Genomic DNA, 207,779 nt, shown 5'->3' on the forward strand with positions numbered 1-207,779 from the left:
TCCCTCCTTTGTTAGTTATATGACATTGGGTGACCACTGGTTTCCTGGGGTCCCTGGGTGCTTCCCTGTGAAGAACGACAGCCCTTCCCAGGACTGTTGCAAGGACCAAATGACTTGATGTGCAGGGTCCAATACAAACTCTGTGGTTAATCAAAGCTCTTACTCTCCTCCCTTGAAGTTACTGCTCTTTCAAACAGAATGCTATCAATTAAAACTGGAACTATAGGTTTGAGACATCTTGATTTGATGATCAAATCATTAGCTTAAAGGAAAGTTTAGACCGCTTCCCCCTTCGCAGGAACCCAAGCTAGTGTTCAGCAGCTGCTGGTTGAGGCCCCCAAGCTACATTAAGTCCTTACTGAGTCCTTCCATTGAGCCTTATTCAATGGAGAATCTCAGCCAACTCTCTGTTCAGGTGGCTCAGCGCCAACTGAGTTGGGAGAATTAAAGCAATGATGACTGGTGACTGCCTTCTAACCCGGCATATGTGGCTTAAAGATTAAGTAAGTAGCAAGGAGAGGAAAAGGAGAATTGCATGGCGTACTCTTCACTCTCTGAAGAAGGCTGCATTCTCCCCAGGGGCCAATCTTCAGCAGGACTCTTGGGGAAAACTTTGGGCTTGACAAACTCTCTTTCAATAGTTCTTTGGAGGGGAAACTAATACTAATCGTCCTCATTGGTGATGGGAACAGTGGATCCTGACACCTAAAAAAGAAGTGAGAGTCCAACAGACGTGACAAATGAATGCACGCCCGCAGTTACGGACTTAGCAGTACAGGGGAATCGATGCTATTATTTACTTCTGTTGAGTTCTTGCTTGTGATAGGCAACAGTCAGAGTGAGAAGCTTGTCATCAGTTCTGACATGAAATATGGAGGAAAAAAATTATATCAATGACTTGTAAGATTAGCGGACATCATTCTAACCAACATGGCCATGAAAGATATCGGACAGACGAAAAAGGAAAGCTTTTTATCACTTCACTAAGGTTACCTTGTTTTCTTAAATGCTCTATATCATCAAGCAATCACATGTTTAAGTTTTGCTGTTGTTAATATATGAGTTGACTATTGAGAAAAAGAGCTTCCCTGGTGGCTCAGCTGGTAAAGAATCCACCTGCAGTGTGGGAGTCTTGGGTTCGATCCCTGGGTTGGGAAGATCCCCTGGAGAAGGGAAAGGCTACCCACTCCAGTATTCTGGCCTGGAGAATTCCATGGACTGGATAGTCCATGGGGTCGCAAAGGGTCAGACACGACTGAGCAACTTTCACTTCATGGAGAAAAAAGATGCCCTGATTATTCAACAGAATGAACTTTGCAAATAATAAATGAAGACAGCAGTTACTGACAGACCAATGGTCAGCCTTAGACATACAGGTTAAAAAAAACCCTGAAAAATTATGATGACATATCCTTTCTGCCAAACTAAAAAAATATAAAAAGATTTGGAGTAATTTATTATAAAAATATAAGTAACATCAGACCAGTATAACAAAACCAAACTACTGATAAAACAAACAAACAAACAAACAAAAACAAAAAAAACACAGAAAATAGAAACTAATAAATAAGGGCCAAAAGGAAGAAAAAAATCTAGAATTCTAAGAATCCCTATCTGAGGAGCCCTACAGCAATTAAGCCCAAAATCTGGTCTTGAACTTCCTGGCAGCCAGGGTGATAAGGGAATAATGGATTTATGTAGTTGTTAATGCTTAGAAATAAGAAGCCCAGGCCAAAAGAACAAAAAAATATTTTAGTCTTAATCTCTGAAAATAAATTGTGAGAGATCCTTTCTTAAAAGGGGAACTGGGTAAGATAGTGGGGGGAAAAATCCTGACAGCTCCTTGGCATAACATGCAGAAATGTTCTCTGCATACATGAACCACGATCAACCTTGCAGGAGCACTACGGAAATAAGTAAGGCTTTGCCATTTTAACACGAATTAGGCCCTGGCAGAGGGAATCTTGACATCTTCAGGCAACGAGAACATGGCCTCAAGTTTGGACATGAGGAAGATAACTTCCTGGATAATAAGAGATATCTCAAAGAATTTTAGTTTGTACCCATGAACTCTCCTGGGCTGGATTCTATTGATTTAGTATTTTAAAAAATGAGTTATCAATTTGATTATCTGGTATCCACTGTTAGTTCTCTATTTTGGACCTTTCCTCATAGGCTCGTCTAACTGCATTTTCTCTGCACACTCGGTTATGTGTCAGTGCTTCCAGGACTCTGGTCCTGTCCTCCTTACCCACCTTCATCCACTCGCCGCTTCACCAATCGCTTGTCTTCTGGTAACTTTCAAACTCATCTCGCTAGCCTGCACTTACCTCCCAAGCATCAGGTCCGTACAGCCTCTGGAGGAGCACCTCAGGGTCACCAGGCACTGCAGTTACCTTTCTCTAGACCCAGGCTAGGAACCTAGCGCTCTTCCAGACAGTTACGAAGTCCCACAATGTGTACTGCTAGCGGATACGTGTTCCCAGGCCACAGCTAGACTGTGCAAACAATATAATGTTATTCTAAAATACCTTCTGTATAGCAGCAGAAACAGTTTTTGTCAACTTAAGATAAACCCAGCCAATCAGAGTTCCCCAGCTGAAACCACCTCCTCCCTGCAATTACAATTAAGTTCACCTCATTATCAAGCACTTGGGGGGCTAGGGAAATGCGGGTCCTGGTTACTGAGCCACTTGTGCTGATGCTGCATTTGCTTACACAGCTGGGTCCCTTCTGGCCCTGGTCACTCGCATGCTTCCAAATCAGCATCCACCAATGTCCATCTGCTCGCTGGTGCCACATCCATGCAGGTGACCTTCTGTCTGATTCACTGGCTCCTCTGCTGGTGGCACGTGACTGCTTGAGGGTGAGGTGGGGAAAATCCTCAGCTCCTCCCTTGGCCACCTTGGACCCCCAAGAAACCTCCAGGCAAAGCATGGAAACTGAGGCAGTTGGATGTCTTCTGCACTTTGGTTCTCCATCCTCTCTGCAGACTCATGTATTTGTTTGCTAAACTCCGATCTCAGGCTGGTGTGTTGGGAGGAGAGGCACCGCTCAGGCCTTCTTGGTGACTCTTACCACCCTCTCCTCACCTCTCTCCCTTCAATTCCTCTTCCTTGTTTCATGGGGACGGGGGTGTCTTTTTAAAAAGGTATCATTCAAGGGGAGAAACCCAAAAGTAGAGAGTTGACTCTCTCTTTACTACAGTAGTGATCCAATCCCAAGGGCCAGAGAAGAGGATGTTTGTGCTGTTGCCTGAACTGGGGGGCAGGGGCAGAGAGAAGGGCTTCCCTGGTGGCTCAGTGGTAAAGAACCCACCTGCCAATGCAGCAGATGAAGTTTGATCCCTGGGCTGGGAAGATCTCCTGGCGAAAGAAATGGCAACCTGCTCAGTATTCTTGCCTGGAGAATCTCATGGACAGAGGAGCCTGGCGGGCTACAGTTCATGGGGTTGAAGAGAGTCAAACACGACTTAGCAACTAAACAGCAACGAAGTGGGGGAAAGGAGCAATAAATGCCAGAAAAGAAGCAGAAATTAAAACTTTCAACATACCATCTCAAAACACATCTCTTGAATATCTTTGGTATTTGGTTCAGCTATTTTCACTTCATTTCCATTTTCCTATTTTTTTTTAGTCTCTTACCTGTATTGCTACAATTGACATGTAACATTGTGTGAGTTTAAGGTGTTCAACTGATGATTTGATACATGTATATATTGTGAAATGATCACCACAGTAGGGTTAGTTAACACCCCATCACCTCACATAGTCTTGAATTTGTTCTTGATTCTGTGGCCAGTGACTTCCTTTCTCTAAAATGTAAATCTAGTCCCATTACTTTCCTCCTCTGAGGTTTTGGTGGCTTTTCATTCCCCTTAGGAAAAGTCAGAACTGCAGAGGACACACGCTAAGGTCCCATCTGGAGTCTGTCCACCCATCTGCTCTGTTGCTCCAAGCGAAGCCGCTGAGCAGGAAACTGAATTGGAGCCCACAGCTCTGTTCTTGTGATGAGCCTTTCTGCTCGGCTCTCCACCCATCCACCTGATCTTCAAAGTAGATGGCTATTCCCCTTTTATATCTCGGCTCAAAGGCCCCCTCCTCAATGACTCTATCTCCCTACTCCTTGCATATTCCCCAGAAGTTATAACTCCTTTCATGATAAGGTTCATGCTGTATTGCACCTACTGGCTAACACGCTTCCTTCATTTTAGAGAATAATCTTCTCGAGGTAGGGGATGTGTCTTACCATCTTTGCACTCCTAGGGCCCAGCACAGCTCCTTGCGACACTGCAGGTGCTCATAAAATGTTTGACTCAGTGAGCAGCCACCTGGTAGGGGATGGATCAGAAGCAAAGCCACCATTAAGGTGACAAAAGACTCCTGGAAAAGTGAGTCTTATAAAGTGAGGTTAAAGTGAGTCTTTAAACTCCTGGGACACACCACAGTTTAAGCATCTTCTCATTTCTCCTTTCCTTTTTAAACTTATGTCCTTTTTTCCTGCTTTGAAGGCTCTAAGCAGAGCACTTTGAGTTTTAAACTGTCCTACACACACCTGGGGTCCTCCAGGCAGACCCAGATGCTGGCCTTGGACAGCTGGTATACCCAATCACTACGCAAAGGCGAACATTTACACCAAGAGTCCTCTCTTCTATGGCAGTAAGCATGTTCAGTCACTCAGCACATTTCCAAGAGCAACGACTATGTCCGAAGCTTGTTGCTAGGTGTTGAATGTAGGATTCAGAAGGATTTTCATCAAGACCAGTTGAATTTTTTTGTGTGGATTTTAGTTTTCAGGAAAGGCTATTTATCCAGAGTTCATTCTTACTATGGACATGAGAGGCACTGTGGAACGTTTGGTAACTGGGTAGTAAACAATCTTGAATACCTCTAGCACTTAACTTAATAGCATCAGGGTCTGAAAGAAGGGGCAGAACAAAAAAGCAAGTAAATACGGAAATGCTTAAATAAACCGTCACCCATCCATAAACTCAATACACTGAAGGAGTTAGGAAGCATCAGGCAAGTCTATGTGTACTAACCTGGACAGATCTTCCCAAGAGATTAATAGCAATTGTGTAACAAGACATACCATTTGATAAGATTGATGTACCGCCTCCCCTCAAACACAACTAGTTATTTCTATAAACACATATATACTGTATACAAATACATATAAAAATGCTAAAGGGCTATACATGAAACAGATGATAGTAGTAATTTCTAGGACTGGAACTGAAAGATCAAGGGTGACTTTTGCTTTATCTGTATTATTAAAGATATTTGCAAAAGGAAAGCATATGTGAACCACTTCCATAATTTAAGTGAAAAATAAAGGATTTTTTTCCTTACAAAGGAGAGAAGCAGAGAGATAAGTATTCAAAAACATAATGTTTTGGAAAGAAAAAACGATTTTTCTCATTAAGTACTACTCGTTAAATATCATGAGTTGGTGAAGTTTGTACCTGCCTTTTTACAAAAGGTCTGCTGTGCACAGTTCAGACACGACGCAGTGGGAAGGGAGCAGGATGAACAGGCCAAGGACCTGTGCTCTGCTCCATGCTCTGCCTCTTACTTGGTTCATCTCTTAATGGTGCTGCATCTCAGACTCTACAAAATCGATAAAATGGGGATAACAAGAACACTGAAGTCACAACACTGCTGTGAAAACTGGTTGTGAGCTGCTGTGAGAAGGACGTGTGCCATAGACAGTGATGTTCCGTATATTATATATAACCCGGGATTTTAATGCACAGGACATAATCTAAAATAAAGGCTCTGCCAAAGGAGACCAGGACTAATCACTACATAAGAACAATATGAACAAAAGTGGTTTAAAAGGAAGAGTTTATTTGACAATTCACAAGTGATTTGCAAATTTTATGGATTAGTTGGAGCCAAATTTGAAAACCAGAAGCTCCTCTTTTCTTCCTGGAATATCTAACATGCTCTAATTTGTTGCCTAAGTAGTGCAAGTCATGTCTACTCAAGGAATTCAAGCTAATTTTAACTCAAACTAGAAATAAAAATCAAATATACCATACAGCATTCTAAAACCAAGTACAGAGAATATTTTGTTGTTGTTGTCCTCGTTTGAGATCATTTATACCAGAGATAATTTGTATACAGTGACCTGTTTATGAATCAATATGAAAAAGAGTAAGGATCATTTAAGATTAACAGAAATATTAACTCTCTAAACTTTCTACAGCAATGAAAACACAAATGCCATCTGGTCCTAGTGGTGAATTCAATATCAAAATAACACATTTAAAAAAGATACATGTAATACACTCAAGCTTCTAGAACTTGACTTTGAGGAGAGGCGGCTCAGCCACAGAAAAGGTAATAAGCCAAGTTCTACTTGGAAAGAGTGACCCCCCCTCCCCATCCCTATAGCTTTTTAGAAATGACAGCTTCATGGAAAACCAATATATTAACAGAATGGTATGTAGCATTTAATTTAATAATACGTCAATAAGAAAAGTGAAGCTATTTTCATAAACAGCATTTGAGGTTTACAGAAGACAGATATTATCGTATGTTGATCCTATTTCTATATTTTGTTTCGGTTGCACAGTTTTGAGAAATTTCTGATTCACATTAAGAAATGGTAGTGGTTCTTTAATAGTTCACCTTGAAATACCAAGATGCTCTTCAGTTTACCAGAGATATGTTTATGCTTATGTTTATGTTGGCATCTGCACAAAAACAGTTAACCTGGTGCAGATGTTTGCCAGATTTCAACGTTTTAGAAGGTTATAAACTGCATATCTGAGTTTGTTCATTTTTAATTTTATGTTAAAATGTATCAAGCAAATATTAACGAAAGGTCTCAGCAGAACATACTTGGAATATCATTGGCTCAAGGCAAGAGTTGATATGTCAGCGTTTTGAACCTCATGTGAAACCTGGCTTTCTGAAACTCCACCCTGGGCTTCCACGAGTCCCCCGCTCTGGCCATCTACTCAGCACTCTTGGTCATTCCTTCTGTTTCTTTCCAAGCTCTTGTCTTACACCTGGCCCAAAGTAACATTTTCATCTTGTAATCACCCCATTTTCCATGCCCTCAGTTATAATTACATATGCTGACAATCCTCAAATAGCTTATCTCCAGCTCATCAATTTTTCTCCTAAGCCCCAACTAGAATCATATTTCCACTCAGATATTCCACAGGTATCTTACACTTAAAACAGATCTAACCCATCATTCATCTTGTTTTGTCTTGCCTTCAGCAAAACTAAGCCATTCCCCATCTTGAATTCACTGTCTCAGTAAATAGGATTGTTCACCTGGTTGTCCAACTCAAGAGAGCTAGGAATCAGCCTGTATTCTCCTTTTTTTTTTTTTTTGCCATCTACTGATTCTACCAAGAAGCCGTACTCATTCTATCTCCCAAATACTCTCTGAATCCATTTCAACTTCTCTATTCCAGCAGAGCCACATAATGGAGCCTCTTAACAGAGACTACTGTGATCTCTAGAGCTATCTAGACTCTATTTTCTTTCTTTGGTCATGCCATGTAGCATGTGGGATCTTAGTTCCCCAACCAGGGATCGAACCCATGCCCCCTGTAATGGAAGCACAGAGTTAACCACTGGACCACCAAGGGGAGTCTCAATACCCAGATTTTTAAACCATGTATTTTAACACTACATTACTTCTCTACAAAAATAATCCTTCAATATCTCCAGATTATTACAGAATAAAACCCAAATCTTTCATGTGCTTAAAAAGTCTTTCCTGATCTACCCTTTGCCTACTCTTCAATCGCTATCTTTTGCCATACACCCTTCCCTAACACCCTATGTGTCAGTATACGAACGCATTCTAATTTTCTGAATGCCTCAATGCTTTCATCCATCCAAGTCTTTGCACATGCCACACTCTCGACAATTCCCTCACACCCCTTCTTACACTAGCTAGCCCCCACTCCTCCACCAAAACTCGGTTGGGGATCACCTCTTCTGGGAAAGATTTCTTGACTCTTCTTCCCTCTGGTCCCCCTCATACTAGGGCTCCTCTCTATCATAGCATTTATGCTCTGTGAACTGTGTTCTGCACCAAAGGACAAGCATCTCTCCTTGCGTTTCTATTCCTGGAATAGAGCAGGTGCTTAACAGATGTTTTAGATTATTTATGTTTTAGGTTTAAGAGAGTTGAAGGCACAACTTAAGAGGCCAATGGATCACTTACAGGTCTGTTAACAAATACTAACCCCACAACTGTGATTTCCCAATGAGATGGCACCTTGCTCCATAAGACTTTTAAATTATTCTAGTTCAAACTCAACCCTTTATTAAAAGATTAAAGATAGAGTTACTGTATGATCCAGCAATTCCACTCCTAGGTATATATTCAAAGAAATGAAAGCATGGCTCAAATACTTGTGTATGAATATTCATTGTAGAATTACTCACAAATGCCAAAAGGTGGAACTGGTCCAAGGATCCATCAAAAGATAAATGGATAAACAAAATGTGGTATAGCCATACAATGGAATATTACTCAGCATTGAAAGGGAATGAAATTCTGATACAAGCCACAGCATGGAAACTTTGAAAACATTAAGTCAGATGCAAAAAAGACACAATACAGGATTCCTTTATATGAGGGCTATCCCCCATCTAAAGTACCCAGGGCCATGAGTTACTTTTGTGGCTGATGGAATGTCTTGATCAACCTGAAGAAGCTTTAACTTCTGTGGAACCAGAACTGGCCACAAAGTTCCCCAGTGCTGACTGCAAAACCCACATCCTGCTTAGCTACTAATTTAGTGTTGGGGGAGGAGTTTTACAGGTTTACAACTTATTTTGCTAGGAACTTTATCACGTAATTTGTCTCCCCAAGACCTTCATAAGTAGTTTGCTACTTAAATTTTACAGACTGAAATTCTGCATATGAAAGTTACTTTCCTTGGATTATCTGAAGTCTATAAATTAAAAAAACTGGAGAGTAAAACATACTGCTAAATATGACACTCACAAAGTATGACCTGCAACTGACTGACAGGCGTTGTGAACACCAAAGGAGGCTGCAGGAAGAAGTTCAAGAAAAGCAAATACAAGATTTATAGTTAGGAAGTGTCCTAACAGAGATATTATAGAGAGGTAAGGCAGGCAAGCTCGAGGGGAAAACTGTACCAGCAACATGAACAAGATCTCCACCTTCGACAGTGGACAGGATAGCCAGACTGACTGCTGGGGAACACAGCAGGTGCAATCATTTGGGCCTTTCCCCTGCATCCCCCCTCCAAAGGAACACCCCTGGCAGGGACCCTATATGCAGAAATGAATATCAAACAGTTAGTGCAGTGCCTGTCACACAGCAGATATTCAACAAACACCTATTTCTATTTGCTTTCATATTGAAGTTGTTGAGAAAACATTTACTTCTAGCCCTGTTTTCTGAAACAGTCATTCCACTTAAGGTATAATAACCCAAAAAGTCATATATACAAGTCATATAGATATGACTTACTATATATTTATGCATATATAGTAACATAGTTATAAAACACAGACAACAAGATAAAATAATGAATGTAGCTAGAAAAAATACCCACAGAAGAAATTTTTCTAAAAACAGAAAAATTTCTCTATATTACAGAATGGGCTTAATTTTGCATTTACTAGGCACCCATTGTCACTTAATTTGGTTTTATTAGGAGAAAGCAGAGTAATCTTTCTGTCCCTGGGTAAATCTGACGTGAAAATAATTGACAAAGTAGGTCAGAATGCCACAGAATGCTGAGTTCTGAACGTGATGTATCATATTAGGTTATAAATCCTGACAGGCAAAAATGAGAGGATCTTTTGAAAGCCTCTGAAATTCATTAGGGCAATCCCAAATTGTTTAGTTAAAAGCAGCAGCAAGGTAGGAAATAGCACTTTACATTACTCTGGCTATCCTGATGTGTCTCAGATTAAAACGGAGGGCATTATGCTCCTACTCTTTGGCTGGTCCTGGTTTCACAAAAAATATCCTCTCCTCTCCCCATACTCTCCTGGTATCCTCTGGAATGTGTGCTTTAATCTAAAAGATAAAAAGGGTACTTACAGAGATGAATGAATTGACTAGAAATCTATTGGGAGCTTATGGCCTTTTCCTATTCTGGGTGCAATTTCTCTCCCTGGATCACCTGTTTTTGGTAAAAACAACTCCGTTCTTTTTTATCTAGTATACTAAGCAGAAATCACGTGGCAGTGTAGTGCTGATCAAGTCTTTTCTTGAGTAAAATTGTTAGTTATTTGAAGCTATTTTACAATATATAAACAAAAAGAGAAAAACATTCATTTCTTCAATTCATTAACTATGCTTATTTCTGTGACAACGATACATCAGTTTCCCACAGAGAAAAACTGCCATAAAAATTAAAGGTCCAATTGACTATACTCCAGTACAAAATAAAAGGCTAAAAAAAAAGGTAAGGTCCAATTTAACATGAATATTATTAAAAAATACATTCACACAATTTAGAGTAAGGTGAACGATAAATCTGTTTCCATTCCAAAATGATCCCTTTCTAGCAATTTTTAAAATGTTTTCTCACATGAAAATTATCTTTACAGCAAATACTGATTATAGCATAGTATCTTACTGGAGAAATGTTTTTCTTACATGTGTCATTCTCAACCACTTCTTACCTGAAAGTTTTCCTCTTTAAGATTTATATAAATTAATTGACTTCACAAAGGATAAAGGAACAATGCTAAGAATCCAGAAGAGAAAATTTCAATGAAGACTATTTCATGGCTTCAATCACAATATCAGGATGTTAAAGTCATTTGATATCAAACAAAAGGATTTCTATAAATAAGAAAGACAATAAACCACTGCCACCAAACAAGTATTCCCTCCGTCTCGCCTCCCAATCCAGAGCTGTCAGAGAGGCAGAAAGGAGAGAGCGGCCGAACACACTCCAGGGTTACGTAAGACACGGAAGGCTGGAGCACGCATGCGGAAGAACACATTTAATTTTAACAAGGCAGACAAATGAGTTTTAAAAGGTGGCGGTGGTTCAGTTGTGAGAGTCTCTTTTAGTTCCACTTGAAAAAATGGTGTAAGTTTTTCCTCTAACTGCTTCTCAATCGTTCAATGACAGCAAAACATTAAATCTATGGCGATGCTGGAGTTCTCCCATAGGGACAGAAGGGGTGCAACTTCATGGCCTTTTGTAATCTGCAGGAAGAAAGAGGGAGGGAAAAAGAGAGGAAAAAGAGAGAGGAGAAACAAAAACTAATTTTCCAGGCAGGGAAATACTTATAAAACCTTTTATGTCAAAGTTAGGATTTCACAACGTAACATACTAATGCAAAATCCAGTAGCACCTGTAAGATTTAAGTAAATGCTGCCGTTACTTAAATGCTTCTTTAAAAACATCTGTAAAAGACTGAAGGAGAAAAAGATAAAGTACATTCTTCAGAGAACAACAAAGGTATTTCAAAATAAAAACTGTATTTTTGTTTTTCTTTTTTTCAGTTGTTTTTTTGTACAAGAATTCAGTCATCATATAATAACTTATACACAATGGGATCAATCTCTGCTCTCCCTCCCTGCGTCACTTCCAGTCCACATGTTCAGGCTATAGCCCCCCAACATTATTTTCTGATAAATATATTACCACAGTTTGATCTAAATATAGATACATTATATAATATTTGTCTCTGGGAAAAAAATCAAATTTTAATATGCAAACTTTTATTTATATAATACAGAAATGGAGAAAATGACGGTAGGCACACGGCCTAATTATGACTTGTAGATGATGATCTCTAGGTACTCTCCTACTGTAAATGAGTGTTTAAAATAGTCTTAATAAGATTTTATTTATATGTGCATTTGTGTCCACCTTATCCCATATACTATACATGTCCAAAGACAATCTGGGAATTTAAAGGTGCAGCCCTCAAGAAATTGTTGAAATCACTAAAAAAAAGAAAAAAAGTAGACTCTATTGGAAAGGAAAAAACTCACAAAATTTCCAATTTTAAATTTCATATCAGTAGGAAAATATTAAAAATAATTTTCTGTATATACATATGAGTATATGTATATATTGAATTACACACATGTCTCATATATCAATACAATTCAAGTGGAGACATTTTGGTGACTTATTTTCCCATTAAATGACAACTATGTCAAAATTTAAAAATATCTTATTACATCATTAAAATAATTCACTTACCATTTCAATAGCTAATACTGTTTTTTTTTCTTTAATTTTTTTAACTCTTCATAACTAAATTCCCTGATCCCTAGTGTTAAATCCCCTATTTAAATTAAAATATGGTGCTCTGTACTCAGAAACTGATGGATAAAGTCACATCTACTTCAAAATTCCATCAATCAAATAAATTTTATTACCTGATTTATCAGAGAAATGGCTCTGAGCTTGTGTACCTAAATTATCCTCCCTACAAGAAATAGGTGAGGAAAATACCCTAAAATAGATGGAGGTACATGATATTATAGCACATATAATACATGATGATTAAGTGTCTGATAAAAACTTTTCAGAGACACCTGAAAACTCACTTTAGAAACTAACTTTAGAAACAAACCATTTATTTTTCACTCTAATATAAATTAATATGTATGTATTTATATACATACACATACATATATAAAACAAAATTGTCTGGTGTTGAGTAGCTGTGTGAGTGAAAAAATGGTTACAAATTGATTAATCAGCTTAATTTTGTACTTAACAATTCAATTGTTTGGGGGTACAAACAAAAAGTCAGTGCATTTGTAGACTCCATGGAGTCGATACTCAAGCATACACTTTAAAAAAGAACCCTCCTCAACATCACAAGCATTGTACAGCAAGAATATATGGACTCTGATGCAATTCTTACTCCATAAGCAGACTAGACAGCACTTGACTTACTTTTTAAAATAGCTCCTTAAAAGAAATATATAAAGAAATGCATGTTTGCTAAAAGTCCTTTAAAATTACATCAAAATAACATTAAAACCTGTTCACTGAGGAGAGCCCACTGAATTGAATTCCTCTTTTGAAATGCCTAGTTAACAGTTTAGAATATTGCCTTATGAGGATTGACTAGAGATGTGGTTGGTGTGAAGACCCAGACAGAGTAAACGGCTCCAATCCCAATAGTCCTCTGATTGGCTGCTTGATGGAAATGGATCGCCTTTAAAATAGCTATACACCTTAAAATGATCTATAATAAACAGTTCCCCAACAACCATTAGTATTTGTAAATTGAAATGCATTAATCATTCAGAAAAGATTTCTTGCAAAATATATAAATAAATGTAACTGCATATTCTGTAAATATACTTAACATTGCTAGACCAGACCGTCAGTGACGGGCTGCTATGTTTCAGTACTGTGTGTCAAATTTATTAGAAATTTAAAAAGAAAAATTTTGGAGGGACTCAGCTGCCTTCATTAGTTGGCTTTAAAATGTGTAATAAAATGGGAGACAGTATCTTTTCATAAATACATGGAATCGATATGGAAAAGTAAACTATACAGCAGATAAGATTAGAGAACACCAGAGTGTATCAGAGCGGTCACCAGAGTGAAATATCTTCCAGTATAAAAAAAGGGAAGAACTCTATACACCCAGTTATAGTATGTTTCAATTAAAGATGCAGCTCTCTTTCACTCCTGGCAAGAATTAATTGGTAATGGCACTGCCTTTGGCAGTGCAAAAATATCCTGAGAAATTATTCAGATTACAACAAAAGACAGGGCTTTCATCACTAAGTTTTTGCACAAAACACAGCTTTAGATATCATAAATAAATTAATTTAAAAAGCAGATAACCTTCACTGTGTTGAACACAAAAAGGGGGATGTGACCCAGACATTTGTTAATTCTCCCATTGGCTAATATCAGAAAAAAAGATTGCATTAAGTGTCTATTTATAACTTTCTAGTTAACTATGGCCAATAATATACATGGAGGTAATTTGTAGTTCAAGTTTTTCATCTCTTTTTTTTTTTCCCCAACTAGCTACAAGCTGAATTCTAAAATTTACACTGAAATATACAATTTCAATTTTCAAAAGATCCTCCTCGTGGAGAAGAGATATTCAAATTTTTTTTGTGCAATCTTGATGTGGAGCCCAAACAATCCTATGAAGAGAGACAGTATCTTTTTTAATCAATTGGCACTGAAATTTAACTTTCCTTAGCTGCGTTCTAGTAGCTTGGCCAAGTTATCTCGTAATTCTGTTAGTTCAAAGATTTTTCCATCAAGGATTTCTAACAGGGTCTTCAGGTTATTGCGAAAAGCTTCTTGTTCATTCTGACTTTTCTCCAGACGTTGCTCTAAGTCAGACAGTTGTCCCTCCAGGTCTTTGTTCCGAATTTCTACTTCCTTTAGAAACAAAAGTGTGATATATATATATGTGTGTCAGTTGAAGATTTAAGAAACAATATAACTTTTATTATTAGAATACTGTGATAAGTCCATGCAGTTTGATAATCAGGATGGGCTTCTGAATCTCAACACAATGTAAGGAGGTTTTCAGATTGTGCCATCTAAGAAATCCATGTAGTTTTACTGACTGGCTGCTCATGAATCCATCTGTCCCTGAGCACAAATTTCCTCCTGCCTGCTTCATGAAGGCAACGTTAGTCTAAGTACTTCAAATACCAAGGTGGGGCTGCTGACCCATTTTGCGGATTGGGTACGTCTCATTTCTATTTGTGCCCACCTCCTTCTCCTCACACACCACTGTTAGCAATCTCAAGTGAAAGCAGGCAGAAAAAAAAGACAAATTAATTTTTTCTCTTTCTTGGCAATGCTGGAGAAAGATGACTCTCTCAAATAAGTTTTAGGATCCTCTGAATATGTTAATTATGCTTCGTTTCACCTCAGTATCAAATGAATGTGTATGGTAGAGAACATAGCTCACCTGTTAAAAACTGTAGTGAATACCTGTACATGTAAGAGAATTAGACAAAAGCAACTCCAGTATACTGAGGATTAAGGGAAGAAAACAACGCCAAAAGGAAAGCCAAAAGTTCATGACAACAAAACTTTTTTAAACTTTAAAAACAAATGCCAGAATTCCTGGCGTACTTACAAATGATTTATAAGTTACTATATACTATATCTAAAGGATAGTAGATTTTTAAACAATTACTTAAAGCATCTGGTACATGTTAAACGAAAATAACGGAATTTGAAGCAGTGCACTAACGACAAGGAGGCAAAGCTGTGTGTGTGAAGGTGAATGACGGGAACAAAAGAGCACACAGAAAACAGGAAACCCTCTGGTTGTTGGGGCTACGTACACTTCTTTCCAAAATCCACTCATCCTACAATGCCTGCAAACTTAAATTCTAAGAAAAATAACTGGAAAACTGATTTGAATACATATAGGAAAGGAACCATTGAGTTAGCATTCCCAGCACAAAAAAACATTCACATGTTTAACCAAGAGCAAGCCTCAAGCAAAGACACCACAGATAAGTCGCAAGAGCCTGGGAAAATATAAAAAGAGGGATAGTGCGGCTGTAACGACTTTTAAAGAAAGACCTTAGAGATTTCTAGTCTAAAGTATTTATTATTAGATGTTAACCAGGTTTCTAATCTTTTCCCTTCAAATCACCTACAAGGTGAAGATAAGTAAACTGACAGCTGATTCTGAAACCAATAAGATATTTATAAATTCAGAAGCCAAGTTCATGAAGTCTCAACCATAGGGGAGTAAACAGACCCTGGGATCAAATGTAAGAATTCCACAGCACGCTCTCTGACCTGCTCAAACAAGAAGCTTAAGATCAGAATGTTTCCAACTGTAAAAATAGACCAAATATCATTCACGAGAAAACACCCACTTTACCAGGCATCGCCCAGTTTGCCCTCTAAAGCCATCCTTAAAAAGTGAAAGGCTTCTTTGTTCTCCTTGCCAATCAATGAAACAGCCAAACATTTTCAGTGGAAGCAAGCAAAACACCAAACTCCCCCAGCTATTAAAACTGCACTGTTCTTTTCCAGGACTCTTGTGCTCTAAGCCATTTCTCCGATTGAAGGAATTTCACCAGGCCTATAACAAAAGGGATCCAACATGATGCTGTTGGTGCTGTGGTCTATTCTGAGGCAGAGAATAAGATCCCAGAGGAAGAACAGACAATGTAAGATCAGGATGAAGCAACCTGGTTGGTGGCATGTCCCAGTTCTATCTTCTGTCTATACTTTCCAGCCCTTCTTCGTAACTTTCACTCCCCCTCGCAACTCATTCTTCTGCTTATTATGATTTTTGTGCTCCTATTTCCCTTTCTTCTTTAACTGATATGTGAGTATGTGTCAGGGCACCAAGATAAAGCACTGATAAAACACTGAGGCCAGAACTTGCTAAATCCCTTTGAGTGCTTTCGAAGGCAATAACTGAAAGTATAAAATGCTAGTGGACAGAAGGTCATGCTCAGTATTTGTTAGATATGGAGCCTACAACACTTGAGTGATTAAAAAATTAAACAATTATTACCGCCATCAATGGGACCAGGTCAGGTTCATTTTCTGTAAATTTGAATCGTGCATCATTTAATCTAAGTAAAAGCTACAAAATTTGTCTTTATTGATATCTGATTCACATCTTAAACTCTTACTAGATATATTACTGTCCAATTAGATTATTAAGCTTCACAGAGATCAAACATGATCATACACAGATCATCAAAATAAGTATTAATAATTTAACAGAAAAATGACTAAAAGACACACATATTTTGAAGAAGAGTTACTCAACAATTATTTACTGAGATGTCTTCCAGGTAACTAGGCTCTGAGAAGGAAAGTCTCTCAGTCGTGTCCGACTCTTTGTGACCCCGTGGGCTACAGCCCACAAGGCTCCTCTGTCCATGGGATTCTCCGGGCAAGAGTACTGGAGTGGGTTGCCATTGCCTTCTCCAACTGCAAATGTACAGTTACCTATACCTAGGAGATATAAGCACCAACTTCTCATGGAGATACTTCTCAAGTTCTTACTCTAACTCTTTGCAGAGGGCAAAGCAGGGTTGAGGGGGAAACACAGAAGAGGGAAGAGGAGAATGAACACCCAAGACAACTCTAATAACCCAAAGAAGGAGAAAGGCCACTCAAAGTGCCAAGATGCTGGTAGAAAACAAAAGTCCTGGTGGACCAGAGCAGCCTCCACGAGGCAGCCTCAGTGTACACAGGGCCTGAGGAGGCAACCTGGAGAGGCAGGGTTTCTGGGGAGAGAGGGTAAAAGCAGCAAAAAGGGGACTTCTCTGGCAGTATGGTGGACAGGAAGAAGAAATGAAGTCACTCAGTCACGTCCGACTCTTTGTGACCCCATGGACTGTAGCCCGCCAGGTTCCTCTGTCCATGGGATTCTCCAGGCAAGAGTACTGGAGTGCGTTGCCATTTTCTTCTCCAGGGGATCTTCCCGACCCAGGGATGAAACCCAGGTCTCCCGCATTATGGGCAGATGCTTTAACCTCCGAGCCACCAGGTGGACAGGAATCTGCCTCAATTCCTGGTCTGGGAAGATTCCACCAAGAAGCCCCTGCACCACAGCTGCTGAGCCTGTGCTCTGCAGCCGGCGAGCTGTACCTCCTGAGCCCACGTGCCACAGTTACTGCGCCCACGTGCTGAGCGCCTGCGCCCAACAGCAGAGGAGCCCTTGCTCGCCACGACCTGAGAAAGCCTGTGCACAGCAGGGAAGACTCAGATCACCACAAGTTAAAAAAATAAGAGACCCTTAAAAAAATAAGAAGAGAAAGAGACCCCGGGGGATAGCTAATCCTAAAATAAAAGGTCCTTCCACTGGGAAATTCATTTAGAAAGTCCAAAAATAATAACATGAGCAAAGGTATACCAGGCAGGCATTGTGACAGCCATAGAAAAAGCAGCAAAGAAAGATGCCTTCAGTGCTAAAAGCCGTAACACAATGAAGACGCAACAATTATGTTTATGTACCAAGAAACAAGTACCCATCTTTATAAAGTAGAAACTACAGGAGCTGTAAGGATACATAGAAAAAAATACACTGAAAAGACTTGTTAATATGCTCCTCTCAATATAGGACAGATCAAGAGGAACCAAAAAATGGTAAGGATATAGAAGGCTTAAATTACAAAATCAATAAAGAGCATTCACGAGTTGATCATATGCCAGATTACATTAAAAAAGTGGTAAATTATGTAAAGCAGAAATTACATAAACAAACCCTTGTAATTACAATGCAGTAAAACTAAATCATAAAATTAAAAGACCCTTCCACCAGGATAATAAAACATGTTCCTTTAAACATTTCCAGCATGAAAGGGAAGACCAAATTACAGAATTTTAAGACATAATGACAATGAAAATACTGTCATAATTTATGGGACAAATTAAAGCAATGATCAGAGGAAATCTATAGTTTTAAACACAAATAAATAAAAATGAAAACAAAGGAATTAAATTCCCCTTTCAAAATGCTAGAAAAAAATTAAAAAGTAAATCAAAGCAGGAATAATAAACAGAGGACTAAAAATTCATTAGGTAAAAGACAGAAAAATAGTAACACTGATTAATAAGTCAGAATTTCATTTTTCAAAAAACTTAAAACAGACACGAAAGTGAAAGTGTTAGTTGCTCAGTTGTGTCTGACTCTTTCTGACCCCACGGACTGCAGCCCCCCGGGCTCCTCTGTCCATCTAATTCTTCAGGCAAGAATACTGGAGTGGGTTGCTATTTCCTTCTCCAGGGGATCTTTTGAACCCAGGGATTGAACTCAGGTCTCCCGCACTGCAGGCAGACTCTTTACCAACTGAGCCACCAGGGAAGTCTAAAATAGACATACTATTACTAAACTTAAGAAAGACAAGGATAAAGAACTATATACAATAAGAAAGTATAAGAGTTTCCATTGAACATCTGAAAACGCAGATGAAAAACTTACACAGGCCAATATCTGCAGAGGAAATAGAGAGTAATCAAGGAATTAAAAAAGCTCCAGGCCCAGACAGTTTCAAACAGGGGTTCTCTTAAACTTTCAAAGACTAGATAATTCCAATATGACATAAAATTATTCCAGAGCATAAGAAAATAAAGAAAGCATCCAAATTATCTTATGAAGCTAGTATAACCTTGACACCCAAATCGTATAAATTCAGCCCCCACCTGAAAAAGGAAAGTTACAGACCAATATTACAAATGAATATCAAGTAAAAACTATAAATAACAGGGAACTAAAATCTGACACCACATTAAGAAAATGATACACCACAGCTAAGTGGTATTTATTTTAGGAATGCAAATGTGGTTCAGTTTTAGAAAATTCATTAATAAAATAAACTATATTAATGGATCTGGGGAAAAAATTATGATTATCTCCATTAGTACTAAAAAGGCTATTAACAAAAGTTAACTCTTTCTTGGTAGAAACACTCAAGAAAATGGGAATAAGCCACTCTCATAATATGATACTGGTAAAGCCAAAATTTCAACTAATGGAAAAGTATTAGAAACGTTTCCACTAAAATCAGGACAAGATAAGTCTGTCACCTCCACTATTAACACTGTACTGGTATTTTTAACAGATGTAACTCAACAAGAAACATCAACAGAGCCCTAAGAACTAGAAAAAAAGAAGTAAAATTATCTCTATTTGCAGATTATTTGTTAGTGAATAGATGAAATAAATGACAAAACTAGTTCAAACAATAAAATAATTTACTATGGTAGCAGGATATAAAATTAGCAAACAGAATTCAAAAACTTTCATATACATTGATTTTATAAGCAATAATCAAAAGATACAATGGTAGAGAAAACCTAATTTTCCATAGTATATTAGAAGATAAAATAATTACAAACAAACAAGAAACACTCCAAATTCACAGGATGAAAGTCTTAAAATGTTCCTGAAAAACACAAAAGTAGACATGAACAAGTAAGAAGACATCCTCTGTTCTTGGATAGGATGGAAACCTCATGAAGATATCACTTCTGCTAAACTAGCATTCTAAATTTTAAGCAATACCAATGATATTTTTTTTACAGAGCTAAGTGTTTTGTTGACACCAAGATTGGTACTAAAATACATATGGAAAAAACATGTTAAGAATACATTTAGAAAAATGATGAAAAAGAAAAGCTATGAGGGCTGGTTGACCTTATTCAATATTAAAATATACTGTAACGCCTCTACGAGCAGAGCAGTGCGGTACTAGGAAGCAGGAATAGATATGAGTGACTTAGTAGGACAGAAGAGAACGTCCAGATATAGACCAAGATGCACACAGAAGTTGAATATCTCAAATCTCTGGGAAAAGAAGATAAAATTTTAAATAAATGGTAAAGAAATAACAAGACAGACATTTGAAAAAGGATAAACTTAGATCTGTATCTCACACCACACACAAAGGACAAACCCCAAGGGAATCAGAGATCTAAGTGTAAAAAATGAAACCACAGAAGTACTAAAAGGAAATATGGATGGATTCCTATATGATCTGAGTGTGGAACAGAGTCAGAGCAATAACCAGGATTTCACACTCCAGAAATGGAAGCGGTCAATTTTCATTCCAATCCCAAAGAAGGGCAATGCCAAAGAATGTGCAAATTATCGCACAATTGGCTCATTTCACAGGCTAGCAACATAATGCTCAAAATTTTTGAAGTTAGACTTCAACAGTACATGAACAAGAACTTCCAGATGTACAAGCTAGATTCAAAAAAGGCAAAGGAACCAAATATTAAATTGCCAACATCTGTTGGATCATAGAAAAAGCAAGAGAATGCAAAAATAAATCAGCTTCATTTAACTATACTAAAGCCTTTGACTGTGTGGATCACAACAAACTATGGAAAATTCTTAACGACATGAGAATACCAGACCACCTTAAATGCCTCCAGAGAAACCTGTATGCAGGTCAAGAAGCAGCAGTTAGAACCGCATATGGAACAATAGACTGGTTCAAAATTGGGAAAGGAGTACGTCAAGGGTGTATATTGTCACTCTGCTTATTTAACTTATATGCAGAGTACATCATGTGAAATGCCAGGCTGGATAAATCACAAGATGGAATCAAGATTGTTGGGAGAAATATCAACAACCTCAGATATGTAGATGACATCACCTTTATGGCAGAAAGTGAAGAGGAACTAAAGAGCCTCTTGATGAAAGTGAAAGAGGAGAGTGAAAAAGTTGGCTTAAAACTTAACATTCAAAAAACTAAGATCATGGCATCCGGTCCCATCACTTCATGCTAAATAGAGGGGGAAATAATGGAAACAAGTGACAGATTTTATTTTCTTGGGCTCCAAAATCACTGCAAACAGTGACAGCAGTCAGGAAATTAAAAGACACTTCCTCCTTGGAAGAAAAGCTATGACAAACCTAGACAGCATATTAAAAAGAAGAGATATCATTTTGCTGACAAAGGTCCGTATAGTCAAAGCCATAATTTTTCCAGTAGTCATGTATGGATGTAAGGGTTGGACCATAAAGAAGGCTGAGTGCCGAAGAATTGATGCTTTTGAACTGTGGTTCTGGAGATGACTCTTGAGAGTCCCTTGGACTCAAGGAGATCAAACCAGTCAATCCCAAAGGAAATCAACCCTGAATATTCATTGGAAGGACTGATCCTGAAGCTGAGGCTCCAATACTTTGGCCACCTGATGCGAAGAGCCAACTCACTGGAGAAGACTCTGATGCTGGGAAAGATTGAGGGCAGGAGGAGAAGGGGACGACAGAGGATGAGATGGTTGGATGGCATCACCAACTCAATGATGCCATGTTGTTGTTGTTCAGTCACTCCACAGAGGATGAGACGGTTGGATGGCATCATTGACTCAATGGACATGTTGTTGTTCAGTCGCTCCACAGAGATGAGACGGGTGGATGGCATCATTGACTCAATGGACATGTTGTTGTTGTTCAGTCGCTCCACAGAGGATGAGACGGGTGGATGGCATCACCGACTCAATGGATATGTTGTTGTTGTTCAGTCGATCCACAGAGGATGAGACGGGTGGATGGCATCATTGACTCAATGGACATGTTGTTGTTGTTCAGTCGCTCCACAGAGGATGAGACGGTTGGATGGCATCACCGACTCAATGGATATGTTGTTGTTGTTGTTGTTGTTGTTGTTGTTGTTCACGCGTATCCAACTCTTTGCAACCCCGTGGACTGCAGCACACTAGGCTTCCCTGTCCTTCACTAACTCCCAGAGATTGCTCAAACTCATGTCCATTGAGTCAAGCTAATGACTCAGCTCTTTGCATCAGGTGGCCAAAGTATTGGAGCTTCAGCTTCAGCATCAGTCCTTCCAGTGAATTTTCAGGACTGATTTCCTTTAGAACTGACTGGTTGGATCTCCTTGTAGTCCAAGGGACTCTCAAGAATCTTCTCCAACATCACAGTTCAAAAGCATCAATTCTTCGATGCTCAGTCTTCTTTATGGTCCAACTCTCACATCTATACATGACTAATGGGAAAACCACAGCTTTGACTAGATGGATATTTGACAGCAAAGTAATGTCTCTGCTTTTTAATATGCTATCTAGGTCTGTCACAGTTTTTCTTCCAAGGAGCAAACATCTTTTAATTTCATGGCTGCAGTCATCATCTGCAGTGATTTTGGAGCTCAAGACAATAAAATCTCACTGTTTCCATTGTTTCCCCTTCTATTTGCCATGAAGTGATGGGACCAGATGCCATGATCTTTATGTTTTTCAATGTTGGGTTTTAAGCCAGCTTTTCAACTCTCCTTTTTCACCTTCATTAAGAGACTGTTTAGTTCCTCTTCACTTTCTGCCATAAGGGTGCTGTCATCTATATATCTGAGGTTATTGATATTTCTCCCAACAATCTTGATTCCATCTTGTGCTTCATCCAGCCATGCATTTCCCATGATGAACTTTGCATATAAGTTAAATAAGCAGGGTGACCATATACAGCCTTGATGTACTCTTTGCCTAATTTTGAACCAGTCCATTATGTTCAGTTCTAACTGATGCTTCTTGATTGCCTACAGGTTTCTCCGGAGGCATTTAAGGTGGCCTGGTATTCTCATCTCTTTAAGAACGTTCCACAGTCTATTGTGATCCACACAGTCAAAGGCTTTAGCATAGGCAATGAAGCAGTAGTGTTTTTCTGGAATTCTCTTTCTTTTTCTATGACCCAACAGATGTTGGCAATTTGATCTCTGGTTCATCTGCCTTTTCTAAATCCACCTTGAATTAAGAGTAAACTCCAGGAGATGGTGAAGGACAGGGAAGCCTGGTATACTGTAGTACAAGGGGTTGCAAAGTGCTGGACATGACTTAGCAACTGAGCAGCAGCAACAGAGCAATGAAAGAAAAGAAGGATACATTTGACACTATATAAAACAATACCACTATCTCAAGCAAAGTCAGAAAACACTGACAAACTGGGAGGAAATATTTGTAACATATAATTGCAGATATATAAAGAACTCTAGAAAAATTTTCAAAGAAGGATCAAAAATCTATAGAGAAAAGGGCTAAAGACTTGAATACACAATCTATACAGGTACAAAAAGATACTGAAATGGCCTCTAAGCTTATGAAAGATGTTTAATCTCACTCATAATATGAGATACACCAATTAAAACTATCGTTTCTCACCTAACATATATTGCCAAAAGATAAGAAGTCTGAGAACACATTTTGTTGATGAGGCTGTGAGAAATGGGCACACACGTGCTGATGATACAAGGGAAAAGCAGCAACAACCACTATGGAGAAGAATGTGACAGTGTGACCTTCTCACTTGGAAATCTTGCTTCTAAGCATCTACCGTATAGATACACCTCCAACAATAACAAAATACCTATGTACAAACGCACTACAGTACTCTCAGAATACTGGAGACAACCTATATATCCATATAAAGGAGTATGTTTGAAAAAAACTATCGCACATACCAATGAAGTAGTATACAGCCAAACAAAGAATGAACAAGATCTCTATGAACTGACAGAGTGATTTCCAGGACATACCTTAGATTAAAAAAAAAAAGTGTGTAAGAGTTAAGAGTGACTAGAGTATGTTACCATTTGTGTAAGAAAAAAGGGGAGGGAATAAAAAAACAGACTTATCTGTTCATTTGTGTAAAAAGAAACACAGAAAGAATAAGTCAGATAATGAGACTGGTTACCCACAGGGGCAGATGGGAATGGGGCTAGACTGGAGTGGACAAGATGACACTTCTTGAAAGATATCTTTCTGAATAGTGCTGACTTTTAGAACCATGTTTCATACGCTCAGTGTCTGTACGCTAAAGCACTTCAGTTGCGTCTGGCTCACCAGGCTCCTCTGTCCATGGGATTCTCCAGGAGAGAATACTGGAGTGGGTTTCCAGTATTTCCTTCTCCAGGGGATCTTCCTAACCGAGGGATTGAACCTGTGTCCCTTACAACTCCTATCTTGGCAGGTGCATTCTTTACCACTAGCGCCAATTGGGAAGCCCCAAATGCTCAGTAAATGCATACAAATACAACACAAAGAAGAATGGGGAAGAACTAAAATGGAATATAATAAGATACAGATAAACATAAATGTACTTTAAATGAATAACTAACCAATTGAAGAGGGGGAGTGAAAGAATCTAACTTTTGAACACAAGTTAAAAACAAAAAGAATACTCATCTAGTCAGTAGGGCTGTGTTTTTGTTGTTTTGACAGTGGTATGAACTAGAAACTACTTTCTTAAGCAAAAGAGCTTCCCTAGTAGCTCAGCTGGTAAAGAATCTGCCTGCAATGCAAGAGATCCCAGTTCAATTCCTGGGTTGGGAAGATCCCCTGGAGAAGGGATAGGTTACCTACTCCAGTATTCTTGGGCTTCCCCGGTGGCTCAGTTGGTAAAGAATCCACCTGCAATGTGGAGATCTGGATTTGATTCCTGGATTGGGAAGATCCCCTGGAGAAGGGAACAGATACCACTCCAGTATTCTGGCCTGGAGAATTCCATGGACTGTATAGTCCATGGGGTCACAAAGAGTCAGACATGACTTAGCAACTTTCACTTAACTTCTTAAGCAAGCAAGTAAATGTATTATGGTTTCTTAATATTGGGGAACAGAGTTATAAACAGGAAACTGGGGAAGGCTAAAATGAGTTCCATAGTACTGGACTGCAATGGGAGGTACTGATATGCTTTCAGGGTCATTTTTTTTTCAATATAGTTATTATAATGGACATAATGTGATATGTGCATATTTCTATCTCTGATAATTAAGAGGGCCTAGACACAATGACTGGAGAAGGCAATGGCATCCCACTCCAGTACTCTTGCCTGGAAAATCCCATGGACAGAGGAGCCCGGTGGGCTGCAGTCCATGGGGTCACTAAGAGTTGGACACGACTGAGTGACTTCCCTTTCACTTTTCACTTTCATGCATTCGAGAAGGAAATGGCAACCCACTCCAGTGTTCTTGCCTGGAGAATCCCAGGGACGGGGGAGCCTGGTGGGCTGCCATCTATGGGGTTGCACAGAGTCAGACACGACTGAAGCGACTTAGCAGCAGCAGCAGCAAACACAATGACATCTCAATAGCAAAAAGTATATTTAATGCCCAGAACCTGGTTTCTAAACACCAAACTTTACTAAAAGAAAAATTTGTCTGAAGAAATAGCTAATTTCAAGGCTGGAACTGAGAAATACAAGATGAATCTAGAATATCTAGTTGAGTTAAAACACGAAGTTCTTTAAAAAATGATAGGGTCACATCCAAAGGACACAGAAGCAGGATTAAAAAGGTTCCCCCTTGCCAAATCTGGGACATTTAACGTCAAAATAAATAGACATGACAACTAAATGCAACTTGTGATCCTGGAATGAATCCTGGACCAGAAGAACAATTTTTAATATTCTGTTATAAAGAGGACAGTTTTGAGAATTAGAATAAAGTCTTTAGATAATTTCTTGATTTTGATGGTTATGTAAAAGACTGTTCTATTCTTAGAAAATACACATTGAAGAGGTTGTCATACTAAGTGAAGTCAAATATCATATGATATCGCTTATATCCAGAGTTTTAAAAAAGGGTACAAATGAACTTATTTTCAAAACAGAAACAGAGTCACAGATGTAGAAAACAAATTTATGGTTACCAAAGGGGAAAGGATAAATTGGGAGATTGGGACTGACATACACACACTACTCTATATAAAAGAGATAGCTAATAAGAAGACTCTTGAGAGTCCCTTGGACTGCAAGAAGATCAAACAAGTCAATCCTAAAGGAAATCGACCCTGAATATTCATTGGAAGGACTGACGTTGAAGCTGAAGCTCCAAAATTGTGGCCACCTGATGCAAAGAGTCGACTCACTGGAAAAGACCCTGACGCTGGGAAAGATTGAAGGAAGGAGGAGAAGGGGACGATGGAGGATGAGATGGTTGGATGGCATCACTGACTCGACGGACATGAATCTGAGCAAACTCTGGGAGTGGGTGATGGACAGGGAGGCCTGGTGTGCTGTAGTCCATGGGGTCACAAAGAGTTGGACATGACTGAGCAACTGAACAACTGTAAAGCATGGGGAACTCTACTCAATACTCTATAATGACCTATATGGGAAAGAATCTAAAGAAGAGTGGATATATGTGTATGTATACCTGACTCACTTCGCCGCAAGCAGAAACTAACATAACACTGTAAATCAAATACTTCAATAAAAATTATCTTTAAAAATTATATGCAAGAAAAAGAAAATACACACTAAAGTGTTTAGAGGTAAAAGGATATCAGATTTGGAACTTATTCTCAGCCATTTGGAAAAAAAAAGAATACAGAGAGAATTCTATCATAATCAAACAAAAACGAATATGGCAAAAATGTTAACATCTGGTGACATAGGTGAAAGATACATGAAAGGTACATTATTCTTGCAACTTTCCATGTGAAATTACTTCAAAAGAAAAATTTTTAAAATAAATTAAAAAAAATGAGATCACTTCATTCAGTGATAATTGCTACAAGGAAAATAAGACAGGGTAATATCACACAGCAGTGGGTGGTGGGGAGGCCCGCAGAATAGTGCTTAAATAGGGAGATCAGTGAAATGAACATGTAAGCCAAGTCTTAATTACATTAGAAACCAGCCCATTTGAAGATCTGGGGACTTAGAACTCTAGGCAAGGATATGCCATATACTATAAGGTAAAAACGCACTTCGTGCCTTCAAGATACAAAAAGATGACAATAAACATATTTAAAACTTGTAAGCAAAAAAAAAAAAAAAGGTAATACTAAAAAAAATAATAAGTTCCCCTTGTTCCCTATCAGAAGCAAAAAACGAGAGGGGACTAATATCCAGCGGGTGTCCTGTCGTTCCAGACATCAGTTTCTCAGTATAAGTAATTTCGAAACATTGACACCAAGTAATTCTTTAGAAGTTCATCTCAAAGAAATAATGAGAAAGGCAAGGTTTATGTAAAAAGATACATTATAACATTATTACAACTAATGTTGAAAACAAATGATCATCCCTGTAAAAATGTTGGAAGAAAATTATGGTACACCTATGGAGGAGAATACTATATAGCTATATGACACATGCAGCTTATGACATAACATTGTTAGGAAAGCAAGACAAAAACTTGCTATCTCTATGTCTCACATAAAGAAAAAGTTATCCACAAAAACACTGAAGGAAGGACATTCTCAACATTTTGCCTTAGGATGATGGGAGTATTTTTTTTTTTCTGTTAAGTTACATTTTTCTAAATTTTTTACAATGAGCATATGTTACATTGATATTTAAAGAAAAAACTTGCAAACTAAAAAAAAATCGTATCAAAACCACTTAAAATTTTTCCAAACTATGTTTTTTATCTAAATTCATAGCTACAATCCAAACCCATGCATTGCAATTTCAAAGTTCCTCTACCGTTTCAGAAACTAATGATCCCAATTTTTTGGACTGAATTTAAGAATGGAGCTTCAAGAGTGCTGGAACTTTTGACATGTAGATGTTTAGGTAGGAGGGACTAGGCCATAAAAGAGGAACTTTCTTCAAACTAGAAAAAACATACAGGTTATTTCGGTGGGTTGGCCTTTTAGAATTCACCCTTGGGTTTTCTGAAAGCTTCCCTGTCCTATTCCAGGTAGGCTGTCTTGATAAGTATTTCTGATATTCAATGAAAAAACAGGTAAGAATTGATAGTCACAATTCTAGGTGCCAGCTGTAAAATTCATTTACTGCTCGATCAATGATGAAACACATTTAGAAGTTTGATATGAATAAATCATTTCTTGGTTTCTCTGAGACAATATAAATGTGTACATAACTGAAAAAAATTTCCCCAAGAATAGTTAGGGATGGCTTGGATGCCTGCCTGCTGAAACGGTGTGGTAATATAGACAGAATAGAGATTTTGGAATCGAAACAAATCCAGTCTTCACTATTTTCTAGCTAAGTGCCTTAATTAAACTTGTAACACCTCTGAATTGCTGCTTTTTCTTTGAAAACGGGGATCCCACACCTGTTACTCTAAGAGTTAGAGCTAATGTATGCAAGTGCTTGGTGGTGGTGGTGAAGTTGCTAAGTTGCTAAGTGGTGCCCAACTCTTGCAACCCCAGGGACTGTAGCCACCAGGCTCCTCTGTCCATGGAGTTTCCCAGGCAAGAATACTGGAGTGGATTGCCATTTCATTCTCCAGGGATCTTCCCTATCCAAAGATGGAACCTCTGTCTCCTGCACAGGCAGGCAGTCTTCTGCACTGCAGGCGAATTCTTCACCCATGAGCCACCAGGGAAGCCCCATCGTGTAAATGCTTAGCAACCACCTATATCAAAGCAAGTAATTAAACAATGGGAGCCAAGCCAAGCCAAAAGAGAAAACCAGCCTGCCTTTCCACCATTTGTTCCAGCCCGGATCATATGTTTCTTATTTTAATTCTACACCAAGTTTTTCTCAAGTTTGGCACTCTCGAAACTTGGGACTGGATAATTCAATGTTCAGTAACAACTTTGGCTTCAACCTGTGTGTACGCTCAGTTGTGTCCAATTCTTTGTGACCCCATGGACTGCGGCCTGCCAGACTCCTCTGTCCATGGAATTCTCCACGCGAGAATACTGGAGTGGGTTGTGATTTTCTTCTCCAGAGGATCTTCCTGACCCAGGGACAGAACCCACCTCTCTTGTGTCTCCCAAATTAGCAGGCAGATTCTTCACCACTCGTGCTACCTGGGAAGCCCCAACCTACTAGAGATCAATTCCACCATCTAAGCTGTAAAAATCAAAACTGTCTCCCCACATAGATGCATGTTCCCTGGGGCACAAAACTACTCCTAGTTAAGAACCACTAATCTATGCAGACAGTTAAAATATAGAAACAATATTTAATAGGGCAGATCAAAACAAGCAACTTCATTTTCCTAGACTGCTGAAAGTCAGTGATGGGAGAGAAAGGGGAATATTTCATAGGAAGAACTTGTTTGTTTCATGAAACGTCTCTACTGTCAGAGTTTGTGCTCATTTAACAGGTAGAACAAGTTAACTCATCTAAGCCTTAGTTTCCTCATATGACGCTACATGGATTAAATGCATAAGCAAAGTGCAGTGTCAGGTACACAGTAAGCACTCGAAAAATACTGGTTGTTCTTGTTACAATCCAGGTACTCCTTCCAACCCTAGGTTTTCAGGTCCCACTTACAATTTTTGTCCCTAATTCCTCACTCTATACATATTTGCATTTGTTTCTACTCCAAACCTCGAAGTGGTCCTAACTCTTCTTGAGGCTAGGAGGTATAAGAAAAGCGTCTGGGCTGACAGCAGGAGAGTCTGGCTGTAGTTTTGAAAGAAATCTTCCCTAACTATGGCTGACTACCACTGACACAGGATACATGGATGTGAATTAAGAGTCAGGAAGCGTGCTATTTATGCAGAGAAAAGTGAGTAAAATTAATCAGAGCAAAGAAAGGAAAAGAACACTGCCTTGATTTCCCTGAGGGCACAACTACTGCTGTAATTCATATATTAGTTCAGTGTGAAAAAAGATGCGCAGAATTCCTAAACTATTTGAATATACTCCATTTGAGACATTTTCTTTAAGTTCAGGGCACTTTTATGTTAAAAGTAGACATTTCTAAAATAATTTTACTAAAGACAAAGAATTTATAAATGACCATCTATTATGGTAAGCTACTTAGATGAATCAAGTAATTTTTGAAAAGTCAACCATCAGGCATGAATCAGAAGTTCTAAAAAAGAAAAATGACCAAAAACCTTCAAAACTGAGTTGAAGGGAAAAAGTCATTACTATATGAAAGAAAGATTGATGACTTTCTATGCAGAAATGAATAAAAATTTTATTACAGCTCACCTGTAGTTTCTGAGTCAAAGAGTCCCTCTGTTCTTGTAGTTCTCTGGCATTATCAATTTCTTGTTTTAATCTTTCTATTTCCTAGAAAAAGTAGTGCAATATTTTTAACAACAATATTTTAACTATTTCAAGGAAAGACAAGGCCTTATTTTTCCCTGAAATTACTGTCCAGTCCTTAGGAAAAGGGTGTTTAAAAAATTTCCATTGTACTGATTTCAAGGGATAAATTCATGTTAATGGGTATGCTGTCTAGCACAGAATAATCTGAAGCAACTCAACTCGGTGGCTTTGGTAAAGCACTGCTTAGAAACAGCAATCTGGACATTTTAAGATTGCTTCAAGCTTTGTGGATATAATTCTTTCCTGAGGTATTAAATCTTTTGACTGGAAACTAGAAAAAGCAACAGCTTGTAAAATTCATTTAACTCCTAATGGTTTTCTGTTGATTGTATGAATGCAGCTCTCATACAGAAGAAAAGAGGCAGTATCTCAGTCTGACTGCCTCCCCATAGTTCATAACAAGACACAGCGATGGGGAAAATGTGAACAAGCTGAGTATCACTCAGAAAATTTCATCCTAAAATCACCCCACAACCTTATTGCATAAAATACCCTTAAATCAGATACAGACTCCAGTACTGTACCCATATTTTAGTGAGATTACAGATGAGTGAGAAGTAGCAAATTACCTCTTCCTTCACCTTCAGCGTCTCCTCCAGTTCTTGTATTGTCTGATTTAGTTCTGTCTTATGGGTATGCACTGCATTTGCTTGGCTACTAACACATTCAAGCTCAGTCACCTAAAATCAAATGAGAACATAAACTAAATCGTGACAATTTCACAGGATTTCTTGCTGAAGACATACAGTAAGTCCTTCATAGGTGTATAATGAATTTTGAATCAATATATGAAAATTAACTTTGAGAGATATTAAGACAGGGTAGAATGAGCAGAATTGATTCTTTAAAAATATCAATTTAGGACTAAGGAAAAAGACCAAAGAAGATAGCTACACTCGGTCATGAAAAAGTTAGGAAAACTTAAATTAAGTGATTAATGACAGTAGAAAACCCCTATAATAAAAGTCTTCTTTAAAAACGTTTTCTGAAAACAAATTCAAAACCAGCCATCTGCCCTCCATCTGTAGCCTTTAAATTAAATATGGGTTCTAAAAACTGGCCTTGCAGAAGTGAGAAAATATTCAAATACGGTTCTAAAATGTAAAGGAATCTGGAAGAAAAGATATGCTTAAAATACAACTTAAATCACTTGATACTAGAATATCTTCACATCAGCAGGGTCTCTTTCAGCAAAGGAGAAGAGTTCTCTAGGCAGGACAAATTTCCTGAGGGCCCAGACAGCAGCTTACCTTTCAATGGGCACTTGCTATTTTTTTAAAGAACAGAGAAGGGCACTGTCTCTAAAAGCTATGCCATCCAAAATTAGTCAAAACAGACAGAAGTCAATAGAAAAACACACACCTTATCAAAATCCTCTACATGTCAGGAGCTCACACATTTTGATTGGTTAGAATACAATAAATTGTAGACTATTAAGGAAACAGCAGATCTCTCTCCCTCACATTTTCCAAATGGTGAATTAACACCACATTCTGTCAGTCTTCTCTCATATCATTTTCTTGGTTTCTATTCATGCTCTAATAGCCTTGCACAGACCCTTGTTATACAGGTGTAAACAAAACCAGTGGCCTGCCACTGGACCTAATTATATCCTTTGTCTATTTTTATGTCTTCTGAAAACTGCTAACACCCATCTTTCACTGTGTGACTGCCCCACTAAAAGCCTCTCAACGGCTCATCTTTCTTACAGCATCAAATCTAAACTCTCAGTCCCCCAAAAGCTAGCTGCAAACTATGTAAATATCTCATTGCTCAAGACACCTAGTATGTATGAACTTTCAACAAACCATGCTAATATTCATCTTGTGGATTTAACTAGAATGTCTTCTCTTACCTTTGAAAACCATTCAGAACTAACCAACCCCCCAATACTCAGCTTAGAATGCCCTTCTCTAGAAAGCCATTTCTAGCTCCTCAGTTCTCAGGCTCTCCTGTCTTCTGGCCCACAATTCTGAACATCTGTTCAAAGATCTTGGGAATTTTCCCCTATTGTCTAATATATATTAGTTTTCTTTGTACATTAGGCAATACATTCCTCATGAGCAGTTCCAGTCTTGATAAGGTTGGAGTATTTTTTACTAGATTAACTTTCACCCAGATAACAAAATCATGGGCAAAATGTAAACATCAGCTGTTAGAAGGCCCTGGTGAGTGACCAAATTGGGCAAAAGACCGAAAGGAAGCACCATACAGAGTGAGGCACACATTTACACGTCTTTTTGCCTGAAAGTGCTGTGCAGTTCGGCTGCACTGCCTGACTAGACTGCAAGCAAAAATCTGAGCTCTTATTTTTCCAAAGAAGTCTGAGGAGTTGGGGATGCCTTAGAACAACTGAAGCAAATCGAAATTCAGGGAACTGTATGGAAAAAGGACCTCTTAAAAAGCATATAGACATCCCTCGAATCTTCGGCTGACTTCTGAAGTAAACATGTACAAGTAGGAATCACAGGGGTTCGGGAGTGTGGGAGAAATGCTGGAAGAATGAAAAAGCGTTGAGGTGTGGTAGTGCTCGCCACCGAGAAGACACTTTGAGGTTAGTGTCAACACCAAATTAGGTTTCTTAGCAAGCACTTCAAGCTTCCCACTGAAACCCCAGGAGGATCATGCCTTAGAAATAAAGATTTCCAAGGACTCAAAAAATCCCCTTGAATTAAGACCAAAATGGAAATAAACCAAATACTAAAGCAGAAGTTTACACCTTCACAACTTCAAAGTACAGCCAGCCCTCTATACTCATGGTGGATGGGGAACCTATGGATACAAAGGGATGACTGTATTATGCCACTTTACACAAGGAACCTGAGCACTCACGGATTTTACTTCCTGTGAGGTGGGGCAGTGGGTGGCGCACTGGAGCCAATCCCCAACAGATACCAAGGGACGGCGACACGCTACCAGTAATTTCACTGCTTGCTCAAACAAAAATGGGCACTGAATATTCAGAGGCAGATAACACAATCTATGGGCTCTATAACATCATCTCATTTACCATGATCAATATATAATCAAAAATGACATATGAAGAAATAGGAAAACACAACCTGTAGTAAAGATAAAAATCTCTCTATCTATACACATACATATATACAAAAGCTGAGAGAATTTGTTGCCAGTGCACTTGAAGTACAAAAATATCCTAAAGAATTCTACTCAGACTGAAGAGAAATGATACCTGATGGAAATTCAGATCTATAGGAAGGAAAGAAGAGCACTGGAAATTATGTGAGTAAATAAAAATACTTTGTTTCGTAAATTCTTTAAAATTCAATTGACTACTTAAAGCAAAAAACTCTCAGGGTCGGGGAATACATAAAAAGGATAGCTCCTCAATGAATGTTTTTTGGATTATAAGTCAATTATCCTAAAGTTTTTTTTTTTTTTTAATTGTGGTAAAAAAACACAATGAAAAACACGGTAAAAATTTATCCTCTTAACCATTTTTAACGTACAGGTCAGTGGTATTTGGAGACCCAGGTTCAATCCCTGGGTCGGAAAGATCTGCTGGAGAAAGAAATGGCACCCCACTTCAGTACTCTTGCCTGGAAAATCCCATGGATGGAGGAGCCTGGTAGACTACAGTCCATGGGGTCGCAAAGAGTCAGACATGACTGAGCGACTTCACTTTCACTTCGGTAGCATTAAGTATATTCACACTGCTGTGAAATAGATCTCCAGAGCTTTCCATCTTGCAAGATGGGACACTATCCTCATCAAACAACAACTTCCCCCTTCCCCTCATGAATTAAGTTTAAACTTAGCATAGAAAGGTATTTACTCAGGTTCTTACTCTCCCTCCTGTCTCTGTTTAACTTCAGTCTTACCTCCCCTGTCATCCTGGTCATCTTATACTCCTCAAATTCTGCTCTGATACTAAGCCCATTTCCTAACGTCTATGGAGTTCACTTCTTTAAAATCATTTTTAAAACAGAAGCTAGTGGCATTGGCTTCCTGTTGGGTGAATACATATACTTTGGATTAAAAAATTCTTTCTAAGAAATTGTTTGGTCTCCTGATATTAATTTTTCTTTTACTGCCCCATATTTGTAGTATTGCCCCATATTTCTAATTAAAGTTTTTATCTTTAACTTTTATAAAGACTTTTCTACCTGTATTTTTCAAATTGTTCTTTAAGAAATAAAGTAAAATAATAAAAGCATTATCATTGCTTCAGTGTAATTATATGTCAGTTCAGTATCTCAATTTTCTCAGGAATTGTACAGAGTCTATATTATTGTTCCTATTTTACAGATAAGAATACTGAGCAGAAACAGGGCAGTACGTTACCAAAGGTCAGACAGCTAACAAGTGGCACAACAGGAATGTGACATTGGGTGTTTGGACTCCAAAGCTGTCCAAATTCCTTCATTCTCAGGAAACTGCAGAAAATTGTTTTCTTAACCAATAAACCCACATATAATACAACCCATATATATGTTTTGATAACCAACAAAAATCTCCAGAAGAGGTCCCTGTGCTGAATCTGCATGTAAATTAAGACAATCTGGGGCTGTCAGTCCTCAGGTTAGCAGCCCCGCACTTACCCGCTTGTGCAGCCGCTCTGCTTCCTCCTGATAGGCAGCAAGCTGCTGCTTCCATTGTTTCACATTGGCAGTAGACTCCAGCAGGGCTGCAGTGAGTTTGGCATTGTTTCCTTTGAGGGTGGCCAGTTCAGCCTCCCAGTGTTTGCTGATTGCTGAACTAAAGTAAAAGAAAAGAAAATTCCACCCATTACACTGACTGTTGTTACTTTAAAGAGACAGCAGTACTCAGTCCTAAGATTTGGTTTATAATTCAAAAATGTTTCAAAGACTCCCCCCAAAGAATAAAAACACAAATATTTCACTTAAATGCTCCTAGTGAATAAAACCTATCAAATAAATAAATATAAGTATTTCTTTTGAAATTGATTTATTTGATTTATTTAATAAATAAATCAAGTTGATTTATTTATCTTATTCAGAGTTTTTAAATACCCCAAATAGAAAAATCTGCTGCAATAAATTAAACTTGGTACTAACAACTCTGATAGAATTCTGGTGTCACTTACAGAACAAAACTAAACTTAAACCAATCACTTTTTCCTCATTTTATGTTCTACTTGTTAAGTTACCCAGAGTTAAGTATCTCAACAAAGACAATTTTCTATTACAAACACAATTCTGTTAAGTGAGAAGGGCCCTCTCAATAATTCCTTTCTTAACTTTCCAATGAAGAAACAATTACCTAATTTCACAGAAAAAAAGGTGGTTTCTCTACCTCCTTATTGAACAACTTACTCCTATTAGTGAAATTCTACTAACCTCATCCCATTAACTAACTAGTAATGATAATAGGTTTCTTTAATCAGAATTTTAGTTTTTGAGAAGTTATTTGCATCACAGAGCAAATGTTTCGGTGGATTGATATTTTATAGTAATCTTAATATATATATATAAAAGAAAGCATCGTTTCAATCATCAATATTTCTAAAGCTCATCACCAGTAAGAATACATATCAGTGTATAAAGATCATTTCTGTGGCATTCTTTCCAAACATGCATAACCATCATCCCAATTTTGAAAAAAACATATAAACCCAAACTGAGGAACATTCTACAAAAAAGCTGACTGGCACACTTCGAAAGTGTCAAGAAAAGGTAAGTCTGAGAAACAGAATGGAGGAGACTTAGAAGAAATAATTAAATACAATGTGGGATCCAGATGGGTTCCTAGAACATAAAAGGGACATTGGTGAAAATTAAGATCTGTAGTTTAGTTAATAATATTGTATCAATGTCAATTTCTTGGTTTTGAAAATTATATTCAGTTCAGTTCAGTCGCTCAGTCGTGTCCGACTCTTTGCGACCCCATGAATCGCAGCACACCAGGCCTCCCTGTCCATCACCAACTCCCGGAGTTCACCCAGACGCACGTCCATCGAGTCAGTGATGCCATCCAGCCATCTCATCCTCTGTCGTCCCCTTCTCCTCCTGTCCCCAATCTGTCCCAGCATCAGAGTCTTTTCCAATGAGTCAACTCTTTGCATGAGGTGGCCTAAGTACTGGAGTTTCAGCTTTAGCATCATTCCTTCCAAAGAACACCCAGGGCTGATCTCCTTCAGAATGGACTGGTTGGATCTCCTTGCAGTCCAAGGGACTCTCAAGAGTCTTCTCCAACACCACAGTTCAAAAACATCAATTCTTCAGCGCTCAGCCTTCTTCACAGTCCAACTCTCACATCCATACATGACCACAGGAAAAACCATAGCCTTGACTAGACGAACCTTTGTTGGCAAAGTAATGTCTCTGCTTTTGAATATGCCATCTAAGTTGGTCATAACTTTCCTTCCAAGGAGTAAGCGTCTTTTAGTTTCATGGCTGCAGTCACCATCTGTAGTGATTTTGGAGCCCAGAAAAATAAAGTCTGACACTGTTTCCACTGTTTCCCCATCTATTTCCCATGAAGTGATGGGAGCGGATGCCATGATCTTCGTTTTCTGAACGTTGAGCTTTAAGCCAACTTTTTCACTCTCCACTTTCACTTCATCAAGAGGCTTTTGAGTTCCTCTTCACTTTCTGCCATAAGGGTGGTGTCATCTGCATATCTGAGGTTATTGATATTTCTCCCCGCAATCTTGATTCCAGCTTGTGTTTCTTCGAGTCCAGCGTTTCTCATGATGTACTCTGCATAGACGTTAAATAAACAGGGTGACAATATACAGCCTTGACGTACTCCTTTTCCTATTTGGAACCAGTCTGTTGTTCCATGTCCAGTTTTAACTGTTGCTTCCTGACCTGCATATAGATTTCTCAAGAGGCAGATCAGGTGGTCTATGGTTATGTAAAATGCTAACACGAAGGTAAGCTGGGTGAGGGTATATGGAAATTCTTTGTACAGTTTTTGCAATTTTTCTGTAATTCTAAAATTAGTTTTATTTTATTTTTTTTAATTTTATTTTATTTTTAAACTTTATATAATTGTATTAGTTTTGCCAATATCAAAATGTTTTATTTATTCACCTTTTAAAAATTTATTTATTTTTAATTGAAGGATAATTGCTTTACAGAGTTTGATTGTTTTCTGTCAAACCTCAGCATGAATCAGTGATAGGTATACACATATCCCCTCTCTTTTGAATCCCCTCCTAACTAAAATTAGTTTTAAATGAAAACTTAACATTTTTTCTGAAGTTCATAGAAAAAATTTCATCAAACATAAAAGGACAAAATCAAATAAGTTATTGATTTAACAGGGCTCCTCTGGTGGCTCAAACAGTAAAGAATCAGCCTGCAATACAGAAGACCCGGGTTCAATCCCGGGTTGGGAAGATCCCCTGGAGAAGGAAATGGCAACCTGCTTCAATTTTCTTGCCTAGAGAATTCCATGGGCAGAGGAACCTGGCAGGCTACAGTCCATGGGGTCACAAGGAGTCAGACACAACTGAGTGACTAACACACATTAATTTAACAACCAATTTCTATCTTTAAAGAGAAAGCACTTCCCATTTCTTCTTTTGTGGAATGATTTTTCAGATTCAGATTTTCTGATAAAGTATGCACTGATTCATCTTCTCTAACTGAATATGGATTTTTAAACCATCTACCAATTTTTCCACTACAGACATTAGTTTTATTTAAATAGACTTTACAATCTGACAACAAAAGTCTTATTAAACTAATTTAAACACTTGATATACGCAAGTATCAAACCTCTTAAAAATGAAAGAGCAGAGAAAATGATCTTGAATATTTCTGAAACACATATGTTGAAAATTTCTCAGTTGTAACCTAAGATTATCCTGTCTTTATAAAAGGAAAAAGAACAAAAATGGGAGTGTTATATTTTATTTCTCTGGGTTTTATTTTACAATCTGTAGGTAGAAAAACCCACTAAGAATGTGAAAACTCAGCCTACTTCACCATTATTTCAATCATTATTTGTGTGATATCAGATTAGTCTCTCAACTGTTTTGATCTTCAGTTCTGTGTATGTCAAATGAAGACATTAGTTAACATCTGTACCGTCCAAATGTTAGTCACTAGCTGCATGTGGCCATTTAAATTTAAAGTGCTCAAAACCAAATAGAGTAAAAAATTCAGCTTCTCAATCCCTTTGGGTACATTCATATAGTCAATAGCCACAGGGGACTAGTGGCCACCGTACAGGAGAGCAAAAATATAGAACTATCATCACAGAAAGTTCTACATTTCCCACTGTTTTTTTTTTTTTTTTTTTTTTTCAATTTTTTGCATTCTGGGCTGAACTGTGTCCACTCATGAATGAATATGTTAAAGTACTAACTCCCAGTATCTCAAAATATGTGTATAACTTGGAGACAGGTCTGAAAAGAGGCAGTTAAATTAAATGGGGCAATTAGGGTGATCCTTAATCCAATATGACCTTATAAAAGGTGTCCTTATAAAAGGAGATTACAACACAAACACGCAGAGAGCAAGGTCATGTGAAGACACTGGAAGAAGCCACCTGCAAGCAGCCACCTGCAAGTCAAGGACGGGTCTCAAGAAAGAACGCCACCAACAACTTGTTCTCAGACTCCCAGCCTATAGAAAATAAATGTCTACTGTTTAAGCCACCCTGGCCTGTGCTATTTGTTAGGCCAGCCCTAGCAAACAAACTAACACTATGTATAGCTCAAACACATTATGTATCTAAAGTACTGTGATTCATAATAAACATATATTTTAGTTCTGTATCTGCCTCTTGAGAAATTTGTATGCAGGTCAGGAAGCACCAGTTAGAACTGGATATGGAACAACAGACTGGTTCCAAATAGGAAAAGGAGTTCGTCAAGGCTGTATATTGTCACCCTGTTTATTTAACTTCTATGCAGAGTACATCATGAGAAACGCTGGACTCGAAGAAACACAAGCTGGAATCAAGATTGCCGGGAGAAATATCAATAACCTCAGATATGCAGATGACACCACCCTTATGGCAGAAAGTGAAGAGGAACTCAAAAGCCTCTTGATGAAAGTGAAAGAGGAGAGTGAAAAAGTTGGCTTAAAGCTCAACATTCAGAAAATGAAGATCATGGCGTCCGGTCCCATCACTTCATGGGAAATAGATGGGGAAACAGTGGAAACAGTGGCAGACTTTATTTTTGGGGGCTCCAAAATCACTACAGATGGTGACTGCAGCCATGAAACTAATAGATGCTTACTCCTTGGAAGGAAAGTTATGACCAACCTAGATAGCATATTCAAAAGCAGAGACATTACTTTGCCAACAAAGGTTCGCCTAGTCAAGGCTATGGTTTTTCCTGTGGTCATGTATGGATGTGAGAGTTGGACTGTGAAGAAGGCTGAGCACCGAAGAATTGATGGTTTTGAATTGTGGTGTTGGAGAAGACTCTTGAGAGTCCCTTGGACTGCAAGGAGATCCAACCAGTCCATTCTGAAGGAGATCAGCCCTGGGATTTCTTTGGAAGGAATGATGCTAAAGCTGAAACTCCAGTACTTTGGCCACCTCATGCGAAGAGTTGACTCATTGGAAAAGACTCTGATGCTGGGAGGGATTGAGGGCAGGAGGAGAAGGGGACGGCAGAGAATGAGATGGCTGGATGGCATCACTGACTCGATGGACATGAGTCTGGGTGAACTCCGGGAGTTGGTGATGGACAGGGAGGCCTGGTATGCTGTGATTCATGGGGTCGCAAAGAGTCAGACACGACTGAGCGACTGATCTGATCTGATCTGATGGTTCCTAGCTCAATACTTCCCCCAAACCCTTTGAATTTCCTAAGCAAGAAGAGCAATGGGAGTATCTTTTTAATAATATGTGGTCTTCTGTCCTTAGTTTCTGAAACTGATCCAGAGCCATAAAGGTGAAATGCATCTTGTTATTCATAAATAAAGCCCTGTTCAGCCACAGCTGAGTTTATGTTAATGAGGTGACTTGGGGGGATGCCCTAAAGATGGGGGGACTGAATGCTAAGGGAACCAACCACATGAAAAGAGTTGGAACTTTCAGTCTCAATCCTAGATTACTAGGGAGGGAAGGGGGACTGGCGACACCAACAGCCAATGATTTAATCCATTATGCCTGTGTAACGGAGCCTTCATAAAAACCCAAAAGGATGAGGTTTGGAGAGCTTCCAGGCTAGTGAACCAGAACGCATCCATGTGCCACTCTGCTGGGCCCTGAACCCCACAGAACGGGTTCCTGGACAGAAGTTCCAGGAATCCTCGGGTGAAGGGAGAGGCTATCACTATGGAAAAGCCACAAAGCATGGTCAGGACCCTTTTCCTCTATGGAAACAAAGCCTTAAGCCATGGGAGAAGGGGAGAAAATCTTGTTACCATCACCCTCCCAGTCACAGATGAAAACCTGCGGTAGCTAGGGGAAAAGTAGGAGAATAAAACCCTAAGATAGCCCGTGAAAAGGACAAGAAATAGTCTGAGACCGTTAGAGTTCTCCAATCTTGGGGGAAGGGGCAGGAAACTCTTGCATAAGACTCTCAAGTTTACAAGGCTGAATTCATCTGCTACTTGTAGGGACAGGATCACTGAGAAAACCCTACCCTGATACCCTGGGATTCAGTGCCTGCCCAAGATTGAGTGGATGCGGAAAATTGAGACTCTTAACCTATCCTCTACCATCAAGCTGAGAGCAGCCATCTACTGGGGGGAGGTCAAGAGACAGACCCCCTCTGAGGCAAGGGTACACAGGAAAGACCAAAAGCTGAGGGAGGAGCAGAAACAGGAAGAAAACCTTCTAGCGATCAAATGCCAACTCTATGCACAAAGAAATGCTAGACATGTTTAAAGCCTGTGATGCACTGTGGTAACCATAGCAACAACATTCCAAATCCAGGTCAACCCCTGAGTAAACCAGCTTAACCTTCATACAAACAGGCTAGCAGAAGAGTCAGGCCCATCTCCAGGAGGAAATACTATTTATCTTCACTGAATGCCTTGCTTCTGGCAATCAATTAAAAAAAAATTATAAGACATACCAAAAAAGCAAGGGGAAAAAACCTATTGCCAAGAGAGAAAGCAATCAACAGAGTCATACCCATAGACAACGCCAATGTAGAATTTGTCAAAACAAGGAGTACTGTTGGTGGGAATGTCAACTGATACAGTCATGATGGAGAACAGTGTGGAGATTTCTTAAAAAACTAGGAATAAAATTACCATAAGACCCATCAATCTCACTACTGGGCATATATCCTGGGAAAATCACATTCTAAAAGACACATGTACCCCAATGTTCATTGCAGCACTATTTACAATAGCTAGGGGAAGCAACCTAAATGTCCATTGACAGATGAATGAATGAAGATATTGTGGTACATATACACAGTGGAATATTACTTAGCCATAAAAAGGAACAAATTTGATTCAGTTCTAGGGAGGTGGATAAATCTAGAGCCTGTTATACACAGTGAAGTATGTGTCAGTAAGAGAAAAATAAATATCATACATTAACGCATATATATGGAATCTAGGGAAATGGTACTGGTGAACCTATCTGTAGGGCAGCACTAGAGATGCAGACATAGAGGAGAGGCTTGTGGACACAGTGGGGAAAGGAGAGGGTGGGATCAACTGAGAGAGTACCACTGAAACATTCACATTACCGTAGGTAAAACAGATAGCCAGCGAGAGTGTGCTGTATGACACAGGGAACTCAGTCTGCAGCTCTGTGACAACCCAGAGGAGTAGGATGGGGTGAGAGACGGGAGGGAGGTTCAAGAAGGAGAGGACATATGTTTACCTATGGCTGATTCCTGTTGATGTATGGCAAAAACCAAGACAACACTGTAAAGCAATTATCCTCCAATTAAAAATAAATTTTCAAAAACAAAGAATATGAAATAGCTACGTTAAAGGTTTTAATGGAAAAGGAGGATACCCTATATTGTCAGATGTTGAATTTCAACAGACGTGAAAACTATAAGAGTCAAATGGAAATGCTAGAAGTAAAGAATATAATAGAGACGAGAATTCTTTTGACAAGTTCATCAGTAAACCTGACATAGATACATAAAAGTCAGTGAACTTGAATCCAGACAAATAGAAATTAGCCAAACTGAAACACAAATAGAAAAATGAATGAAAATAAACAGGGCATCTAAGACGTGGGACAATACCAAACTATTCAACCAACGTCTAACTAGAATCCCAGGAGAAGAGAAAAAAAGGCTGAAGAAATACTTGAAGAGCTAATGGCTAAGAATTTTCAAAAAATAATAAAATACATTAAATTACAAATACAGAAAGCTCAAAAACATGTTACACACAGAGGAACAAAAGTAACAATTATATCACAAACTAAGTAATTCAGAAGACAAAGGAGTGACATTCCTGAAAGAAAACAATTCTCAACTCAGAACTTTACACACATAACTCTCTACATGAAAGTGAAATAAATAAGCAGCTTTTCAGATAAACAGCTGCTGAGAGAATTCATTATCAGCAGACATATACTATAATATTAAAGAAAGTTCTTCAGGTGGAAGACTATGACAAAAAATCAAAACTTGGATGTCCACAAAGACAGGAAAATGTGTGATAATGATTAAAATGAAGAGAGTTATCATTAAAGGTCTAAGGCGACCCAAAGGGGAAAAAATAGTCTTTTAAACAAATAGTACTGAAACAACCAGATAACTACACACAAAAGGAAAAACAATCTTGGCTCATATCTCATATTCTATACAAAAATTAACCAAAATGTAAACTTATAGAAGAAATCATAGAAAAATCCATGTGTCCTTCAGGTAGGCAAAGGGTTGCTTAGATACAACACCAAAAAGATGATCCATTTTTAAAAATTAAGAAAAGAGAGACATTCTCTTTCAAAGACACAATTAAAAAATGAAAAGAGATTCTGGAATACAAGAGTGGATGAACAAACAAAAACCAATATAAGATACCACCTTAGCAAGAATGAAGGAGAAAACCACGTGATCATCTCAATTGATGTAAAAAAAAAAAAAGCACTGAAAAATTTCAGCACGCTTTTGTGATTCAAAGCACTCAATAAACTTGGACTAGAAAGAAATTTGCTAACATAAAAAGGCCATATAAGAAAAGCACATAACTGATAGCAGACTCAGAGGTGAAAGACTGAAGCCTTTTCCTTTAAGATCAGAAAATAAGAGAAGCATTACTACTTCACCACTTAAAATTCAATATGGTACAGAAAGTCCCAGCCAGAGGAATCAGGCAATTAACAGATAAAAGGCATCTAAACTGGAAAGGAAGAAGTGAAATGATCTCTGTTGTGGATGACATGATCTTATATGTAGATAATCCCAAAGATTCCACAAAAAAAGCTGTTAGAACAAATGAGTTCAGCAAAGCTGCAGGATATAAAAATCAGCACACGAAAATTAGTTGTGATTCTATAGATACTGAACAATGTGTAAAGGAAATTAAGAAAACAATTCCATTCATAACAGCATTAAGTAGAATAAACTACTTAGGAATAAACTTAACCAAGAAAGTGAAAGACCTGTACAATGAAAATAAGTTGTTGAACGATATTAAAGACACAAATAAACAGAAAGACATACCATGGAGATGGATGGAAGATTGAATATTGCGAAGATGTCAATACAACACAAAGTGATCTACAAATTCCATGTAATCCGTATCAAAATCCCAACAGTGTTTTTTAGAGAAACAGAAAAATCCATCCCAAAATTCATATAGGCATCTCAAGAAATACTGAATAGACAAAACAATCTTGAAAAATCAAGAACAAAGTTAGAGGTCTCACATTTCTGGATCTCAAACTTATTACAAAGCTACTGTAATCAAAGCAACATAGTATGGACATAAAAGCAGGCACACAGACCAAAGGAACAGAAAGTGCAGAAATAAACCCTCACATATGGGATCAAACGATTTTCACATCTATGGTTGCTATGGCCAGTCAATGGGAAAATGACAATTTTTTCAACAAACAGTGCTGGGAAAACTGGATATCCATATGAAGAAGACTGAAGTTAGTTCTGTGCTTCACATCATATGCAAAAAATAACTAAAAATGGATCAAAGACCTAAGCATAAGAGCTAAAACTATAAAACTCTTCATGAGAAAATATATATATGAAAAGCTTCATAACACTGTACATGATTTCTTAGATATATCATGGGCAATAAAAGAAAAAACAGATACATTTGGACTATGGCAAAATTTAAAACTTCTGTGTATCAAAGGATACAATCAAGAGAGTGAAAAGGCAACCTACAAATTGGAAAATAAATTTGCTAAACATATATCCGGAATATATGAAGAACTCCTACAATTCAAGAACAAAAAAACAAGTAGGCTGATCACAACACAGACAAAGGACTAGAATAAACATTTCTCCAAAGAAGACACACAAATGGCCAGTAAACAATTGAGAAGATGTTCAACCTTGCTAGTATTAGGGAAATGCAAATCAGATCCACAGTGAAATATCACCTCACACCCATTAGGATGGCTACTATCAGAAAGGCAGAAAATAACAAATGTTGGTGAGAATGTGAAGAAACTGGAACCCTTCTGCACAATGGGTGGGAATGGTAAAGTTGCTACAGAGCACAGCATGGCAGCCCCTCAAAAAATCTGGAATAGAATAACCATATGATCTAGCAATTCCAATTATTGGTAAATATCTAAAATGCATTTGTACAACAGTGTTCATAACCGTATCATTCACGATAGTCAAAAGACAGAAGCAACCCAACAGTCTACTGACTCATGGATAAACAATATGTGGTATATACACCATACATACAGTGGAGTATTACTGAGGCTGGAAATGTAAGGCAACTTTTATACATATTACAGTATGGAAGAACCTTGATGACATCACGCTAAATGAACTGTCAGTCACAAAAAAAAAATACTATATGGTGGTTCAGTTGCTCAGTTGTGTCTGACTCTTGCCACCCCACAGACTGTAGCCCTCCAGGCTCCTCCGTCCATGGGATTCTCTAGGCAAGAATACTGGAGTGGGTTGACATTTCCTTCTCCAGGGGATCTTCACAACCCAGGAATTGAACCCAGGTCTCCTGCATTGCAGGCTGATGTTTTACCGGCCGAGCTCTGCAGGAAGCTCCACCAGGGAAGCCCTAGGCAAAACTAGAGGGACAAAAAAACAGATTAACTGGTTGCTAGAAGCTGAGGTACCAGGGACAGGTTGACTACAAATGAGCAGCAGAGAATTTTGGGGGGCGATTGAACCTTTCTCCACCTTGACATTGTTGATGTGTACACAGCTGCACACATTTGTCAGGACTCATACAACTAGATACTAGAAGAGATGAATTTTACTATATATTATACTTCAAATAAAAAACATCACACAATTAAAAGGAAACAAAAGTCTTTCTAAGCCCTAAGCACTTCTGAGATCCATCCCCTCCCAAACGCTTTCAGGTACAGAACACTTCCTTACTCTGTAAGATGGCCCACCAGATACTCTTTCTGTGACCGTGGGATTACAAATAACAAGAGCTGGAAAGTCAGGTCTTCTTAAAAGGGGCAGAATGGCCTCGAAGCTTCTCTGTGTTTGTTGGCATGGGAAGAGACTGGGTGGTCAGGAAACAACAGCTGTGACAGAAATAAAAGAGCTGGAAACAAAAAGGAAGGAGGTGAGGGCAACTGGAGATGGCGATAAGAAGCAGACGGGAGAGACAGGACCAGAGAGGCAGAGACGCATAAAGGAAAGGAGTGGGACATGGACAGGCTGCAACCAACATGGATCTGTGCAGGAAGAAACCAAAACAACGCCCCTGGAACAGGAAACCAAAAGATGAACACACAAAGCTTTGAAATACTATAACTTGTTGTCACCTCATATCCTTGAACATGTTCTGAACCTCTAATATATTTTAAGTAGTGATGTCTGGCCACAGAGAAGCTGATCAGTGGGTTCCCATTAACCTTTTTCTTATTTCCTCTGCAGAGCCTCAAAGTACTGCGGAGTGCACTAAAAAAACAAATGCTGAAGAAACTGTCACATCCAATATTTGTATGCATATTGCATGTGAGTACAGTAAACTGTAATAATTTGAGATCTAATAGACCCAAAATGAATACCATAGCAAAGCAGTTCAACGCTAAGTTTTTGTGTTTCTGCATTTTTTAATACTTGTTTCCAAGGTAAATAAGTATGTGTCATTAAGGCAGTTTTGCAGTACCAACCAAAATTTATCTTTATTGGTAAATCTGAATCTTTGGGAACATTCTTGCTTCCTGTACTTTATAAGCTACTCCTTTAATAATCTGTCTTTCTAGAGCACAACTCGGGAAATAAGATGTTTTTGATTTTTTGTCAATCTGCTCTGTTTTCTCTTTACAGCTTCTTTATATATTCCGTTCACCATTCAGTATATTAGAATATCTTCCACAATTTCAGCTTATAATGAATTCTAGAGTAAACTGAAGAAGGTCCACATGTGAGCTATCTCAGATGTGATCAGCCCTTACGTATAATATTAAATGCTTGGCACATCCTTGCGATTTTGCAAAAACATTGTTCCTTGCTTTAATCTACAACTCTAAGATAGCACATTCCTCCCTGCCACAGACTGATTTTTAGTGGTAATGAATACCTTGCGATTAATTCTGATACCAAAATTTTTAATTGACATGTTACATTTCAGAATACCTGTTTAATAAATGTTGGGGTTCTCTAGCTAGTAATTTGGTCCTTTTTTACAGGTACAATTTTGATAGTTTCACATTAACTGTTCATGAAGAAACTGTTTAGCTGGACACATCAGAGTCAGAAGAGATTCTGAAATACCACTATGATCTCATGTCTGTAGCTGGACTAAGGGCAAAATAATTCTTTATTCTTGTGACTGTTTGGTAAAGTTTCCCTTCAAAAAGGACCAGCTGGTTTCCTGTTGGCTTCAGCTCTACAAGTCAGATGAGGGAGTTCAAAACACTCCAAAAACATCATTTGAAACGTTCTTTAAACTGGAATTTTACTGTTTTTCTTTATCTAACATCAGAAAGAAAGTAGTAAACTGCATTAAATTAGTTATGTAAAATCTAAAAGAAAAAGTTGTTCAAAAGTACTAACAGATGTAACAAAATGAGAGTCTTAGGCACAAACAATGCACTTGTTTAACCTGTGGAATGAACCCTACACGTGAATGGTTAGTTACAGGACTGAAGAAAGCCGCCTTTCTTCCATACTTCCTGGTCCAGCATCCATTATCAATCTCTGAAAAGGCAGTTCTTTGTATATACTTCCTAATAATCATGTTAATTATGTAAAACCATGAAAAATATCCAGAGAAGCTTTCAAAAGAGAATTTAAGAACAGGTTGCAACAGGCTTACTTCCTGACATTAATCTTGGTAGGGAGGTCACTCCCTCACTGTGAGAGTAGGAGGGCTGATGCCAGCACCCCAGACGCTGCTCGGTCTCAGGACCTGCCTGTCGGTTTCTCTCCTCACTGCCCCTCCACGCCCAAGAACACAGAAGCAGCCTATCTGTGTCCCTAGGAGCTCTCGTGCCGGCCCACTGGACCCAAGTTAGTTCCACTGAGAAACAAATGCTTTATTGATACAATATGAGTTATCCTTTTAAAAAAAGGAAAGAAATACCGTTTAAATGAAAGGAGAGTAACTCTGTATTGTTTATAAACAGTATTTAAAGAAACTAGTATACTAAAGGATTTTTCTCCTAGATACAGCTGAAAGCCTAAATTTGCCTAAATGCCTAACAAGTTGCCTCTCCAAGCTGACTGTAATTCTAGCAACTTCCTGACCCTTATGCTTATCCTTGCCAGATGGTCCCATTGCTCCATTCCTACTCTCCTTCAGGCGCCTGCCTCTAGACTGCTGCCTCCTCTGACCCTTGGCTTCAGTGTTTGCCATAATAATCTCCCAAGTTTTACTTTCCACCTCAGATTCCTTCCCTGTCTCACAATCCATTATCTCTGCACAGAGCCTGGTGTATCTGCATTAACACACAATACAGAATGTGATGGCTTCTGGCAAACAGATGAAGACGTGGTTGCCGTGAAGTTTTAAAGACAGACCTGTCAGGAACTGGAAATCGCATGGTCACACTTAGGAAACACAGTGTTCAGTACGGAATTGGAATTTAAGTATTAAGGCTTTTAATAAACAATGGCTTGGAAGAAAATCTCAGAGACAAGAGTAAAGTCTTTAAAGAAACACTGTATCACTAATGTTATTGACAGCCCCAAAAGACAATACTGGGTTGAAAAACTGGACATAAATTATAGAATCAAAGTGAATCAAACAGTTGGACTCGGAATTTGATGAAATTATAGGAACTTTTAAACCATTTATTTTACATCCATTACATACGTACCAAAGTCTTAACATAGATATGTATAAATATATCTGAAAGAGCTGTTATAGTAAATTTAAATTGACAGTGTTTTTTCCCTGGTAGTATGTAAATAATAGTGTTGTCTTATCAAAGGACCGTGTAGAATCAGCTAAACTACAGAATTTGCCTTAGTCCTGGTAAAGAAACTGAAACACCATTGACTTTTCCAAGGAAGTTATTAATCTGAAGCAAATTACTTCAAAATGTCTGATGCATAGCTGTATCAGTTTGTAGATAGAAATTTCTAAGTTGTGAAGAATTCTGTTAAGACTCTGATGCTGGGAAGGACTGGGGGCAAGAGGAGAAGGGGACGACAGAGGATGAGATGGCTGGATGGCATCACTGACTCGATGGACATGAGTCTGGGTGAACTCCGGGAGTTGGTGATGGACAGGGAGGCCTGGCGTGCTGCAATCCATGGGGTCGCAAAGAGTCAGACACGACTGAGAGACTGAACTGAACTGAACCAAGAACAAACTGTGAAACAGTGATTAAAAGTATAGGCTCAGAAACATCAAAAATTAATACAATGTTATAATTACATCTCAATTTTCAAAAGGCACAGGCTCAGAACTCTGTTATTGACATGGTTCAAATCATGGTTCCAGTCATTTGCTAGTTGTAGGACCTCAGGCAGGTAATCAAATCTCACTGCATCTGTTTCATCATCTGTAAAATTAGGATTAATACTAACTTTTCTCATTGATTTTTGAGGAGTAAACAGCCCAAATCAAAGTACCCTTGAAGAAAGCACCTAACGGTCAAATGTTAGTGCCTTTTGTATATGTACAGGCAATGAAGAATCCCGAAAGAATCTTCAGCGAGCTATAAAGCGAAAAAGATTTAACATTAAACATTTCACAGGAGACATTTTTGATTAATGATGTAAGTAACTTAGATATAATGCAAGGAAACCACACCAGGTGTACACGCCATGACTTCTGCTGTCACCCTTGGGTACTGCAGGATACACTATTTATAAGTTTAAACCTTTGGTGTAGACCTAAGAATAAATTTATCACGCTAATGAGGAGTAAGACAGTAAGTTAACAAAAATGATTGTCGTAAAGTGGTACGGTTGATTTCTGACTGTGAAGGGTGAGAAGAGAGGGTATAAGGGAAAGGAGAAAAAGCTATCTAGTGGGCCTACTGCTAGTTCATAAATGAGAAAAGAATTTACTCCAGGTGATACTATGAATTATGCATCTATTACCTTCATGCAAGTCAATACTTGTGTTGGTTTCCCTCTTATAAAAACTGATTAGTGACTAAAAACTTCCATTGGAAACTTAGGCAGAACTTGATGTTAGAGTATTCTATTGGGGAGGTGTCTTCAGGGAAACAGACTTATATACTAAATAAAGAATTATGTTTCTCTTATCTCTTATGAATACACATCTATCTTCTACAAAAAAAAAATGAGATCAATTAATATTAAGCCTGTCCTTTTCTTTATAGGGTAAGAGCATTATAATCAAACTTTATTCAAGAAAGAAATGAGTATTTTTATCTGTCCATCCATAAGTTTTAGAGGCTAATAAGATGCCTTTTTTCTTGCAAAGTAGGTCACTTAAAGTCCATCCTAAAAATTGTTCAGCACAATATTTAGTATTGTTGAGGAGAAACATTATGAGTAAAAATCACAGTACTGGCAGAATGGAAAAGATGCTATTAACTGAGACTTTGTCAAAACTAAAACTGAGTAGAAATTATTCAGTAAATATATTTACTGAAAATATAACTTTCAATAAAATCTGATTTCTAATTTCTTGTTATAAAAAATTTCATTCTTTTAGAAACCCACTGTAATCAATAATTTAACTGACCATTACTTGATACTCACAATCGGAGAACTTCTGCATCTCAGTCTGCTGTTGTTGTCTAGGCACTAAGTTGCGTCCAGCTCTTTTCTGACCCCATGGACTGTAGCCCACCAGGGTCCTCAGTCAGTCAGTTCAGTCGCTCAGTCGTGTCCGACTCTTTGCGACACCATGGACTGCTGCACGCCAGGCCTCCCTGTCCATCACCAACTCCCGGAGTTTACTCAGACTCACGTCCATCGACTCAGTGATGCCATCCAGCCATCTCATCCTCTGTCGTCCCCTTCTCCTTCCACCTTCAATCTCCTCTGCCCATGGCATTTCCCAGGCAAGATAACGGGGTGGTTTGCCATGCCTTCCTCCAGGGGATCTTCCCGACCTAGGGACCAAACCTACGTCTCCTGCACTGGCAGGAGGGTTTTTTTAATCACTGAGCCACCAGGGAAGCCCCGCATTTCAGTTTAAATTTGTTTTAAAAAATACAGAGTGAAGTAAGCCAGAAGGAAAAACACCAATACAGTATACTAACGCATATATATAGAATTTAGAAAGATGGTAACAATAACCCTGTGTACGAGACAGCAAAAGAGACACTGATGTATAGAACAGTCTTTTGGACTCTGTGGGAGAGGGAGAGGGTGGGAAGATTTGGGAGAATGGCATTGAAACATGTAAAATAGCATGTATGAAACGAGATGCCAGTCCAGGTTCGATGCACGATACTGGATGCTTGGGGCTAGTGCACTGGGACGACCCAGAGGGATGGTATGGGGAGGGAGGAGGGAGGAAGGTTCAGGATGGGGAACACATGTATACCTGTGGGGGATTCATTTTGATATTTAGCAAAACTAATACAATTATGTAAAGTTTAAAAATAAAATAAAATTTAAAAAAAAAATGAGGCCAGAGTCAAAAGACATAACTTCAAATCACTTAAGTTTGAATTGTAGTATGAACAAAATTTTACTTGCAACTATTATTGCTTTTTAGTTGAGGCAGATCATCATTAACTTCATTTATTTAAAGTATATATGAGCTATGTATATCATATGGAAAAGTAAGGGCCCTGATCAAAAGAATTATGCAAATGAACTTTAAAAAAGGGAGATGGTACTAAGGCAATATAGCTCAGAATTCCTAACAGCTTAGTCTGCTCTGATTGACTATTATCAAGACAGACTTTTTTTCTATTTCCCTCTAAAGTCTGCCTACTCAGCCTGGATGGAAGCCAAACTCCAAGAACCAACTTTACTGGCCAAGCTGATGAAGACTGGCTGTACTCCAATTTCAGATTAGTTCAGCAAGGGTCATCACTTTAGCAATAGGAAGATGATACAATTATAATCATCATCAGCAGGATATTTGCTTTGTATTGTTTTTCTAGCAACAGTGACAGATTTGAACATATCCATTCCATAAACTTGAATGTCCCTTGCCCTAACACTTCTTCTGTAACCTGTGACTTTGAAAGATTTTTTGTTTGTATGAAGCTATCACATATGATACCAAGATCAGTGACGTGGGCTTCATATGCACCAAGCTTAAGTAACTGAATTAACTGGCTATTAAATGTAAATGTTGTTATGGATGGGGACTTTCCTATATAACAACAGAGCTAAAACTTGAATTAAGAGTCCTGCCTTAATGTTTTTCCAACTAAACCATAATGCCATTTTTCACATGTGCTATTCCTCTGCTCTGTTATTTATAATAGGCTATATGCAGTCATATTTAAGGCTGTTGAGAATGCCATGCAAGTGAGTACCTTTCAACTAGCTTAGAATGTGGATTAATAAAATTCCACAATTATCAGATCTGTTGTTGTTCAGTCACTAAGTTGTGTCCGACTCCGACTCTGTGACCCCATGGACTGCAGCCCACCAGGTTCCTCTGTCCATCGGATTTCCCAGGCAAGAGTACTGGAGTGGGCTGCCACTTTCTTCTCCAGGGGATCTTCCTGACTGAATCCATGTCTCCTGCATTGCAGGCGGATTCTTTACTGCAGAGCCACTGGGGAAGTCCTATTATCAGATTATATCAATACTTGTCAGGAATGAAATGAAAATGAGAAAGTTGGATCAAATTCTTGGAGAGTCTGATAAAGTATGAATTAAACAGATTTAAGTTATTATTCCAAAGGCCTTCAACACCACAGCAGAATTTGCAAAACATATTTTGAAATGGATAATGGTTATAAATATGGACTGGCTGATACAGTAGGGTCTCCATACTTCTTTTTTTTTTTTTTTCCATACTTCTTTTTGAGGATATGAAAACAACAGACATCCCGGTCACTACACAACTCAAAATCAAAAGACTTTATATTATAGAGATGTTCTACTTAAGTTTACATGAACATATGAATATCTGTGTAATAACTTCAAGGGCATTCTGTTATTATTTGCTACGCTCTTTTCCACAAATGAATGCAGATTCTACTAAACCTAGGCTCTTGGCACGAAAATATGCCTTGAGGTTTACTTGGTTTATAAACGGCTTTCAGAAAATCACCCCAAATAACTACGTAGTTCAGCTTTTATTATATATATTATGTTTCCCAAATTAGTAAAGTTCTTACATAAATAACTTATGGGCTGGTAATGACTGATATTTTTTTTTTTTTTTTTTGCTTTTCAACTAGTTAAGTTATATCACTGTGACTGTTACTGATTTTTAAAAAACAAATTAAAGACTTATAATCCCATGGTCACTGCAGCGTTACTCACAATAGCCAAAATATGGAAACAACCTAAGTGTCCATTAATAAATGGTAAAGCTGTGGTATATACACAATGAAATATTATTCAGCCACTGAAAATAAGCTGGAATCAAGATTGCCATGAGAAATATCAATAACCTCAGATACACAGATGACACCACCCTTATGGCAGAAAGTGAAGAGCCTCCTGATGAAAGTGAAAGAGGAGAGTGAAAAAGTTGGCTTAAAACTCAACATTGAAAAAACGAAGATTATGGTATCCAGTCCCATCACTTCATGGCAAATAGATGGGGAAACAATGGAAACAGTGACAGACTTTATTTTTTTGGACTCCAAAATCACTGCAGATGGTGACTGCAGCCATGAAATTAAAAGACACTTCCTCCTTGGAAGAAAATCTAAGACCAACCTAGACAGCATATTAAAAAGCAGAGACATTACTTTGCCAACAAGAGTCTGTCTAGTCAAAGCTACGGTTTTTTTCCAGTAGTCATGTATGGATGTGAGAGTTGGACTATAAAGAAAGCTGAGTGCCAAAGAATTGATGCTTTTGAACTGAGGTGTTGGAGAAGACTCTTGAGAGTCCCTTGGACTGCAAGGAGATTCAACTAGGCAATCCTAAAGGAAATCAGTCCTGAATACTCATTGGAAGGACTGATGCTAAAGCTGAAACTCCAATACTTTGGCCACCTGATGTGGAGAGCTGACTCATTGGAAAAGACCCTGATGCTGGGAAGATTGAGGGCAGGAGAAGAAGGGGACGACAGAGGATGAGATAGTTGGATGGCATCACCGACTCGATGGAATGAGTTTGAGCCAGCTCTGAGAGTTGGTGATGGACAGGGAGGCCTGGAGTGCTGCAATCCATGGGGTGGCAAAGAATCAGACATGATTGACTGACTGAACTGAACTCAAAAAGGGGTACACGCTGTCACTTGCCACAACATGGATGGACCTTAAGGACACTTAAGCTAAGTGAAGTACGTCAGAGAAGACAAATACTACATGCTATCACTTTCATGTAGAATCTAAAAACGGTGAATGCAGAGAAACAACGACCTCAGTGGCAGTTACCAGGGCACTGGGCTGGGGGAAAGGAATCAAGCTGTTGGTCAAGGAGTACAAACTTCCGGCTCTTAGACGAAGAAGTTCTGGGAATCTAATAAACAGCAAAGTGATTATAGTCAATACTGTATTATATACTTGAAAGTTACTAAGAGGTTTTTGAATGTTCTCACCACAAAAAAGAAGGTAATAATGTGACCTGAGATAGGTGCTAGCTAACACAATCATTTGCAGTATGTATAAATGTATCAAATCAACACACTGCACACCTTCAACTTATACAATGTTACACGTCAATTGTATCTCAAAATGGAAAAAATTAAGACTTAGGAGAAGCTCTATGTAAATATAGATCTGAAAAGCTAGGTTCCACGCTAAGTTTTTTTTAAGGATTATATTAAAATGATACGACTTGTGGCAACTAACTTAATAGACAACTTAAAAATGTTAATCTTTTGAGAGTATAAACACACTCCCAGATGCATTTTTGTAAAAGTGAACAGAGAAATTCAAGAAGGAAGACAAATTTAGTTTAGATTCCATTTTCTGATACCACTTAGGACTATATCACAGATGATATTAATAAACAGTGCTGAATTATGTTATGGATATATAACCCAGCCAAAAGTACTTCTTTCTTAAAATTTTAGCCATTGACAATCATGTGACAAATTCTATAAAATTTAGGAATTTATATATTTTGGCTCTTGATTTCTATTTGGAGAAAACCAAACAATCAAGGAAGTATTAGTTTGTTTTCTATCAATGCATTGAGTGCGTGCTAAGTCACTTCAGTTGTGTCCGACTCTGTGAGACTCTACAGACCATAGTCTGCCAGGCTCCTCTGTCCATGGGATTCTCCAGGTGGAATACTGGAATGGGTTGTCGTGCTCTCCTCCAGGGGATCTTCCCAACCCAAGGACTGAAACTGCATCTCTTATGTCTTCTGCATTGGCAAGCGGGTTCTTTACCACTTTCTAATTTATTTAGTCATGTGATTTTAGTCATTTTCATGCTTATTGGATAACAAAAAAGGCTACTGGTTTGTGTAATTTCTGAACTTAATTCAAGCAATCAGTGATAAATCAACAGCATTTATTGCTTTATCTAATATTGGGGGATATAAATGTATATGATATTTGTCTCATCCTCAACAGAATTTCTACCCTAATTAAAGAAAGAAACAAAGCTCTAATACATAAGGGACAATTAGCCGGTCACCTGAGTCAATGAATGTATAAAACACCTATGTGTCTACACTGCACAATAATGCACACCTACTACATGTCAAGCATTCCACCATGTGCACTCAAGGATAAATAACCAAGCTCACAAGCTCTGGAGTGGAAACATCACTATCTTTTCCTATTTGCTTGCTCTCAAAGCTGCAGAGTGAAAAATCCTCCTACTTTCTCCATCCCAGTTTTTCTCTGCAGATTCTTTCCACTGTCACTACCAAGACCTCAGGTGAGGGGACTACACACCCAAAGGGCTCCAGCCAAAGTCAGGCGCCCCTCCCTCCGCCTGGGCTGTTCCTTCCCCACTCTTCAAGGCCGCTTCTGAAGGCTGCCTGATGGCTGACTCCTCAAGGAGGCCTCGTCTTTCGATGCAACATATCCCTACCTGTCCTCTACCTTTGATCTCTTCTTGTATGATACTTTTCATAACAGTAATTATACAGTTATTTAGTTATTTTTCTTGGTCTCCCAACTTAAGTTTAAACACCAGGGGAACAGAGACATCTGTCTTGTACACTGATGTAGTCATAGTATCCAGCACTCAGATATCTCAAAAGAATATAAAAGGAATCATGAGATCAGAGAGTGCTGAAGTAGCTATGAAGACAGTTGGGGCTCTTTGGGCCTCCCAGAGCACTCCATGAATCACTATCTCTGCATCATCACCATCACCACCAAATACATGTTCTACTGCCTCACAAAGATCCTGAGGGCAATCTTAGTCCCTTTGTCCCAACACACAGACAAGGTCAATAAATGATTTCAAATGCACATTTAAAATGACCTATTAAAAAAAATGATCTAAAGATGGGTAACTTCCAGAAATAGCTGGTCAAGCTTAGTTTGACCATACTTTTGCATGTGGCTAATGGTAGTTTTTACATATATAATGTTTTAGCTAAATAATTCCTAATCCATGTCATTATATGTGCATATATATACATACATATAAAAACACTCTGAAAAGACCATTGTGCTTTCCAGGTTTTCCTAATCTCTACACATCTTTAGAATCACTGGTTTAGAGTACAGCTACTTTTAACCTCTTTACCTTTAGATAAAATTTAGAATGTACTTTTCAACTATTCAAGGGCTATGACCACATTTTGCAGAGTACTTTGAAGCTATTTACAAGTTTCAACTCTCTGTTCTCAAGAAATGATGTTTGTTATGAGACCCTCTCTAGATGCTACTAAGTTGCAATACCTGTACAGGAAAATCCAACTCTTAGGAAAAGTGTTTCAAATGTTTGATCATGTCATGAAGTCTTTGGAAACATAAAGGTTAGCTCTAAGCAGCATTAAAACCATTAGGCAGCTACCTGGTAAACACCCAGATTATATTCTTTAATGATATTATTAGATCAATAAACTGAAGAGCAAAGATATCACATACTAAGTAAATTTAATTAAAAGACGCTTACTCCTTGGAAGAAAAGTTATGACCAACCTAGATAGCATATTCAAAAGCAGAGACATTACTTTGCCAACAAAGGTCCGTCTAGTCAAGGCTATGGTTTTTCCTGTGGTCATGTATGGATGTGAGAGTTGGACTGTGAAGAAAGCTGAGGGCCGAAGAATTGATGTTTTTGAACTGTGGTGTTGGAGAAGACTCTGGAGAGTCCCTTGGACTGCAAGGAGATCCAACCAGTCCATCCTAAAGGAGATCAGCCCTGGGATTTCTTTGGAAGGAATGATGCTAAACCTGAAACTCCAGTACTTTGGCCACCTCATGCGAAGAGTTGACTCATTGGTAAAGACTCTGATGCTGGGAGGGATTGGGGGCAGGAGGAGAAGGGGACGACAGATGGCTGGATGGCATCACTGACTCGATGGACATGAGTCTGAGTGAACTCCAGGAGTTGGTGATGCACAGGGAGGCCTGGTGTGCTGTGACTCATGGGGTCGCAAAGAGTCGGACATGACTAAGTGACTGAACTGAACTGAACTGATACTCATATAACGGAGAAGGCAATGGCACCCCACTCCAGTACTCTTGCCTGGAAAATCCCATGGACAGAGGAGCCTGGTAGGCTGCAGTCCATGGGGTCCCAAAGAACGGGAAGCTACTGAGCGACTTCACTTTCACTTTTCAATTTCATGCATTGGAGGAGGAAATGGCAACCCACTCCAGTGTTCTTGTCTGGAGAATCCCAGAGACAGCGGGGCCTGGTGGGCTGCCGTCTATGGGGCGCACAGAGTCGGACACGACTGAAGCGACGCAGCAGCAGCAGCAGCATACCCATATAAATAACCCAAATCTAAGATTCCTTAATGATTTCCCTTTGCTTGCAACTATGTATCATCAAGAATATCATAATATCATGACTATACTCACATACAAGCATACACACAAACCTCTATTAAGATATCTGTCAATGTAAGTAACTACAAAATCAACAAGACCATGTTGATTTAACCTGAATACATAATATATTCTCAAATAAATTAAATGCCTACAGACCCACGACTCACTGGTGAATTTCAACTACATATTCAAAGACTATTGTGCCAAACAACAAATGAATTTTAATTGTCATCTTTTTCAAGCTTGGTCTCCACATGGCTTAAAATTTCTTCAGGATGAATTAGGGGAAAACTGGGGCAGAGAAACAGAGGATTAGAATCAAATTCTAATTCTGATATCTATAGATTTTACTAGAAAAACTCCCTATCTTCCTTACACCTCAGGCTTTTTTTTTCCTGGAAATGGAGAAATTACATGTTTTATTTCTCATGAGACAATTGTGAAATAAAATGAGTAGAGATAAAACTATAAAAAATTAAAAAGTATAAAAATATAAGTTTAACTATTTAAACTCACTTAAGGCCCTTTAACGAGGCTTCCCTGGTAGCTCAGAGGTTAAAGTGTCTGCCTGCAATGCAGGAGACCAGGGTTCGATTCCTGAGTTGGGAAGATCCCCTGGAGAAGGAAATGGCAACCCACTCCAGTATTCTTGCCTAGAAAATCCCATGGATGGAGGAGCCTAGTAGGCTACAGTCCATGGGGTCGCAAGTTGGACACAACTGAGCGACTTTACTTCACTTCACTTCAAGGCCCTTTAACAAACAGACTTCTATACACACTATACCTGGAGAAGGCGATGGCACCCCACTCCAGTACTCTTGCCTGGAAATTCCCATGGACGGAGGAGCCTGGTAGGCTGCAGTCCATGGGGTCGTGAAGAGTGGGACACGTCTGAGTGACTTCACTTTCACTTTTCACTTTCATGCATTGGAGAAGGAAATGGCAACCCACTCCAGTGTTCTTGCCTGGAGAATTCCAGGGATGGCGGAAACTGGTGGGCTGCCATCTATGGGGTCACACAGAGTTGGAGACGACTGAAGCGACTTATACACACTATACCACTTAAGGGATTTGATTTAGGTCATACAAAATGGTCTAGTGGTTTTCCCTACTTTCTTCAATTTAAGTCTGAATTTGGCAATAAAGAGTTCATAATCTGGGCCACAGTCAGCTTTTGGTCTTGTTTTTGCTGACTCTATAGAGCTTCTCCATCTTTGGCTACAAAGAATATAATCAATCTCATTTCAGTGTTGACCATCTGGTGATGTCTATGTGTAGAGTCTTCTCTTGTGTTGTTGGAAGAGGGTGTTTGCTATGACCAGTGTGTTCTCTTGGCAAAACTCTATTAGCCTTTGCCCTGCTTCATTTTCTACTCCAAGGAAAATTTGCCTGTTACTCCAGGTGTTTCCTGACTTCCTACTTTTGCATTCCAGTCCTCTATAATGAGAAGGACATCTTTTTTGGGGTGTTAGTTTTAGAATGTCTTGTAGGTCTTCATAGAACTGCTTCTTCGGCATTACTGGTTGGGGCATAGGCTTGGATTACTGTGATATTGAATGGTTTGCTTTGGAAACGAACTGAGATCATTCTATCGTTTTTGAGACTGCATCCAAGTACTGCATTTCGGACTCTTTTGTTGACTATGATGGCTACTCCATTTCTTCTATGGGATTCTTGCCCACAGTAGTAGATATAATGGTCATCTGAGTTAAATTCACCCATTCCAGGCCATTTTAGTTCACTGATTCCTAAAATGTTGATGTTCACTCTTGCCATCTCCTGTTTGACCACTTCCAATTTGCCTTGATTCATGGACCTAACATTCCAGGTTCCTATGCAATATTGCTCTTTACAGCATCAGACCTTGCTTCTATCTCCAGTCACGTCTACATCAAGACCATCCCCAGGAAAAAGAAATGTAAAAAAGCAAAATGGCTGTCTGCGGAGACCTTACAAATAGCTGTGAAAAGAAGAGAAGCAAAAAGCAAAGGAGAAAAGGAAAGATGCACCCATTTGAATGCAGAGTTCCAAAGAATAGCAAGGAGAGATAAGAAAGCCTTCCTCAGTGATCAGTGCAAAGAAACAGAGGGAAACTGTTTCTAGAAATGGTAAAGACTAGAAATACCTTCATGAAAATTAGAGATACCAAGGGAACATTTCATACAAAGATGGGTTCAATAAAGGACAGAAATGGTATGATATTAAGATAGAAGATATTAACGGAAACAGAAGATATTAAGAAGAGTGGCAAGAATACACAGAAGAACTAAGCTTCACGACCCAGATAATCACAATGGTGTGATCACTCACCTAGAGCCAGACATCCTGAAATGAAAAGTCGAGTGGGCCTTAGGAAGTATCACTACAAACAAAGCTCGTGGAGGTGATGGAATTCCAGTTGAGCTATTTCAAATCCTGAAAGATGATGCTGTGAAAGTGCTGCACTCAATATGCCAGCAAATCTGGAAAACTCAGCAGTGGCCACAGGACTGGAAAAGATCAGTTTTCATTCTAATCCCTAAGAAAGGCAATGCCAAAGAATGCTCACACTACTGCACAATTGCACTCATCACACATGCTAGTAATGTTCAAAATTCTCCAAGGCAGGCTTCACCAATACATGAACTGTGAACTTCCAGATGTTCAAACTGGTTTTAGAAAAGGCAGAGGAACCAGAGATCAAATTGCCAACATCTGTTGGATCATCCAAAAAGCAAGAGAGTTCCAAAAAAAATCTATTTCTGTTTTATTGACTATGCCAAAGCCTTTGACTGTATGGATCACCACAAACTGTGGAAAATTCTTCAAGAGATGGGAATACCAGACCACCTGCCTCCTCAGAAATATGTATGCAGGTCAAGAAGCAACAGTTAGAACTGGATATGGAACAATAGACTGGTTCCCAATAGAAAAACGGGTACATCAAGCAGGTCACCCTGCTTATTTAACTTCTATGCAGAGTACCCATCATGAGAAACCCTGGGCTGGATGAAGCACAAGCTGGAATCAAGATTGCTGGGAGAAATATCAATAACCTCAGATATGCAGATGACATCAACCTTATGGCAGAAAGTGAAGAAGAACTAAAGAGCCTTTTGATGAAAGTGAAAGAGGAGAGTGAAAAAGTTGGCTTAAAACTCAACATTCAGAAAACTAAGATCATGGCATCTAGTCCCATCATTTCATGGCAGATAGATGAGGAAACAGTGGAAACAGTGGCAGACTTTATTTTGGGGGGCTCCAAAATCACTGCAGATGGTGATTGCAGCCATGAAGTTAAAAGATGCTTACTCCTTGGAAGGAAAGTTATGACCAACCTAGACAGCATATTAAAAAGCAGAGACATTACTTTGCCAACAAAGGTCCGTCTAGTCAAGGCTATGGTTTTTCCAGTAGTCATGTATGGATGGGAGAGTTAGACTATAAAGAAAGCTGAGTGCTGAAGAACTGATGCTTTTGAACTGTGGTGTTGGAGAAGACTCTTGAGAGTCCCTTGGATGGCAAGGAAATCCAACCAGTGCATCCTAAAGGAAATCAGTCCTGAATATGCATCGGAAGGACTGAAACTGAAGCTGAAACTCCAATACTCTGGCCATCTGATGCGAAGAGCTGACTTATTGGAAAAGACCCTGATGCTGGGAAAGATTGAAGGGAGGAGGAGAAGGGGATGACAGAGGATGAGATGGTAGGATGGCATCACTGACTCCATGGAGGTTTGAGTAAGCTCTGGGAGTTGGTGATGGACAGGGAGGCCTGGCGTGCTCAGTCCATGAGTTCACAAAGAGTAGAACACGACTGAGCGACTGAACTGAACTGATACCACCTAAGTGTTAGAAGCCCTAAGGATAGTGCACATAGCCTAATATTCAGAGTTCTGAACTGAAATAAACTGACTATTATGAGATGAAAATAGATAATAAGAACCTACAGGGAACCCTTCTCAGTACTCTGTAGTGACCTACAAGGGAAAAGAATCATGTCTAACTGAGTCATTTTGCTGCACAGCAGAAACTAACACACCACCATAAATCAATTATATTCTAATAAAAATTATTTTAAAAATACAAAGGATCTCTTGAGAAAGAAAATGAAGAACAAAGATGATCTTTCTCTTAGCTGGTTCCACTGAACTTCAGTGAATTCAAAGCAAGGAGTATTATTCCCTGGCCTTTTTAGGCATAATGCTTTCCACAAATTAGTCTAGAATTTGTATTAAACTGTGAATTATGACTCACGGATGAGACATCAAACACTATTTGAAGTGTTAAATGCCTACACTATTATTTCCTACTGTAGCAATATATTGTGTGTATGTTTAATTGTCTCTGATTCTTTGTGACCCCATGGACTGCGGCCCATCAGGCTCCTCTGTCCATACTGGAGTGGGTTGCCATGCCCTCCTCAACAATATATTACCTATTAAATTTTTACTTTCTCAAAGGACAGCATATCAGACCTCACCACTTTCCATTGGCTAATATTATGTTTCAAAGTGAGCCACTATATAAAGCAAGCTTCTTTCAGTTTGCTGTTTATGATTTAATACTACTCAAATCCATTTCCAAGTATAGAAGATTTAACTGTTGTTAAGAGTTTCAAAGTATAAGTCTAGTTATTAGATAGTATTACAGTTCAGAAATTCATCCCATTATAATAATCCACCCAAGGACATTACAATACTATGTGATCTCCTCTGCTAGTGTTCTAATTTTAAATGAGTTTATTGTTGAAAAGTAATAACTAATGAATCACACATTTTGAACCCATAATGCCATCTGGAAGGAATTTAAATAATTTTAATTAAGTGTGCACATAATGCAAAAGCACAGGACACTTCTTGTTCTTAATGTTCTATTTAAAGACGAAGATGGCTAATGACTTCCATAGTCTAGTTTTTTATGTAGCACAGTAACATATCAATGTTCTTAATGATTATAAACTCAGTACTAAATCTCACACCCAGCCACAGACCACCACAAGAGGATATCTTACTCATTTCCTGGACTGAGGCAGGATCATTTCAAGACAATCAAGAGAAAGGGCCTTTTAAATCATTACTCACCCCCGCCTCCCTCTCCTACTTAACCAGCTTAGAGTGATGAAGCAGTTTTCTTGAAAGAATACTACCAGTGGCATAGTCAGAAGAACCAAGTTCACCTTTTTATTTCTGAGAGCTATATGACGGTAAGAACACGTTTTATTTTTAGAGACCGACAAATGATCACAAACCATTATATTATTCACACTTCCTCCCAGGAAACTAGTCTCTCTAGAATTATATCAGGCTCAGGATATATTTTATAAACTGTTCCCATAATAAAACAGGCACCGATGCAAGATAGTTTTAAAGATCTTCTAAGTTTTAAAGATCAAAAAAGGAATACTGTTAAGGTGATGACTAGTGCGGTTATCTTTCTTCATTATTTCTGAAGCACGTATTCACCAACTTTAATGTTTACTTTCTATGACAGATTTGTTAGAAGAGCACATACTATATTAGATGCTACCATATCTGAGAGGAAAAGAAAGTGCTCTACTTTTTTAAATCAGAAAATAACTTTTCAGTATTATATATCATTTTTGATACTAAAAAAAATCAGTATGGGCAAGAGAAACCAAGTTCAAAATTATTCTTAAAGAAGCTTTTTAAAAATTAATGCTTATATGTAAAATTTATCCATAATGTCATAGTTATTCTCAAACTGTTTAGTTTGTGTTCTTCTCATTATTATGAAGTTAGGATTTCCAAAATACTATTCTCCCTGCAGTGTTAAACATATCAAAGGTGATAAAGAGTAATACACCATGAACCAATTTATATGATTCATATCAGTAATTGATCTGAATGTACACATAAAATGCTTAAGTGAGAGCTTATTATGAAAATGTTGAGAAGAGGGATAAAACCAAGTTAGCTGAAGAAAGACCCCTTCAATAGTTAGCTCCCCTATATAAGTTAAAGAGGGTAACAATTTAAACAACATGAGTGAGTGAATTTGGGGGCATGCATGACAGTAGAGAGCAGCAGGCTCTCTGCTAAAGTGAAGCTTACAAAACTCATCTAAAGCTATTAATTTTTTTTAAGTGAGGAGTTCAAAAAATGCAATACTCTGATTTCAAATAATTTCTTGATAGAAACACACTTAACCTAGGACAATGTCCCATTTTTTTATAGAATAAGTTATAAAACACACATTTAAATAATATAGTAATTTAGAAAAGATCTTCTAAATTACTTGTTTACAAATGCCAGATTATAAGCCTGAATTCAGAAATTCCCTTTCACTTGATTTGTCTTTTGATACTGCACACAGTGAAAACAAAGGAGCAGAAACATTTGCTAGCAATTATTTGATAGCATTTAAGAATCTCACTCTGGGAGCCATTATCCAATAATCCACATGCTTCATCTAACTTTGATTTGTAAAACTGGGCTGGTTGGTTTATGTGGAAGAGAAAATGTTGTACAACTACTTTCCAAAATATGTTGCAGGCTAACAAGAATTTTCTATGCATGAGTTTTAGCTAATACTTAAAACATTCTTCCTTTATTTAATAATGCAAATTTTCTTTCTCTATTTGCTGTGATGTGAAGCAACTGCTTATCAAATCTCGATTCCTACAGTAATCTTATTTTTAATGAAAATATTACTAAAATTTCACTTCTACCTAATAACACCTAATAACTTCTACCTAATAATAACCTAATAACTTCTACCTAATAATAAGAATTTTATTCAAAGCCTAAATTCTGGGCACCTCTTATGAGTTTTTCCTTTAAATTATATCTATTTCATTGTACTTTTCATTTTCTACTCATTAGAAATTGATGGTTTGGGTTACATTTTATTTCTCTAAAAGGCATGAGTAATTAAAACTCAACTAAATAAAAGGGGAAACCAGACACTTTTACTTTAGCTTTTCTTTAATTATAATTGTATAAAAGCTCTTTGTTGAAAAAAAAATTAATGCAACGTTTCATGCAGTTAAATTATTTACAAGGATGCTCACTGATAAAATCAAATACAACTTCATTATTCTACTTTCATTTTAATACACCTATAAGTACCCATTTGTAACTATTGGGAAGCACTAGGAAATTTTAAAATAAAATCTTATGTTTGTGGACACTACCAACAAAGAGAGAATCAAAAATGATTAATTCTACACTTTTCTTAGGAACATTTAAAATTTGCCTCACAACATCCCTGTGAGGTGGGGAGTTGAGTGTTCTCCTGTGGTAACAAAAGAAAAAGAGTATCAGATTACACACAGAACAATAGCTGCATCAAAGCCTTAAAAGAAACAGCATCTACCGATCAGTTCTATCTTGAAGTCTAGGAAAATTAGGTTGCTTTTTTTCACTATCTTTATCAGGAATAATAGTTATTTTGATTTTTAAGAGGCAGAAAATTTTCTCCATCAAGGGCTTTCAGGCTTCTGAAAATTAGATCGAGCAAATATAATCACATTTTACCAAAGAGGCAAATACAAGATGCCATGCCAAATCATTTCTTTCTTCCGCTACTCAGAGATACCTTAAATGCTACCTAGGCATCCTGGGGAACTCATACATTTAAGTATCTTCATTATAGGTACTAGTTCTTTTGACTCTTCACAGTTAAATCTGTGACGATTAGAACTGTTTAAAGTGTCCTGTTTCATCCGTATCAGTTACTCTCTCTCAGTCAGGGACTATTTGAACTTTTCAATTAGGATAAACTGCAGATCCTCTTCTCCCATGGAAATGGTGACTCCACTATGTTTCAAAACCAGAGATGGTCACAGAACTCATCTACCGAGGAAAACAGGTTGTCTCCACAGTAGGAAAAAAATCTTAATTGAAGGAAAAAAAAAACCCCAAACACCCTTCCAGTAGATATTAGGATGTAAAGAGTCCAGCTTTCCCATAAAAAGAAAAAATGTTCAAGCAGAAACTTTTCTTAAAGTGGGAAGTGGGGGAAAGGCAATTGAGTTCACTTAGATATGTAACTTTTCTTCTTTATTGTTTCTGCCCAAGATACCTATTTCTCTTCAAAACACTAAAATGTGATATTTGTCTAGGGCCTGACACCTCATATGTCCGTCCGGTGGGTTATGAGACCTCTGAGATTAAGAAACAGACTTTCTGACTATGTGTAATGGTGACAGGATGGCTTAGCTACACCTTTTAAAAGAAGCTGAAGAGGCATGAAGAGGTATTATACAACAGCACTGTTTGTGGGGTCAGAAATACCCAGTGATATTATTCTTCACGTAACTGAACAAACTACTAATATTCATCTTCCATATCGCACGAGAAAAAAAGTCTATTATTTCACAGAGCCAGAGATGCTTTAGGTCACCTCTTTAATAGTAATTTAACTTGTGAGTAAAGCATAACCTAAAATGATCCAATTACAAAAAACTATTACGTCAAAGGATCAAATATACTTCCTAAAATCACTTTTGCTAACATGCTTTTCCATAAACCTTTAGACGCCAAAGCAGCTATGAAGGAAATATTTATATGCAATTGTGTCTAAGGTTTCATATTAAGTATCATGGAGAACTTTTACTGTCAAAAATTTTAAATTAAAAATAATTTTGGTTACCAAAGTAAATGAGAGTAAAAAAATTTGACTACATTTACCTAGCGACTTAATTTTCTACTTTGTATGCACAGGTAGGTTTTAAACTGTCCTGCAGCATGACGACAACATCTTTATGTTGCTTAAAGGTTAGCATACAAGTGAGCTGAAAAATATATGCATCCAGAAATGCAACCCCTCATAGTAAACTAAGTAGAGCACTATTGGCATAAAAGAAGCACTAATCACATAACTGATCACTTAGCACAATCATCAACTAACATTTCTATAATTCAACAAGGAAAATTGGAGGATGAGTCTTTTCTAGAGTAATATTTACACTAGAAATCAGAGCTATTCGCAATGAGTAACTTACTATGTGCATTTCTATTCATATTTAATAAGCACACGCTTTACATTCATTGAAATAACGCTATGATTCATCCAGTGCATGCATTCCTGATTAGTTGCTCAGTCGCCTCCGACTCTTTGCGACCCCATGGACTGTAGCCCGCCAGGCTCTTCTGTCCATGGGATTCTCCAGGCAAGAATACTAAAGTGGGTAGCCTTTTCCTTCTCCAGGGGATCTTCCTGACCCAGGGATCGAATCCGGGTCTCCCCCATTGCAGGTGTATTCTTTACCGTCTGTATCATCTTTATCTGGCATCATTTTTAAAAGATTATTTACATTCTTTCTTTTTTTAAAAAAAAGACATTTTTATCAGTTGTTTTCTCTTAATTAAAAAATATGAAGAAAAGAGTCAACTATATCACTAACAAAATCAGTTAAGAAGCAAATATACTCCCATCCCCTTGTCTATAAAAGTTCTTCATATATTCTAGAGATAAAAAGCTAGAAAACTGGAAGGTTTCCTATTTTTATGTACGAAAACTGAGGCCCAGTGATGGGCTTTTAAAAAAATAACAACAATTTTACAAGAAAAATTCCTCCTCTCAAATTGAGGGTTTTTTTCCCTTTAAAATAAACTATTGATTACCTTTTAAGAAGTAAATATAAGAAAAGCATATTGTTATATTTATCAAAGCATAGATTCTTTTTTTTTTCTTTTCTTTTCTTTTTTTTTCTAATTTTATTTTATTTTTAAACTTTACATAATTGTATTAGTTTTGCCAAATATCAAAATGAATCCGCCACAGGTATACATGTGTTCCCCATCCCGAACCCTCCTCCCTCCTCCCTCCCCATACCATCCCTCTGGGCCATCCCAGTGCACCAGCCCCAAGCATCCAGCATCGTGCATCGAACCTGGACTGGCAACTCGTTTCCTACATGATATTTTACATGTTTCCTTGCCATTCTCCCAAATCTTCCCACCCTCTCCTTCTCCCACAGAGTCCATAAGACTGTTCTATACATCAGTGTCTCTTTTGCTGTCTCGTACACCGGGTTATTGTTACCATCTTTCTAAATTCCATATATATGCGTTAGTATACTGTATTTATGTTTTTCCTTCTGGCTTACTTCACTCTGTATAATAGCAAAGCATAGATTCTTAAAGCTACCAATTATGGGAAAGAAATCATTATAATCAATCAGACTAAATAGTAATGGAAAAAAAAAAAACTAAGAAACTAGGAATATATATGAAAAGCCACAGTTGATAGCATACTGAATGATGAAAGACTGAGAGCTTTCCCTCTAAGATCAGAAACAAGACAGAGACGTCCACTCTTGTCACTTCTATTCAGCATCGTACTAAGGTTCCAAACAGGGTAATTAGTCAAGAAAATGAAATGAAAGGCATCAGGAATGGAAAGGAAGTAAAATTATTTCTACTTGCAGAGGACATGATTTTGTATATAGAAAATCCTAAGGATGTTACTTAAAAATCTAATAAAACTAATTAGAGTTTGGCAAGTTTATGTTCTACAATATCACTATAAAAAAAATCAACTGTATTTCTATATACAGCATGAAGAAGAAACAAGAAACAATTCCATTAATAACAGCATCAAAAAGAATACTTAGGAATAAATTCAACAAAAGAAGCGCAAAGCTTATACTCTGAAAACTAAACAACACTGTTAAAAGAAACTAAAGAAGAGCTAAGTGGGAAAACATTATTATGTTCATGAATTGATAGACTTAACATTAAGACAGACTTCCCTGGTGGCTCAGATGGTAAAGAAACTGCCTGCAATGTGGGAGACCCAAGTTGGATCCCTGGGTCGGGGAGATCAGATCCTGGAGAAGGAAACGGCAATCTACTCCTGTATTCTTGCCTGTAGAATTCCATGAACAGAGGTGCCTGGACAGCTACAGTCCATGGGGTCTCAAAGAGTCAGACACGACTGAGAGACTAACACACACACACACACCCCATTAAGATGGCCACCCAAATTGCACTACAGATTCAGTGGAGTTCCTATCAGAATCCCAATTTACTTCTTTATAGGAATTCACAAGCTGATCCAAACATTCACGTGGAAATTCTAGGGACTCATTCTAGTTAGAACAATCCTGAAAGGAAGGATAAAACAGGAGAAAACACATCCCAAATTTCAAAACTTACTACAAAGCTGTCATAATGAAGAACTCGAGGACAGATCAGTGAGATAGAACTGAGAGTTCAGATATAAACATTTATGGTCAACTAATTTTTCACAAGGATGCCAAGAAAACTCAGTAGGAAAAAGAACAGTTTTTTCAACAAATGATCCTGGGACAACTGGATATCCACATGTAAAAGAATAAAGTTGGGCAATCATATCCTATGTCATATATGGAAATATTCAATCCTACATCATATATGGAAATACTCAAAATTGGCCAGATCTAGATATAAGAGTTAAAAATCATAGAATTCTCAAGGAAAACACAGGTGTAAATCTTTGTACTTATGGGCAATGGTTTCTTAGATATGACACCATAAGCAAAAACAGCAAAAGAAAAAAAAAGATAAATGAACTTAATTAACAGCTTTTGTTAGCCCTGGGTGTTCTTTGGAAGGAATGATGCTAAAGTTGAAACTCCAGTACTTTGGCCACCTCATGTGAAGAGTTGACTCATTGGAAAAGTCTCTGATGCTGGGAGGGATTGGGGGCAGGAGGAGAAGGGGATGACAGAGGATGAGATGGCTGGATGGCATCACCGACTCGATGGATGTGAGTTTGAGTGAACTTCGGGAGTTTGTGATAAACAGGGAGGCCTGGTGTGCTGCGATTCATGGGGTCGCAAAGAGTCGGACATGACTGAGCGACTGAACTGAACTGAACTGTGTTGCAAAGGATACCATCAAGAAAGTGAAAAGGCAACCTACAGAATTGGAGAAAATATTGCTATCCACAAATTATTTAACTTATAAGGAGTTAACATCTAGAATATATAAAGAATTACAACTCAACAACAAAGAGATAAAAACCCAATTAAAAATGGGCAAAGAATCTGAGTAGCTACTTCTTCAGAGACGATATACAAGTGGCCAATAAGCACATGAAAAAATGGTCAACATCAGCCATCAAGGAAATAAAAAGCAAAACCACAATGAGATACCACAGCATACCTACAAGGAGGGCTATGACAAAAAAGAGAAACTAACAAGTGTTGATGATGATGTGGAGAAACTGGAACTCTTACATACCGCTGGGGGGATTTCAAAACAGTGCAGCTGCTTTGCAAAACAGTCTGGCAGTTCCTTCCAAAGGTTAAACACTGAATTACCATATGACCCATCAATTCCACTACTAGATATACACTTGGACAGCTGAAAACCTATGTCCACACAAATACATAAATGTTCATAGCAGCATTATTCATAACAATGGTGGAACTTCCAGAAAGTGGAAACAAAATCCAAATGTCTATCAACTGATGAGTGGGTTAATAGAATATTATTTGGAAGTAAAGGGAAATGAAGTATTGACATATGCTACAACATGGATAAACACTGAAAACATCCTAAGTAAAAGAATCCAGTCATAAAATACCACGTATCATGTGATTCCATTTATAGACAATGTCCAGAACAGACAAATCTAGAGAGAGAGAAAGTAGATGAGTGATTGCCTAGGACTGGGGGAGGCAGGTCGTGTGTGAAGGGCAAGAGGGAAGTGACTGCTAAGGGCACAGGCTTTACGGGTAGGCAATGAAGTGTTCTAAAATTGTGGTCATGATTGTAGAAACTCTTGTCCAGTTTTGGTTGTACCCCGAACTGCTGAATTATATACTTTAAATAGGTGAATTGTCTAGTATGTGCACTGTAGCTCAATAAAACTGCTATTAACAATATTAATGAGAATATCAATAGCTAAGTAGACCCTGCTAGAATTAAAAGGAAAAGTAATTCTTCTTCATATGGGTATCTCTGTTAGCTCTGCTCAGGTGAATACATATATATGGGATATTTTTATGCTAATGATCAAGCTGCACCAACTTATTTACCCCTTTCTGTCATCTCAGTGACAGTAAAAGTACATGCGTATTTTTCCACACAACACATTTATTCTTTATCTCTTACATGCCCTAATGACTAGAAACAGTACACGCTACCAAGAAATACAACTCAACAAAGCTTAGCCAGAAGCTAAGACTCTGGACGGGAGTTCAGCAAGTGATGGCAAATATGCGTTGAACAACGATAGGAAAAAAAAAAAAGTGAGACAAGGAGAGTCTGAAACATGATAGAGAAAACAAACCCTCTTGGAGGGTTATGTGATTTTGAAGACAATTAGACTAACTCTGTTAAACTCAAGTCTTAAGTAGATTAGAGTGACTGCTGTTCAAAGACCATAACTAGTTCATTAATATATTTTAGCCTTAAGGTCTTATGAATCTGTAGGCGTAACCCCACACTTGATGCACTGTACCAAGGGCATTCAGAGCATATACTCTATTTTTGGGAGGAACATCGTTCCCTTCATATGTTTAAAGAATGCCTACTGTATACTAATCATCGGTGACATAAATGAATAAAGCACAATCATTGCCCCAGGAGAGACTGAGAGGCTAATGTCAACCTGTATATGTCAGTTTGGAGGCAACAGGGATTTAATAGAGGAGACATATAATTCAGTCTGGAGACATGAAACAGAGCTTTTTAGAGGATATAATGCTGGAACTTATAAGGATATACTGGGGTTCATCAGTTGGTGATCAAGATAGAGACAGAAGTAGGAGGCTCAGTGGTAAAGAATCCACCTGCAATGCAGGAGACTTGCAGGAGACATGGGTTTGATTCATGCGTCAAGAAGATCCCCTGGAGAAGGAAATGGCAACTGACTCCAGTATTCTTGCCTGGGAAATCTCATGAACAGAGGAGCCTGGCAGGCTACAGCTCACTGGGTCACAGAGTCTGACAAGACTAAGCGACTAACAACAAAAACAGACGTGGGGTGCAAGGAAGCATGGAGTGTGTGTGTGTGTGTGTGTGTGTGTGTGTGTGTGTGTACAGTCACTCCAAAGAAAAGGCAGAACATCAAAAAAACCCAGGGAGCAAAGCCTTGCAGACGAGCAGTCTCATGTTTGCTTGGTTGTAAGCGGAGTGCAAGTGTGCTCAGTTGGGTCTGACTCTGCGACCCCATGGATTGCAGCTCACAAGGTTCCTCTGGCCATGGCATTTTCCAGGCAAGAATACTGAGTGGGTTGCCATTTTCTACTTCAGGGGCTCTTCCTAACCTAGGGACAGAACCCACATCTCTTGTGTCTCCTGCACTGGCAGGTGGATTCGTTAACCACTGCGCCACCTGGGAGTGGAGGACCAAAAGCAAATGCGAGTAGCTGCTACAAAATCACAAGGTGATGAGGCTGGGGGGTCTCATCCGATGACCGTGGACTGGTCTACATGCATCATGCCACTGAAATATTTTAAGGAGAGAAGGGACATGGTCAGATTTTTTGTATTTGAGAGTAGTAATAATGCCTATCAGAGTAGTATGTCACCAAAGAGTAAATATCCAGGATTCCAAATCTTCAAATCATATCCTTCCAAATACCACCACCAAGAACTTAATAAGGGCATTATAACAACAGATATTACTAGGTGGGAATTTGCTTAAAATCATTACCTTGGGCTAAACCATATATATTAATAACTCATAAAGATTCCTTTTGAAAGTCTAAACTAGAAACCAGATGGGTCACATAATCTTCATTTCTCTGTTTGGCCTTGTGTTTTAAAAACTGTAGTGTCTTTGGATGAACCATGTATTCCCACAGGCCTGGCAATTCCAGACTGTCATATACCACACACACATCACAAACATCACACATTCATGCGACTTGCCTGGCCTCTGCCTCTGTTCACACACTGCTATTCTAGTCGGAGGAAAGACAGAAAGCCAAGTCCAAAGGAAGAGTGTTTTTCCCCTAAGTCCTGGAATGTAACTGTCGTCATCACACACCTCCCTTCCAACGGAATCCCCACCATGGTCTTCAAAGACCACAAATGGAGGGAAAAAAGAATATTCAAAAGTCCTCCTAGGAAAATTTTAAAAGTCCTAGGAAAAAGGTCATAATTAATCTAAGATACATCTGTTCCTTTGTGAGCGACAGCACCCCTAACTCCAAGGTAGTAACCCTGAAAATACAAACTAACAATCACAAGGGATGGACTGGTGACAATTCTTCCCATTAATTTCAGTGGTAAGGCAGAGAGGAAGGGGAAGGAACAATCTCTAATTGGAGGTATGTTAGTAATGTCATTATCTCATATGAATAGTACTTTTCTTCTTGCAAATAATCCATATTAAGTGATAATTCCCAACCAAAATGCTTTAGAAAATATTTATATTTTCCTCAAAATCTTTTAGAAGACATTAAAATAGAATGAAGATTAGTTCTTAAAAATTTAAGATAGGAAATTGAAGTGTATATATATGTATATATATATATATATATATATATATATATATATATGTAAAAACCATGTTGGAGAAGACTCTTGAGAGTCCCTTGGACTGCAAGGAGATCCAACCAGTCCATTCTGAAGGAGATCAGCCCTGGGTGTTCTTTGGAAGGAATGATGCTGAAGCTGAAACTCCAGTACTTTGGCCACCTCATGCGAAGAGTTGACTCATTGGAAAAGACTCTGATGCTGGGAGGGATTGGGGGCAGGAGGAGAAGGGGACGACAGAGGATGAGATGGCTGGATGACATCACCGACTCGATGGACGTGAGTCTGGGTGAACTCCGGGAGTTGGTGATGGACAGGGAGGCCTGGTGTGCTGCGATTCATGGGGTCGCAGAGAGTCGGACACGACTGAGTGACTGAACTGAACTGAACTGAACTGAATAAACACTCTTTTTCACTATACTTTTATTGCATCTTATTCGAAAATACATGGATTACTTCTAAGTTCCCAGAAAAATGCAGACCTATATATACTGCCAAATTACCATAGCACTTCTCACAAAATGCTACCTATTTACAATTAGTAAAGGAAATTCTGCTATCTCCACAATGTTGAGTTGCACTCTCTCACTAACTGTTTTGGCCTTCAAATTAATTTTGAAAAACTAATTCTAATTTTGAGGTTTGATTTGAGGTAGAATAACAATATTTGTAACTGCAACTATAAGGGGAATCCTACAAGTTATGTTTTTTATCTACAATTTTATCAATGATAAAGCACTTCTTGTGAAATCAAGCCCCAGCTTTACATAGTTTTATTCAAACAAGAGTTGTCCACAGAAATTATTTCTATTTTACTATTTTTTCTATAACTATAACCCTAGAAGTTATTCATGAAAAGAGAGACAAATGGCACAGCTGTGGAGAATATAGTACTCCAGAGCTCCTAACAGTTTTTTTTCTGTTTGTATCATGTTCAAATATGTACAAAATGTATTCGAGTCAAGATAAAACACTGCTTGTCTTTTTAACGTGTATATTTTCCAATGAAATTTAGTTTCTGAAAATGTACAAAACTCTCTAATCACAGTTTTAAAAATAGTAGCTTTTGGAAACTGATAATAAATGAAGTAATTAATCTATTAAATACGAGTGGAATAAACCCACTCAGATTATGGTAAAATTGTCATTATACTGATTTAAAGCAAATCAACACACTAAGGAGGAATGATTCTGCGTATATCCTTTAATGAATATCTGCTGGAAAAACACCAAGTGGGAGAAAAATCTCTTTAACAGAAGATACATGCAATACCCCCAAATGCATCAACTCTAGCAGCACCATGAGAATACATTATCTAAACTTTAGAAGAATTTAAATGTAATAGGTGCTCAAAATAGCCAATTTTCCATTAAGATAATCAAACTTTTTAAAATTTATCAGTATAAAAATAGCTTCATGAACTATTGCTATATACACATATCTGCTCTCAACTCTCAAAAATGTAACAGCAGCTATTTATCACTATATTACTATATATCTGAGAATCATCAAATCACAATGAACAAAATAAAAAATTGCAGTTTTCAGCGTTACATTTCAGTATTACCCTCTAACAGCCCTGGAAAACTATAAAATTAACTATTTCTGAGAGAATTTTAGATAGCTTTATATCTTTAAAAATATCCTAGAGTTCATTGAGAAATAACGAGTCAATTCCAAAATTCCATATAGCTGATACTATGAAGAAAACAAATCCCTCCTGGAATGAGACCACAAAACCATCCTCCATATTTTATATAGATAGATAGATGTATATATTATCAAGCATACAGTATTTTATTTAGTATACAGATGACTCTTGAACAATGCAGGGAGTTAGGGGCGTCAACCCTCAATGCAGTCAAAAAGCCATGCATAGCTTTCCAGGTGGTCCTCTGTATCCTGGGTTGCACACCCATAGATTCAACCAACTGAGGATTGTGTGCTACTGTAATTTTTACTATTGAAAGAAATCCACTTATCAGTGGACTCTGTAAGCTCAAACCTGTGTTGTTCAAAGGTCAACTATATAGTTCATCTAGACTACAGCCTCAAAGGAAGCCCTGAACACTTCAGTGGGTCAGTGTATACCTGTTCAGTCCCAAAAGGATATTATCAGTTAGGTTAAAAAAAAATATTTTCTAAGAAAAAACAGCAATTCAGATAAAACTTAATACTATTTCCCCAAAGAAATTAGTAAACATTTTCATCCTCATTATCTTCCTATTTTACACATCTCCAGACTTTAGAAGTCTGGAGCATTCAAATAAATATACTTTTAAAAGTGTTAATTTATCAGAACTTCTTTAATGAAAATATTTTTGCATAGTTTATAACAAGGACACAAAACAGTACTGTAGCACTTGACTAAGGAATACCGAGCAGCTCTTACATTTTAAAATTTAGTCCAGCAGCATAATTTTTAAAAAATCAAAGAAAAGAGTAAATAAAGGTAACTCTATAATGCCAGTAAATAGAATTTAGATATAAAAAGTTGTACTGGCTTAGTAAATAATAAAATACAAAAGTAATTTTTAAAAAGTATTTGTGAATGAAATTATATGCCTGGGACTTGCTCTAAAAATACAAACGTGGAAGAGTGGGTAGGATTAGGAATGAAACAAGACTGGCCATTTTTTCCTAAATTTTGAAGCTCAGAGATAGGTTCGTGGGAGTTCACCAAAGTATTATCTCTTTCAAATACATTTGAAACTTAGTGTAAGTTTAAAGATTAACAAAAAAAATCTTGCTTTTCTCTTTAAAACTAAGTAGTACTTCTTAAAAAATAAATAAAGCTTATAGAGTAAATAAACTATAAATACATTACTAAATTTTCAGGACCGAATGAAAACTCAGGGCCTTCTTTTTGGCATGTTAATTAATGAATCAGTAAGATTTAGGCATAAAACTTAAATTTTAAGAAGAGCACAAGCTGGCTTGCTAAATAGCTATTACTATAATCAACTCAATCCACTTGACGGACTAGATCACTGTTTCCCATATCCTTCCATCTTTTAAAACACACACACACACACATAGATGTTCTAGTGATTTTGCTCCTAATTTAGCAATAAAATGATAGCAACCAGAACAGAGGAATGTTGGCAGAATATCTTTTTTGCTGTTCATTCTTTCCTGCTGAAATAAGTACCAAGGAAGAAAGGCAAAAATAAACATTATATGCAAGCCTTAAAAACACAGATTTTAAATGTTTTTTTTTTTTTGCCATGGTTAAAAAGGATGCTGTATCAAGTTTAAATATTTGTGAGTTTCAGATTTAAAGAAAAATTATTTTAATATTCTTTGTGTAATTTATGAAACATTGATCTTATTTCTATATAGTTTTCCTGACATAGAAACAGTTCTTAAATTTCTGACACAACAATGCGCTTGTTTTGGGGATTAGACTAAAATGCACTGTTAACTAACTTGGTAGTACCTACTAGGATCAAAAGTGCTGAGCTGTAAACCCAAAGTTGTTACTAATAACCCAAGCAACCTAGGACAAATCATCCAACTTCCGGAATGTGTCAAAGGCACAGGCTTTCAAACTTTGATGTTTTACCCTAGAATCCAGCCCACGCTAAAATATGTATGTTCCTGAAACACCGTTTCTTCTCCTAATGTTAAGTTTTATTTTGGTTTTTCCTATTTAATTTTACATTTCATTTTTTTCATAATGAAATGAATAACCTAAGTGGATTTCAAACCACTACAGTTTGAAAAATCCTAGATTACACCATCTCTGAAATCTTTAATGCTATTTTGATATTCTAACTTTAGTTGTAAATGATTCAGTTTTCTGTCTCAGGTAGAAATCTTAATTTTAATCAAGTAACTTAGTGAGTATTCATTAATATTGATTGATATAAAATAAAAAGTTCAGAGGATAAATCTTCTAAAATCCTAAAGTACTTTTTAAATAATAAGAAAACTCTAAGATTGCACAATGCCTTTAATATAACCAAAAGCTAAAATCGACCTGTTAAATTTCATTTTCAGAACTCAAATATCTCCTTGGCTAACCTATATATTCCAGTCAAATAAGCTGTATCTTCACATCAAAGAAAGTAACTCCTACTTGACCCCCAAGAACAGAGAAAATCAATAGATGACCAGTCGCAGTTAGTAATTCCAAGCACTGAAGATTAGAAAAGTAATAAACACTCAGAAAATTCTAGGTGCAAAAAGTAGATTAGAAACAGCTTTACCAATGATAAATACAAAAATTCGTATTTCTTAATGCAACAGTATTCAATGCACATGTCTTGTTTAAGTTTTAGCCAAAGAAATCAAGTTTATAATTATGTTCACTGTAGTTAACATCTATTTACTAATTGGATGTGCTAAACAGGAAAGAAATTTTTGCTTTCCTCAATACAAATATTTTAAAAACTGCATATGAATCACATTGTTCTTTAGTAGTAATATGGTTTACTATTAGTGTAAACAGACAGTCTTCAGACTAGATGAACCAAAAATGTTCACACGTTCAGTCACTCTTACAGCTATAGAAACGAGAATGTGCTTATTCTGAAATACTTAGAGCATCGCCTCTATGAAAACTCCAAAATGTGCCTCTTTTATGCAAAATTATTTGCATTTTTAGAAACAAACTGGAATAGCCTCATAGTCAGTTTTCCCCCCTTTCATTCCTAAGAAAAACCTTAAATTTCTTCTTCCTTGGGCTGAGTACGAGGTCCCTCAATGCCTCTAATAAGTTTAGTCCTGTACCCCTAATATTCAACCAATTCAATCAAAATTAAAATTCTCATGAAAAGAGTTTGGAGTATCTCACTTCACCATTCTTCTGAATATGCTAAAGAATTCTATTTTTTTGAACTGGTCCAAAAAGAGATGCATGACAAAGGAGAACTTTTTTCTTAATTTTAATTAAAACTACCTAGGTCAAAAGTTTCCAAAGAAGGATAAAAATAAAGACAATGACTAATAGGTATTTGTTTACATTTGCAGATTCTCAGATCTCCTTACATCCTAAAAATACTCCAACATGGCCAATAATTAGTGTAACTGGTTTGGAATATATTTAGAATAAATCGCATCTTTTTAAAGTATCAAATTCTTTAAAATTCAGAAGCATGTGAAGATTTATCTTTTGTTAGTTGATGTGCAAAAGTAAGTCTGACATTAACAAGTTCATGCTGGAAGTTACACCAATAAACCGTTTCCTTGTTTGAAATCATACAGTGAGATCTCCTCTAAGTGACAGCAAAGCTTAATTTCAGAGTAGGAAACCTAATTTTTAAAAAATTTTTATAACTCTCAAGAACATACATGAAAATGGAAACCAGGTTAACAAAGAGGGTCTTTTACAGGCTGGGTAAAGAAATAAATAGAGGGGATTTGCAATAATATGTTGTCTCACTGAAAAATGATTTGTAGTATAATTAGCTCAGTAGCCCTCTTTCTACAAAGGCAGTGGAGATTGCCCACTCCAGTCCATCTAGGCAACTATAAACTATAAATCAGCAAAACTTTTCTGAAGTTAAGAGTTAAAAAAATAAAAAGTCTGACCTGGAATTTTGACTCAGGGTTGTAACTTTGCAAGATTTATCTGAAACCAAGTGAGTTTGTACACGTTACTTAATCATGACGGCTGAGCTGAATCTGTACCTATGTGTGAACGGCAGTGCGTTCTGGGTGGGTTCAGGCCGCGGCTCCGAGTTCTGCGTCAGATCAGGTGTTCTCTCATCATCTGTCCCGTTGATGCTTTCTGGTGTTAAAGGAGACTGAAGATCCCCACCTGCTGATTCCTTTAAAAAAAAAGAAGAAAAAAAGGCATGGGGATTTAAAAAGTGTTACAGTTTTGTTAAAATATACAAGGTAATCTAAAAGTTAAAACTGACTCTGATATATGTTACTTATGAAATATGGTCATATTTCAACTGAAATTTGAATCAAAGGCTTAAAAAATGAAATTTAAACAGAAAAAATTTTAAAGCAAAGCAATGCACAAGAAAACTATCTGAAATGATACAATTTAAAAATGTAAACATACAATTTAGAAATGTAGCTTCAAAGAACTAAAAAACTTCCAGGTTATATAAGCAATTAATTGGCTAGATGTTCAAATAATTATTTGAGAAGAAAAAGAAAATAAGACAAAGCTGAAAGATTATTATTTATTATTTATGGGAGGATAGGAAGAGAAAGAATGAAATCTCAAGTCTCAATTTTTTTATCTGCCATAGTTTTCAGTTCTCAGAGTCATTCAGAAAGGTAATTGGAAATATTCCTGTAACATTATATACAATGATGTTAGTGTATTTCAGCTTTTCTTGCCTGCTACTCATAATGAAAGTATTTCTCTTTGCAAAATTTCCTGTTTTATTTCTATCTAAGTTAATTTAAGTTATCCCACTGGAAAAGAGATGGAATTTAAAACAAAGCTCACTCTGACACTTACTCTTATGACTGTCATCACCAGATTATCAGAAATCAGAATGAGGTGTCATTTGACAAACCCATTAACCAGGGAAGGTCCCAGCACAAGATGGTTAAAGAGCAGCCTGGTGGACCCCTTACAATTTCAGACCAATAAAACTTCAAAACTGAAATATTAGGCTAAGTTAGGCAAGAAAATGAAAACATTAGTGTTCAACAGGGGAGTGGCTGGGGATGGTCATAATTTGTCAACCTGAAAGAATGTAAGATCTCCTCAAACAGAAACAAGATGAATATGTGTAATATAGGAAATTGCTTATAACTCGAAAAAGAGGATGATATAAGGAGATATCTAGATTATGATAATTTATATACTTTATGTAACAATTATTACTCATGGAGAAGCACTAGAAAGAAATATGGAAAATATTAATGTGGTGAGATCAACTTTCTTTTCTGGGGCTTCTGGTTTTATACTGCTTTATGTGTTTTATTTCACATTTAAATATTTTAACTAATGGTACCATAATGCTATAAATTATACAAACTATCAAAAGATCAAAAGCCTTCCTTCTTGATTCCACATCCTCACCTATTTTTCAATTATTAATGGAACCTCTAGTTTGACATTTAATTTTATTCCTGTAAAATCTTTCTTCTGAATCTATTGTTTCTATTAACCGATAAGTTGATGCACAAATAGTTTCCAATATTGTGACAACATGAAATTGTTCTACAACAAAGTCAAATCCTACTGAGAGAAGAGTAACCAAAATGACTATCTCTTGATCAATCACAGGCCATATCAATTAGCCTGGAAAAGTTTTAAGCAGCCAGTAAAACCATGAGGTATTCATATCTGGTTTCAATAAATCAGGAAATTTTTTTCTCCAAGAAAGGCCAAACTAAAATAATCCAGGTTGACTGTCCAGTCAACTAAATGCTAGGTTGGCCAAAAACTGATTCAGTGAAAATGACAACAGAAACAAATCGCCTTGTTAACATGCAAGAGCACAACTAGTATTAGCAACGAGGACCTGCTGGAGCTGGTTGAGAAGAGTGTGAGAGCGAAAAGGAGGTTAGGGTTAAAAGAGAGAGAGGAGGTCGTCTGATTTCTGGCTCTTACGACCTTCTGGAATGAAGTAAGAAAGTTGATGAGGCATGGGTGTTGGGGAGGATAGTACTGTTGATGCCACTGAAGCAGACTGTTCTCAGAGACAAGCTAAGGAGGAGAAAAGGAAGAACGGGACTCAGGTTGCTTTTCTTCCAGAGGCTCAAATATTCGCTATATTTAACAAAAGGCATATTTAAGTTACTCTAGATGCTATATCTAAAACGAAAACAAAAGCCCTGGGCGTGTTTTATTTTTAAGGATGTTTGTAAAAAAAAAAAAATCAACATTTGCTCAGGAGAACAAGAAATAGCTCCAACAGTACATGAGGGCCACGAAACTCCATTGCCCCCCAACTGCTCCAACTACCACAGGGGCAGCCTGAAGAATTGTGTGAAACCTTCCAGAAATTTTACATATGCTAAAAATAGCACTGTGACCCTTGTTTTATTTAACATATTCCAAATATCTAGTTGTTTTTAGATTAAATTCTGTGCAGTTTCCTATTCAACTGTGGTTATTCCTTAAAAACTTTAACTTTCATAAAACCTACATTTTATATCTTTAAATCAAATATCAAAATTAAAAGCATGAAGTATATTTGGCAGAAACCAATAAAGTTCTATAAAGCAATTATCCTTCAATTAAAAAATAAATCATTTAAAAAGCATGAAGTATATCTGCTAGACTACAAACTTTGAAAAAGTAGGGTAATTTCTTTTTAGAAAGGGATTCCTAAGCTAATATAGCTAGCACGTCTATAGTAAATGTTTAAGGAAAAATATATCAAATGATATATTCTTTGGTCACAGTGACAAAAAATAAAAACTTTGCATTTTAAAATATGAGAGTACCAAGGAAGCCAAAACTAGAAGATATGACCATATTATAAAAAAAGAAACCTGAGCAAGGATGTAAAAGATTCAGAAAGTGCTTAAGAATTCTCTTTCCTCATTTATGAAGTGGCAAGAAAGCCCTCCCCTGAAAAAAGCAAAAAGCCCCAGAAATATCTTGAATCACATGGGAAAGAAATGATGTTGGCTCCCACTGCAGGCCAGGCCTGAAGGGCGCTGCCACCAGCCTTCTCTCAGGTGTATGTGCCACAGCAGGAGGGCGGGGTGTCAAGGCTTAGCTCTACTTGAAGAAAAACAAATCTTGGGAAATTGTAGACGATCAAATTTGATATGATTTATGTAAGAAAGATTCACAATCAGGATTAAAGACACATATCTGCACTGTTCTTAATTTTGGGCTTCCCTGGCTCAGTGATTAAGAATCCATCTGCCAATGTAGAAGACGCAGGAGACCTGGGATCGATCCCTGGGTTGGGAAGATCCCCTGGAGGAGGAAATGGCAACCCACTCCAGTATTCTTCCCATGGACAGAGGAGCCTGGTGGGCTACAGTCCATGGGGTCACAAAGAGTCAAACACAACTCTAAGAAAGATTCCTAATCAGGATTAAAGACATATGTCTTCGCTGTTCTTACTGTGGAGAGGGAATAACTATATGAAGAGAGCTCTAGCAAATCTTTCCTAAGGTTGTAAACATTGTTCTTGTAGTATTTGGTTCAGTAAATATGAAACTTGTCAAATGATACTATGACTAAGAAGGTATCATAGTTAATATATAGGCATTCACTAATTTTAAAGGTATATTTTTGGGCTAGATATGTAACTAATATAGTTTAGGACAGTAACAGGTCTAAATGCAGACCACCTTTCAAAAAATCCATTTATACCAAGAAAATCTAAAACACTCAAGATTTATTGCATTTGAAATGTCCTTAATTCAAATCTCTGACCTTATAGATTCAAGAACCACTGCCCAAAGAGATCAACTGACTGTCATAGGATCAAATAGCTAGTCACAGAGGTTCTAATAATCACTCACAAGAAACCAGTGCCATTTGGGCAAATGCAATTTATTGCTAAAATGAGAATTTTTAAAATTATGACATTTACCAAAAAAAAAAACAAATTGATTTTCTCTGAATACACACACTCACACACATAGAATCTATTTTTTCTATACAGTGAATTCTAAAAAATCTTGAGGAAAAAGTTAAGACATACTAAATCTAAATCAAGACAGCTACTACAATATGTTCAATGCTACACAACCTGACATATTAAATGGAAAAAAAAAAAAAGCCCATGACTTTTGCTTGGCTGCAAACAAGTGATGGAATTAAATAGATTTTTCTCAGTTTAAAAGTCTTAGTCAACTGACAGCTAAAAGTTAATTTTTTTCAACTCCAATGAAGAAACATTTGGACATTATTTGATCATATAGCCCCTTTCTCTATTAAATTAACTGAAATACAGTATTTTGCAACTGTGAACTGTGTAAGAAATTTCAGGTTTAAAGTCAATCATCACTCTTGATTATATATCATTGACTGTTTTAAGAGTCCCATGGAAACATGAGGACATAAGATCTCCAACAGAGAAAAAGTTTTAAATTAATGTCTATTATTTAAAGAGAGATGTGAGAGAACCTGACAACTTAACACATGAGTCCATGTATTCCTAGAGATGTTACCTGGATGAAGACAACACGAAGATTATGACACAACCTCATATTTATACAGCGTGTACAATCTTAGCTCAAGAGTCCAAGAGGGAATTGGCTAACTCTGCTCTAAATGCCAGACGCCTTTCATCACAAGCCTTTAGGGAGATGGAAGGATTTATCTACAGCAGTGTTGCTCAAAGTGTGATTCTCCAGATCAACAGTCTTCAGCATCTCTTGGAAACCTGTTAGAAATGCACATTCTAAGGCCCTATCTCAGCCCTTCTAAATTTAGAAATGGTTGGGCCTCAACAATTTGTATTTTAACAAGTATTCCAAGGGCTTTTGATGTAGGCTTTATTTAATTAAGGCATCTGTATTTTTCTAAATAACACTGTCAAGGCTTTATATCATCATCTTCACCATTATAGTCACATTACAACTCAACTGTTAACATTAAGCCTTTACTATACATTAAGCACTTTGTAATCCTTAATTCTCACAACAACTTTGTAAGGAAATAACTTATTCCCATTTTATGAATTAAAGAAAATACTAATGTGCCTAAGCTCAGAAAACTAATAAGGGTTAGAGTCCAGATCAAAGCCGAGCTCTAGAGTCTACATTATCGCCATTATTGAACGACATTGTCAACATGGCATTATCATTATCATATTTATTCCACCCAACAATCCTGTAAGGTAAGTAATGTAACATTCATGTTGCAGATGTATAAACAGAGTTGGATTAAGCAAATTTTTCAAGATCACATAGTGGCAGAAAAAGAATGTATGTCTAAATTTGACCTGAAAATACATATGCCTATCTTGTCTGCAATACAGCCTTGAATAAAAGCAAAAGCTGTGACTATCTACTATTATCAATTATCACATTTAATCTCTTGATTCCCTTTGCTGAATTCCTGAGTAATATTCTATTCTCCAGGCATAGTGTTATTCTAATAGATTGGATTAAACCAGTGAAAATCAAGCTCAAAATGAATAGAATCAGGGTGGCCAGAGATAACATGATTCAAAGTAAAACAGAAATATTAATGACCTCTGTAAGGGACTGTCATACAAAAAAAGAAAGGAGAAGAAAGAGAAATGAAAATACTTTTCCCCCCTATTTCTCTGGCTTCTGTAAATTAACAATCAGACTTCAAATATTTTTAAAAGATAAATGAAGGTCAGAATATTTTGGTTCTCAAATGCTAGTGTACTTAAGACATTTCTTTACTCATTGTATTTCACAGCACTTTCCAAATATAAACATCTTCGATTCCTCTGATGAAAGTAAAAGCTTAAAGACATTCCTTCCACCAAAGACAAGCAGGGACCTTAGCAGCAACTTGTAACATTGCCCGACTAATTAAACAAAAACAAGTTACGATTAGAGAAGAGGAACTAAGTACAACGGCAAAGTGTAATCTATTACAATTTTATTAGAGTCTTTGGAGTATTCTTCTATTGAATGTGCTGGAGCATCCTGCGGTGGCACTAGAATCATTCACTTGAGGAACTAGGGCTCCCAGTGTGTGCTGGCACTAAATTTTAAACAGGCTTTTATGTTTAAAAGCATCACTACACTATCAGAGCACTTAGGGAGATTCAAGAGAAGTTTCAAAATGATCATTTATGTTATTCCAGGTCTCTGCAAATACAGAGGAAGAATAATGGAGCTTTGGCTTCAATCCAGAGTTCACCTTTAGCCTGTGAGGAAATGTCTACTTTAAGCATACTTAACAGAGCTCTCCTTTCCTCTGAAAACACTCAAAACTTTTTATACCAGTAGGGTTTACCAAATAGAGTTGGGTGTCAGGGGTGGGGAGGAAGGAAGAGCAAAATATTTTCTACAATGTTCCAATCATTTGGCTAGTCACAACATTCCAAGGCAATCACTATCTACTTCCTTAAAAAAGTTTTATGTAAAACAGCTACTTACGGACATATTCCACAGAAACATTTGTAACATCCAATCCTTCCTGTTATAAAATCTCTTAAGAACACTTCAAAAACAATTACCCTAGAGAAGAACCCAGTATAAAGCTGAACCTTACCCATAAGATTTCAACTGAAATAAAAATTTTAGAAAAGTCTATTATTAAAAAGCTAAAAGTTACTGGCCTTCTCTGAGTCATATTATTACATTAAAACCTTTGTAAAAGTACTGAAATGTAGCTATTTAATGAATTTTATTTGGAGATGTAATTAATTTCCAGCTGAAGAATACAATGGACAAGTAGCAGGTATTAACTAACCCGTTAAAGGAAAAAGTGATACTTTATAAAAACCTACAACCTTTGGGTCTCAGTGCTGAGATGTAAATGTTTCAACTGTCAGATTTAAACACATCTTAAAATCAGGTAGAACAAACTATATTGTTTATATATTTTAATTTTCTGTATACTGTGATGACATCTTAAAAACCCTTCTAGTTAGCCAGTTCTTAGAGATAGCAGGGGGCTACGATGGGAGCATGCCTTTTACATGTAAATTAACCAGTCCAGGAAATACTCTTTTATCAGGCCCCTGAATTTGGGGAGACAACATTCCAAGGGCCGGGTGTTAGGCAACTGGAAACTGCCCTTATGGTTTAGAGCCAGTTGAAATCATGCAGACTAGTCAATCCTCGTTGTTCACCCTGCCTGCCATTCCTAAGAGAAATCCCAATACAGGCTCTAGCCTTGGTTTGTGTTCTCCTGCACTCCTGCTTTCTGCCCGCTGCCCCACCTGAGGCGTCCCTGCTGCCTCCTAGAGGGGTGCCATGCCTCCTGTTAGGGGAAACACAATGAAACTAACCAGCCTGGCCAGGCACCATAGTAACATTTGCATGAATTATTTTATGACAGGAGGTCCTGATAAGGAACATGGAACTAACAAGCCACCACCAAACGCAAGAATTTAGGAAAGGCCAAAAGAAGATGTCACATGCCCCACCACCTCCCAGAATCCTTCTCGCTGCATCCATCTTGCTTGAGCAATGCATGGACCACCAGGAAGGACCCTGAGTCAGAATGATTGGCCAGAGACAGCCAGAAACTAGCCTCATCACCAGAAAACCCGAGACTGTGAGTCACGTGACAGAGCAGTCCTCCTGGGGTCCCTTTGCCTGCTGTGCCCCTTCCCAATAAAGTCTAAAGTCTCTTGCTTTGTCAGCACACGTGTCTCCTCGGACAATTCATTGCTGAGTGTCAGAGAAGAGCCCACTTTTGGGGCCCTAGAAGGGGTTACCCTTCCTGCAACACTTCTAGGACCTGTGAGTACAATAAACTTTTGTCTCCCCAAGCCTCTCCCACGTCTCCTCTAGCCTCTCCCACGTCTCCTCTTGCAGCCACACTCTACTGATCATCACGGAAGACAGAAGACAGACAACAGGGCAATCTATGCTCTTTGTGTACAACTGTTTTCAAGTTGTATGCATATTAGAAAACTGACTTTTAATTACTAAACAGATTTCCCCGCCATGAGATTCTTATACACATTGATATATAAGGGGAAAAAAATCCTTTCTCCACTGCTGCTGCTGCTGACTCATTTCAGTCGTGTCTGACTCTGTGCGACCCCATAGATGGCAGCCCATCAGGCTCCACCATCCCTGGGATTCTCCAGGCAAGAACACTGGAGCAGGTCACTTCATTTTCACTTTCTCCACTAGTACAGATTAACTGAAGAGTGCATTTCTATGTCCACTTTGAAAATCACCTTAACTTTGCCATTATTTTTCTAAATTTATCTCTGGCATAAAGCATATCATCTAAAATGAACAAGGAATAGAAACTATATACCCACCTGTGAAGGTGTACTGGTAAGTTCCATCTTTTCTTGTGATTTCTCCTTTGCTAGTCGAGCAGCTTCTTTAAATTCCTGAAACTTTTCTGCAAACTGAATGCAGAAAGACTACATACATTAACCAAATAAAAATAGGTCTTAATGCCCACTTTTACCCTAATTTTCTTCCATTCTACTGAATAATTGACTTGTATACAAGCAACTTAGCTCTCAAATCAATTACAGGCGTAATATGAAAATGACAGGAAAATAAACCTAAAATCAAACATTAGCATACCATAAAGTACTCTGACAAATCTCATTCAAAAACATCAGGATACAACTAAGTTAGAATTTGGCGTCAGCTAGCTTTGCTACGTCCCTCCTTGGTTGTGCAGATATTCTTTACTAAGACCAAGGTAGGGGACGGGGGTGGAGGTTGGGAGTGAAATCAGTAAAGATGGGCACACTGTTTATCACAGAGAAATTTAAATCACCTAAGTGTCCACTCCTAAACATCTCTGTATCTGGAGTAGGCCTTTAACTTTTACTAGGATATTAACTCTTGTATTACCTGAGGCATTTTATTTTCAGCAATACAAACAGCAACATTTATTAGTGTCACTGATTGACATTAGTAGATTTTCATTACCAAATATTCCTAAACAGCAGCAGAAAGGAAAAGCAGGTCCCCAAGAAGGTCTTTAAGATTGGTAACAATTTAAAAAATTACTTTTGTGAAATGCTAACTCTTAGGAACTCAAGGTAGTCTAGTAAATAAAGGTCAGGGCTACAAACAGTATCTCTTTATGTACTGGAAGTGGAAATTACTGTCCCATTGTTCTCAGAGAGAATAAGCTAAGGCTACAAAATAACCAGATTTTTCAAAAAACTGAAAACCTTTGTGCAACTTTAAACATCTATTAGAGTTGGCAATAAAAACATGAAATTACAGGTCCCTCTCAAACCTGATAAACCAGCCCCAATTTCACTTGTATCTTGGGGAAGGAAAGCTTTGGAAGGAAAGGCTCATGATATTCTGACCTACTGCAGAGAAACGGAAGAAGGTCAAAATTAAAGCTGTTATAACAACTTTCCTTCTTACCTTAAACTTGTTACCCCCCATCTATAACTTGTAGATCAGGAAACTGAATCTGCATTATTATACTTATCTAATTGAAGAGACTATCATATTACTGTTAAAAAAATCTGAATATAGAGCTAAAAAGGTCACATTCACATTGTTGGAAATGAAATAAAAGAAAAACCATTATTAGTCTTTATGTAATTTGAACTAGTACATAAAGTTTTTCTTATACTAATTTGGCATTCCAAGGTAGTTAATGTTTAAAACTCTCCTCAACTTCACAAAGACCCAAGCTGCCGTTAATTTTTATAGACTTAGGTTTCCATGATAACAAAATACCACTTGGAAAGCACTCTGACAATCCAAGCATAGTTGAAATTTTCCTCATCCGTCAACCTTAGGAGACCACACATTTCTTTTCAGCGCTCCTGCTCTCTGCATTTTGAGAGCACCTTGTCTACAATTGCCTGCAGAGACTTCTCTGATCTCTTATAATGCTTTGTTTCATGGATGGTTTTTAGTGATAAAAACAAGCCAGAATATTTCCATGCTTGCTTCATTTATATAAAAGATTATATACTCCTCTGGGGCCCCTACAAAGCACCAACCTTAATCTTCAAGGTAGCTTGGAAAATAAGTCATGGTTTTGTTATTTTGGGGCCAAAACATTCTGAAGAGATTGATCACAAGCTCCTGGAGCCAAGTCTGGTGAATAAATACACTAGGGTTGACTCCAGGAGCTAATGGGTCGTTTCCTAATAGTCAATCCACCTTCACGATACAGTACTAGGACTCACTACCAGTCAGTGTGGTCAGAAATATACACTAACTTTAAAGAGGAAAAACAAATTCTTTAACTATAAACGCCATTCTCAGAAAAAATATCAGATAAGAGGAAACAATATGATTGACAGATTTTAATAAACTATTTCCTTATCACATTAGCTTTTGCCCATAACTTGAAAGATGTAGTTATAAAAAAGAACCAACTTAATAAAGTAAAAAATTACTCAGGTTCAAAAATCATTTCACGCAAGTTTGAGAAATTAATCCACAACCTAGTTCCTTTGTTGTCAGGAAATTCAGCAAGTGTAATATAATCATAGTTTTAATGTTTTTGCTATAGGGTTTAATAGACAATTTCAAAAGAAAAGTTCCAAAAAGGTTCTGAGTAATGGCAAAAATATTAGAATAAATGTGTAATTTCCTGAGGGGATTGTTTATGGAGGGGCAACGCTTAACTGGATGCATATGTCCCTGCTTTGTTGAAATACTTTGAGGCTAAAACTCATACTTTTACCACAGTTCAAGAAATGTATTTGGAGAATATGGTGGGTGTAAGAGACACGTAATTAGGCAACACTTGCTTGTCTTAATTATCTTATAGAGAATGACTTATAGTCATCAAGATGAAAGTTAAAACCGTTGTAAAACTGAGCTTTCAACTCTAATTTATATTAAAGAAAAGATAACAAAAGCACTTGAAAACAACGTTCAGGAAGTTTTACAACTAAAACCAAAGGAAAGAAAGATTATTTTAACTACTGAACTATCTAATTATAACCAAGTCAATAAATATTCACAAAAGTGTAAGATTTTTTAAAAAGAGCTGATTTTTAAGAATCTAAATGATCTCTATAATGAACAGGTGGGGTTTAAGTTAAGTATTAACAGTGTGCATCCAACAAAGCCTGCTTACCCTGCACTTGAGCAATTTCAGTTCCCAGGTCATCGGATCTGACGTGTACCAAAGCATACATAAAATATGGTTCAGACGTAGGGTTATTCTTTTAACTGCATACTTCAAACAGAGAAGTTGTAAACATAACCCTCTGGGTCTGGTGAGCACTAAATGTGAAGTATAAAGGTGAGCAATCATCCCCTTGATCATCTTGCTATCCTGCCATTGTTTCCTTCTTCTTATAAGCTCTTTCTTTGTGAGAGCCACAAGAACTCAAGATGCTGCTGGTATGAACACTTCATGGCTTTTTGCTTCTATGCAGGACAACTGTTTTTTCCCCAATATTTTGCCCAGGTGATGCTCTGTATTTTTTCAGCCATTCTAGCCATAGCAATTTACTTGGTTGGTTCCAAGAACTCCTCAGGGTCTCTTAGATCTTACTCTCTGTTGTATCAGAGAGCTCAGAGTTATTCTCACCCAAACAAAGCATAAAACAGAATTTATATGTCAAAAAGCTGAAATACCACTATCAGCTTGAGTTTCCACAATTCAGAAGAGTTTGGTGTTTACCTATATTGCAGAACATCAATCAAAGGTGCTACCCACCAAGCAAAGTCCATATTAAAGTGATAATTCCCACCTTTTATTTCCTATCATACCTAGTTAACCACACAAATGTCAATACAACACATGCAATCAATGGTGACTGCATTTAATGTATTCAACAATGTTTCCAGTTAACAGTGGAATCTACTGATCTCTCACTTCTTGCTCTAAAGTCACTACAGTCATTCTGAGAATACCAAAGAAACTTCTCCTACATTTTATACTCTCCATTTTCCATTACATTTATAAGATGTCTGACAAGATGATGTAGATTTCCACTTGGATCTTATGATTTAACTTACTTTCGAAAGATGATGCTCAGAGGAGAACCCCAGTCCATAAACAGTGTTTGCCCTGCTATCGGCCCACTGGCCAAACTTCTGAGATGTTTTAGTAAATGTCATGTTTGGAGTGATGGTGCTGTTAATTATTGCCTGAAAAATAAAATAAGTATGAGGAACCAGCCAAAAATTCGCAAATAGACAATCAAGCACAGGACTACTCAGTTAGATAAAAACTTAGGATTCCTATTGAGCCACAATGTTAAGTATATGAACAGAGTTAGAGAAACAGTTTTTAACATTATAAGTGATAATGTGGAAATATGGTAATAATAGAACCATAAATACAATGGTACTCTTTCACAAATTTCAACACTTAACAAGCAAAATAAATGTTCCTGTAATGCAGAGAATTTTAAAGAGTTTATAATGTGGTCAGTGTCTTCTCTTTGAACATTTAGGATTACTACCTATTAATTCTAGGTGATGTTCATTGGAAGCAAGTTAGGTTTTAGCAGTTGCTTATTTAAAAGTAAAGTCTCCCTCCCCACAGCGTCTTACAAAAATGAAGACACCAAATTTTATTTGAAAACTATTTTCTAAAAATCCATCAAGAATTTTCTTAAAGCCAACTTACCTGAAATATACTGTGATACAGAAAAGATTTTCAGTCATTTACTAAGTTTTCCTCTACTCAAGAGCAAAACAAACCCTTAAGTATATACTTTGTTGATGTATAAAGTGGTATAAAATCATGTTAATGAGAATCACTATCATTTTTTATTATAATATAGTTCCTTAGAAAACTAGTATTGGGCTTCCCTGTTGGTTCAGATGGTAAAGAATCTGCCTACAATGCAGGAGATCCAGGTTTGATCCCTGGGTTGGAAGATTCCCTAGAGAAGAGAATAGCAACCCACTCCAGTGTTGTTGCCTGGAGAGCACAGAGGAGTCTGGCAGGCTAGAAAATTAGCATTATTTTATTAAATATTAACTTTGCTGATCACTTTAATGAATTTCAACTGTCCTTTACCACATTAACTTAAGTTCATTCAGTCCTTCTGCCAGTACTTCTAAAGGGTAGAATCAGTTTTAGTTAAGAAGTCTAGTGCACTGGAATGACCCAGAGGGATGGTATGGGGAGGGAGGAGGGAGGAGGGTTCAGGATGGGGAACACATGTATACCTGTGGCGGATTCATTTTGATATTTGGCAAAACTAATACAATTATGTAAAGTTTAAAAATAAAAAAAATAAAAAAAAGAAGTCTAATGACTTTGTAATTGAGATTGAGATTACAAAGTGATCTCAGTAATAATAAAACAGATATGTTATCAAATCCATAAGCAGTTACTTGGTGCACTATAAAATTCTGAATAAAAATGAAGCATTTTCAGGACATAGCTAAATCTGTATACCACATGAACAGTAAAAATGTAAATATTTATTCACTATGAGGTATTGATGAAGTTATAATGAGTGCCTGATACCTGTCCTACTAAAGTAGACAGTAAGAGTGTAGTGCCTTGCTTTCTCTCAGACAGTAGTCATGTTATCTTTTGTTACATGAAAGCCCTTCTTCTCAATAAGCATTTTTACCTCTGACAAAATTTATATACTAATATATTGCCTTACCCTTTGGTTCAAAAGCTGTTTTTCCTAGCATGTCATTCTAGATCCTATAAAATGCAGCTAACAATTGCTCTAACATGTGGCCTTAGTCACTCAGTCATGTCTGACTCTGCGATCCCATGGACTGTAGCCCCCCAGGCTCCTCTGTCCATGTGATTCTCCAGGCCAGAACCTTCTGCAGGGGATATTCCCAACCCAGGGATGGAACCCAGGTCTCTTGCATTGTAAGCGGATTCTTTATTGTCTGAGCCACTTGGTCACAAAGGGCATAATGTACAGGGTTGTCATCAAATGAAAGATTAAGTGGGAAAGAATATACTAATAGTAAGGAATTGTTTGAATATGCAACTTTTTGTGTGTGTACTACTAAATGTCTAACACAATTCTAGGAACTTGAGATACAACAGTGAGAAGCAACATGATTATGCATTACATTCTAGAGCAAGAAGACTTGGCTGGTGAACAAACAAACCAGTAGCTGAGCAATGAGATTTCAGAGAGTAGTAAGTGCTGAGAAGACCACAGACCAAGATGGGATAAAGCCCGAGAGACAGGAAGACCAAGGCTAATTTGGTGGTCCCTGAGGGTTTGCCGAGGAGGGTACTTGTCAACTGAGATCTGAGGGTTTCCAAGGATACACACAGGTATCTTACAGCTGATCCTAATAACTCTCACACAGTGAGGCAACCACAGGACTTATAAAGCATGTAAGGGACGTGACCCGTGTGCTGCTGATTTGTTGTTTAGTCGCTAAGTCTAAACTCTTCTTTGACCCCATGGACTGTAGCCCTCCAGGCTCCTCTGTCCATGGGATTCTTCAGGCAAGAATACTGGAGTGGGTTGCCAGTTCCTTTTCCAGGGGATCTTCCCGACCCAGGGATCGAACCTGCATCTTCTGCATTGGCAGGAGGGTTCTTTATACTGCTGCTGCTGGTTACTGACCTATTTTTTGCTATTTCAAATTAACTTCTTTCTGCTTTTATGTTTAAGAGCTCCGTTTTAATTTGCTTTCTGAATCTTTCCTTGCCTGCATATGACTTGTTTTGGGATTCTTTAATCAGTGAAGAAAATTCTAAAATAATAGATGAATCTGCATTTAAAATAATTTATTAGAGTTCTTAGAATAGAATGCCATTATAAATCCACTTTTTAAAAATTTAGTTTTTTAAAATTAATACCTATGTCTCTCAATCCCATAGTTCTTTTTTTCAAGGAAGAGTAGTAGAAATGCTGGGTCGCCACTGACATATAGTGCCCTGATCCTGGCCCCCGGCCATACCGATGTCGGCAGCAGGATTAGAAAATCTTTGAGCAAACTTCACATGCACAGTAAAGGCCCTACGTGAGAAACCAAGGGACGTTTTCTAATCAGGAGCACCTAAAAGTTTTCCCAGCTCACTGTGCTGAGCAGAAACAGAAGCGAGGGTACAAAGAAGAAACTCGTTCATTTGGCTACATCAAATCAACTGCCAGTGCTTAACCAAAAAGCTACTTCTATGGGGAACTGCAGTAGTTCAACTGAGCTCAGTTCAGTTCAGTCACTCAGTCGTGTCCGACTCTTTGCGAACCCATGGACTGCAGCACTCCAGGCCTCCCCGTCCATCACCAACTCCTGGAGATTACTCAGATTCATGTCCATTGAGTCGGTGATGCCATCCAACCATCTCATCCTCTGCTGTCCCCTTCTCCTTCCACCTCCAATATTTCCCAACATCAGGGTCTTTTCAAACGAGTCAGTTCTTCACATCAGGTGGCCAAAGTATTGGAGTTTCAGCTTCAGCAGTAGTCCTTCCAATGAATATTCAGGACTGATTTCCTTTAGGATGGACTGATTGTATCTCCTTGCAGTCCAAGGGACTCTCAAGAGCCTTCTCCAACACCACAGTTCAAAACCATCAATTCTTCGGAGATCAGCTTTCTTTATAGTCCAACTCTCACATCCATACATGACTACTGGAAAAACCATAGGTTTGACTGGACAGACCTTGGTAGGCAACGTAATGTCTCTGCTTTTTAATAAGCTGTCTAGGTTCGTCATAGCTTTTTGTCCAAGGAGCAGGCATCTTTTAATTTCATGGCTGCAGTCACCATCTGCAGTGATTTTGGAGCCCCCCAAAATAAAGTCTGTCACTGTTTCCATTGCTTCCCCATCTGTTTGCCATGAAGTGATGGGACCAGATGCCGTGATCTTAGTTTTCTGAATGTTGAGTTTTAACCCAACTTTTTCACTCTCCTCTTTCATCAAGAGGCTCTTTAGTTCTTCTTCGCTTTCTGCCAAAAGGGTGGTGTCATCTGCATATCTGAGGTTATTGATATTTCTCCCAGCAATCTTGATTCCAGCTTGTGCTTCATCCAGCCTGGCATTTCACATGATGTACTCTGCATATAAGTTAAATAAGCAGGGTGACAATATACAACCTTGATGTACTCCTTCCCCGATTTGCAACCAGTCTGTTGTTCCATGTCCAGTTCTAACTGTTGCTTCCTGACCTGCATACAGATTGCTGAGGAGGCAGGTCAGGTGGTCTGGTATTCCCATCTCTTGAAGAATTTTTCACAGTTTGTGGTGATCCACACAGTCAAAGGCTTTGGCATAGTCAATAAAGCAGAAGTAGATGTTTTTCTGGAACTCTCTTGCTTTTTGGATGATCCAACGGATGTTGGCAATTTGATCTCTGGTTCCTCTACCTTTTCTAAATCCAGCTTGAACATCTGGAAGTTCGTGGTTCATGTACTGTTGAAGTCTGGCTTGGAGAATTTTGAGCATTACTTTGCTAGCGTGTGAGCTGAGTGCAATTGCGCGGTAGTTTGAGCATTCTTTGGCATTGCCTTTCTTTGGGATTGGAATAAAAACTGATCTTTTCCAGTCCTGTGGCCACTGCTGAGTTTTCCAAATTTGCTGGCATCTTGAGTGCAGCACTTTCACAACATCATCTTTTAGGATTTGAAATAGCTCAACTGGAATTCCATCACCTCCACTAGCTTGGTTCGTAGTGATGCTTTCTAAGGCCCACTTGACTTCGCATTCCAGGATGTCTGGCTCTAGGTAAGTGATCACACCATCGTGATTATCTGGGTCGTGAAGATCTTTTTTGTATAGGTCTTTTGTGTATTCTTGCCACCTCTTAATATCTTCTGCTTCTGTTAGGTCCATACCATTTCTGTCCTTTATTGTGCCCATCTCTGCATGAAATGTTCCCTTGGTATTTCTAATTTTCTTGGAGAGATCTCTAGTCTTTCTCATTCTATTGTTTTGTTAATAGCATCAGTTTAAAAAATAACTAGATAATGGAAAATGTGATAGAAAACATAACTCTGGTATAGCAGGTAGATTTTGTTAAATGAAACAAACCAAAAAAAAAAAAAACAAACTTTTTCATTGAGTTATATAAGAGCCTCATAATTACAAGCTGCAAAGTACATTCAAAAATGGAAATGACAGAAGCAATAGTTCATACTGCTTCAGAAAGAAAAACACATGAGGATTATTTAATCACAATGGACTTGGGCCTACTATACTTTTATATACCATTTAACCGCCCTCTCTAATAACCACATCTCATCTGTTATTCGGGCTGAGAGACAAACACGAGTTACACAGAACTGAAGGTTCAAGTCAGGGAAAAGAAATGCTCTAACATTCTAGGGTCTGAGATTATAATAATTAACATCTGTTAATTTCACTAAAGTTACAAAATGTTGCAAAATTATTCATTAAAGAAAACTTCACAGAAATTAATTGCTGCTATTTCCCAAGTCCTATAAATCCTGAGTAAAAATGAAAAGAGGACCAATTATTCAAATAAATACATGTTAGTTACTTACGTACAAGACAAACTGCAAACAGCCCCTGAGGTCCTATAACCCAGTTAAGGAGATAAGGGATGAGCACACAGACAAAACAGACTGAAAAGTTGAGCATTAAATTAAACTATCTTTTATTCCCTCAAACCACTATACAGTATGTAATTAAAAGCCTAATAATACTAATAGTAACAATAGCAGTGTTTGTATAGTGATTACCATATATACGTTAAGTGTCTTTGCCTAAATTAATTTGTTTAATCTTCACAATAATCCTATGGTATAATGATGTAGTTTTTTATATTAATTCTTTTCTTACAGATGAGAAAACTGAGACATGAAGACGCTAAATACCTTGTTCTAGGTCATGTGGTTAGGAAGTATTAAAGTAAATATTCAAACCAGATGTTCCTGCTCCAGATTCTGTGGTCTTAACTCTACACTGCACTGCAAAAATTTCCTAGGAATGGAAAGGTCTTATGACATCAGGAAAGCTTGAAGGAGAAGAGACTCATGGCATTAAGAAAGCTTGAATGAGAAGGATGGAGGCCTCATCTTTTTACAGACTATATCCAGGAATTAGTGTCTGGTATTTATCTACGTGTATTATTCAAAATTCACTGAGGAAAAAATGGAATTTCTCCCTTTTTGAAGGGTATACTATCCATCAGGCACTGAGCTACCCAGGCGCTTTGCAGATACTAACTCAATCCTTACAACCACTACTGCGGTGAAAACAATGAAACTGAGAGAAGTTAACACACAATTTGCCCCAAATCAAAAACTTAGTAGATGGTAGATTTGAGATATAAACCTAGGCAGTCCGTGCTCTTAAACATTTTACTATCTGCCTCTCCTAAAAAATAAAAAGAGGTCTTCTCCCTTCATTTCTCTTCTGAATAATGGATGTTGACTTTATTGTTGAATACTGAATTTAATATAGAAAGACTTCCTATGATTGAGGAATTTTGAACTGCTATTAGATTATAGAAGTATATCTAAAAAGAAGTCTAGTTCCTCATTAGATTACATGCTCAAGAGTAGAAACTGTATCTATTCCAAGCACTTAGCACAGTGTCCAACAGAACAGATATGCAATGAGTACTTACCAAATATACTGAAATCAAATTTGTAGAATATTTTAGAGTGTAACTCAATATATGCCTGCATGCATGCATGAGTGCTCAGTCGTGTCTGACTCTTTGTGACCCCAGGGACTGTAGCCCACCAGGCTCCTCTGTCTATGGGATTCAGCAAGTATATTGGAGAAGATTGCCATTTCCTCCTCCAGGGGATTTTCCTGACCAAGGAGGGATCAAACCCATGTTGCCTGTGTCTCTTATACTGCGGGTGGATTCTTTACCACTGAGCCATGGGGGGAGCCCTCAACTCAATATATATATATATATATCAGGTGGTTAATCGAAGTAATTTAGTAGATGAAAAAGTTGCTACCCTAAAAGTTGCTACCCTACTGATCGATTTTGTTTTTTAAAAGGTAGGTTTTAAAAACTGAAATGAAAATGTTTTATTTTACTGTAGATAAAAATCTTCTGAATAAAACTAAAGTGAATACTGTATAGTGAATACTGTGTAAAGCAAAACAGCAAGGTTATTTAAAGTAAATGGAACTTACCTTTGAGCCGTCTAAACTGATTATCCTATACACGTTTCTTGTGCTGTCATAGAAATAAGACACAGTAACTGCATGCTTGCTGGTGGGCACCCAGTTCTTCTTTGTGTTTGGGTCGATCTGGAAGACATGAGCTCGAGTGCTGAAGATGGGTTGTTCCCTGCAGGGGAGAAAACAAAATGACGGGCTGAAAGCAGCCAATTTGATTCCACTGGACAAGAGAACATGAAAACTGTGAGGGTGATTTGTCTTAACCAAAAACTCCCACATCCTTGAAAATATAAGAAACTTTCCTTTAGATCTGAATACTCTAGAAGTGTGCAACCATACGCTTCTTTAAAACAATTACAGTCAATCCTTATTGTTTGAAGATTCTGTATCCAAGATTTTGCCTACTCCATAAAGTGCATCTGTTACCATAAACTCCTTACTTGGGGCAGTTTCTTGGTCTTTGCCAGTGACCTCACATGCTCCACCTGAGACTGATCAAGGCACTACTCAGCCTTCTTGTTTCAGCTCTCATACTATAAACAAGTATCCTTCTTGCAACTTATTCGGCACCCTGGAGTCCGCATCTCTGTGCTTTCTGTTGGTACTTGCACTGTTTCAAACGGCCCCCAAGCACAGTGCCGAGTGCTGTCTGTTCTTAGGTACAAGCAGACTGTGATGTGCCTCATGGAGAAAAAATGTTACATAAGCTTTGTTCAGGCATGAGTGCTTTTGGCCAAGGGTTAATGGTAATGAATCAATGATATATATTAAATAGGATGTCTTTAAATAGAAACATAATCAAAGAAGGCTATTGATTGGCTGATGAAAATGTGACCTGAGCCTCACAGGAACCTAACCCTGTGTCTCCCTCAGGACGATGGTTCAATATCACTAATTCAGTGTTTGTGGTGTCTTTGCAGAACAAAACCATTACAAATAGAACTGACGATGTGCTATTAAAATACAAGTATCTTATATGTGGCTGTCACTAAGCTAAAAGTTTTTACCATTTAAAATTACCTAATTCTGGGGAGGAATTTACTGGGAAAGTTTACACTCAATATAATCTCTACTACATTGAAAAATACAAGGAAAACAAACTAATCCATCATCACAGAATCTTTTACCTAGATCAAGTAAGGCCTTAAATAGAGGTTTTTATAATTACAATTTCAAGAACCAAAACTATTCAAAAATATATATTCAAAATATGATCATTACAGATTTCTTTTACAGTCTGAAAAAAACAAGCATAAAAAAATCTGCATGTAATAGAACCATTATAAAGCAAAATTTTCCAAGTTCTCAGTAAAAATTCTCTTGTAACAAGCATTGACCAAAATTTGGGGGGAGTCCAATTGTTTCTGTCACTTACATAACACTTTTCTTTCCTAAAGCAGCTTAAGGTCCTAAGGAGAATTTTAACTGGTACTATGTAAAGTTAAAATTAAGTACGTTTAAATTTTTCATTTTAAAGAATTAAAAAAAAAATTCCAATTTTAAATTTAAAGACACGAAAAGAGAGTATCGAAAACAGTGAAATTAGAAAACAGGCAAGGCAAATTTTGGTCTTTGGCAAAATGACTCTTCGGATTAGTAATAATGGGCTGGGTGCTACATATGCCTCCTGTGATTTACTTTAGCCCTCAGACAGCTGTTATGAAAGGGAGGTACTTTTCCTGTATGTAACCAGGCTCTTCCCAGTTTTATTTCTGGAAACCTCTATAACAACTGTTCTTATGAAAGAATCACTTCTGAAAGGAAGTGAGTGATACATTTTATGCCTCTCCCTAAAAAAATGAAGCAGGAAGTCATCACTTCTGGCTTAACTGCCATTATACACAGGTTCACTCGAGAAATAATTATGAATGATCTGGCAACACACTACACCAGTTGAAGTCTTCCAAACTAGGAGTAGGTCTTACTCACTCCCTTTCCCATCCTCAAAATCTCTGACTTTCACAGCGAGGCTGATGCTACATTTGGGTTGTCGTCCAGAAGTCCTGCAACCTCTGATTCTCTTTTCTCATCTTGTAATTAAAGTTTAGAGAGTGCTACTAGTTTTGATTCATAGAGAAATTCATTCACACAGAATTCTATTTATTAAGACACATAAAGAAGGGAAATAGGCCACTTGTTCTTATTGACTTGATAGTTCTTTTTTTCATTTGACAGGGGGTAAATTTCTAGATAGTGTAGGCTGATATAAGCATGTTTTCTAATACATATGTTTTCCAAAAAAGTAAAACTGTTAAGACAATGATATTGCTTTTGCAAGCCTTATATGACTAATCATCAAATCCTTGTTCAATGGAAATGCAGTTTGAGTCCAACAAATACTTTCACACTATATTAATTCACACAGTGTAATTAATCTGCACAATTATTCCACTCAATTTAATCCCATTCCGAATAAAAGTCTTTAGGGTAAACTAGCTATTTTTACAAGCAAATGACATCTGACATCAACTAAACACACTGCTTTCTTCAATTCTTCTCTGATTTCTTAAAAAGATTTCTGTGATCAAAAGCCTAGCCATCATCATCTGGATGATAAAGACTAGGAAAATAAGTTTACAGCTGATAAACAGTGAAGAGAATTTCAAGAAGTAATGAGGGTGATACCACATGTATCAGGGCACACAAATAGGTGATACACACTTTTACTTAATATCTACTACATGCATAAAACAGAGAGAGAGAGAGAGATGGTCTTTGCCTTTGACATGTTCAACCTGGTGTGGGAAGACAGATACGTTAAACAAATAAAATACTCTTCAGCATGATAGAGACTCTGAAAGTAAGTAGGTAAGGGCTACTATGGAGAAGCTGATGCCTAAGAAGAGCCTGAAACCATGGCACAGTATCTCAGCATGTGTAGCATGAACCTCAGTGAGTGTGAGTAACTTTGAAGAATGAGGCTAGAGATAGAGAAGTCAGTTCATGAGGGTACCTGCTGGGAACTACTGAGACATGTAAATAGGGAACCGCTTTGCATTTTAGAACAGTAAATTCAGTAGCACTGAAGACAGTGGGTTGGCAGAAGCAGAAGATATTAAGAAGAGTGGCAAGAATACATAGAAGAACTATACAAAAAAGAGCTTCATGACCCAGATAATCACAATGGTGTGATCACTCAGCTAGAGCCAGACATCCTGGAATGTGAAGTCAAGTGGGCCTTAGGAAGCATCACTACAAACAAAACTAGTGGAGGTGATGGAATTCCAGTTGAGCTATTTCAAATCCTAAAAGATGATGCTGTGAAAGTGCTGCACTCAAGATGCCAGCAAATTTGGAAAACTCAGCAGTGGCCACAGGACTGGAAAAGGTCAGTTTTCATTCCAATCCCAAAGAAAGGCAATGCCAAAGAATGCTCAAACTACCGCACAACTGCACTCATATCACACGCTAGCAAAGTAACGCTCAAAATTCCCCAAGCCAGGCTTCAGCAGTACGTGAACCATGAATTTCCAGATGTTCAAGCTGGATTTATAAAAGGCAAAGGAACCAGAGATCAAATTTTCAACATCTGTTGGATTATCCAAAAACCAAGAGAGTTCCAGAAAAACATCTACTTCTGCTTTATTAACTATGCCAAAGCCTTTGACTGTGTGGATCACCACAAACTGTGGAAAATTCTTCAAGAGATGGGAATACCAGACCACCTGACCTGCCTCCTCAGAAATCTGCATGTAGGTCAAGAAGCAACAGTTAGAACTGGACATGGAACAACAGACTGGTTGCAAATCGGGAAAGGAATGCATCAAAGTTGTATATTGTCACCCTGCTTATTTAACTTATATGCAGAGTACATCACGTGAAATGCCAGCCTGGATGAAGCACAAGCTGGAATCAAGATTGCTGGGAGAAATATCAATAACCTCAGATATGCAGATGACACCACCCTTTTGGCAGAAAGCGAAGAAGAACTAAAGAGCCTCTTGATGAAAGAGGAGAGTGAAAAAGTTGGCTTAAAACTCAACATTCAGAAAACTAAGATCATGGCATCTGGTCCCATCACTTCATGGCAAACAGATGGGGAAGCAATGGAAACAGTGACAGACTTTATTTTGGGGGGCTCCAAAATCACTGCAGATGGTAACTGCAGCCATGAAATTAAAAGATGCCTGCTCCTTGGACAAAAAGCTATGACGAACCTAGACAGCTTATTAAAAAGCAGAGACATTACATTGCCTACCAGGGTCCATCCAGTCAAAGCTATGGTTTTTCCAGTAGTCATGTATGGATGTGAGAGTTGGACTATAAAGAAAGCTGATCGCCGAAGAATTGATGGTTTTGAACTGTGGTGTTGGAGAAGGCTCTTGAGGGTCCTTCGGACTGCAAGGAGATTCAACCAGTCCATCCTAAAGGAAATCAGTCCTGAATATTCATTGGAAGGACTACTGCTGAAGCTGAAACCCCAATACTTTGGCCACCTGATGTGAAGAACTGACTCATTTGAAAAGACGCTGATGTTGGGAAAGACTGAGGGCAGGAGAACGGGATGACAGAGGATGAGATGGTTGGATGGCATCACCGACTCAATGGACATGAGTCTGAGTAATCGCCAGGAGTTGGTGATGGACAGGGAGGCCTGGAGTGCTGCAGTCCATGAGTTTGCAAAGAGTTGGACAGGACTGAGCGACTGAACTGAACTGAACTGAACATTGGACATAGGGATGCTAATCAGAACCTTACAAAGGATCCCAAGTATTAAAAATAAATATAAAAAGGATAGGAGGTTAGGGAGTGGAATTAAGAAATGAAAAGGGATTAAAGGTAAGTTAAGAAAGCAGAAACAGTATGATTAAGTAACAGTTTGGATATAGGGCAGTGGTTCATCAAACTGGAGTGAGCTGTCTCTCAGGGGACATTTCTCAAAGTCTGGAGACATTTTGTACAGTCATAGCTGAGGAAGACTGCTACTGGCTTCTAATGGGAAGAAGCCAGGGATGTTGCTAAATATTTATAATGCACAGGACAGCACCCTACAACAAAAAACTATCCATCCAAAAATGTCAAGGTTAAGAAATTGTCTCCTGGGTTTCTGGTCTGGGTAACTGAAAAGAAGACAGTGCCACTAGGCAGGACGGTAAACAGAAAATATAGTCAGGAACTGGGGGTTGCTTGACGAGGGAAAGGTGAGCTCTCAGTTTTGACCAAGTTCAAAAGCGTACAGGGTTTGCATTGTAAAAACTATCAGGAAGGAAACTCAAAATGTTACTTTCGGGCTCAACAGAGAAAACCAGGCTGGAGTGAAAAGTTTTGAGAATCATTAAGAGAGATTATCACTAGTCTATTTAAGATACATATCAATATTAAGCATGTGGATAAATTTCATTTTAGAGAAAAGCTGCAGAAAGCAGTAGAGAAGCTATACCTGAAATTTCAAAGCTCTTATCTCTTAAAGGATCTGAAAAGCACTTGACACAGATTATCCCAAGTGCTCAAGTGGTAATACTATTTCAAATAAACTGGATGGCACTCGTAAATAAAGGTTAGACAGACCACTTCCTTAATAACAATTCACACAAAACCAACTGCATCAAATACCAGCATTTTCCAAAGTATGGTCTATGGAACAAAAGTCCTAGAACTGAGTGTTCCATGTTTAAATAAGTACTGCAAATATCGTGTGTGTCCCACTCTGAAACATTTATAAAGCATGTTAATATAAAGTTCTAAGAAGTCCTGCAGTAAAGAAATCCATTTAACCCTGAATAACCAACCCAGCATGCAGCAAAATGATCTAACCCCAGAATTCTTCATGGAACACAGTAACATCTCATAGGACTTAGATTTATAACTACAATATGAGAATGGAAAGATAAATTTTGGGGTAAATACATCTCACCGAAAGCCAATTTATATATTCTACCATCTTTATTGACATTACTGTTACTAGAATATATATATATAAAGCATAACACAAAATCGAGGCCTTTAGTCCTATATAACACCACAGAGTAACTCTCCTAAGAAATTAAATATTAATCTAAAAATCAACTTTAAAAGCAAATAGGTTTTGGCAGGGAATGCTTTCAATGAGCTTAGAGAAACAAAACTAAACACAGACAAACACAGAGAGAGACACACACACACATTTTAATCTTAGAGAACCATCTACTGTGTAATTTCTTCCATCAATAGTTCACGACCCGTTAAAAGAGGTTACTTGAGTATTTTCCAGAAGGTTCATAAAATAACTCTAAAATTTGGTATAATACATATTATATATAATATAATTCTGGAGATCCTGGGCTTCCCTGATGGCTCAGGGGTAAAGAATCCACCTGCCAATGCAGGAGACATGAGTTTGATACCTGGTTGGGGAGGATCCCACAGGCCGTGGAGCAACTAATCCACGCACCACAACTATTGAGCCTGCGCTCTAGAGTCCAGGAGCCACAACTATTGAGCTCATGTGCTGCAATTCCTGAAGCCCACGGGCCTAGAGCCTGTGTTCTGCAATAAGAGAACCCATGGTGATGAGAAGCCCTCACACTGCAACCAAGAGTAGTCCTTGCTCGCCACAACTGGAGAAAAGCTCGCAGAGCAAAGACAACCCAGCACAGCCAAAAATAGACAAATAAAATGCTTAAAAAAAGAATTCTGAATGTCGTAATCATGGGCTAAAATTCTATAAGTACTACATACAGTAATGAACTCTACAATTTGATACGGATGTAGAAAATTAGAGGAATGTAAAGACTAGATGGCTCTGAGGAAAATGTAGTGAAATCAGAATTTTGTTTCAGAAATAAAGTTTATTTACACTCATAAAAATTAACATAAACAATTATTGCATTTAACTCTCAGGCATCTATCTGTATGATAAGAAAGGGAGATCATGAAAAACTGAAGCAAAACAAAAAAACTATTTGCCAAGAAAAATAAAAGCTCTAGATCTAGGAATAAAACAAAAAGCTAACATTTGTCATTTGGATAGCTTTAGTTGAAAAGAAAAATCAATGATGATTTTTTTTTTAATTACTACTAAAGCTTATACTACTGCAAATATTAAGAGATTGCCCAATGGACTTTTGTTCTAAGGAAGTGTAAAGGTATGGGTCCAATAAATACAACCAAGCTCAAGGGAATAGAGAGTAATTATACATTTCCTAGTCTTCTTTTAATACCTAGCTTACAAATATCCTTTTCAGAAATTTAAGTACAATTACATATTGTAGCAAAGTGGACATGAAGAAAGTTATGATTTCAAACAATTCCCAGACTTTCTACTTAATTTTTCAAAAGAAAGTAGCCTGGCAGAGAGATAAGAAACAAGGTAGATGATACTTTCCATGAAGAGTTTGATGTTACAGACACTGCTGGCTAACTATCCACCAACTGTTCCTCCTGGCTTCTTTCCAGCACACCTCAGACGGTGCTCCCTACCCTCCTCCACACGTCTGTGAGCTTCACTAAGATCATCAATGCAATTCCATCCTCCTTGCCAGAAGTCTGCTTAGGAATAAATCCCTTAGGTAGTTCTGGATAATGAGATAACCAGGGAAAGTTTGCTGGAAGCTTCTGGATACACCCACAAAAAGATACACACATAAGAAGGGATGTTCTCTTGAATAATATTGCATTTGCAGTGACACCCAGCCTTGAAGAGTCATTTTAGGACCTTGAGGGCAGCTAGTGCTGTGCTAAGTCGCTCAGTAGTGTCTCTTTGTGACCCCACGGGCTGTAGCCCACCAGGCTCCTTTGTCCATGGGATTCTCCAGGCAAGAGTGCTAGAGTGGGTTGCCATTTCCTTCTCCAGGGGATCTTCCAGACCCAGGGATTGAACATATGCCTCTTGTGTTTCCTGCATTGGCAGGTGGGTTCTTTACCATGAGTGCCACCCGGAAACCTGAGGGCAGTTAACCTGAGAAGAAAGCCAACATTGTGAAGCAGAGTAGGTGGAAAAATCAAGAATCTGGTTCCTTGATTATGTCATTGACTCAATGAATCAGCCTCCAGGCTTTTTATGTGATAAAACAAGCTTCTAAGTTATTCCAGGCAATTGTCATTTTAAAAATTATACAAATGGTAACTGAAGAAAGAGGTGTACATATAGTAAACTCTGAAACAACATGTTCCCCCATAAGATGTGACTGGTGGTCTTCCAGTTCTCCTGGCTGTCTAGCTACACACTGGTCATTCATTAACTTTGCAACACAGACCCACAGTACACACAATTACATTTTTAGGGCCCCATTTAATACTGTAGAGGTAATCAATGGAAAAATTTATAGGACTGACTGAGATGGGTGGAAGAAATATGGAAATCATAAAAGTTCATTATTAATTGACTTTCTGCTATAAGGATTTAGTATCCAAATCTTTTAATCAAGAAATAGCAGTATAACAGCATATTAGAGCTACATAGGCCACTACCAAGAGAAATAAAAATCAGAATTTGTAAAAGCAGCTGCCCATGGGGATGGGGCTAGATGAAGGAAGAGATGAGAAAGCAAACTACACCTTTACAAACTTTTAAGTACTACTTAACTTTTAAAACTTGTAACGAACTGGACTAAAAGACCTTCTTAAGTGGCACAGTGGAGGAAGCTACACTTACATCTCAGTTAACACTAAGAAAGGAATGCTTTAGGGATCACTATCGAAGACTGCCAAAGAATCACAGAACAAGTGACAATTTTTAGCTTGGAACTCAACGAACAGTACATGCATGAAAGCATTCTTCTTATTCATAAAGAGAATAAAGGAAGAATAGGAGAGGAGCAGAAACTCAAGGGTGCCTGACTACGGGTCTGGAAGTGTTGAAGGAAGGTCCACTTCCCTCCTTCATTGGAAGTAAATACACCGGAAGTAGGACAAAGAACATTCCACCTTTAGCTTGATTTTTGGAATTTGAAATGGAAGGAAAAGCTGTACAATACTTGCTAAGGCCAAAAGGATACGGGCAAGGAGTCGTTGGACGCTAATGACTATTTAACTTCAAATGTGATGCCTGAAGAATTTAGTTTCAGCACAGTATGTCTTCAGACAAGCTGGAGCTCAAGCACTGGAATTTCCTCAAAAGCACTGTCCTATGCTAGTTAATAACATAAACTGTAATTCCACTGGGTTATCAGGTAATTGGTTTAAACCCTCCCCAACCCCACCACCCAGTTCTACTCCTTACAACACAATGCCTCTAAGAGAAATCTTACTAACAGAGTTGACGCTGCTCAAAGATTATGACTGCATATTACCAACTATGTGTTTCTATTACCATGTTATGTAACAGGTGATTACTTACCCATTTTTAATATTCTCTAAAACACAAACACCACAGGCTTACTCTGAAGTAAAGCAAAGTTTATTCTACTAATGGCTACCCGCACAGTTGCACCACAACAGCGCCATCTAGTGATGCACCCAAAACAAGGCCGCTATGTTGTTTGGGTTTTTTTTCAGGGCTTCCCTGGTGGCTCAGATGGTAAAGCTGAAGCCTCTGCCTGCAATGAGGAAGACCTGGGTTCGATCCCTGGGTCGGGAAGATCCCCTGGAGAAGGAGATGGCAACCCACTCCAGTATTCGTGCCTGGAGAATCCCATGGAAAGAGGAGCCTGGTGGGCTACAGTCCACAGGGTCACAAAGAGTCGGACATGACCGAGAGATTTCACTTTCGCATGTTTTTTTAAACTTCCAAGTTTACTACAAAGCAAATACAGAATTGTAAAGGACATTGCTATAACATAAGTATACTGACTTAAAATGTGACACCAATGACTACAAAATGGCTTTTCTGGAAGAATCTTTTTTAAAAGTGTATGATCTGAATTCATTGGTCTTTGAACCAGTTAAGTACACGTTCAAATAAAAGATTTTTTAAGAAAATCATTGTTATCATAAAAATTGTGCATCAGAAATATTTTCATGACATCAAGTATTTGATTTAATTAGCATATCTAAAGAAACTATAATCAAATAAATTAACATTTTCAATTAAGAGTTTAAGATTACTAAATTATATAATTATACTTCAACAGTAACATTGTTTTATACTCATACACCAGCCATCATTTTAAGAGGTTTTTTTTTTTTTAATCAATCTCAGCCCTTTCATTAAGCCACAGCACTAGTTATTAAAAGATTATAGTACTTATTTTCTTTGGGCACTTCAATCAGTAGCTACATTTAAAAGATCAAAAGTATGTGCTCAAATTCATAGGAAAAGAGCGAATAAACCCACTCAATGTATATATTTAAGCAACAGCTTCAATACTCAAAGAACCTTAATATTTATTAAATAACTTCCAAGTGACATCATCCTGTCCCACTTGCGCATTTAAAATCCTATTCATTTCAGATAAAATACTTGGTATTTTAAAATATACAGTAACTCAATTACATTTAAAAGTAGCACTGTACTTTCAATTACACTAGACTTTAAATATTCTTCTTTCCCCAGATGATTTCCACTAAATAATGCTATATTCTGAGAACTCACAGAATACAGTAGGGAAATCTAAGGAAATAGCCTCTTGGTAATCAGAATTTAACTCTTGTTAATACATGCGGCACATTCCTAAAAACTCTAAATAAGTAATTTTCTAGTAAACATTCAAATTTAATTTTTATATTTTTGTACCAAATTGTTTCTGACATACTTCAAAATGGAGGAGTGAGGAGGAGAGTAGCAATGTTTATTAGTCAAACTTTTAACTGGGGAGTCATTAAAAATTTTTCCTGGCTTATCATCAAAAAATGATTTTAACATATAAAACATGTTTAATGTTGAACTAGAGGTCTAAAGAAACAACACAGTTGTCTTCTCAAATATGTTATCCTCCTTGGTGCCTTCCAGATAGTAAATGCTACCAGTCCATTCCCACTCTATTTCTCTCTGCAATTCTCATTCCAACAGCCCTTAGGCTTGGAAGTGACTCTCACTTTCATCTGATCAAGTTTCCTCTAGTCACAGCTAATAGTTAGAGAGCCTGTTAGGCTGCAGTCCATGGGGTCGCTAAGAGTTGGACACGACTGAGCGACTTCACTTTCACTTTTCACTTTCATGCATTGGAGAAGGAAATGGCAACCCACTCCAGTGTTCTTGCCTGGAGAATCCCAGGGACAGGGGAGCCTGGTGGGCTGCCGTCTATGGGATCGCACAGAGTCGGACACGACTGAAGTGACTTAGCATAGCATAGCATGAGTGGTCCTCAAGTAGTTCAGCTACAAATCTACCAATGAGCAGCATCCAGTGTTGTATGCATGGGGGCCGCCCGTTCCCAGGCTCTCAGAACTAGCTTTGTATTATTTTATTTTTCAATTGAAAAAGGCTGAATTAAATATAACTAAAAATGATTTATGTTTCCAATTTTTGTCAGCTCTTCAGGTAACAAAAATCATAGGCAAAATTCTGTCAGATGCTATGTCCCACTGTGGGGTTTTGCAAAAAACAATCCCTGTAACAATGTGATGTTTTGCTCACATGCATCAGATCTATTTCACAACAATGGTGTAACAGTTCAGTCGTAACGGTATCGCAAAAGCCCAAATAAATACATTCGCTTTTCACTGACCAAAAATTTGATTCAGCAATACAATAAGCTAGATTTGGTTGGCTGGTTGGTTGTTTACTACTTAGCTTTTCTGAAAATGAATGTACTAGAGGTAAACTTGGAGGAGGAAATGGCAACCCACTCCAGTGTTCTTGCCTGGAGAATCCCAGGGACGGGGGAGCCTGGTGGGCTGCTGTCTATGGGGTCACACAGAGTCGGACACGACTGAAGTGACTTAGCAGCAGAGGTAAACTACTAGAGACAGCTGACTTCTGAACTACCTACAGGAGATAATCACTAGAGATAAAAGAGAACCTGACATGCATTATGTACTCAGAGCTTATGAGAAAACACTGGGTTACAGCCAGAGGGTTATGATCAATTTAATGGGTATTTTAAAAAATGACTGAAAATGTAAAATATCAGAGTATATCACACTTGGTAAGGGTATACTCATTGTTTCATGAAATTCTGGCTAAACATATTTATATTAATTTGTCACAAAGTAGGACTTTTTTTAAAAATTGTGGGTCATGGTCAAAAAGTTTTAAAACTTAGAGCTACAAAATGTTTTTATTCAATGTTCATGAAAACCCTGTGAAGCAGGTATACAACACCCATTTCACAGTACAAAAGCAGAGGTCCCAAGTGACTTCTCCAAAGTCACACAGCTAGAAAATGTTATGAATAAGCATATTTTTAAAACTGCAAACGGAAATGAAGGTCAACCTCACTAGAAACTGAAGAACTGCAAATTAAAACCACGAGTTATCATTTTTTCACCTGTCAAAACAGGAAACCATTTTTTTTTTTTAATGAAAAAGTTCAGCAATAGAGTTTAAGGAAATTTGATACTTTCAGAAGCAGCTGGTGGGAGTATAAATTAGTAAAGTCTTCCCAAAAACACTTTGACAATGCATATCAGAAGCTTTAAATATTTATGCATATCCTTTGACAGAGCAATTCCATTCTAGGAATTTACCTTAAGGAAATAATCATGAAAGTGAAAGTGGAGAGTGAAAAAGTTGGCTTAAAGCTCAACATTCAGAAAACGAAGATCATAGCATCCGGTCCCATCACTTCATGGGAAATAGATGGGCAAACAGTGGAAACAGTGTCAGACTTTATTTTTTGGGGCTCCAAAACCACTGCAGATGGTGACTGCAGCCATGAAATTAAAAGACGCTTACTCCTTGGAAGGAAAGTTATGACCAACCTAGATAGCATATTCAAAAGCAGAGACATTACTTTGCCAACAAAGGTTCTAGTCTAGTCAAGGCTATGGTTTTTCCTGTGGTCATGTATGGATGTGAGAGTTGGACTGTGAAGAAGGCTGAGCGCCAAAGAATTGATGCTTTTGAACTGTGGTGTTGGAGAAGACTCTTGAGAGTCCCTTGGACTACAAGGAGGTCCAACCAGTCCATTCTGAAGGAGATCAGCCCTGGGATCTCTCTGGAGGGAATGATGCTGAAGCTGAAACTCCAGTACTTTGGCCACCTCATGTGAAGAGTTGACTCACTGGAAAAGACTCTGATGCTGGGAGGGATTGGGGGCAGGAGGAGAAGGGGACGACAGAGGATGAGATGGCTGGATGGCATCACTGACTTGATGGACGTGAGTCTGGGTGAACTCCGGGAATTGGTGATGGACAGGGAGGCCTGACGTGCTGCGATTCATGGGGTCGCGAAGAGTCGGACACGACTGAGCGACTGAACTGAACTGAAATATGCAGAGATTTAGCTATAGGGATGTATCACCACACTGTTTATAAGCAAAGATTATATCCAATGATCTAAGATCAAACCAATCATGGTGTGTAAAGTGTTTAGTTGCTCAGTTGTGTTGACTCTCTGTGACCCTATGGACATGGTCCATATAATGGACCACATAACGGATCCATATAATGGAATCCTATGTAGCTATTAAAAAACAAAGTTGTTGAATATTCAGTGACATAAGGCATCCAGTATAGTAAATAAAAATAGTTTATATATAACATTGACACAATATAATTCAATTTTTGTTTAAAAATTTATCTACATTTGAACCTTGCACAACACGGGGTTTAGGGACACCAATTCTTTGCACAGCCAAAAATTCAAGTACAACTTTACAGTTGACCCTCCGTATCTGTGGAGTCAACCAACCTTGGATTGTGCAGTACTGTAGCATGTATTTAGTGAAAAATAATCCATGCATTAAGTGGACCCTCACAATTCAAACCTGTGTTGTTCAAGGGTCAGCTATATATGCATAGAAAAATTATCCATAGAGGATATACTTATATTCAGCCTTGTCCTGCCTTTCCTTCTCCCGATACATAAACCAGAGTGATCCTTCCAAAAGTCCAAGCTAGTATTAAAATATTTCAGGGGAAAAAAAAAAGGAAAGGTTGAGAGGTCAGGACAAACCAAGTAAGACAAAATGAGATGGCAGCTGAAATGGGTATGAAAATGGTGGTACAGGAGACTGTACCATTTTCTACTTTTTTTGGTATGTCTACAACATTTCATAACGTAGAGTTTTAAAGTAATAAAACCTAAATCAGATGAGTCATTGCTCAAAACCCTCCAATGGCTTCCCATCTCACAGTAAAAGGCAAAGTCCTGAAAAGGTCTAATGCCCTTCCATCGGTGTGTCTCCGCCCTGGCTGCATCACGACCACCTGACCCAAAGCCCTAGACTCAGCGGTCTGGCAGGCAGCCCCACTTCGAAGCTGTTCCTCCCGTGGAATCACATCTCAGGTCAGGAGGAAGCACCACTCACAGCATGGTCCCTGCTCCTTCTCCAACCTGTCAGTAGCTTATTGGTGTTTGTTCCAGCCACAGTTGGCCTCCTTGCTTCTTACACGAGGCCAAGCACCTCTTCCGTCGGGGTCTTTGCCTGAAGTAGTCTTTCCCCTCAGATCTAGCAACTTCCTTTCCCTCCTCCTGGTGCTTACTCAAGTGTTCCTTTCTCAGTGAGACCTTCCTGGTTGCTCTGTGTAAACACTATGGCCCTTCCTCTCCTCTCCCAGGACTCCCCATTCCCCTTCTTCACTGTTCCCCACAGCATTTATCATCATCTGACATACAACGTATTTTCTTATTTATCATCCCTCTCCCCCAGCTAAAGTGTTATCTCCTTAAGGGCAAGGAGTTTGCCACTTTTTATCAGGGCTGTGGTCCCAGCAACTCAAATACCTGGCACATATTAGGCACTCAGAAAATACTTAATAAATGAATAAATGATTATATATCAAGACATTTAGACTTCTTGGTGGTGGGATTACAAATGACTTATTTTTTTATCACAACTTTTCAATATGTGAACATGTACTGTGTTTATAATTAGGAAAAATTTAAGCAAATACTTTTAATGCAATGTATTTTCTTGCTTTAAAAAAGCACAGCTAGTGGAATGTTGTCTTAGTGATTACACAAACAAATACATATGTAAACATTCACTGAGCTCTAGAGTTGTGCACTTTACTGAACATAAGCCTTAATTTTTTTTAAAAAAAAAGTGAATGACAGTTCACAGTTAAAAGTATTACAGCCAAAGTGATAATGGAGTCATGTAGCAAAGAGATTTGAGGACACTCTTGCCTACAGAATACTTCTTACAAATCATCCACAAATTTCCAAGGATGTAAATTTTTTTCCATCAAATAGGTCTGCTCAGAATTCTCTTTATGGTGTGTAAAAATACCTAGAGTTATCCTGTACAACGATAACCTAAAACTATTTGTGCATCTTTAATTGTGAACCAGCAAGCCTGTCCTAAGAAATCCTGCAAAATATCAACTCTAAGAAAGCCAGTCACCTAAGGCTAGAGACAGTTCCCTAACTGGTTCTCCAGCTAACACAGCATAGATGATGATGGATTAACTAAACATTAAGTCAACTACTGGGGCTTCTCTGGTGGCTCAGTTGTAAAGAATCTGCCTGCCAACGCATGAGACACAGGTTCGATCCCTGGGTCAGGAGAATCCCCTGGAAAAGGAACTAGCAACTCACTCCAGTATTCTTGCCTGGGAAATCCCATGGACAGAGGAGCCTGGTGGGCTACAGTCCATGGAGTCACAAGAGAGTCAGACATGACTGGTGACTAAACAACAACAAATATTAGCTGAACCAATCGATAAAAGAAAAATATCGATCCTACTAAAGCCTTTGTGTTTGGCAGACATTCCACGCTAAGTGGATAATACCAGAATTCCAATTAAGGCGGCCTCAGCCGACTAGTCAGTGACCACTTAGGAAGCAGTTATCTTCAATTCGTCTATAAATGTCATACCCCGGACAAAGTGGTAAAATCTACTCTTAAATCTTTCCTACTCAAAAATAGCCTCTCACCAGGTGAAAAAGAGCTCTAGAGTCTCAATCAAATGCTCTTTTGAGACATTTGAGAGAAACAAGTTAGTCTTACTTCTCAAAAAGAGAACAGTGCCATTAACAGCAAGGGCATTACAAACAGCATGTGAGCACAGCACATCATCATACGACAATTTTACATCATGATAATAAAAAGAAATTGCTTCAGAAATAAATATGACTAGACAATGCAGGAAAATGCAAATTTTCTACGAATTTATAAGCTAAGACATAACACTTTAAAAAAAAAAAATCACATCTTCCTATCCCCAGCATCCTAAATGCATTCATTCTCTTCTATTATTTTCTACTTTGGCAGAAACGTCAAAGGTATTTAAGAATTCTGCTAACTATCATACATTATTCAAGACTAAAACTTCCCTCCCCTCTATATTATTAATCAGTCAGAAAGCAAATTTCTGCTTATAACAATTGCTTAGAAGAAAGCCTTCACTGGATTAAGATTTAAAGTTCTCCCCTGAATCTCTCAGCAGATTAACAATAATAAACTCCTACTAGATCCCTATAATATTCATTATTTCGTATGACACTGCTAGGGGAAAACCTGCCTGCTTGTTATGCCCAAGCAAGACTACAACTCAACTACTGAAGCTCAGCCACGTTCTCTTTTCTGCTAATACTGATCTCATGTCAGGAGTCTGCTGTATTTACTCCGGTTTCTTTTCAACACTATCTTTAACCATCCTGCTTTACCTTGTTCCTGATTTTGCAAATTATTGGAAATTCCCTGTAGTAACTGAAATATTACAGGATATAATAAAAACTGAATAGCTTAAACGCTAATGAATTTTAAAAAGTGATAGTCACACTCAAAAGTTGAGATTTTAGCCTTTTGCAGTCAGAATGATGTAATAACCCAGCTGTTTCCCTTTTATAAATCAATGAGCATATAAATTAACAACAATTTCCACCATTTGTGCCAAAAGAAGAAACCCATGTACTGGATGATTCAAACTAAGAAATTCAAATATGCTACTCTTAAACTTGAAAACAAAAGCTTAAACTTACAAAACAGATGTGTGGTAAAATTTTTGGTTACTTAATCCTCTCAACCTTTGTGAAGTAGTTACTATTAACCTTCTTTTGAACATGAGGAAGTTGGAGTGTATCATTTTCTCAAGATGATACTTGGCACAGCCAGCATGCAAACTCAGCCTGGCTCTAGAGCCCACATTGTATCCTATACTAACCTCTCGGATGGGAAAAGAACCCTTTTGTCAGGTAAACCCAAGTTCATGGCTGTAAGGAAACTCTTGCCCTGGCTGAAATTTTGTTGACAGAAGTGGGGTAGTATCGTTACACAACTGTGCTTACTATGCACGTTAAGCACTATTAGAGTGCCTAAGTGTTTTCATGGGATGTATCAATATGTATGGGCATTGGCTCCACTTACCTTTTATTTGTATTTTGAAAACAAGTTGTATTATAACACTCATTGGAATGACAGTGTGGTTTGGAAGAATCTAAAAACTTATTTCTAGTCATGCAAATTACCATAGTTCCTGATCTTTCCTTCTACAAGTTAACTCTCTCATCTGTATTTTAATACAAGGATTTCACCTCTTTAACAAAATACAATAATAATACCAATAGTGATAACAGTGTTAGCCTATCTGAGGTGAAAACATTGATCTTTGAAACTAGAAGTTATTAATTCCAGTGTATCTTGTATCTGCTTCAGACACCAACTAGACTTCATCACACAGGGCAGTTCTGAAAAGGATTATATGACAGGAATAATATGCATATTTTGATAAAAGAGGAACTATACACTTATAAAAATACTTTCTCCTTTCTCCTTATTGTTTTTCCTATCTTGATTTGGTTTCTTTCTGGCAAAAATATTTACGAATTTAATTCTATCAGCATTTTACTGAACACTTCACCTCTGATAATGGAGTTTTTCCAGGAAAATGTTTCCCTTCACTTTAAAAATGTAATTCCCTAACTAGCTGTACTTGTGGGAAAGTTCTATATACTTTCTGTGAAAGTGCTCTGAACCATTACAGGATTCCTACACACACACACACACACACACACACACGACTCCATAAAAGTAAGTTTATAAAGTGGGTTGTATGAACTGCTTTAGGAAATATTAATACTTTGAAAATGATATGACATCAGACAACCTTTTTCTTGTCAATCATCACTACTAAGTATTCGTGATGTGGACATAGTTGGGACAAGCACCACAGTTCACTAGGTGAAATTATAAATAGTCAATATAAAATGGGAGATAAATAGAAGACTTCAGTAAACTGACAGATCTTTTAACTTTAGGGCTGCAAAAAAAATTAAACCATTTGAAAAACAGGATTCGGTATCCTCTTGAAATGACTGTGGAAGGTTGAATAATGACGTCCAGGTCCTAATACCTAGAACCTCTGAATGTTACCTTGTTGGCAAAAGGGATTTTGCAGCTGTGACTGAGTGACAACTCCTTAGACAGAGAGATTCTTCTGGATTATGCTAGCGTTAGCACTGGTCGCTCAGTCATGTCCAACTCTTTGCAACCCCATGGACTGTAGCCCTCCAGGCTCCTCTGTCCATGGATTATGCTCGTGGACCCTAAATGAAAACATAAGTGTCCTTAAGGTGGCAGAGGGAGATTTAAGTAAAGAAGAAGGTTATGCGACAAAGGAAGAAGAGTCAGGGAGACAGGAAGATGCTACACTGCTGGCTCTGGAATGAAGGAGGCCATAAAACATGAATGCAAGGAAGGCAGCTCTAGAAGGTGGAAAAGGCAAGGAGACCATCCTCCCGCAGAGCTTCCCGAGGGGCCGCAGCCCTGCTGACACTTGCTTTTACCCCTGTGCGACTGCCTTCAGACTTCTGACGTCTAGAACTGCAGGAGAATAAATGTATGCTATCTTAATACCAACTTTGTGGTAATTTATTACAGCAGACATAGGAAACTAATACACTAATACAAATCTTCATCCAGTTAAAACATATTAACCCTCTGCCATTTATAGAATTAATTTATTCTAAATTCAGTTAAAAATAAGTTTCTCCTCATACATCTCAAATAATATATTTACTTAATAAGGACAGAATTACTGAAAAACTAGCATAAAAATCTTAATAGAAGCAACTTTGACTTTATTAAAGCAATTTTAGGCAAGCTGTTTGCCAACTGAATATCTTCAACTGCATGTAACTGGATGAAAATTAAAGCTCAAGAATAACTCTTTCCATAGAAAGAGTTACAGTAATTGTTCAAGGGTAACAAAATAGTTAGTATCCCCATTTAAAACCAGCATGTGATTCAAAGTAGGACTGTTGCAAAATGAAATAGCTAAAAGGTAGAAAAAATGGTAGAGGAAGAAAGTATCAGTAACATTTTGTTGAATTCTGATTACATGTAAGTACCCTGTATAAATTCTCATTTCTATCTCAAGAGAGAGAGAAAAAAAGAGAGAAAAGAAGTTCGGTTAAAAAAAGACTTGGAGGAGGGGGTAGTTTAAATAATTGGCCAAACGTCACAGCTAGTATTGGTATTTCTGATTCACATCCAAGACTAGCTCCAAAACCCAAGAGCTTTCACCACTCCCTAAGATAATGGAGTCTGACAATGAAAACTGAACTTACGTTTCATTTTTCTTTATTCTTGAATTGCTCACTGACCAATTCAAAATCTCCTAAGCTGTAAATCTTTGCTACTGTCATGCTAACAAAATACATTCTACTTCCTCGTTCCCTCTGAGATGAGCATTATAACTATACAAGTTATTATCTCCATATAAATATTAGAAAATATCCTACTTCTTTCCTTAGGCCCTTCTACAAGAATATTTAGAATACAAAAATTTTCAGCACTCAACAGACAAAAATTCTAAATATCTAATACTCAGAAAATTAAATCTGTAAAAGAGCAGAAAAATCAATCCACAGAAACAGACCCAGAAATGACACAGATGACAGGACTTGTGGACAAGGACATTAAGACAGTTATTATAATGACATTCCACATATTCAGGAACGCAGAGGAAAGTATAGCATGTTAAGGAGAGACTTGAAGATATATAAAAGCCCCAAATCAGTTTTCTGGAGATGAAAAATAAACTGGATGAAATTAACAGCAAATTAAACATTGCAGAAGGAAAGAAAACTAGCTAATTTGAAGGCACAGAAATAGAAACTACTTAAAATGAAGCACAGAGGAAAAAAGCACAAAAAATACAGCACCGATGTAATTATTATGGAACAACTTCAAGTAGCCTAACACACAAGCAATTGAAATCCTCAACGATGGGAAAAATGGAAAAAAAATTTTTTTTGAAGAAATTACGGTTGGAAAATTTACATACTGGATAATACCCTAAAGCCACAAACCCAAAAAGCTCAACAAATGTGAATCACAAAGAAACATGAAAAACCCATACCAAGGGACACCGTGCAGCAAGGAAAGCAAAACAGCTTTCGCAGAACCAAGGCTGAGTTCTCAGTCAAGAGCCAACACCATCTTGCCAACCATACACATGACCCATTTAAAAGTAGAGCTTGCAGCCCCAGTGAAGCCATCCCAAACAGTACCGCACAGGGCAGGCATGAGCCATCCTCACCAAGCCGCACCCAACTTGCATGTTCATGAGCTAGGTAAATGATACCACTGTTGTAGGCCACTACAGTTTGAGCGGTCTTGTTATACAGCAAGAGATAATCAAAGCAACGTGCAAAGATCTTGAGGCTGACAAGAGCTTGGCCGTTCTAGAAACTGAAAAATACAGAGTGGCTGCAACACAGTGATAAAAAATAACACCACCAATGCCAGCAACAAACAACAGCTAACATTTGGCATTTTATTTTATGTGCATCGTTCTAAGCAATTTATATGAATTATTTTATCATTAGAATCCTATTGGTATATACCCTTAAAACGCCAACTTTCAAATATGGGGAAACCAAGGCACAGAACAGTTAAATGAGTAGCCCAAGATCACACACTCACGCAGTCTACTCAAGAGCCTACATTATGAACAAAGTCATACTTCCTCTCAAAGGACAGAATGGCATAAAATTAGGTGTAGAAAGACAGACCAAGCCCAGGTTATGTAGATCTTTATAGATCATGTTACAAATTTAACTGTTCATGAGTAATCAAGCACTACAGAAGAGCTCTCAGCACAGTAGTATGTGATCTAATTAATATTTAAAAGATCATTCTGGCTGTATGTGAAGAACAAATTAGAAGGCCATAATGTTTGACACCAAGGTACTCCTTGAGAATAAAACTAGAAATAACTACAATAAAACGGTTTCATTGAAAGAATATGCTGGATGGATCAAGCCAATAATACTGAGCCCCATGATCAAGGTCAACATACAAAAAGACTAAAGCCAAGACACTGCCAATGTGCCTTCTGGTGTACTGTGACAGACAAAAAAAAGAAGTAAATCACAGCCCCCTACGACATATGCTTTGGGGAAAAATTCAAACCTGAACCCGATCAAGCCCAGGTCTAGCTACTAGTTTACCAGAGATAGGAGAACAGAGGAACAAGTTAAAGAACATGACGAGGACTAATATTGCTGTTGTTGTTCAGTCACTAAGTTGTATCCGACTCTTTTGAGACCCCATGGACTATGAGGATATAGCCTGCCAGATCCTGAATGCAGAAAATTCTAGATGGCAAACAAATAAACAGCAAGAATAGGGTAGGTGCTATAATAAGAGTAAAAGAAACTCAAGAAACGTACCAACCAAATGCAGTGTGTAAACCATGCTTGGAGGCTGATACGAACAATCCAGTGGTTAAAAAAGACCGAGAAGGCAACTGTGGAGAACTGGTCACTGATTAGATGTTAAGAAAGTATTAGTGGGGTTTTTGGTATGATAAGGGTATTGTACATATTTTTAATAGTCCTATTCCTTAATGATATATATCTTAGTATTCATAGGGATAATTACATCATGTCTAGAATTTGCTTTAAAATAATGATAAGAGGGACAGGCAATATAGATGAAACAGTATGTGCCACATGTTAATAACTGTTGAAGCTGGGTGATGGATGCACTGGGGTTAATTATACAAACCTCTTTAGGTGTTTGTATGCTTAAAACTTTTCTAAATACAAAGTTTAAATTTTAAAAATGTATGAGTCTATATAAGCTCCCCAAATCCAACCAAAGTGAGGCTGTAAACTCAGGCAGAAATGACAGGCTAATGACTAAGAATAAAACCTCCAAATGTTCTGCTTTTTCCTTTAGGAATATGCAACATAAAAGCAGGTAACTATGTAACCTGTAATTCATGAGAGGTGATTAGGCAGTGCTTCCTAACATTCTCTGGGGGAGAGGGGTCCTGACAACCCCAGTAGAAGGTAAAGATGATGTACAAGGCTACTGTAGCACTAAATAGCCAATCAATTACCCTTACTCATCAAGCAACCTCCTGAGTGCAAGGCTTCGACTATGGCATCTTTTTCTATGAGGAGAGAATGTACTTCTAATGTTGCCATTCCAGTTCATGTATCAGTCCCTTTTACGTTTTCACAGGGTAAATCAGTCAATGGAGCCCCAAATCAAACATGCTGAACAACTAGTAAGCCATTACAATCTGATAATCACAACAAAACATTGTCAATTTTTCGTCACAGAACTTTCTCTAGGTTATTATAAATCCTTCATATAGTAATAGAGCTGTTACTAAAACATACACATTTATAATAATAGACAGTAAACTTTAAATGTAAGAGTTATCACTTACTGAGTGGCTATTAGTACATCAGGCCCTAGATCCTTTGTATACTTTTACTAGATCTTTTGTACACACTTTAAATCTGGATGGGGCACATACTACTTTCCATTCTGAGATGAGGAAAAGGACAGAAGTGATGTATTTAAGATCCCACAGCCAAGATGAAGATGGAGCCAGAATTCAAACCTAGATATGAGGCTAAGTCAAAGAGCCTCTAAGATTGTTAGAACGAAACAGATTCTTGTGGGTTTTCCATGGTTATCAACTCCAAAATATAATCTCTGTAAGTACAATCACAGAAAACTAACCAAACTGATCACACAGACCACAGCCTTGTCTAACTCAATGCAACTATGAGCCATGCCGTGTAGGGCCACCCAAGATAGACGAGTCATGATGGACAGTTCTGACAAAATATGGTTCACTGGAGAAGGGAATGGAAAACTACTTCAGTATTCTTGAGAATACTGTATTACAAGAATACAGTATTCTTGCCTTGAGAAGCCCATAACCCCATGAACAGCATGAAAAGGCAAAAAGACAGAACACTGAAAGATGAACTCCCCAGGTCGGTAGGAGCCCAATATGATACTGGAGAAATCACTCCAGAGAGAATGAAGAGTCAGGGCCAAAGCAAAAACAGTACCCAGTTGTGGATGTGACTGGTGATGCAAGTGAAGTCCGAAGCTGTAAAGAGCACTACTGCATAGGAACCTGGAATGTTAGGTCCATGAATCAAGGCAAATTGGGAGTGGTCAAACAGCAGATGGCAAGAGTGAACATCAACATTTTAGGAATCAGTGAACTAAGATGGACTGAAATGGGCAAATTTAACTCAGATGACCATTATAACTACTACTGTGGGCAAGATCCTTAGAAAAAATGGAGTAGCCATCATAGTAAACAAGAGAGTCCGAAATGCACTACTTGGATGCAATCTCAAAAACAACAGAATGATCTCTGTTCGTTTCCAAGGCAAATCATTCAATATCACAGTAATCCAAGCATACACCCCGACCAGTAATGCTGGAGAAGCTGAAGTTGAACAGTTCTATGAAGACGTACAAGACCTTCTAGAACTAACACCCAAAAAAGATGTCCTTTTCATTATAGGGGACTGGAATGCAAAAGTAAGAAGTCAAGAGATACCTGGAATAACAGGAAAATTTGGCCTTGGAGTAGAAAATGAAGCAGGTCAAAAGGCTAACAGAGTTTTGCCAAGAGATCGCACTAGTCATAGCAAACACCCACTTCCAACAACACAAGAGAGGATTCTACACGTGGACATCACCAGATGGTCAACACCGAAATCAGACTGATTATATTCTTTGTAGCCAAAGATGGAGAAGCTCTATACAGTCAGCAAAAACAGGACCAGGAATGGACTGGGGCTCAGATCATGAACCCCTTATTGCCAAATTCAGACTGAAATTGAAGAAAGTAGGGAAAACCACTAGATCATTCAGGTATGACCTAAAGCAAAATCCTTTACGATTATACAGTGGAAGTGATAAACACAAGGAATTAGATCTGATAGAGCGTCTGAAGAACTATGGACAGAGGTTTGTGATAGTGTACAGGAGGCAATGATCAAGACCATACCCAAGAAAAAGAAATGCAAAAAGGCACAATGGTTGTCTGAGGAGGTTGTACAAATAGCTGAGAAAAAAAAGAGAAGCTAAAGGCAAAGAAAAAAAGGAAAGATATACCCATTTGGATGTGAGTTCCAAAGATAGCAAAGAGATTTCAGAAAGTGTTCCTCAGTGATCAGTGCACAGAAACAGAGGAAAACCATAGAATGGGAAAGACTAGAGATCTCTTCAAGAAAATAAGAGCTACCAAGGGAACACTTCATGCAAAGATGGGCACAATAAAGGACAGAAAAGGTATGGACCTAACAGAAGCAGAAGATAATAAGAAGAGGTGGCAAGAATACACAGAAGAACTATACAAAAAAGATCTTCATGACCCAGATAATCACGATGGTGTGATCACTCATCTAGAGCCAGACATCCTGGAATGCGAAGTCAAGTGGGCCTTAGGAAGCATCACTACGAACAAGGCTAGTGGAGGTGATGGAATTCCAGTGGAGCTATTTCAAATTCTGAAAGATGATGCTGTGAAAGTGCTGCACTCAACATGCCAGCAAATTTGGAAAACTCAGCAGTGGCCACAGGACTGGAAAAGGTCAGTTTTTATTCCAATCCCAAAGAAAGGTAATGCCAAAGAATGCTCAAACTACCGCACAATTGCACTCATCTCACACACTAGTAAAGTAATGCTCAAAATTCTCCAAGTGAGGCTTCAACAGTATGTGAACCATGAACTTCCAGATGTTCAAGCTGGTTTTAGAAAAGGCAGAGGAACCAGAGATCAAATTGCCAACATCCGCTGGCTCATCGAAAAAGCAAGAGTTCCAGAAAAACATCTACTTCTGCTTTATTGACTATGCCAAAGTCTTTGACTGTGTGGATCACAACAAACTGTGGAAAATTCTGAAAGAGATGGGAATACCAGACCACCTGACCTGCCTTCTGAGAAATCTGTATGCAGGTCAAGAAGCAACAGTTAGAACTGGACATGGAACAACAGACTGGTTCCAAATTGGGAAAGGAGTACCTCAAGGCTGTATATTGTCACCCTGCTGATTTAACTTCTATGCAGAGTACATCATGTGAAATGCTGGGCTGGATGAAGCACAAGCTGGAATCAAGATTGCTGGGAGAAATATCAATAACCTCAGATACGCAGATGACACCACCTTTATGGTAGAAAGCAAAAAAGAACTAAAGAGCCTCTTGACGAGAGTGAAAAAGTTGGCTTAAAACTCAACATTCAGAAAACTAAGATCATGGCATCCGGTCCCATCACTTCATGCCAAATAGATGGGAAAACAATGGAAACAGTGACAGACTTTATTTTGGGGGGCTCCAAAATCACTGCAGATGGTGACTGCAGCCATGAAATTAAAACTTGCTCCTTGGAAGAAAAGCTATGACCCACCTAGATAGCATATTAAAAAGCAGAGATATTACTTTGCCAACAAAGGTCCGTCTAGTCAAGGCTATGGTTTTTCCTGTGGTCACGTATGGATGTGAGAGTTGGACTGTGAAGAAGGCTGAGCGCCGAAGAATTGATGCTTTTGAACTGTGGTGTTGGAGAAGACTCTTGAGAGTCTCTTGCACTGCAAGGAGATCCAACCAGTCACTCCTAAAGGAAATCAGTCCTGAATATTCATTGGAAAGACTGATGCTGAAGCTGAAGTTCTAATACTTTGGCCACCTGATGCGAAGAACTGACTCACTGGAAAAGACCCTGATGCTGGGAAAGATTAACGACAGGAGGAGAAGGGGATAACAAAGGGTAAGATGGTTGGATGGCATCCCGGAGTTGGTGATGGACAGGGAAGCCTGGTGTGCTGCAGTCCATGGGGCTGCAAGAAGTTGGACACAAATGAACAACGGAATGAACTGAGTGCATATTTAATAGTTCGAGTACCGAGTGAACGCCAGGCATTCTGCTAAGAGCTATGGGGAATTTACAAAGAGGAACTACATATACATCCTATTCTCAGAGAGGTTTCAACTAGAAAAAAATTTTTGTTTCTAACAGAAGACAATTATGTAAGAGTGGAAAGTGACAAATGCCATCGGACAGGTAATAAAAAGTGCTAAGAGGATTCAGAAAAGAGTTTTCAAAATATGACACATGTATAGGAACTTGCTAAACAAACAAGTTTTAGGTTGGCTTATACTACGGGATGGTGTACTGGGTGGTTTATATGTCTTTCTAGAGAAAAGAACACAAGCCAAGCAATAGAAGGCTAGCTTTACCACCACCCAGCATGCCTCAGCTGCTTCACTTAAAAATAACACAGGGACTGACTGACAAGGTTACTTCTGCATCTGAAAACAAAGGGAAACAAAACATTAATTTTAAAAAAAAAGGCAAAAAAATTCTAAGGCTCTTTCCTCTATGTACATGAGAACTCTACTTGAAAGAGTTTAATATAATACTTTAACTTACATTCAAGTTAAATCCAACATTCTAAGTTACTAAAAGAGGAAAAATGGGCCCTCTGGTGTCAAACAAGTATTTCTAGTGCATAAATGTGACACTTGTGAACTGAAATTTCACTCTACTGCCTAAAATCCTTCAGGGACCCATAATCTCTACAGCCACATCCATGGAGGGGACATATGAAGCTCCTTAGCATAACTTGACTCGTAGCCCCTAACAGTAACTGGCGAGGGAAGGGGACTATTTGCACCTTTATACTGAGTCTCTGGGACAGCTAAAGGGTGTAGCGGAAACTTCTTGAACACAGTTTACATTAAAATAATCTCATGAGGACTGGAATTTTTGTCTATTATGTTCACTGCAATATTGCCAGCACTTGGAAGAATGCTGGCACATGGTAGATGCTCAAGAAACATTGCTTAGATGAATTAACAGACAAGGCAGCCCCTGCCTTCCTGACACTTATGGTCTAAACCAATGCTATTGTAAGAATTTAGAAACATATTTTTAGGTAATGAGCACTTTTTGTGTGTTTTTTTTGGTACTTAACTTTTCCAAAAGTTATTTAGTAATATTTGGCTTTAAAGCTTCTTGTAATTCGTGAGCATATCTAATAAAAAAGACCCAATCAGATATTTAAATATTCTTCTGTAGACCTAATAAAGATGACCAATAAGATGGCTTAACTATACAGAATTTTCATTAAAAGTTTTATTTATGTATATCTTTTAGAGTTAATTATAGTAGAATAGGCGATTATTCCTGTCATATATAATATTTAAACATCAGCTTCCTTACTGAGAATTAGTATCTTCATGGTTCCATCAAGGGCTCCTCAAATCAAGATATTTCAAGATAGTCAATGAAATCAGAACATTAAGCAAATTAAGTTCTTTGGATATAAAATACAAGAGGAAGAGGGATTCAATGGATACTTTACTAGGACAGAATAAAGTACACAAACTTATCTTTGACCTTCAGTAGTGGCGGCGGTGGCTTGTGGTGGCGGTTGCTAAGTCATGTCCGGCTCTTTTGACCCCTTGGGCTGTAGACTGCAAGGCTCATTTGTCTGTGGGATTTCCCAGGCAAGAATACTGAAGTGGGTTGTCCATTTCCTTCTCCAGGGGACCTTCCTGACCCAGGGCTTGAATCCAGGTCTCCTGCATTGCAGGCAGATTCTTTACTGGCTGAGCCACCAGGGAAGCCTTTCGGTAGTACCAAAGGTTAAAAATTTTTCTCATGCTCTTTATTTGTAAGCCAAAAAAAAATCCCGAAATTGAGTTTACTACCAGAAAGTTAAACTGTATAAAACTACAGTAATAATAAGCTGTGATTTAAGTAGTTCCTATGTGCCTGAATGTGTTAGCAACTTGCTTGTATTTGATCCTTTAACATCCACACTTTCATCCCTATGTTACAGATGAGGAAACTGAGAAACTTAAGCAACTTGCCGAAGATCACAGAGCTAAGAGGATCAATAATTTAAATGCAGCCACTGGCTGGCTGAAGAGACCTTGCTTGATTTCTAAACTGCTCCGCCTGGATTGTGCCATGCCACTCTGTATCATAGCTCGAGCTTCTGCAGCCTAAATCCATCTCTCAAGGTCAAAAAAAAAAAAAAACTTTGAAAAATGATGTAAGTCTCATCAATTTAGAGCTTGATGATGAAATTACACTTTATAGAACAAAAGATGAAGTAAAATTTCATTTCAAAGTCTCTGTTTCTTAACTGATTCTTACTACTACAAGAAAAGAAAAATGCTGTTCAATTTGCTACTTAAATTTGATGCTCAATTGTCTGCTTCTGGAGACATATTCCTCCAGCAGGAAAGTTCCCATAAAAAATGAAATGCTACCCAAGTTGTGATGATAGTAAAATCAGAACTAGTCAAGGAGTGCAGGTACTTTGAGTGACTAGAAAGAAACCAAAGCCCACCTGTCCAAAAGGACTAAAGGAATATTTACATTTATCAAGAGTCAGAAAAATAAGTTGGGAGTTGCAAAACTGCTTCTGAAATGGTAATATTATAGACTGAGTTCTCAATAGGAATCAGAGTAACCTTCAAGTGGTCACGACAACGAATTAACCTCTGTGACCTTCCTGATATGACAGAAGAAAAAATTCACTAAAGGACCCTTCTACACTCTAGTTCACCATGAAGGCATTGGGCTGTGAAGATAAATATTAAATGGAGTCCCAGAACTCAGGAGCGCTCCAGGACTTTTCACAGGACTAGGATGCTTCCCAGAGGAAAGACTTCAAATGTTAACAAACTGGTGGCATTCTGGCAACTTAATACTTACTAGGTTGGTTTCCTAAGATAAGAATGTTCTCTACAGAAGGAAAAGGGCCATTTAGGATGGGGAAAGGCGGCATACGAAAATACCTCTGAACAGAACACCACCAAAACTGGACACACCTCTTTTGTGCTTCCGTTTTAACAGAATGGAGGCCAGGAAAGCCCTTCTAACACACAGTTCTCTGCTCCCCAGGTACAGCAGCAGCCTGGATTTAGACTGTTTTAACAGGAACACCGAAACCTGTGGCTATACCCCCGATACGGGCCCTCCCAACTCCTCACTGTTCAGGGTCGGTCGTCTCTCCCATTGCTCACTTCTCTTCCCAAGGCTCCGAGCAACCTTCATCCTCTACAGATGGCCTGTCGTCATTTTCTAGAATGCACGCCCATAAAGGCAGGCTCTTTGTTCACAGATGTATCTCTTACATTTACCACTGTGCCTGACTCACAGAAGCTACTTAGAATAAGTGTGTGTTAATTCGTGAATCAGGGAATGAATTGATGAGATGGAGTCCCCCAGCTAAGGAGCTCCCTTCCAGTGTCCTGCCCTTTAACCTACAAACTTAACCCAATCATAACCTTCCACATATCTGTCCCTCCAGTCTACGAGGAAGGCATGCCTCCTATTTAAGGTAATGGCAACCCACTCCTGTATTCTTGCCTGGAGAATCCCATGGACAGAGAGGCCTGGTGGGCTACAGTCCACGGGGTCGCAAAGAATCGGACACGACTGAGCGACTTCACTTTTCACTTCACTTCTTCCTCCTGTGCTTCACATGGCATTTTCTGCCATGACTCTCCTCAGTCATTATCCCTCCGTACCTTTATTTTCAAATACCCTTAGCTATGGACTCCTTTCTCAGGGTCTAAAAAGAATGCTTAGTCCCATTTTGAAAACAAAACCACAACAATTTCCTGAATGCTACAGCTTGCTGAAGCTCTACCCTATTTCAGAGACGCTTAGTCTTAAAGGAGAAGCCTACCCTCCTAGCCTCTGCTTCCTTACCCTTCATTAGCATCACCAACCCCTGGCAATCTGGCATCCATCCCAGGCTGCTCAAACTTCTCAAGGTAAGGTCCTTTTTAAAGGACCACTACTTAGCCAATCTGATAGATACTGTTTGCCTCATTTGAAGTTTCCGTTTCCGCCACACTTGATCCTGGCTACTCATTTCTGGAAACTCCCTTTCTTGTTTTTGAGACTGTTCTCTCACGGTTTTAGCTTGATTGCTCTCTCAGCTTCTTTGCTGCCCCTTAAATGACTATTCCCCCAGAGAGGCCTAATCTGCTCTTTTCTATAAATACCCTGAATGACCTCATCCACATTCAAAGTTTCAACCAATGCTTATATATCCTAAAGATTCCCAAAAGCCTAGATCTCTTTTCCTGAATACCAGACCTGGATATTTGACTACAAAACATTCCTACGCAGATGGCAATAAATACAACAGTTTTTATGCAATTCATCATCTCACCTCGCTGCAAACTTGCTTTTCTCTTGGTTCCCTACCTCAGCTAACGGCCGACCAAGCCAATCTTCCTGCCCCTCTGTATTGACAGAGTTCACTGTCAACTCCTACAGACAGCACTACTTAAATCTCTTTTAAATCGTGCCCATGTCCTTCTCTACCTTAATTCAAGCCATTATTCCTGACTAAGCTGCTGCAGTTAACTTATTACACAAATTTGAGGATCTCCAAGACCTCCATTCATTTCTCTCTCACGCATATCTCCCCAAGTCTAAAACTTCCTCCATACTGTGACCTGATTAGTTCATCTAAAACACAAGTTGGTATTAACTCTACAAACTTAACGTTGTTCCTTTGCTAACCATCGTGTAAAGCAGTGACTTCTAAGGAGGGGCGGGGGCAACAGGAATATATTATTTGCTCCTCTTTCATTTCTGTTTTTGTTTTATATGTCTATGTGGGTTCCAGAAAAACATCTACTTCTGCTTCATGGACTACACTAAAGCCTTTGACCATGTGGATCACAACAAACTGTGGAAAATTCTTAGAGATAGGAATACCAGACTGCTTAATCTGTCTTCCAAGAAACCTGTATGTGAGTCAAAAAGCAACAGTTAGAACTGGAAGACATGGAACAACTGACTGGTTCCAAATTGGGAAAGGAGAGCATCAAGGCTGTATATTGTCACCCTGCTTAACTTATATATAGAGTACATCATGCCAAATGCTAGGCTGGATGAATCACAAACTGCAATCAAGACTGCCGGGAGAAATATCAACCACCTCAGATATGCAGATGATAACACTCTAATGGCAGAAAGTGAAGAGGAACTAAAGGGCCTCTTGATGAAGGTGAACGAGGACAATGAAGCTGGTTTGAAAGTCAACATTCAAGTGTGGCACTCCCTTCTCTGTGCTCACAAACACAGCATACGTCTCTATCACAGCACTTAAGTCACAGTAATGGAACTTGTTTTTTATGTGGCTGTCTACCTATCTTTGTATTGCCAGTGCCTAGTGTGACTCATGAAACAAATGAAATTATTTAATATTTGTTACAACTGCTCAAGAGGCACTGTGATAGGGGATAAACTGTGGCAACACCTTCGCTACCTGTCACAGTTGAAAGAGTTAAGTGCTCCTCTTTGCTGAGGTTTATTTAGGCTCAAGATAAACTTTAACTGTTAAATTTTAAGATGTGCTTACTTACATTAAGCACTGAGTTTTCTGGTGTTGGTAACAGGGAGAGATTTTTAGAAAGCCAACACTTCATCACCCACCAAATTCTAATCAATTGTCAACAGTGTCAACACATTCTGAAAAATGCCTTATATAAATTCAAAAGCTAAGGCTCAGTGATTCTGGTCAAACACAGCAAATTAATTGCACATATTTATCTTCCTTTTCTGAAACTACACTAAAATGAAAGGGAAGGGGATAAACCCATAACCACAAAGAATAGAAGTGACACCAGTGGATAAGTAATTTTAATACAATTTTCAAAGAAGTAATTTGGAAGAAGGAATAGTACGTGACGTGGCAAAGCCAAGGAAACTACTGAGTGAACAACTTGCTGGCCAGAATTTAGAGACAAAGGAGCTGCAGGAGAGAGTGTGAAGTATGGATCTGAAATTAGGGAACTGATTGAAAAGTTTAAGTAACAGAGCAATGAGAGTTTCCTTCCCCCTTCCCACCACCAGAGAAAATTACTTTCCCCAGTAGCAGAAAACAAGGGTGGAGCATTAAGAAAAATGCTGCAAACCCTCCCTTCATGGTTTTCAGTTTACAGTGGGTATATGCCTCCTCAGAGAAGGCAATGGCAACCCACTTCAGTACCCTTGCCTGGAGGATCCCATGGATGGAGGAGCCTGGTAGGCTACAGTCCATGGGGTCGCAAAGAGTCAGACACGACTGAGAGACTTCACTTTTACTTTTCACTTTCCTGCATTGGAGAAGGAAATGGCAACCCACTCCAATGTTCTTGCCTGGAGAATCCCAGGGACGGGGGAGCCTTTGGGCTGCCGTCTATGGGGTCGCACAGAGTCAGACACGACTGAAGCGATTTAGCAGCAGCAGCAGCAGCAGCAGCATATGCCTCCTAGATATATAATGGTGTACACTTCGCTCTCAGAATGCCAAAAGGTATATATATTGGAAGACCGTCTTTTAGAGAAACTGAACGGTCTTCAAGAAAAGACCTACAGCCTCAGAGACTAGATTTCTACTTACTGACACCTGGAAACCACCCAAGAAGCTGGCCTGTTCACCACCTAAATGCCTAACATGAAGCCCACTGGTGACAGGACTCACTGGGTCACTGACAGCTTCTAACGGGCTTTCTAGCATCTTACACTTAATCACACAGATGGGGATCACCAGATACTCTAGACAAGTTTAGGATCATGAAAGAAGAAACCAAGCAAACAAAAAAGGAACCCCAAAGAAAACTTAGGGAATAGAAAACAAAAGAATCTCAAAGTGATGGCACATTGAGAAAGAAGACTTGGAAATTTTAAATTAAGTGAAAATTTAAAATTCAATAACTGTTAGAAGATGAAGTCAAGGTAATTTCCTTAGAAGGCAAAAGAAAAAGAAAAAAAACTGGTAGGTTAGACAAAAAGGTTACTATCCAACTAACAGTTCATAAAGAGAAAAATAGGAGATGATATTTTTTAAAAAATAGAAGGAAATTTCCCAAACTTATGGAAATTTACAGACTGAAATGGTCCAGCAATGACCAAAAGATCAAAAAAAAAAAAAAAAAAATACAAGCAAACAAAAAGCCCCACCCCACATCATTGTGAAATTTTTCAACCACAAAGGAAAAAATCCTAAAATGTTACAAAGCTGGGGAAGAGTAACACATGAAGGCAAAGAAAGGAATGAGAAACAAGCAGGCTTGAACAGGAACACCTGGAAACCAGAACAGATCTGTGCCTTCACAGTAATGACAGAAAATTACTTTCTGTCTAGAGATCTAGACTCAATTGAAGGGGAGGGCACTTTCACGGTATGTCTCAAGTTATCTCCTACCTAGTCATTTTCAGGTAATAAGAAAAGGAGCTTCAGTAAAATAAAAGAATAAATGAAGAAAGCAACCATAGTGACCAGGAAACAAGATATGATGCCTGCCCATTATTTCCCACCCCCCAAAAAATTAGGGAAAGTCTAATATGAGGCCTCTATAATATGCCTTAAGAGTAACCAGTCCATATTGGAGCAGGAATGCAGAAGGCTACAGATTTTTAAAAGTTAAAAAAAAATACCTGGAGTGGGCATACTGATATTTGAGCATTGGGAAAACATCCATAGGTATTTGATGGGGTAGAACAGGCAGAATTCTAAGATGGCTCCAGGAATACTGCCTCCTGGTGGACATTCTCTGCATAAAACTCCCCACCTTCAGTGTGCGAAGAGTTGAATAGGATGGGATGTCACTTAGCTAATTAGGTCACTAATCAGTTGACTTTCAACTAATCAAAAGGAAGGTTACCCTGAGTGGTCCTAACTTATTTAGGTGAGTCCTTTAGAAGATGATAAAGCACCGAGAGGGGCTCCTCCTGCTGGCCTTGAAGACAATGCCGCTGTGAGTTCTACTTGCTGCTGTTGCTGTTTAATAGCTAAGTTGTGTCCAACTCTCTCGGACCCCATGTACTGTAGCCCACCATGCTCCTTAGCTGCAAGGAAATGAAATCAGCCAACAACCATGTGAGCATTCAGGGAGACACTGGTCCACAGATAAGACTCTTGCCCCAGCTGCCACCTTGACTGCTGCCTCGTGAGACCCTGAGCAGAAGATCCCGTGAAGGTCCCTGGACTCCTGAGTCACAAAAGCTAAGGTAAATCAGTGTTGCTTTACAGCCACCAAAATTGTGGTAATTGTCACACAGCAATAGAAAACTAATACCATAGCATGTGGACAAACTTAAGGGTATCTAAGTAGGATAAACAGACAGAAATTACACTTCCTCCAAAAGCATAAAAAAGTTCAGGAGTCAAAGCCCTGCCAGGCAGTTTCAAAAATAATACATTCAGAAACGCCAGAAAGCAGAACTCACTCTGCACAGGGCCAACTGGTAAGCATTGCCAGAGGTAATCAGGTTTAAAGACACAGAGATTAGTTTCAAGTGGATCTTTTAGCTTGTAAAAAAAAGAGAGAGATTAAAAGGTTCAACCAGAGTTTCTCCCTTTAGTTCAAAATTACAGTTTCTTACAGCTTGCAAGCAAAGAACAAAAAGGTTTCAAGAATCACTGAAGCTTTTGAATGGACAAAAGTTTTTCATGTATATGCTTCATTTTTCAAATGACACTACGTAAGGTCCTTGGACCAGCAATATCAGCATCACCTAAGAATTTAATAGAGCAGCAAATTCATGGGCCCCACTTACAGAGCTACTGAATCAAAAACTCAGGCTGAAGTCTAGCAGTCTGTCTTTAACAAGCCCTCTAGGTGATTCGAATGCAAGTTCAAATTGAGAACCACTAATCTAGTGTTGGAGAAGACTCTTCAGAGTCTCTTGGACTGCAAGGAGATCCAACCAGTCCATTCTAAAGGAGATCAGCCCTGGGATTTCTTTGGAAGGAATGATGCTAAACCTGAAACTCCAGTACTTTGGCCACCTCATGCGAAGAGTTGACTCATTGGAAAAGACTCTGATGCTGGGAGGGATTGGGGGCAGGAGGAGAAGGGAACGACAGATGGCTGGATGGCATCACTGACTCGATGGACATGAGTCTGAGTGAACTCCGGGAGTTGGTGGACAGGGAGGCCTGGTGTGCTGTGATTCATGGGGTCCCAAAGAGTCGGACACGACTGAATCTAGTGTTCATTTCTGCCAATGCCCTGCCATGCTCTCTGGGTCTTCCTTCTTGAGTCAAGAGTTTTCAGCACAGGGTTTTGAGAACTCTGGATATGAATGCCTTCAGGCAGGACATGCTCTCTTCACTTTGCCACGGTCTCCACCAGTCCTTACTGACTTCTACCTTATACATTTTCTGCTCAGCCAATGATAACATTAGAGTTTGGGACCTCGGGGGGAAAAATTCAGAAAGAATAACAATTTTAAAACTGGGTATGATATGGCCCAATGGACTTTTATGAATTCTAGGGAGTTAAACAACTTACAGCTGTCTCATGACTCAGAAATTGTACTGCAGCCTGTAAGTGACCCTTGCACTTGCAGGTCTCATGGTCCAACATTACGTTCTAGGAAACATGCTTTAAGATAACATCCCAAGTGCTCTTATTCCAGACTGAGCTTCTCAGAGAAGTAGACCCTGCCAACTTACGTGGTCTTGAGGCTCATTCGTTCAACAACTATAAAGGCAGTTAACAGGGCTCTGACTGATGGAATTTACACTTTAGAATCGACTTTGGAAATTATACAAAACACATGTAATAACACTTCAGTTCATTCATGAGAAAGACGTCAGTGTATTCAAAACAAAAGGCATTGAGCAGAGATTTGAGTACACTAAAATCAGAATATAGTTTCTTTCAGGACCATCTAAAAGGAAAACAAGATATGTTTAATTAAAACTCATTGTCAACTAAGATACTAAGCCTACATTAGACTCTCTTCCTTTTTTAAAAAAACTGAGGGGTTAGAAACCCCACTCTAAATGAGTCTTGGGCTTTCCTGGTGGCTCAGTGGTAAAGAATCCACTTATCCTCAATGGTAAGTAACCACTGCACCATCTTTGAAAACACTTTTCAGGCTAGCTTCCTACCACATGAATAGCCTATAGTTTACCCACAGATCATATACTAAATACCCCCAATATACTAATATGCCACCAAGTAAAACTAAGTAGCAATATTACCATAATGTCTTATTTCCCTCACATTAACACAGGCATAGCAATAAATATCAATTCAGCATTAATAAAATACTAAATGAAAGCAACAATGAAAATAGACAACTAAAATCCCATATGTTATCAGTTGAGTAAGGAAAAAGACAGCCCACAAAATCTAGAACCATTTTTTTTCAATCAACAGAACCTCAAGAAAGATAAAAGGGTGATTTGGGAGTCTTCCCATTCAGCTGAATGTATACAGATCCCTGGCAATACTTAGTAAACAAAAGTAGGTGGAATTCTCATTCTGTAAACATCAAAGGAGCTGGCAGGGTGATTAAGCAAAGCAAAACACATGAATTTTAATGTTAAAACCCATGCGACAGAGATTCATACCTACAGAGTAAGACAGAAAATGGCAGTTTTAAAAGATAAGCAAAAGGGAAGCACAGAAAGGTAAAGGGATAGGCTAAGTGTTAGTTGCTCAGTCGTGTCCAACCCTTTATGACCCCATGCACTGTAGCCCGAGGGGCTCCTCTGTCCATGGAATTCTCCAGGCAAGAATACTGGAGTGGGTTGCCACGTCCCACTCTAGGGGATCTTCCCAACCCAGGGATCAAACTTGGGTATCCTGCTTTGCCGGCAGATTCTTTACTGAGCCACCAGGGAAACGCAAAGGGATAGGCTAGGCTCACTTGAATATTATTATACAGTTGGTTCAAATTAATAGTCTTAAGCTTAGTCATGTATAGACTTACCTTCCACGAAGGAACACGGAGAGAAATTTTCTAATGTGAGTACTTTAAGCTCTTTGATAGTCAAATCCACTTAAGATAACTTCCCAGAGACCGTTATTAAGAGCCTAATGAGGGAAGCTGAAAGCAACTAGGGCAGAGAATTCCAACTCACAAAAAAGCCTTATTCAGAATAACAGTTCTAGATCTCTTAAATGAAACAGAAAGAAGGAAACACAACTTAAGACTGAGGCATGCTTAGAACTAAAGATGAAAGGGTCCAACAATTTACCACGGAAATTTATTAGAAAAATAACTGGTACATCCAACTTATCCCCACCTGCTAGGAATCAGGATTTTCTGTACACTAAAAGTGGGGTCTAATTCCCCAGAACCTCTCAACTTACACTGTACATGTGTGCTTTGCTATGATCTAGGTGGTTAGGACGGAGAAGGCAATGGCACCCCACTCCAGTACTCTTGCCTGGAAAATCCCATGGATGGAAGACCCTGGTAGGCTGCAGTCCATGGGGTCGCTAAGAGTCGGACATGACTGAGCGACTTCACTTTCACATTTCACTTTCATGCATTCAAGAAGGAAATGGCAACCCACTCCAGTGTTCCTGCCTGGAAAATCCCAGGGACAGGGGAGCCTGGTGGGCTGCCGTCTACGGGGTTGCACAGAGTCGGACATGACGGAAGCGACTTAGCAGCAGCAGCAGGTGGTTAGGAAATGCAATGCACAGTATCCAGAGAGACATGAACTTGGGCTACGGCTATCACCGCCCTCCTACTAAAGACAGGGACAAATGAGGAGCAAGTCCTGCAGATGGGATGGCAGTCAGAGCATCCTGTCCTCAGCCCTCTGGACCCTGCGGCACGTGACCACGCACATCTGGACGTGCATCAGACGTGACATAACAAACACGACTTAACCTCACAAAGGAGCAAAAGCTGCTTTGATAGCTGTTTAATTTCTGTCTAACTCTTGTTCAGTAATTTTTTAAAAAGTCCTCGGTTCTTAAAACTGCTCTGCCTTGAGGAACTGGTGCCAACTCTTTTCAAAGGTAACATGCAAAAGCTTCATGTTTTATGAAAGCACATTAAAAGAAAATGTCCAAAAATCAAAGCGATTTTTTTTAAAGCTAATATTAGGTGTTAAAGGATTAAAGCGATTTTTCAAAAGTGAGAGAAAGTGCAAAAGTAAACTGTACTATGAAGAGAAAGCATTGAGTAGACTGCTAATTTTTCGGATTTTAGAATTTTATCTTCTGATACAAAACAGAAAACTGACTTTTTGCCATCTGCCAGTAGCTTACCGTTAAAGAGAAAAGATAGTTATGTGTAAATGAAATCCAGATCCCAAGTCAAACGTTTGTTTTACATATTTGAAATTTTTTTAGCTACACCAAAGCCATATTGGGCTCACAATTAGTCACTGGGGAGAAGAAACCTCACAAGAAAGAATACTTTGTTTTTTTTCTCTTTGCAAGGTCATGAAAAAGCAATTCAGTTTTGTGCCTGTAAAAGTAATTATTAATTATACTTGTCCCTGTAAAATTAATTCTAAATTATACCTACCAGGGAAATGAGATTTTTAAAAACCTTTAAAAAGAAAAAAAAAAAAGAAATCAATAAAAAATACAAGTGAAGGGTAATGACAAATCACACAATAAAATATAACACATACACGTGATTAATTTCAATCTCTTCCCTAGAAAATACTGCTTAAAACAAGCAGCACCAATTCTCATCAATTTCATCTTTTTTATCAGACATTTTATTAGGGAGCACAGAAATGACCAATAGTGTTAGACTTACAATGAAGAAAGGAAAATCAACTGCAATTAAGAACACAAGTTCACTGATAAATGTCTCTTTTAACAGTGATAATGGATGTCCTAATTTTATAGTATAGAGACAGATGTTGTAAAAATTAACATTTTAACCTCAAAGACTCAGTCTTATATGATTGTATTTATATGTTAAAGACCACCGAATGATTAGCCTTTAAAACGTTAATAGCGCCACCCGTGTGCTCCCAGTCTCGGGCAGAGTCGGGGTGGGGGGTGCCTTCAGGGCCGGTGTTTGCCCTTTGCAGCCGCGGGAGGAGACAGACGCTGTTTCTTTTTGAGAAGCACCCGGTCGCAGGCCTGAGGTGGCAGCACCTCAGGGTGGCCGAGGGCTGGGGTCCGCTTGGCCTGGGGGCCCTGCTGGTCCCTTCCTTAGAGTCTGGACCTGGGAGGCTCCCGACTATTAAAAGCGCCACCCGTGTGCTGTACTTGAAACGCCCATTAAGTAAGGTTCAGAAACTTCATCTCAATTCTCATAGATGGGCTAAAATGAATATAAATACTGCCTTGCCACATGGATTTTTTTGAAATGAAGGTACTTAATGAGCATGAAACCTTACACCATCTTAAAAAGTACTCAACTTTTCGAACCTCAACAGAGAAGCACTTTGGATTTCCAGGGAAATCTCAATCATTCCACAAACACAATGAATCTTGTGTACTACAGGGCCGCTTTCCTGTGTGAGCCACGGGTCATTACAAATGTGCAGCACAGCCAGGAACTGCACAGTTCACTCAACTAAACAGAGCCCGAGAAATAAAGCTATCGAAAATGTCTTATATTCAGTCGTTTAAAAATTACATCAAGAAACACTTAAATATTTGGAACTCACTTTCCCTACTCTTCCATCCAGTGCGTCTGATTAATCAAAAATGACAAAACACCATGGATTAACTACAAATAATTATTTCAACTAAACATCATAGGTTTGGAAAATCAAACCCACGGCAATAGCAATGCTGGACCTTTTGAGACTCAACCACCTTTTCATCTGAAACATTTAATCACTTAAAACTAAACTCGGTGTACAACTATGTACCAAGCCACTTTTGTCCATCCCTTAACTGCCATGAACAACGCTCCAGGTAATTATCCTGAATGCGCTTTCACGATTCTCCAAAACCCTAAAAAGAAGTCACACTAGTCAGATTTATAGAGTGCCTTCACTTCAAAATTATTAAATACACTATTGTACTGAATCAAAATGAAGAGATTCCCCTAAACACACTCTTTATACATTTACATTTTGAAAGGGATTTTTTTAGTGTATACACTTATTTGTCCATGATAGGTTTGCAAGTTGGTTGTGAAAGTTTAGTAATTCTATTCTAGAGTCAAGGAAAAAAAAGAAAATTACAAGTGAAAGACATAAAAGAGGATCAATAAGGATATTTTTTTAAAAGGATTAATGGCTATATAATGTAATTAATCAAAAATGAGACACCTTGTTGGGCGTTTTTTGGGGGGGTGATGTTTGTGATCCCTTGTTTTTTAACTGAAGCACAGTTGATTTCCAGCGTTGTGTTAGTTTCATGTGTACAGCAAAACATCAAGACAAACCCCAGCGGAGGGATGTGCTACCAAGACACGTGGCCGTAAGCGTGCAAAGGGTAAAGACCAAGAGAGTCAAAGGAAGACTTTCCATTCAACGGGCTTGAGGAGGGAAGGCAGGGTCCCTGTTGTTTATTAATTACATAACCACATCCTAACATGCCACCCAATCAATAGTCTCTCACTAGTGTCTGACTCTTTGTGACTCCATGGACTGTAACCTGCCAGGCTCCTCTGTCCATGGGATTCTCCAGACAAGAATATTCGAGTGGGTTGCCATTTTCCTCTCTAGGCTCTCCCGCATTGCAGGCAGACTCTTTACCATCTGAGCCACCAGGAAATTCCTCAAAAAAGAAAACACCAAATACATCATCTTCCACTTTCATTCTGTCTCCCAAATGATCCCAGCTCTAACATTTGCTCCCCTCAAAAGTCAATTTCCACAAATATGTAAAGTAGCCAAGCTTGGCTTGCTGATACCCTCTCACCTACAGCTTCGTGCAAGTGCTCAAGTACCATCATCTTGATACTCCTACCCTCAGCTTTGTACTCTGCTGAAAATGTAACTATTGAGAAAGTTTTTGCTTTCATTTTAAAACTCTAGGATCTAGTTTTTGACAAGACATTATATATCTTATTTATAAGTAATAATGTCCTACATTTTGGAATGATAACACAATTTGCTATGCCATACAGAGATCATGTTACCTGTCAGCTGAGAGTGGATGTGCTAACCAGCCCATCACCACAAACCTAGAAAATAAAATTTCTCTTCCTCCTTCAAATCTTGGGGTGGGGCAAAGTGGGGTGGGGGAGGGCGGTGCTCAGATAAGCATCATCAACCCCAATTCTGAAAGAAAGAGAAGCTGGGAAGCAGGGAGCAAACTGCAGAAGCAAAGTTAAGGAGATGGTAGGATTGGAGGTGGAACAGACTGACATTTTTTCCACTGCCTGGAAGTGAGTAAATGTCGGTGGGCCCTGGAGGAAAGCCCTGAGGGTCCACGGCTGTTATCTGTGCCTGCATCATTAGGCCAAGGGAAAAGGGGATGGAGCCACAAGAACAAAAGGAAGTAGGAACAAAAAGGAGCCGGTTAAAAGTCCTCACTATGTAGAACAGGAGGTTAGAGATTAGGGTAAAAGAAACAGCAAGAGTGGTCTCGTTCATGCATAACACGCTACCTGGAAAAACCCCGAAAACAGAAAAGGAGTTCTTTCAAATTTCAATCAAGAGTGAGGGCTCCATTACTCCATTAATAAGATAAACCTATTCTCATGGAAGTTCTCATTACAAGAAAAACAGGCTTTAACAATATGACGGGATGGATGTTAGCTGGATCTGTGGTCATTTCACAGACACAGGCTCCCACATGCTCATGGTTATGCTGTACATCTTACGATAATACAATGTTGTCAATTATACTGCAATAAAACTGGGGGGGGGACCCATTCTCAAAACATGCAAACTCTTCTACTCTTATAGTGGATAACCTCCCAGTAGGTCGATACATATAAAATTACAATTCTGTTTAATCACAAGTCAAATAACTTTTTAGCATACAAGGCAAATCTTACCAGCAACTCCATGTACCCTTTAATTTACTTCTTGGGGAATTCCAAAACATTCTCTTTATCTCCATGCAATTTGTATGCCAGCAAGAAAGCCCTTTTTAAACTCCCAAATTCACTATTCCGTGGCCCTTCTGAGTGTGTGGCTCTGCTAGGAACATACCGTGCTGCTTCCTGCATTTTGACCTCTGCACATAAAATTCACTGCTCCTTAAAAAAAATAGTCCTACTCAGACAACCACACACCACCCAACACCATCCCGCCTCTCCTAACACCCTGGAATTTTCCAGGCCTGGCTGGCTATCCACTTCCCCTACCAAGTCATGCTTCACTGTCCAGGTTTGGTGTTTTCACAGGATGCAATGTACAAAGCCAAAATGTAAATATTTAAAACTGTTTTCTCAACCTACTTCCCTGACCCTTCACATTACTATTTTTCTTAAAACACTCCAGTGGTTCCCAGAGCTAAGAGCAGTGTTTTTCAAAATACCATTGCTAGTCCTGGGATGTTGGCTCAATTTATTGCGTTTCAACCATTGCGCTTTCTTAGAAATAGAATAGAAAATACCAGAGTGCATCACACAAAGGGTGTTTTTTCATGATATTTTATCATTTACATATGTGTGGACTAGGTTGTAAGGTGAAAATGTATATCTTACTATAACGGGTCACTGTTCAAAAGAGCTTGAAACAGACCAACTTTTGTTTGGTCCACAAGGCCTAACCTGAGCCCTGTGTAAGACTCTGGGCCTGTCTCTTGCTGTACCCCATAAAGCCAAGTTCACCATGTCAAATTATTTTGCAGTTCCTTGTCTTAATTCCTGGACACTCAGAGGCAAGTCTGGGTCAGTCCCTTGTGGGGTCACTGCTCCCTTCTCCTGGGTCCTGGTGTGCACAAGGTTTTATTTGTGACCTGCAAGAGTCTGTTTGACTCTTGAAAGTCCATTTGAGCCATGAAATTAAAAGACGCTTGCTTCTTGGAAGAAAAGCTATGACTAAACTAGACAGTATATTAAAAAGCAGAGACATTACGTTGCCAACAAAGGCCCGTCTAGTCAAAGCTATGGTTTTTCCAAAAGTCATATATGGATGTGAGAGTTGGACTATAAAGAAAGCTGATCGCCGAAGAATTGATGCTTTTGAACTGTGGTGTTGGAGAAGACTTTTGAGAGCCCCTTGGACAGCGAGGAGATCCAACCAGTCCATCCTAAAGGAAATCAGTCCTGAATATTAATTGGAAGAACAAATGCTGAAGCTGAAACTCCAATGCTTTGGCCACCTGATGCGAAGAACTGACTCATTGGAAAAGACTCTGACGCTGGGAAAGACTGAAGGAGGGAGGAGAAGGGGACGACAGAGGATGAGATGGTTGGATGGCATCACTGACTCAATGGACATGAGTTTGAGCAAACTCTGGAAGTTGGTGATGGACAGGGAAGCCTGGCGTTGCAGTCCACAGGCTTGCAAAGAGTCGGACACGACTGAGTGACTGAACTGAACTGTCTTAATGCTGTCAACCACACGGTTCCCTCTGCCTTGAAGGCTATTTGTCTATAAGGCTCACCTGTACCCAGTTTTCATTATTTAATATGGATTACCTCCTCTATAAAAGCTTTTTTATGCTTCCCTCAGCAGTTAATGCCACACACACACTTACTTTGTATCTCTATGATATCTATGATTCAGTCCCCTAGACATTCCACTGTACTTATTAATTTTAGGCTTGACCGTTGACCCAACTTCTAAACAATAAACTCCATCCATCTAGTCAAGGCTATGGTTTTTCCAGTGGTCATGTATGGATGTGAGAGTTGGACTGTGAAGAAACCTGAGCGCCAAAGAATTGATGCTTTTGAACTGTGGTGTTGAAGACTCTTGAGAGTCCCTTGGACTGCAAGGAGATCCAACCATTCTAAAGGAGATCAGCCCTGGGTGTTCTTTGGAAGGAATGATGCTAAAGCTGAAATTCCGGTACTTTGGCCACCTCATGTGAAGAGTTGACTCACTGGAAAAGACTGATGCTGGGAGGGATTGGGGGCAGGAGGAGAAGGGGACGACAGAGGATGAGATGGCTGGATGGCATCACCGACTTGATGGACGTGAGTTTGAGTGAACTCCGGGAGTTAGTGATGGACAGGGAGGCCTGGCGTGCGGTGATTCATGGGGTCGCAAAGAGTCAGACACGACTGAGCGACTGAACTGAACTGAACTGAAAGGAAGGGGCACATTTTACTAGTCTATGTATCAGCAGCACTGAGCTGCTCCATATGGCACATGATAGAGGTTCAAAACAGGTAAAATGAACAAATAATTAAGACTTCCATCTAACTTCTCTGACGTTAGAAATGTCTGAGTGGTTGCCCTTGCAACAATGCCCATTCAGATTGCAGTGCTGGATCGAGACTTCTGCATCTTAGCTACAGTTCCCGGAGAGCAGCACCTAGTAGCCTGAGACAGAAAGAGATGTCCGCTTCGCTCCCGGTAAAGAAGGTTCAGATTACAATGTGGCAGCACCCACTTCCATGTTTCAGGAAGTTATCTGGGGAAGGCAGAGCAGAGGGTTTCTCCAGGCGTCCACCCACAGATGAGTTAAGTCAGAAACAGTATTATCAACCTTATTGGCACGGAAAAAAGTCACATTTTAAAAATAACTCACTCTTAATAAGACAGGGGAGGGGATTTTCCCTTGTTGAGGTCAATAAGCTGACAATATGAGCTACGCAAAACAAAAGGTAGCATGAAATACCTCATCGAAATTGTATGATCTCTGTTGCCTACTCTAATCATTCCAAAATAGCTCCTGACTCACTGCTCTATTTAGGAGATACTACATGGAGGACTGGGGGTCATACCTAATAGGGACTCCTCGCTGGGGCTTGGAAGCTTTACCTAGACTTTACCTAACATACACGCTTTCATTTTTGGGGGTTCTGATACACCTGTTTCACAAACCAATCCTTCAACTGTCTTAACTGTAATTAAAACAGTTCAGGCAGCATCCAAGACACTTTGACAGATTCTGCCAACTGTCAGTTTCAGCTGTTCTTTTCCATTTCCACCATAGTTCATAAACTCCTATTTCAAGAGCCTTAATTTGTTTTTCTGCCTGAACTAATCACTCATTTTCTTTAAAAAATTGTTCCTTTTGTTTCAGTTTTGCCCCTAGACTCGCAATTATATCCAAAATTAAGGCAAACGTAAACTTCTATTAGACCTAACATTAGTCAATAAATATATTCATAAAATGTGAAACTCTTCATCCACAGTATTAAAGTTTTAGATACCAGAGTAAGTACTTTAGGATTGCCTAGGTAAAACTTTAAAGGCCATTTAAAGCTCTGTTTCCTTTTGGTTTAAGTAGGTGCAGGAGGCTATGCTTATTCCATACTTACTAGGTACAAACACCGACCAAGTGTGGAAACTTCCACAAATGCCTTTCTCGACAACTCAGATGAAACAAGTCACTGTTAATGAGAAAGCCATAGCCCCAGATACAGACTTGCAGAAAAATTATGCCATAAATATTTGTTCTTTTGCCTCTCCAGTCAACTTTTAAGAATTTATTAAGGACAAATAAGCTAGTTTATAAATATATTTTATTACACTTTAGTATGTTAAGTGTGTGGGACTTATTTTCATGCTTTAAAGACCAGTGTTCTTTGTATTAAGTTCCTCTCAAGCTTCCCTTAGTAAAACCATGCACTTAGTAAAACCATGGACTTAGTAAAATCATGGAGCTTAAAGGTTGTGGAAAACTGATTTTCTTTCACGATGCTACCACTCCACAGCCTACAGAGAACTCAGCCTTCAGCATGAAAAACTGCCACTTGATTTTTCTTCTCTGACACATTTTAAACAGAAGGGCTGCAGACTCTCAAGGGAAGCCATATTTCAAAGATTCTGAACAGTAGTATTTTTCAGTATTTTCTCTTATTAAAATTGGTACAATTCATCCAAAACATTTTTCAAATGTCATTATTTTCCAGCTTACATGCTTAACAACTGCTTAGAGAAAGCAATCTCTCCATCTGAGAGATTTGCTTTAAGAAACAAACCAGCAATTACAAAAACAGAGGAGAAAGAAATAATTCATTTTTACAGACTGGAAAAAAAATGTAAAACTCACCTAAGACTTTCATTTTACAGATAAAAAAACAAGAGTCCACAAAGGTCAAGCAATCTGCCTCAGATCACCAAGCTACTAATAGCAGCACTAGAAATAGAATGAGGTATTTTAATTGCTCTTCGTATCCCAAATCATGCAAGTTATATATATTCTCATCACTTTGTCATTGAAATTTTACAAACAAGTATTGCTCTTTCTCATCAATTCCTGATGAAGGATTCCTACCACACATATTCTTAACACTTTCAAACTTATTCAAGTTAATAAACTTCAAGTTTTAACTCCAAAAAAAGGGCAGTACTATTAAAAACTTTCCTCTGAACATTTTAAGAACGAAACTTTAGATATGCACACCCCTAAACTCTCAGTGCATTTCCATGTCTATCTTTTCAATCTCTGTCCTTTAACTACACTTCAGACGTCTTTATTCAACCATTAAAAAAAAGAAAGAAAATCCTGGAAGTTCCTCTTTGACAAAAAGCATTGGAAAAAAAAAATCTATCAATGAAACAAACCAGATCATTACTCCATTAATATATTACAGATATCTGGCTTAAATTAGGGAATATCACAAGCATTTTATCAAGTTATTGCGTAAAGAGTTAATAAAAGGCTGAAAAAATGCACTCTTGTTTGACTTTGGATCTGAAAGAAGGTGCAGACCTGACACTGTTCACACAAACTGAACAGCTGATCCTAAAAGCCAAAAAACAGAGAAAGTGAACAAGTTCTTTCAACAAAAAGCTGTTTCCTATTCAGGCTCTGACGTCCAACTAAGTGCAGGGCACTGTGGAGTCCTTCTAAGACTCTCAGATTTTCATTTTAATGCCCCCAGTAAATCAGTTCTATAGATTTTTGCTTTGGCTACTCAAGGGCAAAACAGAGGGCACAGTGAGAACAACAATTTACCCTGGATCCTTTTCAAGGACTAGACTCTAACCTACCCATTACTTTATAATCGTCCTTTGTGCCCCTGATTATTCTCAAAGTACTGAGAGAATGCGGGGCTTCTCTTTAAAGACACCGGCAACAAAACCTAAGACGACACGACTTTGTATTACAAACTGCTGCGGCACTTCGACCAGGAAAGCGCAGAACGTGTGGTCTTCTTAAATATCAGTCATAAAACTATATTCTGGTTACAGTAATAGACGTATGTTCCTTAATTACGGCCTCTGGTGTCACGCTACAAAAACAACTTTTTAAAAGGCTAACACACCTATATTTTTAAACTACAACTAGCTTAGCAAGGTGGCAAATATGTTTGAAAAACTAAAACAAAGACAATTCACCACCACCGCTCAATAACACACAAACATAAACAGACTCCAAGGGGGTTAAGCACAAAAATCCTTACCCCATTTTGCCCAATGAAAACTTGCTTGTAAGTTCCTGCTCTTATGCTACGGAATAACTTCCAAATGAATTTCTCCGTCTGTTGTTTCGCAGTTGCTTTTCCACCCCCGAGATCCTTTTCTGGAGGTATTTCAATGTAGCTGAAAATTCAGTTAGTTCCCTTAGGTAAAATTATTTCTCTCTGGGAAATACCAAAACGTTCGAACAGAGGTGGCATTTGCTTATTAGAGTTAAAATGCTGCGCGGAGGAAACAGCGGTGAACTTTATTCCACAAAACGAATCTACGTGTCGGAAAACGCAGAATCCAGCTTCACGGAGTCCTGTAAAACATGAGCTTGGTGGTCATTTCGCTCATGTCCTCCTCCACACTCAGGGAGAGCCCAGGTAACTCGGCCTTTTCGGTGCTACTAAGGCTGCGGGTTCAAATTTCTCCACCACACCAGGTTCCTGGGGGTGGAGCGTGCAACCCAATGCGACGTGCACTTGAGAGATCCCTACGAGAAAATAATCCTAAAAGCAGCAATGCCACTGCTTCCCTGCGCTGACATTAGAAAAAAGCTATGTAGAAAAACCTCTTCGACGTGCAAACCCGGCAGCTCGCGACGCGCTCGGCACTCCACATTGGAATCTGTCTTTAATTTTTTTCCCCTTCCTAAGACTGGGAGCAGAGAGGAGGCGGGGAGAAGGAAGAAAAGGCTGGACAGGATCGATTCACTCTCCCGAGGAGAACACACGGAGCCATTTCCAGGCTGGCAGCAGGCTGGGGGCGCAGCGCACCCGGGGAGCAGCGGGAGGGGGCCCGATCCCACCCCCCTCAGCCCCTGCCCGCCCCCCGCCGCCGAGCACAATGGAGCCTGGCTCCCACCCGGCCCTTCATTCGCGGCTGTCCCTTGTCCCTCCGTTCCTCGGAGCGCTGCAGGTCCGAGCTCCGGCGGCGGCGAATGAATGAATCAGAGAAGCCAAGCCCCACGCTGCCCCCGGCACGCTGTTCCCCCAGCTCGCGGGCGGGCCGAGCAGCCGCGGAGCACGGGGCTGACGGGTCGACCGGCGCCCGCCCGAGCCGAGGCGGGAGGCTGGTCCCGCGCCGGGGTCTGGGGACAGGGGCTCGACGCCGCGAAAGAGCCGCGGCTCCAGCGCCCCACCCCTGCTCCTCTCCGCTCCCGCTCCGCGCCGCTGCCACACGCCGCCTCACAGTGCCCGGGCCCCGCCGCTGCCTCCTCACACTCCCATCACCACCCGCCTCCGCCGGACTCCAGCTCCCGCTCGGCGGAGCAGCGCTGGCCCGGCGGCCCGCAGCCCGCCGCCGCCTCCGCCTCCAGCCGCCGCTTCCCGGGTCAGCGCCGCCCGCGAGAGGCGAGCGCGGCAGCGGAGCGGGCTGCGGGGGGCGGGGAGGGGCGGGGAGAACGGGGAGCAGCGCGGCCCCTCCCCCTGCTCGCGGGAGGGGGCGGGAAGCGGGGGCCGCCGCGGGGAACGGCCGGGAGCTGGGGCGCGGACCGGTCCCGAGGAGCCGGTGGGGCCCTGCAGGGAGCAGGAGGAGGCGGCGGCCGCGAGGGCGCCGGGACGCCGGTCGTCGGGGGTCGAGCCGGCCCTCGTGGGGAGCCAGGCCGGCCCACAGGCCCGGCGGTCCGTCCTTCCCTTCTTTCCACCCGCCTCCCCTAGGGGCCGGCGGCGGGCGCTTCGCTCCTCTGCTGGCTCCCGGCCCGGCTCCGGGCCTCCACTGCTTCCTCCGCGCCCCACGCCAGGTGCTCGCGCTGTGTCTCCATCCTCCCCGCAGGAGGACCTTTAAATAGCGACGTCAGCGCGCTCCTCTGCGCACTCACGTCACCCGCCGCTCACGTCACCGGGGTGCGGGGGATGATGTCACGCGGCCGGAAGTACTGCTAAATTAGGGACGGAGCAGGGGGAGGAGGACTCGGCGAGCTCTTCTGTGCCCACCTGCTCTCGCTTCTCCTTAAAGGCCAAAGCGCAGGAGATAGCCGAGAGGAGCGCCGGGAGGAGGAGATTTCCTTGCCACAAATGTGCCAAACACGAGTGAATCATTCATAGCAACAGTGCCGAAGTGTCAAGCGGGTGATATCCTATCTCCCACTCCCACCCCTGTTGCAGCAGCCTTCCCGGGCTTCTCAAGTCCCCACCAGCGCGGAAATGTGGGAGGAGAGACTGAGCACAGTGGTAGATGTGTTTCCAGCAAGACTTGGGGAAAATAACCTTAATTTTCAAAAGAGTTATCAAATGCCATTCTGGACTTAGTAGTCTTTAAGACTTTTTTCTTTCTTGGTACCCCAAATCACGAAAGAATAAAGAGCGATGTCATGAACAGTATTATAATGATAAGAAAGCTAATAATGTAGGGGGCATCAAATGATGTAAACGTTTTCATTGAGAAGCAGCAGTGTTTTGGCATAAAATAGTGAGTCAGTCTTGACTTCATTCCCTCGTAATTATCGTCGTGGACATAGCAAATCCCAGTGTACCTTTTCAGTTCTGATTTATCAAGAATATGATTTTAACCCTATGGAAATTGAAAATATCACCAAGTGCTCTTTATTTAAGTATTCGCACAAGTACATTTAGACTATTTTTGTCTTCCTTAGTTTTGACCCTGTAACATATAACACAGTATCTCTTATTATCTCTTGTTTTCATTTCGTATATGGCAATGGGTTTCCCAAGTGGTAAAGAACCCGCCTGCCAATGCAGGCTAGGCGTAACCCAGTTCCATCACTGGGTTGGGAAGATCCCCTGGAGTAGAAAATGGCAACCCACTCCAGTACTCTTGCCTGGAGAATCCCATGGACGGAGGAGCCTGGTAGGCTACAGTCCACGGGGTTGCACAGAGTCGGACACGACTGAGCGACTTAGCACACAGTAGGTGGGAAGGATGAGGGGCCATGTGTCTGTAGGTTTACTGGCTATATGTGTGTTTGTGTCTATAATCATACTATGAACGCTCTTCAAATTGCAAATGACTACAGAGTTTTTTAAATGTCCCCATTATTTCATAGTTTATTATTAGGTTGACTCAAATAATGAACATTGATTTGATCTGATTTAACATGATAATCATGGCCCAGAAATAGAATCACTACATAATGCCAAAGGCTATTGCTATTTCCAAACCCAAATCCAAACACATAGTTTAACAATAGATAAAATATTTGGAATCTGAAGTGACCTGGAAAATCCAGGACAGGATTGTGGTTGTTAGGAGAGCTGTAAATGGATATCGATGCAGTTTAAATAAAAGAAGCTAAAACGCTATAGAATTTGTACCATGTGTATTTTTTAAATGTTTTTAATATTAAACTACTCACATGATTTCTAATTAAGGAAAAGTGGGTTTTACTTCTTTCTGTATGTACATTTTCTTGATTATATTAGGAACCCAGAACTGAAGGATACTAGCCAAAAGAATTCAGACCAAGTTGTAACTAAATCAGGCTTTCTATTATCTTCACATTATAAAATCATGATCTTGCTTTTAAGTTGAAATATTGAAAGTGGTTTTAATTAAGGTTAAAACAAAGGTTGATCAAAAGCAAACCCCTGCTTGCCAGTTTGTCTAATATACAATTAAGAGTAATAGAAACTTGTACTAATTTATGTTTCAGATAAATGGAACTTAAGTGTATAAAATATTAAAACTATCATTCTTCAAATAATATCATCCGTTGGCCCTTGCAAATTAAAATACAAATTATTACTCCCCTTAACTTTCTCTACAAGCCATTTCCCACCTAAACTAAATCACTTTTGTCTTTTGTGCTCCTTCCACCAATATTAATTAAAGCTCTTCCTTTACCATTTTCAAACACTTCATTCCATCCTTTCGTCATGACTTGCTCTGATTTACAATCTTTTTTCCCCTCATCTTTACACAGCTGTCAAAACGGCATGTTAGCTGCCTCATGCTTATACAATGCTGACCCTTCATTAGCGTTTCTGCTTCTCAGAGCTACATAGTCTCTTCTCAACTGCTCTTTTGTCAACTGAAAATTGAGAGCAACTGTTTTTCTATATAAATCTCACGGTGCAGTGTAATATAATTACTCCCAAAGTTTGTGTGGTTATTTTAACTCTGTGCTTAATCTGGAAAATTCTACCAATGGTGGGTTGATTTTTCTTCCTAGTTTATGTGGGATTAGCATATAAGGTAATATATGTGTTCATGTACCCAGTGGTGCTCAGTAACTGAGTCATGTCTGACTCTTTGGGACCTCATGGATGGTAACCCACCAGGTTCCTCTGTCCATGGAATTTTCCCCAGGCAAGAATACTGGAGTGGGTTGCCATTTCCTACTCCAGGGGATCTTCCCAACCCAGGGATTGAACCCACATCTATTACATCTCCTGCTTTGGCAGGCAGATTCTTTAGCGCTGTGCGGGATGGGAAGCCCTCGTGTAAAGGAATAAATAAACCTTTGTAACATTTTATCATGGTATGCTTGGAGGTATGCTTCACAGTATCATAAAATCATAATAAAAGAGTGGAATGAAGTGTTTGAAAATGGTGAAGTAAAAGCTTTAACATAGATGGCAAATACACAAAAGAGAAAAGTGATTTAGTTTAGACAGAAAATGGCTTAGAAAATAATGATGTCTTTCTTATCCCTTGAAACAATTCCAGTGCAATTTTGAGAGAAATCTGAGACCCATTCTATATGGCGTTCTATCTAAAAGTAAATGTCTTCTCTCCTAAAACTGAGTGATGTAACCCAAATGCTAGCCATGAATTTCCAATCCTGATTGCTTTGTTTTTTAAAGTAGTGAACTTCCTAGAAAGTAATATATTTTCTTTTACCGGAAGAGTCAGAAAGTACTTTAATAGAGTTTCAAATTTTTAACAGTTCCCTTTTCCCACTATGCTCTGAAAATTTGTGGTGAGGTTTATGAATACCCACTGATTTTAGAAGCTGTGGGTGGAGGCATCTGTTTTAGTTACAGAGTTTACTTCCATGCCCTTAATAGGAGATGGTGATATTCAATGGGATGTTCATAGATAGGTCAGGAGATATGTCTTTCTCAATGAAAGACATCTAGGAGATATAAAATCCTTCCCTGAAAGAGGGTTGAAACCAAATCTTATTTTTAATTGCTTAACATCAGATAATCCCAACTCCCCTTCCATGTTCCCTCTTTTTCATTACCAAAATACCACTATTGTTTCAAAGTTATAGGTAGAAATAATAGATTAAAAGGTATCTCTACATACTATAGAAATCTCTAGATTCCTCATTTATGCCACATGGTTATAAAGAAACTAATCAGCAAAGACTAAAAGTAATAAAATAATTTTTTATAGTTGTAGGGAAATAGAATTTATCCAGTTGATCTCTAAAGTTATTCCATCGCCTCTGTAACGTAACAGGTGCTGTGTGCCAGTAATTTGTTTGAACTGTTTAAAACCACCTTTTACTATTATCAATAAGGTTCTGAATAGAAACAAAGTACTTAACAGCCTTAATAGGGGAAAATCTAAGTGTTTGGTATCTCAAAGGCAGTGGCTTGAGGACAGTTTTTACTCTTCTGAGCATCAGCACTATTTTATAAGAGGGTTTGGGAGTGGTGAAGGAAGGAAAGTCAGAGAATTATCCTTAGGAAAGACATGATATTAAGCTCATGGGAAATGATCTCATAGAACTATCTCCTGCTCTAATTTTTACTGTAAATTCATTATTTTCTAAACATGGTTAAAGAGGTACAACTAAAATACCAGACAGGTGAAAAAACATACCAGAAAGTTTTTAATTGGTGCTGTTAGAAAAATCATTGTACAACGGTTTATGTAAATTTTTAAAATACTCAGAAGAGAAGGGGATATGGTGCCTTTGAAAAAATTATCTGGCTTAACTCTAGGTTGTTTGGTCAGCTGATTGATTGTTCTAAACAGCAGTCAGAGTACAAGCTGCAAAAATATGCAGATCTGCAGAGAGCTAGGGCAAAGAACGAACGCAGAGGAAAACTTGTGCTCTACCTGTGCAGTTCCTTGGAATGGAATGCTGTGGAAGCTATTGCCATGGTAACCAATAATCTTCCTGCTGAATGGAGGAACACGACAACCATGAGGAAAATGTTTTAAATGATCTACCTTATTCTGTGATGTTTTTGGTGCCAACTAGGAGAAAAACACCATCCATGGCATTTAGGACAGCCATGCTTAAATGAAGTTGCCTTCTTTTCAAAGAGACAAGACAAAGGAAAAAACTGGGGGCTCTTTCAAAGAGAGATAAGGGTTTGAGGTGGCAGTTGCAAACTCTCTGAAGAAGAAAATAACTGGTAAAGACCCTGATGTGGCTAAAGAAGACCGAAGCAATACCTAGAAACTAGGTTGAAAGTTCTTCCGAGCATAAAATATCAGACATTAGTAAGTTCTCAACATTTGGGAATTTCAGTCAAGATAGTTTGTAAGTTACTTGTGAGACTTTTTATTATTTCTTTTTATCCGGTTCTAAACAGTACTTTCTATAAAAATTAAAATGGAAAATGTATTTTTAGTCAATACCTATAATTTTAATACTAAATAATATTCTTATCATATACACGATAAATATGTATAATGACATGGATAGATAGCTAGATAAATCTTTATTATATGCCTGTATGCACTGAGTCCGGAGAAGGCAATGGCACGCCACTCCAGTACTCTTGCCTGGAAAATCCCATGGACAGAGGAGCCTGGTAGGCTGCAGTCCATGGGGTCGCTAAGAGTCGGACACGACTGAGTGCCTTCACTTTCACTTTTCACTTTCATGCATTGGAAAAGGAAATGGCAACCCACTCCAGTGTTCTTGCCTGGAGAATCCCAGGGACAGGGGAGCCTAGTGGGCTGCTGTCTATAGGTCGCACAGAGTCGGACACGACTGAAGCGACTTGGCAGCAGCAGCAGCAGCGCTGAGTCATCAGCAGAAATCTCTTGCCTTTGAAATAAAATCCAAATCCCATGCCTTGGCCTAAGCGACACTGTGATGGACCCTGGCCTACCTCTCTTATATCGGTTGCCTTTCCTCACCCTCTACCTTGCTACTCTGTGAGCTGGTGCGTCAACTGCAAGGAACAGAAACTCCACCTAATGGTGACTCAAGCTAAGATTGATTTTCACTTGCTTATTTACTTACCAGGGAGTCTGAAGGCAGGTGATCCTACAGATGGCTTGGAAGGTCCAATATGTCATCAGGGTCCAGGTTCTTTCCAACGTTTCACTCTTCTACTTTCATATGTTGTTTTTGATCCTGCCCTTTGTCTCATGGTTGTCAAAAGACTATACGTTTCTAGGCATCATATTCTCACAAAAAGCGTCCAAAGCAGAAAAGGGGAGAAAGAGGTAGGAATTTTCTCCTTTATATCTGCTTTTTTACCAGAGAGAAAAATTCTCAAGAGGGCCCTAGAAAACTCCCTCTCATGTCTCATTGGCTGGAACTGGGTTACAGGCGCATTCCTAAATCAATCAGGGATTGAATTGGGATAGAATTTTCATGATTCACTTAGACAAATGGTGGTTTATCCTTTGAATCTTCCCATGATGTCTGAACAAAATTAGAGCTCTCTCAGAAAGGAATAAGAAGCAATGGCTCTCAGACAAACAAACCATATACTTGCCTGATGGCCCAAAGCCACTCTGGTGTTCCTGCTGCTCTTCAACTATGACGAGCTTGTTCCAAAAGCAGGACCTTTTCCACCTGGAACACATTAAGCCTAAGATCTTCACACTCCTTCTCATCATTCAGGTCTATGTTCAAATTGCCTCTCTTACGAGATACCTCCTAAACATCCTGGGGAATCTCTCTAGGTCAAGCTTTCAGGAACAAAAGCTGGCAGGAAACAGAACATTCAAATGAGGTGCTTCAAGGCATGCTTTGGGGCTTCCCTCATAACTCAGTCAGTAAAGAATCTGCCTGCAATGCAGGAGACCCAGGTTCGATTCCTGGATTAGGAAGATCCCCTGGAGAAGGAAATGACAATCCACTCCAGTTTTCTTGCCTGGAAAATCCCATGGATAGAGGAGCCTCGTGGGCTCCATGGGGTCGCAAGAGTCGGACACGACTTAGCGACTAAACCACCAAACCACCACTTACAAAGGTAGAACAGGATATAGGAAAACCAGGGCAGACCAGCCTTCTATGTCTGAAAGGACAAGAAAATGGAGACAGATTTGTGTGGACAGAAGCTGTGTCCTTGACCTTAAGGGTCACAGCCAGTCTGCAGAGACCCCACAAGGAGAGAGCCCAGGAAATAAATACGTTAACTTCATCAGTAAATACCTCTTCCCCATCTTCAACTGGTGCCCCTGTTTCTAAATCTGACATAGAAGAAGTGAGAGGGTGCAGGAATCCAGTGATGTAGTCCGTACAGTATCTGTGTACAGCAAAGAGCTGGGAGAAGAGCGCAAGGTGCATCTGGAGGGGCAAACAGAAGGTATCCCGCTGAAATCATAGTCCATTTGTCAGCTTTTAGATTAACAATTATTTTAAAGTTTGGCATGTGGAAAAACAAGTACAGTTGACCTTTGAGCAATAAGAAGGCTATGGGCACCAGACCTCCACCCAGTGGAAAATCTGAAAATAACTCTAACAGTCACCACCCCTGCCCCTCCCACTCAACCAACCACCAATCACATAAAAGCCCCTGTGTAAGTGGACTGCGCATCTCAAACCCCTGTTGTTCAGGAGTCTACTGTACTCCACACACTATAAGCAGGAGTGTAAATTGGTGTACCCTTGAAGGCACATAAATTTTGACATAGCAGGTCTACTTCAAAGAAATTATCCTACAGATGTGCTTTCTCATGTGTTCAAAGAAACACAAAATTTATTGTATTGCTATAAAATTAAAAAAGGAGAGGAAACAACATCTATGTCCATCCAAGGGGACTGGTAAATAAAAGATGGTATAACCATGTAATAAAATACTATGCAGCTATTAAATAGAACAAGATAGATCCATAATGTTGGTAAGGAAAGATGCCCAATATAAGAATATTCTGGATAAATACAGTAAGCTAAACTGTGCTTTAAGAAGTGGGATTAAAAGTTTGAGAGTAAGAGAAATTTAAAAAAATTTTTCCTTATTACTCGTTGTATTGTTTGAATTTTTACTACTAATACATATTATTTTCATAATATAAAACAGAAAAAAGTTATTTTAAAGTATTATTTTAAACACACAAATATGTTAAAACATAACAGGAGGATAAGATATTAATATACATTTTATTTTCCTATTTCCTTCATATCCTTTTTTGAAAAAGACTCTGTAAGTTCAAAAACATATTTATAGAAAGAGGAGAAATTGAAATATTTTATTGGCAATAGTGATTTCATTATCCTCTTCATTAACACAACAATATCTGGATATTCTATTTTAGGAAAGATGCTGATGGGATAGCAAGATATTAAAGGTGGTGAGAACTAAGACAAGGCCCCATGAGGTGTGGATGAAGGAAGATGTTTAGTTTGCTGAAGCCAAAACCAAGGAGAGACATGATGGCTGACTTCATAGCATGTCTGTCCTAAACAATAGGTGATGGCTGTGTGAATATGTGTTCCATAGGACGGAATTCCTTGGCTGTCCAGTGGTTGGGACTACGGTCTTCCACTTAAGGGGTATGGGTCCCATCCCTGATCGTGGAACGAGGATCCCACATGCTACGCAGCCTAGCCAAAACTGTGTTCCATGAGGTAGTAAAAAAATCAATGGAAAGATTTATTAAAAGGTAAATGTTGGCTCACTATGAGAAATAGTTTAAATACAATCAGATTTATATCAGTAAAATTGGTTGCCCCAAGAATAATTGGCTTACCCTTCCTTGCCATGTCTATTACAGCGCAGCCTGGCTATTTGACCAATTGGGGATGATGCTTATATTAAATATCAGGTAGGAGTGTGGATGTAAGACTCGTAATTTTTTATTCAATGATTTTATGACTGCTCAAGTCTGAGCTCATGCCAAAGTCATCCTCCACCATTAGCTTCTCTACACTGCCTCCTTCAGAAAACTCTTCCTCTCCTCTGATGTCACTCACTCATTGTCACTGCAAAGCTGTCAGCTCCTCATGTCCCTTGTCCCACTGGACAGCACGGAAACAAAAGGGGCCAAGCCACGAGCTGTGGGACACCCTATTGCTGAGGAGCTGATTCCATGCTGCAGAAAAGCAGTTTGACAGCCTGCAGTGATATGCTAAGAGGGGTGGTATTATATAATAAAGGATTTTGGCTGACATTTTTATTTCTGGTTTCTAGGAGGTAAACTCTAAATCCTTGGAATTTCCCAAGGCATAGAAGTGTCTTTGATATTCATGGTGGATATTTTGGACTATACCTGAGTCTTTTGCTAATGTAATGACTTGGGACAGAAACTTGTCATGCCAGAAAAACCAACCTTATAATTAGAGGGCTGGGGCTTTGAGCCAGGTGGTATCATTCCCAATGTCTGGGGAGGAGAGAGGGACTCGAGATTGATCCAATTATTCGGTCAATGAGTTAATTAATCCTGGCTTTCTTCTTAATAGCTTTCTTCTTTATAATTTGTAGAGGCAATTTAGGGAATAGTTCAGTGTGGACTCTGGGAATATCCTGCCTGAGTCTGAATCTCAGCTCTGTTGTTTAGCAGCTGCACGTCCTAGGGACCCACTACCTTTCCTCTGAGTCCCAGGGTTCAGATCCAGATTCTCCTAGGTGTGTGTCCACCCTCCCTTTACCTTCTTCATCTAAAGAGCATCAGGTGGAACTTGATCATTTTCTTTCCTAAAACAAAGTTATAATATATGCATGGCAAGGCTCTAATTCATCAGCTTTGTTTTCTCATGAGAAAACTCAATGAACAAATTAAAACCATGCCGTTTGCCGTGATTGTTTTCCTAGTAAACCAAGACTTCAAGCAAATTACTTAGCCCCTTGATGCCCAAGATTCTCATTTGTAAAATAAAGGCAGTAAATAATAGTCCTTACTTTATATTATGATTGTGAGGATTAAATGAGTTAATATAAATAAAACCCTTAGAATAGTGCCCGGCATATAGAAAGCATTCAACAAATATTAGCTATTTTTAATCTCTTTATGTGTCATTTGATTTGTATTTACTACATATTACATACTATATATATTATATATTACACATTATACTATACATTTACATATATATTATCTTCATAAATAGAAAAAAATAAAATTAAAACATGCAAAAATTCAAATTTTCTACTGTGTAAAAATCACGTTAATGTGTTTTCAATTCTCATCTAGACAAACTGGCCAAATTTTTGCTTAAAGTCTTAACATCTCGTAGTCACCATATAGAGAAATGGAATTAACTTTACAGAAAGTATTTGAAAATTTCAATGGCTATCTTAGATGAATATATACGTATACAAAATAGATATATGTATATTTAAAATGTACATATATATATAATTTTAAATTATTTTAAATTCTTCAACCGCCTTCCAAATAATCCACAATTCACATTTTGTTCTCATATACATTTAAAGGAAGAACATTAGATGCTTATCATGTTTTATCTGTGGAATTCTGGATACTTTTTTCTTTATACCTTTATTTGTGTGTGTGCTAAGTCACTCAGTTGTGTCCAACTCTTTGTAACCCCATGGACTTAAGCCCACCAAGCTCCCCTGTCCAGGGAATTTTCCAGGCAAGAATGCTGGAGCATGTTGACATTTCCTACTCCAGGAGATCTTCCTGACCCAGGGATTGAACACATGTGTACTGCATTGGCAGATGGATTCTTTACCACTAGCACCATCTGGGAAGCCCTTATACCTTTATACATGGTCTAAATTCAGTTAAGTCATCATATATTACTTTTTGTAATTAGAAAAAAAAATTATACTTAACTATTAAATTATTTTCATCAGAATCCTCTTTGCATTATATGTAGAAGAAAGCAGAAACAGAAATCACTTGAGAATTCAGTGACATGAGAGATTGCTTTTAAAACATTCTGAAATTATATTTTTATTGGTTTTAAAAAGATTTACAGCCTAATCAAAAATGCAATAGAGAGGGCACCACAAAACAAATTTGTTCGAAATCACTAGAACCAGCACATGAATAGTCATGACATTCAGTGGCATGTCCCTTGTTGAAAAATAGTTTTTATAATCTTTAATGGTGGATACTTTACCAACAGGGTAAGCTGCAATATAGAATAAAATGAAAAGATTTTGAAGATTAAAGATATTAAAGATTAAAGATGAGAAAGTATTTTAAACTTCTTTCTACTGTGTTAATACAAATTGCAATCCTATATGGACTTGAAGAATATCAGCATTTATATATATGGATACTAAGAATATGGACTTTAGAATCAAACAGACTTTGAGTCTTCTTGGCCCTGCCAGATAGCCTAGATAAGTTACTAAATATCTCTGAGCCTCAATTTTCTAGTCTCTAAAATGTGAATAATAATACCTTAAGAGCTTGCTATAATAATTAAATGAGTATAAAACACTGGTACCTTGGAAATGCTTAGTAAATTCTTTTTTTTTTTTTGTATGAAAGACAACTGTTAGTTTTTTGCTTCTTTTACTGGCATGAAAATTAACTGCATTCTTCCTACTCCTTTTATAATCAGCTGCATAAGAGGAACTGTATAAATGGAAAAGCAACATTAGACTATGTAAGAATTAGAGAAACTGACTTCAAAGTTGTTTCTAAAATGCATTCCTTTCCTTTAAAGCATCCAAGACCTTTGAGAGTTTTACACAGAGGGATACTAGGCCAACTCTGTGATCTTATCAAGTGTAAAAGGAAAGCAAAAACAGAGAATCTAACATACAAATACAAAATGTTTTCTACTTTGCCCAGTGATCTCCAAATCCTTCTGGACTGCAACACTGCAGTCTCTTCCATCCTTAAACTGGTCTGCAGCTCATCACTGACCTGTGGATTTATCACACAAGTGCCAGAGTAAACTCCTAGCATTCAAAGAGCGCCTTTTCTTGCATAAAAGGCTCACGTCAAACTTCAAAGGGTTTTGAAGATCTCAAAATTGACCTCAAAGGTTGCTGCGTGAGTTAACTGAGGCCTTAAGAGCACATTGGGCTTCCCGGGGGCGCTAGTGGTAAATAATCCATCTGCCTATGCAGGAGACACAAGAGATGGGGGTCTGATGCCTGGATCAGGAAGATCCCCTGAAGAAGGGAATGGCAAATCACTCCAGTGTTCTTGCCTGGAGAATCCCATGGACAGAGGAGCCTCGAGGGCTACAGTCCATGGGGTCGCAAAGAGTCGGACACAACTGAGTGAGCACACGCACATGGGGTACCTATTACAGTTTTTAGCTTAACTTCCACAAAACATTTTTCCTTAAGGGGAAAGTCTCTCTTCATTGTTCTTCTGCACTTCTCATTCAAGAAGACTTCTCTGGAAGGACAGAACATCCCACAGTTTGGAGCCAGAGAGAAAGTGGTCCGCCTCTACCCTTTGCCCAGTATCTACTTCAGGGTGAACTCTGGGACTGTAGCTCTATGGAGCATTCCTCTATGACATTTCCTTACCTATCAGCATCTCGCTGAGACTTACCCCTCTAAAAAGGAGGTCAGCACTCCTGGATGTGAAGTGTATAGAATGAGAGTTTCTTCCTTTCTGCCTACATACGCAAACTCTTCGGTTTTTCCTATCATTTCTCCCACAGTTATTATATTTTCTACTTGAAGGAACTTAGTATCATCTATGAACCTGATATTCTGTCTTCCAGATTGCTTAGACAAATTTCAAACAGGTTTTCCTCAGCACAGAGGCATCTCTGAAACCCTTCAGTTTATGCTTTTCCACCTTAAGCCATGTTTACTGATTCATATACTGTTTACTCATTTTAAACCTGGTCCCTATCCTTATTTTATTTTTAAAGTAGTGCCATTGCAGTGTTGACCTCATCAAAATTTCTTCTTAGATAGTAGGAAATGTCTCGGCATTTAAGGATTTGAGGGAAACCTTATAATTATAAATCTTACCCACTAGTTTTCCCTTTGGCACAATAGTCTTTACTTCACTCAAGACCTCAGAGTATTTCTTTGTGAATTTCCCTTGCAAGTTATGGTGCCTTTTCCACAGTAGATTGTTTATACATTTTTCATTGGTCCTATCATTTAATTACAGTTTCAACTGGTTTATTCAGTATGGTGTGATAGTATCTATAAGTTTCCACAGCTATGCCTGCAATTCTTCATTTAGATAGAATTCAGATAGGCAATCCATCAGTCCTTGGAAAAGTTTGCCATAGCAGGGTACACAATTCTGCCAGCAGCTGCACCATTTAACCCTTGATGTTCTTTAAAAACTAAGTAGCTCAAGTTCTGTTGATTCATTTCTTTTTGGTGTGTTAACCAGGTCTCGGGCACCTCAATATTTATTTATAAGAATACCACCTTGTATCTGCGCAGAGCTTTATGCTTTTCAATTATTTTCAACTTTTCAGTCGGCCCAGTAGTACTAATCTCTGTGAATCCAAAATAAATGACTCTAAAAAATAAAGCCTATTAATAAAAAAATTTTTTTAAGTGGGAGTCTTGGGCATGTTTCCTTAGTAAAGATGAAGGAGAAAAAAGAAAACCAATTCATTTACAGTTAGGACTGTCTATTGCATTCATTTCCACTCCAATTTCCCTTATTTTCCACTTTACTTCTTCTGATTGACTTAAAGTTTCTTTTCTTTGTTTAGAGTTCCCTGAACAGTGCTTCTCCAATTCTTATTGATCATCATCTATAAATAATTATCAACTGATTTTCAAAGAAAGCTACTGTATAGTAGCTTTTATTTATTAGACAAGTACTGATGCCAGGCATTGTACTGAACATTTTATATTTTTTTAGTCCACCCACAACAATTCTAATGGGGTGGATATTCACCCCAGCTTTATAGAAGAAGGAACAGCAGTTAAGTAGGAATTTATTTGTTATTTGCCTACAGTCTGACTGGATTTAAACACAAATCTACCTAATTCCAAACCTTTGCCTTTAACCGTTGTTTTCTTTTGCCATTTAATTGGAGCTAAATCGAGCATTTCTTGGTGGCTCAGAGGTTAAAGCATCTGCCTGCAAAGCGGAAGACCTGGGTTCGATCCCTGGATTGGGAAGATCCCCTGGAGAAGGAAATGGCAACCCACTCCAGTACTCTTGCCTGGAAAATCCTATGGACGGAGGAGCCTTGTGGGCTACAGTCCACGGGGTAGCAAAGAGTTGGACATGACTGAGCGACTTCACTTTCCACTTTCACTTTCCTAAAAATCAAGCATTTCTAGAACTATGGCCAGATTAGAATGTTGACAATCTGCATTCCAGGCTGGTTCTGCTGCAACCAACTATTTGGTCAAGGGCAGGTGACTTGTGGGAGCTTTTTATCCGTTAAAAGTGTTTGCAGATTACAAGACCTTTAATGTTCTATCATTCTATTTATGCAAATATTCATTAACCCTATGTGATCATGGGTGGGCACCAAACAAAAGGAAAAAATGATAAGATGTGACTCATAAATTTAAAGGGAACAGTTTGATATTATTCATAATAATTCTTCCACACAGGAGGATCATTTGTGTTCTATTATTTTACTTCACAGCTACCTCCCTAAAAAACCCAGAGGCACTCTCGTTAAGTACACCCCCCACTTTTGAGTGTAATGGCAGTTATTTAGGCAAATGAATTTTATTCATTGCTATGAGTGATGGATATATGCATTCATTGCTTGACTTGAAACTGCTATAATTGAAAGTTTGAATGTAACAGAATGTTTACTCTCTTATTTAGATTGTATTCAGAGTGATCCAGTGAAGAAAATTAACATCAGGACTTAGTTTTTCCCCACGTAATTTTTAGATTTCTCAGCTTCCCTTATTCTTTACATATAACTGAAACTTTTTTCCTATTTCCACGTATAATGAGAACTTTCTATGGGGATTATTTAGCATAACTGCCCTCCTAACCATGCCCTCCCAATCCTGCCAGAGTCTTTGCCACACAAATCTTTCTCCACTGTTCTCTGCCCTGCCTAGCAAATTGAAATTTGCTGACTATATTTCCATGACTCCTTGTGAGCTGGAACACATAGGAGATTTGAGGGTGGAAAGCAGGGTATTTTTCCCTGCCTCCTGCTGTATTTTTCCCACCTCTTGCTCATCACTCCTCAATCACATTTTCTGCCAGACTGGTCTTTTTTTCCCAGCTCCACTTCTCACTAGGTTCTGCTAACTCTACTTCCTTTCTTTGCTTCTTCATCCCAGGGAGAAAATGGCTCATTCTCTGTAGTTGACTCCAGGTGCCTCACCATACTTTCTTTCTTTTCTTATCCTTGCCTATATATAATTGTTTTTTTGTTGTTGGTTTGTTTTTAATTTTCAAGTCTTTATTTTTAGGGCATGCCATGTGGGATCTTAGTTCCCTGGCCAGGGGTCAAACCTGTACCCCTTGCATTGGGAGTATAGATTCTTAACCACCAGAGAATTCCATCCTTGTCTGTATACCTTTGAAGTAGTCTTTTCATTAAAGTCTCTTCATCTGAACTACCTAGTGTGATTTTATGTTTTCCCTAGGACCCCAGCTGATTCACCATCTCTCACCTAATACCCATTGATTTGGAATTTAAGCACTCCAATCTAAAGATGCCATTGACTTCAGTGAATATGTATTGAACATCTCAATATGCTCAGGATTATATTAAGTGCTATGAGGGGTACCAGAGTCATTGGTGATATGATTCTTATCCTTGAGAAGTTTATAATCTAGTCAGAATGTCTGTGGTCAATGTATTAAACAATTAACTTGTAACACAGGACTTTAAATTTTAAATTAGGTAGTTCATAAGACAAGATAAAATTATCACAGGATATGCTCACCCTCCCGATATGCCATACTTCTTGTATGTTTTAATTTTCTGCTTTGAAAACATTAAAAAAAATTTTTATTGGAGGATAATTGATTTACAATATCGTGCTGGTTTGTGCTATCACCATGCTATCGTGTCACCATGAATCAGTCACAGGTGTACATGTGTCCCCTCCCTCTTGCACCTCCCTCCCAAGTCCCACCCTATCCCACCCCTTTAGGTTGTCACAGAGCACTGGGTTGAGCTCCCATGTCACACAGGAAATGCCCACTGGCTATCTCTTTCACCCACGGCAACGGACATGTTTCCGTGGTCTCTCAATTCGCCCCACCCTCTCCTTCCCCTGCCGTGTCCACAAGTCTGTGCCCTCTGTCTGCGTCTCCACTGCTGCCTTGAAAACAGGTTCATCAGCACTGTCTTTCTAGATTCCATACATGCATTAATGTACAGCATTTGTCTTCCTCTTTCTGACTTATTTCACTTTGTGCAATAGGCTCTAGGTTCATCCACCTCATTAGGACATTGTATTAGACTGATAAAGGATATTATTCTGAATGGGAAAGTATTAGTGGAATTTTAACTAGCCATGGAATATTCATGCATGAAATATCCTGAGTAGGTGAAATGTAGTCAGAAGTACCTGCTTTATAAACACCATGAGGGCCATGAGGTCATTCTTGTGTACACAGGAGGGATTTGTTGGTCAAGTAAGAACATGGTAGGGTATTTGGCACTGATCAGTTTGAAACTGTCCCCTATTCCCATACACTAATTGGGTAAGAAACGGATCGACTGCAGCTGACTCTGACTCTCAGTGGGACTCCTCTGGCAGGTCCAGAGGTCTGTACCAAAACCTAGCTTTGCTCATTGGTGTATCTCCTGAGTTGGTTCAGAGAGAAGGCCCCAGAGGTGGGAGAATGTACTTTGGTGTCTAATATGATTATTGCAATCCAATAAACAGGTTCCTATTTTAAGAGCTTGAATGTCAAAGTACCAACTTGATATTTCAACCACAGGTTGGGAAGGGAAAGACAGAATGTGCAGATAGGTGTTGAGTTTCTCTGGGTACAGACATCAGTGGGTTCTCTTATCATAGCAGGAAAGGATTTATCAGAACATGGGGGCTTATTTTAAAATTCAGTTAGAATTCGGTTAGGCAAGAGAGGAGAAAGACTTGTAGGAGAGAGGAAAAAAGCATAAGGTTGGGCAGAACAGTGGAAATGAACTAAGTATTACACATGCGACAATGAACAAAAAACCATCCTGACTTGACAGTCAAGTATACTTTGAGAAGTACAAAGTAATGTTGGACAAATGAAATAGAGGCAGATCAACTTCCTAAAATCGTGCTGATGAGAACAGAATAGTAGAATTTCAAAGCATTATCAGCAGTGTGATTTTTTTAAAAAAATCTTTATTAAAATATAGTTGATTTACAACATTGTATTAGTTTCTGCTGTACAGTACAATGATTGTTATACATATATCTATTCTCTTTCAGATTCTTTTCTCATATAGGTTATTACAGAGTATGGGGTAGAATTCCCTGTGCTATACCAGATGTACGATTATCTGTTCTCCATATAGTAGTGTGTATGTGCTCATCCCAGCAGCCAGTCTACAGAATCATGGTTGGTTTGAAATGCTATCATTTTCAACAATCAGGGGTTGGAGTGGACATGATCTCATGAGATTGCAGACCTGGAAGCCGCTTTTGAGGTCCTGTGCATGTTACAGTAGATGTAGGAAGAGGAAATTCAGAAGTCCATTCTCAGCTACCTTAAGGGTGGGGATAATCACTAATGAGGCCACATACATTTGTAGCTACTGCAACAATAGCCATTCAAGATTGCTTCCTTTCCCCAAGCTGGAGGCAATATAGCAATGATTTCCTTTCCCTGCAGAGGAGCCTGCTCCCACAAGGAGTGTGGGAAAACAGAAAAGCACCACCATTTACTGCCAGCCCATCCTGATGGGTACTGGATAAAGGAAGGGTTGTAAACATACAGAAGTGATAATCAGTGGAGAATAGAACTTCCAAGTTTCAGCAACACTGTCTGATTGCTGCTGCATTCTGCAGACTTTCCTTTTCTCCCTTAACTCTCAGCTCTCCTGATTTCAAATGAGGTACAGTAGCACTGAGACTCATCCATCTTTAACAACGGCTGCATAAATGTCTTTTAAATTCTTGGTTTTGGAGTAGCAATTATTGGAGCACTTCGCTAATCAACGCCTGGTGAGTCTAATCTCTGGATATCAGACAATTAAATAAAAATGCCTGAACACTGGATGGTAAATTAGCAACACCAGTTATTGAAGTGATACATAAGTGTTTTTTCACATTAAGGTACAGTATTCCCTGGTGGCTCAGATGGTAAAGAATCTGCCTGCAATGCAGGACACCCGTGTTCCTTCCTTGGGTCAGGAAGATCCCCTGGAGAAGGACATGGCAACCCACTCCAGTATTCTTGCCTGGAGAATCCATCCCATGGAAGAGGAGCCTGGCGTGCTACAGTCCATGGGATTGCAAAGAGTCAGATGTGACTGAGTGACTAACACTATGATATAACACTTATTATGACAGTGGCCTTGATTCCTTGAGTTACCAGAACAAAGGACTGACACCATATGACTATTTCAAGCAGTGAAAAATTCCAGGTCTGCGCCGTTTCCTCCTATAAACCTGCGCTGCACACATCACATTGATGTGAAATCAGATGAGATAATTATGTGAAGGTGGTTTGTAAACTGAAGTTATAAAATGCTCAAGAAAACATTATTACTATCATTCAATGAATCATAAAAGAATGTACTGGAAGGTCACTCATAGGTCAATATTTTCAAATTTTAGAAAAATATGCTTATTCTTTGGAACTAAATATACTGAATTACATTTTTGAAATGTTATTTATTACAAGTTTGGTATACTGATAACAATAATCTGAAGTGCCCACCAGAATGAAATACATGCATGAAAATAAAATTATTTATCTCTTTGTAATGCCTTGGAGAAGGAAATGGCAACCCACTCCAGTATTCTTGCCTGGAGAATCCCAGGGACGGGGGGATCCTGGTGGGCTGCCGTCTCTGGGGTTGCACAGAGTCGGACACGAATGTGCAAAACAGTGTGTATTGTATGATTAGTATGTTTTAAGAGCTATATAATTGTCAAGGTATTACTGGGGAAAAAGTCTCTGTACCATAATACATGCTAGTAAACAGGAAACCATTCTGGCGGAATACCTGCTACTCCTCTGGTAATAATGGCTCTCCATATTCCAAGAGCTTGACTTTCTACAAACAATTTCATAACGTTTGGACTTCTTTTTATAATGAGTTTATTCTCTTTTCATGAGCATAAACAGTCAAGGCTTTTACAAATGAATAAAACACCTGTGCATCAAACAAAACCTAAATACACTGATGAGCAGGTATGATTGACTTTGAATCATATATTGAAAGAAATATTGAAAGTTTGAATTGCTAACTCCAAATAGAGTTTAATTCCACTTCTTGAGACCAATTCGGAATTATGGGGCTTTGGAAAAAAATGTTTCAAAATATTGATCCCACTGCTCGAAGGCACCAGGCGATAAGTTCAAAATAAGCTCCAAAGTCTCCATGAGTCTAAAACATCTTTTCCTGCTAACATAAGCTGAAACAAAGATGAGCTTTATCCTCCTGGAAGAGTTTTAGGTTTTGTTTGTGACCAATAAATCAAAGGCCCACATGTCTGTTGAATGCACTCTAAGCCCTGAGAGAAACAGGCACAAATGGCTTGAACATAAGTTGAACAGGGTCCACTTGGACTTGCACAAAAGGAAGCACTGGTAGTGACCAAAGTTAGCTTTGCTGTTTGCCATCAGGAGCAAAGCTCCGAGAGTGGGAACTGCTTGCTAGGGGAGACATTTGAAAGATTCAGTCACTTTAGAGATGAAAGATTACATTTCCTTCGTTTGTCCATTCCCACACCTGTTAAAATGCCTGGTTGATGGCTGAATATAGAGAAAACCATGATTGCTGTTAAAATTTTTCTGGATATGTAGCAGTATTCAAAACAAATCTCATGCAGACACAGAAAACAATAAAATCTCAGTCTGTGAAGTCTGTGTGGTTGCACGCCATTAAATAATTTTCCCATTATGGTTTTTAAACTGGGCAAGCCACACACTTAAACACAAACATACTTTTGAAAAGCAAGATGATTTCACAAAAGCTACGGTTTCCTTTTACACATCAAAGCATGCACATGAGGGAAAAATTTCTTCAAGACTATTTGCAAAAATAGTTTGGTTCTAGATTGACTCTTTGAAATCTTCAAAATTAGTTATAAATGTAGAGAGGAAATTATTCTTTCGGTATCCTGTGACTGCTTCAGCTGGTTCAATAGACTTTCATTATAGGCAAAGATTCACAATGTAAAATGTCTTTTGGAATTTGGAAGTTAGGTTCCATAAATTCACTGTCTCCTCTGCATTATCATATGAAAATGTAAATATAGGGGAATTAAATAATATCTCTTTCAAAAAGGATAAAGATTAAAATAGAAAATGAAAGCTCATATCCTCTGATAAGTATTTACCACAAGTTCCTAGAAGCCTCCTAGGAAATCTGAGATCCAGGATCCATACTGCTTGTAATAAAAAATACTGTAAACACCAATATGTTTATAATTTAAACATCTAAATGAAATCACATCTAATCATCTTAGAATGGCATAAATAAACTTCAAACTTTAATTTAAAATACAGTTACTTAAGAAACCAGTCAATAGACAGCATAAGCTTAAGTTTTGCTTTAATTCAAGCTAAATAAGTAACATTTCTAACAGCTAAAATTACATGAATTGGTGGATTTGAAAAGCTGAAGAAATCGACTGCTAGGTGAGTTACAACATAATATGACAGAGCTATACTGGTTTTCAACTAATTTTAATTAAAGACTATTCAACGTAATTACTTTGCTTTTATCCTTGCAAAAAACAGTGAACTGTTTACATTATGTTGCATAAATGTATTTGCTTCTACGTGTATAATTGTGCTACAACACAGCACCCCTAGGTTCTGGTGTTTATATATATGCAAAACACTTTATACTCTGTACAGTGACATTCACTTCATAGAATTATAATGAGGAATGACAGTGTGTAGAGAGCAAAATAAAAGAGCAAGGATACATTTGTTGATTTCGAGTTGATTTCACGTAACTCTTAAAAACTTTGAGTCAAAAAGATTTTAGAGTAAACAGTAAATAAACATGAATAGCCACATGGTTATTAGTGTTAGAAGAATGGGTTACAAATATGCCATGATACAAAGACTACAGTTCTTTAGAATAAACGCAGGTAAGTTACTCTATATTTTTTCATACTCGGTATTTCAAATAAGAGAAATTTTATAAGAAAATTCGTGTTCATGTAACTCCAGAAATTTCTCTCATATTAAATTTTCCTGATCAGCCAAAAAAGGCATTTCACATAAAAGAAATCTATTTAAATGTTTTCCTAAAATACAGTTCAATGAACATTTGTTCTTTGTTGACTTTATTACACAAGTGCACACATGAAGAAAAATATAGATCCTGTCCTACTGAGCAGGGGTCATAAGTGAGATACTCAAATAATCACAGTGCAGAGTGATGAGCGCAGTCATAAATACATGTATTGATGCAGGAGTAGCAGAGGAAGTAGTGAACTCCTGGGTTTTTAGGGATGAATAAGAGTACAACATGAAGATAAGGAGAGGAAAAGTATACCTCCTACCATCTGTCTCATTGTTTAGTCACAAAATAAAATATATTATAATTCTATAATAATTTTTGAAGGAACTAATAATTAATTAAAAATTTTTTTAAGCGTACAAATCACCTTAGCATTAAAATCAATTATTGTAAGTCATTTTGATTCAACAAAAGAGACTTTTAAATCTGCATATTTGGAAGTTCTATTGAAAAAGTTGGTCAAAATAAAAAGGCACCTCCTAACTTGTAGACAGGTGGAAGAGGGAAATAAAGGCACAGACTCTAGTGCCAGACTGCCAAGGGTTGATCTCATGCTCTGCCTTTTACTTGCTGTGTGAGTAATGTGTGTGTGGCAAGTTACTTAACCTCACAGCTCTTCAGTTTGCTAAAACAGGGATGATAATTACTGTAGCTGATGATTGGTTCAAAACCAACCTGCTATTCTATCTAAGGGGCTGAATTTTCCTTGATAAAAGTCCCAGGAAAGAACACCCAGGGCTTTCACCTTGGTCTCTGACCAATGATTCCAAATTTGTTGAGTTGAATCCATTCAGCAGAAAAGATGATCAATGAGTCAGCTGGGAAGGGAATCCACCTCTTCTCTGCTGGCTGCACAAATGCTGAAGGACTGTTTTATAAACTCTCTTGGTGCTGAGGGGCAAGTTTCCCAATATGGGGAGTAAAGCTGAAGCCACTTAAACTCTCACACACACACACCATGCTGCTGCTGCTGCTGCTGAGTCGCTTCAGTCGTGTCCGACTCTGTGCGACCCCATAGATGGCGGCCCACCAGGCTCCCCCATCTCTGGGATTCCCCAGGCAAGAACACTGGAGTGGGTTGCCATTTCCTTCTCCAATGCATGAAAGTGAAAAGTGCAAGTGAAGTCGCTCAGTTGTGTCCAACTCTTAGCAACCCCATGGACTGCAGCCTACCAGGCTCCTCTGTCCATGGGATTTTCCAGGCAAGAGTACTGGAGTGGGGTGCCATTGCCTTCTCCGACACACACACCATATATATATATATATTTTTTTTTTTTCCCTCCTCCTAGAGAGAAGGAAGATTAACCAAACCATTCTAAAGTCAGCTAATAAAGCACAAGCATATCAAAATGAAACACTGCCATAAAGAAGCAAAGCTCAGCATTAGAATTCTGAGACTTACCTAGCAGGTAACAAAAGCAAAACGCCCAGTGAGATTTCCAGGCACTGTTTCCTTCTGCCCGGTCACTGACCTTGACACATTAATAACACAGACCTCAGTGGGACTGCCAGACTACATCACTTTCTCTGCACACAATTTAATATGGACCAGCAAGGGACTTCCCCGGTGGTCCAATAGTTAAGAATCTGCCTTCTGATGCAGGGGACAAAGTTCGATCTCTGGTTGGGGAACTAAGATCCGACAAGCCACAGGGCAACTAAGCCCGGTTGAGGCAGCTAGAGAAGCCGGTGTCCTGTAGCTACTGAGCCTGCGTCCTCTAGAGTCCTTACTCCACAGCGAGAGGAAGAGTAGCCCCTACTCACTGTGACTAGAGGAAGCCACACGTAGCAACGAATACCTGGGGCAGCCTATATACATGTGTATGTGTGTGTGAGAGAGATAAATGTGGTAGAGCAGGCGGGAGTCACCAACAGCCACTTGCAGGCATAGCATAGCACACAGGTAGCTCCTTTCTGCTTCTTGAATGCTATTGTCAGAATAAGAATAGTAGCTAAGATTAACTGAACATTAAATATATGATGCTCATTGTGCTAAAACCTTTTTCCGTATTGCCTCATTTAATCTTCAGTCCCACGTAGTAAGTACTATTATTATACCTATTTTACAGAGGAGGAAATTAAGGCACAAACGTGTGCCAAGGCCATATAATTTTTAAGGTCCCATCATTTTTGAAAGGAGCATCTGGGACTCATACCATGGTCTGTCTAACACCAAAGAACACACATACCATTTGCCCTCTACTACAATCTTCTCCGGAGAAGGCAATGGCACCCCACTCCAGTACTCTTGCCTGGAAACTCCCATGTACGGAGGAGCCTGGTAGGCTGCAGCCCATGGGGTCGCTAAGAGTCAGACATGACTGAGCGACTTCACTGTCACTTTTCACTTTCATGCATTGGAGAAGGAAATGGCAACCCACTCCAGTGTTCTTGCCTGGAGAATCCCAGGGACGGGGGAGCCTGGTGGGCTGCCGTCTGTGGGGTCGCACAAAGTCAGACACGACTGAAGCGACCTAGCAGTAGCAGCAACAATCTTCTCCACTGTCTAATCCCAAAGGACACACATACCTTTTGCCCTCTACTACAATCTTCTCCAATCTCTGGAAGGAAAGAAAGATTTTTCTGTTGTGAGGGAGGGACAAGATGTGAGTAAGTTTAAAAGCAAACACCACTGGTTTTAGGCAAACATATAAAAAAGATCTATTTCTCTTTGGTTCCTGTCTGCTTCCATTTCTAAAACTTTCTCCTACATTGTTTTGTTTCTTTTCTGATTTGGAGTGCAAATTTAATACTGTTGATTCTGTTATAAAATTTGGTATTGCAAAATAGTATTTGATTTTCTAATCATGGTCACAGGTCTCTAATTTCCCATATGTTTTATACCAGATTCCTTACTGCCCTTCCTTTCTGTCGTTGGTGACAGACTCTGGTGCTGGTTAGCAGAGAAAGGAAATCTTCCTGCCGCCCCAGATGGGCCCTAACACCAGTCCCTTCTTCACTCTTTCACTGCTCAGCAACAGCCTTCTTGGCTCATCTCCAAAATTTCTTGAGGACATAACATTGATGTTGTGACGGACTCTGTGCCAAGTGTATCAGGCTTTAGGCTTGTTTCTGATTACTGACAGGTATATGTGAATGGATGAATTATCTAAAATCCTGACCTCTAAAGACTTTAAGTTACAGTGACAACCTACATGGTCTTGAGTTCATATCTGCATACAGCTTCTTAGAAACAGAATTCTTGGGCAAAATGACTGCAATATATTCTGATGTTCAAACCAACATGTTTGATGATCACGTAAAATTAGAACTTAAAAGATCATTCAGTCCAAGGCTTTTAGAGATGAGGAAACGAAAACCCTGGGAAGTTAAGAACTATCTCAAAGTCACACAACTTATTAAAGCTTGTACCAAATTAGAAAGCAGATCATCTTATCATAGCTCTTCTAGTAAACAAACAGCAAGACTGAAAGCAGTGTAGTGCGGAAGGACCACCTGCCTAGGAATAAGGAGAGCGGGGCTTAGCTGATTCTTCCTCTATGTGACTTTAAACTAGTAACTTCTCTGGACCAATCTCAACTATAAACTGACGGATTTGGCCTAGAATTGTCCAGTAAGATAGTCATTAGCTACAGATGTGGTTACTGAGCACAAGTTCAAATTAAAATTATCTGTAAGTATAAAATACCTGGATAATTTCAAAGACTTCATACTATAAAAATGTAAAATATCTCATTACATCACTTTTATATTAATTATGTGTTGAATACTAATATTTTTAATATTTGGGATTAAATGAGATGTATTACTAAAATTATTTTTGTGTTTCTTTTCCTTTTTAAAATGTAGTTACTAGGAAATTTAAAATTGCCTATATGGTTTCCTTTATCTTTCTACTGGGCACACTACAATAGGAGATCTCTCAGGCGGTTCTTAGACCAAAAGTCAACACACTTTTTTGTTGTTGTTTGCAAAAGGTCAAATAGTAAACACTTTAGGCTCTGGGGACTATATGGTTTCTTTTGCAACTGTTCAAGTCCACCCTAGCAGCACTAAAGCAACCACAAGACAATACATGTAAGCTTGGCTATGTTTCAATAAAACTTTATACATACATACAAATGGGTGATTTATACAATCCATACACCAAAAAATGTGACTGTGTTTCAATAAAATTGCTGTTAAAAAAAACAATGGGCCAGATGTGGTCCACAGATTTGCTGTAGCTTGCCATCCATAGGCTATGAGTCGATTCCGTCTTTCTCCCACCCAGCATTTCCTGAGAAGCTATTCCGTATGGAAGATAAAGATCCAGCCTCTGCCTCTAGTCTAGAGGAGAGCCAGGAGCATAAACACATTAGTCGTCGGATACAGTGAGAACAACACAGTAATCAAGGCGGTTAGAGAAGGCTTCTTAGGAGCTTCAGTTAGGGGCCTGAAGAATGAGAAAGGAACTTTCTGAATTAAAGAAACAAACCGGCATATCTAGGGAGGCGTGAAAATGTAAGGGGAAGAGTGTGTGTGTGTGCGCGTGTGTGTGTATATGGAGGGTAAGGAGACGTATTGTGGTGGTCGAGGCAAGTGAGGTGGGAAAGAGACCAGGGGCCAGATGATGAACACTTCTGAGAGTATCCTAAGACGCTGCTGCTAACAAACGTCGTCAGTCGTGTTCGACCCTGTGCGACCCCATAGACGGCGGCCCACCAGGCTCCCGTCCCTGGGATTCTCCAGGCAAGCGAACTGAAGTGGGTTGCCATTTCCTTCTCCAGGGCATGAAAGTGAAAAGTGAAAGTGAAGTCGCTCAGTCCTATCCAACTCTTCGTGACCCCATGGACTGTAGCCTACCAGGGTCTTCCATCCATGGGATTTTCCAGGCAAGAGTACTGGAGTGGGGTGCCATTGCCTTCTCTGTCCTAAGACACTATGACAGTACATATTCCACAGGAATTCTGAGGGCCAAAGCTTTCCACCTTGGGGGCCAGCTCTGTTGGAGCACCAGCCGTGGAGGGCCGCCAGGCTGGCGGGGGTGGAGACGGAACCACAGAAGCAGCTGCAGAAGTGATGAGTGGACAATCTGCAGGTAATTAGATCAGTGTGTTTTGCATCAGAGAGCTGAAAACCTAGCTCAGTGCTGGCCATCAGTAGGGCCAAACAACCTCACCAGGTACTGTTGGCTGGCCTGAGGCTGAAGCCGAAATGAAGGGGACAAGAAGGAAAGGAAAGGTAGGAAAGTAGTTGAAAGGAAGAGCAAGTGAGGTGAGAGTTGAGTCTCTGTGGAGATAATAAATAGCTAAAGACCTTAGAAGACCCTCCGAGGTGCTGAGGAGGAGGTTACTAGGGGCTGATAGGTTAGTGCAGAGGTTCTTGACCCAGACTATGCATTAGAACCTCTTGTGTAATTGGAATTTATATATATATATATATACACACACACATACATAACTATGTAAATACACATATCTATCTATATATATACTGATGCCTGGGCTCCATCCCCAGAGATTCTGATTTAATTGGATCAGGAGCCCATGCATTAGGAATTTTAAAAAATGATTCCAGTCACAGCCAGGGTTAAAAGCCACTGGTTTGGCTGACTGGAAGCTGAACTGAGGCCCTGTGACTATTTGGTTGGTAAGAATGATGCTCAAGAGAATCAAGGCAAAGCAAGACTGAGAACTGAAACCTATTTTCATTTGTGGGAAAACAATGTCAATTACTTGCTATCTGTGTATGTGCTCAGTTACACAGTCATGTCCGACTCTTTGTGATCCTATGGACTGTAGCGTGCCAAGTTCCTCTGTTCATTGGACTTTCCAGGCAAGAATACTGAAGTGGTTTGCCATTTCCTTCTCCAGGGGATCTTCCCCATGCAGGGACTGAAATCGCATCTCTCAAGTCTCTTGCAGGCAGATTGTTTACCGCTGAGTCACCAGGGAAGCCCATTACATGCCATAAGTGAAAAGTGAAGTCGCTCAGTCCTGTCCGCTCTTTGCAATCCCATGGACTCTAGTCTACCAGACTTCTCTGTCTATGGGATTTTCCAGGCAAGAGTACTGGAGTAGGTTGCCATTTCCTTCTCCAGGAGATCTTCCTGACCCAGGGATCGAACCCAGGTCTCCTGCATTGCAGGCAGATGCTTTACCCATAAGCCATACTAATACCCAAATATTTATAGATAATTAGTACCGTTGTTTGACATATATGCATGTAAGTTTTTTCTACATTTCCTGAAATAGCTAAAATCAGGTGGCTTCACCAGGTTGCTTTTGGGCCCAGATATTCTAGAGTACGTGCTCTCTTTTTGTGGGATCATTGACTCTGAGAGACAGGTCTTCTGATGCCCGTGATTGCTATTTACTTCAGAAAGTGGAATGTTGCTATAAAGCGATCAATTAATATAGCTGCAATCAGCAAATCATAAACTCTGGTTTAGGATTTTTTTCTGGCAGAAGATAGAACCGCACAAAAATAATTAATCAGTGGTGCATAAATTCAACAAAAGTTAAAAATAGTATTTCATCTTTTTATAGAGGGAGAATTATATAGAGGGAGAATTATAGAGGGACATTTCTTTGCTTTTAAAGTTAAGAATAGAAAACACGAAAGAGTTTCAAAGAACTCCACCTACCCGGTCACTTTACTTAATATTCCCACTCTCTATCAGCCTGCCTTTATTTTTTCCACAGCATTTCACCTTTTAACATAGTACGTAATTGTTACTTACTTTGTTTATTGTCCCTTCAATCCTCAGGAGGATTTACTCTCCATGAGGGCAAGGATTGTTGTTGTTGCCTGTTTTATTCAGCTGTATTCCTAGTAACCAGCCCCATCAGGGCTTCCCCGGTGGCTCAACTGGTACAGAATCTGCCTGCAATGCGGGAGGCCTAGGTTCCATCCCTGGGCTGGGAAGATCCCCTGGAGAAGAGAAAGGCTGCCCATTCCAGTATTCTGGCCTGGAGAACCCCATGGACTGTATAGTCCATGGTGTCGCAAAGAGTTGGACACGACTAAGCAACGTGCATTTTCACTTTCAGCCCTAGCAGGGGCTCAATAAATGTTTGTTAAAAAAATCAAATGAGTGGCTTCCCGGGTAGCTCAGTGGTAGAGTCTGCTGCCAGTGCAGGAGACAGGAGCTCAATTCCTGATCCGAGAAGACCCCACATGCTGCAGAGCAACCAAGTCCGTAGGCCACACCTTCTGCAGCCCAAGTGCCCTAAAGCCCGTGCTCCCCAAGAGAAGACACAATGAGAAGTTCTCGCATCGCAACTAGAGAGAATCTCCCACTCCAGGCAACCAGAGAAAGCCTGCCTGCAGCAATGGAGACCCAGCACAGCCATAAATAAACAAAAATTAAAAATCACATGAATTGTTTAAAACGTCAGTTATCTAAACATACTGAAAATGTTTTTAGAACAAGAGAGGGAAGTGTGTGATATTACTTTAAGAATGAGTTTCTTTAAGAAGCAAGTTAAAATGAGATTTTGAAATTCTACTAAAGCCGTTTGAAACGAGTTAATAACATGTACACGGCAAGTGAAGGTATGAAATCAATTATGAGGCTGGGAGAAATTGGATGATATTAGTCAATAGTTATAGAATGACCTGTTGACTGAGAAAGGATCATACTAGGATTTTTTTTCAGGGGTGTGTGTGTGTGTACGCTAGACCTCATTTGTGGGGGACTCTTTGCAACCCCGCGGTTACGTCCCCTGCATTTCGGGTTCTTTACCACTGGCGCCACCTGGATTATGCTAAACGTTGTCTTTGTCTCTCACTGAGGCCCAAAAGATGAGGTCAGAAACACGGGAGAGAAAAAAAAAAGAAAAAGAAACACGGAGAGTAAGAGAAATTAACTGATTGTTTTCTTTCTATAAGTTGTAAGCAAAACTTATAGAGCTGGGAAGCCCGGTGGTTCAGTGGTAAAGAATCCACCTGCCCATGCAGGAGATGTGGGAGATGTGAGTTGGCAAAAAAAAAATAAAAAGTCTGTATGACATAGTATTCTTGTATCCCCTTGATAGGGCTGTCTCCTTCTGTCTGCTGGTCATCTCTCTCTTCCTGACCCAGATATCACACCTGCATCTCTTAGGTCTCCTGCATTGGCAGGTGGGTTCTTTACCATGGTGCCACCTGGGAAGCCCGTAGGGCAGGGTGCTTAGTTCTATCTATGTTAAGTGTTAATGAGAAAGCTTCTTACCTGTAGAAAGATGTTAGAATTCCTTGACGTTGTTACACGTTGGCCTCTCTTTCTAAAAAAAATGCTTGTCCATCGTCATGAATTTTACATAATGCATTTCCGTAACTAAGTTTTGAGTGAAAAGGCATTACTTGGTGGCGGTTATGCTTTCCTGTAAAACGTCTTCCCATCTGCACCTTTGGCAGGCCTTCACTTCTCGCCTGTTGATGGATGACTGAGTTCTAGGTCCACTACCCCATGGGAATCCAGTCTGGAGGTGTCCGTCTCCACACCCACTTAGGAAGTGGTGGCACCAGTATAAAGCGTTGACTTTAGGTCTATGTGTCACCTAAATGAGAGACAACAGACTCAGGGGCTGTGGGAAGAGGAGGGAGAACAAGATAAAGAGGCAGGGGAGAGAGAGAGAGAGGGCCAGCAGACAGAAGGAGGCAGCGCTATCAAGGGGAAACAGAGCACTAGGTCATACAGACTTTTTTTTTGGCCATACCCCGAGACGTGCAGAACTTCCACAACCAGAAATCACTCTTGGGCCCCTGCATTGGAAGCCCAGTCTTAACCACTGGGCCACTAAAGGAGTCCCAATGCCACATAGACTTTTGTGTACACACACACACACACCTGTACACATAAACATATTGATCTCAGAGAGAAAGGGAGACTCACAAAGGAAGATGGATTTGGGGCTTTTGAAGTCATTTTTTTCCCCCACCCCAACTATAGATATAAATGGGAATAACAACATCTAGTAATTGCAGAGTGAGCTGGTACACATTAAATCAAGAGTAGAAAGTTATCCATCTTCCCTTGGGTTACACTACTCAGGCATTAAAAAACATTACAGACCCTAGACCCTTTCAAGATTACACATACTTAGGAGATTTAAGAATGCATTCAGACATCATGGTGGCCTTGATGGATCAAAGAAGATCAGATCAAAAGAATAAGATTAAAACCACATATGAGATATTTAAGATGTGAAGGAAATAAGGGGATATGAGTAGGAAAAAGGAGGTTCAAACTAAAACCGCACCAAAGTCTCCATGCCTGCGCATCCCTTCTTTTAGGGACTCTGCGATGCTCAATTTTTGGTGACCAGGTGGCCACATTTTGTACATGACCCTGCCTCCCGCAGCCAGCCACAGAGGATGGTGCTGAAATGTGGCATCTGATCTAAGGACAGCCGGCTCAGGGACTTGCCCGTCACCAACAGCAAGTGAGCTCTGTGGCAGCAGAGATTTTTTATGTCTCTTCCACTGCTTTTACCCCAGCACCTAGAAGAGTGCCTAGCATATATTAGGTGTTCCATAAAAATTTAACGACTGAATGAATGTGGCTTGGCCCAAGGAGATGAGCTATTAAGAGTCCTCTCATGTGGATCTGAAATTTGAGAAAAGACAGAAAGTAGTCAGGGCAAAGGGCGAAGGGATGTTGGGGATCCGAATTGTAGCCAGAATTCAGAGACAAGTTATCAGGAAACTGAAAACAGATGGAGCTGGGAAAAAAGGACTACAGAAAATGTATGGGATGATGTGAAGACGAGACGCGAGACAGAGAATCTGCTCTGTTTCTCTTGAGGCTTCCTCTGGGATCCCCACGCTATCCCTGCAGAGTCTGAAAAACAACCCCAACCCCACCCGTTCCCTTGCCTTAGCTTGAGTAATCCTCTGTTCCTCCTAATTATAAAAACCCTAGCTTAAAGAGCAATGCTGTATTTGATGCAGTAATGCTGTCCCAAGATAAGCTTGTTGTAATTAGTAAGATGTATAAAGTGAAGTTGGTCCGGAGCTAAGTGTACTAGAAAGTAGTCATTCAAGCAACAACAATAAAATGTTACATTTTATTTAACAGGTTCAGGCATTGGGTAATATGAAAATAGGTGATCCATCCTCTTTAGGGATCCACATTCTGAAAGAGGAAGAGAAGTACAGTAAAAACTCTGAAAACCTCAACATTGAGCAAAGGGAGCATGTGAAAGGGAGAGTGTTTGAAATAAGAGGTGAAGAATAAGTAGAATGTTACCAGCAGTTGGTGAGAAGATTCTGCAGAAAAATAATTGTACTAGAGTCACTAGGAGGAGGAGGGCCTGTTTGGCAGGAGAAATACATGTGCAAATGCATGGAGGCAGGGAAAAAAGAGACAGTTATGGAATTATGAACCTGCAAAGTGCCAGAAAGGACCCGCAGAAGATACAGTGCAGCAGGTAGGCAGGGCTGGGTGTGGAGGAATTGAGATTTTATTCCTCAGGGATGGAGCTTCCCAGGTGGCTCAAGTGGTGAAGAATCCGCCTGCCAATGCAGGAGATGATGGTTTGAACTCTGGCTAGGGAAGATCCCCTGGAGAAAGAAATGACTACCACTCCTGTATTCTTGCCTGAGAAGCACTGGAAAGGTGCAACCACACTTTCCCCGGAGAAATGTCGCCCTGTTGGTGGAGTGGTTTCACTGGAGCTGGGAGAGAGGGGTGGGCTTTAGGGAGGCGTGGGGCCATGAGTAGAATGTTCCTGGTGAAATCCAAGGCAGAAGTTGTGGGAGTATAGGGGAAGAGCGGAGTGAGGGTAAAATCATCAAGACTTGATAAAGACAAGAGGGATAAGTTGCGTAGACAAATAATAACAAATAAAGCTATGAAAAAATCATTAACATTGGAAATAGCAGTCATTAAAGAGAATTTATGCACTCTTAATTACAGCACTGTGGGGGAGCTACTGCTGTTATCAAAGCTCTATTTTATAGAAAATAGAAAAGAGTGAGTCCCAGAGAGCTCAAGGGGCTCACCCAAGGTCACTTCTAATTTAAAGAGGTGGAGCCAGAGCTGCAGTGTAGCTTCTCTGATTTGAAGCTCATTCTTTCCCCCTCAATGGGGCCGTCTCTGTGAGAGTCAGGTGAGCAGATTAGAGACAGCACAGACAAAGATTTCTTCAGGCGGCTCCACTGTTGAAAAGACAACAACAGAAAAACAAAAATTACACTTCTAAGTATCTTTATATAATTAAACTTATTTTCCATTTATTCATTATAATGCCAAAAGGACAAAAACATTCAGGGCTCAGAGCCTGATTCTTTTCTTTTATATATTGATTTGATGTTTAAATTCAAAGGTGAGAGTCTTCAGTCTTCGTTTTTCTAATTCTCCTCTCTTTGAAGAAAAATTACATTTTCTAGTTTTGTGAGCAGGGCTATTTTTCTTGTTGGGATTTTATACTCTATTTCAAAAATGACAGGCAATGCATTTTGTAGTGCCCTTGTAGCCAGTTTCTGATGTTACTGACCTGAGTCTTTACATAACACTGTTCTGTAAGGAATATGATATTCTTTAATAACATTATATTTACTAATTTTTATGATGTCCCTGTCATTTCAATAAGCATCAGGAATTTTATTCCCTCCTTGCAAGTAAATTTAGTGTTAAAAGTGGTTAAGTCTGTTCCCAAGAGTTTTACAAAATCAGTTCAGTTGAGTTCAGTCACTCACTCGTGTCAGACTTTGTAACCCCATGGACTGCAGCACACTAGGCTTCCCCTGTCCTTCAGCGTCTCCCAAAGCTTGCTCAAACTCATGTCCATTGCATCGGTGATGCCATCCAACCATCTCATCCTCTGTCATCCCCTTCTCCTCCTGCCTTCAATCTTTCCCAGCATCAGGGTCTTTTCTAATGAGTCGGCTCTTCGAATCAGGTGGCTAAAGTATTGTGGCTTCATCTGAAGCATCAGTCCTTTCAATGAATATTCAGGACTGATTTCCTTTAGGATGGACTTGTTGGATCTCCTTGCAGTCCAAGGGACTCTCTAGGGTCTTCTCAAACACTACAGTTCAAGAGCATCAATTCTTTGGCACTCAGCCTTCTTTATGGTCCAACTCTCACATCCATACATGACTACTGGGAATACCATAGCTTTGACAGGAGGGATCTTTGTTGTCTCTGCTTTTTAATATGTCTCTGCTTTTTAATATGCTATCTAGGTTGGTCATGGAGATGGCAACGGCCCCCTACTCCAATACTCTTGCCTGGAGAATCCCATGGGTGGAGGAGCCTGGTAGGCTGCAGTCCATGGGATCGCTAGGAGTGGGACATGACTGAGCAACTTCACTTTCACTTTTCACTTTGATGCATTGGAGAAGGAAATGGCAACCCACTCCAGTGTTCTTGCCTGGAGAATCCCAGGGACGGGGGAGCCTGGTGGGCTGCCGTTTATGGGGTCGCACAGAGTTGGACACAACTGAAGTGACTTAGCAGCAGCAGCAGTAGGTTGGTCATAGCTTTTCTTCTAAGGAGCAAGCATCTTTTAATTTCATGGCTGCAGTCACAATCTGCAACGATTTTGGAGCCCAAGAAAATAAAGTTTGTCGCTATTTGCATTGTTTCCCCATCTATTTGCCATGAAGTAATGGGACCGGATACCATGATCTTAGCTTTTTGAACGTAAGGTTTTAAGCCGGCTTTTTCACTCTTCTCTTTCACTTTCATCAAGAGGCTCTTTCATTCTTCGCTTTCTGCCATAAGGGTGGTGTCATCTGCATTTCTGAGGTTATTGATATTTCTACTGGCAAACCTTGATTCCAGCTTGTGCTTCATCCAGCCCAGCATTTCTCATGATGTACTCTGCATACAAGTTAAATAAGCAGGGTGACAATATACAGTCTTGACGTACTCCTTTCCCTATTTGGAACCAGTCCATTGTTCCATGTCCAGTTCTAACTGTTGCTTCTTGACCTGCATATAGATTTCTCAGGAGGCAGGTAAGGTGGTCTGATATTCCCATCTTTTGAAGAATTTTCCACAGCTTGTTGTGATCCACACAGTCAAAGGCTTTGGCATAGCCAATAATGCAGAAGTAGATGTTTTTCTGGAACTCTCTTGTTTTACAAAATAGATCAATGCCATTCTCTTTTACTTTCAATCCACTGGACAACTCAAGTTGCAGCTGGAAAGAAAAAACGTGTTATTGTTTTTTCTCAGTTGAAGATTCACACCCATTTAACCTGTATTGAATGTCTGCTATGGGCAGGGTACTATGTAAGTTATTTTCTTTAATCTTCAGTAACTTTCTGGTCTTTTATCTACTTAAATAAAAATTAATGGCATTAATTTAGTACAAGAGAGATGCAGTAACTGATTTCTTTTTACATCTTGGGGGATGAAAGCACAACTTTTTTCTCATTTTGTATTTAAAGTTATTAAAATTAATGCAAAAATTTTAAATTTATAAATCAAGGATATTATTAATAAAACAAAATGTTAATTCTTGTCAATGAAAAAAACCTTTTTTATTTGTATGTTTCAAAAAATTTGATAATTTCACAAAAAGCTTCCTTTCATTTTCATGCCTTTTAATTATAATGCCTAAAATATACTGTACAGGGATGTTTTTGAGAGGCGATCACCCGTTTTAAATCGGTTTCTGCAGTTGCAAGGCCAGAAGAAACCACTAGGGGGCGAGCAAAGCTGTCGTTTCCCAAAGAATTTAAACTCACTGAACCAGAATAAGAGCAGGAAGTGACCCAAAGGTCATTGAATCCAAACTCCATATTTTATGGACATGAAAATGGACAATCGGTGATAAAACCTAATTTTCTCAAAACCACATAGCCATCTATAGATAGAAGCAGCTTAGAAGTCAAGCTTTCTTAGTCCTATCCAGCCCATATTTCTTCCCCATAAGCAGTCAGTTCTTGTATCAATATTTGGCAAACATTTACCATCAACTGATAATCTCTTCATTAAGCCTTCCATCCTCTTAGCTCTTGTCTCTATCTGGGAAGACCTGGGGACTTGTGCTAAGTTTCTTGAAACTTCTTTCTGTGAGATCAGTGACATTAAGGACTGGAGCTGGAACTAGTAAGCAAAGTAAGGACTCTCCTATTTCTGTCATTATTCAGCAAGTAAATCATCATCATCGAACGTATGTTCTGTGAATACTGTGGTTTGACATTGCTTTGATTTCTTCACCTATTTTGTACTTTGATGAATACTAAAACTCTTCACTTCTAAGTTTATACTCTAGAGAAGCTTATGCACGTGTACACAGGAGATGTGAATCTTAAAATCCCAGAGCAGCATCGCTCATAAAAAGGCAAAAACAGAAAAACGGAAAACGGTCCAAATACCCATCGGTAGTACAATGGATAACTAGATTGTGGTCTACTCTTACAAAGGAATACTGCAGAGTAGCAAAACTGAATGAATTGCAGCTTTGTGTATCAATGGATGGTAAATTTCAAACAGAAAAGCAAATCATACACAAATATATGTGTTAGATTTTTTTTTACATCAGTTGGAAATGAAGGCAAAATTAGATGGTATATTGCTTAGGAATACACATATATGATAAAGCAAATAATAGAAACATAGAATTATTAACAAAGTTTCAACATATGGTTACTTGTGGTGAACAGGGAAAGGGGCATCACCAGGGAGAGGGAGAAAGGAAACTTCTAGGTATTGGGTATGTTCTATTTCTTAAGATGGATAGTAGATACATAGCTCTTCATTTATTCTTCTTCTCTGAATAGCATGTATCCCTATACACACTATTGTAAAGATATGGTATATTTTACACTAAGAAAGTTTAAACGGTAACAGGCTAAATTTTAAAAAATAATTTGGATATTCTATATTGCAATTACAAAGATATATCTTAAAAACTGTTTTCTTTTTTATTTAGAATTAAAGCTTGCTTTTAACTTAAATCTCAGAACATATTGAGAATTAAACATAGTACAAATATTGCAATAAAGACCATGTTTTAAGAAATACACTTTTACTAAGGGCGGGGAGACTAAAAAATGGCTAGGTCTGATGTTGTTGGAAATAGCTGTATTTATATTGGGTCAACCCATTTGAAAAACCAAACTTTCTCTTTTCATTGATGTTTCAGGAAATATGACATCATATCTAGTGAGTGTTACACTGAAAAACCAAATCAACTTTATACTATTTTCCTCTTGTTTTACATGTGATATTATAAAAGCTGAAGTTGGCAAAGAGAGCAGCAGATACAATCTATTATCCAATTTCATACTTCTTCAGCCATTTGGATAACTGAAATTTGTTCTTACTGAAATTAACATGGCCTTAAAATAAGCAACAACTATATATGTGTGTATCTTAGCAACTTTAAAAGGAAATTATTTTCTATTACCATGTGTGTGTCTACTGTGTAGATTATTATATTATATGGATATCTAGTTATATCACTAAGCTCTGCAAAAGTAAAGTCAAGACCTCTTGGCTGAAGGGTGAATCAATTCTCTATGTTAGTTGCTAGAGGAAGATGTAGGACCTTAGACAGGAGATGGGAACTGAAGGAGTAGGCTCTAGGTTTGGGGTAATAGGCCAGAGAGACAGAACTCTCTTTCTCTTTCTAGACTTTAAATATTCTAGATGCCCATAAGCAAACTCTGGGAGATGGTGGAATGGCAGTTAAGTATCTTGTTACATAGTCAGTATTTTGTGACACTTTCATAATCATTGAAAGTAGACCATCTTGAAGACCTGGGGACAGGGTACCTTTTCCACTTTGTACACATGTATGATGTGAGTATGGAGGCCTGTTGGACCAGTCCGTTGTTCCATGTCCGGTTCTAACTGTTGCTTCTTGACCTGCATATAGGTTTATCAGGAGGCAGGTGAGATGGTCTGGTATTCCCATCTCTTTCAGAATTTCCCACAGTGTGTTGTGATCCACATAGTCAAAGGCTTTGGTATAGTCAATGAAGCAGAAATAGATGTTTTTCTGGAATCGTTCTGCCTTTTTTATGATCCAACGGATGTTGGCAGTTTGATTTCTGGTTCCTCTGCCTTCTCTAAACCCAGCTTGAACATTTCAAAGTTATCAGTTCACATACTGTTGAAGCCTTGTTTGGAGAATTTTGGACATTACTTTGCTAGCATGGGTTTCCCCTGTAGCTCAGCTGGTAAAGAATCCACCTGCAAAGCAGGAGACCTGGGCTCAATCCCTGGGTTGGGAAGATCCCCTGGAGAAGGGAGTGGCTACTCACTTCAGTATTCTGGACTGGAGAATTCCATGGACTGTATAGTCCATGCGGTAGCAAAGAGTCGGACATGACCGAGTGACTTTCACTTCTCTTGCTACCATGTGAAATGACGGCAATTGTGTAGTAGTTTGAAAATGTTTGGCACTGCCTTTCTATGGGATTGGCATTGAAACTGACCTTTTCCAGTCCTGTGGCCACTGCTGAGTTTTCCAAATTTTCTGGACCATCTGTGAATGGCTGCAAAAAAAAAAAAAGAGAGAGAGATTAATGCGTCCCTTTCAAAGGCTGGCCCTTCCTGGAGATGTTTTGCTAGACTGAAGGCTCTTTTTACTTTACTTCCTCACTGCCTCTCTCCCTCTCTAGTCTGCCTTTTGACTTTAGTTTCTCCTTACTTCTCTCTGGTTCTACAAAAGAATCTGGCACCCATACCCCCATAAGACGGTTATTTTAAGACATTATTTTGCCATCTTCTGGGTCAGCTGGCTTTCCAAATAGTCATATTCTTTGTCTTGTCTCTTGGAGGATTCATTGGCCTGCCGTGCAATGAGCAGACTAAGCTTATACTCAGTAACAGGAAGGTTTCAGAGATCCACTTGGAGAGCCTGGCGTGTGATTGGGAAGAATCAGAAATTAGTTCCTGTCCCACAAGTGAAAACTTTTGAGTGGAAAGAGACTTGTTAAGGGGGCTGTGGTGGGAGGGTGAATGGAGTTGGTGTGATGGTGAATTTTATGCGTTAGCTTGACTGGGCTGTGGGATGCCCAGACTTTTGGCTAAACATTATTCTGGTTGTGTCTGGGTGGGTTTTTCTGGATAAGATTAACATTTGAATTGAAGACTGAGTAAACTGGATTGCCGTCCTTAAAGTGGGTGTGTCCCACCCAGTCAGTTGAAGAAGAAATCCTGAAAAGATCAAAAAGTCTGACCCTCCCACAAGTAAGGGAGGATTTCTCCTGGCTGACTGCCTTAGAGCTGATACATTATTTATTCCTGCCTTCAAACTGAATTGAAACCTCAGTTCTTCCCCGGTCTCAACCTCCTAGTCTTCAGACTAGAACTACACCATCAGCTTTTCTGGGTCTCCAACTTGTTGAATGTAAGTCTGGGATTCATCAGCCTTCGTAATTGTGTAAGTCAATTCCTTATAATAAATGTCTTGTGTTAAATAGCGCCCTGGGAGTTCAAAAAAATAACAGTGGAGGTGAAACAGGAGGGAAGAGGGTAGGACACAATCTTTAAAATAATGACAAAACTTTTTAGAATTAACTAGATCCAAGATGGTGAAAGATTTGACTTCTAGTAGACCTTGAGCTTTGGTATACACTCATTGTAACACATAAGCAAAACAACACCCGCATGGGTGCTATGACAGTTTCAAGTGAAAGTGATAGTCACTCAGTCACATCCGACTCTTTAGGACCCCATGGCCCGTAGCCTGCCAGGTTCCTCTGTCCACGGAATTCTCCAGACAAGAATAGTAGAGTGTATAGACACTCACTTCTCCAGGGGATCTTCCTGACCCAGGGATCAAACCTGCGTGCTTTATGTCTTTTGCATTGGCAGGCGGGTTCTTTACCACTAGCGCCACCTGGGAAAACCGATGGAGTGTGGTGGTTTAGTTGTTAGGTTGTGTCCGACTCTCGCGACCCCATGGTCTGTAGCCCATCAGGCTCCTCTGTCCATGGAATTCTCCAGGCAAGAATACCAGAGTGGGTTGCCATTTCCTTCTCCAGGGGATCTTCCTGACCCAGGAATCAAACCCAGGTCTCCTGCATTGCAGGCAGATGATTCAATCACCAACTGAGCTATGAGGGAAGCCCTCTCATATTTAGAGAGAGTGTTTCTCTCTAAATAAGTCCACTTTCTACCTACCACCTTGTATCTCAGTGAGTTCTTTCTGTGATGAGACATCAAGAACTTCATTAAATCCTGAGACCAGGCGTGACCTCAGTTAAAAGACCACAGGTTCAAGTTGCAGGCTGGGTTTTGGCTAGGTTTGAGTCCTGGCATGTGGGTTCAAGTCCCATTTTGAGTAACATGTTTTCAAAGGGAACATTATATTTGAAAAGACATAAGAAATATCAAGTAATCACATTGTATGACCTTTTGTGGCTCCCCATTCAAATAAACCTTAAAAAATATAGGAAAATTAGGAAAAGGTAAATACTGACTGGGCATTGCACGGTATTAAGAATTCTTTTGTCGATTTTTAGTTGTAGCAATTTTGATTGTGTTTTTTATGTTAAAAATCTGTATCTCTTTGAGCTATATAATAAAAAAAAGTGATTTACATAAAAGTGATATGATAACCTGGGATTTGCTCAAAATAGTTCTGGGGTAGAAGGACAGGGATGCTGGTGGCTACGGGCCTAGATGAGACAGAAATGACAGCATGTTGATGATTGTGGAAGTTGTATACATCAGTTCATTTTAAATTATTTCCTCATCTTTCATATATGTTTTTAAATGTCTATAATAAAGTTTTTTAAAATGTGAAAAAATTTTCTGTATATAGCTACATTTATCTTTCTCTCTCACACTGTTTCTGTTTGTTTGGAGAACTCTGATTGATGTGATTAGAAATAAGGGTCTGAGGACTTCCCTGGCAGTCTAGTTGTTAAGACTCTGTGATTCCACTGGTTCGGGAATGAAGATTCTGCTTGCAGTGCAGTGTGGCCAAAATATAATAATAATCATCTTTTTAAAATGTACCAGCAGATCTTGTGTCTGGTGAGGTGCTTAAAAAAAATTCACTTTGAAAGAAAAAGAAAGAAGAATTTGAGGGGGGTAATAAAGAGGTTGCGTGGGGTGCGGCTATGGTTTAGTCACTCAGTCGTGTCCGACTCTTGTGACCCCATGGACCACCAGATTCCTCTGTCCGTGGGATCTCCCACTCAAGAATACTCGAGTGGGTTGCCATTCCCTTCTCCAGGGGATCTTTCCGACCCAGGTATCGAACCAGCTGAGCCACCAGGGAAGCAGCATGTAGGTTACATCAAAAAGAACTGGATTTGGGTCATCTTAAAAGAGACTCCACCACAATAGTTTTTCTAAAGGCAGGGTCGTGAGCCATCTAAAGCCTCAAGCTGAGATGCAGTGGTTGGAGTGGGAGGTGGTGAAAATCCTGGTCATCAATCTGAAATACTTTTCTGTGAAAGGAAACTGGAGATTGGAGGCCCACCATAGTAAGAACTCACAAAGTCAACTGTACCAGGCAGAGAACACTGCCTTTGTCCTGGAATCACCTCCTCCATTAATCAGACCATAGAGGAGCCACAAAGAGCAGATGCTGCTGCTACTGTTGCTAAGTTGCTTCAGTCGTGTCTGACTCTGTGCGACCCCATAGACGGCGGCCCACCAGGCTCCCCCGTCCCTGGGATTCTCCAGGCAAGGACGCTGGAGTGGGTTGCCATTTCCTTCTCCAATGCATGAAAGGGAAAAGTGAAAGTAAGTCGCTCAGTCGTGTCTGACTCTTCGCGACCCCATGGTCTGCAGCCTACCAGGCTCCTCCGTCCATGGGATTTTCCAGGCAAGAGTACTGGAGTGGGGTCAAAGAGCAGATAGAAAGTGTAAAATTCAGTGGATCTAGGAAGAACCCCCTCCATCACCCAACCCTGCCCCATTTCACACAAACCCACCGAGCCATTTCCCATTCAGGGCTTGTAAGCCTGGTTCAGGCCTGAGGATGGAGGCAGCAGGGGTGGATAGGGACATAAAGTGAAACTTAGAATCGAATGAGACCATAATGTTTTAATATTAAATGGTACTGAGCTTTTAAATACATGAAATGACCAGAAAGACCCGAATCTCTGCCTCAGATTTCATCCAAGGTTGGAGAAGAATAATTTGACAGAGGAGATTTGAAAAAGCAGCGGAAAAAATGAACAAAGTGAGTTTCCTTTGCCCCTGAGTCCAGCTCAATCACGTACCCAGTAACATGCAGTTACTCCAAAAAAAAAAAAAAAAAAAAGACAGAAATTTTGGGCATGCCATTTTATAAGACTCCCTTATGCCTACCCTCACTATTTTATTCCTGAAAGTACAGTGGAAAGCCAAGAGTTCCCTTCAGATTTAAGCCCCAGGGGGTTCACTTTCCCTTTTGTTCTTCCAATGACTGTGTAACAGGCCAGGGAACTCATTTCCTGAATCAATCGGATGATTCAGTTTCCCATCTCCAAAGTATAGCCTTAACATCCTTTAAGCAGATTGAATATTGTAGCTTTGTATGTATTGTTGTCATAATATATGCATCAAAATGACACTGAGACTTAATGAGCAAACAAGGTGTGTGATTAATTCAGGGTGGTAAGAGTCTGTTGAAAAGGAAGGGGTGGTTCCTGGCTGGAATCTAATTTTTTTCTTTCTTTTTTTTTTTTTTTCTTCTTTTTCTTTTTTTAATTTTTTTTTTTTCTTAATCAAGGAAAGATACCTGCTTATGAGATGCAGATCCTGAAAGTTTTAGGGCTACAGCCTTCAAACACTGCCCCCTTTTCCAGGAAATAATGCCTTCCCCCTTCAGTGTTCATAACAATTTCTCAGTGTTTAGCAACTCACTGCTTTTTGCCAGTCAGCAAAGTTCTCTGCTAAATGTTGTCAGATCATCAACCCACAAGCTATAAACCACCTACCCACTAGCTCTGTTCTTCAATACTAATTTTCTTTTAATGCCTGTTTGTTTGCCCGGGAGGTGGGGGAATAGGGAACTATTTTGATGATTTATAGCATCTGCTTGATCTCTAAGATTTGGTTTGTTTAAATATGGAGTCTGGTATTCAGAAAGCACTTGGAAAGTTTTGCAAATAAATGAATATCTTTTTCTTGAAATAAAGCCAAAGGAATGATTTAACCTTTTGGTTTCTTCTCGTTTGCCTAAAAGTGGAAAATTAGAAACAAGCATCAAAATGGAGGACGACCTTGATTTAAATCCTCAGAGTATAAAACCTCCTGCATTATTAGTAGTCTGGTTTTCCAAAGCATCCTTTGCATTCTCAGGACCTAATGAATGGGAAGAATTTTAGGACCACCAGTCTCATCTTGAATTTTCCACATTATGGTCCTTTCAGATTTCCACATCCTATTTCTGTTCTTTCAAGAAAATCTTTCTTCTGCTTCTACTCTGAAGTTTCAAGTCTCAGGGAAACTTCCCTCTACACTTCTGCACATTGATAAAAAGCTAACATCTCCTGGTTATAAGTCCTTTTTTTTTTTTTCTCAAAATGGGAACAAGAGAACATTAGTATTAACAGTAATGACTAGAACCTCATCAAGTGCTCAGTGGCTGCTATCTCCAACATATTGGAAGCTCAAAGCCTGGAAAGAGCATATGACTTTATCTCTTTGGGTCACATTATACTTTGTTGTGACTCAGTTAGTAAAGAATCTGCCTGCAATGCAGGAGACCTGGGTTCAGTCCCTGGGTTGGGAAGATGCCCTAGAGAAGGGAATGGCTACCCACTCCAGTATTCTTGCCTGGAGAATTCCATGGACAGAGGAGCCTGGAGTGCTGCAGTTGATGGGGTCACAAAAAGTCAGACACAATTGAGCAACTAAGCACACACACACACATACTTTGTCATAATTCTAGCTCAGGAACTAAAGGAAGTCTTTCTGCTTACTCTTACTTCAGTTTAGACATGCCATCAGTAACTTTTTTGGCTTAGCAGGTGACAATGAAGCTATTGATGGGCTTAAGAGGCAGGCAGAGAGAAAAATGAAAAAACAGAAGGAAATGAGATGAAGAGAGAGCAAGGAAAAGAGAGGCAAGTCCAGAGAAAGAGAAGAGCAAGAGAGGGAATGAAGAAAGAGATGGGAAAGGAGTTTCGGAGGAAGACTGGCACATTAAGAGTATCAGACATGAGATGCGTGACTAAGGATGACCCATGACCTCATGTAAATAATAAGAGGCATGCGTATTGTACCAGCCTTTTGTACTTCCTAGTAACACAGAACTCACCAGAACATTTTATTTTCCTTGGTATATTTGATATTTTTGACCCCAGTCATTTTATTTTTGAAAGAGCAGGTGATACCTACTCTAGGTTTTGAGGAAAATTATATTAAATGGATAAAGTAGAGGTAGCATTTAGCTGAATGCCTGGCATCTTGCAAATGCTTGATGAAATGTTAGTGTCCCTTCCCTTTAAACAATAGGTAAAAGTTTTCTTGCGAAAGAAAAAGAGCATGAAGAAAAAGTAAAAATAAGGATAAAATGTATAAATAATTACATAACCTCTTTTATGTATGACTTCTAACTCTTCCTCCATGACTTCTTCTACTCAGGCTGTCAGTGAATAATTAGTATCGACTGATTTGTGTATCTCTTCTTCTGCTTCCTCTATTAGACGTGGTGTTTGTTTTGCTTTAAGGGTAGGGGAGAGTTATTTTCACAGAACATTTTAATGCTCTGCTAAGAAGAGTGGACTTTATTTCACAGGCAGAGGAGCCAACTGCATTTTTCAAGCTGGAGAAGAGGGTGACAGGCTTTTCACTTAGAAATCCTCATCAGGTGTAGGCATGGAGAGTGAGGCTGAAGGCTAGAAATCATTGATTCAGTCAACAAATATGTCCCAAGTGCCTGTTTTATGTTAGGTCCTCGGTCCCTGATCTCTTGGAGCTGACCACGTAGTAGGGGAGGCCGACCCACAAATAATTAAGAAATATGTACTTAGGTAAATGTTATGAAGGAAAATAATAGGTGCTATGGATGAAAGGAAACGCTTCTCTGAGGAAGTGATGTTTGTGCCTGAGGATAAATAAGATTAAGTCAGATGGAGGAGCAAGGTCTCAAAGGAAGGCCATATTTGGGAAGGGAGGACTTCAGCCTGTCAAGTGCTGAGAAGAACAATGAGGTGCGAGTGGAGGGAGCAATTAAAAGGTGGGCAAAAGAGGGGGCCATTTATGGTAAAAGTGATGGAATGTCACCTCCAAGATTAGGAGAGTGGTTGAGACAGAAAACTTCAGCTTCCATCTTGGGTTCTGTGTCTTTCTCTCAGATTTCCCATTCTAAGCAACCAGCTACCAGGTTTTATGAGGAGAAACTGAGCTCTCTTAGCAATAGCCACGAGTGAACGTGGAAGCCGACTGTCAGCCCCTTCACGTGACTGCAGCCCTTGCCCACGACCTGACTCCGAGTTCATGAGAGACCCTGACCCAGAACCACACAGCTAAGCAGAAATAACATGAGATAATACATGTTTATTGTTTAAGCTGAAAATTTTGGGGGTAATCTGTTATGTAGCAGTAGAAAAACTAATAAAAGTTTCCATTTTAAAATTTTTTCTCAAAAAAGGAAAAAGCACCTCCAAATAAATTTATGTCAATAAAGCTTTGAAATAAAAATCATACAATAATAGTAGTGCAAGCCTCATAGGTTTACTGCGAAGATAAAATGTTAATCAACATACCGAAAACAATTAGAAAAGTGCCTGTTCTAACACAGTGAACATGTTTCACATGTAGCTATTATAATTTTGACTATTGTTTGATTAAAAGGGAACTTAAAGATGATCTAATTCAGTCCCTTTATTTTGAAGAAGGAAATGGCACCCCACTCCAGTATTCTTGCCTGGAGAATCCCATGGATGGAGAAGCTTGGTGGGCTACAGTCCATGGGTCGCAATGAGTCAGACACGACTGAGCGACTTCACTTCACTTATTTTGCAAATGAGGAAAATGTAGGCTTTTACTCACAGACCAAGCGGTAAAGCCAGAATTGAAGCTCAGGTCTTTTGATAACAGAATGAGGGACACAAGAACTTTTTTAATTGTTAAAGATATTTTACAATGGAATCTTTTGACTACAAAGGTCTTACGGACTTCTTTGCCTATGACCTTATAGGATTCTAGAGCAGATATTTTCTTTGTATTTCTGTTTTTGAAGTTTATTATGGTCACTTTCATGCTTTTCTAGGGATAATCAAAACTGGGATCTGAATTCATCTTTTCAAAGAATAAGTCTTATTTCCACAGGATGCAATGATCCGTCTATTTGATTTCAATAATACTCTTCTACTTGGTTCCCTATACTGTGTTCAAAAGAGGAACATTTCAGTCACTACTGAAAATTGGAAGTCATGTAATGAGATTCAGCAAATCACAAAAAGGCTCAAGAAATACCCCTATTCAGCTAAAACTAAACTGAAACCTAATATTAAGCAATTGTGATGCTTCAGTTTTGCCGTTTGATTTTCATAATTAACCCTATGAAACACACTGAGATTTTTCCTTCTCTTACAGATGAAATAAAATAATCTCATGGAGTCAAAGTGACTTGCTCAGAGTATTATAGATTAGAAGTGGCAGAATCAAGCCTAGTATTTTGACTTTCCTAACTGAATGTCCTTTTCAAAACATCAGTATAAGTTTCACAGTAATTCTACACTTGGGTCCCTAACCTTTAAAAGTATCACCAAGGTGTGCAAGAATATATGTACCAGGGTTTTCATTGTAGCATTATTTATAACAGTGAAGACTTGGAGACTATCTAAATATTCAACTATAGATGGTTATTTTAGGAAATTCATCCTATGGAAGGGACAATATGGAAGCAGCCATCTAAAACAATGAGGTACATGCCACACACAGTGACGTGAAAAAACAGACCAAAAAATTGTTTGAAAAAGGCATGTTGCAGAACAATGATTCATTTTTATTCATTTCTTCAAATGAACAAAATTTTTCATTTGTTCATTCATAATTGTTCAAATGAACAATTATTCATTTTTATATGATTCATTTTTAAAATTATTTAATTTTTAAATTTGTTTTTAATTGGAGGATAATTACTGTACAAAATTGTGTTGGTTTCTGCCATACAGCAACATGAATTAGCCATATATGATTCACTTTTATGTAAGGAAAAAAACCTTATAGATGAATATGTCTGTGCAAGTAAGAGGTCTGAGAACACACAAAAAAAGTGTTAACAATTATAATCCTTCAGCAGAGGTAGTTAAGAGTGTGGGAGGAAAAAAAGCACATGAATTCCAACTTGTATTGTTTACATTTTTATGATGGTTATGTGTTCCTTTACACTTAAATGTTTTAGGTTGGACTATTAACAGTTTTTAAGAAGTTATTCAACCTCTCAAATATTTACTGAATCCTTGTTATGTGTGTGTTCAGCACTCTGCCAGGGGTTAAAGAATTCACAAGGAAGTGATCTTGAGGAAGTTAGCAACTGGTTAGAGAGAAAAAGCAGAACTTAGAAAATGACAGGAGACAGTTGATACTTAGAAGTAGAGGAAATGACCAATTAGTATAAGGAAGAGTCACACAGATTTCATTCTCCATTGGACGTTGTATACAAGGGAAGTTGCCTCAGGCCCCAAATTTCCCTACTTGGGACAAAGTGCAACTCTGAGTATCACTAAAAATCAAAATTTTCTCACTATTACTTAGGCTCATTAAAGTGGAGTAATTTGTCCTTTACTCATCTGTCATGTGTAGGTCTCAAAGAGACGGTTTGATTGGCTTCTCTTTTGTCACTTGACATCCACAGAAATTGGGCCAGTAGACAACGGTTGGGTGAAGCCACAGCAGAGGCACCTGGTATCTTTCACTGCTACCCCACGGAGGTCGTTTCTGGCTCGTACACCAGTTTTACATCCAAGCCAAGCCGAATCATTATGGCTTGGGTGTCTGGGTTGCTTTACTGACAAAGCATGAATTTGAGCCACAGAACTTAAAAGAATTGACTGGTGCCACTTTTCTTCATGGCAAATAGTACGGACTTCTCCTACAGTCTGTTTAGTGCAACAGATAAAAGAGAGAATAACAGAGGTGAAGGGAGAGCATCTTTGAGTATAGCCAGGTTCAGAGAGAGTTCAAGAGAAATTTGCATCTATCAGCTAGCTCTCTGGGGCAGGGCTGCTCTATACAGTTGAACAGGTTGTCCCTGCAAAGGAGTGTCTGCTGAGGCAGTGAGAGGACTGAAATACAGGCTGAGCTCTGCTCACCAAGGACCACGCAGTGCCGGCTGTGTACAGCCCTGTCATGTGATTGGATACGTTTTCCAACTAGCATAAAAGCACATTGTGGGCTGGCAGGGGCCTTATTCTTGGGATAAGACTGGCTTGTAAAGTATTAATAATAAACTGAAGGATCAGAACTAAGGGCCATTATGTAGGATAGGGAGGGAAGAAATTTCAGAGGAAATCTCAAGGAAATGTTTCCAACTTGACCCTGGTACATAGTAGGTACTCAATAAATATTTGTTAGATGAATAAATGGTGTTGGGGTGAGTAGTGAGAAATATAGAAGACATCTTTGAGCTTTTGTAATATATTAAAGACGTAGACGGAGAAGGCAATGGCACCCCACTCCAGTACTCTTGCCTGGAAAATCCCATGGACGGAGGAGCCTGGTAGGCTGCAGTTCATGGGGTCGCTAGAGTCGGACACGACTGAGTGACTTCACTTTCACTTTTCACTTTGATGCATTGGAGAAGGAAATGGCAACCCACTCCAGTGTTCTTGCCTGGAGTATCCCAGGGACGGGAAGCCTGGTAGGCTGCCGTCTGTGGGTCGCACAGAGTCGGACATGACTGAAGCGACTTAGCAGTAGCAGCAAAGACGCAGAACAATATGTACTCTTTGGCATGATTTATATAAAAGGCATAATAAAATAAAATTGAGATATAGAAACTCTGTTACTCAGCAGATCTACTTCTAGATATTACCTAGATAAATTTGTGTAATTTGTACACCAGAAGACTTGTTTAAGACTATGCTTATAATAGCAAAAACAGAAAATGCAAACAAAACAAAATCTCCTAAACTGGAAATAACTCAAGTGTCCATTAACAGAATAATGGATACACTGTAGTATATTTGTAGAACAGAATTCCATGCAATGGTGAAAATTAACGATCTATTGCCACACACTGATTTGTGAATGATGGATACCCTGCTTGGAGCATGGCAGCCAACTTGACATCACTAAACCAAAGCTAACAGCTGCCTTGTTGTTGTTCAGTCATTAAGTTGTGTCTGACTCTTTGCAACCTCATGGACTGCAGCACTGCTTCCCAGTCCTTCACTGTCTCTTGGAGTTTGTTCAAACTCATGTTCACTGAGTCAGTGATGCCATCTAACTATCTCATCCTCTGCTGTACTCTTCTCCTTTTCCCCTCAATCTTTCCCAGCATCAGGGTCTTTTCCAATGAATCAGCTCTTCACATCAGGTGGCCAAAGTATTGGAGTTTCAGCTTCAACATCAGTCCTTTCAATGAATATTCAGGGTTGATTTCCTTTAAGATGGACTGGTTTGATCTTGCTGTCCAAGGGACTCTCAAGAGTCTTCTCCAGGACCACAATTTGAAAACATCAATTCTTTGGCAGTCAGCCCTCTTTATGGTCCAACTTTCACATCTGTACATGACTACTGGAAAAACTGTAGCTTTGACTGTGTGGACCTTTTTTGACAAAGTGATGTCTCTGCTTTTGAATACACTGATTAGGTTTGTCATAGCTATCCTTCCAAGGAGCAAGCACCTTTGATTTCATGGCTGCAGTCACCATCCACAGTGATCCCAAAAAAATCTGTCACTGGTTCTACTTTTTCCCCTTCTGTTTGCCATGAAGTGATGGGACCAGATGCCATGATCTTTGTCTTTTGAATGTTGAGATTTAAGCCAGCTTTTTCATTCTCCTCTTTCACCTTCTTCATCAAGAGGCTCTTTAGTCCCTCTTCACTTTCTGCCACTAGAGTGGTATCATCTGCATATCTGAGGTTGTTGATATTTCTCCCAGAAATCTTGATTCCAGCTTGTGATTCATCCAGCCTGGCATTTAGCATGATGTACTCTGTGTAGAAGTTAAATAAACAAGGTGACAATACACAGCCTTGTCATACTCCTTTCCCAATTTTGAACCAGTCCATTGTTCCATGTCTGGTTCTAACTGTTGCTTCTTGTCCTGCATACAGGTTTCTCAGGAGACAGACATGTAGGGTGGTCTGGTATTCCTATTTTTTTAAGAATTTTCCACAGTTTGCTGTGACCCACACAGTCAAAGGCTTTGGTGTAGACAATGAAGCAAAAGTAGATGATTTTCTGGAATTCCTTTGCTTTCTCTATGATCCAACAAATGTTGGCAATTTGATTTCTGGTTCCTCTGCCTTTTCTAAACTCAGCTTGTACATCTGGGAGTTCTCAATTCACATCCTGCTGAAACCTAGATTGAAGGATTTTGAGCATAACCTTACTAGCATGCAAAATGAGCACAACTGTATGATAGTTTGAACATTCTTTGGCATTGCCCTTCTTTGGGATTAGAATGAAAATTGACCTTTTCTAGTCGTATGGCCATTGTTTTCCAAATTTGCTGGCATATTGAGTGCAGCACTTTCACAGCATCATCTTTGAAGACTTGAAATAGCTCAGGTGGACTTCCATCACCTCCACTAGCTTTGTTCATAGTAATACTTCCTACGGCCAGGATGTCTAACTCTAGGTGAATGACCACACCATCGTGGTTATCCTGGTCATTAAGACCTTTTTTTGTATAGTTCTTCTGTGTATTTTTGCCACCTTTTAAAAATCTCTTCTGCTTCTGTTAAGTCCTTGCCATTTCCGTCCTTTATTGTGCCCATCCTTGCATAAAAAGTTCCCTTGATCTCTACAATTTTATTGAAGGGTTCTCTAGTCTTTCCCATTATATTGTTTTCCTCTACTTCTTTGCATTGTTCATTTAAGAAGGCCTCTTATCTCTCCTTGCTACTCTCTGGAACTCAGCATTCAGTTGAGTATATTTTTCCCTTTCTCCTTTGAATAGCTGCCTATCAAACTCAAATTAGCTTAGGTCATTGATTGTCAGGTTTTCTTATTATTTGTTGATGTAAACATTCTGAATACATAATAACTGAGAGGAAGTTTCAAGAATTATTAAGGGTGATTAATCAGGGGAACTTTCCAGTTTGCATTGTTGAAAATTTTTATTTTAAGAATATATTCATATATTATCTGGATAATTTAAATTTTTAAAAAGTTTAAGTGCAAGTCTATTTACAGTAGCCAAGACATGAAAGGAAGGCAAATGTCCATTGACAGATGAATGGATAAAGAAGATGTATATATACACAATAGGATATCACTCAGCCATTAAAGAGAATAAAATAATGCCATTTGCAGCAACATGGATAGACACAGGGATAATCATACTAAGTGAAGTAAGCCAGAGAAAGACAAATATCATGTAATAGCACTTAATATGTAGAATCTAAAAAAAAGATACACATGAACTTAAATACAAAACATAAATAGATCTACAGACATATGTATAAAAGGGGAAGGGAAGGAGGGATAAATTAGAAATTTGGGGTTAATATGTATACACTTCAATATATAAAATAGATAACAAACAAGGACCTACTGACTAGCACAGCAAACCATATTCAATATTCTGTAATAATCCATAAAGGAAAAGAATCTGAAAAAGAATATGCAACTGAATTACTCTGCGGTACATCTAAAATAACACAATACTGTACATCAGCTATACTTCAATTTTTAAAAAATTCAATGCAAGAAAGCCAAGAAATAGAGTGAGACATAATAAATCACATGGGCCAGCTTCTCAACCCTTCTCAACCGAGATTTTGTAGTATTTACTTAACTTGCCTTCCAACCATCCACCCTTTCTTTACTTAGGATAAAGACTGAGCTCCTTAATGTAACCGATGATGCTCTTGTTTTCTCTGATTCACAGCTCTGTCTCACAAACCATTCTCTCTTTTGCTAATAGAGCTCTGGTTACATTGGCTTTATTTCAGTTCCACAAATGTTTCAGCTTCCCACTTTTTGAGCCTTCGACATGTTTCTATTTCTTGAAATGCTCTTTCTTTTTCTCCTCCTCTCTGGACATGATTTGCATCTGCAGCTACCACTCCATTCTTTACTCATCTTCTCTGCCTTCTCTTCCCATTCTTTCCCCTTCTCACACAGGTTGAGAAGAAGGTCTTTTAGTAAAATAATACACCCAAGTTATACAATACTATAATAAGATAGCAATATTTTCAGGTAAAAAAAAGTCACTTTAAAAATGTGTTTTGTGTGTTTCTTTTGTAGGTCCTTCACCCTAAAGACCCTGAAAGGCCTTGTGAATTAAAATGAACGTTTCATGGGTCTCACAAGTGCCTTCCTAGGACTGTACTAAGGACTGGAATTTCCAATTTCCACACTTGATCACTGACTAGATAGAGAGGATACTGGGATATGGCAGAAAGGAAGATAAGGGAAGATGAGATGAGAGGAAAAAGGGACCCTGCCACATCTACTGCTGTGTCTATATGGAGATAATTTCATGGAAAAAAAAATGAAGAAATAGTCCCACCATCCTTTGGACACTGCTTATGATTGGCTAGTTGGAGGGCCTCTCTCTGGGGAGAGACTACACAATTACTCTTCCAGACATTCTGAGAGCAAAAGCAGGTTCACAGGGTCAGGATTCCATGCCATGCAGCATGTGGGATCTTAGTCCCTGACCAGGGATTGAACTCACATCCCCTGCGTTGGAAGCACAGAGTCCCAACCTCTGGACCGCCTGGAAAGTCCTACAAGGTCAGATTCTTTGACAGCCTGAAGAAGTGAGGGAAAGAAGTGATCATTGGAACACACAGATGGAGAAGGCTTGTGGAAAAAGCTGCTTGAGACCTCGGTTATGAACACAGTCAGCCTACATTAACAACAGAGGAAGAAGCCTGAGGAGTAAACAACCCAACCTCTCTTTCCTCCCTTACTCTAATCTCCTAAGGCTCTAAGGCATTGATCCAACTCAGTGGGAAGCCCAGTGGGCAAGGGAGCCAGGTAATAGAGGCTATATAGGTCAATGTCTCTGGTAGAAAGTGGGGTGGGATGGGTGGACTGGATATGCAGGTCCAATGGAAAATATCCAGCACAGTGCTGGTAGGTATGGTCATCCTCTCCTTGCAGGGAAGCAAAGCAGGAAGTCGAATTATAATCACAAAGTTGCTTAAAGAGTAAGAAATCACAGCAAGGAAAACTAGTTGGCTAATATTAAGTCTGATAGCCTCATATATACATTCCTGAGATTAGTGATCTTGCTGGGAGCTTGAATAGGTATATCAAGAGAATTGCTGCTTCGTAAGCACAGTCATGAAATAATCTTTCTATAATTTCTTCACTCTTCATTCTTAGGGTACATATCTTGGCGCCTTTAGAAATCTTCAAATCACAAGTATTTCAGTAGTATGTCCTCTTTTTGGATAAAACTTCGAGTTAGGAAACACTTCTTAGTTAGACTGTTCTCTTTTTCCACAGATCCAAACCAGCACAAAAAGTTGGCTTTCTGGTGGGATCATTTTCATAAACAATAATTTAAAAAAATTAATTCACAAGTTTCCTCTTTATATACAGATAAGAAGAGAAAAACAAAGTTAATTTTTTAGGTATATTCCAAGCCATCCTCAGTAGGCTCATTCAGTAGCCAGAAATTCTGTGAAATTAGAATTTCTGTGTATAGAATTCAAGTTCTTACCACAGAAGAATTACACATCATTGAAAGACCAAGGATCTACTGAACAGGTTATGTTCATATTACTTTGGCTGGATTTTGGATGTTTGTAAAGCTTTTAAATTTCACGTTAATTTAATATCTCTTATAATGTATAAGTTTTGACTTTTAAGAATTTTGTCATTATTTATAACATATATAAAAGTATTATCATTTATCACAATAAGTAAACACCCAGGTACCTGCCACTTAGTTTAAGGCATAGAATATTATCACTCTAAGTCCTCTTCTCTGTCCTTCCACTATTTCATCCTTGTCTTTCTTTCTTTTCCCCAAAGACATCTGCTACCCCTGAATTTTGTGTTTATCATTTCCTTGCTTTTCTTTATAGTTTTACTATATATGAATATATTACCAAATAACAAATTATTTAGTTTTTCAGATTTTGAACTTTGTACAAATGGAATGTGCTTTTTATTTTTCCTCAGCATACAGATTTCTGAAGTTCATCCATGTTGACATATATAGCTACACTTTATTTTCACTGCTGTATTTAGTTTATAAATAAACTGCAACACACTTTCTTGTCAATAGATATTTAATTTTTTTTCTGTTTGAAACAATATTGGGATTAAAATAATTGTATAGATTTCCTAGGTAAGAATTTCTTTACGGTTTATACTTAGGAGAGGAATTGCTGGATTGCAAGATATATACTTCTTCAATTTTATTTGAAATGCCATAGTGTTGTCCAAAGTGTTTTTAAACAAAGTGGTTTTAAATACCAGAAGTATTTAAGGTTTTTCATTGTTCTGCATCCTTGTCAACACTTGGCATTGGCATATTTTAAAATTTTTGCCAGAGAAGTCATTTTACAGATGGCTGAACATATCTTCATATTTTTATCTTTATATAATTCATTTTTGAGTTAAATTTAACCTCAATTGAAAGGTAACTTTTCCTTCCTTGCATCACTTATATTTCTTATTTATAATTTTAAATAAATCTACTTTGTAGCTGCTAAATAAAGAGCTGGATGATATTCAGATTGATTTAATAAATAATATTATTTATCAGAGTGGTACCATCTGGGTAGTGCATTGGTACATTCTGATATATTCAGCATCCTTTCTATCCCTTTTCCCTCCCACCCATCCAACCCCCAAGAACAACAAGTCGTGGTGTGGGGGAATCAAGCTTCTGTGATTTTGATGCTGAAATACCTAAAAGAGGTTGGCCTCTAAAGTTCGTAAGTGTAATTTTAATATCATGATACATAACTCTGTTACGTGTTTGGAATTTGGAGCTACCTGCTGAATTCTGTGACTGCTAAAACTAAAATCTAAAAATTCAATAGATATTTCTTACAGACCTACTTTATTATTATTAATGCTGAAGTTCAACGTAGGGTTCTCTCCTTATGGTAGCAACCAAGTGTTTAGGTTGCAGGGTGAATCAGAAAGTACTTCTTATTCAGCGATCCTCAGTTTCATCTAAACATATTCTCAGTTTCACCTAAAACAAAGGGTCTGGTAACTTTGTTTCAGGGCAGGTGGAGGTGGGAGGGAAGGAGTCCTGGCTATTAGTAGTAGTTAGGGCTAAAGATGATGATACTCAGGAAAAGATGAAATGGACAAGAATCTGAGTTTAAATTGAACCATTTTAAATAACTACTAAGAATCAAATCCTCACAACCAAGAGGCAGGCAGATAAGGAAACTGAGATGTGGAGATGTTTAAAATAATTTGGCCAAGAATCTCATGGGACTGGAAAGATGTAGCTAATATAGAAGCAAAAGAAAGAGAGAAAGGGTAGTAGCTCTGTTGTGTCCAACTCTTTGTGACCCCATGGTCTGTAGCCCACCAGGCTCCTCTGTCCATGGAATTTTCTAGGCAAGAGTACTGGAGTGGGTTGCCATTTCCTTTTCCAGGGGATCTTCCTGACCCAGGGATCGAACCTGGGTTTCCCGCATTGCGGGTAGAGGCTTTACCATCTGAGCCATCCTAGAATCCCATGGAAGCAAAACACATAGGCAAATAGACATTTTGTTTTTGAAGAATACCAAGACTTTTGAGTTATTTTTCTTTTAATTACATTTCTATTTTCTGTAAACCAGAAGCCCCACTCCAAAGCTTTATTCTTAGATTTCTGGCAGCTTGGACATCTACCCAGATGATTGGAATTTCAGTCATTTTTCTTTTCAAAGTACTTACTTGTAGGTGGCGGTGTTACTTTCAAACCCTACTTTGATTTTATTTTCCCCCAAGGAAGATTAGAAAAAGCCATCTGGTTAACATTTCCCTGAAAAATTCTCTGACTGGAGCTTCCTAAGAAGAAACTGCAAGAGAAGAGAGTATGGTATAGAGCTAGTTGGAATGCAAACGGAAAAATTTAGAAGCTGAAGCATTACATTCTGATACCTATGAGAAATGATCAAATCAGTCAATCCTAAAGGAAATCAATCCTGAATACTCATCGGAAGGACCGATGCTGCAGCTGAAGCTCCAATCCTTTGGCCACCTGATGCGAAGAGTTGACTCATTAGAAAAGACCCTGATGCTGGGAAAGATTGAGGGCGGGGGGAGAAGGGGACAACAGAGGATGAGATGATTGGATGACATCACTGACTCAATGGACAAGAGTTTAAGCAAGCTCCAGGAGATGGTGAAGGACAGGGAAGCCTGGTGTGCTGCAGTCCATGGGGTCGCAAAGAGTCAGACATGACTGAGTGACTGAACAACAACGAGAATTAGCTTTTTGGACAATAAGTGCACTTTAAAAAATAACTTCTTTTTGGTTGCACTGGGCCTTTGTTGCTGCTGCATGTGGGCTTTCTCTAGTTGTGGCGAGTGGGGGGGCTACTCTTCACCGTGGCGCTTCTCGTTGCAGAGTCCTCTTTAGTTGCAGAGGACAGGCTGTAGGCATGAGGCTACCGTAGTTGCAGCACAGCCTCATTAGTTGTGGCTCACAGGCTCTGGAGCCCCACAGACTTAGTTGCCCCAAGGCATGTGGTATATTCCTGGAGCAGAGATCAAACCTGTGTCTCCAGCATCGGCAGGTGGATTCTTATCCACTGTACCACCAGAGAAGTCCAATAAACTCACTTCTCTTCTAGCCCTCATCTTTGCTTTTCCTTTTGAGGAAAGACTCTTTTGAATGAAATCCTGTTTTTCGATAACGTTTTTTTTTAGCTTTTGTTGGCACTTAATCTTGCTCACATACTGCTTGTTTGGTCTTGAAGTTTGGCTCTTTTTCTAATTAGCTGTCTATTTTATTCAGGTTTTCATTACTACCATACTCAACCTCCCAAGTATTGACATTCTTATTGTAACTATTTACCTAGAAGACAATGGGTGATCAATAAATATTTGTTGATTGAAAGACTGATTAGATGAATATACAAATGAGTTAGTGACTGAAACCCTCCCAGGAGGGAAAGAAACAAGATTAAGAGAGTAAATGTGAAACAAATCCTCAGTGATGAACTACGTAAAGAAGTGTTTGCAATATTGATTTTATTCTTTTACATGTCCCTAGAATTTGTCAACCTTTACATATCTTTGAAAAGTCTACATATCTACATAATTTCAGGACTCAGGTTAGAAAAATCAGATGCTATTTTTAAAATTACTCTTGAGTCAATAAAAAAAAGGAGTTTTGGGGTTCTAATTGACTCATTTAACTGTTATGCTATTGAATTATCTGGAAAATATCACTGAGATTTTTTTAGATCCTCATTGTCTAGTAAATTACTCTTCCATTCACAGAAATTCTTTTACTTTGAATCTCTTACAATATTATTTTAGGTTGTTCAGTTCTTTTGTTTTCAAAGTAGTAAAAGTTAAAGAGTGTGATATTAGTCTGGGCCATATTGAATTATATCTGTTAAACATTTATGATGATGAAAATTGAGATTCTGATTGGCATTTCATTCTTATATTTGTCTTCATAAAATTAGCCTTTTAAAAGCCAGCTTTCAGGTCATACACACAGTTATACTGTATCCCATCAATTTTATTTTTTACTTCCTTCTTAATACATTTCTGTATTTTCTAAAATTTCTCCAATAAGCTTTCATTACTTGTATAATCATTGAAAGCAGCAAATTTGGTTAACTCCTCTCCCCACTCAGTTAACCTCTCCCCACTAAGTTTATTACTCTGAGCAAATTGCTACTCAAATTTATATTTTACTAGAGTAATTTCTGAAGGCATAAGAATGAATGGCAGTAATTTCAACTTGAAATTTCCAAGAGCTTGATCCAGGTGAATGAATAGCAAACTACGTTCACAGTGTATTCACGTAGAGTTTGCAATTGTCTTGATTGTTCTGTCTATTCTCAGGCAATATCAAAGTTGAAATTACATGCTTATATATTCTAGATGATTTAGTACACATGAATTTATTTCCTTTTTCTCCATTGTTTTTTTTCATGTAAAATGAGGAGCATGGATAATTGCTAAATTTCATTTTAGTCCTAGTTCTCTACAATCATCTGCAAAGGTTATTCTACAATGACTTTATTAAGAGATAGAATGATGGACTAGTGTATTTTTGAGTTCCCAAGAATACTGTTCAGTAGTCAGTACATGTTCTCTGCTGCTGCCGCTGCTGCCGCTGCTGCTGCTAAGTCGCTTCAGTCGTGTCCGACTCTGTGCGACCCCACAGACGGCAGCCCATCAGGCTCCCCTGTCCCTGGGATTCTCCAGGCAAGAACACTGGAGTGGGTTGCCATTTCCTTCTCCAATGGGAGAAAGTGAAAAGTGAAAGTGAAGTAGCTCAGTTGTGTCCAACTCTTAGCGACCCCATGGACTGCAGCCTACCAGGCTCCTCTGTCCATGGGATTTTCCAGACAAGAGTACTGGAGTGGGGTGCCATTGCCTTCTCAAGTTGCACCCAAAAGAATGCACTTTGAAAGTGTCCCCATGACACATAAAGGATCACACTGGATAGTGAGAAGTTGATAAGTTTGAAGAGTTTTAATACTATAAACAATCATCTAACTCTATCCTGTATCTCTGGTTTCGGTCACTTCTTCCTAATCAGAAAGACATCTGTGTATCTCCATGTAGCATTACTTTAAGAAGAGAAACTTCCTAGGGTTTCTTTCAACCTCTGCTTCTCCAACTATGGAACTCAGTTTACAACATGGACTCCATTAATGACATCCTATCCAGTTACTTCATGACTTTCATACACACCACCAGGGCAATTCAGGATGTCTCTGGCCCTGTTTTTAGAAGAGGCAGTGCCCTTTAGATGGATTATGAATTTTAAAAAAATTTATGCATATTCTTTTCAAAGCCCTTTTCAACTCCTCTGAGGAGAGTCAACATAACTGGGTAGCTAAGCAGTTAAAAATAACAGGCTTGGAGACAAACAAACCTCAGTTTGTCTCCTAGGTGTACTTTTCAACTGCTGCCTGACCTTGGGCAAGGTACTTTACAGTTTTGCCTCAGTTTTGTCATTTGTAATAGCGGTGATAATAATAGAACTCCCTTTGTAAACTTGTTTATAAGGAACAATTTCTTGCTCTACACAAAGCACTTGCACTCCATTTAGTCAAGCAATGTCTACTGAGCACTAACCAAGTGCCAGGCATTGTGCCAAGTTTCTGTCTAATTCAGGGCTCTTCTCTTTCTTCCTTCAAATTTTCATCTAACTTCTATTCCTTTGTGTGCAAGCTCAGTTACGTCCGACTTTTTGTAATCCCTTGGACTGTACCCCACCACGCTCCTCTGCCCATGGGATTTTCCAGGCAAGAATTACTGGATTGGGTTGCCATTTCTTCCTCCGGGGTCTACTCCTTTAGATTTCGGCTTAAATGGCACTTTCTAGGGAAGGCTTCTATGTTAGTTCAGGTATTCCAAGAAGTGAATGTCAACACAGGATTAGACATGAAAGAGATTTACTAGAGGATCCCTGTGGAAGATAAGGGAGGAAGCAGGAGTAAGCAGGGAGAGCCTCAGGTTCCAATGCACATTTGACATCTATTGAAGGAGAAGAAGGAAGGAGAACTGGGTAGAAAAAGACTGCAGCACTCTTCTAAGAGAGTTCTGGCTAGGCAAAGGGGGAGTTTTCAACTCAGAATTGCCCTTTACAAGGGTTCTTTGTCCTACAGGAAGGCTGGCTCTAACACGTCTGCAGTGTTCAGTCACTGGCTGGCTGCAGTTCAGGAGGGGCAAAAACAGAAGATGCACTCAAGCCCCAGTTTTGGGGCAGAGTCAGGGAAGAAGGAAAGCAGAAAGGGACTTAGGGTGTTTTGATGATGTGGTTTTCATGATTGTTAAGGCTTCCCAAGCAGCTCAGTGGTAAAGAACCTGCCTGCCAACGCAAGAGACGCAGGAGACACAGGTTCCATCCGTGGGTCAGGAAGATACCTTGGAGGAGGAAATGGAAACCCACTCCAGTATTCTTGCCTGGGAATTCTACACTATCCCTGTCATTACAAATGACAAAACTGAGGCAGAACTGTAAAGTTCTTTGCCCTGGTATTCTTACCAAATGTGATGGTAGATCCACAGAGGCAGCAGCTGGGGTTGTCAGTCAACTATACTCTCCCTCCAGGAGATCTGAGTAGCACACATCCCTAATCATCATGCCCTCTGGTTATTTGCTCATATAGAAACACGCATTTTCTTTTTCTTGGTTATTATTATTAAAATTACATTTTTGTTTTTTTAATTTGGAAAGGCTTTTTTTTTCTCTGAAATATATGCTACAGGAGAGTATGGACTGATGGACTGTGTTGTTTACTACTCCATCCCCAAGAAGCCCCAGAGGAGATGGCATGTAATAGGTACAAAATACAACAGGCTTGTATCCATTCTCTCTATTCTATTCCACGTTACCATATCCACATGGAGAATGTAGAGAATATGCTACACACAGGCCTGTGCTATAATTAACAGGGCCTCTTTGAAAAATAAAAATGACTTTCTCATCACCCCCAGGCGAAGGGCTGGGAGCAGTAAAAAGTACATCCTGGAAAGACATCTTGCAAACAAGATGCTGAAGTACTGATGTGACTCATGGAGAACTATTAGTGACTGTTCGGTAACCAGAGCCTTGAGGGAGTTGCTTGAGAAAGGGTGTTACTAGCCAAAGGGCTAAACAAAGTCATGAAAGGCCTGAAGGTTTGACATTGAGGACTGTGCATTGTATATCTTTATCCCCAGTCTGAGATTGTAAAGAACAGATATCTCTGAAGTGAAGTGAAGTCACTCAGTTGTGTCCGATTCTTTGTGACCCCATGGATTGTAGCCCACCAGGCTCCTTGGTCCATGGGATTTTCCAGGCATGAATACTGGAGTGGGTTGTCATTCCCTTCTCCAGGGGATCTTCCTGACCCAGGGATCGAACCCAGGTCTCCCACATTGTAAGCAGACACTTTACCATCTGAGCTACCAGGAGAACACAAATAAGGAAGTAGAAGTTAACAATAAAAGGCACGAAAGGATGAGGATCTGGGCTTTTGCCTGCGAATGGCATCAGCCACCTCACCCCCACTTTATTTCTGAGTCTCATTCTTCATTCTTCTGCAGCACGGCTCCCTCAGGTCGGTTCGTTGTTGGGATGGTACCAACAGTAGAAGTTGCAGATGACTCCACATGACAGAACAACTCATGATGCCAATCACATGCCAAATATAAAATTGTGTTGTGTGGTGTTGCATTCAGTTGTGTCTGATTCTTTGTGACCCTATGGATTGTAGCCCTCCAGGATCCTCTGTCCATGGGATTTTCCAGGCAAGAACACTGGAATGGGTTTGCCATTTCCTCCTCCAGGGGATATTCCCAAACTAAGGATTCAACTCCTGTCTCCTGCACTGGCAGGCAGATTCTTTACTATTGAAGCACTTGGGAAGCCGTAACAATCTCAAAACCCACATCATCAAAACACCCTAAATCCCTTTCTGCTGTCCTCTTTCCCTGACTCTGCCCCAAAGCTGGGGGTTGAGTGCATCTTCATTTTTGCCTAGTCTTTTCATTTTCTTAAGTGTCTTGAAAAGAAATACTTAATTTTGATGAAGTTCATCATTTTTTTCTTTTAAGGATAGTGCTTTAGGTATCATACCGAAGAAATCTTTGTCTAGCCTAAGATCTCAAATATTTTCTCTTGCTTTCTTTCAAAAATTTAAAGTTTATATCTATAATCCATTTTGTGTTTTCACATACAGTATGAAATTTACTTATTTTTTATATGTATTTTTAAATCAAAAGAGAATTGCTTCACAGGATTGTGCTGGCTTCTGCCAAACATTAACCTGAATTAGTCATAGGAAATTTACTTATCTGTATTTACATATGCATATCCAAATGTTCCAGCATCATTAGCTGAAGTCTTTCTTTTCACCACTGAATTTTCCTTGGCCTTTGTTGAAAATCATTTGGCCATACAGATGTATGTGACTTTTAAAAAACTTACTATTTAATTTCATTGATCTGTTTGTCTCCCTTTACACTAATTCTATACTATCTACGGGTTAATGCAGCTTTATAATAAATATTGAAATCAGGTAGTATAAATTTTCCAATTTTGTTCTTCCCTTTTAAAGTTGTTCCAGTTATTCTAGCTCTTTTGAATTTTCATATACATTTTAGAATCATTTGTCAATTACTTATGAGA

At 38.9% G+C, this 207,779-nt stretch overlaps 1 protein-coding gene across 2 annotated transcripts; it reads right to left on the bottom strand.

Annotated features, from left to right (window-relative positions):
* Positions 1-5,829: 5,829 nt before the first annotated feature.
* Positions 5,830-145,598, bottom strand: HOMER1 (homer scaffold protein 1). 2 transcript variants are annotated; one of them, XM_059890509.1, is made up of 9 exons: positions 139,726-145,195; positions 97,855-98,011; positions 90,805-90,936; positions 87,150-87,242; positions 78,964-79,103; positions 34,979-35,135; positions 30,986-31,096; positions 30,297-30,377; positions 5,830-14,356 (listed from the first exon to the last, which is right to left on the bottom strand). In XM_059890509.1, the coding sequence occupies exons 1-9, from the start codon at positions 139,788-139,790 to the stop codon at positions 14,168-14,170; spliced, it is 1,125 nt and encodes a 374-aa protein (XP_059746492.1). In that variant the 5' UTR covers positions 139,791-145,195; the 3' UTR covers positions 5,830-14,167.
* Positions 145,599-207,779: the final 62,181 nt, after the last annotated feature.

The sequence above is a fragment of the Bos taurus genome, chromosome 10 (genome assembly GCF_002263795.3).
Source record: "Bos taurus isolate L1 Dominette 01449 registration number 42190680 breed Hereford chromosome 10, ARS-UCD2.0, whole genome shotgun sequence".
Taxonomy (NCBI): domain Eukaryota; kingdom Metazoa; phylum Chordata; class Mammalia; order Artiodactyla; family Bovidae; genus Bos; species Bos taurus.

Bases quoted from the DNA above. Each gene is read 5' to 3' on its own strand.
- HOMER1 (XM_059890509.1), bottom strand. From the start codon at position 139,790: ATGGAGATAAAGAGAATGTTTTGGAATTCCCCAAGAAGTAAATTAAAG. The intron at 35,136-78,963 runs GTACAGATTCAG...CTTTTACTTTAG, and splicing joins GCACTGCCGTTCACACATAG to TTCAGCAATCAGCAAACACT. The intron at 14,357-30,296 runs GTGAGCTGTAAT...TTGTTTCTAAAG, and splicing joins CTTTGACTCAGAAACTACAG to GAAGTAGAAATTCGGAACAA.